This window comes from Delphinus delphis, chromosome 9, assembly GCF_949987515.2.
Source record: "Delphinus delphis chromosome 9, mDelDel1.2, whole genome shotgun sequence".
Lineage (NCBI taxonomy): Eukaryota > Metazoa > Chordata > Mammalia > Artiodactyla > Delphinidae > Delphinus > Delphinus delphis.
In genome coordinates, this window is record NC_082691.1 from 33,138,213 (window position 1) to 33,426,570 (window position 288,358).

The following is a 288,358-nucleotide window of genomic DNA, read 5'->3' on the forward strand; positions in this document are numbered from 1 at the left end:
AGGTCGCAGAGCTAATAAATCAAGAAACGTGGGACGTGACCTAGGTTTTCTGGTTGCACTTTCAGTGTTTGTTTTATTCCCCCATAGCTGTATTCAGAGTAGAAAGGATGAGGAAGTTATGTTTCGGGTGTTGGCAGTAAAGAAGGTGCTTCGGGAATAACCTGTGTAAAGATTTGGGGTTTGCCTAGAGAGGGGATTACGTGGGAAAAGTTGGTGAAGATCGTATCTAGACCATTGTTTGTTCACCAGGTCACGCGGCTTCCTTGGACCTCACCTGGGATTGATCAACAGCAGCTCCAGCCACATAGCTGTGATTTAAGAGGTACCTCATTGGGTTAGAGTCTGCATGTAGACCCTGTCTAATCTTCTCAGCAACCTGGTAGTATTAGTATTACACAGAACATATCATGGAGGCTCAGAGAAGTCAAGTAATTTAAGGCCATGTAACTAGAAGGTGGAAAAATCTGGGTTTAAACTCAGGCCCATCTGGTTGCAAAGCACGGGTCTCCCCATTCTACCACCCAGGTCCCTCTAGTAGCCACCTTTGTGGAAATCACTAGTTCCGTGTCAGGATGAAAGTGGTATTACTTCAGCAAAGGTAGCTGGGAAGTGGGCAAGGCAGAAAGCTTTTTTAGCCTGTTCACATCTCCGTCCTTTCTTACTATCAGAGATAAATATTTGTCTAACCATGCCCTGTAATAACCGTCCTCAAGTTCCTTGGTCTTGGGACCCCTTTACACTTTTAAATTATTGAGCTTTTGTTTTCTGTGGGTCATGTTTATGGATACTTACTGTATTAAAATTGAAAAGAGCAAAAATTTTAAAATATTTATTAATTCATTTAATAATAAACTGATTATATGTTAGTAGAAATATGTTTTATGAAAAATAACTTCTCCAAAACAAAACAAAGTTAGTGAAAAGAATGGCATCGTTTATATTTTTGTTAATTTCCTTGATGTTTGGCTTCGAAGGAGCTGCTGGAGTGCCTTATCTGTTCCTGCATTCCGTTTGTTGCAATATCACATGTCCGTAGCCTCTGGAAAACACCAGTGTATCCTCATGAGAAAATGAGAACAAAAAAGACAAATAATATTTTAGCATTATTAAGAAAATAGTTTCTACCGTATGGAACCCCTGCGAGGGTGTTGAGGACCCCCAGAGGTCCCCAGACCACACTTTGGGAATTGCTGCCTTACGTAACCACTTCAGTATTCACTAGGGCCAGTAAAAAAAGTGAATGTTTGGGTTGGATGGAAGCTTACAGGTCACTGAATCCAATCATGCCTCTGATAACACAAAATTCCATGAAGCCTGGTGTAAGCCCCCTATTTTGCAAGGGTAAGGACTATATTAGGTTCAAAATGGACTTTAAGTGGATAGAAAAGCCTTTATTATGTTGAGAAGAAATTTTACTCGTGGTTTCCATCTTCAGTCTTAACTCTGTATAGAATGAGTCCAATTTCTCTTCTGTGTATTCAAGGTATATGAAAACAATGACCTTGTTGTCCCTTGAGTGCTGTCATCTTCTTTAAGCTAAAGAGCTTCTTTATATTTAAGAACTTAGGAGACATTCCTGCTCTGAGTGTTCTCTAGCCCCACATCTATATCTTCTCACCAAGATCTTTGAGTACCAATTTGAACTCATACAATGTTGCCAGGATGCTCTAAGGCAGCTTTTCTCACTGCTTACTCTGTACTTAGCTTGCGTCAATGCTACAGATGTTTCAAATTCACAAACAGGAAGAAACATACTGTCAAAGGTCTCTGTCTTCTGGTTGGATATGACCTTTGATACCCTGTTTGCTTTCCCACTCCCTTCTGCCGTCCTGGTGCAGGCTCTGCTTTCTCCAAGGCATCATTTCATCTCCCTTCCCTTTCACCCCTACGGGACGGCAGTGCTCTAGGTGCAGCGCTCTAAGGTTTGCAAACAGCTTTACAAGCGTCACCTCATTTAATTAGCACAGAAACTCTTCACAGAATGCATGGATGCAAGTATTATAAGGAAAACACAGAAGTTTCCATTAACCCGATTTTATAGATTACCATGTTAATACTTCATGCCTGGGATTCTGTAACCTGCTTTGCTGGCTGCCCAGCTTTCAACGTCTCCCTATTTTAAAGCACTCTACATACTGATGCTAAAATCATCTTCCTTCCCTGCTGATCTGAACATGCCACCATCTGGAGTCCATTTATAGCCTCCCATCACCCTTGGGATAATGTATTTTCCTGTGACCTTTGAGACTCTGCATCTGCTAAGACCTCTGGCTTGCTTTCCTCAACCTAGGATGACAGTGTTTGGCTAATCACAGCTTTGTTCATTCATTTGTTCATCCAGCATTCATTCATGCAGGCATTTTTTAACTTAGCATCTACAGTGTGCTAGGCACTGCAATAGACACTAGAGGGGAATACAAAAATGAAACATCTCTGCCCTCCAGGGTTTTATAACCTCATCTAGGTCTTACATGCAAACATTTAATTCAAATACAAGACTAACTGTGATAAGAGAGGCCGTGAAAGTAGATTCACAGTAGTAGGTATACTCTGGGGTTTACCTGAGGAAGGATTAATCCCAATGGGCAGAGCAGAGAAGGCTTCTGGGAGGAGATATTGTTTGATCTGTGAAAGGATGAGTAGATTTCCATAGCAGAGTAGGGAGGATGGGACAAGACTGGCCTGGCTTTCTTGCTGTCTGTTGGTCAAGTTATTTCTCTTATTGCCTTCTTGCTCTGTCTTCTTGGGTATTTTTTTGCACCAGTGTCCTAAATACCCAAGGGCCTGGTAAACTTGCACACCTGACTTAAAAAAAGAAATTTCCAGGATGATAACAGTAAATGGCATATAAAAAGGCATGAATAGAAGGATTTTGTTTCAAGATTATGAGTGTAAGGAATAGAGGACAAACTTATAAGGAGGAGCATCCACCCTTATCAGCCAGTCTCTGGCTGGAGCCACCAATGCTAACAGTGTAAGAAAAAATGTACCATCCCTGAGGGCAATATTTGCATGGCGCATAGTGTGTGATGCACTACACAAACAGTAGCACAGTATCACACAGGTTTGTCATGAACCATCTGATGGCTGATAGTTCTATTTATGATGCTCGAACACTAAAATGAGTAAGGCTTAACATTTTTAGGTTTGAAACATGTTTCATTATTTTGCTACATTTCTCTTGCCTGCATATTCATTCCATAAGAAAACAAAAATAATATTAGTATCCAATACACAGTTATACGTGGTATTCTCAGCAGAGGCGGTATGCGCTGTATTGGGTTTCCAGTGCAAACTCTGCCTCTGACCTCCCACTGCTCACCCTCAGTCCTTGGGAAGGTCTGATTCAGTCTGTTTTGATCATTACATATTAAAGTGTTGGCAGGCTTGAATAGAGAGGCGAAATTGTATTTAGGTTTTCCATTTCAGAGAGCTGGTAAAGCAATGCAAAACATCTTAAATAGAGGAAAAATTAAAACAAGAGATGTTGGGAAGGGTTGGACACCAGGGAGGACTCACCAAAGTCCTGGTAGCTATGGTGTTAGGAGACTCTTCAGCATGACATACATTGTGTACATTTATCGGGAGATACGTAGGTACACGGGGAGGGGAAAAACAAGGGAAAAAACCCAGCTAACAGATGCTTTCCTTGGCGTTCTTTTTCTTAAAATTAATTAATTAATTGGCTGTGTTGGGTCTTCGTTGCTGCACATGGGCTTTCTCTAGTTGTGGCGAGCGGGGTCTACTCTTCGTTGCGGTGCACGGGCTTCTCATTGAAGTGGCTTCTCTTGTTTTGGAGCACGGGCTCTAGGTGCACGGGTTTCAGTAGTTGTGGCACACAGGCTCAGTAGTTGTGGCTCATGGGCTCTAGAGCACAGCCTCAGTAGTTGTGGCGCACGGGCTTAGTTGCTCCGTGGCATGTGGGATCTTCCCAGACCAGGGCTTGAACCCGTGTCACCTGCATTAGTAGGCGGATTCTTAACCACTGCGCCACCAGGAAAGTCTCTCCTTGGCGTTCTTGATAATCACATGGGATCACAAAAATTAAAGGGGGAAAACCAAGGTGAGTCACTGCTTCAAATTTCATACAAGTAGAAATGGAAAGACACATGCTGTGTGTTCTCCAAGGGCCCAGCGCAGCAAGGGGTTGAGTGTCTCTGCTCCCTTCTGTCCTCTGAGCACTGCAGTCCAGTTCCATCCTTTACTCTCAGATATTTGGACCCCAGCATAGTTATCTCTCCAGTCTTTTCTCTTGAGCTCCAGCTCACCCTCTGCTCTTGCTGGTCAGATTTTCACTGGGGTGCCTTCTAGTTTAGTTAGTTTAACTGCTATGTAAAACGAAAATCCCCAAAACCAGCTCCCCCTACTTCCTGACTTCTCTAAATCCAGAGCCATTTTTTTAATTGAATTTTTTTGAATAGGTACTATTAAAAAAAAATTAAAAATTATGCTTGAAAAACACCTCCCTTCTTTCCTTTCTCATGTAGCCAAGTCTGACCACTTGCAAAAAAACTTCACGTTTCTTCACACACATACAAATATAAGTATAAATCTCCCTTTATTATTATTTTTTTGAATTCATAAGGGAGTATGTTCTTCACACTTTTCTGAGCCATATGTTTTGGTCATCTATTGTTGTGTAACAAATACCTCTCAACTGAGTGGCTTAAAACAATTTGCTGCTAAGTCTCATAGTTCGGTGGGTTGATTGGGCTCAGCTGCGGAGCTCTTGCTTTGGCTTCTCCCCGTGGCTGCAGTCAGACGTTAGCTAGTACAGGGGTCACGTGAAGGCGTGGCTAGACCGGAGGTTCCAAATGGCTTACAAATGGCTGTCAATTGATGCTGGTTGTTGGATGGGAGCTCAGTTGCCAGAGCACATCTATCTAGACTCTCCAGATGGCTTGGGCTTCTCACAGGAAGCTGGGCTCTGAGTGGGAGCATCCCAAGAGCCAGCGTCGCAAAAGAGTAGGAAGTGAAAGCTACCAGGTCAGTTAGGGGCTACTTACAGAACAGGCGCTGTTAAACTCTGCTGGATTCTACTGGCCAAAGTAGTCATAGGGCCAGCCCAGGTTCAAGGCGATGGAGAAATAAATCCTGTTTTCTTCATGGGGGCGTGTCAAGATTGTACTGCAGAAGATCGTAGGGATAGGAGACGCTGTGTTGGTCATCTTTGTAAAATACAATCTGTATCACCACCTGAAGTACTTTTCTACTCCTCCTAACATGTGTCCAAGCCCTGAGGAGCTTTCTTTTATAATCTCTGACATCTAACCTCTCTCTTTTTCCACTGATCCCACTCATTCAAACCCTCATCCCTTTGTAGCTAGGTGAAAGTCAGAGTTATCTTCCTGGTCTCCCATTGCCCCTCACTGCAAATAGCCAATAAAACTTGTGTTTTCTTACCATATGTATTTCCATAAACTTTAACTTTGATGATGTCATTCTCCTAAGTAAAAATCAGCTCTGATACTCCAGTGGTTTTGTTTGACCTGTGCAATGTTGGCATACATAGGATTTGCTTTTTTGTTTTAACTTCCAACATTGCAAAATCAGGAGAGTTTATGTAAAAATCCAGATTAAGCTCCTTTTGAAAAACTGGGTCCTTATATGTGGTAAAATTCAGTTCTTCAACTCATATGTTCTAGATACTGAACAAAAGGAAAAAGACTTTCAAGCCCTTGTGGGACTTATATTCTTGTTGTGGGGAGGCAGACAACAGAGAAAATCGATAAGTAAAATACATAGAATGTTGGATGGCAACATTGGAGGGCTAGGAAAGAGAGCAGGAAAGGGGCAGATGGGAAGGGCTACAATTTAAAATCACATGGTCATGGATGGCCTCACTGAAATGGAGACATTTCAGTTAAAAAAAGCTTAAGGAGTAGAGGAATGGTAACACTGAATTCTAGAACTATGCTTTCTAATAGAGTAGCCCAAAGCCATAAGTGGCTCTCTCAATTTATATTAATTAAAATTAAATAAAATTTAAAATTCAGTTTTTCAGGCACATTAGTCACATTTCAAGTGCTCAAAAGCCACATATGAGTAGTGGCTACAAAGCAGATACAGAACATTTCCACCATTGCAGAAAGTTCTACTGGACAGCATTTCAGAGGAAGTGTATTCCATGCAGAGGGTACAGCAAGTACAAAGGTCCTGGGGTGGGGTATTGCTTGATTTGAGCTAAATAGTGGCATGGCTCTTCTGCTTACACATTCCTGCTATTCCCTATTGCCTGTGTTATACCATGGCTATATGGTAATTGTCATTTAGCAGCTTACCCCAAGCCCACTTTCCAAAGGTCCTGTTGATATTGAGTTTTAGAACTTTGGTCAATACCATAAAATCTATGGGATAAAGGCCAAACTCCCTGGTCTTGCATTGAGAAGCACTGTGAAGGAGTGTGAAGACCAAGGATCTGGCCTAGGAGTCAGAACACAGTGTTCTATTTTAGAGCAGAGGAGGTTCATGGTGTGATTCAAAGGGTATTATCAGGGGCGATATGGCACAAGCATCCCCTAATCAGAGTGATAACTGACCACAAGTGTCCTGGAGGGCCTCTACTGGACCAGGACTAAAGGTCTAGTGGACCTTTAGTTGGTGTTTCAGGAGGGAGTTTGGAGTATGACATAGGGGCTCAAGGCAATGCCGAACTACCAGTGGAAGCAGAAGTATTTCAACATTATATAAGCTGGTACACTCATATGGTACATACAAATAGGATTTCAGCCTTCAATATATGAGATAGGTATTTGGAAATTGTAATGGATGATAGAGTTTATTGTAGGGCCCTTTCCAGTAAACACACACAGCTTTAGGTGACAGGATTTAAGGCCTTCTCCAGTGTGTCACCAGCATCCATTCTGATATTTTCTCCTTCTTCTCTATCACATGATCCCTCTCTCCCACCAGTATGACACATTCAGTGCCCAATATGTTCTGTGTCCTACCACCTTGGTGTTTTTCTCATGTTTTTCCTTCTTACTCAAAGGACCGGCACCCTTCTTTCTGCCTGGTTGAAGCTTCTGGACTCAGCTTGAAGGCACAGCTCAAGCTCCCTTCACTGACTTTTGCCTGTCCCAGACCAGAAGGATTTCCTCGCTCCTGTGGCCCTCAATGCTCATTATTCACACTCACTGGGCAATTACCAAGAGTACAAGGCAATATCTTTGTTATTTTATATGTGTATCTAGTCCTGGGCCAAGTTTTAAGTTTCTTGAAGGCAGAGGTCACAGGTCATTCTTCTTTTTTCCTTACGTGGCCATATTTCCGTATATATTTGCCAAGCGTCTACCTTGAGAGGGCTGAGGGTACAACCGAGGGCCCCGATCTCCTGTAATTCTCATTTGTCAGTTTTATTTTTTTTAACGTGAATAAGCTTACTCAATTCTTACAAGTCTTAGGCAAAGATAGGGACCCCAGTGTCCTACTGATAAGGAGTAAAAGCGCTGGCTGGCCCTTGTTGAAGACAGATTGATCTGGGAGGTGAAGTTTCACGGCTATCTGGACATTAAGGCCCTGCTGGAATAGTTTCATTCCCAGGGCTCCACTATTCCTACCTCCTGGAATGGTGTAAACAATGATTCACACCACAGTAGGCCTTTACGCTTCACCAAGCACATTCATCATATGCATCAGGCATTTAGGGAGGGTCAAGTTCCAACTTGTTAGCAGAGATTCACCTCCAGGTCACCAGACTTGAACCTATTTTGCTAAACACCTAGCATAACGAACGAACAAAAGTCTTCTCCCCTTAGCCTTTAATGATGAATGTGTCAAAGAGGGGACGGCGGGGGGGCAATTCTACCTCACTGGTGTTTGACTTGTAGCAGAATACAGAGCCTATTTGAAGTTCTCTGGCAAAAACCATTTTTGGGAATAGCGATTACGATTTTGAGCCAGGCTGTGATGGGAACGGGGAAAAAAACCATTGCGCATACGGGGTGGGGTTGGTGTGCTCCAGACTTCCCAGCTCGCTTGGTCGAAGTTCAACGCTGGCAGAGAGGAAAAGGGGGCGAAGCGGGACTTTTCAGACTGAAGGGAGTTGGGGGATGGGCCGGGCAGTTGAGTGGGTTTGGTGCTGGATTCTGGGGATCCCGCACCTGTGGAAGAGACGGTGTCCAAGGTCCGAGGAGCGGCTGCCGGGGTCCAGGTCCACGGGCGTCCAGGTCGCGGGCTGAGGTGTGCCGCTGGAGAGGGCGGGGCGGGGCGGGGCGGGGCGGGGCGCACCTGGGCGGGGAGGGGAGGTGCGCGGGGCTGAGCTTGGCGGGGGCCGCGGCGCGCGCCAATGGGCAGCGGCGGGCTGCGCGCCCCGCGCCCGAGCCGCAGTCGCGCCCTCTCACTGCCTAGCGAAGGCTTGGACGGCGCGCGGAGGCGAGCGCGGTGAAGAAGGGCCTTCGGCGCCGCACCCGCAGCCGCCTTCAGGGCATGAGGATGGCCGTGGGCTCCGTCAAGATGCAGCCGCCGTGCGAGAGTCCGGCCCTGGCCGCGGCGGCGGCGGTGGCGGCGGCGGACGGCGCCTTTCGCCGCAGCCCGAGCGCCCGCGAGCCGGAGCGCGAGCCGCTGCAGTTGCCGCCGCGGCCGCGGCTGCGGGACCTGCCCGCGCTGCTGCGGAGCGGCCTCACTCTGCGGAGGAAGCGCAGCGCCGCCGGGGGCCGGGTGAGTGTCCGGGTCCTGCCGGCCGGGATGGGCGTGGGCGGCGCGCACGTGGAGCCCGCGCCCACCCTCGCGGGCGACCGAGGCGGGCGTCTGGAAGTTGGGGAGGTTCCGGGAGGGGCCCCCTTGTGAGAGACTGGGCAGAAGAGGCACCCGGGACGGTGGGGTCGTGGGGTTCCCCCAGGGGAGCGAAGGTTTGCCCTTCCCCCAGATGCACCTGACTTAACCCAAGCGCACCTGGATTCAGGCTGCGGGACCGTGAGCATCGCCGGAAGAAGGGCTGTTTGCCTGTCCCCAGAGGGGGAGCTGCAGGTGTCCGGTGCCTAACAGTCGGCCAGCCCTTTCCCGACAGCGAGCCTCAGGCCCCACGAGTGGGATCTCCGTTTTCAGGGGGCATGAGACGTGTGCGCTGGTGTTGGGACGCCTCGTTGCAAGCTTTGGGCATCGGCACTGGCTCTGGCCGACGCTACGGACGAGGGGGAGACCCCGGAGTTGGAAGCTCCGGGGCGAGCTTTAGCTCCCGGGTTCCCGAGTTGCCAGCACTTAGTACTCGGCGACTCCCCCAGAATCTTAAATATTGACTTCCTGCTGGTGTGTTCGATAGGATTTCCTGGTGGAGGACGGTGCCTCATTGGGTTCTAAGGGCATCTAATGGCCCGAGCAGGTCAGACGTGTTTTGCGGTTAAGAGAAGCGGGGCGGCCTGGGGTCTTTCATAAGTCACCTAGCAGGCCCTGCCGGGGCCTCTGGCCACGGGGCTGACTTGTCAGGTGTCCTTGCTCACCGGGGCCTTGGGCACATTTTGGTGGGTTTTACTGAGCTTTTAAAAATTTGCCATCCTTAAGGAGACTTGACCGAGAAGCTGCCACAGTGTAGATTTTTTGGACTGTAAGTTAAAAAAGAAGTCTTGGTTGTCTGCCTTAAAAGATCTTACTGGGGGATTTTCAGATCTTGCAAGATAAGTTTGTGGAAACTTGAGAGTTAGGGAGAAGCACTGGGTTTGGTATGGACTCATCTGGTCAGGGAGGGGTCTGAACTGATGGAGGTCTTCGGCCTTTCTAGGCTGTGTTCCTACTTTCCTAAGAATTTTTCTTCCCGTGTAGGGATGACTGTACATGATCTACCTCAGAAGGATGTTTTGAGGATTAGCTGAGTGTAATAGGACATCTTTAAGTCCATGACCAGGGGAGTTTAGGAATTACCCACAAATGACCTTAACGTGTGGCATACAGGATTGCCTGCAAAGAAAGTGAGGAAATGTGTCCCAAAGATGTGATAACTAAATAAACACAAGAACCAGAGTTATAGACCTTGCAGGCGTCTAGGGAAAAGTAGGTCAAATCATGTTCCTGTTATCCTTGACAGTTACTTTTTCATGGCACAGAATACTGAAGATGTGAGGGCAGCCAGGCAATCTGTGAGCAGAATTGCTGAGGGTTTCTTTATAAATAGATCTAGAGTGTTCATCTGCATAGAGGCTTGTGTTTCCCTTGCCTGGGATGATGTTGTGGTGGACCTTGCCTAGATACATATTTACTTAATTATTCTGAATGCAGTTACTTCAAATAGTGTATACTTTATTGGCCCTTCTTTAGTTCTAATACTGTATGACTTCTCTTTGGGACATTCCAAACACATTTCATAAGTGCATGGCCAGTTTTTTTATTGGAGGAAGATTGTCAAATTTTCCAATATTGGAAGCCCATAATTTTCAACTTTTTTCCCCTCCCTTGGCTCTGGAACGACCTTTGTGTTTTTGGAACCTTCCCATCAAAGGAGTTGGAAAGAGTTTGAAAGAAAGAGAAAAATAAGTGAAATATGTATCCATATTAGTTTGTTCAGGCTGCTATAACAAAATACCATAGGCTGGGTGGCTTAAACAACAGAAACTTATTTTCTCACAGTTTTGGAGGCTGAGAAGTCCAAGATCAAGATGCCAGCAGATTTGGTTTCTGGTGAGAACTGTCTTCCTGGCCTGTAGACAGCCACCTTCTTGCTGTGTTCTGACATGACCATTCCTTGGTGCACATGGAGGGAGAGAGATCTCTCTCTCTTTCCTTTTTCCTTTTTGTTTTTTAAATTGAAATATAGTTGACATACTATATTATGTTGGTTTCAGGTGTATTACATAGTGATTTGACGTTTGCATACATAACAAAATGATCACCACAAGTCTAGTTACCGTCTGTCTCCGTACAAAGTTATTGCAGTATTATCGACCATATTCCTTATGCTGTATATGACATCCCCATGGCTTATTTATTTTATAACTGGAGGTTTGTACCTCTTCATCTTGTTCGCCTATTTTGCCGCCCCCTCACCCATGACCACCTGTTTATTCTCTGTATCTTTGAGCCTATTTTCATTTTGTTTGTTTTTTAGATTCCACATATGAGCTCATACAGTATATGTCTTTCTCTAACCTTCACAGAATACCCTCTAGATCCATCCATATTGTCACACATGGCAAAATTTCATTTTTTTTTAATGGCTGAGCAATCTTTCCTTATATGTATATGTGCCATCTTCTTTATCCATTCATCTATCAGTGGACACTTAGCTTGTTTCCATATCTTGGCTATTGTAAATAATGCAGCAGTGAATGTAGGGGCACATGTGCCTTTTCCAGTTAATGCTTTTGTTTACTTTGGGTAAATACCCAGATGTGAAATTACTGGATCATGTGGTAGTTCTATTTTTAATTTTTTGAGGGACCTCCATACTGTTTTCCATATTGGTGGTGCCAATTATAACCTTAACCAACAGGGCAGAAGAGTTCCCTTTTCTTCATATCCTCACCAACACTTGTTGTTTGTTGTCTTTTTGATGACAGTCATTCTGACAGATGTGAGGTAATATCTTATTGTGGTTTTGAATTGTATTTCCCTGATGATTAGTGATATTGAGCATCTTTTCACGTGCCTGTTGGCCATCTGCATGTCCTCTTTGGAAAAATGTCTCTTCAGGTCCTTTTTTGTTTTTGTTTTTGCGGTACGCAGGCCTCTCACTGTTGTGGCCTCTCCCGTTGCGGAGCACAGGCTCCGGACGCGCAGGCTCAGTGGCCATGGCTCACGGGCCCAGCCGCTCCGCGGCATGTGGGATATTCCCGGGCCAGGGCACGAACCCATGTCCCCTGCATCGGCAGGCGGACTCTCAACCACTGCGCCACCAGGGAAGCCCCAGGTCCTTTTTTAAATGGGGTTATTTTTGTTTTTGATGTTGAGTTGTATGAATTCTTTATATATTTTGGATTAACCCCTTGTTGGATATATCGTTTGCAGATATCTTCTCCCATTCAGTAAGGTGCCTTTTCATTTTGTTGATTGGTTTCTTTCACTGTGAAAAAGGCTTTTAGTTCGATATAGTGCCATTTGTTTATTTTTTCTTTTGTTTCCTTTGCCTGAGGAGACAGATCCAAATATATATATATATATATATTGCTAAGACTGATATCATACTGTACTGCCTATGTTTTCTTCTAGGAGTTTTATGGTTTCAGGTCTTACATTTAAGTCCTTCATCTGTTTTGAGTTTCTTTTTGTATATGTTGTAAGAAAGTGGTCCAGTTTAATTCTTTTGCTGTAGCTCTCCAGTTTTCCCAGCACCATTTATTGAAAAGGTATATTCTTGCCTCCTTTGTCATAGATTAATGGACCGTATAAATGTGGGTTTATTTTTGGGCTCTCTATTCTGTTTTATTGAGCTGTGTGTCTCTTTTTATGCTTTACCATACTGTTTTGATGACTGTAACTTTGTAGTATAGTTTGAAATCAGGGTGTGTGTGATACCTATAACTTTGTTCTCTTTCTTAAGACTGCTTTGACTACTTGGAGTCTTTTGTGTTTCCATACAAATTTTAGAATTTTTTGTTCTAATTCTTTGATCTCTCTCCCTTTTCTTATAAGGCCACTAATTCCATCTTGGAGACACCACCCTCATGACCTAGTCTAACTCTAAGTACCTCCCAAAGCCCCTCCAAACACTATCATCTTGAGGCTTATGGCTTCAACATATGAATTTTGGGGGAACACCAACATTCAGTCCATAACAGAAGGGTTTGAAGGAAAGAGAAAAACATGAGAGGGCTTCCCTGGTGGTGCAGTGGTTGAGAGTCCGCCTGCCGATGCAGGGGACGCGGGTTCGTGCCCCGGTCCAGGAAGATCCCACATGCTGTGGAGCAGCTGGGCCTGTGAGCCATGGCCGCTGAGCCTGTGCGTCCGGAGCCTGTGCTCCGCAACGGGAGAGGCCACAACAGTGAGAGGCCCGCGTACCGCAAAAAAAAAAAAAAAACCAAAAAAACCATGAGAAATATGTGCCAAACCAGTGGATGACTTGTAAGTACCTGGGGTCATGTGGTTAGCCCCTTGGTTACCAGTGCAAATAAATCATGGCTTAGATCTTTTTGTGGACCTTTAGTTTTGTATCTCATGAGCCGTACTTCCAGATTACAGCTGACTGATTATAGGGACAAGTTAGCACAAATTCATTACTACTGGTAAGAAAGTAGCTTTGTGCATTACACAAGTTGGTAAGAAAGTTTGCAACTTCTGTATTGACCAAGATCTGATTTAGGAATATGTGAGACTCTTGCTCATGCTGTCTTGGGCTCCCACAGATCTTGACAATCTGACATCAACTGTCATCTAATAAGCTCTTTGTGGGTTGTGTTGCCCAACCCAGGTGCCTTGTAGGCTGTCTCTTATGAGGAAAAACTAAGCTGACATTTGTTACTACAAGAACTCCTGGTTCCTTGGTTCAGTCACTTCTAATCATACTGAATTCAGAATGCAAACTGATTAAGACTCTTTGCACTGCTTTAGGCTAAGTGGGGAATGGCTAAATTTTTCTTTCGGGGAGGACCTTCTAAAAAAGTCAGTGGTAAGATAAGGCACAGATTGAATTTCCACCAAAACCATTTAATTGTTTGTTTCTTTTTTTAAACTTTGTGTTATGGAGATTATGAGAGAATAGTATAATTACTACCTACCTTCAGCAGCTATTAACATTTTGCCAGTTTTGTTTCACTTATTTCTCCTTTCCCTACTTTTTTTTAATGGGAGCTGGTATATTTTAAAGCAAAATCCTAAATATTATGTCATCTCATTCATAAGTGTTTCAGTTTACATCTCTGATAAGGGCTTTTTTCCTTAGGAAAAAAAGAAAAAAACATAAAAATTGTATGGCTTTCTCAAACCTAAAAATATTAATAAAATTCACAAAATATTAACAAAATTCACAAAATATTAACAAAGTTCACAAAAAATTAACAAAATTCCTTAATGTAATTCCCATATTTAATTTTTCTCAAAGATGTCTTTTCACTTATGATTTGTTGCAGTCAGGAATTAAACAAGGTCTCATTGCATTTGGTCGTTAGGTTTTCAGATCTATTTTATTTTATAACAACCCCTCCCTCCCCCCCCTTCTTTTTTCATGCCTTTGATTTGATGGAGTTAGCGGGTCATTTGTCAGGTAGAATGTCACGCTTCTCGGCTGACTTCTTACTTGTGGTGTTGTCTAATTTGTACCTTTATTTTCAATGTTTCCTATAATCTGGCAGTGAGATGTAGAGGCTTGATTAGATTCAGACTTAAAGGCAAGCATCCTTGGTAGGTGTTACTGTGTAAAAGTGTTGCATCACATCATAAGACATGTGATGTCTGGATGTTTCTCTCTTTGAGATATCAAGAGTGATTAGTGGGTTCAGGTAGAGTCAGCTTACCCTTGTACCTTTCACCTAATGATTGTAGCATCGGTCATTCATGTTTGTAACCTAGATCCATTTCATTAGAGGTTGCAAAATGATGATGATGTAAATCTATCATGCCTCTTGCATTTATCAATTGGGATTCTGTCTATAAAGAATTTACCCTCATGAATTACTTAGGTCTCCTGAAAATCAGATCGTGTAGAAAAGACAGGGAAAAAGCTTAGTTTTTTTCCTTTTATCAATTTTCTGAGTTATGATTTAGTGCCCTAACAACCTCCCATGATAATCAATGAGTTTTTCTTTTTCAAGTATCAGTAAGATCTTGTGGATCTTAATGTCTTTGTTTCAATCCATTGAAGTCAATATTCTTGTTGATGCTCAGTTTCTACTTATCTCCTGTATACTTTTTACAAGGGCCTAGTAGTCTCTAATACCTTTCTTGCTTTCCAGCACAAGGTATTCTAAGCTTATCTTGTCCATTTCCTGCCCCAGACCCAAAATCAGCCATTTTCCAAGGAGTACTGATTCTTTTTACTGAAAACCATTTGTTTCCCCCAACTTTTTCCTCTCTTAGTGGTTGCATTTTTTTTAACCTTTATTTTAAGCCTTTCATCTTAAGTTTTTGTCTCTTTTAGAATTCTTCTCATCAGATGTTTCTAAGACTGTCATTTTCTCCCTCTAATAAAATAACTGGTAACTACCATTCCCTCTTTCTATATATACTGTCAGGCTGCTGGGACTGGCTTATTTTGGGCTTTGGCTGCTGTGATATTTTCTGCAGTGTTCTACCACTTTCTTCATCTCCTTGAAATCTGTTTCATTTCAGCAGCTAGAATGATTCACCAGTTGTGCCAGTTCGACTGTTCACCGAAGTCCTCCAGCGATGCTCAGCCTTTGGATTAGTCTTCTCTCCCCTGACCCCTTCCCTTTAGCCACCCTTCACTCAGGCAGGGTCCCGATGACGTTACAAGTGCTCTTCAGACTTGAGACACTGAAAGTTCTCACTTTTTCATTTCTCACAGTCTCTACCCCATGACTCCCTCTCAGAGAAGAACAGAGCTGCCCATTTCCTGTGTCCGAGCTGGAATATTTTAGGTGTGACTTAACACCCTCCTCTGCTGGAAATGAGACTTTGTTGATTGAGAAGCACATTCTGCTCCAAATTATACCAGTATGGCCAATTTATAGTCATTTTATACACGCTTCTCATAGGCAAAGCATGTAATTTGTTCCTTGTATTTAAATTAAAATCAGTGGCTAACACTTCATAGCACTTAATTATGTGCCTTGCATGTTCTTATATAAACCTTAACCCTCACTACAAGCTTGTGTGTTCAGTGCTATTATTTGTATTCTACAGATGAGGAAACTGAAACCCAGAGGTAACTTGCCCAAGGTCATTGAGTGGGTAGGGGAAGGGAGGTTTGAATCCAGCCAGTCTGGTTCCATAGTCCATGCTCTGACTTGACTCTCTCAAATGCACTGAGGGCAAAGGGTCTTATTCTGAATGCCCATAGCCTTATTGTACCTGCCCCTATGACCTTCCACTCTGACAGTGGTCAGTTCATGGTGTTGATAATGTCACACGTTAACTTTTCTTTCATTGGAGCACAAAGAGACTTGTGATCCACCTACTGGGATTGGGGTAGGGGAACTGAGGGCTGGGGGGAGGGAGCTACTGTGGTTATAGGTGTACGGTAACTAATATTTACTAAGATTAAAAGGTGCATTCAGTGTGTCCTAAGCAAAAACGCCCAGGCCCACCTTGATCAATCCAAAAAGCTTGTGAATTCATCCTGCTTACTTCTTTTCTTAATCTGCTGTGGTAGCCTGTCAGAAGATGAAGGCCATTAAAGGGAGGTGTGCATCTTTCAGGAAAGGTGAGTCAGGTCAGAGATGAGGGCACATGTTGGTTTTGTTTGAGAAACATTGACTTCCTACCAGCTCGAACTTTGATATCATAGAACTATGTTGACCATGTCTATAAGTAAAGTAAAACTCCGTGAATGTCACCTCTAAAAATATTTGGGAAGAAGGAAAAGGAATTACAGATTCATTTATTCTATTTTAATTTCTTGTAATTCTAGCAAAGGACCTCAAGGGCAAGTTAATGCCATATTGACTTTCTTTCTCTCCCCTCTGACCCCCTCACACAGGCTTTGGTTGAATAATTAGATCAGAGGAAAAGAGCTTGGGCCACAGCTTCAGAAGCTGGGTTTGAGTCACAGGGCTATCGCTTGCATGTTATTTTCTGAGCTCTCTAAGCCTCAGTTTCTTCCTCTGTAATGAGACACACTGTAGATCAGGTTTTTGTGAGAGACAATGTATGGGACGTTTTGGACACATTGGAGCTTAAATTTTTCCTTCCCCAGCTGGATGCTTATTCTAGGCAAATGGACTTTCAGAGACATATTTCTGGAAATCTAGGCACAAAAAATTTTGCTTTCATATGCAATGTCAGTTTCCAAGTTTTAGAAAAAACGCGATGTCCTAACATATAGTGAATATTTTAGATAGTGTCTAAATACTGGTGCCATAACAAAATAGTCTGAGTTTCACACTTGCACTGTTTCTTAAATTGATTTGGCAGTAATTGGTAACTTGTGCAGCTAAAAATAGACGGAAAGGTGGGAGAAAATTCACTGGGGATGACTTGGAGTACTTGTCATTTTTTTGCCTCAGTATTTCATAACAACCCTGGTTAGGAATACTGACCTCTCCAGTAATGAATATGTTACCTAGGAGTAATTTGTGAGAGGTTATTAGATTCTATGGGAAATTGAAATAGTTAAAATCAATGACTTTTTTCCATGGCTAGTTATTATTATGAGGTATCGTTCATAAATGGGTATGGAAAAGGGAAAATCCACAGACACCGCTGTGGATTCTGGCATGTCTTTTATCAGATTGAAACTTCAATAGTCCCCTAAAGGGAGGAGGTATTTTCACCTGTGAGGAAACTACAGTCCAGAGAGGTTAAGTAGCCTTCCATGATCACCCAGCTAGCAATAGTATAGGTAGAATGGAGCCCAGGACCGTCTGATTCCAAAATCTGTGGCCTTTCCCCAAAACCATGCTGTCTAAGACATTGACAATAATTATAACGTGGTGTACTGAAACAGTGGGTGCCCCAAGGAGCTCCAGTGGCACAATAGGTTAGTGCATGGTACTTATATGAAACAATGGGTGCCCCAGACATTTCAAGTTTAGTGCAAAACACAGCTTATTTTCTTTCCCATGTCTTTAGTAATGGCTTCCAGGATCGATCTTTAATTACTCGCAAGATTTGGCGATGGCTTGAGCGGCAGCTGTCCGTCACCTCCCAGCAATATCAGCCATTGTACAAGAAACATGAAGGTTTGGGATGACTCTTTCTGGAAGCCATTGCTCACGTGGTTTGGAAGCTGACTAGCTCCATATTACAGATAGACTTGGAGATCTATAAAGCAAGTAGGTTCCTTTTCAGGAAGACTGGCAGAGGAGGTAGAATGAGTTTCTGGTAACCCAGGAGTTACACTTCTGAAGGTGACTTGTTTGATAATTAAGAAACTTCAGATTAGGAAGGGGGAAGTGTGCATACCTGTCAAAGTAAATGAACCCATTTATAGTTGCATCAAGTTATTGAGAATACACAAGTATCTTTTAATAAAGTTAAGCTTTGGGATATTTACCTTTTAATGTGTGATTACCTGAAGCAAATGGCTCTTAACTTTTTTTTCCCCGAACCCAGGCCTTTTCAGGAATCTGGGATAGCACCCTAGAAAAATGCACGTGCAGACATAGTTTTGTATCTCATTTCAGAGAGCTTGTGGATGTTCTGAAGCCTGGGTCACCACACACCCCTAGTTAAAAGGCCCTTCTTCTAGAAGCAGCACCATGGCTCTGTAATTATTTTACTTTCTATCTTCCTCTAAAAATCTGGCATAATATGAAGTGCTCGTTCAGCAAATATTTTCCCGAATTAAAGCATTTTATTGGCTTGTTGAATTGGAAATTGCTCACCTCTAAATGTAGCAAAAGCTTCAGTGAGCCCTGGGAGGTGGTGGCATTGATGGTGATAACTATTATTCTTTAACAGATTCTTATATAACATTTATCATGTCCCGGTCGTTTGAGGTACTTTAAGAACATTAACCGATTGAACCCTCATAACAGCCTTGTGTGGCAGGTGCTCTCATTGGCTTCTTCTTGTCTAAAGTGGAAAATGAGGTACAGAGAGGCTAAGTAGGTTGCCTGAGATCACCTAATAAGTAGAGGACGCAAGATTTGAGCCCAGGAAATCTGGCTCCACATTACGAGGTCTACCTGTTCTGCTGTATCCTCTCTCCAAATAAAAGAATGTATTTCCTTGATTATAGTCTCTCTCTCTTTTTCATTTTAATACTTTTGAAATAGGGATGTGTGTTAAATTGATGTGGTCATTTAATGGAATATTACTTTTTTCCTTGTAAAACTATTATTAAATTGATAGTATACCTTACAATTTTGGTGTCTTAGAATAGAACAACGATGGTAAGCCATGTTTTAGTTTTTAAATGTAGCTGAATAGTTTATCTGTAGAAATATCAAAGTAAATCACAGCTTTAAAATGGTGCATACAAATCACTCACTTCTGGATCTCTCCCATGTATCCATGTTATTAAACTTTTGTTTGATTTTCTCCTGTTAAAAAATAAATAAAATGGTGCATACAAAGAAAACCCCTATTTGTGAAGTGTGAAAAATTGAATGAAGAGTATATTAACAATTTATCTGAGCACTGATAATTGGTTACGTAATGACTTAAATGACAGAGGAAAATACATTTAAATTTTTTCCTACAAAAAGCATGAATATCCTTAAAGTAATGTTGAAGGTGAAATTATATATACATAGAAACTTTATTATTGGTTCCCTCCAGATTTTTTTTTTTTTTTTGCGGTACGTGGGCCTCTCACTGTTGTGGCCTCTCCCGCTGCGGAGCACAGGCTCCAGACGCGCAGGCTCAGCGGCCATGGGTCACGGGCCCAGCCGCTCCGCGGCATGTGGGATCTTCCCGGACCGGGGCACAAACCCGTCTCCCCTGCATCGGCAGGCGGACTCCCAACCACTGCGCCACCAGGGAAGCCCCAGGTTTTTTTTTAAGTAAAATTTAAAAGTTAAACTTCCCATATAAATTCCTTTTTTTTAAAAAAACACTAAGAACCTTGAGTATACCCAGATGCCAGTAGATTTAGACTTGGCCTTTGAGTCACTGTACATTACGTGGGGAGTTGGCAGATCTTATCTTTTGGGACTCAGTTAATCTTTTTTATGTTTTATCTGCTTTGTTGATGAGGCATTGGCTTCTCCTTCGTAAAATGCTTTTCTTTGCATTTTGCAACATTTGTGTTTTCTGTAGAAAAAACATAATTCAGGATTTCTAATAAAGGCAAAACATACCTTTCTAAAGTTAAAGAGTCCAGAAAACCAGGACTTCTGCAGTCTAGCTCGTAGTCTTCCTGTATTTTTTTCTAACTTGTCTGGCAACTTACGCTGTAGCCCCATTGGTGGTTTTGCTGTTCAGTTCAGTCGAATTTGACCTTGTCAAATCATTTACCTGCAGCTGTTAGGAGGTATACATGCAAATACTTACGATTGCCCAACACTTTTGCCTTTGGTGCTGACTGTAAATTTGTTTTGCTCTCGCCTGTTACTATTGAGGGAAGTGAACGGCTTATCACTTCTGTTTGGTCTAACACTCTAAATGTTGAACATTTAGAGTTCATTATAATGAACAAACACTACAAATGGTTCACTCCGTCATATTGTGCTGTGAATTTATATGTAGGTATGAAATCTTCTTTTGTAGGGGAAAAGAAAGAAGAAGACGTGTGACGTTACCTTTTAGATATTAGGGGAAGTATGATGCCTGTTTCAATCCATGAAAATAGAATTTGGCTTTGGTATAGGAGAGAGGACATTTTTCTGTGTGTTTGTCATTTAACAACTGTGTGGATAAGTCAAATAACGTTTTTTGAGTCTCCGTCTCTAAAATGGAATACCAGTGTTCTATCATGATGGAATTGATGGTGGGAGAGGGGACCAGTTTTCATTTCTTGGCCCTTGTCTGCCCAACCAAGGTCGGAGCAGTGGTCTCTCTCCATTGAGATGCCACCTCAACCCCCAGAACACTTTGGGGCATATCTTAGACAGAGGGAAAGATGGGTCTTTAATATTCACCTCATCTCTTGAGTTGAAGAGGAGGAAGATACTGCTTTAGTAGAAAGAGCATTTGAAGGAACAGGAAGATTCTGCTTAAATCGAGAATCTGTCATACCAGAAGAATAAAAAGGACATACCTATGAATCTGTTTCTAGAAGATTAAATCATTTGTTTGGCCGTAAACAGAATTCTGGGAGAGGTGTCAGAAGAGAACTTGTGACTGCAGTCCTTTGTGTCTGGGGAGAGCTTACCAGGTGGTTTTATCTTTTAGATAAGAGTTTTTTTGCTATTTCTTGTCATCAGTGAAAGCTATTTCGTAGCCTTAAATGAGCATCAATATTTGTTTTCCTCTACTGTTTAAAATGTATGAAAAATCTTCAAATAGCACCCATTGAAACACCGAAATTTCCTACTCTTCTTGGCACATAACTTCTTTTAAAAAAAAGAAAAAAGAAAGAAAGCAAAGAAGCCTCCTAGTCATATTCTAATCTACCTTGACTATCTCATAAATTTAGAGCTTAAAACAACTCAGCACATTCAGTTCATCAGTAGTTGACTGTTCACTCCGCTGTCATTTATGTAAGACTTGACATTTGCAAAGTGCTTTCACATTCTTATTTTACTGTTTTCATCGCTCTGGAGTAGGCATTCCTTTCGCATATAGACAGGACAAGTTACTGAGCTTTTCATAGGGCACAACCTCACCGGCTGTGAAGCAAAGGTAGTGCCCACCTCACAGGGTGGGAGTGGAAGTAAATTAATATGCGCAGCGCTTTTCAGACAGAACTGGCTGTGTTGAGAAGGCTTAGTGGGAATTGCCGCTGTTGTCCTTGCTGCCGTCACCATCGTGGCCTGAAATGACAAATCTGAGGGATTTCAGGATAAAGCTCTTTGAAAAGCTGAAATAGGTCTTATTGGTTATGGTGATAGCAATTAAGTAAGAGGCTCAGACATTGGTATCTTGCTAAAGGTCACAGCGAGGAAGTTAAGAGGCAAGGGCTCCTTAGGCTGGAAGGGTCTCTGATAGGATATCTATGGTCTGTTCTCCCTGAAGCTGTCAAAAATGGGATCTAAAGGAGGACTTCTCAAACTGTAGCATACACACACCTGAGAATCCCTGAGAGCTTGTTAAAACACAGATTCTCGGGCCCCAATCTGAGAGACTTTGATTTCATAGGTCATGGATGGGGCCCAGGAATCTGCATTTCTGTCAAGTTCCAGGTGACGCTAATGCTGCTAGGTCATGGACTCGCACTGGTCTAACGGGCCTTAAAAGTTTGGTCCCCTTCAACATCAGAAGATTACTGAGGCTAGGAGCCTACCTCGTGTTCTGTTTGCCGCCTCCACGATGGAAGGACAAGCCAAGATGGCAGTCTGTGACTATCAGAACTTGATTGAATTAATAATATTGGAAACTCCCCCTTATTGGTTTCCACAAAGTGAGTGGCAGTTCCAAAAGCAATGAGCATTTGAAACATAAAGGGTGCATGGCAGCTGAGCGGATCAATTCTGTTTGTCAACCCCCTGCACCCTCTTTTGTGTTCTGGTCTGTACCTTGGAGTCTGCCCCCTGGATGTGCATCACTAGGGCTCGTGCCATGTGGCTTTGGTTTGCGTTCAGTCAGTGGAAGGCCGGGGAGCAGAGGAGTCGGGGTGGGTGTCTGCCCCTTCTGCTTCCTGTGTCCTTCAGTGTGGTACTGGCAGTGACTGTGACCGTCTGTTACTAGCTACAACAGGCCAGTCTCTCCTCCATCACTTCGGCTCTCTCCAGCCTCCAGTAAAGCTGTGTCTTCCCCTAGTCCCTCCTGCCTGTGGCTGTTAAAGCCTTGTCATTACTAACCCCTGTGTTCTGTAGCCTCTGCTGCTGGGTCTCGGAACCTTGCCCACACATCTTCGATAGGCTGTCTTTTGAGAGGACCCTTGATTGATATAGGAGCCTAAGGAAGAGCAGTGCTGGGAAGAGTGACAGTAGAAGTTGTAGCCTTGGGTGCCAAGAACCTTGTGAACGGAGTGGGCATGGGCAGTGATTGGCCCAGCCCCTGAAGTTTAGGTGGGGGGTAGAGATGAGGAGTGCAGGGAAGGGGACTGGCCTCTAAACGGATGCTGGGTTAACCTCAGAAGGTCCTGGGAGGTTTCTGGTGAGAAGCTATAACTGCGCCAAAATGTGACCCGAGTGCCGTTCCTGCATCATTTCTGAGCGTAAACTTGGACGGCTAGGGTTCAGAGTCAGAGAAGCTTTTATATGAAGAATTTGCATTCCTCTTCTACAATTGCCGGACAGGTTTTTTGATTTTTGTTTTCCAGCCCCTGCCCTTTTCTCAGACACCCTTAGCGTTGTTAGTCTATACACAGGAGTTCTAAGGTCTTTTTGTGGTTCTTTGATCTGGCTAAATTTTGTCACAGTGTATTGAACATGTTCTGAAATGCCTGCCAGAACTACATTCACAAAGTAACAGGTAGTTGAATAGAATAATTACGCCTTCGGTTCCTTTGCCCATGGGTTCCAGCGATGGGCGTGTCAATAAGGTGAAAAACACGTCTCATGGTTTTGGCACTCAGCCACATCATCATCTACAGTAACCTCACCATGAAGCAGGACCACAGCACAAACTCGTACCAATTCTGTGTGTTTATCAGTTCTTTTATATTGAAATGTTATGCCCAGGTTGAAACTATTTCACAGCTTGTAGAGATTTTTTGGGGGGGGGGGATAGTGAAGGTTATCTTAATACCTTGTCTTAATAAATGAAATGTTTAAAGACAAAACAGGCCCTTGATCTCAAATTTTCTGTTGTTACAATTCTTTCGGAAGAAGAAAAATTCTCCATGAGGAAGAATGAATTCTGGAATTTTTTCCCTCTTTCTGGGTTTTCATATATTTATGTGTCAGAAAACATGGCTATGTGAGGGAGTTGGGGGGTGTGACCTCATACAATTGAGGCAAATCATGAATCACCTTGTGTAACCGTGGCACAGATTTAAGGCATATGAGCCCTTTGTTTTTGCTGAATTTTCCCTCCTTTCTGGTCATTTATCCAGTAGGACTTGGTGGCTGGGCACCCAGAGAAGACAGGCCACAGAGGAGAGGATCCCACGTCTACCAGGAAGGGGATGGTGCCTTCCTAGATGGAGGCTGCCTTGAAGCGGTGATGTGTGAGCATCACCTGTTAGTGGAAACTGACCAGAGGGAGTGAGGAGGGGTTCTAGCGCAGACGATCCCGAGAGAGCTTGTATCCTGTCCAGGGAACAAAGAGGAGCTCAGTGTAGAGGAGCGGGCATGGCTGGGCCCCCATCGTAGGCTTCTTTTCCAGTCTCAGACCCTGGGGTGCGGACGGTCCTTGCTGATCTACCTTGTTTCCACCTCCTAGAGTGGAAGACCTCCCCATCTCCCTACGTAGCGAAGGAGCCCTTCTCTTCTTAGTATCTCCATCTCTGCTTAGGCCCTGAGAAATCTCTGGGAGCCTTTGTCCTGGTGTTTTGAGGACTCATCTCCTTACTCACTTCCCTTGGAATGAGGTATCCATCTTCATTGTGGGTTTGGTTTCCTTTGGCTCTACCCTTCTTGTTTTTCTCTGCATGTCCTCCCCCAAGCTTTGTTCCCTAAGGCTTGTCTCGTGGACCGTTTTCCCTGCACGTCTTCTCTGAATCAGCTCGTCCTATTGTTTGCTCTCCTTGTTTCCCTGCACAGCCCTCCTATTTCTTCATCCGTTTACCATTTACCTGGCTCCAGCTGAAGGCTGTTTGATGTGGAAGGGGATGCTACATGCTCTTTTTAGAAATTTGGGTGATTCAAGCCCACTTTTTCATGTTAAAGATTATTAAGACTCTCAGGGAAGCCCTTATCCAACCTCCCTTAATTTTTTTTTTAAGATGATTTAAGCTCTTACAGCACTTACATCACCCTTTCCCCCTCCCTTCCTTAATTTCCCAAGACAAGAGGAACTTCTGCAAGAGCTTGAATAACCACTGTCTAGCTGCTCTCCATTGGGGGATGCAGAGTTTACAAACATTGATTTCTGATTAACATTACATTTTCAAAACTACCTCCTTTAAATAGAGACTTCTGTCCTGGTCAAAGGATGTGTTCAAAAAGGTATTCCTCTGGTGAGAACTAAGACTGTGAAATTCAAAATCAGTTTCATTTCTTAATGACCGTAGCAAATGTAGAACCTTCATTTAAGCCATTAGCTGTGGGAGTACAAGGCTAAACAGAACACAGAGTAAAGTGGATTAATGATTTTGTTAATCATTCTTTTGCTGCAGGCAGCTTCTTAATAATGTAGCACCTAGCCCTGACATCCCAGACTGCTGTCCAGTGAGTCATCCTCACTTTTGCATTTCTTGGTATCTTTTCTTCCTTCTAAAAATCTGTATAAGGCACCTACCATCTGATTTATCAGGATAGCCTAGGTTTTGCTGCAGTAACAAATGTACCCCCAAATCTTTGTGGCTTAACACAGCAGAAGTTTTATTTCTTATTCACAGAAAGACCATTTTGTGTCTGGGTGCTTGCCAGGGCAGCTGTCCTCCATGTGGTGGCTCTGCTTCCATGATGCATTTCCATGTCATCACCTTCCACGATGACTGTGAAATGTGAAGAAAGAACGGAGAATTTCATAAGGGCATTTAAACGCACCTGCCTGAAGGGACTTTTGCTCTCATCTCATTGGCCAGAGCAAGTCACATGACCTCACTCATCGCCAGGCATCAGGGAAGTGTCCTCTTCCCAGGAGCTCTGAAGGAGAAAAGGGACACAGGTATTAGGAATGTCTCCCTCAGGCTGCAGAAGCTGAGAAGTCAGAAGTGAATAAAGGCATAATACCAGTCTTGTAGGTCCAGCTGGGGAGGTAAACATGTTTGTAGTGTTACAATATAGTCTCACAAAGCTGTACAAATTGCAAAATACATAGCACGATAATGACTATGATAGAACAAAAAGCACCTAGAAGCACAAAGTGGGACCATCTACCTCCCTGGGCTGGAGACGAGAGGAAAACTTTAAGTGGAGGTGACATAAGGGCCGGGCTTTGTCTGTTTGCCAGGTTTAGGTCTGCGTTACCTTGGTAAGGGTGGTATCTGGTCTTCTTATGTGCTGCATCACAGTTCAACTAATCATTTGGGATACAGCTCTAAGAAATAGGCTTATCTCTTCTTTAAGACCTCAAGAAAGAAATGAAAGTACAAATGAACGCAAGAGAACAGATCTGCCAGATACCCACTCACCTACTTCAAGTCTTTGCACAAAGGCCATTCTCTTGATGAGACGCACTGGGCACCCTATTTAAGATTGTAACATTTACCTCCTTCCCGTGTCCTATTCCTATTCCACCTTCTAATAAATAATTGATAATTATTTATTTTGTTTATGCTCAGTCTTTCCCCACTAGTATGTAAGCTACCCAAGGGCAAGGATTATTGTCTGTTTCATACGTGGTTATAAATTAGACCAGTGCCTGGAGCATAGTAGATTCTTAATAATGCTTGAATACATGGGGGATATTTTCTTCCGTTAGACTTCCTCTAAACTGTACATGAAGTTGTATACTTACATCTATTTCCTTCCATAAAACTTCACCACTTTTTAATTCAATAAATATTATAGCGTACCTGCTACCATTCCCTCAGGGAGCTAGATTGGGGACCACTTAAGGAGCTCATAGTCTGGTGGAGAAATTTCTGGTAGTAATTAATTAAATTTAGCAAGTATTGGAGTGCCTATAGGTATAAAAGAGGAAGTTTGTTCTTTTTGAGTATGACATGCCAAGACTTAAGATTTGTCTTTATATGTCATGAACTTTCATGGAAAACCTCTTGCCCAGTGCTGCTTGGTCCATTCCAGTGGCTCTCAGCTTTTCCCTCTGTCATGAGACGCAGGAAGCATGGTCATGGCATTCACCTGCTTGACCATCCCAGGGTTATGTTGCATCCTCGGTCAACAAATGGTAGATTGTTTCTCCCATAAGAATTCCACGGATCTATTCGGTATATTGCTTTAAAAAACCAATCTGCTTTGATTTAAAAAAATTAAACCTCAGTATTTCTCTTACTAGTGCTAAAGCTCTTGTGGCAAATAGCAACTAAGTTAAGGATGTCACCATGGCCCATTTAAGAATAATTGGTTTAGACAATATATACTATGAGGAGAAAGGAGATTGGGCTTGATTAGCAGGATGGAAGGGAACTACTGGGGGGAGGTAGTATTTGACAGCAGGACTTAACTTACTATACCACGCAGAGAAGACAGTAGACTAGGTCAGGGCAGAAGTGAGCATGGCATGGAGGAGGGACACTGAGGGATGGGCCTGGCTGGGGCAGGAGTACAGGGTAAAAGAGTTGGATCTGTAAATTGAGGGAAGGTGATGAACAATCTTGAGTTTGTCTTTGCGCTAACCTTGTTATCAGCAATGGAAAGTGTCATTGGAAAACCTGTGTGCAGTAGAGGTTGCCAGGCTTTGTATTTAATGCCCTAGTAAATTTTTTTTTTTTTTTTTGTACGCGGACCTCTCACTGCTGTGGCCTCTCCCGTTGCGGAGCACAGGATCCAGACGCGCAGGCTCAGCGGCCATGGCTCACGGGCCCAGCCACTCCGCGGCATGTGGGATCTTCCTGGACCGGGGCACGAACCCGTGTCCCCTGCATTGGCAGGCGGACTCTCAACCACTGCGTCACCAGGGAAGCCCCTACCCTAGTAAATTTTTTTTTTTAATGGAGAACTAATGTGTGACTTCAGATTTCAGAACACACCCCCTAATAAAGAACTGCTCTTCATAGTTCTATAGAAAAGTACTACATTGTTTTTATTCTTATTGTGCCTCACACTGACATTTGAGAACCACTCCATGCAGTACATATATGGGTTTGGGGGACAGAATAATGTTGAGACCGTATGTGGACGGGATCTAACAGTGAAGGTTGCAGTCACCATCAGTTGACAAAAACATTTCTTAAAGTCTAGTCTAGGTGGGTGGGGTGCAGAATGGGGAAAGGAGAGGTTGAAGGCAGCAAAATCCCTTGGGAGGAGGTTGTCCAGGTGACAGGGGCTGAGGGTCTGGTGTGAGATGGAGGTGTTGGAGTGAGAGGTCTGAGAATTTGGAAGGTCAGGATGCCAGGATTTAGTGATTTCCTCTCTGTTTTCATGGGGAGCTTAAAATTAGCAAGAACTCAAAATAAGTTCCTGGTGTTGAAAGGAATATAACTGTCGGAAATATGACCAGGGCTTCCCTGGTGGCGCAGTGGTTGAGAGTCCGCCTGCCGATGCAGGGGACATGGGTTCGTGCCCCGCTCCTGGAAGATCCCACATGCCGCGGAGCAGCTGGGCCCGTGAGCCATGGCCGCTGAGCCTGCGCGTCCGGAGCCTGTGCTCCGCAACGGGAGAGGCCACAGCAGTGAGAGGCCCGCGTACCGCAAAACAAACAAACAAACAAAAAAAGAAATATGACCAGAGGTGGTCTCCATACAGAAGGTCTTAGATTCCTGAGACGCTTATTTAAGAAATTATGAGAGCGTGTGTGTGTGTGTGTATATGTGTGTGTGTGTATGTTTGAATGAAAAATCGTGTGTAAGTCAGCTTATGCGAGGGGAAATAGAGGGAAAGGGGATGCTTTTTAAATGACTAAATGGTGGTATTTGTCTTTTGGACATTTTTTGAAGTTTCTGTGTTTTGGTTCCAGGAAGGAGACGTAAAGGGCAGTCTGCTGTCATTCTTGTGGGTCCCTCAGAGTTGGTCCTGCCTTGTGGCCTCAGGGAGATGGAAATGGAGGCCTCCCTCTCTCCTGGTCCTCCTACTTCCTCCCCCTCCAGTGCCTTGTCCTCAGGCTGCATCTGCTCAGTGCCGGGTCTCCACCTTCAGTGCCAGCTAAGCATAGTGCCCGCTGCCCTCAAACTCAACCTTGGGTCAGGCAGAGGAAGGTAACGTAGGAGATAGCCCATGTGGGAAGAGAGGCAGCTGACTGGATAAAAAGGAGAGTATTTCTTTTAATCCTGCTTGTCTTTTTCCAGTTCTTAAATTTCTGTGTATGTGAAGTCCAGGGAATTGTGACCTAAAGGTACCCATAGCTGCTTGTCTCAGCAGACTCAGGTAGAAAATTGCAAAGGTTTTCAAGGCTGACCACTCAAAATCCACCTGCCTTCTGCTTGACATTGAGAAAAACAAAACCCACTATTTCTTGCTTTCATCAATTTCCTGATAGCTCTTGCTTCCCACCCTATAGGATGAAGATTTGGCTCATTTACGTGACAAGTAATGTGCTCCCCCCAAAGCCTACCTCCGTCTTGCCAGTGTCCTTGGGTAATTGAGTTGTTACTGGGCCAGAGTTCAGAGGAGCCTTTTGTGTTCACCTAAACTTGCCTCTGTAATTGGATTTGGGACTGAGTCAGTCAGGGGTCTTGATTGCAACCACGAGAAACCAACTCTGAAATTACTAGAAGGGTGTCGGAGGGCAGGTCGGCCTGAAGAATTATTGCAAGACTGGAGAGGTAGGCTTCAGAAGGGGCGGGAACCAAGGATATTTCCAGAGAAGAAGCCACAGAATGTAAGCATTAAGAGCACGAATGTTGAGAACAACCAGCCTGGGTTTCTCTGCCATTCACCAGCTGAACAAACTGTAGGCAAGTTACTTAACCATTCTGTGCCTTCCGGGATAGAAATGCATTCATATTTGTAAGAAGTGCTTAAAACAGTGACTGGCAAATAATAAGCAGTGTCTCAGTGTTTGGTGAGTATGCATTTCTAGCTGAGGTTGTGCATATATATACATATATTTTGGCTTTTAGCTGCTAAATATAATGCCAGGTCGCTCTCTGGGCTGCAGGCTGCTTCCACGCCCACAGCCTCTTCTTTGCCGGAACTAGCTTTTGCTTATCATGAATTGCCAACCTTTGTTCAAGGGCTTTGTTTCAGTTCTTCCTGGTTCCCTCAGAAACATCGATTCTGGAACTTTATTAGCAACAGAAGCACATAAAGATCACAGTCTCTACAACTGGGGCTTTAGTTTTACTCTGTCACCCTGAGCGATAGCGTATCAATTTTTTTCTGCCACTTAGTGTCTTCTTTTTTTTTTTTTTTGCTACTATGTTTTCATGATCATTACTAACATCCCCCTTACTCTTTCCTTCTGTTGTTTTGTTCAAGGAGAAACAGCCAGAATGGAAATTCTCATAGATGATAAATCATCCTACCTCTGTGAAGGGTTTTAGGAGCCCCCCTCTTTTTAAAATGTAGCATTAATATTTAAACATATTAATATTTAATAATTAACATTGCTTATTAATGTCATTTAATTATTGTTAATATTAATAATTAATATTTTAAAGAGAACAGGAAAATTTTTTTTTTTAATTTATTTTAGGCCGCATTGGGTCTTCGTTGCTGTGTGCGGGCTTTCTCTAGCTGTGGTGAGCGGGGGCTACGCTTCGATGCGGTGCGTGGGCTTCTCATTGCGGTGGCTTCTCTTTGTTGGGGAGCGTGGGCTGTAGGTGCACAGGCTTCAGTAGTTGTGGCACACGGGCTTCAGTAGTTGTGGCTCGCGGGCTCAGTAGTTGTGGCTTGCAGGCTCTAGAGCGCAGGCTCAGTAGTTGTGGCTCACGGGCTTAATTGCTCTGCGGCATGTGGGATCTTCCCGGACCAGGGATCAAACCTTGGTTTGTGGATTCTTAACCACTGCGCCATCAGGGAAGTCCAAGGAGATTTTTGTAATATGTATTCTTTTCCCTCTTCAATTTGGTTCAAAGACAATTACATCTGTCCATTCTTTTATTGAAATAGTCTTTTTCTTAAGTAAGATTATTAAGAGTGTTGGTTATTCTGACAAACCAGGGCACAGTCCATTTATAGAGAAGCTTTACCTAAGAAAAAAAATCAATGACTAGGTGTAGCCCATGTGTTGAATCTGCTGTTTTGGGTCCCAGGTTTAGTTGGTTACTCTGTCTCTCTCTCTGCACTAACACATATAATATCTTGGTGTATGGTCCTGCAGTTCAGCCTGTTTTTGAATATGTAAATATGAATATTTAAATATCTGTTGAATAATTTAGATTTAAGTAGCTTAAAAAATTTTTTTCATTGACTTTAAAAAAATTAATTTAATTAATTAATTTTTTATACACCAGGTTCTTATTATCTGTTTTATACATATTAGTGCATACATGTCAATCCCAGTCTCCCAATTCATCCCACCACCCCCTCCCCCGCTCTCCCCCCTTGGTGTCCATAGATTTGTTTTCTACATCTGTGTCTCTATTTCTGCCTTGCAAACCGGTTCATCTGTACCAGTTTTCTAGATTCCACATATATGCGTTAATATACGATATTTTTCTTTTTCCGACTTACTTCACTCTGTATGACAGTCTCTAGGTCCATCCACCTCACTACAAATGACCCAGTTTCGTTCCTTTTTTTCACTGACTCTTTAACATGAGAACTGTAGAATCATTATAATGAAATGTTAGCATTTAATATGAATATATATAAAATAACAGTGGGCCCAGGTTTTATCTCATTTGGCAGGCTGTATAACGGGATGATTAAAAGCATTTTGTTTCAATTATATACATGCATACGTTTGTGTGACCTGGGTCACCACATAAAATGTACTTCTTACTGTGGGTTGTAGTCAAAAAAGTTTAAAAAGCAATGATTAAAAAAAAAAAAAACAGCCATAGCTTATTGCAGCTGTGTCTCTGCTCACCTAGTGGTGGGTTCCTCCCTCAGGCATAGATGAGTCGGAGAGAGCCAGACAGGTGGTTTAAAATTGAATGCATTACCCGGTGAGTAACAGGACCATGATTGTGGCAAGGTGTTTGTTGTTCAACTTGAGACACACAGGACTTAAGTGAGAGTTATGTGAAAGGAATAGCCTGCCATGAGTTATGGAATGAATTTTTAAATGGAAAACTTTCAAAATGAAGTTCCCCTCTGTGTGTCAGATGTAGTCAGCAATAAGAAATAGGGATCGACTTTTGAAAACCTTCTGTTAGCATTGAATCTTGACTACAGAAATGTGGGTGAGAGTGGAGAAAGCCCAGTTCTGTTCTCTGCAGGTGGAACCGGACTCGTCTTCACCTTCCTATTGAAGGCTTTATTTATACTGGGTGACTCTGATGACTCTTGTGATGCATTTAAATATATTTATAAGGAGAAAACACAGGTACACAATTGTGGTAATTAACTCCTGGAGCTTCCTTTGCTCCTGATTACATTTCTAGCGTTGCTATTTAAAACCTCATTGAAATTAAGAAATAGGTTTGAAAAGGCATTGAATCGCCCCATGGCCTGGAGGCTCAGGCAATTCACAGGCAAAGTTAGAGCCCAGAAGAGCCTTCGAGTGCATAGTATGGCTTTAGTTAGGTGTTTATTTACTTAGTTTTTGAGATTATCATTTTTAAGTAAATTTGGAATTTCAAAACCTATCAAATATGGTTTAAAATTTAAAAAAAATTATTGTGGTGGGGCTTCCCTGGTGGCACAGTGGTTGAGAGTTCGCCTGCCGATGCAGGGGACACGGGTTCGTGCCCTGGTCCGGGAAGATCCCACATGCCGCGGAGCGGCTGGGCCCGTGAGCCATGGCCGCTGGGCTTGCGCATCCGGAGCCTGTGCTCCGCAGCGGGAGAGGCCACAACAGTGAGAGGCCCGCGTACCGCAAAAAAAAGAAAAAATTATAGTGGTAAAATACATGTAACATGAAATTTACCATCGTAACCATTTTTAAGTATTCATTCAATAGTGTTAAGCGCACTCACATTGCTGTGCATCCAATCTCCAGAATCATATGTGGGTTTAAAGCCAGACGGTATAAAAGCTTTATTATAGGTATGCTTTTACTCTAGGATTTTAACAATATTTTAGTATTCTAAGTTTTTCCATTAACTCAAGCAGTGTCTTCTAATTCACGCTTCTAAAATATGTAATAGAAATAGAAGGAAATCCTTGGTTACTCGCTCACTGCTGTCCCCTCTGTGAACGTACTCCTTTCTTGAAAGTTCTTGGTCAACTCAGTTTCTCTTATAACTATTTTTGAAGGAGTCTTGGCATTTTATTTCAAGGGACACGCTTAATTGCAGACTCAAAATGGTGTAGAAATACTTGCATCTGCAGGACTCATACCCTGGAGAGGGGTATAACTTAGGAAATATGAAAAGGTTTCAATCTTGCATTCTTTTGCAAAAATTTTGGTCTAATTCAGTTTTATATGCGATCCATAAATGAGTTTTAAAATAGTTTTCATTCTAGCTTAGTAACTGCTTTAAAAACAACTCTCGTAATGGACTTGACAAGGGGAGGGAGAAGCGTAAGCTGGGACGAAGTGAGAGAGTGACATGGACATACATACACTACCAAATGTAAAGTAGATAGCTAGTGGGAAGCAGCTGCATGGCACAGGGAGATCAGCTGGGTGCTTTGTGACCACCTAGAGGGGTGGGATAAGGAGGGTGGGAGGGAGACACAAGAGGGAGGGGATATGGGGATATACATGTGCATATAGCTGATTCACTTTGTTATACAGCAGAAACTAACACAACACTGTAAAGCAATTATACTTCAATAAAGATGTTAAAAAAAAAAAACAACTCTCTTGGTGATTTACTCTTACCTTCAGTGAAAGGTCTGTGTGGAAAAGTTGTTAATTGTTTATGTACTTAAAGGCTTTTTAGAACTGCTTTTTCTCTTACAGTTTGAGGATTTCGTCCCAATCTGCATGTTGAAGTCTGAGTACTGACATTTTTTTCTGTATTGAACTGGAGAGTTGTCGCTCAGGACTCAGAAGTGGATGTGATGGACAATGAAGCCCAAGAGGCCTGGACCAAAACTTACATTTTTTTGTTTCGTTTTGTTTTGCGGTACGCGGGCCTCTCACTGTTGTGGCCTCTCCCGTTGCAGAGCACAGGCTCTGGACGCGCAGGCTCAGCGGCTCTGGCTCACGGGCTCAGCCGCTCCGCGGCATGTGGGATATTCCCGGACCAGGGCACGAACCCATGTCCCCTGCATCGGCAGGCGGACTCTCAACCACTGCGCCACCAGGGAAGCCCCAAAACTTACATTCTTGCTGATGGCTCTGATGAAGCCAGTGTCCTAAACACGAGGATCACAATTCATTAAAAAATTGACGTGCAGTTTGCGTATCTGAGGGTAGTGAATTCAGTACCTGTTCTCTGGGACAGAGGAGAGAGTTAGAATTTACTAGAAACTACATTGACCACGTGGCTTCATATCATGTATTAAGTGTAGCTGTCACATCATAATCCATTGTGTATCTACATTCTTCCCCTGGAAGCTGGTATCTAACCGGGCTGTGTACAGACAATTAAATTCAAACATTGGGAACGCCCAAACTATTGGTATTTGACTTTGGGGTATTTACTTCCTGAATTGTTTTCTTTAGATGTTGTTAGCTCTGAGTATTCAGAGGTTAATGGCATGAGAAAGTGATCCTAATACTTCAGCAAATTGGCCACAAAACAGACACTGACTGAGCACGGATGTTATTAGAATAGGAACTTTGGGCAGAACCCAGTCTATATCCTTTACCCACCAAGGGTCATTTAAAAATGGAAGGGCTGCCCCATCTCTTCTTGCTGTATGTTTTCAGTTTCCCCTCTTTTCATTGTCTTCTGTCACCCTTTATCTCTCCATGGATCTTGTCCAGGCCCATGTCTCTTTAGGGCAGGCAGGGAGGGTGCGAAATGGACTCCGTGGAGAAGAAAGGGGGAACGAGTGAAAACATCTTTCCTAACAATCTCTTTATAACCTGTTGTATCTTCTTGGCTCTTTACCTAGAGGTTTATCTCCCCCTCCCAAACCCATAAATATATTAGAGCTAATGTAAGTTTGGATTTCTTTCTGACTGTAGACATGTTCTTAATCCTGTATGCATAGAGTCACCATTTGCGTCAGTGTAACCTTGCCTTTCCGTTAGAGGGTTGTAGGTGGAGGATGTGGTATAAATGGGGGTTTTGTCTTTTGTTTCTGGTTATGAAAGGAATATATGTAATGGAGAAAAATTGGAAGTTTGAAAAGATAGAAACAAACAAATCTACCAGTAGCCAATCACACAAACCATTACTATTAGCATTTTGGTATATTCTTTTCTATTTGTTTTTTAAGCGTCATTGACCTTATACTGTCTCTTCAGTTTTACTTACTATTTTTTATTATTATTTTTTGACTTTTCACCAAGATACTTACATATATTACAAGTTCTTTAAAATATTTGTAGTGGCTGCATAACATTTCATCAGGTGCCTGGACTCGCTCGGAGGAGGGGGGCGGAGGGGAGTGCTGGTGGCAGAGTCACAGCAGTAGTGTTTTTAGAAAACCAAGGACTGTAAAACCCTTTCTGGTGGTAAAAAACATACCCTAACAAAGTGTCTCCTCCTCTGTCATTCATGTAGGTTGTGTCAGTTAATTCCGCAGTCACCTACTTTTGGAATGTAGGGCACTTTATTAACCTTGGGTCTTTCGTCTAAAAGCAGATGATCAATGTTAACATACTTTGAATGGGGCTTCTTAAAACATTAGGGTTGTGATTGACTCTAGCTCAGCTGAGTCAAGTTAGAGAAGATATTAAGTTTGTTAACCTAGTTTCATGCAGATAAGGAGAAAGAGTGCAGTTGTAGGTGTTTAAAATGAAGTTTAAAAAAATTTGATTAAAACTAAAAATTGGGGAAGTTCTAAAAATGGAACTCCTTATGAAGTACCTCTTAAAGTAATTATGCTTCAGGAGGAGGGGTGAACACAAAAAACTTGGAGTTGCTTTTGGATCTCATACAGCAGAACGCATGTAAATCGGCATCTGAATGTCTTCCTCCTAGAAAGTTCGGGATGACAGTACAGGCTGCTTTAATCGGAGGGCTAAGTAGCTCTGGTGTTTGGCCTCTTTCCCTGGTTCGTCTTGGCTTTATAATGTCCTGCCTTTGGGGCCAAGGCTGCTCTCTGCTTGACCTCCCCAAGCAAGAAGGTAGGCGGTAACATCACATCTCAACTTCATCGATAGACGTACTTAAGAGTCGTTGGTAAACAGGCCAGCAGGAGAGCTTTGGAGAAGTCAGTGTGGTGCTTTGTAATTGTCGAATGGAGGTGCTTAGACTTCTGAGACAGGCTTTTCAATTAACTCTTTTCTGTTAATACCAATAAATGTGCTTTGAGATGGTAGCAGATATTTATAAAAATAGATAAATTAAAATTCCTTGGCTGATGTGTCCAAGAAATGTTGGATTAAACAGGTTTATTTACTGCAGGAATTCTTTAACATCTTTAATTGACTTAGGGGCATTTTTCAGCTTTAATGAGGGAGAATAAAGTAAGCAACATCCTCAAAACTCATTTTGCCTCATATAATCCTTTTCTAGGAGGACCTCTTTTGATACCTTGATGTAAAAACATTTGTAGCAGAAGCGGGATTTCCTATCTAGGTAGTATGGATGAATGCTTTTCCAACTTTACTGTGGTGTGATTCACCTGGGGATCTTGTTAAGCTTCCCCTCCTTCCTGATTGAGTGCGTCTAAGGTGACGCCTGAGAGTCTGCATTTCCCGGAAATGCTCAGGTGATGCTGCGCTGCTGCCACACAGACCGCACGTGGAGAAAGCGGGTAGTTAACTGTTGATTACTAGCCGCTGAGATGGGGCCCGAGGATGATTAATACGTGCCAGGTGGTTTTAGTAGTGTTCCAGAAGGCTCCCTCATGAGCTGCGAGAGCTGATTGGAAGTTGCTGATGCCTCTTATGATGAAAGGAGGATTTCCAGAGTGAAACCAGAGAACCAGAGCTCCCCTGATCTCCGGGACTTCTGAACACCGTTGGGTGACCTGCGGGGTATGTGCTCTAGGTCTCGTTCTGGCTGAAGGGATCACCGTTTCTCTTTGCTGGGACTGTCGCGACCTTTGTGCTGGAGTAGAAAGTTGTCGGGGAGGAGACCACCGTTTGAGGAAAGACTCTATGATGACTTGTTAGAGAAGAAAAAGGGTGTCTAGACAGATGGGAAGAAATAATTTGGCGGGAAGACAGTACGAAGGGGATTCAGTGGAGGGGAGGACATCTAAATCAGTGTCAAGGAACAGAAAGAGTAAGCGTACAGTCAGGGCAAGAAACTTGTTGGCACCAATGCAGCACAAGGCTCATTACCCGTTACAGAGAGGGAGCCTGGGGAGAAAGTGACCCTGTGCTGAACCTGGCCCGTGGTGGCATCTGATGTCAGCAAACGAAGAGAAGTGATAGTTGGGGTGTGGTTGCTGGAAATACTAAAGGAAATACATACAAGATGTGAATGAAGTTGTGGTTCCATCGTATGGCTGTTAGAGTACAAGGAAGTGGAGGCTGGTGCGTTTCTAAAGTGAATTTTCAGGCTTAAAGAAAAGCTCACGAGGGCTTCCCTGGTGGCGCAAAAAAAAAAGAGAAAAGTTCACGAGAGGAAGGAGGACGTGTGACCCAGGATAAAGAAAGTCTCACGAGCCTGTAGGACTCCAGGGCCAGCTCACTGAGGGCTTGGGAAGTAAGTGAAGGCCGACAGAGCTCACGGTTTTGTGTGTGATCAGAGCCAGCAGAGGAGGAAGGCATAGGCCTGCTTCTTGCGGCAAGTGGCAGGATGCGATGCCTCTCTTCTTACCTCCAAAAGAGGATGACGTTTCAAACGGGGATTGCACGACATAGGCAGCAGTGGAGTGCCGGCTCCTTTAAATGACTTCTGGGGAGTTAGGAAAATGACCTTTTGTGATGCTTCAAGTCCACACGTGGGATCGCAGCACCGCTGTTAGGATTGTTTGCCAAATTGCCAATTGAGGATCAGTGTCATCACCCTGGTATCATTGCACGTGTCATGAATTTTATAAGTTGTGTATGTGAAATTGTAAACTGCCATGGTTAATATCGATCCTGTCAAGTTCTAAAATGAATTCTTAACTGAGAGGTTTGGGAATGCTAAGGGAAATAAGTAGTAGTAACCAGGAGACAGGGTAAGTTGAAAGTGAATTACAGGATTTCCGCTCGGCAGTGTCCAGATCAGACATTTCTTTAAAACTCTAGGTACAGTCGATTCATAGGTGAACAGTGGTGGTGGTGGGTTGTTCTCATTGACAGAAGCCTGTGGAAATTCTGCACCCGTTTGGGAAGGGACCATGGTCCCAAGAACCTGATAAAAACTGATTGGTTCTGAGGGAGCTCCTCCAGACTCCTGAGTATGGGAAACAGGACCTCACCCCCATGGGTCACGTGGATGAGTGAAATAGCCAACGTCCAAAAGGTGCTCGCTGTGAGAATCCTGGGCATGTGCCCCATAGAAGAATTTTCTTTCTCTTCTGACCAGGAGGAGCCTTGGGTGAGGAGCAGAGAATTCTGTCAGAGCTGCTCCAGCCTTGCTTTGTCACAGGTACTCTGCCATGTCCTAGGGATGTGGATGAAAAAGATACACCCCTGTCCCCGGAGCAGCTTACAGTGTAGGAAGGGAGACCCACATTCATGTACGTAATAACAGTCAAGTTTGCTGAGTGCCCCAAAACAACAGCGAATGCTTTCTGGGACTTCCCTGGCAACCCCGTGGTTAAGACTCTGTGCTTCCACTGCAGGGGGCACGGGTTCGATCCCTGGTCGGGGAACTAACATCTCGCATGCCATGCAGCTCGGCTGTAAAAAGAAAAAAAAAGGAGTGAACGCCTACTGAGCACGTATGATACAGTGAGCACCTTTGTAAGCCCTTTAATATTTTATGTCAGTGGTTCTCAAAGTGTAGTCCATGAGCATCAGCATCTTCTGGGAACCTATTAGAAACAGATTCATAGCCTCGCCCCGACCTAAGGCATGCAAAACCTCTCGGATGGGGCCCAGCAATCTGGTTTAATAAGCCCTCCAGGTGATTCTGATGCAAGCGATTTGAGAACCACTATTTTAAGACATGTAACCCTGACAAGAACCTTATGAGCAGATTTCATTTCTCCCATTTAAAGAGATGGAAACAGAGGTACAAAGAAGTTAATTTGTCTACAGATGCCTGACTTTTAAGTGGTACAGAGAGGTTTCGAATCTAAGCAAGGCACATTAGGAGCTCTGCTCCTAACCACCAGACAAGGCTGCCTCCCAGGAGAATAAGGTGCAACGCACAGAGGAAGGAGCTGTAAACTCCAAAAGGTAAAAAGAATTAAGGTATTAAGAGCTGGATTTTTTTTTCCTTTGCAAACATTTAATGAGAATTAATTGTATGCAATGAATCATCTTACACACCGTGGACATTTATAAATATGAGTGGAATATAGATCCTATCTTTAAGATTCTTATAATGAATTAGGAAAACCTAATATAAATATGTAACTGGAATCTGAAGTACTTTGAAGTAACTAAGAGAGAAATTCTGACGGGGCAGGGAGTGGGGATTTGAGCATATGAATACATTTTGACATAAACTGTACGGAAACTTACTTCTTAAATGTATGAGGAGAAAGGCATTCCAGGCCCAGGGAATATTATGTGCAAGATTCAGATGTTTGAAACAACATGTGTTCCTGGATTTGCTAGTCTGCATTACGGTATAGCTTGGAAATTCCTAATTTAAAAGGAGTTTGTGCAACTAATTGCTCCTTGTTTATTTTCACCAACATGTTTTTTTTTTTTTTTTGGACGGCACTGTGTGGCATGCGGGATCTCAGTTCCCTGACCAGGGATTGAACCCACGCCCCATGTAGTGGAAGCATAGAGTCTGAACCACTGGGCCACCAGGGAAGTTCGTGTTTGTTTTAATCTTGGGAGCCAATAATTGTTTTGACCTATTTCTTGCTTTTATGTAACATGTCAGTGAAGGTGGAAATGTACCTTAAACAGTTTTGGAGGAAATGATCTTAAATGGCAGCGAGAGATCATTTGGTTCAAAATGAAAAAAATTCTTCTGGTTACTCACAGGGATATATTGCTAAGGAGATTACAGAGCTCCTCCTGCACTGTAAATTTTGATAATCTAGACCAGGATTGGTAAAGTTTTTCTGTAAAAGGTCAGAGAGTGAATCTTTTTGTCAGGAAAACGGTCAGAGGCCATATGTAAACAGAGCAGCTTAACTGTGTTCCAATAACACCATGAACCCAGTGTGGCAGCTGAGTTTAGCCTGTGGCCCCCTAATCCAGGTCCCCACCTGTTTCACGTCGCTTAGATGAAGGCCGTGGAATGCGCCAGGAGATCTCAGGATGTCCTGTTTGGTGCTATTATTTCTGAGGTTCTGTGTATGGCTTAGTTGAGTAATTGAGAAATAAAAACCAGAACTAGTTTGTAAGTCTTCCGTCTGCCAGAAGACTGTATGTTATCACCTTTATTGTTTTGCAGGGTTATACAGTTTATGTACAAATTGACAAGAAACATCTGAGAGACCAATTTATTTCCAGAGCCGATGAAGGGAAGCAAGATACCTATTCCCGTATTTCTTTTGCTCGTTTCTGACTTGGCGTTAATACAGGAAAGGAAAAGAGAACATTCTTTCCTCTTGAAGACCCCACACAAAGTGACTTATAGAAATGTTTTCCACTACAAAGAAATAATTGGTATTCAAATGGATCTTTAAGTTCTAAAACAAGCACATAAATTATTCAGTGTATAAAAATATACTCTTGCTTCATATGTGACCACTTAAGACAGAGTTGAGACACTAGAGAAAACAAGGGGGGAAGGGTGGCAGAGGTGTTGACGGGTTTCATAGGTTTTGAGGGGGTGGTATCATACCTTACTACTTGGCCTGAGAGTCTGGGTCACCAGGCGGTGTGGCAATAGGAAGAAGTTGCCATTGGCAGTTCAGCCCCTGCTGTATACTGTAGAAGGTCCTAGATTGAAGGTCCTAGGTTGAAGTCCCTCTGGGGGTTTACGAGGCTGGTTGAGGAGAGATGATCTACACATGCAAATGGAGCCGGGAGGCATATTAGTGGCAAATACTGACAAGTATGGAGTTTTTAGGGGAAGAGATTGGTCACGGGAGGCTCAAGGCTTGGGTAGGCTTCATGTAGCATTTGTGTGGATGGAAGGAAGGGCAGGATGTGGAAATGTAAAGAAATACAGGGAGCAGAGGTCATGGCAAGGGCTTGCACACAGAGGTGAGAACGCACACGGTTTGCAGAGTAAAAATCAGACCAGCTGCCTGGCTAGAGCGGGAAGTTTGCAGGAGAGATGTGCAGCCTGGATTATGTAGACATTGAGGGGACTGGCCGCTTGGGTAAAGTCTTGGGATATTGTCTGTGAGCACGTAGGGAGCATAAACTGTTTGTTTTTAAATAAATTATATTTTTTAATAACAAGATGGTATGTTAAGGAGAGGTTTTAGGGGAGGTTAATCTGATTTGTGTGAAGGTGCTAGAGGCCAGAGTGGTCAAGGAGGCAAGGAGGGTCATTCTGTTGGGTAGCCAGGATGATAATGTTACAGTGAGAGCAGCTTTTAGTAAAGAAACACATGCTGTATTTTGAATTTTTTTTGAGGATTTATCTGTAGGGAGGAAGGAGGCTTTTATTTTTATTTATTTATTTTTTGCGGTACGTGGGCCTCTCATTGCTGTGGCCTCTCCCGCTGCGGAGCACAGGCTCCGGACGCGCAGGCCCAGCGGCCATGGCTCATGGGCCCAGCCGCTCCGTAGCACGTGGGATTTTCCCAGACCGGGGCACGAACCCGCGTCCCCTGCATCGGCAGGCAGACTCCCAACCACTGCGCCACCAGGGAAATCCAGGAGGCTTTTATTTTTTTGAACTTTACGTTTTGAAATAATTTCAGACTTAAACGTACAAATAATACAGAGACTTTGCCTTATAACCATCTCCCAGCTTCCCCAAATGTTAACATTTTATATAACCACAGTGCACTTGATACACAGTACCAGCATTGACGCTCAAGTAACATTGACACTCAAGTAACTAAAATACAGACCTCGTTCACTTTCTGCCAGCTGTCCTACTAAGGTCTTTATCCTAGTCCAGGATCACACTCAGGGTCACATTGCCTTTCCTTGTCAGTTTCCTTTGTTCTCCTCCAATCTGGGGACCCTCAGTTTTTCTTACTCTTTCATGACTCTGACAGTTTTTGCAGAGCACGAGCTAGCTATGTTGAAGAATGTCCCTCAACTTGGAATTGTCTGATGTGTCTCATTAAATTCAGGTATGCATTTTGACAAAAATACCCTAAAAGTGCCTTTCTCAGGGTATCGTATCAGCAGGCAAGTGTTGTCAAGTCTCATGGTTGGTGATAAGTTTTATCACTTAGTTAAGGAGGTGTCTGTGAAGCTCCACTGAAAGGTTACTATTTTTTCCTCAGTGTTCCTTAATAGCTTGTGAGGAGACACTTTGACACTATGCAGATATCCTGTATCTCGCCATACTTTTGTTCCTAATTTTGGCATCCATCGATGATTCTTGCCTGTAACATTTAGTACTGTGTTCTTTGCCTAATGGTGATATTCTCTTTGCCTCCTTTCGTTGCATTTAGTAATTGAAAGAACTCTATAAGGAAGAGCTGTCTCCCCACCCCTCCGCCACCCCATTTTTTTAATTCAATGATTTATATCAGTATGGACTCATGGGTATTTATCCTACTGGTTTAATGCAATACTTTCATTGTTTTGCTGCTCAAATCATCCCAGATTTGGCCAGTGGGAGCTTCTTCACGTGGGCTGCTGTGGAAAGGGTTCATGCTGGAGTCCAGGTGTGACCAGGCAGGTTGATTTTACCGCAGGTAGGGGATTCAGTGACACGTGGAGATAAGTAAGCTGACAATTTAACTGTTGACCCCAAATCTTCAGTCACTTGATGCCTAAATTGTAAAGGTTTTTCTGTGATTGCATTAACCAAGGAAGCCCACCCGGCTAGGCAAAATCATTCTCTTGTTTATAAACGCAGAGAAGAAAGACACTTGCCCAAGGAATGAATAGAATCACGTTGATGACACTTTGGGGTTTGTTTCTGTGGTACCTATTGTATATATTTTCCCAGAAGCTGCTGGTTGTTGCCGATCTGTCTCCCTAGGCAGGCAAGATTGTGAAACATTTATAAGTATTCCTAAGCCCCACTTTAATTTTCTCCTTTAGCTTTTAAGTGGGGCAAACATGTTTATACTAGAAGAGAGTCCTTTAGCAGTGGGAAGTAAAAATTAAGTCTAATGCTATGGATATCGTTAAAAGGGGATGTCCTTTCAGAAGGTATGTAGGTACGATGCCGCTCTGGGGACGTGAGGTTCCTTGGTTTAGGGCTGCGTCTGGGATGGGGTGGATAGAAAACACACACCAAAGAACAGGTGCAAGGTGGGATTTCCTGAGACACTGGCTCTTTGTTCTACACAAGCCAGACTTAGAAGCTCAGACTCAGAGCCCAGGGCGGTTCGGATGGCTTGCACCTCTGCTGTGTTCGGATCACTTGAGTGCGTCAGGCTTCAGAGCAGCAGGCGGATGATGAGAGGTTCAAACTGCCAATTCCCACCACTGGTTTTTACAGTTTTTCTCAGACCGGGGTGCATGTTAAAACTACATTGAAGGGCTTGGAAAAAAACCCACGCAGGTCCCTCTCCTATAGGTTCTAATTCTGTGGACCTGAGCTCCTGTTTGATTATTTCTTCAGTTTCCCAGATGGTTCTAATTTACCTCCAGGGTTGCAAACTTCTGGATCTAGCAGAGACAGCTATCTGTGACATCTTTATGCAGTTATCGGCACTTGTTTGTCATGTGATTCTTAAATTAGTACATTCCATGTTATAAGATAAATGTATGCGGAAGTAACTAAAGACAGGCTTGGGCTGCAAACTCAGGTGAATTTCTTAATCTCTTTAAGTCTAGTTTTGTCATCTGTAAAATGGGATTAAAACCTCATAGTTTTTCAAAAATTAAGCAATATATTGCATGTAAAATATTCAGTACAATCTCTAGCACACAGCAGAAACTGATTTATTACTTAGTAACATGCAGCATGTTACGGTAGAGTGGTGACTTCGGAATCAATCACAATATTCTTCCATCCCTGGCTGTGTAACTTCCCAGCTCTGGGGCCTTAAGTAAATTCCTTAATTTCTCTGAACCTCAGGTCTCTTGTCTGTAGATGTATGAATAGGTGGGTGCAGCTCCTAATGTGGGAAAGTGCTTAAGACAAAGGAGGTGCTCAGTAAGCACTTCTGCCGCCTTCCCTTTCATTCTGTTTTTTAACACATCACAGGGCAGTGGAAAACTCTAATTTTGAGAATATCATTGACTTCGGTTTGGCCAGGCTGTGTTGAGAAGATATTGTTACAGTGGCCTTTGTGGCTGTGACTGACTTTGGGAGCACATCCCTTGGAGCCTCAAGGAATGGTTGGGCCTGATGCAGAAAGAGTTGTGGTGCCTGGCCCTGTGCTTCCACATCAGCACTTGACTCATGTCTCCAGTTTGCATTATGCCGAACTTGTGATGACCGTGTCCTTCTCAAGCCAACTTCCTGGCTGAGTGGGATTCTGTCCTTTTCACCTGGATCAACTAACTTTTTTTTTTTTTTTTTTTTGTGGTACGCGGGCCTCTCACTGCTGTGGCCTCTCCCGTTGCGGAGCACAGGCTCCAGACGCGCAGGCTCAGCGGCCATGGCTCACGGGCCTCTAGCCGCTCCGCGGCATGTGGGATCTTCCCAGACCGACGAACCCACGTACCCCGCGTCGGCAGGCGGACTCTCAACCACTGCGCCACCAGGGAAGCCCTCAACTAACTTTTGATTGAGATGCAAGGGTATGCTGGGGCTTAAAAAGAACCTCTCTCCCCAACCCAGGCCTTAGAACTCTACTGCACAACCTACTGGCTCACAGCCTTAATTGTTTTAGTGCATAGTCTCTTAACACATGGGCCCTCTAGTTACTTATGGAGATTTTTGACTTCTTAGAATGATAAGAAATCTAAGTACACTTATTCCACTTTAACATGTTCATTTCTACTCAGTCACCCAGAGTGGGTAAAGGACAATGGCTGAAGGTGACAGCAAGTTGTGTTGTGAACTGAATTGTCAAGTTATCAACAGATTTGGTAGTTCTTATTGGTTCCTATTTTAACAAAGCAGGTCATACTTCTCTGGTGACTGAAGTGATTCATTCTTTTTCCTTTCCTTTCTCTCTCCCCTTGTAGCCTCAGTATTTTAATTCAATCCAAGGAGAGCATTAAGCCATGTCCTTTAAAAGCTGATTTAAAATTTTGCCTTAAGTCTACCATATAGTTTAGCACGATATTTCCAATGACTCTGAAATAAGTTCCATTTTTGGTTCAGACCCAGCCTCAGAGACTATTAGCATCTAACTTTAGTGGACACCTAACTTTAAAAAAAAATGAAAGTAATATATGATTGCTAACCAGTTATCTTTCTGAGTAAAGCCTTCTGAGTTTACTCTGAGTTATCCTTCTGAGTAAATAAAATTTATTATGAATTTTTTCTGGAAGTTCATTTGTGAATATTAAAGGGTTGCAATTTTCTAACACATGTTTAAAATATGAGGTTTGCACGGAATCATTTAGGGAATCATTTTCTATGGTTCATTAAATTGGAGAGGAGAAGAAATAAATTTGAATTAAAATCTAATTTCATTTGTATTGTTACTAGTCTTCTCTCTATGGTCCGTATAAGTCCTTCATGAAAGAATCATTGCATCTAGCTTAAGTAATTCTAGGAAATTGGAAACAAAGGGGGAAAAAGAATCATTTCATCTGGGCTTTATATTTGAGATATCATGGTGAGAGCCATTTAAAAGAGGACACCTGCATCAATTGGACCAGACATCCAAGATTATAGAGTAAATTGATAGGAAATTAGGAAGAAGAAATGTTCTTCCTGATTTATTTAAAATGTTCTTGAGATCCCGTGTCTTTTGATAAATGATTTCTAAGTTAGAGGATGGTATCTTGTTCACATGTATGTTTCTGGAGCTGCCACTGTGCCTGGCAAGGAGATCAGTAGGTGCCTCATAAGGGAAATGAATGGAAGTTAGTTGCCGCGGGAGTGATGAGATGAAGCCCTGAAATGCTGAGAGGAGAAACAAAACCAAGGGAGTCCAAGATGGGATGAAAACAGCTGAGTAATTGAGTCTGAGGGAAAGAATATTGAATGGCGAGGGGTGCATCTTCAAGGGTGTCCTTGTGCTACTCTTTCAGGGAAATGTTGGGAGAGCAGTCCGTGAGGTTCTTCCGAGCAGTCATTCTCAGATTCCTGTAAGTTGGCCCATGGTGTTTCCCCAGTAAAATTATGTAACAGTCCTTTCACAGTGTCTATGAAAAATGAGGTAATGGATGGTCAGTTCCTCCATGTTCTTTTTTCTTTAAGTCTTTGGCACTTGCTAGTTTTAGTCAATACCAACAGCTAACTTAAAGTGGTCTCAAAAAAAAAGTACAGTTACGGTAGTTATTTTAAGTTGAACAGATCAGTCCTTTCCGGAGTGGTACAGAGAGCGCTGAGCTTCCCCGGCTCAGGTGAGTTTGAGAGCTGCTGTCCTGGAGCGTTCAGGAAACACAGCTCCCTCGGGGCCAGTTAAGAGCGGGCTTCACAGGAGTTTCTGACAACAAATCCAGGTATTGTGTCCTGTAAAAGGCAGTTCCTGTTAGGTTGCTCTGGTCGATCCCCTGTGGGCTAGGAGCTTATCTAACACTGTTATCTAGTCGGCATGGAAGGACCCCATGGCTTTATTGACTCACCTTACCAATCTTTTGTAACAAGCCATCCACGGGGGAAGTTTCTGTGAAGTGGAATTGTGCGAGTGTAACACTAGTGTCGAGACAGCCAGATTTGGGCTGGCGGCAGAGAGAAAGGAAGCCTTTCTGCTTTCTTTTGTGGAAGTGCCCCCGCCTAATTCTTTAGAGCTTGTTTCTACCTGGAAGCTTTCTTTTTAACTAGATTATGTGAAGTAGTTGCTTTTCTGAGCTGATTTAGGCAATTAGATGAGTAATAAAGATTGTCATTCTGGTCTGCCATATTGACTTTTAAAAGGCTGTTTAGGGGAAAAAAAAATCACTTATCATGATGATTCATCTTCAAGTTATAAATCTGGTGTAGATGCAAATTTTAAACTGTTCAGTATTTCAGTAAGCGAATACAATGCCTAGGCTCAGAAGACAGGAGGCCTAGGAAGGGCCGGTTGGGAATGTGTATAGACTAGACCAGAAGGGGTGAGTGGGTGTTTTCTTTTAACACATAGCAATTAAAAATGGCCTGTCTTAAACCTTTCTTTTTTTTTTCTTGGAAGCCATTACAGATCTTTAGCAGCGTGTACCGATTGGCATTCCTGGATAAAGAGTCTGTATATTTGTTTCAGTTTAATTAGAAGTACTATGGGAGCTGTGTGGAGTGGGCAAGGGGCTGAGTGAGAATTCTGTCTTAGCTTAAAGTTTGGTAGAAGGTTCAGACACTGGAAGGCAGTGAGTGGCAGGGTATGTTTTGTAAGTGATTCTAAGAGGTGGACGCGGCGGACTAAAAACTATGGGATCTCAAAAGACAGCAAGCTTTGGAATAGCGGTAAAGAGCTTTTAAACATAGATTGGAAGCTCAGTAAATGTTCATTTCTCTGTTCCTTTTCCTAAACCGCAACGGGAAATGATAATAGTTTTCTATTGCGCTTGTACACATGTGGGTGACGGTGCTGCTTACCTGATTGTTAGGTAGGAAAAATAAGCTCCTACAATTCAACTCACTCAGCAAATAGTTGATGCAGAGATATAAATATCTGTAGTAAATGAATAGAAAAATAAACATTGTGTGTGTGTGTGAGGTTGTGTGCTAGAGGCTGTGAAAGCAAAGCAGGTTAAGCTACCAGCACTCCCTCAAGGAGCGTATGGATTCGTTGGGGCAAATGCACACGTAGAAAGATAGCCAGTACTGCAGAGCACCCAGGAGCCGCCATATAAATAGTCAGAAAACAAAGAGCTCCCAGAGGGACAAACTGCAGTGGACTGGGGTGGGTGGGCGGAGCTTCACCCAACAGGTGACTGCACAGACCCGGACTTCAGTGGGGTTCAGGGGTGTAGCAGGGAAGACGGAGGGCTTTCGCTTGTGGAGGACGGTGTGAGCAGAGGCAGGTATGAATCGCAGCTTCTTCTGATGAGTAGATCTCATGTTGAGTCAAAGAAGCTATGCACGGAGGTAGAAGAATAGAAATCTGTTGGAGGCAGACTGTGGTGGGCCCAGAGGGGCAGGCTGGGGGTTCGGACTGACAAGCAAGAAGGGACCTACTGTCAGTTGAGGGGCTATATAGGGACTTCTGTTCAGTTGAGGTTTGCAGGATGGCCTGAGGGGGCGTGACTGGAGCCCAGGGAAATCCACTAAAAAGCCGAAACAGCAGTCCAGGTGTGCAGGGATGAGAGCTGGAGCTCGGGTTGGTGAGAGTGGAAATGGAAGGGAAAGGAGAAATGGGATCAAAATCACACTGAGAACAAAGTGATACATATACAAACATGCCTGTTTTTCTGTTGCACTTTTTGAAGTTGTGCTCTGTAGGTTGGGAACCGTTCCCATGGAATATCCTGTCCCATTGGGATGAATGTTGACCAGATATTTACACTGAGTGAGAATAGAGATGTTCATCCTCCATGGCCCATGACATTTTTTTGGCTTAGACAACTGCTGGGCCTGCCACGGTCGCATATATTGTGTCCTCATAGTACAAAGCTTTCTGTTTGGTTCTAATTTTCCCCTTTTCTTTCTTTTCATATAGACTCTATCAAGAAGAATTTCCAACCCATACCTTGAACCTGCTCCTTCCCAGGTATGATTCGTATCTCTCTTACAGCATTTTCTGAAACAGTGATTCTTCCCTTTGCTCCTGATTACGCCATCTCCTTCACCTGGGGTGGCACGGCCGAAGGTGTTTGAAATGCTGATACTTGAGTCATGGATAGGACAAAAATGTTCTCCCATTTTCCAAGTCCTCTGCATGAATGCATTATGAACATGGCAGAGTTCATATATAATATAAATATTTTCAATTTGCTGTATGATAGAAATGCTGTATTTTTAAAATACTGGATATTTTACTCTGAAAACTTTGTGTAAAAGGGGCCTATTTATATTTATTGTTATCTAATAGTAGAATATCCCCGAATGCTCATTGAAACAAGGTGGGGATGCCTTCATTACGTTGTGTTAAAAAAAAAAAAATCAGCTGACAGGGTTGCATATTTTAGAATAACAGGAGACTCTGAGCTTTGTGAGGGCAGGACCGTTTTGGCTTTGCTCAGTACTGCATCCCCAGCATCTGGAATGGGACCCGATAGTTGCTTAGTGTTTTTTGAGTGACTGAGTGAATGCATACTGGTACATTGTCAGGACTAGTCAAGTGTCAGCTGACTCATACGTCTTTTATGGCGATACTTTCTGTTATCGGACTTAAGTTGTTTTTTTTTTTTTAATAGATTTAACGTGTTAAAAATAAATCATTACGTGTCCTTCACATTTTCTTCTTAGGTTGTGTTTAGGAGGTGATTACAGGAAAATTAAGGGAGTGTAAGGATAGGGTTGAAGTGTTCCGGATCAAGTTATAGTCAATATATTATCAATTTGTTTGCCTTGGGAGAGGACATAAAATATTTTGTAGGTGCAAAAAGAGTTCAGCAAGAAACAAGTAAACAGATGTTAGCATGCACCCTCAATATATCTTCACTTTCATGAGCCTTTACTTAGACGGTTCATTTTCATTTAGCTTCCTTTGTGAAGCAACATTGCCCTGTGGACGAAGCTGCCAATTATAGAAAAAGGAGGTAGTTTATAAAGTGGGACATAGACCTCTCCAGATCTGAGGAATACCCTGCTTCATCCTCCAAGAATCAGAGATGCATATGGACAAATCAGAAGATTAAAAAAAGAAACTATATGAAATTTTTATCTGCTAGATGGAGTTGTGAAGTAGATGAAACCACGATGCTTGGCATTAACTGTAAACTCTGCAGTTGAGTGAAGCTTAAAAGCAAAGCACACAGAAGCCTGCTATTAAATTGTGTCATGGCGAGAGATGCTTGCTAGATAGGAAAAAATTATTTTCCCCGCTTCCAAGACATTTACAAGTATGCATTTATCAATATGGCAGAGTTCATATATAAATATTCTTCAATTTGCTGTATTGGTACAAACATTGTATCTAAAAAAACAGGTATTTTGCCCTGGAAGCTCTGTGTAAAAGGAAGTTATTTATAGTTAAAGCAGTTAAGTGTTTTAAGCTTAGGGACTTGGCCATAACTTTTTCTATATAGTATGTCATTGGCAGCTCACAAATTGTCACTCATTGTTCTGAATTCTCAGTGAGTCTTTGTCTTTTCTGTGTAGATTTATGGAGAGAATTCTTCTTGTGCAGGAAGAGCACTGAGGAATATTATCATCGTTCAGGCAGCTGACCTGATAAAGGACAGGGTGAACCTCAAGGGATTTTACAGGTAACACAGTTTCCTAACACCTTGTCAGAAATTCTCCTTGAGAAAAAAACCCCAAAACATGTTAAAGACATAACCTTGATCACAGAGAGATGGGCAATTATCAGTAGAAGGAGGGTCGGTTTGTTTGAAGTGTCTATTTGGGATACTGGTGGTGTGGTGACTTTTCTCTTAATTAAACTTAGCCAAATGTTTCACAGTTGGACTCCTGGTCTGAAGATAGGGAGATGACAACTGGAAGATTACAGTACCATAAAGAATAGGGAGAGTACTCAGAATAAATGATAACAAAAAAAGTAGGAAAGGGTCTCAGAATAAAGACATTTCTTTAAGTTAACTAAAATTAGCTTTATCACAAACGCATTACAGTCATTTTCTTTTTTTCCATTCGCCACAGATGGGAAAAATTCCATCATGGGCTGGCTTAAATAGGTTCCCAACCTATTTGAGTAAGACGACCCCCCATCCTTTTTTCTGAGGCATAGTTTACATACAGTAAAATGCACAAATCTTAAGGGTACAGCTTGACGAATTTTTAATCATTACACACACTTCTGTAACTACTATCCACATCAAGCTTTAGGGAGTTTTCACACCCTAGATAATTTCTTCGTGTCCCTTCCCTGTCAGCAACTATCTCATGCCAACAACTTCTTTCTGATAAAAAAAAATTTGGCAGAATCAGTAATATTGGCACCATTGACCAACTGTGTAGTGGAGATGAGAGAACTATAATGAATTAACACTTCAAAATCCCATGTTAATTAATCACAGTATTTCCGTAGGTTTTGACACATTCGGCATAGGTTAGATATGATTTATTCTGTTGACAAACAATGCTTTTGTGTATATGGAATTGTGAACCTCTTGAGAAAGCTCAAAGGTCACTGCCCCACCCTCCCATAAGGAATTCACAGCCCAGGGTCTGAAAAACCACTGGTTTAGAGCCTAGGCCAAGCAGACGCAACAGGCTGGAAGACAGGCTGTGGTGATTGTTGGATTACTTCACGTAGAGCTCCCCCCGCCTTTTTAAAAAATAGATGGTGATATCAACTTTAGACAAGTCTAATTTTTTTCCCCTTTTTTAAAAAACTGACACTGCATGTATGGGCATCCCTCAGAGTTACTGCAGGTTTGGTTCCAGACCACTGAAGTAAAGCAAATAGCACAATAAAGTGAGTCTCATGAGTTATTTTGTTTCCCAGTGCCTACAACAGTTACGTTTACACTCTAGTCTATTAAGTGTGCAAGAGCATTATCTCAAAACAATATACATACCTTAATTTTGAAAATATTCCTAAAACTTGCTAACCGTTATCTGAGCCTTCAGCAGGTCATCATCTTTTCTGTTGGTGGAGGGTTTGAAATATTGTGATAAGTACCAAAAATGAGACACAGAGACACAAAGTGAACGAACGCCATTGGAAAAATTGGCACTGATAGACTTGCTAAATGCAGGGTTGCCACAAACCTTGAATTTGTAAACATGATATCTGTAAAGTACAGAAAATGAAAGTGCAATAAAACGAGGTCTGCCTGTGTAAGTCTTTGGGTTTAACTGTCAGCAGGCTCATAGGATTCATTTCAGTTCCCACATGAGGCTGTATGTAGGATCTGTCCTTGTTCTCAGTTTTGTTTCTGATTGGATATAGATTGAAAAAGAATTGGGAGATGTACATTAATCAGGTTCACGGAAAAGAACCATCCATCCAAGTAAGAACATGCCTAGGGTTTAGTGGGAGTAGAATGTGGAGAGAGCATGCGTTGTCCTATTTCAGATTCCAGGTGATCAGGCCAGACCTCCTTTCTTTTATAATCTAAGGACTGATGAATGCTCTGGGTTTAGAGACAAAGTGCTAATATGATTGCCTAGGCTGGGTCATTTTCATTCGTCTGGTGGTAAATTGAGCAAAGCGTTCTCCGTGTACCCCATGAGAATTACTTTCGCAACTTTGAAATGTTTTCCATTTATTTGGTACTATAGGAAAAATCATACTAGTTTTTTGAGGCTTCATGTAAGTGTGTAAATACCACTGCCCCACTGACATTTGAGATGAGGGTTCTCTCTGCACTACTATGAATTAATTAGTAAAAATGTAACCGGAGACAGAAGGAGGCCAAGAGAAAGCGAATATTCAACTTGAGATTAGTAAAATTAATGTTTTGTTATGGCAGTCACATTGGCCTTGAAGCCAGTCACCTCCATATCACAATGTTCCTGTCAAGTACGGCAACGCTAGTTAGATCTGCATGTACTCGGAACAGTTGCTGGATTCAGTACAAGACTGAAAATACACGGGGAGTAAGAACTGCCGTGGGTGTTCACATTCCTCCCTTCCAGGCATCTCTGATTTCTCCACTGCTCTCCCCTCAGTCCTGGAGGTTTAGGCATTTAGAATGGATTGTTGCTGATCTGGTCCACAAGTCAAGGGGGTGTGAGTTCACGGCAGCGGCAGCTTACCTCATTTTGTTTGCTTTGGTGGCGTTAGTGATAGTGTTCATCCTTACCCCAGTGATGTTTTGCCTGGTGCAGATGGATTGCTGAAAGCGATTCGGAACATAACTTGTTAAATTGGGGATGGGGGTAGAAAGAGATCGTGTGCCCCCGAAACAGTAGCTTGCTCCGAGCGCGGGAGCCTGATTATTCAGTAATAACTACACATGACAGCAGTCACGGCGGGACCGTGTTTTAGCATATCCACTCAGCCCTGCACCTCCCCAAGACAGAGCCCTTCCCAATGAGAAGGTGGGGCTGGGTCACCGGCATCACCCGGCAGCCGGTTAGAAGTGAGGGCTCGGAGGCTGCACCCAGCCACACTGCATCAGAGTCTGCACGTCAACAAGATGCCCCAGGGGACTGACTCCTACTAAACACCAATTTGGGAAGCCCTGGTCTGAGGCACGTCTTCCTCATCAGCTGTGAAGAAACAAGCCAACGCATCTGTCCAGTCACCATTTGCAATTTGACAGTTTAGTTTGTTTAGTAAATGTTTTGCTGTATCCTGCCGTGTTCCAGGTGGTGTCAGACACAGAGCAGGCTGAGGAGCTGCCTGTATTGTTCTGAGAATAAGGAATAAGATGATAAAAGTGCTTTGCAAGCCCAAAGATGCGGGCTAATTGACAGAGGTGTTGAGGAATTAACACTTTGAGCCTTTAATATGAAAGGTGTCCTGTAGAAGTTAAATTTGACGGTTTGGTCTAATTGCCTGTTTTGTTGCAATCTGTTTTCTTGTTTTGTTTCAAAAAACATCCATTTATTTGACTGTTAATCTTATGTCTTAATGCCAACCTGCAACTGGAATTGTAGAGCTGGTACAATCTGGAATTGCCTTAACGGCCTCAGAGTATCTTGCAAATATTTACTCCCAAAAAGTGATACTTTATCTAAAGTAGAATATTTGTTCCGATATCTCAGCAGAAGCGTTTACTACCTTATTTTTCCGTCACTAAAGAAAACGTAGCATCTCATGGCATTTCTTCATACTGTTGGTTACTGTGTGATTTCTAGGTATTTATAACTATGCCAATCACAAAAGATAGACAATATTTTTCTGTTTTAGGAATACAAATAAATGTTGGCATCTTTTGGTCCTTAAATACCAAATATAGGAGAAAGATAGCCTTTTACATGATACACCTCTTTAAAAAAATTTTGGGTGACCTTTTTTTCCATACGGAAGAGTGGGTTTCAATGAAATTTCTGCAAATTAAAAAAACTTACTTCAGAAAGTTTTCTTCGTTTGGTTTTTCATCTGAAGCTGATAAAGATGGGAAAGTAGGCGTGAAAGTACCGCTTGTGATGCCCAAATTGGGGCATTCTTTGAACACAGCTGTGTATTTTAAGGATTACAGATAGTATTTCTTGCATGTGGTTAGTGGAATCCATCATCCAGGTTTATGGGTTTATGATCTACGCTGCTTGGCAGATTGCTTAGATTACGTTAAAAAGGTTAACAGTCAAATGTATTGTTCTTTGAGACAAATATTAAGATTTACTCTCCGTTTAAAGATCAGAAAACAAAACTTCATACTACTCACTGTGGTATAGCCTTGTCTAACCCTGGAATTATTTTGTTCTCAAAGAGATGAGATAAAAATGTGTAATTGCTTGAACCAAAGCTGATCACCACCAACTCGAGGTACTTGTCTTACCAAGGCAGAAGCATTGTCTTCAGGTAAAGGGCTGCTAAATTTATCCCTTCATTTATTCTAATGTATATATTCAGAGACTTTACCGCGGGCCTGGACTGTTCTGATGTTGGCAATTAATCGTAAGTTACATACACATAGTCCGTGTTCTCCTGAAAACTGTTCTCAAGGGAGATATTATTCATTTGGAAAGATGTATAATTGCTAAATGTTACGTACACATAGTCCCTGTTCTCCTGAAAATTATTCTCAAGGGAGGAAAAGAGATACTATTCATTTGGAAAGATGTATAATTGCTAAATGTTAGGTGATGCGAAGAAGAAATATAAGAGGATATAATTGTAAACTTCTGTAAGGCAAGCGATATTTGAACTGAAACTGAAAGATGGATAAGAGGTCCGTGTCATTTATTCTTGAGTTCCTTGTTTAAAAGCACATGAAAGTGACGGTATTAAATTTCATTTTTTTTGGCAAATGGGTGGCAACCATGTCTTACTGGGAATGGCTTTGCTTTTGTCCAGGAGAAGCTGCGTTGGGTCGGAACTGGTAGACTGGCTTCTAGAACACTGTCCTTTGGTCCAATGCAGATCTATGGCCATAGGGGTCTGGCAGCTCCTACTGGATATGGGAATTATGTCATCAGGTTAGTGTTACATGTTTTGAAGGCACAGAATCATTATGTTGTTAAGCTACTTGACCAAAATGTGTTTGATTTCCTAGATGATATTATAACCTAGATGGAAATTGTGTTTGCTGGTATATTTGCATTCTCTTATAAATGAATGTGACAGTTCATCTTGTGTTACTTCTCACACCTTTTGTAAAAATAATTAGGTACTTGTTTCATTAACTACTACCTGTAAGAGTCTTTCCCTTACGCCCTCTCTTCTCTACTTAAAATGATGCACACAATTTTTTTAAAAAATTAGTCACATCTTTAGTTGCTCTAAATGTGTGAGTTGTCTTGCTGTACTTAGAATAGTCATCAGAAACTGACTTTATGAGTAGCATGTGTATGCCATTTTAATTGTGTGAGTAGTCATAAATGATCTATGAAAATAAGCTGTTAGAACAGAAAATTGATGTTAACTAGAAGCTAAAATAGATGGTGGATATCTCTTTTCTTTGTTCAGCCAGGGAATGGAAGACTTAGAAGTCAAGCAGTTTGGATTCTTTTTTTATCTCTATCACTCAGGTGCTGGTTTGTCACTGGGAAGCCCTTTTCTTCTATAGATGAGAAATATTGAGGGTCAGAGAACACATAGTAAGTTTCAGAAAGGCACACGCCAGGTCCCACTGTGGAAAAGTGGTACAGATGGGGATGTGGGTGTAATCTTAGTCGGTCACACATAGCACCTGATGCTCTTCTTTAGGAAAACAGTTAACTGCCTTCGAGGAATATAATTATCAGCTTGCTTGTGTGGTTCAGGTTTCTGCTTAGCAAAACATTTTGTGTTCATATTTTTTGGAAAAGTCTCCACGTCTTGATTTCTTTTAAAATATCGTTTCCCAGCCTTGGTAGTGTTCACATTTTGTGCTAGATAATTCTTAGTTAATGGGGGGGGGGGGGGCACTGTCTCGTACATTATAGGATGTTTAGTAGCATCCCTTTCTTCCACCCACCAGATGCCAGTAGCACCCCCTAGTTGTGGCAACGCAGAATGTCACCCGACATTGCTAAATGCCCTCAGTGCTGGTTGAGAACCACTGATCTAAATCTTGCCATAGTGTTGTATTTGTGTACCACCACAGTATTTAAATGTACTGCTTTGGGACGCCAAAAGAAAAAGTTTCTTCTACTGCCTTTGAATTGCTGTTGATTTCACCTGTCCCTGAAGTAGAACAGTTGTAATATACATGTGAATGTGCTGGCCAGAGCTTTAAGTAATAAAAATAGGGTGGTCAGTAAGTCCTTTTTAATTCAATGAGACTGTGAACATGAATGGACTTCATTATCGTCCTACCCCTGGCTTCTCCCTCATACTTAGTAGGCCTTTCAATTTATTATTCAGTTTATGGCTCTCTAAATGATATACTTTACAAAACTGATCCATGCCTTTTTTGCTTCCAACAGTGGACCAGCATTTATGCTTTCAAGACACCTATGTTTTCTACCAGTTTTCGTCTGATGAGTGTAGCTACTTGTACTGTGAATTTGAAAGAGAAGAGGCGTGGCAAAACGGTGTCAAACTTTTACTGCAGCTGGTGCCTCTCATTCCCACTAGAGCTGGCATCTGTGAACTGTAAGTAGATGCTGTTTTGTTCCATTGTAAAATTATTCTCACTTAGCGAGCCATCCCTGTGTCTGGGGACTGTGCTCTGCTTTTTAAGATCATCTCCTTTAAGAAGTAATTGTTTTATTCCCATTTCTCAGATGCAGGTTCAGAAAGGTAAAATGCTGAAAATTCAGTCCAGTTAATAAATGACTGAACTGGTATTCAAACTCCAGAAGTCCATGCCTTACCGGCTGCACCACGCTGCTTCTAGTTTAATCATTGCTATATGAGTAGATGATATAAGTTGGGAATAAACATGATTTAGCTTAAGTTGGAATAAAATAATAACTGACATCCTCTCTCCAAGTCGTGACTTTCCTAAGAAAGAGCTCAACAGACATTTCTGAAAATAATCTAGAAGCAACAGCTGGCAAATTAAAACACATGAATCATTATCACATGAAGATGCTGAGTCACTATATGATTAAAATGAATTAAAATTAATTCATTGGACGGGGTGTGGGAACAGGACTTGAGTCATGATATGATGATTCTGACATGCCTTTGTTTATCCACAGCATTAATGACAAGCTTATTTCAGTATAATGAATTGCAGGTTAAAAATTTCAGTTAGCAACTTTTATGTATTCAGTTTTTAGAATACGCTGAGATTAGCAGGGCAAGTGGTATTATCCTCATCTCATGGGTAAGAAAAATAGGTTCAGGGAGAAGCACCCACAACCATAACAAAGATGAGTTACTCTTGTTAAAAAAAAAGACAGTACGGAACAGTTATTACAGGCTTTTAGAAAAGAAATAAAATGTCAGAATATTAATGAGATACTAATAGGTTGATTGTAGAGGATGCATTTTATGTCAGGAACTATGCTAAATGCTTTATATTCATTATTTCATCAGTTTCTACTATTTTAAAGTGAGGAAACTGAGGCATAGAGATCAGGTAACCTATCTACAGTCACACAGTGGTGTGTGGAGCATTCCATGTCTGTCTGGCTGTAACACGCACGCTTTTAACAACTGCTAGAGTGTGTGCCCAAGAGTTATGGGGGTCATTCTGAGACGTTATAACCAGAAGCTATAAAAATGTTAGACTGACTCTGAAATGGTTATGAATCCAGTGCCACTGGCACCACTGCTGTTTATAGAGGACCTTGCCATGGTGAAGCAAATATAATGCATCATTCGATTGTCTAAGTAAGGAAGATGTTTCTTAATGTAATGTGGTCTTAATGTAGGTCAGAAGTTGCCCAGGAATAGTCAAGGAGCATTTCAGTAAATTTTAAAAAGCTTTCTAAGAAGGAGTGGAATGCTTTTTTTTTTTTTTGTGGTACGCGGGCCTCTTACTGTTGTGGCCTCTCCCTCTGCGGAGCACAGGCTCCAGACGCGCAGGCTAAGCGGCCGTGGCTCACGGGCCCAGCCGCCCCGCGGCATGTGGGATCTTCCCAGACCAGGGCTTAAACCCGTGTCCCCTGCATAGGCAGGCGGACTCTCAACCACTGCACCACCAGGGAAGCCCAAGTGGAATGCTTTTTAAGCTAGAGGTGGCTGTGACTCTGTGGGACTGGCCCTCTCTGGCAGCTTTTCTTAACCATTTCCCATCCTGAAGTCGGAAGTATGCGCAGTCCCAGGGGGTGTACCCAGATTAACGGGGTATAAGGGTGTCTGAAGTAAACTCGCAAGCAGTCCTCATGGTTTATCTCCTTTCTCTCCCACTGAGGAAGCAGTTTGGAATGCCAGCGAGATGACCTTTTTACAGGGAATCCCTGAGTCTACTGTAGGTTCTAAAGATGAAGCTATTTAGAAAATTTGGTTCCTAATATTCCAGATTACTTGCAGTCTTTTGCCACACTGATCACTGTATACAGTGTCATGCCTCTGGGGTTGATAATCACTATAGCATGCCTTATCAGCACATTTTTTTCTCTAGGTGTGAACTTGTACATTTGGGGGTGGTAATTCCTCTGGGAAAATTGGCATTGGGGAGCTATAGACCTGTTTATCCCATATTATAAGTACAAACTATAAAAAGATAAAATTACTGAACCCACTGCAAGTCTCTTCTGGAGCAAATATATATGTGTGTGTGTATATTTGTTTATTTATTTATTTATTTACTCTATACTAGAGTTATAAGCAAACTTCTAAGCTCTGATATAATGTTTTGGGCCAAATTTTTGAAAGCTAAAGTTTAGGTTATCCAGACTTGGAGTAAACTGTGGTCAGAGAAAAGATGTCCAGGGACATTGTCCTCTGCCAGTTGGGTTGTCACAGCCCTTCCTAAGGTTCAACACATACGATCCCATCATAACTTCTGCTCTAATCTGGTGATCTCCATTCATTCTAGCCCGTTTATTATAAACACCCGTTTATTCCCTCATGGCCTTGTGAAGTTCTGCTCTTTCCTTGTCAAGTTCTACCGACCCCTCAAGGGGGAGTCCAAGTCCTACCTTGACCACAGAACTTCCATGATACGTGCAATCTATGATCAGCCCTAACTTTTAGTAACCTACTGCTCTTGCTGTTTGTTTCAATTTTTTTTCCACTCTTCTATGTCATTCTTAGTCCTACGGTATTCATTCCACTGTATTATCCATTCATTTTTACCTATTCTACCGAAATGCCCTCTAAAATCCTCTTGACTAATTAACTTACATTGTCCGTTCACAAGCTGAAAACCCGGTCCTGTGGTTCTTTTAATAACCTTTTTGAAGTCTGCCTGTGCAGTTCTACATTGGGGTCGTTCTAATTTGCCGTCTTCTCTCTAAATCCCTTCAAAATTATGTGAGGAAACTACTTCATGTCTCTATGTAAACACCGTTCTGTAAAGATTCATTTTTAAAAAGAAAAAAGAAACATAGATTTTTTTTCCCATTTAAAATAAGATGTTTAAAGCAGGAAGGAAAATGGAGCTAATGCAGGTTTCTAGGCTAATGTGAAGAAACAAAATTCCTATGCTATACAAAATGACTTTTCTATCCAAACTGAATAGGTACTTTGAAAAAAGTGAGTGCATTTGTTGTCAAGGGTACTGTCTCTGGGGGAAGAAAGAACAATCGTGGTATATTATTCGAACTGAAAGGCAAATCAAATCATCCAGAATGTCCTTTTTCCTAACTCTTTTTTATTGGGGTGGGGCAGTTAGGAACGCTGAAGTAGCATTGTAGGGAAAGGCAGCCTAATAATTCCTCCAGGACGAGTAAGACATGCTTCTGTCTAACGCTGACTTGGAGAATTTAGGCTGTGCGGGAGCTTGGCTGTTTTAATTCAAGTCCCTGTATTACAGCCCTCCCAGCTTGCCCGGGGGTGGGAGTGGTGGTGCTCTGAATAACTGAGTCTGTGAACCTTGATACATAAAACTATATTCTGCCAATTACAGGGCAGTTAACACTTACGCTGCTGTTAAGAGTCATAGAAGATTGCTAAAATTTAACTTATGCTGCAATCCGGCAGGGAAAGGAAAAGGTAACTTCTTCATTTTTCTCTAAGCGTTGTGTTGTCCACATGAGCTTTGTCCTGCTGGACAGCCAGAAAGAAGGAAAAGAGAAGCCCCATAATTTTATCCTAATCCAGTAAAATGATTCTAATAAGGAAATTTAAAAGGTTTCCTTGTTAGCTATTGAGCGAGCATATTTTGGTAAAAAGGTTCAGTCTCTCTGCGCCCTCTCCTTGTTCCTCAGCAAGACAGCCCCTGGGGATATGGTGAGTGGTGTGGGCCCTTGACCCTAGCAGACCAGGCTTGCCTGTCAGGTTGGCCCTTTCCCATCCGCACTGATCTTGCCTAGTGACCCCTGAAGTGTGACTGGGGTGCGCTGTTACTGTGGAGCCTACTGTCGGTTGGGTCTGTGTGTCTCGGCTTGATCAGTGCCCGGTGGTCCTAGCTGATGCCTCCTCCTGGAATGTCAGCATCAGCTGACATTCTGATGCTCCTGAGGTCTGGCTGCGGCTTCCACAGACACCCCATTCAGTCGCCTGACCTCTGCTGAAACAGCTCTCCCTCTCATTGCATCCCACCCTGACCTTCCCTGACTCTAACCTGTGTGTTACACACACACACACACAACACACACAACACACACAACACACACACACAAAACACACAAACCAAAAACCCCACACCTGTTCGTTGTTACTGTTAATGAGCAGAGTACTTAATTGGATGGTGTGGCTCACCTTCCATTCCTCACTCACCAACTCTAGGAAAAGCTCAGCCCAGAGGATTGAGATGAATTTGTTAACATTCATGACTCCATGCTCTAGGTAGAGAAGCAGAAGGGCACTTGAGGTAGATGGTACAGTGTGTAGGGCAGGAAGTTAGGAAGACGGGTGGCGTGTTGAGAGGGTACAAGGCAGCTTGATGTGGCTGGAGCAGTGGGTCACAAGCAGCGGGGGGGGGGGGGGGGGGGCGAGGCTCAGATCGATTGCAGGGGTCTGCACATCTATAGGGAAGCTAAGCATTGTCTTTGTATTGAGTAGAAAGAATGACTTAACTGTATATAGATGCTGCCGAAATAAGTAAAATACAATTTATTTGAATTCACGGTAATGTTTCTGTCATATAATTTGCTCAACAGGTACAGAGTTTATGGGTCTGTGATCTACTCCTATGTTAAAAGGGTCCCCCACTTAAATATGGGGAACAAATGGCTTGGTCACTTGGCCTAAGCTGCCCTGGCAGTGACAATAATACAAAAAATAACAGTAATAGTTAACACTCACATGTACTTACCACATGCAAAGCACTAGTCTGAGCATTTTACATATGACTCATTTAATGCTCACAGCAGTAGTTTGGAGTTGCGATGCGGAAACTGAGGCAAGATAGCTTGTGTAACTTGCCAAAAGGGCAGGCCTCTGTACTTGGTGGCAGGCAGCAACATGAATTGAAGGCAGAAGGTGAACTTGGAAGTGATCTTCATGGCACTGGTTCTCAACCATGATACTTTAAAAAATAAACAGGTATAACCTGAGATCTACTGAATCAGGATTGGAGTAGAGAGATGAGACATGGGTATCGGTACTTTTTGTAAAGTTCTAAATGTGAGGCCAATGCATGCTAAGGTTGAAATCTGCTGTTCTATAACGTTAGCCTTACAGAAAACTCCGTTAAGTGATAGGAAACGTGAAAGTTAATTAAGTCAAAGTCTCAAAATACTACGTAAAGAAGCCAGATGAATTGTTTCAGAACATAAAGATTTTATTGAGCATGGTACCTATTGCCACTTGGGTGACACTTCTGAAATTCTGTAACTTTAGCTTCATAAGCATTTATATCTGGAAGGGATTTCCTAGATGATTGAATTTGCTCCTCTTAATTTTCAGGTAAGGAAAAAGGTCTAGTCTCTACTGAGTAACTTACATAACAGCATTTACTGACGATCAGGTTTGTGTAAAGTGCTGTGCTTAGCCCTGTAACAGATGTGACCATGTGTAAGTTATGTAAGGCCTTTTATGAGGCCAGCTGTATTACGACAAAGTTCAGAAAAAGAATGTAAACACAAAAGTCTTATCAAATATTACTGAATTGGATCTGGCCATATATAAAAATGATAATACATCATAAAATGACATCTATCCCAGAAATACAAGGAGGATTCAACATCTAAAAATCAGACAATGTAATTCACCAGATTCAGTCCAAAAAAGAAAAAACTATACGAGAAACTCCATAGATGCAGAAAAATCATTTGAAAAAAACTCAACATCCATTCATGATATAAATTCTCAGAAAAGTAGGACTATAAGGGAATTTCTTCAATCTGATAAAACCTTACATAAAACTTACAGCTTACATCATGCTTAATAGCAAAAGACTGAATGTTTTCCCACTAAGATTGGGAACAAGGCTAATGCATTGCCTCTTATCACTTCTTTTCAATACTAGCCAGTGCAAGTAAGGCAAGAAAAAGAAAGAAAGTGTATGCAGATTAGAAGTTTGAAAAAAAATAAAGCCATCTCTCTTTGCAGATGACATAATTATATACATAGAAAATCCCATGGAATCTACAAAAAACCTACTAGGCCTGATAAGTGGGTTTAGCAAGATCACAGGCTACAAGGTCAGTATAAAAAAATGTATTTCTCTGTACTGGCACAAAAAGCATTATGAAATACTTAGGTATAAATCCAAGAACATGTGTAAAAGTTGTATGTCAGACACTTCATAAGCCTGATGTAAAAAATCAAATTGAAGTAAGTAGAGGGTCTATCCATGTTCATGGATTGGAAGATTCAGTATTGCTGAGACGTTAATTCTCCCCATATGGACCTGTCTTTTCAGTGGCAGTCATCTCCTGATCTGTTGGCCTCACCACACATGCATAATAATAAAACCTACGTTTGGAAACATTAACCTCTAAACGGGGAGTGTCCTGGAGCTCAGTCTTCAGACATCTTTTTCTCTTCTCACTCTGGATGTACCCTCACCCAGTCACGTATTTAATATCAGCTCCACAGTGATGACCCCCAAAATTCAGGTTCCTGCCTTCTCTTAGGACCTTATATACAATAATAGTACCACCACCAACTACCCCGTCACCTCTGCTCCCTTTATTCTCCTTATCCTGCCTAACGTGTCCTTTTCTACCTGACATGTACAAGCAACATGAGAAATCCATTGGCATCCTTAATTTCTGCAATGGTGCTAGATTAACAGCCTCTAACTGGGGAGATCAACTTCACGTTTGTCATTCCTGTGTCCCAAACCTTTGTATTCCTCACTTTTCCTAATTAGGTTCTCATTTTATGAACCTTGGAAAGGAGGAGAGACTGGATGAGTACACAAACATGTTTTGTGTATTTCTCAAAAAACTTTTCATGATGGAACTTGGCATAAGTTTTGTATTAGAATCAGGTGAAGAAAATGTTCATTTATCACTTTAAATTGTTTTGTATAAAAAATGCTGTGAACCTAGCTTGTCTCAGTCTTTGTTATTACTCATCACCCCCTCTCCGAAGGAAACGCTAAGTCCTCCAAAATTTCCATTGTTTACAGACCAGACTTATTCCAGGTGTGGGAAGAGACAGCTCCTCTTTTTGAGAGCACATCAATTTAGGAACAGTACAGGAATTTTAACGACAATCGAACTTTGGGGCATGCTTGTGCCAGCGTTCGAAATGTAGCTGTTTAATTAAATATGAAGCATTAGTTCTCAAATCTTCAATATAAAATGTGAAAGAGATACTAGTAATAACTAACTTTATTCAATTTTAGATGAATGTGTCACTGTATACCCTGGACCTTAATAAAACCTGTCACATTCACAATTTACTACTGTTTGGTAAATTTCCTCTATAAGCATAACTGATAACCTGATGCTATGAAAAAGTATCTTCTCTTGAGAAGGTTGAACAGGTGTTTGTATTCATGATGTCAGTGATCTCAAAAAAATCCGACTCTCCTTCTTCGACCATCCCACTTTTTCTTTTCATAATAGGAATTTTCTTTGTTAAGCAAAATAGATCTGTCTGGTTATAGATATTATGGGAAGATGTAGGTGGGACAGTACTTGAGTGTCAGATATGACACCTTCTTATCCCCTTGGGGTCAGTAGGTGTTGGTTTCAGTAGAGATTGACTCTGGGTCCCTTGAGGAACATTCTCTTTTGTGGCAATGATTTCTTAGGGAAAAATTTTTTAAAATCCGGCCCAGGAAGTAATTCTGATAGAGAAAGTCCCTAATACTTTTTCTTGCCTGACATTCAGCAAGTGTGGAATGGACTCTGGGTTGTCCAAGAAATCGTGGATTCTGGCATTGTCAGCTGACTTACCATCATTTCTTCCCAGCATGGTGGGAAGAACTCAGACTCATCCTTCTGCCTGGGTTCTGGGTCCTGCCTGTCCTTGGACACTTCCCATGCCTGCTTTCTCAGTTCCTCACTCTCTGTTGGCTGTTCTCCTTTCTCAAACAAATGGTTCTCTCGATCTTAAGAGGACGAAAGCAAACCTACCTTTGATTTTATATCTCCTTCTAGGTACTTCTCCTTCCATCGTGTTCACTTTACAGCCAAAGTTCATGGCCTTCAGCATAAAACCAAAACTCTATAGCAGCAATAGACAGGCCCTGACTGTTCTGTCCTCGGCTTTATCTCTTGCCGTTGCCCACTTCCCTGTGCTGCTCATCCTGCTGAGTTCCAGGGCCGCTCCTTTTCCATCAGAACCTCACCTTGGATATTACTTCTCCCAAGATGCCCCTGAATCACAGATCAGGCTAAGCGGCTCTCACTTGTGTTGGCAGAGTAGCTTAAAGATGGATTTTCCTAAGCCCACTAAGTATGATGTGCTTTTTTTTTTTTTGTATATGTGTGTGCTGTGCATCTCCTGTTTGTCGTGGGATCGTGTTTGAAAGATTCCTGTAGAGTTTGTCTTGGTTCTGGTTTATTCCATGCCCTAGAAGTTCACCAGCCTTTAGCAGGGGTAGTCTGAGGTTCACACTAAAAATTGTGTTTTCCTCAGGTCCCTCCAGACCAAGCAGGGCGGGGCAAGGCAGCGTCAGCCTGGCTCAGGGTGGGAGGTGGTGGACAGGCCTGCCCCAAATTCCCCAGGGACATCCTCTTCCTGATTTGGAGACACGCGTGCGCCCCACCTTCATGAAGCCTCGGTCTAGAATATTCTCTGTTTAAGGCGGAGGTTGATGTAAGGGTGTATGTAGGAAACACTCAGAAACAAATGACAGCCCCAGGGATGGCAGTAGTAGCAACTTACATGAAAACTGATTGTTCGTGTCCTCTGTCATGTGCAACATGCCTGGGCCTGGGATCGTGCTGGCTCACGTGTGCCTGGAAGGTCATGTGTGACACCTCACCTGGCTTAGCACATGCCAGTTATGCATGGTCTGCACCTCTTGAACCGCTAGACTCCAAATGTTTGTCTATTTTATGGCTGTTGGACACATTTAACACATTTTCCTTCAGGAACCATGTTACGTGTGGAGTGGTAGCTCTTGGCAACTCAGTGAATATGCCATTCAATATTGAGACGTAGATGTAGATAGATAGAACTTGTGCATTTTTAAAGTCACATCAATATACGAATGCAAAATGATATTATTTAGATAATATTTCTATAAGAAATGCTTCCAGTTTTCCATCCTGAAATCCCAGGAAACCTCTTCCACTGTTGAAAAGGAAGTAGGATTTTCCAATTACAGGATGATACTAGTTGCTTTTGAATCTTGAGTCACAAATATTTTGGTCAAAACCTGATTAAGGAGTGTGGGTTCTATCTCTCATATAGAAGATTTATGGTAAGCTTTATTTTGAAAAACGTCGTTGGAATAATCTCAAACTCATTACATAATTCTCATGAAGGAATTTTTGCTAAGAGAATTTTGGGAACCCCTGCAGGAATACCAGCTAAACCCAAGTTTCTAGAAATTATACTGGACCTGACTGGTATAAAATGAATTCTGCCGCCCAGATAATGGCTCTTGTGTGCTACTTCCTAAGGCTTTTTTTGTTGGAAATCAACCCTACGTGACTGTTTAGCCCTCTCAGAGCTGAGAGTTTGTGTTGGGAGACCTTCTGCGGTGGGGAATTTCCTGCTGCTTTTCTGATGCAGTATGAATTGTGTAAATGATTGTCAAACAGTTGGCCAGGTTGGAAACTGTCACTAAGACTGTACTAATTATTTCTTAGGGGAAGATGAGGAAGTGAGGGTGACCACTGGTTGCTGTTATTTTATTGAAGATATTTTCAAAGTTAACAGCTCTTTAGAGTTTGATATAAGAAAGTCATTCATGTTGGATTTTAGAGACAGGGAGGTCACTGAGAGGAGGGACTGCTGCAGGGAGCTGGGAGGATGATGGAAGAGCTGAGGGAAATAGCTCGAGTATAAGCAGGGTCCTTCAGTTGAACTGACTGCAGAGAACAAGCTAATGTCTTGTGCTGTGGTCGTCCGGGGATGGTGGCTGATAGCAGAGCATTCCCTGAAGTTTAAGGCCCTCAGTTAATTTATTCAATGAAGATTTATTGAATGCTTCCTATGGACTGTGTTGTGTTCTAAGTGTTGGGGATGGAAGCAGGAACAAAACGGGCAGAAATCTCTACTCCCGTGGAGCCTATAGTCTAGGAGGGGAGAGGACAGGCAATTTCATAAACAAACAGATTTATGTTAGTTAATGGTGGAAAACTTTATGCAGATAAATAAAGTAGGAAATGAGCGATAGAGATACGGGTCAGGAAGGGCCTCTTCAGGAGGTTGACAGAGACTTGAAGGATGTGAGGGAAGAAGCAGTGTGCAATGTGAGGGAAGTGTTCTAGGATAAGGGGACCGGCAGGGCAAGGCCCAAGACGGAAGCATTAAGGCAAAGCAAGAGTGACTGGAATAGAGGAGAGAAGTGAGAGAGGTCAGCCCCTGTAGAGACTTTGGCTTTATACTGAGAAAGACAGAGAGTCAGTTGAGGATTTTGAGCAGAGGGGGGACATGATCTAACTTACATGTGAACAAGACCACTCTGGCTCCTGGGTCGAGGTGAGAGATCCTGTGGCTGGAGCAACAGCAGTTGGAGTAGAGGTGGTGAGAAATGGTCAAAAGGGAGATATCCCTTGAAGGCAGAGCTGATAGGATTTGGGAGTGGACACAGCGTAGACTGTAAGGCAGGGGGCGGGCTGTTGGGCTCAAGGATTACTTCCAACTGGAAGGATGGAGTTGCCTGTAGTTAAGCGGGGGAAGCCTGTAGGGAGGGCAGGGGTTGCTTTTGGTTTTGGTGGGGGTTGAGTAGAATGATCATGTGTCCTGTTTGATGGTTAGAGGGACAAGGGCAGAGGACCAGAGGCTTTTGCCGTTCCTGTGTCCTCACAACGGCACCCTTAGATATTGCAGACCTCGTGCATTCACAAAGACTAGGCATTAGGATTCGACACACTAGGATTCGCAGTACGAGGATCCGGCACTTGCCTTGGAGGGTTACGGGGTCAGGCTTGGGCTGTTGGCAAGCAGAGACCTTGAGAAGCAGCCGTGAGAATTCACAAAGGGGACCCCCGTTGTGCCAGAGCTTCCTGCTGGAACAAACCCTCAAGGATGGGTCTTCCTTCCTGGGGCCACTTCCTTTTTTCTTCTCTTTCTTATGTCAACTTGTCACTGCCATTGGCGGCTGAGTCCAGCCAGGCTTTCTCTGTCCCCTTCTCCAACCAGAGTCTCTCTTTGTCTCTTCTTCACTGAGCAGCACAGCCCCCTTTGGTAACAGTGGGACAAATATGCAAGTACAGTCCTCCCTTGGTATCCGTGGGGGATTGGTTCCAGGACCCCCATGGATACCAAAATCCACGGACGCTCGAGTCACTCATGTAAAATGGTGTACTGCGTATTACAGCTGATTCTTTCCCTTATTCTCCCTTGCCCCACCTGTTTCGTTACCTGTTTTGATCTGACAGGTGAGGACTTTGTCTTCACTGAGTTGCACTGATGTGTATTTATATCATAAAATAATCAGAATTTATCTCATTTTGTAAAAATACATTTACTGGGGAAAGAGAGTCTGGTACTTCTGGGCCTTTGGGCATTAAGCCGGGGAGGGGCCATAGTGGTGAGGCAGGAAGGGGAGTCGGGGAACGTCACCCTTCTCTCTTCCTTCCCCCCTTTCAAGCTCTCCCACTGCTTGCCTGTCCCCCTCAGTTCTGCTCCCACGTCCCTTCTCTATGCCAGGTGCCATGCAGGTACCTGCTGGTGCAGGGCCGACCTGGGACTCCCTAGCAGAAAAGAAGAGTCTTTCTGAATTCTCGAGCAGGAAGTGGGAGAATCCCTGAAGGTGTGAGTCTGGAGAAAAGCAGGACCAGATCAGGGTTTTAGAAGGAGAATCCCGGCATCTCTAGGAGATGGGGTACAGGAGGAGAGGCAGAGACAAGTTGGTTAGAAGGTGGTTAAAATAAGTTGTGGAGGTGAGGGCCTGTCAGCACGGCTCGTGGGGAGGAAAGTAGGAGAGCAGAGCAGAGGAGGATCTGGTGACTGGAAAGCGCTGGGAGTGAGTGCCGGAGGCGGGGAAGGGCTGCAGGGTGACATAAAGCTGAGTGGTGACAGGCGCTGGCAGAACCGGTGAGGGCAGGAGGCAAGAGGATGTCAGTGGAAGTTACGTCGAGTTTGAGGAGCCTGTGAGATTCCCATGTGGGTGAAGATGTTCTGGAATGGCCACTTAGAGCCACACTGAAGTTAGATGGAAACACAGGGTGAGCTCGGGGAAGATTCAGGGGCTAGAGAAGGACTTGGGAGCTCTGGGTATAAATTACGGTGATTGAGGGGATAAAAATGGGACACGGGCTGTGGGACAGCTCTCGGGAGAGCATCACTCTGTCTGTCTTACATGTATTTCCTTTAGAAACGTTTCTGCCAAGGCATGTTTTGTGTTGGAAGCGTGATGAAGGATAGTTTTGCTTGAACAGAGACAAATTATTTGTCACTGAGCTAGCAACAGCTTGGCCATTACTCATCAAATAGCCACGATCAGTGACATACACAAGAGCTTCCCTTGGAGTTTTGAGTTCCTTTCAGCAGTTTGTTGAAAACACATTCATGACAGAATCTGTGCTAATGCAAAATACGTCATGCACGTTACCTCATCCTTCAGGTGCTGCTGGGGGCTGAGAGGCGTGAGTGGGCACGACCCGCTTGCGCTTCAACACAGACACAGATGGGACGTTGAAGCCCTTGTTTGGTGCTCTTGTGTCTAATGCTCTTGGCTCCTAATTTCCTCTCAGATCTGTTTGTCACCTCAGCATAATCTTATAAACCTAGTTTGGTGGCTTATGTTATAAAGGGTTGCAAATCGCTTCTCAGTGTAACTTCGTGTGTGTGGAAACCTTGTGAATAGATCATTTTAATAATAAGGCTCGTTGTTTGAAATCTTCATTATCAAGGTCATGTTTCAGATGCTTTGCTGCGCTAGGAATGAGATTATTTGACAACATGCCCACTGTTTCATATCCAGAACCTGCAATTCTTGTAAAGGCGGTAGTTTGTAATTCATTGCTCTGACTTGAAGGGTGGGATTTTTTTTTTCTTTTGAAAGGGTTTAATAACATTTACAGAAACAGGAAGCCAGTGCCAGAATTGATTCGACTGGCTTTTCTTTTCTTAAAGAGAGCATCTTCCTAGCTGTCTTAGGAGCCAGGAGAAGCCCTCCTGCCCCGCGAGGCTCGCGCTCCAGCTGGCCCACTGCAGTTCCCGAGACTGAAATCAATCACTGGACTGCCAGTGCCGTACCGCCACTCTGCAAGGCAATTACCACCGATCCCCCCCAGTCCACAGGTGTTGAAAGGAATCGCCTGTGGAAATAGATCTGGGAGACAATTACATATATTCACTTGGCATTAGTCAATGTTTTTTTCCTTTGACCAAGTCAGGAAAAAAAATGTAATTTTATAAGATTTGTCTGAAGTAGATAATTTTTTGTGTTAGCATGTACATTCGTGCGGTGAAAATTTTTCATGAATTACATTAGAAAGATGATTTTTCTAAACACACTGATCTTATACTGTGTATTATGTTGTATGTCTCCTTAGTTATTTAACACATGCATAATTTTCCTCTCAACTGGGCTGTGGTCTCATAAAAAAGGCCAAAGTGCTTCTGCTATTGTATTGAACGTAATTCCTATCACAGTATTAGGCTTATAATATACCGTTTCATAATAAATCTGTTTGGGCTGAAACTCAGATGTAGTGGAAAATTCATGTTTCATATTTTTGGAATCTGGATTTCATTTAGACCGAGCGGGAATGTCAGTACTTTACGTGATATTCGCCATCCACTTGTGCTCTGTGCATGCCCGTGTTTATAACTCTGGTGTGTCAGGATTATTCCGTGGTATCATTTGGAGAGCAGTACGCAGCCCTCAGGATTTAATTGATGTGTGGGAAAGACATTCTTGCTAACTGATTTCGAAGGAACAGTGGGGCTGCAACAGAGCTGTGATCCGATGACATTATTGTCACCGTGTTACTCACATGGGCACTTTCACTAACGTATTAAGCAATAATGCTATTATTTACCATGTATTCCCCATCACTTGGTGAACAAATTTGAACAGCCAAATCTGAAGAGTAATTTATTCTTTGTTTTTCAAAGATCTCACCAGAAAATTGAAGACTCAGAAGAGAGCAGCGATGAAATTCTTTGTCGTCTAACGTCTGCGGTAAGGCCATGTGATTTCCCTGCCCAGGGGTGCAGAAATAATGAGGGGTCTTTGAAGGGCGGCAGTCTGGGTAGTGGTGTAGAGAGACACTTGCCCTATGGCTGGCTGCTCATCACTGTGGGAGGCCCACGTCAAGGCAAAAGGAGTCAGTGGCATTAACTTGTTCTACTCTGATGCAGCCTCACCTGCAAGATCATAGATGCTCTTGGTGGAAAGTTCCTGGAACCTTAGTGGAGGATTTTTTTTTTTTAAATACAGTATGACTTAACCTAGGGAAAGTTGTGACCTGCTGCACAAAGGAGAAGAGACTGTATGTTTCATTAGGAAAAAAAAGATCACTCCAACCAACAAAAGATCAAGTCCTCAGTTTTTAAATGTAGTAGATTGCAACATTTTCATTATGTCTTTTAAAGCCATTAATTAGAGTCAGTAATTGACTTGTTGGTTGAAGGAAAGCTTATCCCCTTCTTCCTAGAAAAAGCTGGCCATGGTCTCTAATCATGGAGCTCCGGTTTTTGACAGGCTCTAGCAATCCTATCTCACAAAATCTTTATCCATTGGCTGGGCTTTCTGGAAACTTTTCTAGCCTTACCAAAGATTCTTGAGTTCTTCTTTAACTGCATTCTTTAAGCGGTGCTTGCCTGAAAGTCATGCTGGCTTGGGTTATATATGTGGAATGAAACTGATCTTACACAGTTCTTACACTGAGTCTTGGCATCTGGGCACAGCTTGAAAGTTAAAAGTTGTTTTTCCTACTCTTTTGGAATGTAGCTTAGAAAAGTAACTTTTGGCTAAATACAGTACTCAGTGGTATCAAACTTCACATGAAATGAAATCTTGACAGTGTGTTATGAAAAAATATTTAACATGACCTTTGCAGTTTAAAATATTGACCAAAGAGGAGTGCCTGTTAGGTGCAAAATTGTTAACAGCCATCTTTTTAAAAAAAAACACTCACTACAGACCAAATGCTATGTTAAACATTGTGTGTGTGTGTGTGTGTGTGTGTACATACACACACACACACACATTACACTTCACAACAGCCCTGTGAAATAAGTGGCGTTATCTCTGTTTTACAGACATGAAAGCTTCTAGAGGTTAAGTAACTTGCCCAAAGTCACCCATCTAGAAAGGAACAAAGCCAGGATCTAAACTTAGAATTTTCTGCTTCCTAATCATGTTCTCTTAACTACTACACCTCAGTTTTTGATAACGTAATGCAGTTGGTAGGTAAGTTTCAGAAGCAGCAGACCGGTAAGATGTGGTTCCTACAGCTATACCAGGAAGATAGGCACATTAAAAAGTTAACCTATAAAACAGTTGGCAATTGAGCATCAGAAATCATGGTGTATAGGTAGTAAGTCCAAGAACCGTAGCAGAGAGCTTCAGTGAAGAGACGGGGCTTGAACCATCATTGAAGGCAATCAGGATGTGAACAGGTGACAAAGGATGTGTACTCTAGCTGTAGGATTTATTGTGTGCAGGCAGAGGAATGGGAAAATACAGTGGGAAAATAGTAGACCCATCTGGTTACAGAGGAAGCACCTAATAGAGAAAAGTGAAAGACTTTGTGAACAACAGATTAACATGATGAAGCAGACATTTAAGAAACAAGAAGATGAGTTGGAAATGGGGAGACTGGTTGAGAGGCTGATGAAAACCTATTATAGTTTCTGGAGGTTTTTGGGGGAACCAAAAGAAAAATGAGTTCAAAAAGGAGCATAAAGAAGTTTTTAAAAGTCAGTAGGACAGGGCTTCCCTGGTGGCGCAGTGGTTGAGAGTCCGCCTGCCAATGCAGGGGACACGGGTTTGTGCCCCGGTCCGGGAAGATCCCACATGCCGCGGAGCAGCTGCGCCCGTGAGCCATGGCCGCTGAGCCTGTGTGTCCGGAGCCTGTGCTCCGCAACGGGAGAGGCCACAACAGTGAGAGGCCCATGTACTGCAAAAACAAAACAAAACGAAACAAAAATCAGTAGGACAGGTACATGTAGAGGAGGAGTCAGATAACCGAATGGAAAAGTGAGGATACTCTTAGGAAACTGAGTAAAATGCATGGAAGGAGAGATGACGTAATTTTGCACACACTGAGTTTGAGGACATAAGGATGTAAAAATATTCGGGAAACACCTGGAGACGCGAATCTGGAACTCAGAAAGGTCAGGGCTAGAGTTATGGGAACCAGTCCAGGTTGTCGATTGAAGAGCGTAGTGGAAGATGGAGTCTTGGGCAGCACCCATGATAAGAGGGCAGTAGGGAGATGAGAGGACAGTGAGAGGTGGAAATACTGAATGGTTTATACCATGAAAGTTCAATTCAAGAAAGCCTCTAAAAAGGAGGGTGGACAGCAAAGTGTTGGCTATGTATTTGGTTGAGGTAATCTTGCTAGAAAAAATCTCCAAGCTAAAAGACTGAGTAAACTGAGGTGAGGTGCTAGAGTGGGAATGAGAATAAAGGGTAGAGGAGAAAAATTCACGTCTTAATTGATGGCTGATCGGCCTGGAATGGTGAAACTGTCTTTGAACTGAGAACGTGGACCTTGATTCTTAGTTCTTCCAACACTATGACCTTGGCCAAGTTGAGTGCTGGACTAGACAATATCTAAGTTCTAAAATTCCTCTGTTCGTTGTATAAGCCATTTATGAAGGGACTGTTGTGCTTCACCTCTTCACAATGTAGTTATTCCTGTTGGCTTTGGTATGAAAACTCTGTTACCTAGCTGTTAACACCATGTAGGAAGGGAGATGTTTGCATACATCAGTCAAGTAACAGTTGTCATCTAGCATGACCTTTAAATGCATTAAAGGAAAGCAAAAGTGACGTCTGTAATGCAGACTTGTTAAAGTGCTCTTCAAAAGGTTTGTGTAATTAGGGGGCACTGGAAAGGGGGCAGCAGTTTCCCGCAATAGAGTTTACTGTACTGCCCTGTATATTCACCTCCTTTTACTCAAACTTCAGGGTTTTGTACGTTGCTATCTTTTTTTTTTTGCGGTACGCGGGCCTCTCACTGTTGTGGCCTCTCCCGTTGCGGAGCACAGGCTCCGGACACGCAGGCTCAGTGGCCATGGCTCACGGGCCCAGCCGCTCTGCGGCATGTGGGATCCTCCCGGACCAGGGCACGAACCCGTGTCCCCTGCATTGGCAGGCGGGCAGACTCTCAACCACTGCACCACCAGGGAAGCCCTGTATGTTGCTATCTTTAAAAAAAAAAATCCTCATTTTAAAATAGTTTATTTCTTAGTCTCAGGTTAATCAAGAGAAAGGTCCTGTCATCTAAAAAAATAATACCTAAAATTCTACCCTGGAAGAAAACACTAGTGAGTTTTCATATTAAAGGAACATAGGAAGACAATGTGTATAGAAATAAAAACGTCTTGATAATTCAGTCAAGCACCTGACATCTGAAAACCTAAAGAAGAAAATTTTGTAAGAAGTTTTCAGCTTAAGGAAAAACGACATGGCTATAATAGACTCCTTCCATTATGTACAGTCTACAGAAACACTCTGGGCATTATTATCTGAAAATCCTCTGGCTTTCCCTGCGCTACGTGTGGTTTCTGCCTTAACGTCTTAGCTTCCTTTTTGATATCTTCTGACCTTACACATTTTGTTGACTTGAAAATCTTCTCTTCTTCTTTTCCTCTGAGTCTCTGTTAGTCTGATAAAGCTGGCAGACCAAGAAGGGCCCTTGGATGACATAGTCTCCCAGTTCCTGTCCTTGAAGTTCTGAGCATTATTTTATTTTATTTTTAAACATGAATTCTCCCAGTGTATATGCCAAAAGGAGTGTTCAGAGTTGATGACATAGATTTTATATACTTGTTTTACAATCCAGGATAAACTAGACATAGGGAAGAATTTATAGTGAATGAAATATTGCTTTCAAAGTCATAGTTCTTAGGATGTAAATTTAGGAAATAAGCTAAACTTTGAGGCATTTTAAAGAACTGAGAAGTACTTGGGCATCATCTAAAGACACGAAGTGGAAACATGGACATCCTTAAATAGGAGATAAAAACTGATTCTGGACTTATAGCTCATGCTTCCTTAAAATCAACATCCTAAACAAACCATTTTGGGCTATTTCTGGTACTTCGGGCTAAATTTTCTTGATGGAAATTGTAGAGATAAGAAAACACAAACATCTGAGTGAAATTCATGATTTTTATTCACATGGTCAAACCACTGAGGTGATGTGAGTTAGGCTAAGTTGTGAATTTTACATAGTAAATGCTTATTTGATGCCATGGTTATATGAGTGACGTTTATAAAAGGACAGGGGTAGGGCATGTGGCGTGGGCCTCTGTGCTACTTGGTCCAGAGAAGTCAGCCATCACTTGGATGGTAGAAGAGAACAGTGTTGAGTGTCTACAATAAACGTGAACCTGGCGGTGGTAGTGGCGAAGAGTTTGTGGCCATATCTTGAGAGATGAATTCAAATGACAAATCAAGCATACAGAAGTTAGGAAGAGAGGTCAGTGTGGATGAGAACAGAATCTAATACCCGGGAACCATTTAACTAGACACTCTTACACCCTCATATTCCTTCTCAAAGCTGATGTAGTTGATAATTTTCAGCAGTTTAGATTTCTCTGTTGGTACGTTTCTGCTCTGTCCTGTTGCTTATTTTCTTCAGCTCCTCAAACTTTAATGTAGAACCTCTGCGTTTGATGCTCTTAGTGGTATTTTCCAAATTCCTTCTCATGGGGTATATTATCACTCCTCTGAGAAATACCACTGAGCAATCAAACCCAAATTATAAATGGGGTGACTGCTGTAAGTTCTAGAAGATCTTGAAGCAGATGAAGCCCCAAGAAGCCAATAGCCGTACTAAGATGTATAACTTGTGGTGAAAGTGTTAGAGAAAAAGATATCTGCTATGGAATTTTTTTTTTTTGCACCTCTCTAGGGGAAAAAAAAAAAAGATGTGGTTATAACTGCAGCCCGTTGTCAACTTCGCAGAAAGGTTTTTCCCCGCTCAGTGTCCAGAAGTTGGACATAACTCCATCAGTTTTCACATCAACCATGAACTCGTTCTCTCATGCTTCCTAGCATTCTTTCTAGTAAAAGTCATCTTCTCATTTTTTCCCTATGTGGGATCCTGCTTTACTGGTAAAAAGGATCTGATTGTATTCTCATTAACTAAGAGCTGCACTTACCCTGGGCCTCTGATTCTTCTCCCGTGTCATCTTTTCCTTAGATAGAATTCTCTTGGGAAATACTTCTCATGGAGGCCCAAGGAACTGAGTCTTAATGAACAACCAATTGTCTTGTATCACCAAAAGCATGATACTAGGAATCTCAAAGACCCCAACTTTCCAAGATGCTCTGTCTTGTCAACTCTCTCATTCCCCTCACGTGCCTGTTCTCGTATCTTGCTTTCAGTCATTTAAAACTCCTCTCCTTTGCCATGTCTAATCGTTCACCTGAACCTTCCACTATTTTCTTTATGGTGTGTCTTTCACAGGACTCTGTCTACACCCTTTCCGGGTCAGGAAGCGTATAAGGTGGCCAGGATTCCTTTAGTTTGTTCTTCTTGATGAATCTACAAGTTGGGTTGATACGTTGGAGAAATTCCTTGTTGAACAGTAGTATCTGAAGATAACGGTGACAGCTTTTTTTGATTGGAAACGTTCCCATTGGTACCAGTTCAGGAAGCAGAAATCTCATGGGATTTGAGTTTCGCTGGATCTCTAAAGAGTTAGAATTTTGGAGACTTATTTAAGAGGTGATTCGTCAAGTTAGTTAGGTCTAGAGATAATTTTAGGGAAGGTGGGGAGAATCTGTCACATTGAGTACCTGATGAGCACAGTCCAGTGATGAATTTTGCCACATTTAGAAATGCGGTTTTTTAAAATGCTGAAATACTAATTTCCACTCACCGTTTTTCCTGGCTATCTGCCTCTTCCTTTCTGAGGAATGGAGAAGCAGTGTAGTTAATCTCCATTTTCTAAGTCTACCACAGACTTGAGTGGGCATGTTTGTTAAGAGAATAAAAGTGACTCTGCCAGCAAATGACTAACCTTCTTTCTGGCTGCCACAGGATTGTGAACATCTTATATTTCTTGTCTTTAGGGAACATAAAATTCTTATGTGGAATTATAGCCTGGCTCCAGCCCTTCCAGTGGCTTCAGAGCTACTATGTGATTTGGGGAAGGGCCGGGTAGATTAAGTTTTGCGAAAGTGTCAAGTGAGGCCCTGGAAGACAGCTCTGGTTTCAAAGAGCATTAAGAAGGCCCCAGAGGACTTGTAGCACATTCTTGGTGTAGTATTCCTTGTTCTTGGTATTCATAAGAAGCCGTGGGGCTTGTTAGTACCTTCCCTCATTGTGCTTTAGAGCTACCCTGATCAGCTGTTACAGTGTTCAAGGTGCCTTTGGCCCTGGATTTTTAAGTCTCTAGGACCACTTGGAGAACTGGTTAAATAAAGCTCCTTCAGTTTCCCTCAGGGAGGATCTCACAGTAACATGCCACAAAGCCCATGATTGTCAACATGTGAACAGAGAGCTGAATGGTATTTTTCTCTCCTTTGTCAATAAAAAAGGCTTAATTTGTTCTATGTCTATCATACATCAAAGTGATTTTCTTCATCCTGGGAATAGATCCCTAAATACTGAAAGATACAGATGTACACGCACACCACTTTTTAAAATAGTTATTAAGTTATTGTCTCTACTTCCAAAGAAAGCATCTGCACATGCCCAGATCATGTGGTAACCTAATTTAACTGTAGCCTTGTCAAGTTGGTTTTGGTGAACAGCATAATACATGTCTTTTGCCTACTGCAATGAGCCCAGTGTAGGGGTATTTATTTAAAAGCATTAGTTCAGAAAGATGTCAGTGTGCAGAACCCATTCAAGAATAAAACGTGTCTTGATGAATCCCTTGTTAATAGGGGAAGTAGTGTGTGATGCTTTTTGGGTATCTGTTCCCAAGATGGAGATAATAATTTTTACCTTCAATACACATAGAAAACATAAGCATTTTTAATTGACAAGGAATAGAAATAGATCATTTAGCTATCAGTTTGTATATAAACAAGGGAATAATAATCTGAAAAAAATATATATGAAGTGAATCACTTTGCTGTATACCTGAAACTAACACAACATTGTAAATCAACTATATTCAGTTTAAAAAATTTAAAAGTCCAAAAAAATTGTATATTCTCAGTTATGGGTTTGTGAAGTGTTGCTGTGAAACCCTATCTGAGGGAAGTGGAAGGAGCTTTAAAAGGTGATCCATGAATATTTCGTGTTGGGTTTCTTCTTTGTGCACTTGTTTAAAATAGAACTTATTGCTGCTTAGATGAAATGTAATTTTGCATACTTACCTCAATGGCATAGCTTTAAATAGTATGTCCATATGTGAAGCAGGACCAGCAGGCATATAAAAAAGTGAAAACTACTTGAGTTTTTGGTGGTAATGGAATAAGGTAGATTTTAAATTAGTTTGTTATTTTATGTTGTTGTAAAAATCAGAATATAAGGAAATTTTATGTGGATACTGGGTAGAAATTGGGTGAATTCTACTCCTATATTTGTAAGTGTTAAAAGGGTGGTAAGGGTTTCCCTGCTGGCGCAGTGGTTGGGAGTCCGCCTGCCGATGCAGTGGACGCGGGTTCGTGCCCCGGTCCGGGAAGATCCCACATGCCGCGGAGCGGCTGGGCCCGTGAGCCATGGCCGCTGAGCCTGCATGTCCGGAGCCTGTGCTCCGCAACGGGAAAGGCCACAATAGTGAGAGACCCGCGTACCGGAAAAAAAAAAAAAAAAAAAGGGTGGTAAATTTGGTAGTGAGTTGTCATTACTGTGGATTATACTTGGCAAATTTTAAAAGTTTATCTGACATTTTGGATTAACTTGAATATAAAGACTTAATAACTTTTTAAAATTCCAGAATAAAAAAGATGCCCAGAATGAAACCACTTAGAAATAACTCATTATTAACACTTTAGTGTTTGTTACTTTCTAGGTTATTTTTCTTGCGTGTATATTTTTTGTAAAATGTGTAAAAAAAAATGACCATTTTATTTTGTGGTCTGTTCTTTTCACTTAATGTATTTTCAGTGTTAACAGTACCTCCTACAACATTTGTAGGGGTTCATAGTACCCCATTCCATGGATTTATCATCCCCTGATTTTTTGAACATTGTGGTTATTTTCCATCTTTTCTATTGTAAACAACACAGAGATGAGCCTTTTTTTTTTTTTTTTTTGGCTGCACTGCATCTTCGTTGCTGCGTGCAGGCTTTCTCTAGTTGTGGTGAGCGGGGTTGCAGTGCGCGGGCTTCTCATTGCAGTGTCTTCTCTTGTTGCAGAGCACGGGCTCTAGGCGCACAGGCTTCAGCTGTTGCAGCACACAGGCTCTGTAGTTGTGGCACGCGGGCCCTAGAGCATGTGGGCTTCAGTAGTTGCGGTGCGTGGGCTCAGTAGTTGGGGAGAATGGGCTCTAGGCGCGTGGGCTTTGGTAATTGTGGCACATGGTCTCAGTAGTTGTGGCTTGAGGGCTCTAGAGCACAGGCTCAGTAGTTGTGGCGCACAGGCTTAGTTGCTCCGCGGCATGTGGGATCTTCCCGGGCCAGGGATCGAACCCGTGTCCCCTGCGTTGGCAGGTGGATTCTTAATCAATGCGCCACCAGGGAAGTCCCAGAGGTGAACTTCTGTGTGGGAAAATTATTGAGGAAACTTGCTCGCAGATGTTAATTTATTAGCCTGTTGTTCAGAAGACCAAGTGAGATCTGGGTAAAAGGCAAAGAATGGGTGGTTTTTGCTGAGTTCTTACCTTGTGCAGGCATTCTGCTCATGCTTTTCATGCACTGTCACATTTCAGCCTCGATAGCAGAGTGTACTGTCATTTGCATTGGAGAGATAAAGCATTTGGAGAGAGAAAGCATTTGAGAGTCCACATTAATTAAAAATAATAATTTAGGGTTCAAAAAGCAATTGTCTCTATTATCTTCACTTAAAATGCTTCATAGTTACTGAATAGGTCTCAACCGGTTGTGTTTGGGATTTGATTATAACGTTCCCTTTTTTTTTTTAATTGGAATATACTTGCTTTACAATGTTGTGTTAGTTTCTGCTGTACAGCAAAGTGAATCAGTTATACATATACATATAACCACTCTTTTTTAGATTTCCTTCCCATTTAGGTAACCACAGAGCATTGAGTTCCCTGTGCTACACAGTAGGTTCTCAGTAGTTATCCATTTTATGTATAGTAGTATATAGAGTTCCCTCCTTATTTGAAGAAGTTTAGAAAATGAAACCTATGCAGTTATATTAAACAGCATTTTAATTTTTAACCCGTTGGAATCATTAAATAGTGTAAACATGGCTGCATGGTTTAGTAATTTAGAAATTTATTCCGACTGGTTCTCAAGTCTTCAGGTTCCATTGTGTGAACTCAGAGGTGTGCCCTAGTAAAGATGTTACACCAGTTAAATCATGTTCCAGGACTAGACTCTATTAACATGTTACTATGAAACCCTAAAAAGATGTTGAGGGCTAGCTTTTCAGGAGGGCTCTGAGGATCTGTGTTGTCATTCTGTGGTAGGTAGAATGGTCCCAAAGATGAATGTGCTGCTTGGCACCTGTAAATATTACACTACATGGTAAAAGGTACTTTGCAGATATAAGTAAGGCTGCAGACCTGGATTGTCCGCATGGACCCAGTCTAATCCAAAGACCTTGCTCTGGTAGGCATCAAAGAGAAACAGCAGAAGAGAGAGTAAAGAAAAAGCCTAAGCACGAGAAGGATTCAGCATGGTGTCACTGGCTCTGAGAAGTAGGAGTCCACGTGCAAAGATCAGAGAGAGGCCTCTAGGAACCAAGGGCAGGTGCCAGGTGACAACCAGAAAGGAAATGGGCACCTCAGTCCTACAGAAGCAGGAACCAGGTTCTGCCAACAACCCGCATGCACTTGGAATTCTCTCCTAAAGCCTCTAGTAGGGGACACTGACCTGCCCATGCCTTGGTTCTTGGCCTCATGAGTCTCTAAGCAGAGGATCCAGTTGAGCCGTGCTGTCCCTTGACTCCTGACCTATGGAAATATGAGATGATAAATGGATGTCCTCTTTCTTAAGCTGCTAAACGGGTAGTGATTTGCTACGGCAGAAATACCAAATTAATACCCACTCCTTGTTGAATACATATTTGCAATCCCTTGATTCATTAATCAGCAGTTATGTCTCAGATGTCAAAAGCTGCCAGGCCACAGCTAGTCAGTTGATCCCTCTGAAGTTTCAAAGTGAATTTTTAAAGCTAAAGTCTGTCTTTCACACATCTGTAAAAGCTTCGGAATTCTGTGGAAATCTCAAAGCTTATTTTTAAAGCTTTTAGAAGTACAAGCACTGTAGGCACTGTTCACAACTTTTCGGTGAAACATATCAGTCCCTTTTATGCTAGTTGCCATGTGGGGGCCATGTAGGTGGAATGTTATAAGCAGAAGCATTACTGGTTGTCAGGGAGTTCAAAATTTAGGTGGGAAGAAGGGTCTTAAATATATGAAATATTAAAGCAACTACAGATTGGACTTTGCTCTTATAATTTATTGTTAAGCTCAACTATATTACTTACAGTAATGTGATGATGATAGCTAACACTCAGATAGTACTTACTGTTTCAGGCACCATTCCCAGATGTTTTATAGGTATTAACTCGTTTAATGTTCACAGCAGTCCTGTGCTGTGGGGTGGAGAGCTGTGATTCGGTCTCAACAAACAGAATCCCAGAATTTCTCTCAAGGTTGGCATAGGAGATTTCCTAGTCCTGTTTTAGGCTTTTGGATCTTGCGTTCTGAATCTTGTTCTTCCGGGAAGCCCTCCTGTGTTAGCGGTTTTTGTAGATAGACTGTCTAGTTGGAAAGGGTCTTAGTTGATCTGGATTCATGCCAATACAAGAGTTTCTAATATCACATCCCTGCAAGGTTCTATAGGACCTACCCCTACAGATGGGAGATCCTTACCATAGAAGATCCCTAGAATGTCTAGTGTTGAACTTATACTCTTGGTACAGTTTAGAAACTTAGTTCCAAAGAGCACGATGACTGAGAAAAGACATGTAAGGAATGACATATAATGTGAAATAAAAGACATACTAAGACATGAGTTTGCAAATTGTATTGTCTTTAAAGATACTTTGTTAAATACATTATATCATATAAATCTATTGAAGAATCATTTAAATGTGACACAGATTGAAAATACTCTGGTCTTACCAGAAAATGGAAAGAAATAACTTGAGACAAAAATTTTTTTTTAATTTAATGATGTACGCATAATCAATGTTTTATTTCATTGTTATAGCAAAACCCAGAATGTCCAATGTATACTTGTTTCCTTAAAACACTTTTCATATACATGAAATTTTTATTTGTCAAAAAATTCATGTTGATCAGCAGTTAGGGCTTTGGGGAAATTGCTGTATCAAGAATTGTAAGAGCAGCTTTGAAGGCTGAAGGAGCAGATACACCTGCTCTTTTGAAAAGATGTCAGTGTCATTTGCTTGCTCTTTTCAGATTTTATTCAGCCAGTACATCTATAGCTTCTCCTGTTCTTTGTGCCATGAAATTTAGGAGATTTCCACAGGAAGGAATGGACTCCAACAGTTATTTTTCATCTGTTTGTTAAGATTTGCACTCCCTCTATCTCTGTTGGGTAGATTAGATTGCTATAACATCACCACCTGTTCAACTGCTGGCTGACAGATACAGCTTCTCCCAGGAGGCTCACGCTTGTTCTCTTTTTATAGTGGATGATTTGGATAGGAGGCGGTCATAAAACAAATCTTTAGAACAAACCCTTGGTCGGGGTGCTTCTGATATCTACCTTCCCTTATAAAGCATCTTCTGTTGAACCTTACGTAGTAGACCATTTCCACTGTGATAGCTCTGATGATTTGAATGTTCGTAGGGCTAAAACACGCCTTTCTGCAGCTTCTCTCCACTGTTCTGAATTTTACCCTCACCCTTTCAAATATTTGAAGCTAATGATCATGGTCCCCCTAAGTCTTCTGTTCTCAGCAGCAACTGTGAACATTTGACTTGCATTCCTGATCACAAATACGTGTCAGGAGTGGTACTAGGAGTCATGGTCAGAATGATGAGTAAAGGAGTCTATTTCAGTGGGCTTGCAGTCTACTGTTGGAGACCCTCAGCTAAAGAGGAGATTTCACTAGCATGTGGTAGTGCTACAACTGAGGTACGTATAGAATGCTATCAGAGAATAAACAGGGAGGACTTCACTCCATTGGGGGAGGTGGGGGACTCATGAGAAGACGACAGCTAGGTTGGGACCTGAAGGACAAGCAAGTGACAGCCACACAAAGTGGGGAGGTGGGGAGGCATTCCAGACAGAAGAGCACGTGGCAAGTCTCAGAGCAAAGAAAGACCATGGTGCGTTCACAGAATTGCAAGTGTTCTATTTTACTAAGGCTGGAACATGGATTCTTTTTTTTTTTTAAAGACATGGATTGTAAGAAGAGGTATGGAAATAGATGATACTGAAGACCAGATGAAAAGAATACTATATATGCAGTATTAGATATTGGACTCTGTCTTGGTGTCATGGGAAGCCTTTGAAGAGTTTTTTAGTGAGAGATACAAGATTATATCTTATATAATATATGATGTGGTATGAAGAGAGATAAATGAGAGACAGCGGTCTGAGTTGGGAGAAGATGGTGGGCTGAGCTAAATCAAGGGTACCTCACTTCTTGGCTTGAGACCCTGGGTACATGGTGGTACCATTCACTGACTGGGGGTATGGGCCGTGGAGCAGATTTATGGGGTGGAGGAAAGTGGTAAGACAGTGACTTCACATTTGGAAATGTTGAGTTTGAGCTGCTAGTGGGACATTTAGGTCTTGGAGGTGGATGAATATGAGACTTTTGGGCCCTGGAGGTGCAGATATAATTGAAGCCCTGTGAGTAAATGAGGTTGCCTAGAGAGAATGAATGGAAAGAGAAGAAGGTCTAGAGGGCTAAGGATAGATCACTGAGGATCATCAAAACCAAGACAGAGGAAAGGGAAGCCTTGGGAGAAGAGAAGTAGCAGTCAGAGAGAAAAGAGAAAAGCCTGGAGCATATGGTGTCATGGAATCCCAGTGGTCAAGAAGAGGGGGGTGGGTAACCTGCCAAACCCTGCAGAGAGGACAAGGTAGATGAAGACTGCTCCATCCATCTCACTGTCTACAAGGAGGTGACCACCCTTTGGTCGTCCTCCTTTGGATGCTCTCGACTCCTCCTAAACCTAAACAAATGGTACTTCAAAGCATATACAATCCAGATGTTGATTTCTCTGGAGTCCATCATTTTTTTAATGACCTGAATGTTATTTTAGTAATATTCCTAAAAACATTGTTGTCCACTTCTAGATAATCACATTTCCATTGTTAACGTATACTATGCTTATGATCAACTAAAATTTATCACATCTTTTTCATGTGAACCTGTCTCATAGTAGATCTATGTATGCATAGCAGACTTAAATACCAGACTTAAAAAGCCTGCGTGTAGGACTTTATTCCACTTTATTTTGTTAGTTTCAGGACACTTCTATATATGTATTAGTCTTTGAATGGTCAGCTGTTGTCTAAGTTATAATAAAATGAATAGGCATATCTGTATGTGTTCAACAATGTCTATATGAAAATTTAAAAATATCCCTAACAGTCTTGAAATAGATGAATAAGCATAAGCATATTTTATCATTCCAGCATGCTTAGCAAACACATCTTCGATATGGCGAGAGCAATTATTAGGAAAAGAACTATTTGTTAAGTAAACTATTAGATGGAGAGCAGTACTGTCTAGACAGATAAATAAATAACTTTCTTAATTTTCTAATTATTGGTTGACATTAACAGGCAATCACAAGTTTATCCATGTGTCATTCTTGTGGCAATATTAACTCTTCAGAACAAAATAATGAACTTGGAAATAGGAAAACAGGCCTCCAAGGAACAAAGAAAATTGTTACTGAGCCCATGGTTATTCCTTCATAGGACAGAAGTCTAGCCACCATCACTGCTCAGTTTGTGTCTTATCCAAAAGTACGTTGATGGCTTTAAGAAGCATAGTTATTTATTTTTCTAGAATTCTTTAAGTCCATAGTATCTTAAGATTTTATAGTGTTTTAAAAGTAAGTACATTTGGGAATAAAACAGGGAAGAGTATTGGCTTATGTTTCTTCTTACATTTAATTTAGGTAATTGAGAAAATGGGTTCTGTGTTTTAAAAACATTTCTATCATGGGATCAACATTTAAATGTTTCTAAGATTAATAGATTTACTAAAAACCTTTAGGGAATTTGTGAATTCATGATCCTATTTAAAATTAGTTTTTAAGAATGGCCCTGAGGTTAGGTAAGACTTTTGCCACTGTTGATCTGTCCTCCTACAATGACCTTTGCTGACTTTCCATCCAGCTTCACACTTGGTTTTCAAGGGTCCGTTCCCCCAGGAAGCCTGCCATGTCTTCTCAGTTAACCTCTCCCATGGACGTGATCCCTGGCGCTCAGGGTTTGCATTTGACACTTCCTGTTGCCTCTTGAGTCTTGTACTGATGCAAAACAGCTTTTCGAGCATTTGTATTTTGAGGCTGAAGGCACTATAAAGTGCCAGAGAAAAAAGACAAAATACTGGAACTAAGACTGGCTCTGATTCTTGTTGAATTTCAGGGCTATTTTGTGAACAGTCCTGCTGGTTATTGAAGATAGGAAGCCAAAACATTTCAGCATTTTAAAACATTTTAAAATTGCTGGTGAGTACCCAGAGGAGAGAGAAAAATTAGAGATGTGTTTTATCATTCTCTCAATTATCCTCTCTTTAAATATTCACAAGAGCAAATATACCCGAAGCTGCAGATGTGTTTTGAGTTACATGGTTCTTTTTATACTGAGTAAACTATGTTTTAAAGTTTAAGCTTCTTAAAAAGCTCCCTTGCAATTTTCCTTGTGCTTGAGTAGATCGTGTCTGTCAAACTGCTGATGTAGTAACTGAATCTTATCATTTGATTGGATCATATCATAATTTAATACCTAAAACACAGTGAAGGCCATGTTCCTTTACCAATGAATTAAATTAGAGGAGAACAAAATAAAAAGTAAAGATTGATTGTCAGTTGAAATGATTATAAGATTAAAAGGTTGAGTCTCGGGGAAACTAAGATATTAAGTAGAGCAGTGCTTCTCAACCCTCGATACAACCTAGATAGAATCACTTAGGGAACATGGAAACGCAGCAGCAGCAAATACTGTTGGCTGGACCTCTTCCCCAGAGATTCTGATTTAGTTGGGGCCCAGGTATCAATTGTTTTTTTAAAGCTCCCCAAGTGATTCTCATGTGCAGTCAGGTTTGAAATACATGAAAATCCAAGCTATTTAAAGAAAGCATTTCTTGGTAGACAAAACATACTGACTACATAGGTATTTGACAAGAAGATACAAGAGAAAAAGATGGAGAGAAACTTTTAGTGTAAAGTTAATAGAGGTTTACAATCCATTATTGACAGCTCTGAAATATAAAAGCCCTGAAGAAGAATAGGGTTTCATAACTTACTTGGTGGCAAAAATCTAACCTAAACTGAATATATTTAGTAGAAAATCCTGAGGCCTTTCCTAGTCTGTCTTTATCCCATTTAGTATGAATAATCATACATTTCATTGCAGAAAATTTTTTTTGGCGGGGGGTGAAATAGAAAAGGATAGCTTTATGACTTTGCCAGGCAAAGGGGGGCACAGTGGGCTCCTGCCTTTAATGTGTCCCCGCAGAAATATTAATGTGTCTGATTTCTTATTATAAGTTACTGCCCAAGACCTCACTGAGGGTGTGCCCTAGATAGGGTACCTTTCTGAACTATATAAAATGTTGAATTCTGAAATACATCTAGCCTCAAGGGTTCAGACCATAGTAGGGAAGGCTTGTAATAGGGAAGACCAGTGTAATAAGGTACTTCCTGTCAGATTAAGAACAATGCATTTCTTCTAATTTCCTAGGCGGTGGTTTAGCACCCGCGTTAAATAAAAACAATGGCGAATGTCAGAACATGGCTCTTGGCTCTATATGTCTACACTTTTTTTCGAAACTGATCTGAGAAGAGGGTTTCACTTCTGTCATGTTGAGAGGAACTTCTGTTAACCAACAACACAAGTAGATCAAGTAGAAAAAATCATCATCTCTAAAAGACTTTTCAGCGTAACAAACTACCGCCAAATGTCATGGTTTAAAGCAACACACATTTATTATCTTAACCAGTTCCTGAATGTTAGGAATTCAGGAGCATCTTAGCAGGGTGGTTTTTGCTTTGGATTGTTACCAAAATGTGGGCCAGAACTTCAGACACCTGAAGACTTGACCGATGCTGGAGTGTTATATTTCTTTTTCAGTGCCAACAGGTCCCTTATTGGTGCTTAATGAAAATTCTAGTCCCCGTTTCTGCAGTTGTTCCAAGTTTTAGTTTTCAGTATAAACCTAACAGTTATTTGCTAAAGGAGGCTTTGAGTCCTTCTAAGATGTTCTGAAGATGTCTGCTGCGAGTCCCTTCTTACTGGGGAGTGCCTTCCCTTTGCATTTCCTTGTCCTTCCTCAGGCAGCTTTTTCTCTCCCCTAGGTTCTGTCTCTGTTCTCTTAAGGTTACCTCTGCATCCACCTCCTGTGGGTCACTGAATGGGTGTTGATGGCCCTGGATAGTGTGATGAAAAGATGGCTGCCTTGGAGGAGCTTCTGCCCAGAAGACAGGCATTAGTCACAATTGAAAATGATGAATTACATCATTGCTTGTGTGTTTAAAAAAAAAAAAGAAGAAGAAGAAGTGCCGGGAAGGTGCTCTAGGAGCCTCTAACGGGATCTTACCCAGTCTGTGTTTTGCTTGGTCTGTTCTTCCCCCTTTGTGTTTTGGAGGAAGAATAACCTACCCTTGGGGTTTTGGTCAGGAACAGTTTCCCTCGGGGGCAGAAACATAACACTTTTATGTCTTCCCTGACTGCAGATGTTCAGGGGATGTAGTGTAGTACAGTAGAATAATCTCATTTACTTTATGTGGAAAAATACAAAAAAAGGAAAAAGCTTAGATTCCTTGTAACTTTAACTGTGAAGTTCTTCTCTTTCTCACTGCTCATCTCTCATCTTCTTGGCTTCCCAAAAAGTGCTATGTTGGTTTCTTTCTCATCCCCTCTCTCCCTTTCTTTCTGTACCAAATCTTTGAAAAGATGTAGTTTTAGACAGTTTTGGGACTATAACAGTTTCCTTTTCTGAGCTATTTCTATTTTGAGCCTTATTTCTAATTTGAGAAAGAAAAACTGAAGCTCTCATGACGAGAATATCAAGTATGGAAAACTGATGGAGGGTGGAGAAGGCAGTTTTTGATCCTCTGTATGCAAATTAAGTGATCCACCTTCTGCATCTTTTTCCATCTCTGCTTTTTTCCTGTCTCTGAGCCACTGTGGAGTCTTCCCTAGAAGCTCATAAAATCAGGAAGCCATCCACAAGGTCCCAGTGAGTGTTTCTAATCTGCATCTTTGTCTACCCCAAACATTTGTGACACTGTAACAGAGGAAAATTCTGAAGAGAGATGCTGTTACTACGATAAACCTTACACGTAATTTCAAATATATAAAATAGGCACTCATTTATATTTTATTTTGTTGCTGTTTTATTACTACACATACAAGTATTTATAAAGGCTTTCCTCTGATTAATCATCACTCCTGTCTCCCCCAGCTCTCCTTTCCCCCATAAGTTCTTCAACTATAAATTCTTCTACCCATGAGTATTTTTGGGTCTCAGACTCCCACGGTTAGAAAGGGACGGATTATCTTCTGATTACAATATAATTTTCCTGAGAAAGTCTTAAGGAATCGACGAATCAGTTAAATCAGGAGTATATATACCCTTTTGAATGGCACTCATACTAGCCAGCCAGGGAAAGCACGGCAGTAAAGCAGTATGGCGGGGGGCGGGGCGGGGAAGCTGCCTTCTTCAGGGATGATGATACCCTGGTCATTGTGAAATTGGTCCTAAACAGAGTCCCAGTGACTCACTGGGCTACTTTTGCCTTCACGTACATCAATGTAAATTAGATTGATTTCAATAGCAAATCTTTAACCTTGAGCTTTCATGCTCTGCCTTTAAAAATGTCATTAGTATAATAAGCTGCAGGACCCTTCCAAACTCAGTATCACCACCCCTGCAAACACACACACACACACACACACACACACACACACACACTCTCTCTCTCTCTCTCTCTCTCTCTCTCTCTCTCTCTCTCTCTCTCTCTCACTCTTCTAAGCTTAAAAGATTGTGTCCTGAAGAGGAATGAGCTTGCTTATTATGAAAATTTTTTGCTATCAAACATAGATTTCCCAAAGATTATCCCCATGTTATCTTTTTTTTTTTTCCATGTTATCTTTGAAAGTGACTGTGGTTATCTTCTTTGGTCTCTGTTTTATGTTACTCTTTGAGAATGTTTTTGAGAAAGGATTTAAGCATATGTGTTGGGGGGGGAGAGAGAGAGAGAGAGAGAGAGAGAGAGTAAGCAAGCAAAAATCTGGACAAATGAGTGAGGTTTAAGGCACTTAGGGTATTAAAGGTCATCTTGCCCCCATTTCACCTGCCCTGTGTGTTGATAGCACTTGCTTTCATGCAGCATAATATCTGAAATGGTTGCTGTACACCTGTGAGGCCTCAAGTGATCCTTCATTGTATTCAAACAGAGGTCAAAGTAAACTAGGATCACCTACCTCAATTTTTCTAGAATTTCTCTATAAACTAGAATCTTTGAGAGATAAAGAATATTTAATATCTTTGCCACAGTATTTTGCCTGTTTTAATAATTTATTTGCATTATTTCTGATGTTACACAGTTATGTTTTTGAGGTACTTCTCATCATCATGGCATAAGTACCCATGTTTTCCAAAGTGTACATTCTGGCAACTGTTTAATTTCTCTTTAAAGTAAGTCCATCAGATTCTATGAGGGTTGGCCTAAAATTCCTATGCAGAGGTTTTTCCATATTATTAAAAACAAACAAACAAAAACATGGCAGCAAACTTAATGCAACAGCTCTTAACTTTGGTTGCATATCTAAAAACAAAGCTACATTTTTCTTCTTCTAATTTGGTTTTTCCCCCTAATATTTTATTAGGTGCAGAGAGAGCTAGCAGCTGTTATTGCTTTGAAAGCAAGGAAGTCTGGTGAGTAGTCTTTCGTGGGGCTGGAGGAAGGTTCTGATTCTTTGGGGATATTTCACATGTCCTGTGGTTGTGAGCAGTTGAATGTATCTCAGGAAGCTTTGGTATAAAATGCAGAAAAGTGTCTCCATTATGTTTTAAAAATTATCCTACCATCAAAATAGCACAGGTGTATATCTCGTTCTTTAAAACTAGATATACACTGCCTTGCTTTATTTCATACTTCATGGAAAAGTGAAATAAAAAATTTAAAATATGTTTGTAGTCCACTGCAAGCATGGAAAAAGTCTAGGTACCCAGCAAAAGAAAGCAAACCACATTGCATTACCTATCATAATGACAGAGGAAACTAAATAACGTAATGGTGGTCTCTTTTTTATATTTTTCATCTCAAAGTAGCTTCTTATAAAAATAATTGAATTGTCTCATAACATTTAATAGCAAGCGTTTTCCATAGGGACTGATTGTGTGGCTCTGATTCCTAATACCTTAGGAAACAATCTGTGGATGTAAGAAGTGGAAAGGAAAAGGGAGCTTTCAGATACATCTTGAGGAGAGAAAGCCAGGCTCTGCTGAAATTCGATATGAAGTAGAGACTCAATGAGGTAGAAAAAAACTTGCTTTGAAAGGAGGAGTGTCAGGAGGAGGCATCCTTTGCTGTTCAGAGGCAGGAGGTCACTGCTAAAGTCTTGTTCTAGTTTAACTTTAATGTTCAACTAGAATAAGACTTAGATAATGTTAAACTAGATGTTAAACTAGAATAAGACTTTTCAGGTGAAGACTCTATGACAAAATCAAAGAGTTGCCAAAGTTTGAAGAAATAAGTGGAACAGAAATGTCTTCAGAACAGAAATCATACATTTTACATCTTCCTTTTTCTAGCTAGAAACTGTAAAAATTTGCTTTTCTCTCAGTGACCTGGAATCAAACACACCTTAGTATGAAGTAGCTTATTGTGTTTATACTATATCTTTGTTGATTTGGCTGATGTAGAGGATGCAGAGACTGGGTCCTGTAAGGGTGGTGGAGAAGAGACACAAGGAACAGTAATCTGGACCCACAGAGCTCAGGCAGTGTGAAAAGGGCTCCTCCGAGGACAGGGATTAGATCATGGGTGTCTGCATAGGTAGAGGCCAAGATGGAGAAAGGACACCAGTATAAAGGTTGTAGGAGGGAAGTCTTAAAAATAACTTGTGCTAGAGCTGATGGTGGTTCCTGTAAACATAAGGAGACAAAACTTACAGTCTGTATGAGTTGAGATGACAGTGCCTTGGAGGATAGGGGTTAAAAAATTTTTTTCTTAAGTTTCGGAAAAAGTTGGGAAAATAATCAAAAACATATATTCTTGGGCTTCCCTGGTGGCGCAGTGGTTAAGAGTCCGCCTGCCGATGCAGGGGACACGGGTTCATGCCCCGGTCTGGGAGGATCCCATATGCCACGGAGTGGCTGGGCCCATGAGCCATGGCCGCTGAGCCTGCGCGTCCGGAGCCTGTGCTCTGCAACGGGAGAGGCCACAACAGTGAGAGGCCCGCGTACCGCAAAAAAAATTTTTAAAAATGTAAAAACATATACTCTTGTCATTGCTGGAGAAAAACAGAGCAAGTAAATACAGATGGGTCTGGAGAAGGGGGTTGCTAATTTACACAGAGTGGGATGGATAGGCCCCCAGTAGGGCACATTTGAGCAAAGACGTGAAGTCACTGAGGGGTGAACCTTGTGGACATCCAGACAAGAGCCCTGGGCAGAGGTGTGTGAAATGAGTTTGAGGAACAGCAAGGATGTGAGAGTGGCTGCAGCCAAGTGAATGAGGCAGAAAGAGGCAGGTTTTGGGTGTCAGCCTAAGAAGTTTGAACTTTCTGGAGGTGAAGAGAAATGAAGAGGAGTAAGCAAGACCCCCACACAGTAGCTTGTGCAAAGTAAAAGACTGGTATGAAGTTGACTTTATTACGCCATCACGTTAACATGTCTGTTTTCCTTACTCTTTCATCTGTGGAGCTTGGAGTATGAATACTACATTGGCAACCTCTCAGGGACAGAGTGAAACACAAATGCACCAAGGATGGGGACATAGATTCATAGTTTTTCAGAAAAACCACTTTTCAGTGCGTTCTAGCATAGTTACTCTATAAGCCAGTAACTCCATGATTGGAGGTCTAGCTTTGGGCGTGATCAGAGACGCATGTGAAGATTCAGGTAGAAGAAACCTATTTCATTGCTTATTTTAACAGTAAGAAATTAGAAACAACCCTTAAGTTCCCATAATAGAGAAATGGTAAAATTGATCAATGAAATGGAATGTTACATAGTTTTTTAAATGATATTTCAAAGAATTAATACAGTAAAATGTTCAGTGGAAAAAAGTGTGTGCAATGAGCCTGTATTACTTGTCTTTATCATAATGAAAATAGCTTCATTTTTTTCTTATTAGTATAGCATAGTCATTGAAAAACTTTGGTAATACATGAATGTATGAAGAAGAAATGGAAAAATCACCCATCATCTCACCAACAGAGATAACCAATAATACTCTTTTCTGTATGTATTTACAGATATTTCTCTATTAATATGTAGATATTATATATATAATATATGCAGTTTTATAAAAGTGATTATTTTTTACATGTGCTCTTTTATTTTGTGATAATTGTGTATTCACGTGCAGTTGTAATAAATGATAAGGGATGACACGTTCCCTTTACCCAGCTCCCCCCAAAGGTAACATCCTGTGAAACTCAAGTACAGTGTGACAATCAGGATATTGACATTGATACAAAACATTTACATCACTGTAAGGATCTTCCGTGTTTGTCTTTTATAGCTACACTAACTTTCCTCCTACCTCTGTTTCCTCTTTAACCTCTGCAATTAGCAATCTGTTCTCTATTTCTATAATTTTGTCATTTCAAAAATATTACTTAAATGGAATCATACAGTATGAACCCTTGTAGGAGTGGCTCTTTTCACTTGCCGTAGTTCTCTGGAGATTTATCAGGTTGTTGTGTATATCAATGGTTATTCCTTTTTATAACTGAATAGTATTCCATCATATGAATGTGCTACACTATATGTAACCATTCACCCACGAAGGGCATTGGGGTTGTTTCCAGTTTGGGTCATTATGAATAAAACTACATGTGTAAGTTCTTGTGTGAATGTAGGTCTTTATTTCTCTGGACTAAATGCCCAGGAGTACAATTGCTGGATTGTTTGGTAATTGCATGTTTTGTTTTTGTTTTTGTTTTTTGCGTTATGCGGGCCTCCCACTGCTGTGGCCTTTCCCGTTGCGGAGCACGGGCTCCGGACGCGCAGGCCCAGCGGCCATGGCTCACGGGCCCAGCCGCTCCGCGGCATGTGGGATCCTCCCGGACCGGGGCACGAACACATGTCCCCTGCATCGGCAGGCAGACTCTCAACCACTGCACCACCAGGGAAGCCCTGCATGTTTTGTTTTTTAAGAAACTGCCAAATTGTTTTCCAGAGTGGCTGAACCATTTTACATTCTCACTAGCAACGTATATGTGATGTAGGTTCTTGCATCCTTGCCAGCATTTGATGTCGCTATTTTTTAAAATTTTAACCATTCTAATAGGTTAACCATTTAACCATTCTAATGGGTGTGTAGTGACATACTAAAACTGTAGTTTTAGTATGCATTGCCCTAATGGCTAGTAACATTGAACATCTTTTCATGTGTTTATTTGCCATCCGAATGTCTTCTTTGTGAAATGTCTGTTCATATCTTTTGCCCATTTTCTAATTGGATTGTTTGAGGGTTTTTTTTACTGTTGAGTTTTGAGATTTCTTTATTCTAGATAGCAATCCTTAGGCAAGTATTTTCTCCCAGTCTATAGCCTGTCTTTTCATTTTCTTATCAAAGTCTTTCACAGAGCAAAAGTTTCTAATTTTGGTGAAGTCCAATTTATCAATATTTTTTAATGGATCATGTCTCTGGGTTAAGTCTTTGTCTAGTCCCAGATGCCAAAGATTTTCTCCTGCATCTTTTTCTTCCTTAAAAGTTTTTATAGTTTTATGTTTTATATTTGAGTTCATGATCCATTTTGAGTTAGTCTTTATATAAGATGTGAGACTTATGTCAAGATTCTTCTGTGTTTGTTTTGGCTTATGAATGTCTAATTTTCCTAGCACCATTTATTGAAAAGACCATCTTTTCTTCCATTGAATTGCTTTTGCACCTTTGTCAAAAATATGTTGGGCATATTTTTGTGGGTGTATTTCTGGATTCTCTGTTCTGTTCCACTGAACAGACTCCATTGGTATCCATCAGTACTAGTCTTGATTACTGTATTATAAATCCACTTTTTATAGGATTCATTTTCATGCACTAATACAGCTCTGTATCATTTTTGTTAGCTGTTTATGTTTATATCGATACCGTACAACTTATTAACTAATTCTTTGTTGTATGTTTAAGGTTTTAATAGTTTTCCTATTATGAATGATAATAGAAGCGCTCGAAGATATATTCTTGTATATATCTTTTTGCCCTTTACCAATTAATTTCTCATAATAAGTTACTAAAAATGGATTGCTAGGTCAGTAGCTTGGCATGGGGAGTGTTAAAATTTTGTTTTTCATGTCTAAGACTTCAAGTCATCTGGAATTTATTTTAGTATATGGTGTCAGGTAGAAATCCAGTTTTATGTTTTCCTTATGCTAAACCAGTTACCCCAGTAGTGTTCATTGGCTATGATGCTGACTCTTATCGTATATAACGTTTATATATATATGCTTGAATTTATTTCTGGTCTCTGTATTCCTTTGATCTATTTATTCCTTTGAGTACACTTTCCTGTCTCAGTTACCAACACTATAAGAAGACTTTTGGGGGATTAAGGGGTAAAGCAAGTTTCTTCTTATTGTTCTGTTTTCTTCATAGCTTTATTTTGTCAAGTTCCATGAAAACCCCTATAGGGATTTCTTAAAGTGTATTGAATGTATAGGTCATCAGATAAATTTGACACTTTGGAGATAAGTATTTGCATTCATGAACCTAGGATATCGTTCCATTGTTTTCAGATCTTCAGTACTGTCTTAAAAATTTCTCCGTAAAGCTTTGTACATTTTTTTGCTTGGTGTATATTTTGGTATCTTGTGGTTTTGGTTACTATTATGATTTAACTTTTTTTTAAAAGTTATACTCTTCTTATTTTGTGAAGGTTTCTCATTCTCTGTCTTTCATGACACTGTATAAAAAAATAAACTTTACGTTTTAGAGCAGTTGTAAGGTCACAGAAAAATTGAGCAGAAAGTACACAGAGTTCCCATATCCCCCCTGCCCCAACATGCACAGCCCACTTACTGCCATCATCTCAGAGGGGTACATTTGTTATAATCATTACTCTACATCGACACATCAGTATCACCCACAGTCCTTAGTTTACTTTAGGGTTCACTCCTGGTATTGTACATTTTATGGGTTTGGACTAATGTATAATGACATGTATTTATCATTATAGTGTCACACAGGATAATTTCACTGCCCTAAAAATCCCCTCTCGTCTATCTGTTTGTGCCACTCTACTCCCATCCCCTGGCAATCACTCATCTTGTTACTGTCTCCATAGTTTTTGCCTTTTCCAGAATGTCATATAGTTGGGATCATACAGCATGTAGCCTTTTCAGATTGGCTTTCTTCACTCAATAATAGGTCTTTAGGGTTCATCCATGTCTTTTAATGGCTTGATAGATCATTTCTATTTAGCACTGAATAATATTCCATTGTCTGGATGTACCACAGTTTATGTATTTGTTCACCTCCTGAAGGACATCTTGGTTGCTTCCAAGTTTTGGCAATTATGACTAAAGCTGCTATAAACATCTGTGTGCAGATTTCAACTACACACCCACGAACACATAGTTTTCCACTACTTTGGGTAAATAGCAAGGAGTGTGATTTCTGGATCGTATGGTAAGAGTATGTTGAGTTTTGTAAGAAGTTGCCAAACTTCTTCTAAACTATCTTCTGGCTCTACTATTCTGCATTCCCACCAGCAGTGAATGAGCATTCCTGTTGCTCCATATCTTCACCAGTGTTTGTTGTTGTCAGTGTTGCACATTTTGTTGTTTTACTTTGCATTTTCTTGATGATATATGCTATGAAACATCTTTTCATGTGCTTATTTATTATCTTTATATCGTCTTTGGTGAGGTGCCTATTAAGGTCTTTGACCTATTTTTCAGTCAGGTTGCTGGTTTTCTTACTGCTGTTGAGTTTTAAGAGTTCTTTGTATATTTTAGATAACAGTCATTTTTTCAGATATATTTTGCAGATGTTTTGTCCCAGTCTGTGGCTTGTATTCTCATTCTCTTCACATTGCCTTTGAAAGAGCAGAAGTTTTTTATTTTAATGAAGTCAAGCTTACCTTTCTTCTTTCTTTCATTGATCCTGCCTTTGATGTTATAGCTGAAAATTCATACCATACCTAAGGTCATCTAGGTTTTCTTCTATTACATTGTAGAAATTGTATAGTTTTGCATTACATTAAGTCTGTGATCCATTTTCAGTTAACTTTTGTGAAAAGTGTAAGGTCTGTGTCTAGGTTCTTTTTATTGTGTGTGTGTGTATGTCCAGTTGTTCCAGTACCATTTGTTGAAAAGACTATCCTTGTTCCATTTTATTGCCTTTGCTCCTTTTTTAAAGATCACTTGATTATATTTGTATGGGTTTATTTCTGGGCTCTGTATTCTGTTCCATTGACCTGTTTGTCTATTCTTTCATCAGTACCACACTGTCTATATTACTGTAACTTTATAGTAAGTGCTGCTGTTGGGTAATGTCAGTCCTCCAACTTTTTCTCCTTCAACATTGTGTTGGCTATTCTGGGTCTTTTCCCTCTCCATATATAGCTTTGGATCCGTTTGTTGATCCACATCTATTATCTTTTCTAATTGGTTACTTTTGCTGTATGAGAACTCATGCTTTTGTGGCTAGCAAAAGTGTTGAACTCAAATGAATTCCAGTAGCTTGTTTTAAAATTATCTTGGGTTTCTTGTATGGGCAACTACAGCATCTGTCAATTATGACTATTTTCTCTCTGTCTTACCAATCCATATAACTCCTTTTTTTCCCTTATACTATTTCATGAGCTAGGGTCCTATGATGTAAGTTGAATAATAAAAAGATAGTTGGCATTCTTATTTTGTCCTTGACAAAACTGAATATGTTTTCTGATTAGAAAAGTAGTATAAGCAAAGAAGATAGTTTCAGAGAAAAACAGACTTTTCTGTCATACATTCCGCAAACCACAACAAGTTTGGGAAACAATCTAGGGGCAAAAATAACCAACAAGGTGCTATTAAAATATTCAGAGAATTCAAATATGGAAATAAGGAGATATCTACCTGATTCGCCCTACGCTCTCGCTGTTTGAGTTGGCATTGAGAGTGGATGAAAAATAAGTGGCAAAGTATGAGAGCCTAAGTCATAGGTTATTGCCTTCATTCCTTTATCAAATTCTAACTGAGCACCTACTGTATGCCAGGAACACTGTAAGGCATGAGGGTACAATGGTGAGCAAGGACAAATATGGCTCTTGCTATTTTTAAACCACAATGTATGTTTCATGAATAAAAAACATTAAGTCAATAGCTGTCTGAAAACGGAAAATGGATTACTGAGTAGTTAGGAGATGATAAAATGAAGAACTTTTAAGCACAGCCTTAATCAAACAGAACTGTAGCTGTAGAATGGTACTTCCTACGTACGCTCACTGCTGTTTTTTAAAACTATTTTGAGTTTTTTTTTTAAGGAAGAAGAAAAAGAAGCTGGTATACTTCTAATTAAAAAAGTATTAAAATGATAGTTGTCACATCTGGGGCTTGACAGAAGGAATTGATTACCCTAATATCTGTCTTGCAGTCAGACTGTTAATTAGGGCTCAGGTGGTCATGCCAGATTTATGTCTCACTGCGAAGGGTTATTAAAACAAGAATTAGTATAAAGAAAAAGTTTTTGGTTTCAGCTCACCATACAAACAGAAATAAAAGTAACTGTCAATCAATAGATTGTATAAATGATTCAAGGCTCTAGCTTAGTAAAAAATCCATTTTGTTGTAATTTTCTAAGAGGCCATCAGGATGTGCCTTTAGTTTTCTCCTCTAAATGCTAACCCTAGTGAATGTGAATAGCATTTTAAGGCTTTACAAGATTTTAAAAAATTAGCACAGATATCTTTACACTTCTTTTTTGTTGAATTGCTTATTCTACTGCTAATTGCTCACCAGTTAGAGTCTTGGGAGATATGTTTCTTCCCCTTTTCAAGGGAATCTACAGCCAAAGCATGTTTAGCTCTCATTATCTTTAGATCATATGAAATTTGTGCCATGGTGGGCTTCTATTTCTGGAAAGCCAGAAATCTCATATTGGTAAACCCTCTTGGCAGTTTTTATGTTTCACTCTGTCTGCCTAGACCATATCTAGTTAAGTGTTTTAAAACTAAGTAGCAAGGATATTAATGTTTGGGAAAGAAAGAAGAGGTTCTAGGCTCTGTTTATACCATTAAATGTCATTGTGACTTTTGTAAAGTGATTCCAATTTGTATCGTGAGGGGGTAGGTGTAGAATGTGGGAACCTTAGAGATTCCTTCCAGCTCCAGCGTTTAATTATAACAATGAGTATTTTCATTAATTTCCTTCATTATCCTTAATGGAGTTACAACCTTGGGAATATTTTATTCAGGACTCTTTTAGGTATAAGCGAGAGATAAACAAGCTGAAAACCACCAAGGAAATTTACTGTCTCAGGGAATCTGTGGAGTTAATCAGTCTCAGCAGAGAGAACCTCTTTCTGGTAGGTCCGACAGAAGTCTTGGTGGGGACCTCGGTGGAAGGGTGGAATGCCCATCTCTGTAGCAGTGGACACATGTTTGGAGGGCAGGATAGAGAGGTTTCAGGATGAAGAGGTTAAGTCAGCCTCCCACGAGACCCACGGACTGAGGCTAGGGCAGGTATGGCTCCCCAAAGAAAACCAGCAGAAGAGGGAATGGCTACTGGGCAGGGTACTCACTGCAGGGGAATTGTTTGTATTGTCCCAGTCTCACGGTTTCGAGGTGAATTGTTGTGCCAGAGAGCACACAGGCTAGAAAGGCTACAGCCAGAGCGCAAGCCCAGGCTTTCCAGCACCCAGTCTCTGGTTTTCCCAACTACACAATGTCCCCTCCCTTGTTAGGAATTTTTTGGATTATGGGGAGTAAAGATGTGGTTTGTGAAAAGGAAAAGAATAGAGTGAAAACTGACATTTTTCAAGTAGTAGATAGGAGCAGTTTTTTTCTTCTTTCTCAAATCATCCAGGGATTCAGCTTAAAGTGTTATTTTTGTGCCAAGATTTATTATTTCTTTGGGATATTAAAATATATGTATAACATAAAATTGTATAAAATGGTTTCACCTGTTGTGTTTAGTTTTAGCTTTTAAGAAACTTTCTTATTTTTAATAGACCAGAAGGGATGAGAGGGAAGCCATTGTTTTACATTCGTGTTAAATTGTTTCTCCTAGCCTTAGAAATCCTCTCGTTTGTTTAATCATCTTTGAATCCAATGCTGAAGCTTAAATAGGCATTTGAATGAGTATGTGATTTCTGCAACCTGGTTATTACTATTTGCTATACAATGAACTGTGTGTGTGGAAAACGTTCAAGCAGGCGACCCCTGGATCTGGTAATCATGGTGGACCCATCAGACAAGCTGAGGGCCTTTTATCACCCTGAGAGCCTGGCTAAATTCCCAGCTTTGAAGATTTCCTGTTGGTAACAATCACTGGTCACCAATAACACGTTGTAGGAACTTGAGCAGTTTTAGGCTCCCGCCCGTCTTTAGGCCCCTTGTCTGTGGGATTGGGGGGAAGTCAATGTTGACAGGAAGCTCTGCAGTGAGGCTTGAGGTCTGACACAACTGAAGAGACATATTCTCCTTCAGGGCAGAAGCTTCCCAAAGAAAAGCCATCCCTGTCACTTTGTCATGAGAAATGAAATAGATTGACTGATTATTTTTAACAGCAGAGACAGGCTTTTCCTTTTGCACATTTAGAAGAAAAAAATAACCATTAAGCCTATGGAATTGCTCCAACTTTTATGGTCCTCTAACTTTTTACTTTTTAGTTGATAGATTCTTCTTTTAATGTAGCGCAGTGTTTGACTTTATCTTTAATCCTCTCGTGAACACATTGTTCATATATAGGAGAATGCACAATAAAATGGGATTTTAGAGTATAGATGGTAATAATAAAATTAAGGGGCAGCAAAGACAGGCTTATGCGCTGGTACGTTTATTGCTATCTCAAACTCCTTCTACCTTTCTGGTTTTCTGTGATTAACTTGTTATTGAAAAAATTTAAATGCTCTTAAAAGTAAAAACTGTAGGGCTTCCCTGGTGGCGCAGTGGTTGAGAGTCCACCTGCCGATGCAGGGGACACGGGTTCGTGCTCCGGTCCGGGAAGATCCCACATGCCGCAGAGCGGCTGGGCCCGTGAGCCATGGCTGCTGAGCCTGCGCATCCGGAGCCTGTGCTCCGCAACGGGAGAGGCCACAACAGTGAGAGGCCCGCGTACTGCAAAAAAAAAAAAAAAAAAAAGTAAAAGCTGTAGTAGTCTTCTCTTGAATAATTTTTTCATCTAATCTCTAATAATGAATGTTCAAGCTAGAAAATACTAGTTTATAATGGTAGAAGTCTGTTAGCTGTATTTTAAGCAATTACGATATTATGCTTAATTTTTAGTGATATTTCCAGTCACTTAAAATTTTCCAAGTCTTTCCCAGCCTGTCCTTATAGGGCGCACCTTGTCCTCTAAGAATTGACATTTCCACATGGTTTGTGTTGTGTCCTTTCCTTCTCCTTTGCCGCCTCCCGGATGCTGTGGGGGCAGTGGCCATCACTGTCCTTCTTGGTCAGCACAGACCCACACTGATTGTCTCGTTAGCCCCACTAACAAATGTGCTATTTAGCATTTGTCAACCAAGAGGAAAGAAGTAGCATGTGTTTTCCCCTAAAATATTCAACACAACATTCTGGTCTTCCTGATTGATTGATGATCTACGATGTTTTCCCAAGAAGAGAGAGCTTTGCCTAACACCACGCTGATTGCTGAAGTTTGCAAAATCTCCACCCGTCTTTGGTGCAATAATAACTCCTGTTCTGACATTTCCAGAGACTCTTCTGCTTGCTGACGGATTTTGCACATTCACATCCCATCTCCACCAGTGCATATTCTTACTGAACAGTGATCAATTCAGCGGTTGACAAGTTGTATCATCCTTTTTTATCTAATGGCATAAAAGCATAATAAGAGTCTTGAAACAGTAACTCTCAAGGCAGTGCAAAGTTAAAGGTTACTTGAAAATGTAAAAATCTTACAATCCAGAAAATAATAACAACGGTAAAACCCAGGAACAATTGAAAATGCATGAAGCAGACGCTTTGTAAATTTTTCTTAACTCTCCCACTGGGATACCAAGAAAATTGCCTTTAAAAAAATAATCCCATGACACTGTCTTTTGTAATTAGAGCTATTAAGTCGAAATGATAAATAACCATTCAGTGACATACATTAAAAGAAAATAGCCCTTTGCCCTCCTTTCTCCTGAATAACCAGAGATCTGAGAGTGTCCAGCATAGGAAGTTGCACTCCTTTAACCCTGAGGGTTGCTTAGAATTTAGGAAATTACAAAGCAAGACAAGATGATTTTGTTTTTCATCCTTCCACATGGTCATGTCCATTAAGAGAGTAAATGGAACTGATTTGCCAAGGAGGTGAATAATTATAATAACCACAGCAGAGTGTACTCGGGAATGCAGGGTTTAGAGACCTCTGTTTTAAAAAATGCACTGCAGGGGCACTTCAGTGGCGGTAGGTAATGTTTTATAAGGCTCCGTAGACAAAGGTATTTATCACTTTAAATGGGAGCTCGTTCATGTTTTCGGGAATCAGATACTGGGAAGGAGAACTGAGCACTGATGCTCCTGAGTCTCGTGTGGTCCAGGACAATGATTTTACGTCATTCAGATTCCTACCTGTTATTGCCTGTGTTTTATAAATGCGGCCGACCCTTGGGAAACGGTTTTCTGAGGTTTGGAGCAGAAAGGTGGGTGGAAGGTGGGAGAGAGGAATGAAAGGGAGACTCAAGTTTTCTATTCGAGTGTAGAAAAAATGGCTGCTAGCACTGCAGCTCCTGGGAACATATTTTCTGTGAGGAAACTAGATGAGTATAATGAGTGTACCCTGTGCATAAATTCAATATTAGTTCTACACCCAAGGTCAAATGAAAGTTAATGACCATTTGCACACCAGAGATCTGAAACCCACGTTTTCTTTCTTTCTCATAATGACAAAAAGGAGAGCAATTTATATTTAAATTGCTTTAAATTTCAAAGCATAAACACAGACGTCTCCCTGGTGCGCTTCTTTCACCAGTGAAACTTCCTGGCAGGGCTCGACTTTCATAAAAAATGTGCTCCCATCCTATGGCCGTTCCCCAGTGTGGACCGTTTTCTGTTTTCTGTGGAACAGCCCTGTTCCTACCCTGCTGGGTTTGTGACACCAAATCAGAGCCCAGCAATGCAATCAGGGCCACTTTCTTTAATGATTTAGGTTTTGGATTTGTTGAGCTAATTAGCTGACTGAGGCAACTAATGGGTGTCTTTAATACACTGTTGACGGGGTAGCTTCTCCAGAGCCTGCTAGCTCCTTTGTTCTTGGTCTTCTGGGGTTTGGGAGCTGCTTCCCAGAAGAACATGTGATACATGCCACCCTGCATCTGGAGGCCAGCCTGAGAGGCTAGTATGCTAATTATGAAGTGCCCCAAAAGGACGAGCATCCACTTAAAACCCTGTATCTGACTAATTCTGTGGGCTCGAATAAAGGTGTACATTGATGGGGGACGGGGTGCATGGGTGAGGGCAGGGAGGGGGATTGACCTGTGATCCATTTTTACAATTTATAATGTTATGACTGCTTCTCTGTATACCCCTAAGGTACCAAATAAAAGCAGTCTGTAGATGTTTAAAAATATTAAATATTAGAATAGTTAAGGAAATATTAAAAGAAAAAGATGATTGGATAATTAAATGGAAAGCTATGGCTAATGGCTAAAATGATCTCTTAGGAACTAAAATATTCCTTAAGAAGTGAAATCCTTGCTATATGCTGTTTTTATAAAGTTATGAAATTCTGTGGTCTGGTGAACACAGTCTGCTACCAAATCTGGCAGGCCTGGGCATGTAGTCAGGAAATGTTTTGATTCTTACACTGGCCAGTGTTCACTCTGGCAAGTCACTGGCTTCCCTCAACCTCAGTTTCCATTTTTTATAAAAGGAAAGGTTGGGCTTGGTTGAGGCTAGGGGCCATGCTGGTCCTGCAGGTCAGGTCCTAAGTACCAAGTACTGGGCAGCTTTACTTCTCTTAAGCATACATTGCTGTCTATTTAGTAAGAATGTAAGAATAACAACTGCTGATAGCTTAATTTCTTTTCCAAACATTTTTTTTACTTTTAGACTTTTTCCTTAGTGAAGCTCTACACAAGGCCCTCTTTCTAGCCCCCCCCCCCCCATTCAGGGAATATTCTCTGCTGTCATTTGTATTGACAAGTAAGAGCTATCAAGGGAAATCTTTGTCTTGGCCACAGAACCCAGGTATTGTCCATCATTCGTCACATTAAAAGACTAATTGTATAAACAGCCATGAAAATGGAGCTGTTCTCAGTAAAACTGAAAATGACACGGGCACAGCGTGTACGAATATAAGTTAAGTAACGTGTTATAGTATGTAACACAAAGCACGCAGTTTGATTCAGCTGAATCCTACCAGAAAAAGTGATGCCATGATGACAAAAAGTGAAATTTACTTAATGTACTATTCTTTCCATTTATGTGACCCATAAATACTTAACATTTGAGAATTTTTTACTAAGACATTGTCTTTGTAAGTGGCTAGATAATTGTGGTTCTAGCTACATGGGATTTTCAGATAGTTTCTAATTTTTAATTTCTAATACTGCAGTGACTGAATTTTTAATTTCTAATACTGCAGTGACTGAAATCTGTTTTTGGAATGAGATTGGTGATAGAAATTTTGACCCTGGCGACAATGAAGGCTTATATTGTACAGCTTCAACTTCAGCATATACATTTTGACATAAGTCCTTTTGTTCGAGATGAGGAAACGGAGATGGATAGATATTTTAAAGAATAATCCTAGGTTTCCTTCTGACCAGTTGCATCAGAATTCCTCGTTAACTAAACGAAATTTTGTTTTTCTAAAGCAGGGTTCCTCAAATTTAATTTGCCTAGCAGTTACCTGCAGCACTTGTTAATACTGCTAATTCCTGCCCTGTCAGCACCCCTCCCCCACTCCAATTGAGTTTGGGTGGAGACCCTGGTATCTGAATTTTAACCACTCTTCACTCCTAGGTGATTTAGATGCCGTGTTTTGACAAACACGTTCCGGAGTCTGTGTGATCTGCAGTCTCAGAGAGTGAGTTGGTGTTTTATAAAGGGTGTTGGTCCCATGAACCAAGCATGGTAAAGGGAATCAAAATGTTACTTACGCTTTTGCTACTAACTCATTTATTGGACACCTGCCCAACATTTTAGTCTTTCTTGACCTGAATGGAAACTTTGTCATGGGAATGGTAACAGAATTAAAAGCTCTCATGGCATTGGCAGTGAAACCTTTGTAAACGAAGAGAATTATTACCAAGCTTTATTTGGTGGGCAGACTCGGGAATAAGCAAACATTCTCACTGAAGTTTCTACATGAAACTTACCAGGAAGACATTTGTGTGGGGTTGGGGTGTTCCACTAGTTTAAAGAGGAAGTGAATTTAACCTTGGCTTTGAATAAGGGCACCTGAACCAAAGCCATATCTCATAAATTCTCCAAGTTGACAGAACTAAAGAGATTGTCTGGTTCTCCTTTTGCCAAAAAGGTGCTAACTTCTATCTGTTAAAAATGCAAACATTTAATAGAAACAAAGCATTTGCTTTAAGACCTATTAAAATTAATGGAGGAAGTTTAGACCTTATCATGTTATTGTTTTCTAGTAGAAAAATGACTGTGAGAAATTTGGGATTAATGTTTTTTTTTTTTTTCAGTAAACATTTGATCTTTTTATTTTAAGATTCATTCTAGGTATTCCGTGTATAGGCATGTGGAGATAACAAGAAGGATACTGTATAATTATTATCTCTTTAGATTTTACAATATGTTTTCATTGGTATTATTATGGAATTAGAACCTAAATCCAGAAATTAATAAGCTGTTTAAGATTTTCTTCCTCAGTGCTAGCTGTTACAGTGAGATTGTTATCTTTTTACCCTTAGGAACAGATGGAAGTTTTTAAAGATGTTGCCCATTATCTTCCATTCTAACTGCAATAGAGAGAAAAGCATGACAGATAGAATTGCCGTCTTAGTTTTATATGTTCCTCTTTTCTTCATTTTGATTTTTAGTTTTGTTTTCATGTGTTTAAAAGGCACATTTCTATATCATAGTTCTGAAGGTAGAGCTAAGTAAAGGTTCTTTTCCTCTGTCTGAGGAGGACCTCATAGAGCAAACACAAATTTATCATATATTAGTAACAAAACAAACTTCCACCTTCAGGTGGGGGGCATTAGGGGAGATTGGAGATTGTCCTTAGTCCATGGCTGGAAACCCCTCTTGCTGACAGTGGAGGTGGGTTTGTGGGCATTGTCCCAAGCAGCCTGTGGACCCCGGGGAGTACCTGTCTACCTTGTCTGGTCAGGCATTAGAGCAGCACACCTAGGCTGTAGGCTTGGACACTGGGCACCTTGGACCCTTTGGTCCTCTCAGAGTCATCACTGAAACTAACTACAGGTGTGGAATTCAGGCTTATCATTTGTACCTAAATCCATGTTGTTGAAGCTGCTTCATTTTACGAGTAACATTAGGCCTAAATGAATCAAATAATTTCAGGGTTAGTCTTGTAACCAAATGGACAGTCTAGTAGTTTTATCAATTTTATATGAAAAGTCAAAATACATATACTTTTATTTGAGAGGAAATATGTCTGGCTTAGTGCCTTCATCATGGATGTGAAAAGTAGTTTGGGCTGATAACCAATGCTGTATCAAAACTTTTTTCTTTCCATATATATCCTGGTTTGATTTTCTTATCTGGTAATCTTATGCAATTATTTTATTTTATGAGCCATTGGAGCATTTACACTAATACTCAAAAATGATAATGTAACAGATTGTCAGAGGTATTCACTGCCCTGAAATATAGGTGGGAAATGCTTTGTTCTTCGTTTTCAACAGCTATGCTATATGGTCCTATATACTGCCAGTGAGCAATATTTCAGCTGTTTCTGATTTGAACTTTTGTTGTGGTAAATGTTCTGTTCAGGATGTTGGTCCTGCCTGGACCTAGTTTAAATCTCCCCTCTGGACCACTTGATTTCTGGCATGTGAGGTGGTTGGAGCCCCATGGTGCCCCTGGGCTCCTCTGGTCTCTGCAGAGGTGCCCATGCCAGTGGCTGCTGCCTTGTGGGATTTGCAGCGGCAGTCAGGGGCCCATCTTGGCTGGGTCAGTGTCTGGACCTTCCTGGCTCTTCGGCTCCATATTGCCTCTTGCTGGAACTGTAATCCCCACTGCTTCCCTGCTACATGCTCCAGCCAGCCCCTGGCCCTTTTTGAGGGCAGGCTCCATCACAGGCCTCTTTTCCCCAGGCCATGGAGGCACTTCTGAGTCCTTGCAGACTTCCCAGTCAGGGAAAGAAGAGCAACTCAGAAAAGTGAGCTCTGCCCCTTTTTGCCCCTAGCCTTACGATGCTCACTGCTGATCCACTGTGTGTTTGCTGGCCACTGCGTGGGGCTGGGGTAGGCTTCAAGGCAGTCTCCCCTATGTGCCACGGCCCTGTCAGTGTGTAAACCAGCACCCGCGATCAGTGTCCCTTCAACCATCTACTCACCTCGGCCTCAGAGCCCAAGCCCACCTGGGGGAATCAGGACTGCTCTGACCTTCTGTCTCTGCTACCTCTTTCCCCTGTCCCAGCCCACGGTCCACTTGCAGCAACACAGGGACAGCCTTGAGCTTTTCTAGCCCATTACTTCCTAACTGTCCCCTTGAGGGGAACAAACCTGTGGCTTAGCCATCCCAGGAGAAAAGAGATCTGTCACCTGAGATTTCTAGAGTTGGTTCTTGATGTGCAAAGGAAGGTGATATTCTCTACAGATTTTGCCCTTTCAAGTCTGTTGTCTTGCTGCACAATTCTACCTTGGGTGTCAGAATACAAATGTTATTGGCTTCATTTTTTTTTATATTCAAGTTTTTAATTTTTTAAATTTATTTTTTATTGAAGTATAGTCGAATTACACTGTTGTGTTAATTACAGCTGTACAACAAAGTGACTCAGTTATACATGTATACATATTCTTTTTCATATTCTTTTCCATTGTGGTTTATCACAGGATATTGAATATAGTTCCCTGTGCTCTACAGGAGGACCTTGTTGTTTATCCATATTGGCTTCATTTTTATGTTCTTTATCTTCTGCTCTAGCCCAGCTGTAGGTGGGTCTGATTAAGAAAAAGTTTCCATCCAAGGATGAAAATTCAGAAGAAAAAAGCGCATTACATGTTTTATACCATAAGTAGTAGCTACCCTTGATTAAGCCCTTGACCTCCATCCTTTCTTCCACACACCCATCCTGTGGAGTCACGGTTATTATCATCCTCTTTTGCAAGTAATGAGGTTCAAGGTTGGTGAGTTGATATCACTTGACAAAGGTCGTATACTAGAAATAGCGTAGGAATGATGCTGTATTTTTTCCCAACTGTGTAATAAAAGGAAATTTCTTTAAATTTTAGCGGGATAGATTTCAATGAAGGTTAAGGAAAATTTTCAAATCTTCTTTCCTGGCCTCCTCTTGGCCTGTCTGGTTCCCCCCACCCCGCATTGATTGATTGATTGATCGATCAGTTGTACCGTTTGGTGTCTTTGCTTGTATTTGCAAACACAAGGACTCTTAGGGGATTCTTGGTGGTTCCTCTGTATGTTTTAGAATTTCACTGTGATGTCAAGGGAAGCTTCAGCAGTAGAACTGCTGACCATTCAGGAACAACAACAACAAAAAGAATGAGCATCATGTGAGTAGCAGAAAGTTGTAATAAACGTTATCTTTGAAATGTAGGTTTCTTGTCTACTGTAAAACCTTAGTTAACAAGAGTGTCCATGTAGATCTAACCTGTTGTGTTTTCTGGTTTACAGTCCCTGAGGCAGAACTTCTTAGCTGTAAAAAGGAAATTAAGGGATTCCCTGGTGGCGCAGTGGTTGAGAGTCCGCCTGCCGTTGCAGGGGACACGGGTTCCTGCCCCGGTCCGGGAAGATCCCACATGCCGCGGAGCGGCTGGGCCCGTGAGCCATGGCCGCTGAGCCTGCGCGTCTGGAGCCTGTGCTCCGCAACGGGAGAGACCACAACAGAGAGAGGTCCGCGTACCGCAAAAAAAAAAAAAGGAAATTAAGAGACTCAGTTCAGTTCTGGCTTAGTCCCTTACTGTGAAGTAGTGGCTTCCAGACGCTCATTTTCTTTTTCTGTGAAATGGAGCAAAGGGCACCTGCCTCTGGGACTCTTGGGGGTGGGAGAGAGTTAGATGGCCTAAAGCATGAAGCTTCTCACTGGCATGTAGTTAGGCTTAGAAATAACTTTCTTTTACTCCCTAAGATAAATCTTTTAAAATTTTAATTGCTCAGCAAAACTGTACAGAGTAGTGGAGCGCACTAGGATCTTTTTTAATGAATGAATGTATTGCAGTGTCTGAGCATCATTGCTGCTCATATCTTTTATCACGTGATCAGCCTGAACCTCTCCTGTCACCAGAGCACAGTCCTTGCAAGGCACTTAAATAATGAAAGCCTTTCTGTCTCCCGAGAAATATGTTGAAGAAAATTTTTGCTAAGGTTAATTCGTTTGTTTTTCATTGAGGTTTTCTTTCTTTTTTTTTTAAACATTGTCTAGAATCAATGATTTTTTTTTAATTTTATAAATTTATTTATTTACTTTTGGCTGTATTGGGTCTTCATTTCTGTGCGAGGGCTTTCTCTAGTTGTGGCAAGCGGGTGCCACTCTTAATCGCGGTGCGTGGGCCTCTCACTGTTGCGGCCTCTTGCTGCGGAGCAGAGGCTCCAGACGTGCAGGCTCAGTAGTTGTGGCTCACCGGCCCAGTTGCTGCGCGGCCTGTGGGATCTTCCTGGACCTGGGCTCAAACCCATGTTTGCTGCATTGGCAGGCAGACTCTCAACCACAGCGCCACCAGGGAAACCCTGAGGTTTTCTTTTAGTTGGATTGTATACAAGCCATCTTTGCATTAAAAGGAAACTTGTTCATTTCTGGTACATTTCCTCTCAAGAAGGGCAAGGGAACAGGCTGCTGGGCTCAGGTACTGATGAGCTCTTTATTACCCTTGCCAATGGAGCAAATATTTATGTTCTAATTAAAGGATACACTTTGCTCTGGTGAGATTATCATTTTTCTCTGTTGAATAACTTTTCCGTTGGCTGGACATGTATTAAATGTTACTCCAAAAAAAACACCTAATAGGTAAAAACCTGTGAGGAAGTGGAGGAAAGGAAGTTTGGAGGGCCGCCTCAACTACAAGGCAAAGGCCTAAGAGTTGAAGTGGAATCCTCTGTGCCTGAGGGCAGGGATAAATCATGCAGTCAGTGAGGCGGCAGGGAAGCAGCCAGAGTCCCTCTCCGTGGCTGGAGGTGCCTCCAGCCACGTGTGGGGAGTGTGGAGCGTCTGATGTGGGAGACGGCAGAGATTCTAGCCTCCACACTCTAGGTTGATTAAGATGTCTGGGTGCCAAGAATTTCCAGAATTATCAGCACACCTATATTCAAATGTTAGTAAAAAGTAATACATTTCTTTTACGCAGCAAACGTTTATCATCTGCTCTGTACAAATCCGTGGGTTGGGAGGCATGGCTAGAGTTGGAGGGGAGGGGATGTGTAGGAGAGCTTAAAAATAAGTATGTCATTATGGCTCTAATTTTCAAAGAGACTGAAGTCCTAGTAGGAAATACAAGTCAATTCTTGCTCAGATTGTTTGTAATAAACGTAATGATGGTGATGTTTCCTTTGCTCACATCGCCTCACTTGCTGCTAAATGACTTCCGAGTTCCTCAGCCTAACATCCAAGGGCAGCTAACTCTTCCAGCTTTGTTCTCTGCTGTTTCCCAACACTGTCCTGTTCCCTGGTCCCATCCCATGCTTTTCTACACCTCACGTCTGTTTATGCCGATTCTCTACGTAGACTGCCTTTCCTCACCACCTCGTTCATGTGTCAGAATCTACCTTTTCCTTGAAATCTCTCATAATCTTACCCTCTCGCTCAAACTGGGTGTGACATTTTATTGTTTGTATCTGTTTGTTTCTGAATCGGTCGCCTTTGTTCAGTTAAGTAGACCAATACTCAGCAGCACAGTTTCTAGAAGTTATTCTCTCCCCTTGAGGAATTCGTGTTGTAGATGAGTAAAGACAGATGTTTGTGTAGCTAGTTATAAAATACTGAGATGAAAAAGCATAACTGTATAGAAAAAGAGCTTTGTTAGGCCAGGAAGGAAGGACTCCCCATTTTGTCGAGGGCCAGGGGTACAGGTCGTGAAGACGCGGAAGGATTCTCACTAGAGGGATGGGGTTTGAGCTGGAGAGCCCAGTGGACGAGAATTTCACCTGGTGAAGGTGGCAACAAGGGCATTCCAGGCTAGAAACAAAGAACTGTGGGGCGTGCCCTGGGAGAGTGTGAGACCCAAATGCCCAGCCTTCAAGGCCAGGTTGAGGCTTCAGCCTGAATGACGGCCAGTGTTTAGTAGAGTAGGGAGCCCAGGTGTCAAAGCTCTCAAACCTGCACGAACTTGGGCGGAGCCCTACTGCATCAGAGACGCTGGGATCAGGCTGTGGAGTCTGATTTGGCATTGAGCTCCCTGTGTGACTGTCGTGTTCTCCAAGGGGTGAGAGGCAGGAGTCTAAAGGGATTGGGGGGGCGTGGCAGGATCAGACTGGCGATTTGGAAGTGGACCATCTGGGTGGAGAATGTATTGAGGGAGAGGCTAGCTGATAAGCTGTGGTGGTGGCCCCCGTGAGAGGTGGCGGGGTCATGAGCTGTGACAGTGGCAGGGAGGGAGAGGGATAGAAACGTTTTGGAGGTACAAGTGACAGAATCTAGTGAGAGATGGAGGTGAGGGATGAGGGGAAGGAAGAATATGAAGACGCCTGGTGGCGATCTGAACTAAAGAACAGGCCCCCAGAGGAGGAGGAGGCTTGTGGGATATAGTGAGGGTCATGCATGTGACCTCAGACCTTTGTGTCCTCACATCCTACTAAATAGATGACTCTTTCTTGAGGACAGAGGTGGTACCACTACACCTATCATAGCAGCTTGTACGGAGCAGACACGTGACGGTCTGTGAAATGAACATCCTCAGTGTGTAACCAGAGATGCGGGCCTGGAATTCAGAGAAGAGGGCAGAGATGTAGACACAGCTTTGGGAATAACCCGCATAACAGGGAAAGTTGAAACCATAGGAACAGATACGATCACCGAGGAAAGAGGCAAAGAGAGAAAAGACAGCCTGCAGAAAACTTGCATTTTCAGAGTTTCAACATGATAAGGACCCAGAAAAGAATTTTAAAACAACCGTCTCAAGTTCAGCTGACAGGCTGAACAGACTGGGACAAAGATATAGTGGTTATTGGTCAGCTTTCAAAGTGAAGTTCAAATGGCACTGGTTGGGCCAGATTATAATAGTGAAGTGTGGTGGGATTGTAAATTGGTGCAGCCACTGTGGAAAACAGTATGGAAGATCCTCAAAAAATTAAAAATAGAACTACCATGTGATCTAGCAATTCCACTTCTGGGAATATATCCAGAGGAAATGAAAACACTAACTTGAAAAGATATCTCTACCCCCATTTCATAGCAGCATTATTTACAATATCCAAGACATGGACACAGCCTAAGTGTCCATCAGTGGATGAATGGATATAGAAAAAACCAAACTCACGGAAAATGACATCAGACTTATAGTTACCAGAGGCAGAAGGTTGGCGGAGGGGGAAATGGAGGAAGGTGGTCAAAGGACACAAACTTCCAGTTCGAAGGTAACTAAGTACTTGGGATGTAACGTACAACATGATGACTGTAACCACCACTGCTGTATGTTACATAGGAAAGTTGTTAAGAGAGAAAATCCTAAGAGTTCTTATCAAAAGGAGAATTTTTTTCCTTTTTCTTTTGTTTCTTTTCTTTTTACTGTATCTATAAGAGAAGATGAATGTTAGCTGAACTGATTATAGTAATCACTTCACAACATATGTAAATCAGACCGTCATGCTGTACACGTTAAACTTATACAGTGATGTATGTCAATTAGTTTTCAGTAAAACTGAAAAAAAACAGACAACTTTAAACAGTAAAAAAAATAATAATAAAAATACTGTATGGAATGACTCAGTGGTGACTACTGACCACTATTGTTCAAATTTTCCTGCAAAAACATATATAGTGATGAGTTGAGGCTTGCAACTGCTTTTTCCCTTACTTTTTAAAGATTAGAAAAGATTGAGTGTTTGGAAGCATTTGTGAATGTATGTTGGTAACTAAAAATGAATGTACTCTGTCAGTGTATCTTGCTGGCAGCTCATTTCCATGCCCTCTCACGGGGAATACACTCCTTGTTGAATGTGGATGGAGTCTTGTTGAGAGACCTCCTAAAATAAACAAAATGACGTTTCTCCAGGAATGGTACCAGAAAATAGCTGGTTACTTGGATAGTGAGGAACTAGATTCTGCCTCTTGTGGCCTGAAGATACCTCTGTGTTTTCTTCACATTTTTATGTTCACAACCCACAGGACACACAAAAGAGCTTGACCTGGCACGTAGCTAATTCACATTTGTGAAAAATACTAGTTGCAATGCCTTTGACTTTTAATTTTTTTTCCTATTCTTTCTACTGTATTCTGTTGTATTTCATTAAAAAAAAAAATGAAAAGGAATCCTGGTCAGGATCCACATGAACGGATTTGCAGATGTGTAGTTTGACCAGCCTGTTCTGCTCCATCCTTGACCGAGGGCGACTTGAACTGCCACAGATACATACGTTGTATGTGGGAGGACCAGGACAGGTTCCTTCACCTCATCTGTAAGATGAGGATGATTTTACTTGCCCAACTATTCAGGTTGTGTGAACATCAGATGAGACCCTTCCTGAAACAGCTTTCCCTCTGTAAAAAATACCACATAGTGAAAGAGGACATTATTGCCAAAACTTTAATTCTTGGCAAGTTACTCTATGAATTATTTTTCTCAACTGTATTTGCTGATTTCTCACATTGGAACTTGAAGTGCTAAATTTCTGTCTGTAGTAAGATTTTTGGTTGGTTTGTAAATTTAAAAAAAAGAAAAAGTTTGGTTGATTCCTAAAGAACGCTCGCAACTCTAGTCACATAGTGCATTACGGTCATTGTGTTTAATGACCTGCTGGTTTGGCTTCGACCTTTACACGATTGATCAGAAATTAAGTAAGCATCATTCTGATAGAGTATCAGTCCCCTGTGTGTTTAAATAATAGTTTTGACAGCATTATTAGGAGAGTTTTCTTAGCAACCATCCCAGTAAGTCGTGGGGAGAGAGAACCTATTGTCCCCAAGGCAGCAAGAAAGTGACATTCAGGCAAGCCCTGGCATCCTCGGAGGCTGTAACTCCTCTTGAATTGCTCTTGGCTAACTTACAAATAGATACAATTAAACTAAGTACTTTTATGTGAATTAGTGCTAATTAATCCACATATATTCTTAGTTCTCTCGGGGGCTCTCATGTTTACCATTCAAAGCATACGCTTCAGAGCTTGTGCTGTAACTTTTGTGGTGGTAAGTTATTTTCAAAGGTCTTTTCTGGCTTTTGGACTCTGTGTGTTGAGAGATAAGGGGATGGTTTATGTTGGCAGAGTGCGGCTTCGAGCTTCCCTCGGTCCCAGAAGCAGTCATTCCTGTATCTGTGTTCCACTGGAGGGAACTGTCCCAGAATCAATATTTGCATAGGAAAGTTTCCCCCAACATTTTCTTATTCTAATCAGATAAACGAACTCAGTTCATGAATCCAAGTAACTGCTTCCTCCTTGTTCTACACGAGCCGCACTATGAGAAGGCAGGAAGAGAAGCTGCCCCTTATATATTCCTAGACATTAATCTCACATTAAACGGTCAGTAAGGCATTCCCTTTTAGGTGGCTATGTGGTCCATGAGACTTCATGGGGGTGATTATAAAATCCTCTGAAGGTCACGATAAATAAGGTGTTTTCCCCAAGTGGTGTATGTGAAACCCTGGCTAAAATGCATTCTTGGAATCATATTTTTTCATTATTTCCAATAAAATTATGTTACGTGTTATAAGAGACCACACTCTTTTCTTCATTATCAAGGTGCTGAGGTTAAGAGTCTACTAGAACTTTGAGTGTCTCTTCGTTACCCACATTGCAATCAGTTGCTGAGTGACCTTGGCCACGTGCCTTTAACTTGTGTTTCTAATTCTTGCTCTGTTAATCAACATGTAACTCTGGGCAGCACATTTTGAGGTCTTCAGACATGTGATAAGAAATGGAGCAGTGTTGTTGAGGATAAGCTAGAAATACAGGACTGAATTTTTATTTTATCCCAAGTGTGCTTTTCTGCTAATCTCTTCTTCCTTTGGTTCTATTTATATGTACTAAGAATTATGCCTAAATAGTGTGAACTCTCAATCATGAAATTGCTATTCACTGTCCTGCATATTGTATGATGCAGTATAATAAGGTGAGAAAAAGAAGTGCATAGACACCAGAACATTGTTGCTTTAGAAACAAAAACGTGAATGTAATAGGCAAAAATACTTCAAAATTTAATTTTCTTTATTTTCATCAAAACTGAAACCTTAAAGGGCAAAAATTCAAATAAAGCATAAATTAAGTGCCAAGGTACAGTGGATACTTCATGTGGGCCAAGTTGTCCCCTGTAGGTATATTACTGAATTGCCCTCCAAAAACGTAATTCCCCATTACAGGATGAGGAAAGGCTTCTTATATTCCTTGTTAGTTTGCTTATTTCTACAGCCCATTGCATTTTTAAGTGGAGTTTCAGATGTTATTTTGTATTTTATTTTCCCCTTTTCATTTGTGCCTCTAGTTTTTCAAAGAAAACAGGAGTGTTTTTCTTTATTCTTAAAGTTCCTCCTAACTGGGCAACAGTAGCGTCAATGGAATGTTTTGTTGAAAATAGAAGAAAAGCTTCTCTCCGATTCCACTCTTCCAGCCTTGCCCTTAAATGCTCAGCTGGTAGGAGTTATCCTAGTTATCCGTGGAGTTTAACAGAAGACTTTCCCTCCCCTCTTTTTTAGTAAATGGTTATGAAAGACGTAGCTCATATATGTAGGTGTAGTCAAGTTGTGCCGTTTTGGTCACTTGGGGAGACATTGTTCATCTCAGTTAATTTTTACAGAGCTCATGCTGCGTGCACAGCATTTTAGGTGGGTGTCATCATAAGCACCACGCAGTGGGCGTAAAAGGCATATAAAAGCAAAAGGTGTGTGAAATAATATTTTTAAAAGTACAGAGCAAAGAGCATAGTACTTAAGAGTACACAAAACAGTGCAAACTGGATCCAAAAGTACAGTGGGTGACCTCACTGTCGGTGAGGTTGCTGTGTCTGGGGCCTGCTTTTGATGGAGACGGCAAGAAGAATAAGTGGTACAGTGTGTATGAGCAGTGCCTTATTCTACTTACAAATCACCCTGGATTACTTTTTCTTACTCATCTCCCTCCCCCACCTGCACAGTCCCCTGCCTCTCATATTCAGTTCATTGCCAAATGAACTCAAAAACACAGTTCAAGTCCTCCATGTTTCTTCAGCTCATTGCCGCTTCCCTAGTCCATGCCCTGGTTATCTCTAGGCCAGATGTTAAGCCACGGTCACCTAACTGGACTCCTTGCTTCCTTCTTGCTCCTCATAAGTCTGGTCTCCACAAAGCAGGCAAAAAGTACCTTTGAAAATAGACGCATCATACAGTTCCCTATTTTAAAATTCCTTGGTGTGCCTCCTCATGTTCTTAGACTAACATCTGAATTGACCGTGGCCCATGGTCTCTCCAGGCTTGTCTTGCATCACTCTTACCTGTCTCGGGCAGCTCCGTCTCAACCTCGGGTCTCAGCCCACATATCACTTCCTCAGAGAAGCACCGTGCATGGTCTGCTCTCCGCAGTGACCTCCCCCAGTTGGTTTTCTGTCATTTCACCATTTATCATGATCTTTAACCTCATCTTATTTTTAAAGATTATTATTGTAATAAGTATGATTGTTACTCGTTGGAACAGTAGTTGTTAGCTATCCCCCCAGCTAGTATGTGTACTTCATGAGGTCAGGAGCTTACCTGTCTTGTTCACAGGAATGACCCCAGTGCCAGGCACCTAGTAGGTACTAAGTACATATTTGTTAAAATGGAAGAGCAGGCTATACAAGGAGAAAAATAATGAAATCCTAGAGTTTGGATCAGAGCTGGTACAATACGTTCTGATGTTAAATGTCAGGGTGAAGTTGGAGATGAGGAAGAAGCTGGAGAATTCAAGGAAGACCTTCTGTGATGAGCAGTGTTCAGACTTGATGAGATAAGTGATACAGAGGCCAAAGCAGGGCACTTATTGTTATATTTTTTGAGACTGATTATTTAGCAGTTGTGCTCAAGCCCGATGTTATTAGGGAGAGGTTGGAATCAGGGGCTTTGTGGTAGGGGGTTATTGCACCGGTGCAGAAAGGGTGACAAGGACTTGGATAGGGAGATGCTGGGGAAGTATGGGAGAGGAGGTGGATTCAAGACTCCATAGTTTGGAATTTTGTGGTAACAATGCTCTGTACAATCCAAATATAAAATATTTGCTCCTCTAGCAATCCCACTCCTGGGTATATACCCCGAGAAAACTCTAACTCGAGAAGGTACATGCACCCCAATGTTCATAGCAGCACTGTTTACAATAGCCAGGACATGGAAGCAACCTAAGTGTCCATCCACAGGTGAATGGATAAAGAAGATGTGGCACATATATACAATGGAATACTACTCAGTAATAAAGAAGAATGAAATAATGTCATTTACAGCAACATGGGTGGACCTAGAGATTATCACACTAAGTGAAGTAAGTCAGATAGAGAAAGACAAATATCATATGATATCACTTATATGTGGAGTCTAAAAAAATGATACAAATGAACTTATTTACAAAACAGAAAGAGACTCAGACATAGAAAACAAATTTATGGTTATCAAAGGGAAAACGGGGGGTGGTGGATAAATTAGGAGTTTGGGATTAGCTGATAGACACTACTATATATAAACTAGATAAATAACAAGGCCCTACTGTATAGTACAGGGACCTATATTCAGTGTCTTGTAATAAGCTATAATGGAAAATAATCTGAAAAAGAATATATATGTATGTATAACTGAATCACTTTGCTGTACACTTGAAACTAACACAGCATTGCAAATCAACTATACTTCAGTTTGAAAAAATCATGCTTCATTATATAACAGTAAACTATTAGCCAAAAAAATCACATAAAAAAAAATATGATGTTCTCACATGAACTGGATAGAAGCCTTCACCTCTACCCCAGCTCCCCCTTGGGTGAAATACGAAACTGACATGGTGATGTCTTGATGGGTTTAGGTGACGAGGAAAATTGAGATCGGATTGCTCCAATGCCACTGATTTAACAAATGAGATAATGTACATGAAAAGTGCCTAGTGCTATTCGTTAAACTTTTCATCCAAATAATTTAAAAAGCAGTACTGATATTTACATTTTGGGACTCTACCTAACATTATTTTTTCCTGCCAGATTGCCATCTGAAAAGAAAATGACCTGAAACAATTTTCTTATGATGCTACATTTGTTTAATATTCTTTTTCTTTTTTTTTTATTTAAGCAATTGAACAAGATGAAGAAAACAGTGACAAACACGTAACTGTGACAGAGGCTGAAGGTGTTGCAGATCCTCAGGTGTGACAAGTTCTGTGACAGCCCCTCCTTACACCCTTCTTCTGTGGTGAGAGTGGTGAGATGGCACAGGTGTTTGCAGATGATACAGGTCTCACCTCTTGTGTTCTGTACAATAGTCATATTATGGGAATGAAGCACTTATTTTTGATAAGAGATATTTCACAAGAAAAACCTAAATTGCTCTTCATGTTTATAGTTTGGTTCATGGGGGAGGGACAGTTCCAGAGACATCCCTCACTTCCCAGAGACAGCAAGCAAAGTAAGTGAAGAACCAGGGGAGACCGCTGTAGGGTAGACTGTCCCCTGGAGATGGCAGAGGAGAATCAGCCGGCTGACAGCATGACAGCCGGGGCAGGGCCAGACAGATGAGTGCGATGCCTCACCTGGCGAAGTTTCTGTGCCCACCCCCAGCATTTACCTCGTGGTATGGACACGCTTTTAGTAGCAGCTGACCTCCAAATACTATGGCAGCATAAAAACTTTGGGTACCCTACTGCTATCAACTGTTAACTTTATGTAAGGGCAGAGCATTTAGAGATTCTTTGTGGGGACAGCAGGGCGAGAAGCAGAACAGATGGCATAAGGACATTCTTTTGCAAGCCCTCAACAATTCGACTCCACTCCTCAGAGTTCCACCCCCTTGACACCCAGCTATAGCCTTGTTTGATATGGCTAAGTACCTAGCTACCATAAGCCAGTTTCTTAACCCTTTTGAGTTTTAGGTGACTCATCTCTGAACCTACCTGATAGGGGAGTTGTGAGGATTAAAAAGAGAAGTATGTTGAATAAATAAGCCATTGCATTTTATTATACATAAGAACGAGAAAGAAGTGGGTCCAGGGGAGTGTACTACTAAGAAATCGATCATGGTGTGTAGAGAGCCATGGGTTGATTGATCTACCCAGGCAGAAGAATCGGAGCTGCTCTATCCTCAGGGGGAAAGGAGTGGAAAAACTCTGGAAACAGGCAAGCCCGTCTGAGCCCTTACTCCATGCAGGGCGTTGCTCGGTTCTACTAGCTAGACCTCCAGAGGAAATGGCCTCTCAGGATTGCGGTGATGGTATGCTGGTATCACGCGGGTCCAAACTCATCAAAATGGATACATTAAATGTGTGTGACTTTTTGTATATTAAGTATACCTCAGTAGGCCTGGAGAAGAAAAGATTCTTAGTTTGGTTGACCCCGCACACTTCACCTTTAAAGTTGTAAGTCTGTGGAGTCTGGTCAGAATAATCACATTAGCTTTCTCAGCCAGGGTTGCAGAGGTGGTCATGTTCTAGTAAGTTCATATAAGGACTTGTCTGGGATTGTTTTGCCGTGGTGATATTCAGAATGCTGCCATTCACAGGCTCATACTGAAATTATACTTCAGGCTTCCAAGCAAACCTGGGCAAGGATAGCTTTCTCAAAGGTTTCTTAAGGCATTCAGTTATTTGTAGGACAGTTTATTATTTAGTGTCTAAATTTAAACTGCTATTTTTAATTTATTTTGGACTTATTCTGTGGACAAAAGTCTGTTTTAACGCAATTTTATTCCTCTGTGTATCTCAAATGGATGCATAGACCTTGTTCTACGAGGTTTTGTGGTTTTTCTTCAGCAACGGTGACATCTCTGCGCATCTACAGAATGTACAGAGGAAAGGAATCATGAAACCAATTGAAACCAGTGAATCGATAATTAGATCAGGAACAGATTCTCTTTAGGTTTGGAGAGTTATGAGTTAATTCACTGGGATGCATAATTATGTAGTCTTCAGAGTATATTTTAAACAAGTTAAGTGCTCACTGGTTTCTCATTCCTTCCCCGTACATGATGAATTATGTCACTATGGGGAAAATGTCCCCTGGCTGTTGAAAACTTTGGGTGTATAAAGGGTTAAGGCAGTCACTAACTCCAGAGAGACTGGGCCTTGCTGTACCCACGTTTACCACCTACCGGAAAACTCTAGTTCTCTCCTCATATGTTGATTCCTTTCTTTCCTTTCTCTCTAAAAATATCTTTTCTGCCTAGGAAACTCCCTATTTCCATGCAGTGATGTGTAGGAAGAGTGAAGGGAGCATGTAGCCTGGGGTTTACATCCCAGCCCTTCTTCCTCATAGCTGGTGCCTGGAGGCAAGTTCTTTATTGTCTCTAAACCAGTTCGTTCCTGTAGGGTGGCATCCATGTCTTTGTCACCAAAGTGTCCCCACCATGCTAGGCAGTGACTAGCATGCTTGGTTTTCATCTTTGTAAAGTAGAGATGTTATAAAGTTGTCATGAGGTTGAAATGAAGCAACATAAAAATGCGTGCCACCCTGGCACGTAAAAGAGTTTCCGTGAATGTCAGGCAGCGTCCACGAGGTTAAGAGTGTTGTCTCCTGGGCTGGGCTGCACTGTCACAGCAACCCTGGGCAAGTTACACTACTCCCTGGTGCCCCATGTTCCTTTTCTGTAAGAATATTGAGAGTTAACACTTAGACGGTACTTCAAACGCACTCTTCTAAGCTCTTTGTTTTTATTAACATACTTAAACCTCACAACAAACCCTGTGAGGCAGATAATATACTTACCACCACTTCACAGATGAGCTGCTAAGTGGTGGGGATGGGAATCCAGCCAAGGTAGTCTGGCTCCTACATCCTTGCTTTTAACCCCTATGCTAAGCTGCCTTTCTAGCATCTGTAAAATGGAGACAGTTGTTTTGAAGATCAAATGAATATATGTGACGCAGTTAGAACACTGCCTGGCACACAGTAAGTATAGCCTCCTGGAGTTATTATCATTGTCATGATCAGTATCACATTGCTTTCTGGTCTGAATATTTAAGGGATCTAACAGGACTGGGCTGCAGTGTTGCTCTGTCTGCCATTGTGGTATCTGCACTTACAGAAAACATTCTAGACCCTTCACTCATTGTAACCCTTTATTTCGGACTAAAGGATTAAAGAATCTTTATCAAATGTATAGAATTTTTGCAGGTTCTAGTGAGATAGTCAATGAGTCATTTATAACATGCTGAACTTGGGAAATTCTTGCTTTTATTCGGGTGGCCATAGACCACTGGATTCAGTAATTATTTTGTCTCCTATTCCTCCATTGGAATCAATCATTTTAATATTAAGTGATGATAACTGTCAGTTATACAAATCGATTGCCACATAGTTCATGATTGTTTTATCAGCAAAGTGTGATTTAAAAAAAAAATAGACTGAAGAAAGCTCTTATTTAAGGTTGTGATAGCTATCATAGAAAACAGATGACCCTTTTCAATCCTTTGTGTTAGAATTTATTAAATGTACTTATTCTCTCTTTTTTTAAACTACTTTATTATTTGCCAACTTTGCTGCTCTGCTTAGCAAAATGATCAGTAATGTATACAGATCTGAGCTGCAATTTCTCTCAGGTCAAAACAAGATAAAATATTGGTGACCTCCCTATTCTAGTCGGAAAATTCAAGGAATTAAATACATGTAATGAATGAACCCCTTACTTCATCGATTATGTAAATATGTAATGTATTTAGTCTCATCAGAAGAGATAATTATATAAGTGTAATAGATTAAGAACATATTTAAGGGAAATAACAGTAATAAATTCCACGCAGCTACGGTTTCTGCCTCCTTCCCTGCCCCCGGCCCACTTTGGCAGGACACAGTATCACGCGGTGTTTGTAGAGGATGGGTCTGTGTGACCAGTGTGGTGTATCAACACAGGTAATTCCACAAGGGAGGGGGACCAGAGCAGTGAACCCCCCCTGAACTTGCACTGCCTCATCTGTACAGTGAGGGACTGGGAATCACTGAAAGCTTCCTAAGGCGCAGTGATGCCCCAGCATGGTGTCTGAGGCCTGTCCTAGTGATGCCCTGGACATTAGTAAACCTGCCTTTACCATCACACTTTCTATCGCCTGTACTTTTCACTGTATGTTCTTTTCTCGATCCTTTCCACAGTTATCAAAGAGTGTATTTTTCTATTCCAACCAGTAGGAAATTTGTCATAGTTTTCTTTCTCTGGAGAAATTTGAGAAAATGGATAGTAAAATGAAATTTTTAAAATTATTCATTTATTATGAATTGTCTTCTGAATTTTCCTGGAAAGAATTCTACTTTCTGTGTTGGAAATAGGTAATGTATTACACCATCCCAGCCCATCAGTGTTTTATTCTGTCATTTGGACTTTGTGTTCAAAGTAACAAAAAAAAAATTTATGAATTTCTATTCAAGATTTAAGTTTGCAGAAATGAATCTATTATGTAATAATCAATACGAGTTTACCCGAATACCCTGAATTTGTATTGAAAAGCATTCTGTTATCACAAAAGTGCTTTCATGAAAGGTGGATTCTTTCATCCTGGTTTTCCTTCCCTTGATAGCAATTTTTGCATGGTGTTTTAGAAAAGGTGAATTTTAAGGTTATGATAATGCAGAAAATGCTTCCATACATAGAACTTGTGCTCTTTTACCTTATGTCATAAAGGCTGTTCATTTAGTTTGCAGTTTTTCCTAAGGGACTTCTGTCCAAGTTTCATTTCACCACTGAAAGAATGGACCAAACATTTCTGTGACTCCATTTATAAAGGAAACAGACTTTTCATTTACATTGATAACATTTCTCTTCTCAAATACTGAAAATGATATAAATAGCTTTAATTATGCATTACAGAGATTTTTTTTTTTCAAAGCAGACCTTGAAATAAGGCTCTTAAATAACTCTTCTGATGGTTACACATTAATCTTTTATTTTTTGCTGGCCTAACAGTGTTAGGTAAACTGTTTATAATTATTTTCACATAGATAAATTAAGTAGTCCAGGAATGTGAAAGTCTAGATCAAGGGCTGTTATCTTGCTTCTCCTACCATAACAAAGCTCTCAAAATATATTAATAAATTCATGGCTTTTTTGAATTAAATCACTAAATTACAGAACTGTGAAAGGAACCCCCCCAGAGAACATCTGGTTTAGTGTGGTATTTCCAAAGAGGTCTGTCTTATAAAACTATCCAGGATGTATGGGCATCTCTCTGGGATTAAAGTTCTCTAGGGAATGAAGAAGCTTTCATAACCCTCCTTGAAAGCTTTTTTTCATAGTTATATGTAAGGAGTGCTGTAGAATTGATTATCTTGTGAAAATGCATCTAGAAATTATGCAGAAACCAGAAAATCAAGATAGCAATATTCCTTTTTAAATTATAAGATGATTTAATTATAAATAAGAAATAATTGAGTCAATCTGAAACCCATTTTTAAAAGTAATAGCATTTTGTGTTTAAAATACATAATTTGTAAACCCAAGTTGTCTGTTTCTAAAAAAAATGTATTTCCTCAAGAAAGAAAAGTCTCTGTTTAGGATCCTAAGCAAAAAACTCATGTTCACACAGAAACCAAAAAACTGGTTGAGGTCTCTTAAATTTCCTGTGCTCAGTCCTACCGTTTTTTTGCTGATGCTATTATCAGTTGTTTTTTTAAAAATACATATGGCACCCACAGACAGAAGGAAAGACTCTCTCTCCAAGTTGGAGTCTATGGAAGCTTAGCCCGGTTGCTTTGGAGCCTGTGCTGGTGAGAAAAGGTAACAGGCTCATTCTCACTCACCAAATTAGTTAGCTCACGGTGCTTTCCTCCTGTGTGCCACCCCTGCCTGGCCCCATCCCACAAGTGCCCTCTATTACACAGGGCTGCCACACTGGGGAGCAGAGAGAGATGGGGACCAATCCATCACACTACTGAATAAGCAGCCCCGGAGCAGGTCCAGAGCTTGCAGTGTCATTAACACCCTCTCTCCTCTAGCAGGACAATATATTAAACACCGTGAGGATGACAGGGATGGAGAGAGAAGAAATCCTAGTTGGTCAACATAAATGAATTTTCTAGATAACAGAAACATATTCCTTTAAGTGTCACAACATTTAAAGAATGTTAATAATTTTTGTGTAGAAATTTCCCTGAATAATTTCCTTGCCTTCATAGTTTAAAGGAGCGTCCTTAACACTGCTGATCTAGTATTGATTAAAAGAACATCTTCAAGATTGGCCCATGTATTCAGCATTATCTCAGGTTATGGGCTCCATTAAAATCCTGACAAACCAATACACGCTAAGGAGGACGGCTAGGATGGTAAAAGGATCTAAAACCAAAGTCAAGTGGGCCCTTATTAATGCTTGGCAATCTGATTCTACTTTCCTTGTCCGGTTGCCTCTTCTTTCAGGTCAGGAGTTGAGAAACCACAGCCTACTGCCTGTTTTTGTACATAAAGTGTTATTGGAACACAGCTCATGCTCATTCATTTACATACCGTCTCTTGCTGCTTTTATGCTAAAACGGGACACTTGGGTAGTTGCACCAAAGACCACACGCCCCACTGAGCCTAGAATATTTACACTCTGGCCCTTTACAAAAAAAAGTTTGCCAACCCTTGGAACTGAAATGACCATTACATGCCTTCTTTTCTTATACTTCCAGGATCTTCTCACAGTCCTTACTCTCAGCTAATCACCTGACTTCTTATTTCTGAAATAGAGGCCTTCAGAAAAGAATTTCCTCGTTCCCACCACCAGATATGCTAACCTACTGGCATGTTCCCCCCGTACTCCACCTCCCCTCCTATTACAGTGAGTGAAATGCTCATATTCATGTTTCTGAGAGTAGGTCTTTATGCTCTTTCCTTCTCAAGGACGTTTCTCCTAAAAATGCCCTGTGTCTTGCCCACATCATCAAATTTCCCTCTACACTGTATGATTTCTAATAAAGATAAATGTGCTGGAATATCCCTCACCCTAAACAAACAAGCAACATCACTCTCTAACTAGTGCCCCATTTCTTTTTTAAAAAATTATTTATTTAGGCTCTGCTGGGTCTTAGTTGCGGCACGCGGGATCTTTTTTTGTTTTAGTTGTGGCAGGTGGTCTTCTTAGTTGCAGCATGCGAACTCTTAGTTGCGGCATACATGTGGGAGTTCCCAGACTAGGGATGGAACCCGGGCCCCCTGCATTGAGAGCGAAGAGTCTTACCCGCTGGACCACCAGGGAAGTCCTAGTGCCCCGTTTCTTGAAGTAAAACTCCTCAAAAGAGTTGTCTTTCATTCTCTGTTAAAACCATGTGAATAAGGCTTTCTTCCCCCCTACCACTTTTTTTCTCCAAAAAAAAAAGCAGTTACTTTCAGGGCTTCCCTGGTGGCACAGTGGTTGAGAGTCCGCCTGCCGATGCAGGGGACATGGGTTCGTGCCCCGGTCTGGGAAGATCCCACATGCCGCGGAGCGGCTGGGCCCGTGAGCCATGGCCGCTGAGCTGCGCGTCCGGAGCCTGTGCTCCGCAACGGGAGAGGCCACAGCAGTCAGAGGCCCGCGTACCGCAAAAAAAAAAAAAAAGTTACTTTCAAAGTCACCAGTTACTTTTGTTAAATGCAGTGTCAGTTGTTTTGAACTCCTTATTTGATGTTTCAGCTGCACTGGAAACAGTTTTTCACTCCCTCCTCTTTGAAACACCGCCCTCACTACTCACTGGGTTCTCCTCCTAGAGCCCCTCCTCCTTATTCTCATCTTTCCAATATCTAACTATTAGACTCAGCTCATGAATTTCTTCTCTGTTTACGTCACTCCATTGGTAACTTCAGTCCTTCCTCTGGTTTAAATACCATGTACATTATGATGACTCCCAAAGTCCTATCTCCAGCTTAGACTTCTCTGGACCTCCAGACGGCCAACCCGGCAGCTCCACTTGGATGTCTAATAAGCATATCCCTTACCAGATCTCCCCAAGTCTCCCAATCTCAGGAAATGACAACCCTACCCTTCCAGTGACTCGGGCCAAATATCTTAGAGACCAATTCTGCTAGCCCTTCCTTTGAAACAGATCCAGATTTTAATCACTTCTCCCCATCTCCACCACTACCACAAGTTCCAAGCCATTTCTTGTCTGAAGACCGATCTCCTAACTGGTCTTCTAGCTTTAACTGCTTCCCCCCACCTTAACAGTGTTTTCTCAACCCAGAAGAGAGAACGATCCTGTTAAAATGTCAGATTATTCCAATCCCATGTTCAAAACATTCCTAAGTATTTCCATCTTGTTCAGAAAAAGAATGTAAACCTCTTACACATCCTGTAAAGAAGCTGCGTGTTCTGGTCGGCTTCACCTCTCTGAGCAGTCCCACCGGGCTCTCCCTTACCGGCTCTGCTCCAGCCCTGCTGTGCCCTTTGCTCTCCATTGAACGTGCCAAACACACCCCAGCCTCAGGGCCCTTGCACTTCTGTTCCTCTGCCTGTAACATTCTTCACTTCCTTTATATCTCCACTCAAATGTCAACCAAAGCATCCTTCCCTGACATTTCTCTCTTAATAACATTTCTCTGTCCCTTACCCTGCTTTGTTTTCCTTCATATCATATATTACCATCTGCCGTTTCATATCTGGATGTTATATAATCCACATCCCCTGGTGAATATAAGCTCCATGACATGTGGGACTTTGTTTTTATTGTTATTATTGACCACTGTATCCCTAGAACCTATAATAGATCTTGGCACATGGTGGTGGTTCAAATAAAATCAGTTGAGTGAGTGAGTGAATGAAAGGAGGATATCATAAATAGTGGTATTTAAATATTTGGAAGTTTGTCATATTGGATAAAAAATAGACATACTTTCAGTTGCTTTAAAGGCAATACTAGTACTCATTGTTTGAAGTTCAGTGGTTTCAGCGTTTTGTCTAGCATGATAAGGGACTTTCCAATAATTCTGGCTCTCCAGCACTGCACAGGCTGTCTTAAGATAAACTGAGATCCTTGTCCTTGGAAACCTTGGAGACAAACTGGAAGACCACTTGTGAAGGATGCTGTAAACATAAATGTCTGACTTTGGTGGAGGAATTCCACTTGCTGTTCCATGGGAATCTGATTTGGGCCACATCAGTGATTTTGTTTGTTTCCTTCCTGTTTGTTGGAGAAACTGCTAGTTAAGATGATGTCCTTGCCCTTAGGAATAAATACTTAGTCATTGCTTTGAATGGAAAATTCCGTTTTTCTGATGCCCACTCAACAAAATGTGTGTCTTTAGTACAAACTGTTAAGACCCTGAAGCTGTGATCACTTGCTGCCCCCTTCTCCATATTTGGTCATGTTGCTGGGTCCATTCGAATCCTATAGATTGTATAGCGTAAAACAAAGACTTGATAGTTTCGGCTGTTCCTGCCAAGAGTAACTTCTGATTTCCTTTTAGATCGTGTCCTGATATGTCAGTGTGAACCATTTTTGAAAGAATTTGAGCAGAAACAGTTCGTAATGTGTGTGATATAACCATTTTTTGTTTCTGATCAAAGTCCTAGATTCTCCTTCTTCATATTATTATTATTTGGTAACGTGGGTGTAATAAAAAGTATGATGCTTTGTGGACCATTTCTAAACCCTGATGAAATTTGAAACTTTCTTTTTGCAGTTTATTTTTAATAAACTTTTCCACCAGATTTTATGCAACATTGGAGGTATTTTACTAATAATGCCCCATAGTAACTTTCCAGTTATGAAAACAGAAGAATTATCTTGTGATCTTCTTGTGAACTGTGAATTTGTACATGGAATGAGCTGGTGGAGCTGAGGAATTAGGAGGTTATGTACTGTTATTTTTAGTACTCTATCACTTCACCCTTATTGCCAGAGTAATTCCTGGCTAACTTTCCCATGAGTTTTTAACCTCTTGCTGGGCTTATGTAACAGGAAACAGGCTGTCAGGAACAAATAGTGGCATATCAGGAGCGCCCTTTAGTAGCAAATGATTTAGTTTGCTCTGCCTTTCACTCTCTTAAAGTAGACTGATAAATGATCTCACTTTAAGTCTTTTGGTGAGGCATTAGGTTAAGATACTACAATCTCAATTTTGGAAAGGCAAAATATTTTACCAAGACCATGATTTAATCCAGACGACAGAGAAGATGAGTCTGTTATAAGGTGAACTTTGCAGTGGTGTCATGTCCTGGGACTGTGGATTTAAGTATATCTTTGCTTTTTCTCCAACTCTTAAGGCTGGGGTGATATGCAAACTTCAGGAGAGAGATGATATCGGGCGAATTGAACTGGTCCAGAAGCTGGCAAGAGAAAACTGTCAATTTTTGCAGACGGACAAAAAAGAACAGGAGAAGTCTGAACATGTAAGCCCTTTTCCTCTTGGGGATGCGGGTTTGAAGGGGTGGAAAATGTTTCTACCTGCTTGTATGTTTGAAGGAAAGAATATTTTATTTTAAGTTCTTTAGGTTTGGGGGTTTTCCCCCCCCAAAGCATGCTTCTTAGTAAAAAATGACAACTACTATAATTTTCTAAGCCAGTGGTTTTGTAAGAGATCTCTTCACAGAAGTAAATCATGTAGAAATATAAGAATGCATGGGAGCAAATATGAATGCATGTCTATTTGATGGCTTTCAGGTTTGACTTGGGGAGTTTCACCCCATCAGATAGTGTGTGGAATATGAGTTTTGAGAGAACATTACGATGTACTTTTATATTTAGCACAGGGCGTGAATCTAGTTATCAAACAAATGCATCCTAAGTCACAAGAGACAGATAAGAATGGACGAACAGTTTCTAGATGCTCACACTAAGTGAGAGAGTCAGAAGGGAGTTTTCCCAGTATCTTGTGAGCGTTCGTGTTCCAACAAGAGTTATATTGTTTGGATGTAGTTCAACTGGAGGAAAGGGACGCTCTGCTCAGTTCTCCTGAAAGCAGTTATTCAGATTGAGCCTTAGAACTGAGAATGCTGCCGTCATGCTAGGGAGACAATGGGACCACTTTCTTCTGCTTTACATTGTTGTCTGTTGACTTCTTGTTGTTGTTTGTAAGGCTTCACTCTCCGTTCTAAGCTCTCCAGGATTGCTCATGAAGGGGAAAAATTCCTCAGTGTTTATGAACATCTCTTTTCTCTGACTTTAATTTTTTCTTGGAGTTTTATTTTCAACCCTTTCCAAGGGGGAAAAATATTGTTTCGTGCTTTTTCTGCTCCAAGGCCATCAGTAGAAAGGCCAGGGATTTACTGAGCTGGAGAGGAGGTGAGAAGTCCAAGGATGGCACGCTGCTTAGTTTGATGACGGTAACGCGTCTCTAACCATTCGGCAAGTCGTTAGCATCGGTGTCTCAAGGGGGAGAATAATTAGCAGTTTCAAAGCCTTGTGATTGCAATGATCTTAGAGGTGACCATTGGCTTTAAGTGCGAGTGGAGGTCTCAGGAGCCTTCACCTCGGTAGGTACTACTGAAAAGTTAAGGGACTTGTTGGAATTGTTAAAAAGCACCCTGAAGGTTGACTGCATGTATATCTAAGACTGACCCCTAACTTCTTCTGCGTCCTTAGAATAGTTGAATATCCTGGTTCATGTCCTAAATTTCTCAAAACAATATTCCTTTCGATTCATTTTAATTAGAAGAGCAGTAGTTTTCATATGCTACATTTTATTGATTTCAAGGTGCACTTTCCTCACACATCTTAGCATTTCTGAAATCAGGATGAGTCTTAAAGTTGATGATAGGAAAACATGTCCTAGTTTAACGGGGAGCATTTTTCTTTCTTAGTGGTCCTTAAAATGGATGACATAGTTTACAATGGATTGCATACTCAATTCAGTGGATCAGTGACAACCTGAGGGGAGGGCGAGATCTTTTAAAATCGAACCAATAGGAGATAGAGTACCACTTCACCAAGATGAGAAATCATCAGTCTTAGGCCACAGACAGCTTTATGGTTATTAAAAAGGTACCTGTGTTGCCTTTGCCTTATTAGTTGAATCCAGAATATTACAGTTACAGCTAATGAGCGTATAATACACTCCAAATGTATAGTAACAGAAATCTGAACTCGCTGCTCTTTATTTTAAGGACTTTTACCATGAGACGGAAATTTAGTGGTGGAAGGTTTGCTTACGGTTTGCTTACGTAACTCTGCTGGCGGTTGTGTACTCACTAGTCTCTTTACACCTTCATTTTAAGATTGTAAAAGAGAACACTAAGGTTTTTTACTTCTTGCATCAATGTCATAATATTGATGCAATAACAGCTCTGAGGTGTGTACATTTCTGAGAGGAAAGATGAGGTATCAATAAATATTGGAATGATGGCCTTTTCTGTGTAGACTTTTCCTACTGAAGCTGAAAGTCAGGAAAGGTGACTATGAAGGACCTTTCTTCCTTAGTGATAAATACAAACTTAGCCATTTTGTGGTCTCCCTCCTGCAGGGTGACACCGTCTGAACTGATCAACCCTCAAGGCTGAGACTTCCATAGTACTCTACCAAACAGGATATTTGATACTAGGTGCTTCTACTTTTTACAATAATTTATAAGGAATAAAAATCATCTGGTAGCTTTTTTCCACTCTTTTATGTCTTAAGCACTTGTTATAAAGATACCTTTGCTTGCCCACTGAATTCACAGTGTCCATGAGATGATTGCAGCATTTTCATTTTTCCTGCCCTCATTTTCTCTTTGATAGCAGTCGTCTGTTCTTGTTCATGAAAACTCAGTTATAACACACAGAATATACAGAGGAAATTGCAGTTTACTTAATGTAAACCCGGTCTGCAGTTTCCTATTCTTATAACAATAACGACCAAACCCTAGAGTTACATACAGATTTCCTTTCTTTTGTGATTCTCAAATGCGTCAACTACCTCATCTACCATTCCTGGGCCAAAATTATTTAAGTGCACAGTGGTAAAATTTGAGTTAGAATCCCAGTTGCCTCCTGAGCCATTCTTTTCACTAAATGACTTTGTTTCTCCAGTCCTAGAATGTCACATCCCCTTTTGTACATGTATGCCAAAATGAGGCAACTACTTTGTGGTACTACTGCATAGAGATAGACATGAATTTGATGGAATAAAGCTTTTGTTGCTGGTACATCTTGTTACAAATTGAAGGGTCTTCGAGATTTCTGACTGGGCATAGCTAATATCTTTTTCAACTGGTAAACGCCATGATTAGGTTATAAATGGATGCAATTAGAGAAACACTTGACTCTGTGCTTTTGCCAAGGGGCTTCTGAAACTTAAAAAAAGTTAAATGTATAATTATCACGAGTTTCTCAGCAAGCACTTAGTTTTCCTATTTTATATTAACAAGCTGTAGGCAGAATTAGCCAGCACTCAGTCCTAAGTGTTGAAAATTATGTGAGAACTTTAAGAAGGGGACAGAAATGGCTGTTTCTTATAAACATTATGAGAGTGAGATTAACATTTGGCCATTAATTCTCTAAAGAAATTGCCTCTTATGTGGGCATCATATATTCTAGGCTTAATTCTATGATTATATCCATAGAGGAAGGGGCACGTGTTACCAAATGGGGACTTTTGAGCTTGAGCTTGAAGAATGACTAATGGTCATAGAAGGACAGGACAAGGGAGAGCAGTTAAGGCAGAGGGACCAGCAGGAAGGCACATGAGTTGAGCCCTGGGCAATTCTTAGGAAATGAGGTGGGGTGAGGTGGGCTGTAAGTTGTGAAAGACCTGGCAGTCCACTCTAAGGAGTTTAGACTTGCCTTTCTGGCAAAGGAAAGCCATCAAAGAAGGGAAGTGGCATAATCAGATGTGGTCTTTTTAAGATCTCTCTGGCATTGGTTTAGAGGAAAAATTGAGTGGGGAACAGGGAAGTGTTGGAGAGAACCCTTAGAGAGCTATTGTTGTGAGTCAGGTGCGAGATGTAAGCCTGAAGCAGGGTGGCAGCTCTGGGAAATGAGAAGGCCACAGATGTTGAGTCGTTTAGATGGTAAAATTGGCAGAATTTGATAATTCTGCCAATTATCAATGGGGGATAATGGGGGAATGTGTGTGCTAATTTATACCAAGCAGTTTTTGAATTTGTTATTACAGTTTCCTGGTACAGACATGAGAAAGTTCTGGTTATCACCAGAGTGGTTGCTCACCTTTGCCAAAAAGCCACATAGACACTTACCTTGTTTTGTTGTCCTGCAGTGTGTTTCAAGTGTCTGAGATTTGTGCTACAGAACACTGTTTATCTCGTTAACAAATTGTTTGATGGAGTTTCTGGCTGACAGTATGGAGACTACTTCTTCTGAGACCCAGATACTTGGACAATACCTTAAGCACAGAGAATCTCTGGCAACCTCAAAATGAACTCAATTATTTGGCCAGAGCTTTGGCATCGGCTGCAATGATGTGTGTGCCTCCTTCAGAACTACCTGTGATTTTAGAGATGCTCTCCTAACCCATAGTCCGAGTTGGTGTTTCTATACTGTTATTCTAGAATACTCTTGGTCGTTTATTCATTCAGTACACCTTTATTGAAGCCGATGTTGTAGGGGATCCAGAGTAACCATGGTGGTTCCTACCTGAAGGAGTATAGTCAGGTTGTGGAGAAAAGATACTGACACAGATAACAGCAATACAAGGAGGCAGTGGTGATAATCCCCAGAGAGATACATGGGTGTCAGAGGAAGAATTTACACGTGGGGAAACAGGATTCTTTCTCATGGCAGAGGTTGAGTTTGATGTGGACCTTAAAGTAGGTTTTAGGTTGGATTTAAACAATCCAAACTGAAGAAGAGCATTCCTGGAGGGAAGAATAGCATTAGAAAATGCACAGAAATATCTAAAAATACAACGTATTTTTTGGAAAGCGAAACCATTCTGTCACCAGGGTACCAAGAATGGGGGTAAGGGAGATGGTGACAAGGATTCAGGAGATGGAAAAGTTAGTGAGAAATGAGATTGGGACCAGACTGTGGAGGATTTTGAGGGCTGAGACGTTTCACTTCATTCTAGAAATAATGAAGAGGCATTGACTTGTTTTGTTACTTTTCGTAAGAAAGTAGGATGAGGGGGCCCTTCTGTGAGGTAAACGATATTATTTCAGTGTGATGAGTCAGAAAGCTGAGGCTGTTGAGTGATTAAGCAGAGCTGGGGTAAGTGTGAACTCAAGTCTGACTGCCCCTGGGTGGCATCTTCTCTCAGCTGTCATCACCGGAGGGAGGCCTGGTAGGAGGACAGGAAGCTGCGATGACAAGAATCATGATAGTCCTGAGAAAGAGGCACCACTAGGAGGACAGCCCTGAAGGAAAGACAGACAGACGGCTACATATTGAAGGGATGGTGGTGGTGAAGTGTGGGAAGGAAAAATGAAAAGGGAATGCGAAGCTACTAGCTTATTTTGAGTCCTAACTTTTTAAAGTGTATAAACTGTTCACATTTAGTGTCTGTGAAATAGCTGGATTAAAGTATACATCTAGATGTGGGTGCTGTTTAATGGCATACCGCCGCACTGTTTACCAGAAAACCGAAACTCAGTTTTTCCCGAAATGTCGTTTATGCTTTGTAGTGTATTAACCTGTAGAGTAGAAACACTAACAAGCAGCTCCTGAACTTGACTTCCTAATTTCCAAACTGCAGAAATGAAGGTCTGTAAAACGTATGTGAGAGCCGTGCTAAGTGATGCTTTCCCTGGGGACCCTGTCTGTATCCCTCCCTCTCCCCACCCTGCTTTCTTCAGTGCCTTTGTTATGTCTGGGGACCCACCCTACTTCCTTCCCCTTTTCCAATTCACTCATGAAATATGGGTGGGAAGGGGATTTTACACGTTCTGAAAATGAATCTTGGCATAGTCGGCTGCCAGGGTAGGGTCCCTATCTCTCAACTTCAACCGGAATTTCCTTTCCCCTGTTTCCTGCAGCCTCATCCTGGACTCCTGCTTGCGTCAAAGGGTTTGCTGGTTGTGGATTACTAGGGCAGAAGTGGGTTGGAGTATTCTGGCTACCGCTACTCTTATTGCACACACTAGAAGTTGGTCTCTGCATTTCATTTGGTCTATTGCTTAAAAAAAAAAGCAGCTTAATATAAAGTGAAAGCCCTCTTTATACTCTACGTGAAATACTAAAAGGAAATGGTTTTATCATTCTGTATTCAAACTTGCATTATAGATCTAAGCGAGTAAAGTTAAGACCAATCATGGCATTATTTGAAGTTCACCAGTAATTTAGTTTAACCAGGAAACTAAAGACAAATAGAATGTTATAACATTATTGCTTAGTATTGAAAGCCAGAATTCAAATGTATTAGGCAAGTCATAATATATTAAGTTGCCCACTGCTGAGAAATTCTGTGTAGAAACCATGTATTTTTCTTAATGACAAAATCCCGACTTTGTGTTGGTTTGGTACTAACATACATGCGTTTTTAGAGGAAACAGGCATCCTTAAGTGAGTTGTTTTAGTTCATTTTTAATCCGGATTCATTTGGTCACAGAGTAACCACGAAAGTGATAGAAGATAGGTCTTGTCTCCAAGAAGTTTACAGTCTAGCTGGAGAAACAAATTCACACTTGGAAAACAAGTGAACCATACATTTCCCAGGCCTTCTGGGAGAGGGAAATACCTCTGGTAGATCTATCCACAGTGGCAGCAATCCAAAAAGAAGTTCTCTGTTTTCAAAAGCAAGGTTTACAAGTTTGGTTCACTTTAAATTCTGCTTTGGTTTCGTTTTTTTCCTTCCGGAAAAACGGCAGCCGGTGGACATCAGTGCTGTGCTCATGCCGCCTGGGGGGCCATCTGCCCATTAGCTGGATTTCTAGGTTCTCACAGAAAGCCCACTGCAAGTCTCAACATTTTAAAAATATTAGTTTCAGTTTTTAACGTTTTTAACATTTTAAGCGGAGAGGGACTTGTCCTTATGATACTCATTTATTTTTCTGAAAATATTCACGTTTCTTTTTTAATGGCCCAGTTAAGAAAATGGACACTGTCTCAGTTAGTTTGATTTATCAAAGCCATATTCTCAGTGGATCTTGGATTCCCTATGGTACAGATGCTGCTCCCCAGGTTTATTCATTTCTTCTACTTGTAAAAATAAAATAGCCATATCATCTTTAGTATGCCTAAGAAATCTTTAAGGAGAAATATTGAAAAATAGGTTATTTTTCCTTGACTTTTGTTCCTCTCAGTGGTGTACCTCACTCCAGACCCCTGGCAACCTTATATTCTTTTTTTCTCTACCCCTATCAAGGCCTGGTCTGCATTAATATAGCAATATTAATACTTTGTAGGTTGTTGTCTGATCAGGTAACACTAGAAATCTTCGGTGGTTTGGTTTCATTTGAATTTATAATGGGAGCTTTAAGACAAAAGGGTAGAGAAAAGATGCACAGACAGATGGACAGTCCTTCACAGAGAGATGGACAGTACTTCATGACAACTGTGTGCCACTGAGGCTCAGAGAAGTAAAACATGGAGACATCAAGGAGTATGGAGACATAGGTACCGACATACATTGTGCCTTGATTCCCCAAAGACTGCCCTGATACATCACTGCTTTTGGGGAGATAACACTGCAGGAAATTCAGAGGCTGAGTTCACAGTTACCTGCATGCTAAGTTCCAGGGTGCTGTGGAAGCTTGTCACAGGGAGCTCAGCTGGTCTAGGGAGACAAGCATGTGTCCCTGAGGAAGGGAAAGAAGAGAAGAGAAGAGTCAGAAGAGCTACCAGGAGAAGTGAGGAAGAATGGGCATCCCAGGCAGAGGAGAGCGAGCATGGGTGAGGACAGGAAGGGCCTGATGCAGAGAGAGGAGGATGCAGCCCTGCAGGCAGAACTAGTGGCTGAAGCCAGGGGGTCAGAGGGCGGGGAGGGCCAGAGGATGCAAGGCATTACCTAAAGGCCTAGCCAAAAACGGCGTGCTAAGAGCCATACAGAGCTTTTGTGAAGAATGTAAACAAGAGAGAGAAAGATGATTAGATGTGAATTTTTGAGATTCCTCTGCTGCCGTGTGGGGATGGGTTTGCTAGCAAAGAATGGGTCACGCGCACTCCTTTCAAAGCTTTCTGACTCTCCGTTCCTTATAGTCCTCTCTTGATTTTACTACATAAAACAGGAACCAGCATAAACAGTAAAGCTTTGCTGTGAAGACAATGTCCAATGATAGCTCTACTCTTACTTATTTAAATATACTACATCATCATTTTTCTTGAAAAAGTTGACTTTGATTCAGTCCTGCTTTTATAGAAATGAATTTTGAACTTGCATGTAATGTGAATACTCTCTGTTAATTAACACCCCGCAGGCATGTATGTTCACATTAAATGTACTTACTCTGCTGCACGATATTTGCTGCACATTGATTCAGCCAGAGTTTGGTGATTTCTGAGAGATTCAGATACTTCAGTTGGTAAAGATGAGGAAAAGAAATTTATAAAAGATTTCCATGTGGGATGCAAAGAACCTTTTTTTCCTTTTGCATTGGGAAGTGGGTGGAAAGGAAAAATTCCATCTGGCATACAGCAGCGCTAGATGTTGTTCTAAGATGGCAAAAATAGAAGATTGCTGAAAATATCGTAACAGAACATAACAGACTGTGGGTAAATGTACAGTACATATTTTTCTAATAAATCATGTTAAATACCCGTATTTTGCTTAAAACATGACCATGTTCTTATTTGTCGTTACATAAAAATTTGTCTTTAATTTAAAAAAAAATCACCCACTCCATTACTGTAGCAAAAAAAGACTTGTTTGGGTCTGTAGAAGTTAATGCTGTCACACTTAGGTTTACCTGGGATAGGTTTTTGTGGCTTTTTTCTTTTTCTTTCTTTTTTTCTTTTCCAATCTTTCCCTCCTGTATTTAAAAAAAAAAAAGGAAAAATAAGATATGACATGTCTGTTCATTTATTGTACATTCCTACGTAACTAAGTGAACAAGGCTCAACAATTTTAACAAAGCCTTGTAAGTATCCTCTTTGTTCAGGTTCCAGGAATGGCTGGGCATGATTGAGGTGAGCTGAGTCAGGATAAAGGATCAGGGGCTCTTCCAGATCCAAGAAATAAAGAGAGGGAGTGAACCACAGTTAAGACGAGCAGGAAGTGGCTCGGGGGTAGGGATCTCTAAGGAAGGTCTCTTGAAAACTTAGTGAGTCACAGAAGCATATCTTAGTGACCTCCCAGGTAGCGGTGGGGTGGAAGGTGTCCAGGTAAAATTTGACCCTGTGAGATCAAAATCACACGGATGACTCGTTAAACCTTGCTTGATCTTGCCTTGGGTAGGATTTATAGAGGCAAAACAAGGTTTATATTGATACTCCTGTGCATAAAGCATTCTAATGACCCCCAAATGGTACAATGCATAATAAAATCCCAAACTGAATTTTATGGTTGATGGATGCTATCACTTTCTCCCTGCTCGGTGAACTTACTGTTACTACAGGTCGGGGGATTGTGATGATGTGTTATTTTTTGCAATCAATCTGAGTATCCTGGAGTTTTCCTATGAGAATCATAGGCATTGGAAAGAACTTTTTTGATGTGATGCGTCTTCATTAGGTAAGAAAAAGTTTCACCCAGAAACTGGTACCTGCTAAACAGGATTATAAAGAGTATCCTCTGAAATGGGCAATAAGTACTTTACACTCCATTAATTCTGTCGGAAGTTCATTATTCACAAGAAGATTTTGAAATATTTCCATTGATAATATTCTTCTCGTAAAATGTGTACCTTTTAGCCTCTGTTATCAGAAGCAAAAGATCATTAATTAAAATAGTCATTATCGGAGATCCTTCAGGTTTGTTAGGGAAAGGTGTAACTCAGTCTTTGTGCTTTTAACTCTTTGTGTTTCTGAAGGTATATGTTGTGGGACTCTAATGGAGACTAGCCTGACTGAAATGACCCTTGCTCCAATAAAGCATTTCTGCTGAACTACTTCTCTCCTACTAGTTAGCACTTATCCCATCAGAAAATTAACACAGCAAGTCCTGAACACAGGTACAGTTTTGTCAACAAAAATGAATGGGAGCATTCAGTGCTTCTCATTAAACACTCATAGGGAAGCACAGATCTAAAAATGATCTCCGTGTTAAACCAATACTCAGGTGTAACTCTAAAATCATGGGAACCGAGAGGGTAATTGAAGGCATGGAGATAATACTGTCTCCTCTCGTAATTTGTATGACTGGAATTTTAAAAGATGTACATGAATAGAACTACAGGGTATAGAATGGCAGGGACAGAGCACGCATGGCCCAAGTTGGTGCTGATTTCTACCTACAAGTTCGAGGTTAAGGGGTACACCGAGGTGGACAAGGGAAGCTTTTGAGCTTAGATGAGACAGAATTCTAACTAACCCTTAAAATCCAAGAGAAGAAACTTTGGAATAAAGTAGAGAGCCAATTTTATTCTGATTGTCTTTTAAGGAATATACCTGAATGCCAGATGCTTGCGGGCAGACAACTTTCATGACTCGTTGAACTGGTAAATGCCGTTTCCATTGTAATTTGTCAGTCTCATCTGACTTGTATCCCAATTTTAAGTAGACCCCACTTCTGTGCCAAGTCAGTATATCTCCAATTCCTGTCCTTCAGTGTTATTCATAATCTTGGCATATGGAGGAGATGTGCAGAGACCTGAGAAAAGTTCGCCACACCCTGGAAAAATCCTTCTTAGTAAAGATCTGACTGGCCCTAGGTGTAGTCAACATCTGCAGCTGCTTATTCCCCTGGCCCCAGCCTCTGTGGTTTGCCGTTTCTGCATCTGAGCTCTGACTTCTGTTTTTATGTACCACACCTGGCTATGCCAGAATCTCCGGGGAAGAGTGTAGTGAGTTTTGTTGACCCCATTTTGGCCTAAACCTAAGTTTTGAGAGGGCTCCAATCCAGAAGAAAAGCCAAGAATGGTGTCTTTTCCTTCTGAGTGATGGAGCATGGCAACTGCAGACCTCCCGGTCTGGGGGACCCTAGAAAGAAAAGAAGAGGTAGCACAGGACTATGGAAGACTCAGAGGGAATTAACTGTGCATTCCCTAGCTGGATATGGTGACCCACCGACTCCGGGGAATTCATTCACTTAGCTAACTGCAGTGAGGTCTTCAGACAGACACCAGCATCCCTCATCAATCAGACACTTAGCTTCTCCATCATTAGAAGTTTATTTCAGATTCCTGTGTTTGAGCTCATACAGATGATTAGAAAGAATCCTACTAGATGAAGATGGAGACAGCCAGAGAGCTGTTTAGCTTGCTGCTACCAGTAGTGGGTATTCAGCCATGGCACATAAAGTTGACTTTGTCTAGGGCCTAAATAATTTTTAATTTCAGTAGAACTTTCTCCTTTTCATATATAGAGCAGATTTTTAAAGTACTTGGCCAAGATTTATTCTTGCCTATATTCATTGAGAAAAGCATTTGTTAAGCACTGATGAACCAGGCATCACACACAGTAGAACAGAGACATAAGTGAACAAGATATGATTTGAGCCCCCAAGCCAGCCACTGTTAGTGAGGGAGAAAGATGAGAAAACAAAGACACGAGAGTGAAGAAGGGCGATACGCAGACAGAAGAAAGTAAGGGGTGTACTCTGAATACGGTGTTTGTTTCTAGAAAATTGTTTCTTTGCCTTCTGGTGAGGCATTTGCTAAAGTAAACATCCTCTCTTTTACTTCCTGGGTTCTGACCACGTAAGGACACAAATCATAAATGGCAAATACCACAGATCTCATATCTAAAGAGAGTTGCATATTGTTGGTGTTTACCATTTTCCTCTCTCCCCATTTTCTAGTTACAAAATATATTTTAATTAGAAGATTGTATATAGTTCTTGTCCTGTTTTACTGATTGAATTTGTTTTTGAAAACAAGCCTCATTCTTGAGGTTTATAGGTGTTTGACAGTCCAGAACAAGGCATCAGGCAACTTGCAGGAATTTATAGCACATTTCTGTTAAAGACTGTTTAAAATTGTTCTACTAATAGTAGAGTAATACGTGCCTTTTGTAGAGAATTTAGAAATCATAGAAAGCTACAAGGAAGAACAGAAAAATTTAGTGAGAACTAACTACGATTTCCTCTCGCCTTCCCAATTATATCAGTGTATACATTATGAGGCTTTCCTTACGTTTCCGTAACATACTTCACTTACTTACTCTTCCCATTTGGGGGCAAATAGGTTTTCAAATTTTTGCTGTTATAAGTGATCTGAGATGCACATCTCTAAAAAAATCTTTATGTAAATTTATATTTCTTAAGGATAAGTTCCTAGCTGAGTAATTACTACTCACAGGTATGAACTGCATTAATCTCTTTTATGTTTTTCGCTCAGCTACGCTCCATAAAGCTTGTTCCAATTTTCCCATACATTAGCACTACATTAAAGTACTTATTTTGTAATACCCTCACCCACATTGATTATTACGATTCTTAGAAGGAGAAACTAAGTATTCTTCTCGGGCTGATGGCAAGGACCAGTATTGTTCAAATTTACATTTCTTTTCTAGTGAGGTTGAATACTTGCAGTTTATATCAATCCAGTTATATTTCTTCTGTAAATAATCTATTCACCTCCTTTGCCCATTTTTCCATTGGGATTTTTCTTGTTGATTTGAATAAGCTTTTTATATGTTAAGGACATTAATCTTTGTAATATTTGTTATATGTAGTTTTGCCGAGTTTGTTTCTTATTATTTTTATACATATATGAGCAAAACTCTTGATTCATGTTTTTTTAATTTCAAAAATCACCTTTAAAATCAGAGAGTTCTTCCCAATTCTGTGGCTAGATACTCAATTTTATTTTCTTCTATTTCTTCTAGAGTTGCACTTTTCACTCAGGTCTTTCATATAGCTGGGATTTATTTTTGTAATGTAAAAGTAAGGTTTCTTGATCAGTTATCACATGCGAATTTTTTCATATTTTCAAACTTTTACTGTTTTGTTACCAGCATTAAAAAATCTATTTTATTCTTGATAAATTGAAATTCTGTTAACAAACTCCCTACAAATTAAATATATTGAGCATGAATTTAGTCAGTCATATTACCTCTCTGAGCTTCAGTTTTCTCATCTATAAGGGTAGTAGATTGGACATCTACGATTTCTTCTAGCTCTAAAATTCCTGTCTTAAATTGAAGACCCGCCCCCCCCCCCCCCCAAATTCAGCAGCATTCGTACTTCTGAGTGTTGAACACTTTGCGGGGAAATGTTGCCATTTTAAAGTGGATACCGGTTGATTATTCAGGAGGTTTTGAATAGCCATCTTTTACTCTGATTGACTATGCCTATCAATGCCAATAATCATTCTGTTCTTTTATGTTCTAAAAGTACTCCTGTGGCTAGAATTTCTAAAAATTTACTTTTTGTGAAATGCTGTTGGTATGGACAGATGGTGATCTAGCATCCTGCCAGAAGTATCCCTGCTGTCAGGGTGTTAAAACCATATTTCAAGTCATGTCATTAAATATTTGGAATTGTTTTTCTGAGTTCAGAATGTCCTGAGCAGGACTGAGATATAAAACTCCCAGATAATGACAAATTAAAAAAACTTCCAGATCTTTCTGCCTTGAACTCCTAGAAATAAGAATAAAGGGGTCTATTTATTTATACTGGCTAAATTCATTAACCGCTATGCACAGCCTAGCTCCAAACCACTGTTTTTTAAAAAATGCAAATTTATATCTCTCCCCCATTTCTCTCTCATAAAGAATATTTCCTCTTTGAGGGTAAGCTCCATGTTTTATTTGAACTTTTACCCCCAGTGTCTAGCACTAGGCTTTCAATCAATATTTGCGGGCCTGAATTCGGTCAAGAGGACAATTGTGAGTGATTTGAAATGTTTCCCAAGTTCAAGCACTCAAACCGAATCTCTGCAAAACCAAAGTTGTATCTCTGCAGATCGAAGGTTTTCATCTCATCTGCAGGATTCCGGTTCATTGGAGATTTAAAGTTTTAAATTGAAGGGTTTTGTACCATGGGGAATTAACCTGGAAATGACAAGCAGAAAGGACAGGGAGGTTCATCACAGTAGTCAGTTTGTAACTACGGACAAGCTTTTGGGAGAATACATAGTTGGTAAAGAGTAGACACAAACTTTCAAACTTCAATGAGTCATAGTTTACAAAGCAAGGCTCTTACTGGGGCAGGTTTGTATATGAGGATTTCAATCCTCTTTGGCATCCCAAGTGCACATTAATATTCAGGAAAATAGAAGATTGTTTTGCTGTTCTTTATTATCAAAGTACTTCCATTTCTTTTCAATCCATTCCTCTCTTCCCGCACATCCATCCTTCACTCCAGAAAAAGAGGGAGAAACACCTACTCCATTGCAACCGAATTCATTTTTGTCTTATTTTAACCTTCTCTCTTCCTTTTTACCTTCTAATTTTGTTTGTCTCTCAAATAATTGTACCAGTATTCCATTGCAGTTTAAATTCCCTTAACCTGTTTTAACACCAACTTTCTGTGGCTGTGCAATAAACCAAGAGTGACACAGTCCTACCTTTCTCCCAATCTTGTTTCAAACTGTGAAATAAATTTCTGAGATGGTTCCTGCTGAGACCTAAGGCGTGCCTCTCTGAAAGCACCAAGGAATGTGCAAAACATGAAAATACAAGAGTGTTTACTTAAGATGCTTTGTATCTCCTTGCTTCCATGCCATGTGATCTTGCAGTTGCTACGGTAACTAGGAATTTTTCATTCCATAACTTGTATAAGGACTGAGGCTGCCCTTTTTATTACTGCTTGCCCTCTCTAAAGTTACACATGCACGCACGTGCACACACACACACACACACGCATATTCACAAGCACGCACGTGTAAATGCACATTTATATACACACAAAAGTGACTTGGAAAGAGTTCCTTGACTTGAAGCATTCCCATTTTCTAAGTGTATTACTTTACACTTTATTTACTTTCAATTTAAAATTGTTTTCCAGCTTTATTGACGTATGATTGACAAAAGTCATATATATTTAAGGTGTACAATGTGATGTTTTGATATATGCATACATTGTAAAATGATTACTGCAGTCAAGCTAATTAACATATGCATACCTCACGTGATTACGTTAGATTTTGTGTGTGTGTGTGTGTGTGTGTGTGTGTGTGTGTGTGTGTGTGTGGTGAGAACACTTAAGATGTACTCTCTTAGCCAATTTCATGGATCCAGTACTTTTTAAATTTGAAGAATATTCCCACTGGGTCTGTTCACAGTTAAGAGCTAGCTTTCTCAAGTTATTTCAATTTATAAATTAGATCTTTACTTAATCAGGACGCATTTCCAAACACAACTGTGTTTCCTATAAGAGGAATTTGGGAGGAGAAGCCAACGCCATAGGAACTAGTCAGGGGTGGCTATCAAGGGCTGCTGTTAAAATCCATATTGTCCTCTTTTTACTCAGATTTTAAAGGCTTCTGTGAAACTGCTGCTGTGAATTAGTCAAACCCCAGGTGACAAGTATATCTGCAACTAGTACGTAGAAATTTTGTCCGAGTCGTAATTTGCCATAGGTTTTCATCTCATCTTTAGGCTGCTTGAGGAAGGTGTCAATATTGATATTTTCCCTTCAGAATAACTTCATAAGTGTGTCACATACATATACACACACACAATGATATAAGAATTCTTGGGAACTAGAAGGTATTTCTAAAATTTATATTTGTCATTTCTGTAAAATTTCCTAGGAAGCAAGATTTCAGATTTTTTGGTTGTTTTAAATCTCAAGTAACATATGTATTGTATGTTCAGGGCCATCAAGATATACCAATATGTACAGCTGATTCACTTTGTTATAAAGCAGAAACTAACACACCATTGTAAAACAATTATACTCCAATACAGATGTTTAAAAAAAAAAAAAGATATACCAATAATGCGAAGTGGAAATAAGTGCTGTTTCCAGCACTAAGTTATCTGAGTTTTTTGCAAAGTGGCCGAATCCGTCGTGAACATATCGTGCAAACTGTCTGCATGAACGCTGTGGATTGATGGAATTCACAGGTTCAAAGTATTGATAGACAAAGTTTTTTTCCAGTGACCTCAGTATGTTAGGAAATGCTTAATGATCTAATTTAGAATTTGAAGGCATCCTCATTTCTTCTGAATTACCTTCTAACAGGCCTCTGTCAGATCACATATGCACAAGGCAGTGCCCTCAGTTGCCCTTTGACCTAGGCTTTTTGAATCCAAGGGGTAAGTCTTAGTGACTTCCCAGCCCAGCCGAGCCTTTGCATTTTCCCGTGGGCCCACTAACCAGGGAGAGTGTATGTACCTCTGAGTCTTAGCAGAATGAAATAACCACCATATCTGGGACCAAGGGGCTGCAGAAGTGACGGAGTGCAGCAGCCTCACCCCGTGACCACGGCTGACATCACGCCTTGCTTGTTGCTGCAGGTGTTTTATCTTGTTTATACTTTAGACTTGCTGATGCTGAAGGATATTGACTGCTCCCTTGCAGATAATCAGGAACCCCGCCACAAAACTAGGGCCTTGTAAGGCATTAACTAACTCTTGAAATTTCTCCTTTCTACCCTAGCCTACTCTCTGAACTGAGTCCCTTGGAACCTCTTCCTCCTTGCCTTTGCCGACCTCTCTGTCCTTGATCTTGGGCCATCCCAATGTCTAGAATCTGTCTGCTCACCCACCATTCACCAGGCCATTCATTCATTTAACAGACAGTGTTGTTCTGGATGGAGGGACAGCACAGAGAACAAGACAGACCAAGCCCCTGTTCCCATGCAGCAGATATCAGAGTGGAACTTGTCCTGCCATTTCGCCTTTCTCTTCTCCTCTCTATCCCCACCCACAATCTTGTCATCAACCAAGAACTTGCATACTGGATCTAGAATACTTTCTGGGAAAGATTTAATAAAATTTAAGATTTTATGATAAAAAACAATAACACCTGTGTGATTTAATAACTCTCAAGGGTCACATGGGGAGTGTCGAGTATGAAGCAAAGTGTAGGATCTGAACTGTAGTAAACTGATGTAAATATTAGACCAGAAAGAGTGTTAAGAAAATAAAACGTGCAGGAATTAGATTAAGTCAATTAGGGAGATGCTAATATAACTTACCCTAAAGCTATTAGGGGTTTTTTGTTTTTTTTTTTTTTTTTTTTTTTTTGCGGTACGCGGGCCTCTCACTGTTGTGGCCTCTCCCGTTGCGGAGCACAGGCTCCGGATGCGCAGGCTCAGCGGCCATGGCTCACGGGCCCAGCCGCTCCGCGGCACGTGGGATCTTCCCAGACCGGGGCACGAACCCGCGTCCCCTGCATCGGCAGGCGGACTCTCAACCACTGCGCCACCAGGGAAGCCCAAGCTATTAGGTTTTTGAGTTGTTTTCCTGACAGCAAGGTGATGGACTCCATGACCTTTATGGTGCCATCTAACTTAGTGACAAGCTGACTTAAGCTTCTCTGGAAACTGGAAGGACAGGTTTGCTAGATCATGTACATTTGCATCCCCTCCTCCATTCTCACCTCTGCTCTGTGCTGGTTGGCAGTGAGACCTGACCTCCATGGACCTAACCCGCCGTGATCTCTTGCCTTCCATCTCCAAATGGGGCTCGGGCAATGGGAGGGGTCATAGGGGATCCGAGTGTAGAAGGAGACGGGGTCAGGGTGTTTCTTCCTACCTTGTCCAGCTTTCTGCTGCAGTTATGGCAGTGACTGCTCCCCTCTGGGACTGCAACTCCTCCTTGCAAGCCTCTCAGTTACTTCTCCAGCTCCCTCCCAATGGGATCCAGTACTCACTCTGACTTCCTCTTGCCCCTTCAAGCCCAGGGGTGGTTAGTATCTCCCTTTGCTGGTCCATGGTTATCTCACCATATTTTGGTTCGTTTTATCAAACCTACCCATACTTCTGTAAATAGTCCCTCCATTAAACACTTTCAGAACCTTGCTGAGTATGCCTCTTTTCTTCCAGTGTCCAGAATAATCCATGAAGCTAATAGCGTATATCAAAATAGACTTGTGATGGAAAAACAGTGCCTGTATTTCAGGATATTACATCCTATCCCCATCTCCTCTGCTCTCTTGTGCAATAGGTTTACTAGCTGAAGTTGGCTTCGGGATCAAATTCCTAGCCTTGCCCTAATTGTAGGGTTCTTAGAAAACTTGCTTTACATGATTATTAGAGGCAGTAACATTTAATAAATTCAGTTCTTTTCTAGCAGCCAGAACTTCCTATCCAGTCTTGTGTACTCGTTTTTCTGTGGGAGTTTAGTCACGTTCCGTAACAACTTGGTGTTTGCTTTCACACTATGGAAGTCAGACTTGACCTACATTTTGTAAGCTTGGGGATGATGAATTCTATTAGTCCTATTTAGGCGTTAGTTTGAGTTATTAATCACAATATGTGTAGGATTTTTTAAAAGAACTAATTATCATTATTTAAATACTCTCATTCTGCCAGAACCATCTATACAAACGATGTGTTTGCCGGGCCAGAACTTTGTGATATGGTAAATCTAAACCACTACTCACCTTGACACATATCTTGCTTACTTTGTCTTTCCCTTAGCTGCTCTCTTAATCAGGTCTATCTTGCCAGCAATATCCTTCTTACTTTTTTTTTTTTTTTTTTAAAGATCTGTTTCCTTTTTTTTTTTTTCCATGAGGATAGAGAGTCATGAGATACATTGTCAGCAAATTCTGTGAAGGTTGTTCTCAGACAAAATTGTTTTTGGCCAGAGGAGATTTTTTTTTTTCAGATAAGTATTCCAGTTCTGCTGTACCCACATTTAACGGTACAAGAATAGATGCGGGCATTGGTGGTTTGGTTTGCTAAGCTGTGTGTGAATTTCCGTAGGACAAGACGAGGAGAGATCCCTAACCACTAAATCACATGCCACTTTCCTATTTAGGAGAGACAGCACTTTGGGCTTCTGTGAGAAAAGTGATGTCAAGAGAACTGAATTCTGTAGGATCTAAGGATTGGAAAAAAATGCCGAGGTTATCTTGTCCAGCCTCACTCACTGAAGAACCATCTTCACTTGTCAGTAATGTTATTGACAAGCTCTGCTCCAGTTTGAGACAGAGCTCATTCTGCCTCTGCCATCAATACTTCCTTAAACTGAGCCTCCATCTGCTTCCTCGATCTAGCCACCCAGTAACGGAAGGTAACTTTTCTAGAACATCACAGGTAATCCTATGGCACCCTATCCCACAAGGCAGGGTAGCTCAGAGAGTGAAAATTTCCTGCTGTGGTTTCATTCTCCCCATCTTTTTGTTCTTAGACATTCCAGCTACCCGAACAGTACCTCAAAGGGTGTGTTTCCCAGACCCACTTGTAGCTCCTTGGCGCAGAGTCCCATGTATTTTGATCAGCAAAGTCCTGTGCCCAGAGGCTCATCACAGCCCTGTTTTGTTTTGTTGGAGGTAAAATTTGCGTAGCATAAAATTAACTATATTAAAGTGTACAGTTCCATGCCTGCCCAGTGCTTGAGCCCATCAGGCCGAAGGCAGCTTATGCGCTGGACGCCCTGCTAACCTTAGGCTGCATGTCTCTGGGTACCCAAGTTTTGTGGGCATCAGACCCCACTAATCCCTGCCATGTTGAACTCTGTTCCTGCCAGCACTGCATTTCCCCCTTGCCAGGGGTATGAGCTCCGCCCTGGCTGAGCTTGCTTAGCTGTGGTCCTGAGACTACGTTTGGCCCTTGGCATCCCTCTTCTCCTCTTGGAACTCAGCATGACGTAGACACACCTGTTGCCTCACCTGCCAAGCAGATTAGCCTGCTTTGGCTGCCAGCACCGGGGTAGACCAAGTCCCCTTCCATACTTGTAGTCTCTAACGTGTATTAGTGACCATCTTCTGGGGACGTCTGTGGTTCTGGTTAAGGGCTCTGTGGTTGGGTCTGCCTGGGTTCAATCTCAGCTTTACCACACACCCTCACACAAGATCTTGCTTGGCCAAGTTACTTTATCAAAATGGGAGTTTTAGCAGTATGTACCTCATAGAATTGTTGTAATGGTTAGATAAGATAATTAATGGATGTGCAACTCTTAGCTTTGCTGATGTATGGTAAACCCTCAATAAATGTGATAGATTTATCTGCCTGGTCATGGCTGGATCCCCCCCTTGTTGCCTGTTCCTAGTGGGCCTGTTAGTTGCACATGGCAGTGCTGTCTCCTTAGTTCTTGAGCTGTGGTTACCTCTACCGCTATGAGATAAAACTATGTTAGCTGTTTTTAATTGTCTAGTAGCTAATGATTGCATGATGCTTTACACTTCACAAAATACTTAGCCATGTTTGCTCTTAAATATTGGCCAAGTTTTGGGGCTGCCTTAGTGATCCTCACATTAACCACCCTCAGGCCAAGATCCTGAATTAGAGCAGGTCGTTTTGGTCTCATAACCCCTTGTCTGTCTATATCATTGTCCAGTGTGATGAGCACGCAGCTCTTCTTTTCAGTTTGCCCATATCTGTTTGAGCGTCCCAAACACTCAAGTTGACGATCAAGATGCAGAACAGCGCAGGCCACTGTTATCCACACCCCTAGTAGTTGGATTACCCTTCCTTAGGAGGAGCACCTCTCAGCAAACTGTCCCCTGTACTGGCACCATCAGAGTTCAGCACTTGAAATGTATCTTTTGAGAGTAAGCTGCTGTTCTCTAAACCTCTACTCAAAATTGCACTTTTTTTTTTGCGATACGCGGGCCTCTCACCGTTGTGGCCTCTCCCGTTGCGGAGCACAGGCTCCGGACGCGCAGGCCCAGCGGCCATGGCTCACGGGCCCAGCCGTTCCGCGGCACGTGGGATCCTCCCGGACCGGGGCACGAACCCGTGTCCCCTGCATCGGCAGGCGGACTCTCAACCACTGCGCCACCAGGGAAGTCCCCCAAAATTACACATTTATCCATTCCTCATTTTGTGTGTTCATTGATCCATCTGGGTAAGGTTCTTCAGGTATTTATGAAGTGCCGAGACCTGGCTGTTTGTTGGGAATTCAAAGTTGAAGGAGATACGGTGCGTGCCCACACGTGAGCTTATGCTTTAGAAGGGAGACAGAAAAGGTCATCAGTATGTGCTTCTCGGAATGCTGAGACCGAAGGAGTCATGTGGCACTGTGGGGTTGCAGAGAAGGGCCAGCCACGTCAGACGGGAGGTAGACGGAGCAGGTTTCCTGGAGGAGGTGGTTCTTGAAGAGAACTTCGTAGGAGGAATGAAAGTTCGACCAAGGAGGTTGGGAAATGAAAGGCATCATAATAAGCTGTTGGCTCTAAATGCCATCTCAGTCTGTTTGGGCTGCCGTAACAAAACACCACAGACTGTGTGGTTTATAAGCAGCAGAAACTTATTTCTTACAGTTCTGATGGCTGAGAAATCCAAGATCAAGCTGTCAGCAGATTCAATATATGATGAGAGCCCACTTTCTGGTTCATAGATAGCTGTCATTTTGCTGTGTCCTCACGTGGCAGAAGAGGCAAGGGGTCTCTCTGGGGCCTCTTTTATAAGGGCACTAATCCCATTCATGAGGGCTCCAAAGGCCCCAGCTCCAGACACCATCACTTTGGGGGATAGGTTTCAACATAGGAATTCAGGGTTGGGGGAGACACCAACCTTCAGTCCGTAGCAAATGCCTTCCTACCACTAAGTTAGCATCTTCACAAACTTGAGGGAAAGCAGCATTGCACCTTGTGCTACTTGTATGACTTCTTGAGTGCCGTGGCATCAAGCTAGATGGTCCTGTGCATTCTCCATCTGAAAGCTTCTCCAGTGCTGCCTGCTTCACACAGGTTTGATGATGGAACACTGGGTCACGTGAGGAGTGTTGAGGATCCTGGTTGGAACCAAAGGGGGCAGAAGGGGGATTTTAGAAGGCACAAAATTCACATCTTGCCCAGTTCACACTTCAACCCACAGGGTGACCTGTTCACGCCCACACCCTTTTTTCCATGTGCCCTAGACTCAGGGACAGTACCATTGAGTGAATGCCTTCCCATTGTTGTGTTAGTTATATGGTCTCTTATATGTCAATTGCACGGGAGCTTAGTTTGGTAGAATTCTGACAGATGGAGCAAGTACAGCGCTCAAGTACAAAACACAGTTACCTCATGTGATGAGCATCATAATAGGAAAGTGACTAAGTAGAGAGGGTAGGGGCAACCTCAGAGGAGAGTGACCATTGAACCACGTGAGATCGAATTCTGTCTTTTAAAGGTAATCCACTCGCTCACTCACTCTCTTGCTTGAACTTGCACGCTCAGTAAACCGTTATCAAGTTAATATCATGTGCCAGGCCCTAAGCTGTGTGTTAGGAAGAGAACTAGAAGTCACAGTCCCTGCCCTCAAGATGTCATCATTTCGTGGAGAGCGCAGAGGGAGCAGATAATCAGAGGTCAGTGTGATGGATGTCATGTCAGGGTTCTTTGGGCATCTTATCTGGATAGGCAGTGTTACCAGCAGGAGATTGTCAAAGAAGGTTACTTAGATGCAGTGATAAATATGAGTGTCATTGTGTGGAACGATTTGTACCTTTTGGGGTTCATAGACTCCAGTGAGACCTAGAACTCTGGACTCTCCCTGGGAAAATGTGCCTACACATAAAAATTTTATATACTTTCAGAAGCTTCTCTGAGTCACTAAAGCCCATCCATGAACCCCCAGCTAAGCCCTCTTGTAAGAGTTGATACTCACAGAGCATCAGGGACACCACGCCATGGAGAATACCAGTGGCTGCTTTATGTCAGTACTTGGGAGAGGAGTATTTTCCATTATCAGAGATAATGGAAAATCAAGCAAGTAGTTGTGACAATTCCAGCAGGCCTGAGAAATCCCTTAGTAATGACTTTTTCTTGCTAGTGCTGGTGACAAGTGAAAATATAAATGCAGTCAGAAATTTGGTTCAGGACAGCATAGACTTGCTAAACTGTGAACATCAGTTCTTCACCTTACTTTTTTAAAAAATCAGTATTTTTATTACCCTCTATGTATTTTCATCTTAAAAATAAATGTCTTTCATGTGAATAAATGAAAAAAGAAAAGTTGGATTTCGAAGTATAAAAGCTGATCTTGGTCAAGGAAGTTAATCTAAAGTAAGTCAAAGGGACGGGTTCTATCATTCATTCAGAATTTGCAGGCAGGGGAGCAGTGTAGCCATAAAAAGAAAAGAAATCAGAGCTAGTCACCAAAGAATAGAACAAAGACATGAGGAGCAGAGAAAAGCTGAAAACCCTCCTCTGTTTTCATATTTTTCATGGCCTCTGTTCAAAAGGTCCTGTGAGTCTGTGATCAAACATCTTTCCCTCCCCTCCCCCTCCCCTCCCCCTCCCCTCCCCTCCCCCTTTCAGCTGAGGATACCTGTTTATTTTTACACTTCCTTTCCTCCCCCATCTCCCAGCTCATCCCAGACTGCACCCCATAGGCAAAGCTGTGAAGAATCCGTCTGGCCTGGTCCTTAGAGTTTCTTGTTCTTCCTACCATCCCTTCAAGAGAGTAGGGCAAAGACCTGGTTTGTGCAGATCTAGGAGCTAAAGTGTGTGTCAGGGAGCGGGGAGAATTCTCACTTAGCCTGTACCAACCAGAGCTGAGCGCCCCCATGCCTTGGCTGGGGCGGGCGGTGGGAAGCATGGTGCCTTCTGGGAATACATCCCACTCCCCACTGCACCTTCCTCTTCAGTGTTGCACCTACAGAAGTCCCTTCTCCTAAGGTCTGTGCCCCTTGCACTGGCATTCTTTTTTTTTTAATTAAAATTTTTTTTTAATTTTTATTTTTTGGCTGTGCCGCGCGGGATCCTAGTTCCCCGACCAGGGATCGAACCTGCGCCCCCTGCCTTGGCAGCACAGAGTCCTAACCGCTGGACCGCCAGGGAAGTCCTCGGGCATTCGTTCCTCACCCATCCTCTCATCACTTTCAGGAACATCCCTGGGTATGACTCTCTCATCCTCCTGACAAGGAAATGCATTTTATCTTTGACTCCAGTAACCATGCTCTCCACACTGCACCATGCCAGCGGCAGGGCGGCATCTTACGACCCTTGTCCATGGTCACTGTCCTCTAGCCAGAGACCACCAGGAGCACACCTGTAGTTGAGTAAGTTGGGTTTATTGCTTTTGGTATAGTGATGGAGCCCTCGCACCATGGGGAGCCTCACAGCAGCTCAGTACAAGAAGGTGATAGAAGAAAGGACATCCCAGGCTTGGGTTTGTGTTTGGTGACTTTGGGGAGGATTTCAAGTAGCAGGGCTTTGCTCTAGATCAGGAAACTGGGCAACTCTGTGACGATATCTTAAATCTCATCTATAGGGAGAGGAGCAAAGCCAAAGTTGTCACTGGGGAAGAAGCAGCAGTCGCTACTCACTCGCTGGGCTTTCTGGTATTTTCTGCCGTGATCAATGTTTATGCTTTGTCTGTGTTCAGATATGATTTCCGAGTGGCCGTGTTTTTGTGTTGTCCCACCACAGTCACAGAGTGGCCTTATCTGATGTTGATTTTTCGCAGAATCAGTGACATTTAACAGGAGAACACAAGGCCCAGCCTGAGTGCCAGGCCGGCTCCCTGCTTCTCCCTTGCTCCGTCTGCCCTGCTCTGAACTGCCCCACTTCAGAGATCAGCCTCCTTGATCAAAGCCTCCACCTGCTTCCTCCTCGACTGCCTGCCTGCTCCCTTCACTCCTGTGAAGGCTTGTCCTCGGCCCCCGCTTATCAGCTCCTCTCTTGGCGCACTCCTTTCCCTAACCAGACAGACGCCCTGTGGAGAAGGGCTGTTTTGCGTGTGTGCTGACGGCAGCCCACAACACCTCTCCTCCCTCCCTCCTGGTGTCTCCTATGCTGATCTCTTCCCCTGGTGGGCAGAGGGGGCGTCATTCGCTGTTCTCCTCTCAGGTTTCTCTTCTTTTAATTTAAAAATTGTTTTTTTTTAATTTATGTTTTTAATTTAAAAATTAAAAAAAATTGTTTTGGCCACACTGCGCAGCATGTGGGGATCCCAGTTCCCCGACCAGGGATCTAACCCGCGGGCCACACCGCACCACCCTCCCACCTCCCCACGGTGGCAGTGTGGAGTCCCAACCACCAGACCAGGGAAGTCCCCCCCCAGTCAGATTTCTGAGCACTTTGGCAGGAAGGCCTAAAACCATAAACATATATTTTTCTACCCTCAGCAGCACAAAGCTGCCTGGCAATTCCTCTTTTCATAACTTGTTTATTCCCTGTTGCAACCCCTAAAGCCATTTTTCCAACAGTTTTCAGGCCAAGGAACCTCCCCTTCCAGAAGATGGTCGGAACCTCCACTCTACGGAGATGGTAGAGGCATCTCATTTTGTCTACCTCAGCTACCTTATTTTCCCTGCTCTAATTTTTTTCTAAATTTCCACCCATCTTCTTTCCCGTGATCCTCTCTGGAAGGAGGAAGGCTCGATCCTGTTGTAGCCTAAACCCTCCATGCACGTTCCTGATCTCTCGCCCCTTCTCCTTAGCCCCTCACCTTGCCGACTTCCCCAGCCAGGCAGCCTCTTCAGCCTGACTCCTTCCTTTCGAGATGAAATTCCAAGGAGGCGGTCTTACCTGTTTGTGCACTTCCTTCACATCCGCTTACACCTCAACACTCGCCTTCCCATTGTGGTCTCCTCATTACTTCCTCCTAGACTCTTCATCTTGGTGAATTTGACAACGTCAGACAGCCTTTGCCCTTGACTCTCCTGAGTCAGTGCCCTCCACCTTCTCCTGGCTTCTGTTGGTTTCACTGCTTAGTCATCTCTTTGGTAGGTTTCCTCATGACTCTGATCCCCTCCCTCTTCCTCCTTCTTTCTATGTTTTCTCTTCCTAGTTCCCTTTCTGTCCTGCTTCCCTTCAACAATCTCATCCACTCCCAAACTTGAGTAGTTCACAGATTTATCTCTGTCCTTGGCCTTTGTCCAGAGCCCTAGTTCTTTATTTCTAACTGCTTGCTAAACATCTATAGCATGATGTGTTATCAGTACTGAAACATCAGTTGTCTGAAACCAGGTTCATCATTCTCAGCAGAACCAGTTTTTTTGTCCCCTTTAATGGCATTTCCATTCTCTTTCACCCACAGATCTGGGATTTGATCTGTCATCTTTGACAGTCAAATCGCATGGGTTCTCTACCTTTGCTTTCTCTCTTGCATGTGGCCTCACCTTGGGGGAGCTCACCACGTTAGAGTTACGCTGTTATGGAGCTATCACCTTGTCAGTTAAGGGCAGGGCATCGGTCTTACTCACCGCTGCTTGCCCCTTAGTGTCTGCCACAGTGCCTTACCCAAAGCAGACCCTCACTGTTTGTTGAGTGGTTGTCTATAAATTAAGCATTTTAATGCTTTCCTTGCATTTCATGAACTGTTTGTCATTGAACATATTTCTTGTCATTAGTTCTTTAAATACTTTTATTCTTAACCAAGCAAGCACCAGAGTAAAGTTTCATACCCAGAACTTCAACTCTGGTACTTATGCTGTTTTTCAGGAAGAGCAGTTAGGTAAGGGTACATAGATTGGTCAGGAGGTGTTAATTTCACCTTCCTTCTTGAGAGCCGGGTATAATACATACGGTTATTACGTTTTCACGGCAATTTTAGATAACTTCCATCTCCTTTTATACATTGATTTTTCTGCTTTTTTGCTTCTTTATTTTTTAACAGGTTTTCAAAATGGAAACTATCACTGTGACATAAGATGCTATTGATAGTACATCAGTATGGTTCAGCTATTCCCCTGCCCAGCAGAGTGTAGCTGCTCTGTGCACAGCCCTGTAATACATATTAGTTACACAGACATTAGAGAAGCCCTTCCCATCCATATGTATGTGCATGGCCCGCGGAAGTTAATAATGCCGTATATCACATGCACGTAGAATGTAAAACGTACTTCAGAATGACAGCAGGCTCATATAAAATGAATATTGGCTTACGACGAGAGGAAAGCTCGGGAAAGATTTTTGTCCTTTCAAACCTGCTCTTTACTGAATTATTTGTTTCTGTGTCTCAGTATCCTGGACTCACATTCTGTCCCCCCCCTTTTTTTTTTTTGTCAATATTATGCTCCTCTCACCAGCCACCTTGCTTCACCTCAGCCACATGGATAACAAAAGAACCCCTTTGGAGAAATGAAAGATAGCAATTATACATTGGTATTCATGTTACAGGAGTCACACTGCCATCCTCAGGGAGTTTAACAATGAATATCCAGTATTAATTGCCACAGTAACTGCGTGTCTGACCTTGCTGAAGTGCAATACATCAGTTTTACATAGTAAAATTATTTGCCACTAAGAGATTTAGAAAGGATGATCTTAAAATTATATTGCTGTTTAGAATGACTAGTATTTTTTGTTTTTAAGAAGATCTTGGGGGACTCAGATGACTAGGTCACTACATTTTCTTAGGAATCAGCACACCAGGAGTTGAAATCATCATTTTCCCACTGATTTGGTTGGCAATTACGACAAGAATAGTGCCTTCCTAGTCTTATGGAAGGTGAATAAATACATCAGCATCTCTGATAAATCTATGGAACTGATAATAAGGCACGAGGACATAGTACTTTTTATCCAACGGGGGGCGGGAAAATGTTCTTTTTGTGTGTTTGTACCTAATTGAGGTAGGGTTTTCTGCCAGGAGCAGAAACACAGAAACATGCTAGGAACCCTAGGACGTGTTTCCCTGTTTAAAGAGGCAACGTAATTTTTAAGGTGAAGCCTCTTTGCTATCAACTTTTCTTGCTTCAATCTTCTGCTCAGATCCTCAGAAATACAGAAGGTAAATATTTTTACATGTGTTTCTCCCTACCCGCTCCGCCCCTACCTGCCTCTGGTTGGGCGCCACCCATCAGGAGAATTTCACACTCCACACTCTGGAAGCGTTTGTCACTTGGGTGTCACTTGGGTCGGCTCCACACTGCTGGGTCAGCAGTGAGCCCGACTCTGACAGAGCCACGTCAGCGGGCCATGTTAGGCTCTGGGCTGTGGAAGCTGTGTGTGCAGAAATGAATGATTGTTCAGCCTTCTCTCCGTGTTAAAAGGGACCGCGGTGAAGAAAGTCAGTGCATTCACCCGTGACATCCGAATTTCAGCCTAGATGAGGTTCTAACTAGAGATCCGTTTTTGCTTGTATTCTGGCAAAACAAGTACGTGATAACTATGAAGGCCACCTCAAGTTCGGGAGTAAAACATGAACTGAATGATAGAATGAGTAGTTTTTTTCCCACCTTAAAATAAAGGCTGTGATGTAAATGAATATGATATGTATCTGCTACAGCTACTTAATATGGCTTGCTCATTGTTTAAATGATGTTTTATATGATTTTCTAATTTTAATATAGTGGCAGTTTAAGAAGTATTAACCAGGTAAAAGAGAGTATAGCACACAGGCAATTAGTATATTGTGTTTTTGAGACTTTGAACTTTGGATTTCTTAATTCACATCATTCAGGTAGTTTTAAAAATGAACTCTGAATCCCATCCCCACTTTATTCTTTTTTCCAGTTTCCTTTAAAGTATTTATGTCTTTCTAATGCTTTATGTATCCATACAACTTGAGCCTGGACCCTGTACCATTAGAGGGAGATCCTTGACCAGATTCCTAATTTGTTCTGAATCTGTAAAGATGTTAGGTGGGAAAGCAACTTGAGAAAGTGCAGCTTTAGTTAGCTTTTTTTTTTCTTTTTTTTTTTTTTGCCTTTTAAATTTTCTCTCTGTTTTTCCTTCTTCCATCCATCACTCCCGTCGGCAATGAAAGCAGGATGATGAAGTGACAACCGTTCAGGTTAAAGAGCAAGACCGGGACGTCCTGGTGCTGAAGAAAGTGCAGAGCTGCGGCCCAGCCCCCCAAGCGGGGAGCTTGGAGAGTGATTGGAGGTCAGAGTTTCCACCCAGCCCCGTGCTCCTGTTTCCTTTTCCCTGCCTTCCTCCCCTTCTCCCACTCCATCTCACTCGCTCTCTCTGCCTCCTCTATCCCCCCTCCCTCCCTCCCTCCCTTTTTTCTCCGCCTCTCGAGCCCAGCGTGCTAGCTGACTGCAGAGCTCTTAGCAGCCAGATGGACTCAGTTCCCAGTGAAAGGACAGAGATGGCAAGATCTTTGAGCCTTTAGGGGATGCCTTTGTTAGTAGCCGTGCACAATGGGCAGCTCCCGGCTGAGAGTCTTTGACCCTCATTTAGAGAGGAAGGATTCTGCCGCGCTTTCAGACCGAGAGCTGCCCTTGCCCACCTTCGATGTGCCTTCTTTCAAATACATTGACGAGGAGGACGAGGACGAAGAATGGAGCAGCCGTTCACAGTCGTCCACTGAGGATGACTCCGTGGACTCTCTGCTCTCCGACAGATACGTGGTCGTGTCCGGGACCCCAGAGAAGATCTTGGAGCACCTTTTGAATGACTTGCACCTGGAAGAAGTCCAGGACAAAGAAACAGGTAAGGCAGGGGGGTGTCTCCTGCTTCCAGACTCACAGCTGCGGCTGCCCTTGTCAGTTTCCAGAGGGGCAAAGCCTCCGTCTGTACTGTAGCTGAAACCAGAGTGGGCTGACCCAGCATATGCTTCTTGGGCCTCCCCCTTAGCCTCCTGCTGTTTTGTTTAAATCCAGTAAATGGACGCACGTAGATCCAAGCAGCCGCCTGGGAAGTAGCTGTACAAAGAAAATGATACGAAGGCAGATGTTCTTGTTTCGCTGGCCGTTTTTACCACATCTCACCTAAAGGCAGTTGGCGAGAGGCCAGCATTTAATAGCCAGTGTCCAGCGGGAAGGAATATGAGGGATGGGGTTACCAGCTCTAGCGTGCACCTGGCTTGTGGGAAGCACTGAGCTGGGGGGAGTAGCCTCCCTGCCGAAAAGTCAACAATTAATGCAACTACTCAGCAGCTATTAGCTTAGCAGCAACTTCTGTCTTTTTCCATGTGGTTTACAAACTGCTCAGAGCAAGCCCTGCTGTGCAGGATATGATACTCATAGCTTCTCAGACCAGAAACTGTAATTCACTGAAGTCTTGTTGATCAGGCTTCTTGTCCTTTCTATTTAATCTGGGAGCAAAATACCCACTTAGCTTTTTCACCCTTGCACTTCTGGAAACACTACCATTGCATGATCTACCCAAACTTCCTTTATCACACAAGGGCAGTGCTTGCTTCTCTTAAGCAAAATTTATCATTTGTTCCAGCCTGGAGCAGTTATTCCAATGAATAGGCCTCTGGCTGTAGCCTGAATTCTGCAACTTGATGCCCTGACTAAAATGCACCTTTTGCTGCCACTGTAGCACCTGTGATGCCGCAGTTTGCAGTATATCAACTGCGTCAATAAAAGGCATTTTTGGTTTTATTAGTACAAGTAACTCCTTAGGTTTTTCCCATGCAGGAAGGGTTGTGAAATGACAGCTTAGGTGGGACAAGAGTTTCCTTGGGTCCCAGTAGTTTTGTCTGAACTTAATTGATGTCTGGCTCTATACTGCATTATAAAGGACGTTAAGAGAAACAAAGATGTGTGAAATATGTAATAGTGTTTTTATAAAAAAGCCAAAAATGGCTCAATCACGCATCCTACATAAATGTTACTGTTTGATCTTGAAATTCAAATAAAAACTTTATTTTGCATATCTGCGTTTGGGGAAAAATAGGAATAGTTGTCATTTATACACAAACAAGCTAAAAGAGAAACGTATTGTTGTGGCATTTGCTGGGTGGTTTTTGGATGTCTATCTATTAATATTTTGTGCGTTTGAGCACTATTTCCGTGTTCTGCTTCATCAGAGATAGTCATCATGGAACTGGCCATAATTTTCCACGTACTGGTTAGCAGACTGCTTTACACAGGTGGTTTGGACTAGATTACAGGCAAGTTATCTGCCACGAAGAGGACACCTTTGAACGTGCGTAGCAGTTTGGGGGACTGAATGCGTTCTTTTTAATAGCACTGCAGTTCTATAACCGAGGACTTTGTGTCTAAGTCATATTAATAAGAGTAGAAATTACTGAAGCCAGTACTAGGCCTACTTGATTTCTTTTTTCTTTCGTTCTCACTGTCATTAGTTTTTTGTGAAAGATGGCCTAGGTACCCACTGACAAGTTACCCCTGGGAATGAGAAATCACCCTAATTCCTGTTACTAATGCCAGGAGTAGCCTCCTGCTGGGAAACAGTGTTGTACCTGGTGTCTAGTGACTGGTATTCCCAGTTTCTTCTCGATTATACCAACTCCAGGATCAGATGTGTCCCTCTTGCCAGGTGCCGAGCAAAGCTAAAAGGACCACGACTCGGTGTGGCCAAAGCCAGGCAGGTAGAGCCCCACGGGGGTCAGTCTCTCCTCATTCCTCCTCATTTCCTTAGCGTTTGCAGAGGACACATGTAAAACTTCAGATGTTTGCAGTGACACCTGAGGGGGAAAACAGTAACAACTCTTCCTCTGATCAAAGGAGAGTTTTATGAAAATGAAAAAGTCAACTTTGGAGAGAGATTGACATGTAATATGATAGGGACACCTAAGTGGAAGTCACGTGCAGTTCTTCCACACTTCACAAACAGCGCTTGGAGAAAATACAACAGAAGAGCCACTGGGTGGCTTTTGCTGGTAACATTTTAAAAAATATAAATCTAAAATCAATGTCATTTACAAATTGAAGAAAAGTGGTTATGAGTTCGTTCTAGTTTGAATACTAAATGAGTCACATATTTAAAGTAGTTGGGGCCCCTTGTCACTGACAGCGGTGAATGTTAGTTCTTTATCTTGGTCAGGCTGGCAACCCTCACTATAAAAGGTCTACGTGTGCAGGAGTCTGAGTCGCGTAAACATATGGAAGACAGATGGAGGAAAACGAGAAGGGGCTGCACTAAACGTATACAGCAGCGTTTTTATGTTCTTGAGCGCCCCTTTTAGGGAGATGGAGCCATATGGAGCCGGGTGGGGCCATATGGTGGTTATCCACATGGCCCCAACGGCAATGAGGAAGAAAGCATTCATGGGAAGAAATAAATGGTCCTGGAGGCTGGGATGAGCCTGTTCTGGATTCTTACGTTCCTGTACCCACCAGAGGCTGGGGAAGTTAACCTAGCAAGAGACGCAAGTTATTTCCATCTCTTCCCCACAGAAGTCACTTCATTGTGAAAATGTAGGTGAATGTAGGTGCAAGGCCCAATAGGCTAAGAGACCTATACTCACAAAGGACAGGTTCAGGTGATTAGTAATTGCTGTGTACATGCAAGTGGAAAAAAAGTTTACTTAATTGAATGGAATAGAAATAAGAGATACTGTAGTTTTTTGTTATTACCCAAATCTAGAATAGAATGGAATAGCAAACAGTAATTCATATAGTATTCTATCACCATATCAAACCGAGTTTCAAAAGCAAAAAACATCATTAGAGATGCTTACAAGCAACCTACTAATGATTTTCATAAATGATTTGATCCACACACCACTTACCATGCTTATTTTCATAATCCCCTATGTGCCTACCTTTCCTCCCTGGTACTACCAGGCACAAACAGTCATCCTGGGAATATCTGGAATGAGTGGATGGATGGATGGATGGATGAATGAATGAATAATTCTTCATTGTTTAAAATAGAAAAACTGAGTCTGGTAACTGGATACCTATTTGTGAACGTTGAAGGACTGAAGCTGTTTTCAAAGATTACCTTTTCTTTCGAGGTTCAGGGTCTGACTTGAAGCGTTTGGAATGTTAGGGAAAAATCAAGCAGCTCTATCTTTCATCTTCCCAGAAATAGGGCAGACGTCACTGGGCATTCCCAGCCCAGGAGAATTACAAGGAAGGCAAGAAGCAAGAAAATGTGTTGTGAATAGAGGAGCTGGAGGGGTAGAGGAGCAGGTCCCCACCACCAGCCCCGTCTCTGGAAAGGATCAAATGTGTTTTGTCTAGAGATGCTTCTATTAGGAATAACGATTTCTGTTCTAAGGGGGGTGACCGGGGACAACACTGTGATCAGATGGATACATAGAGAAAATCCTTCTTACTGACTTTTCTTTCTACATCTGCATTATGATGAGTCTACCTTAGGGGAAACACAAGAGGAAATAACATTATTTGCTCCCCCTTTTTTTCCCATGTCTTGGGTTTTTATTCATCTTTTTGAAGCAAACGTGCTTATGATTACAGGTTTTGAAGAAAAAACAAGCAGGGAAGAAGGTAGTGGGAACAGGTAAAGCCTATTAGCCGATTCTTACTGGGCTCAGCCTGCTTTCTTCCAGGTATGGCTGTTCTTACTTCATGAGGTTATCGTTCAGTATATTGTGTACTCAGTGTGGAAATGTCTGCTCTTCCTGCTTTGACCACGGAAGGCATGGACGCCTCTGTGTGGGTGGTGTACTTTCAACAGCACCTAGTAGGCTGATTACATCATGGAGAAAGTGAGTCCCTTACCTTTGTAACGAGGCAACCACCTCCGTGAAAGTACCTGGTTTATAACATAGGAGTGTCTCACTTCATTGATAGGGTCCCAAAGCTATTCTCCATTGCCAGCTTAATGGCTTTTTTTGGAGCATTGCACTGATGGAACCTTGAGTGAAGCTAGGGCAGGCAAGCCATTTTTCATTGTCTTTTATCTTCTTTCCCGTTCCAGCGCCAAGCGTATCCTAAATACTTGATACATATTTCTTGTGAAGGAAAATTAAGAATGCCTTTTTCCTGATCGTTGGAAATACGGAAGACAGTTTAGGTGAACTTCTTCCTTAATTTCCTTACCTTTTAGGATTTCTGGAAAGATGTTTGGTGCTTCTCTTCTAGGCTTTCTTTTGCAGGTGGCAAGACCTTTATAACGCTGCGGCCGCATGGCTTTTGCAGGACTAAACCTTTTGGTGGGTAGACATGGAAGTTTTTAGGTGGTGGTAAGCCTCGCTGTGATTTTGTGCAATTAACATGCGTGTAAAATTATCTTGGGTCTGTCTTTTTATTTTTGTGGTATCATGTAGCACATAATAGACCAGTGGATCTTATCTGTGGCTGTATCATTAGCAGCACATGGGGCATTTTTCAAAATATCAATGTCTGGGTCCCACCCCCGAGATCCTGGTTCAGTTGACCCGAGTTGGGGCCTAAGAGTTATGGGCTTTGAAGGCTCCCCAGATGAAGCTATATGTAGCCAGGTGTGAGAGCCACAGAACTAGGACAGTGACTTTGTCTCTCCACTTTTTTCAGAGACATATTCAAAGTGTCTAATAGTTATCAATTTGCCCCTGAGAACTACGGGCGTCATTTCTCCTTTCCTCCACCTCCCCTCCCCACTCCCTCTCCTGGTCTCTGTATCCAGCCTCATATCCACTGGTCCCTGCCCTAGAGCCTCTGCAGCCTGAGTTCAAAATTCACAAACCTGCATTGCTGGTCCATCCACTGAAATGGTTTTGAAAAAAGAAAACAATCAGAGCGGACGGAGGTACTGGCCACACAGCTGTTAGCTCTCAGTTCTTGGAATGAGGAGGTGACGGTATAGTGAACAAAACCCATTTGGATTTTTGCAGGGTTCTGTCACACTCCAGGGATCTCTGGGTGGTCCTTCAGTCTCACAGCCAAGAATGCTTGCTTCTGTAAGAAATGATGTTCTAAGGAAGGAGAATATGCACGCAGAGAGTAGAAAGGGCACCAAAATGAGATTCTGAAGCCTTGGGTCCCCAGATCTGGGCTCCATTAATAGACCAACCTGAGACCTTGAGCCAGTTATATGTGAGATGAGTTCTGACATATCTTTCATCACTAAAATGCTTTGATCTAAAGAGATTTATGTCAACCCCTTTCCTTTCAAAGTATGTCACAGAACCGTAGAATTCTAGATCTGGAGGAGACCTTAACCCTGCGGTCGTTTTGTGCTGACCTCACCATCACTTAGGCTTTGCACAAGGGCTGAGGCGGTTTGGCCTGACTTCACGTTGCCCTGTCTTACTGCTGTGTTTCTTCAACCTCGCTCAGAGAGTAGTTAGAATGTTGATGGGGTAGCAGGCTTGGAATTCAAGGCTCAGTGGCCATACCCGGTGATGATTTAAGTGTGTTTGTGTATAACCTTGTCCAATGGGAAACTTTTTAAGTTCCTTTGGGAAATTATGCTATAACATTTACAAAGAATAGCTTTGGTTTATCACCTACCAGTAATAGCCGTTTGCAGAGAGTTTTACTACCAGGCCATTTTGGGATATTCAGAAACAGTCCGTTGCTAGAGAAAAGCAGCGGTTTTCCCCCAGTGATGAAATACTCTGCATCCTGGCTCTTATGCTAGCCCTCCCCCTGTAATTCCTTTACTTTTAACTTCACACACTGCTTCTGTAATAAAGTACAGCAGTGCATATTTGAGTGTTCAGTTTCTATATGCGGGTGAATGAATACCATAGAAAAATTTAATTCCTTCCTTCCGCAGATATTTTCGACCTCTTACGTAGGCACTGTTCTAGCTGTGGGGCATACAGCTGTAAACAGAATACACACAAACTCCTTACCTTCGTGGGGCTTACATTTTAGTGGAGGGAGTCAGACAAAAAGCAAATAGGGAAAGAGTGGATGTTCGTGGTGCTAAATAACCAATCTCATTATAGACACAAATTTGGGAGAACTATATCCACATGTCTTTAAAAATGAAGAAGCTAGAGGATGTTTTAATGTGTTTAAAGTAGTATAGAGAATGAATGTGAAATGTCTGGTCCTATTCAGCAAAGTTCAGAACCAAAGGAAATAGACTTAGTTGAAAAAATAAATAAAAGGAGCTGGAAGTAGGTATAAGTGTCCCTGGATGGTACTGGCGACAGCTAGGAGCCGTAGACTCTGCAATCCGGGGAAATGGTTGATGTCAGCCTTTTACCTTCTTGACCTGTGAAGGTAGCTTTCTCAGAGACAAATAACTGGACTAGGTTGCCACTCGAGGTCTTTTTCAGCTTTATGAAACTGTCAGTGTTAAATATTAGGTTAATTTTGTTTGCATACATGCTAATGAAAAAATCAACGAAAGACTAAATAAATTCATTAGCACCAACTCCAGCTGCCCTGGGTGTGCCTCAGATGCAGATGAGAACCCCACTGTTCAGCGAAGGCTTGTGTTTTCAGATAAAGCGAAGGCTTGAAACAGCGATCCACGGTGACGATGAAAATCCCCAAAGCGCCATTGAGAGAGTGCTAGGAGTAAAAGTGCTCATATTAGAATATTGGTTTCTGTTCTGCTTTATAAGCTCTGTGCTTCTGGTTTGGTTTGGTTTGGTTTTTTGGCAGTTCCCTTAGCTTCTCTCCTAATTGCTAATGTGGAGAATGTAATGTTTTTGCCGATTGTAATTGAAGCATTGGAAGACTTTATAAATTAATACTGACTAAGTGATGAGATAATTAGAATTGTGTAGAAATTTCTTTCTCATTTGCCTCATGTATGAAATCAAAGAGTTTAGACCACATGACATCTGAGGCCCCTTCCAAATTTGAGAGCCACGATCTGACACCACGCTGTTTATCCAAACATCCCCTCCACTAGATGGATGCTTGTACGGGATGATTATCTCCATCTAATGGACGTAGACGCTAAGGCAGAAGTTACCTAAGCTGCTTCAGAGATAGAGTGGTCATTTGAATCTGAAAGTGAACCCAGATGTATTCCTAGCTTTGTCCTAGACATCATTTTTGCCTAGTGGCTAAAATCTTGAATGAAAGGCAGAACTGAAATAAAAAACCTCCCATTCGACTCTAGCTGTAAACCCCAAATCAGGCGCTTCAGTAGCCACTTAAGAGGGAGCTAATCTCCAGCACAAAGACCTGCTTCTTGGTTTCCACCTGTAAGCAAGGTGGCCACTGGGTGGGCTCACTGCTTCAAGAAGGTTACACAAGAGAGGGGGTGTGGGGGAAGAGGTCCTAGTTGCAGCTGATGCTGTATCAGACCACTCACATCAGATAATGTTAAAAATCAGATTATGACTGTGAATTTCATTTGAGGTGTTCATCTTCTGAACTAATCTGTTTGCACCACCTTTGAACATGTGATACTATATATGATAACAAGGGAATTGATGCTTTTACACTGCCAGTAGATTGTGGGTTAATTAATACTCTTGTTGGTAATGAAGCAAGGTGAAATGCAGTGAGACAGAGATGAAGCATAAGGTCATTAGTGTACACTGATTAATAGTGAAAATGTGGAAGTTTTCATTACAGCATAACCAATGGGCAAAAGAAGATGTTTAATGGATAAAGATGTAAGGAGGAGTACAGCCTACTCTTCAGGGATACCGTCCCCATTTCGAATGAGACTGGATCATCGGAGTGCATTTATTAAATCGCATCATTTTCATGTTTACTCCACATGATGTCTTCCAGTACTTAAAGTTCAACTCTAAGTCTAGAGCACCCTAGAAACAAACTGAAATATTGTAGGGCTGTGAGAAATTAATTTCAGGAGGATCTGAAGATAGGAAATGGAAAAGGAAATACACAAGGGGCGAGAATTACCTCAGAAATTAGATCTTTAGTCTCCTGACTATAAGGGTTTTGAAAAACTTGTGCATCTTAAGAAGAGTTTTTAGACTTTCTTCTTTGAATACTTCTAAGGAAAATATCAACAACTTTCTGATGGGCTAGAGGGAAGGCTGTGTCCTAGAGTTGGGAAGTGAGATAGAGGATCTTTGAAAGTTTCCTTCACACATTATATTCTAGATGAAATACACATGTGACTTCTTGTTTCTGTGAAGTCTGTCCTGCTGGTGATGTCCTCAACCCCCCAAACCATGAGGGTTTTCCTATGTAAATTGTAGCCAGAACAGAAGGCTTAGAAATGAATGGACTTTCTCTTTTATTCACCTTGGAAATTTTATTTGCTTTATTCCCCTTATTTACATTTTCTTTGCTTCCCCTAAAATGCTTTTCCTCCAACTCGGGTGCTCGATTTGGTACTCATCTTTTTAGGTAGACAACTGTGGGGAAGCTTAGGTATTTCTTTCTTTGTAGTTCAGTAAATTTCTAATTTCCTAGAATGGCTGGTGGATAAATTATTACAAATAACAAAATACTCTGGTACACTGAGAGTTGCCATAAATATGTACATAAATTGTCAATTTTCAAAGAATCATAATAGATAAAATTACAGTCTGTTTTTAAATGTAAAATATAAAGGCCCTTTCTAATAAGTCACAAAGTTCATGTAGAATAGTCTTCGGTTTTATAATTACATGAATAAGATATTGGCTTAAATCTGTATAGTCTCTTTGACATAGGGTGAAGGTTCCCTTTTTTTTTGTAATTTTCAAAAAAATATATTTTTATTTTTTAATTTATTTTGGTTGCTCTGGGTCTCAGTTGTGGCAGGTGGGCTCCTCAGTTGCGGTATGCATGTGGGATCTAGTTCCCTGACCAGGGATCGAACCCAGGCCCCCTGCACTGGGAGCACGGAGTCCTATCCACTGCACCACCAGGGAAGTCTCTAAAGGTTGCTTTTTAAACACAAATCCAGTATAACTTGTAGTTTTTCTCATAAAGATGCGTTTGAGAAAGGTAATCGCTTTGTTTAGTTTTCTCTTTATATTTTGTCTCTCTAATATATACCCTTTAAGAACAAAGGCTGCTACTTCTATTTTTCTATCTATAGTTCTATAATCTATAATTTCTGTAGCACAATTTCTCAGTTGGGTGCTGATTTTTGTTCTTATAAATTTCTTTTTTTGTTCTTTTTAAAAGGAAAATGGATTTTTATTTCTTTAAAAAGAAAATGCTGTTCTTAACTCTTAAAGTTTTAAAAATGACCATATTTTCTCAGTGAATTTGGGGTCCACTGGCATATTTAATATTGTACTTTAGTAGAAACACTTGTGATTTTGCCAGCGTCCTGCTGTATTTCCAGAAACTTGTTTAAATGTGTGATGTGAGTCAGGTATTTTTGGAGCAGCGAATTGAAAGAAGCAACACATTCTGAAATTTCTGGAGACAAGATACTGTGTCAAAAGTCAGTTTGACAATCGAGTAATTTTAGCAGAATCATAGTTTTAATGTAACATCAGCACATGAAATTACTCGAGACTGTGCATAAGACAATTCAAAGGATGAAAAAACTCTCTTTTCTCTCTCCCTCTGTTTCTCTCCCTCAGAGATCTTGTGTGTCATCTCTCCAGTTGATGGATTTAAAGTGAGATTATCAGATGTTCTTGTCTGTATTTTTTAATGCTGTGACATCGTCCTCAGTCAAAAATTTAGCATCCTATCGGAAAATGGGGAAAAAAGTGATTTTTCTATATAAGAGTATGGATTTCAGATAGTCTTGTAAGTGTGAGGAAGGAATGCTAGTAAATAGCAATTTGTTGATTATAATAGCTGCATGTTAATCTCTCACAGCATGTTTCAGTCAAATTATGGCCTCATGTAAAGGGTGCAATGCCACAGAATTGCTGTAATTGACAAGCACATGTCTAAAAGGAATGTTCTTCAAGTGGGAGAATTTTTGCCTTTAACGTACCTATAATTGAGCTTTTCCTCATTTCTTTTTGCAGTCTTTCTCATTATAACCTTCCCCTCCCATTTCCCATTATCCTCATTTTTTGCCCTTGGGGCTTTCTCGCTCTACAATTGAAACGATTCTTTTCATTCTGTTTGCAGCGTTTTTGCCTTGTGCTTAAGGCTGCTATTAGGCTGGCCGTCCTTCCCCCAAATCTCAGAAATAAATATGAAATTAGACAGAATTGGTAGGTATGTGTGAACGGAAGGTGTGGTGGAAAACTAAAATACCTTTTTGTAATCCCCAGAATATCTTGCTGTAATCTAAATAGCGACAGAAAATTACTTTCAGAGCCATCCTGTATCCTTTTCTGCTTCAGACTTATCCTTCTTTTCAGCATTCAGGATACTTGGTCAGTCTTCTAAGTTTTAAATCTTTTAATCCTGTAAATGAGCTTCACTTAGTGTGAAGATGAAAAGCATCAGTTAAAATTGCCCATCTCATGTCTGGTTGGATATTTCTACCTAAATTCTCAGTCTAAAAGTGAACAGGGTTTTAGGTGAGTGGCTGTATATATCAGGGCTCATGATGGTAGTTCTAATATTAAAGCATCTGGTGTTTTCCTTCTTGCTACATCCCTTTGAATGTGCCTTAAATAGACTTGTTATGAAGAAAGATTTACATAGTACATAGAGCAAGTTAGGTTTTCCCCCCAAATTTTCTTCCTGTCTTGCTTGATATCACATAGCTTGTTTTTGTGTAGCAGGCTTATAGATATCATAAATCCAGTGTCATGATTTTGTTAAGAAAAAAAAAGAACAGGGTGAAGACATTTTCATCCTAATTTTGGATCTTTTCCCAAGAACTGAACGTACGAAATGTGACTCCTTGTGTCTTAGTTCAGTTTGATCTGAATTTGAAGGCATTGCAACATCGTTTTCATTTACCACTGATGACTTTTGTAGAAAGATTTTAGTAAGCTCAAGTTCTGCCAGTGCTGATTGGCGTGTTGTGAGTGCGTATCTCAGAATTATTATGACAGTTTACACTATGACAGTCTTCTGGGGAGGTTGTTTGTTCTTTTAAAAAATAATCAAAAACATAAAAGGCAAATGTGTCTTCATCAGCACATTCCACAGTAATGAGATCAGGATAAATTCACAGCACTCATCTCTCCTTAAATGTACGTTCCCTGCTTATGATAGCTGAGAAACTTGAGAACAAGACCACATTACTGATCATGTGTTTGAGTTCCTGAAAATTTTCTGTGGGTGTATATTATTATTTGTGATCAGGCATGGCTGCATACAACAGAAAATCTCGAACAGTGACATAAACAGGTTACATATACTTCTGTCTCATGTGAAAATAAAAATAAAGAAGTGCAGTCCAGAGCTGGTAAGGCCCCTCTGAAATCAGCCAGGAGTGAGATTCCTTCCAGCTCTTTGTTCCAGTGTCCCTAGAGTCTGACCTGCATCCCACGAACCAAAGTGAATATAGCATCACAGTCCAGGTAGCAGGATGGAGCTAGTTAAGAACATACCTGTTCATCACACCTGGCTTCTGCTTCTTTCTCATGGAACAAAACTTAGTTGTGGTCACATCTAGATACAAGTGAGACTGGGAAATGTATTGTTTGGTTTGGTTTTAAGCTATCTGGAGAGCAGTATGCCCAAGAAAAATCAAAGTTTGGTTCCTAAAGAAGAGGAAAATGGCATGAAATTTTATGAATGGAAGCTTAATGTTAATTTGTTTCGATACTTTAGACCCGAGGCCATAACTATATATTTCTGTCCCTTCAAAGTAATATAAACACATTGTAATTTAAAGTGCTATATAATCACTTTTTAAAAGCCTATAAAGTGGTTTGGATTAAGTCTTATATGCTTCTCAACAAGTGACCGTTGACACTAATCTCATGTATTCTTTTTTTTTTAATTGATGTATAGTTGATTTACAATGTTATGCCAATCTCTGCAGCATAGCACAGTGACTCAGTTATATATACATTCTTTTTTTATATTCTTTTCCATTATGGTTTATCACAGGATATTTAATATATTTCCCTGTGCTATACGTTAGATAATCTCATGTATTCTTAATTCTCAAGGTTTACTTACCGGTAAGTACCTTTCTTGTGTGATTTGAGCCCCTGAATTCATGCTAGAGAATTCTGCATTTTTCACTCACAAATTCTCCCTTCCAGTTGTTAGAAATATTTTTCATAAAAGAAATTTAACATATACCAAGAAACAGTTCATGTCATATGGCTTTGAAGAAGTTTTTTTAACAATATCACAAAGTAAATTTGTTCTTTTAAGAGTAGGTTATAGTATACAATTTTATATAATTATATTATTGTACTCTTGGTGATATTTCAGAACTCATATGTACCCATTACATACCTGTGTGAGTCAAATCACCATGAATCATGCTAACAGAAAGGCTTAAGGACGTTCGTAGGCTTGTAAGTAGTACATTTAATTTAAAACAAAACTGACTTCTTAGAACCACTTGAGACAAGGGATATGTATGAGTGCCTTTAGCCAAAAGGCAAAAATATCTTGGCCAGTGACAGTTGATACACGTTTAATGGTCTGTTGATCCAGATGTTGGGCTGACAGGTGATAACTGAGGTGAGGGATAGCCAAGACTTTGACATGCAAGTCACTTCTTTTGATTTGGGAAAGAGTGAACAAAACGTAATGTGACTAATGGTTTTCAGTATCTACAGTGTCTAATACGGAGAAGTTTATATAGAAGAAAAGGAAGAGTTTTATGGTTTGACCTTTTAAAAAAATTGTTTTCCTTTCTGCTGTTACATTTCAATTTTTAAAAATATAAATATGTATAATTGGTCGTTAAAATATCTTAAAAACATTATGAATCTGTGGACTGTCTTAATCCTTCCATGTGATTGTCATTTCCACTTTTAGAAAAGTAAATTGGCTGATCTCTTATAGCTATTTGCTATTGCCAGGTGTTTGCTAGAAAATCAAAACAAAATAACAAAATTTGAGTAGGAATAAAGGAATTGTAGCAATGCGCATAGGTGGAAAAAGACGTCATAGGGCCATCTTTGGCGATTCAAGGCCAGTAAAAAGACCGGATTCCCGTATCTATGATGCTTTTCCCTGTCCAAACCCAGGATTCCATGACTTTCCTGTACTTCCTTTCCCCTCACCCCTGACATGGACGGTTTGTATCCACACCCTCAGGAGAACATTGTGCAGTGAGAGCCATTGCTGTGGCTCAGCACGCCTTGGGACCTAGGCCCCTTCCGGCATTAACTCAGTGGTTATTCTCTGTACTTATGTCAGTCTCAGTGTCATCATCCCGCTAAAGGTAAGACCTACCTTCTAAGGTGGTTTTGAGGAACACAGATCATGTGGGTGACGCTTGTGGTACAGCCCACAATATGTGGTCCATAAAGGTTGGCTGGTATGGTTATTTTCATACAGACTAGCCACTGTCTTCCCCCCCACCAACCGACGTTTCCCCGTCACCTACTGAAGCCACCGCCGGCTTCCTGGGGCACAGTAAGGAGTGGGTGTGGTTCAAAGCATGGTTTGGGGCTCTCTGGGGCTAAAACATGTGTGCTGGGTGGCAGTGGTGGGCAGGGGTGGGGTATGGAGGTTCGCTCAGACATTCACATGGATGGAATATTCATCAGGCTGGAGCTTGTAGACTGCCCGTTGTGGTCCTTTAACGATCTCACCAGTCAAATTCCAAATCCTTGCAAAAGCTGAGACTTTATCTTACAACTTTGTCTTCGCCAGAGCAGAGAGCCCTGTGCTCAGCCCTAAGTAATAGGTGTTTGGTCATCCGTTTCAACCAAACCTTTCTTTGTGACCCTAAACCACAAGTCTCCCTTTCACCTGTGTGAGAAAGATAGCAGCCACGTGATATTGGAAAGAAAGAATTCTAATGACTGTTCTGGAAACCAGACACAGAGGCATGTCTGCTGTCAGTCACTGGTTGAAATACATTTCCTAGAAATGTTTTCAAACACAGGCAGTACATTAAAGTAAATTTTCTTGTATTGGAAGTGTTCAGTTTGTGTAAGATCTCGTGCCACATTGCTTAGAAAGAGCCTTAGTTGTGTTTCCTTTAAATGAGTAAGTTTGCAGAATAGATTTTTAATTCTTAGGTTTAAAATAGGCAATTGACTATCCATTGCTAAACTTTATTTAAAATAACTTCTCTCTAGTGTCCATAAAATTTCTTTTAACTAGAAACAAAAGTAAATTAGTAAATAAATAAAATTTTACTTGTCTGAAATTCAGCACTAATGATTCACAATGACCAAGGGAAAAAAAATTAACACTCAGAATGGTGATATATTTCAAGTTTTGAAAGAAAGCTGACAGTAGAGATTCTTCTTAGTGCTCAGGAGATAAAAATATCATACCTTGTTTTAAGTTGAGTCAAGTATTAGAGTTATTGCTTGGAATAACCGTGCCTGAGACTTCTGATTTAAGATTTTTTTTAACATCTTTATTGGAGTATAATTGCTTTACAATGTTGCATTAGTTTCTGCTGTGTAACAAAGTGAATCAGCTATATGTGTACATATACCCCATATCCCCCCCTCTTGCGTCTCCCTCCCACCTTCCCTATCCCACCCCTCTAGGTGGTCACAAAGCACCGAGCTGATCTCCCTGTGCCATGCAGCTGCTTCCCACTAGCTATCTATTTTACATTTGGTAGTGTATGTATGTCCATGTCACTCTCTCACTTCGTCCCAGCTTACCCTTCCCCCTCCCTGTGTCCTCAAGTCCATTCTCTATGTCTGCGTCTTTATTCCTGTCCTGCCTCTAGGTTCATCAGAACAATTTTTTTTTTTTTTTAGATTCCATATATATGTGTTAGCATACAGTATTTGTTTTTCTCTTTCTGACTTACTTCATTCTGTATGACAGACTCTAGGTCCATCCACTTCGCTACAAATAACTCAGTTTCGTTTCTTTTTATGGCTGAGTAATATTCCTTTGTATATATGTGCCACACCTTCTTTATCCATTCATCTGTCGATGGACACTTAGGTTGCTTCCATGTCCTGGCTACTGTAAATAGAGCTGCAGTGAACATTTTGGTACATGACTCTTTTTGAATTATGGTTTTCTCGGGGTATATGCCCAGTAGTGGGATTGCTGGGTCATATGGTAATTCTATTTTTAGTTTTTTAAGAACCCTCCATACTGTTCTCCATAGTGGCTGTATCAGTTTACATGCCCACCAACAGTGCAAGAGGGTTCCCTTTTCTCCACACCCTCTTCAGCATTTATTGTTTGTAGATTTTTGATGACGGCCATTCTGACTGGTGTGAGGTGATACCTCACTGTAGTTTTGATTTGCATTTCCTGATGATTAGTGATGTTGAGCATCCTTTCGTGTGTGTTTGTTGGCAATCTGTATATCTTCTTTGGAGAAATGTCTGTTTGGATCTTCTGCCCATTTTTGGATTGGGTGATTTAAGATTTAATGTTTAAATTAATTTTTCTTTGTTTCATGACATTTTAGAATATTTAATTGACAGGCACTTAGGAGCACAGTTTGTAGCTTAAGAATGCATATGTGATGTTAATCATACAAGATGCAGCAACTCAGGTCGATTATGTTAAACTGAGCGAATCTTCAAACTGGATATTAATTTTTTTGGATATTAATTTTTATTGGTAGATGCTGGCAGATTGGTATTGAAAGCTTCATACCCATGACAAATCCCATGCTCTCATCTATATTGTTAAGTAAAATGATACTTGCATTGATCATGAAGAAATTTGTCTTCCTGGCTCATTTGTGAGAGCACCTGCCGTTACTGATCAGTGAGCTACACAACCACAAGAAGAGTCTTTGGGGAGAAACAGCGTGCTAGATGGCATGAGAGCTGAGTGTCAACAATATCCTTAGTTCTCTTCAGTCTATCAAGAGTATGCCTCTACCACTTAAGGGGCATCTCTCTAAAGCCAGCACACCAGGGACCATCACACACCACATCCAGTGGCCTTTGAATGCTCTGTCTCATGGACCTCCTTCCAACAACTTTTGACTCTTATGATCTGCTCTCTTTTCCAGTCCTTTCTTGTTGGCTTCTATCACATTTATGTCTCCCAATTCTCCAATTTCTTTTCTTTTTCAACTCATCTTTCTCCCACCATTGCCCAAATATGAACATCCACCCTAGCTCAACCCTCAACCTCCTGCTTACATCTTCCTAGGATTGTCACTGAGAATTCATGTTGTTCCCAAGCACTCTCTTTATACAGTTGCTCCCATCTTCATCTAGCCTTCTTTAGCAAACTCTGCTCTTCGATAATTTTGCTCAGTAGTTCCATTTAAAGTAGCCTAGGGAACCCAAGCTCACTGCATTTAAAAGTAAACTCATCCTCCCTCTCCTTATTCTTCCTGTATCCCGTTGGACTTCCGGGATGCAGCAGGTGTAATCTGCATCTCTTGTCACTTCTCACCTTGAAAGTCTTCATTCACTTCCCTTTTCCTATAGAACGAGCCCCAGGCTCCTTAGTCTAGAGCTCAAAAACGCTCCAGGAATTGGCTCCAACTTACTTTTCTACTTTTCAGTTACACCATGTGACCTCTTCCATTACTGTTTCACAACTGTACCATAGACTGAGACTTACATACTCGCGTGTCCCCAGACAGTTCATGTGAACGAATGAAGCCAACCAGAGCAGAACTGTGCTAAACTGGGGAGGGTACCCTGCGTAAAGAGCGCAACTCAGGTCTAAACCACGGCTGCCATCTGAGATATGGACGTGGTGTTGCCAGATCTCTGATTTTTAAATATTGCCATCTAACAGAAAACATCTTTAAGGGCAAAACAAGGCTCAAAGGCCACAGGTTTGTGACTCAGCCACAGGCACACACCCATTACCCACTCCTTTGCTTACATCCTTCACCTCTTTCTCCGCCAATTCTGCTCAGAAGTTCGGAGGTCGTCTCACACGCCACCTGTTTGGTGCAACCTTCCCTGGCCTATGGAGTCTCTCCTTCAGCCCCTGTGACATCTATGTTTGGTGTTGCTCAGTTGCCGTGTTACCTTACTTAGTTCATCCCATGGGGATACACGTCTCAGCTCCCTTTCTCATTATGAGCCTGAAGCCATGGACCAGCGTTGTGCTTCCCTGTATCAACCCCCAGTGCCTCAACCAATGCCTTATGTATAGTCATTCCTCAATACACAGTTTTGGTTGGTTGACTGGTAGCACTTGGAGAACTGGGACAGGACAGACATAAATAATTTTAGGAAAATAAAGAACAGGTAGTATTTATTCCGTGCTTGATACATGCCAGATTCTTTGCCAGATGCATTAGCTGTCCTATTTAACTCAGCTACAACTCTGCTAGGTGTGGATGTGACATCCACTTCACGGTGGATGACTTAACTAAGGCCCAGAGAGATTAGGTACTCTGCTCAAGGCTACCCAGGTAGGAATTCAGCTCTCTGACTCCCTTTGCACGCTTTACACTGTGTTCTGAGCTTCCCAGCGGACTTGGCAGATACGTGAAGTGTGCCCGGACACTTGAGAGCAGCTGATTGGGGCTGGGACAGCAGGAGCTCATGGGGCCCGTCCACTCTGTAACAAGAGTGACCTGCAAACTGACCCTTTCTCTGTGTGGAGAAGATAAAAGTGCTGCTGTTAATACTCCATGCTGCTTCTAGTGCCATTTTTAAAAGGCAGCATGTGCAATTAAACTTAGCCAAGAACATAAAACCTGCTGTATTCAAATCACTCTTTCCTAAAGAAATATGGTGGGATTCCAGAACCATATTTTACAAGTTAAAATGAAAACGGATTTCATTATTGGAAGAGGGCCACGCAATCCGTATCGTAAGTTCCTGTCGTTCAAGGGATGACTTTTCAGGTTTGATGTAGAAACAGCATTAAATGAATAAGCCTTTCTTGTGCAACCAATATCTAAAAATAAAACTAGATCAAGATTTGACAGTTTTAGAATGGCTAAGCAAGACCCTGGTGAAATCGTAAAAGTCTGCAGGAGTTAAGTGAATTGAAAAGCTGTGGTGAACAGCTCCATTTGAGGCCATGAATACTGCTTTTTGAAATGTAAAATACACTGAGCGAGAAGCAGAGCTTGTGTTGGTGGCATCGCACTTTAACCTGTGATTCATACACGAACAGTAAGGTTTTTTTGTTTGTGCTTAATCAAATTACATGGCAGTGCTTCTCAAAAACTAATGGTAAGTTGTAACATTCCAGGGCCAGAAATGGGCGCTTTCGTGTACAAAGCTTTTCTTGGCTCCTTGGAATAGAGGTTAAGTAGAGCATGTTGTAGAGCACCTTAAATTTCATTGCATCTCAAGTAGAAATGTGGGTGAAGCAAAACTACTAACAGTACTTTAGGGGATATGAGTTAGTAGAGAAATGTTGAATATTCACATTGCCTTACTTAGATTAAATGGCTCCTATGGGCAATTATCTGTCAAAACTCTTTTCATTTGCTTTTTGGTAATTCACTGTAACTGGTGAGTGGTTTCATTACGGCAGTGCATTTTGCTGGCGAGCGTTGAAAAATAACCGAGGTAGATTTCTCTAATTGTTTCTAAGTCACCCTATATGCATTATGATTTCTAGGCTTCCGGGTTCGTTTTTATGTTTTTGGTTTTTCTTTTTTTACCTCCTCCCCCCCCCCCCAAAAGGCATTAAGCTTAGACCTTTTGGAAACATTTAGACCATTTTCTTTAATTTGATTAAATTTATATAACAGAAACCTTTAAAAAGAGTCTGTACCAAACCAATTACCGTTCCACCTTGACACTACTCTGGGATATTCTAGAAACACTTGTATTTTGCAGAAATAAAATGGAAATTTTTAGTGCTTGATACACTTAAAGTGATAGTGAGAAAATTTTTTAATTTATGCATATAAGAAAAATACATTCAAGTAAAATCAAATAAGAATAGATAATTCTTTTCTTATGTCTTAAAGTTAAAACAGTAACAAATGAAAGGGAAAAGTTCTGTATTAATTAACATTATGGCTAATTATAGACCTGAATTTTAGAGCCATTTCTATCAAGTCTAGATTTTGACAGCATATTGATATATTTTATTTCAGGTTACATTGTTCTTAAAACTGTAATAGTATTTTCCCTCCAGTTTTGATAGGTATTAGCATGTTACTTTATACTGCAAAGAGTAATTCCTGTATTTTAAAAAGCCACTACAAAATGTTATGTTATTTGGGGAAAGAAGAGGGGTATTCCCAAAAGGATGGCTGAGTATTTTTGTCAGTGATGAGCCAAGAATTTGGGATTAGATTTAGAGATGGATTTAAAGAATAGAATTTCAAAGAAAAGTTTTTGGTACATTAATACCTAGGTATTCATTAAGCTAGAAATCAAAATGAATGCATCTTTTTATTCAGAGTGTTAGTCTGTATGGCAATGATGAATGTGTTTAAATGAAAGATGTTTTTATACACAAAGGTGCTTTTCTACCTAGAGTCTTAAATTACTATTAATTAAGCAGTATATAATATAATAGATAATTATAGTGTTTTAATGTGGATGCCAGTGGATTTGCTAGTCTTTCTAAATGGCCATTGTTGGCTAATAGTCTTCAGGGGATCATTTATATAGCCATTGTGGTTCTAAAAATATCTCTAAATAGCAGTGGGACAGCCTTTTTTGAAGCATGGATATTATAAAATGCACTTTTATTTGAAGTGTGCTGTTTTGAGTATATCACTCAATTACTTTCATATGCGGCAAAAAAAAAAAAATACCAATGTTGAAAAGGAATAAAGGAAAGCTCTTTGTATACAGAAGAATTTCAGAACAATATGGTAGTTAGAGAAAGATTTGAGTTAGGAGTATTGGGAATCTGTTCTATTCATTGGATTTTTAGCTATTCTATTCATTAGGTTTTTAACTGGAGATGTTTTTATGTAGCATCATTATTTTTATTTTAATTAATATTTCTATGGCAGAGAGATAATTAGATAAATGCTGATGAATATTAAATATGGTAGTAGCTTAGGGGAGATAAGCATTTCTGGGTCAAAGCCCTCCACAAAATATTATCTTATATGAGCTGATTAATTGAATTGAATGCCAAATGGTTTTGCCACCATCCAACCAAACTCTCACAGCCACTCAGTTCATTATCTAAGGCTCTTCCAGAATGGAATGAATGCTTTTGTCAAAGTTAATGGTGCTCTTTTTAATCTGAGCTACTCATGGAGGAAATCTTGACTAGAGAATACTTCCCACCTCACTAAATTAGCTACGTGTAAGAACATCCCAAAGAGTCTGAACCTGAGTGTCACACCAAGAATTTTACGTGCTGAATTGTCTGAGGTTCTCAGTGCCGTCGCCCAGTGGTTTCTGTATATTGTGGGTTCCAATCTGTAAGGGCCCATTGGAAAGCCTGAAGTCAATTCTAGGTTCTAGGCTGCTCTATGGTCCTTGCTGCCTGTGTCTAACATTGAATGCAAAAAAGACTTAATTTCCAATTAGACCAGAGAAGCTAAGGATTCTCATCAACCATGTTTAGTACAGAGATATGTTATAATTTGTGAACATAACTGTTTAGTAGCATCCCAGAGTGATAGTTTTCAAGTTGGATTCCAAAATATCCTAGGGGTTCAGACATTATGCCATTGTTGGACCTTAATTTCAACTATTTAAAAAACTGTAATGAGGGAATTCCTGGTGGTCCAGTGGTTAGGACTCCGCAGTTCCACTGCAGGGGGCATGGGTTCGATCCCTGGCCAGGGAATTAAGATCCCACAAGCCTGGAGGTGTGGCCAAAAAAAAATTAAATAAAAAATAAAACACTGTAATGAAAGAGACACAAAATTTCACATACACATTCCAAATTTTTCACTAGGATGCCAGTGATTAACTTGTGCTGCCAGGTTAACTCGTTTGGGGGTAGATTTTACAATAAAGCTTCTTCTGCCTTTTTGTGCATAGATTGGAAACTTTCGTAAACAGGGACTCCAGTAGAGAGCTCCTAGCTCTGCTGTGCATATCCACTCACATTCAGACTCCTGTGCATATCCACTCACATTCAGTTGTGCAACCAGCCACATTCCCAGTTTTCCTGTACTGGGCTTAATATATGCCCAGCAAGGCCCAAGCACATCTGTTTGAGAACTTGCTTTTCCACAGAGTAATAGTGGGTTAGACCAGTGACTGTTCACATACTACAGTGTGATACAACATTATAAGTTTAGGCTTAATTTACATTTTAGGTGCCATTTGTCAAATTAATTTTTTTTAGTGAGGAATACTGATACTTATCTATTATAAAAAAAATAAATACCTTCGAAAAAAAATTACCTAATACGCTTCATTAACACCTCTGGTTCATTTTAAGTAAGGGCCTCTTGCCACTAGAAAGCAAGCTTTTTTGGTCAACTATTACCATTTTCAGCCACTTACCTGTTTGGATCAGAACTATCTTGATATTTTGCAGCATAAATAAACCATGGAAATAAATTAACCCCTGCAGTTCATATAGGACTGTAGGTGTCATTCACAACCGCTTTTTATCAGAATTTTGTGTTCTTCAACACGGCCTTTTGTTTTGCATTGATAACTTTTAAAGAAACGTTGCTGGTTATTTCTAAAATTCTGGATTTTTTCTAATCTTCAGCGTAGAGCTATAGAATTCTGTATTGGGCAGTTCTTTCTGTTTCCACATTTGTAGTGTAAGAGAGCATCAATGCTATTTAGGATACAAGCTCACTATTCTTACAGTTTTCTACTATATCAAATAGCTAAAATTTTGATATCCAGAATGTAAATGATATGAAAATTACATAATATTTTTAAATGAATTTCAAGGTAAGGAGATTGGTTAAAGACTACTATAGCAAAAGGTCTACTTTGCATTCTGACTGTAGATCTTTTCTATCATTTTTGAAATTTTATTGGAGGTCACTTTGCCTGTTCAGGAGTTCCGTATTATATGTAAGCTGGACTTTTCGAAGAACACTCAGGCAAAGAGGCAATAACAGTGGAACCTGTTTTTGTTGGTTGAAGAGTTAGAAAAGGAATTAGGAGGGAGTATGTCATGATCCATTTTACGTGCTTTCTCTTTCCTTTTTTTTTTTTTTTTTTTTTTTTTTGCGGTACGCGAGCCTCTTACTGTTGTGGCCTCTCGCTGCGGAGCACAGGCTCCAGACGCGCAGGCTCAGCGGCCATGGCTCACGGGCCCAGCCGCTCCGCGGCCTGTGGGATCCTCCCAGACCAGGGCACGAACCCACGTCCCGTGCATCGGCAGGCGGACTCCCAACCACTGCGCCACCAGGGAAGCCCTCTCTTTCCATTTTTAACTGGACTTAGTTCTGCCTCTCTTCACAACAGTAAGAAAATCACTCACCACTTTCCCAACTTCTTACAGATGCTTTTGAGAGGTACAGGTGAATGGCCTTGGAACCTGACGTGTGTCCTCTGGATTTTCTTATCCATTGTTCTTGTCCTAGACTTAGGTAAATGGCTTCAGAAAGCCTTTATTTATTAGAACATATAAGCATCATTCCCTGTAGGTCTGGAGTGCATACTTCAGAAATCTTATAAAATTTATTTTTAAAAGCACTTTTTTTATGCATTGGTTTTCCATAACGTCTATACCCAAAAATATAGATGATGTTTTAGGGAAGGAAAAAAAGGTGACAAAATTGTATGTTTAGAGAGCCTTGTAATAAAAAAAATCTCATTGCTTGAGGCATTCTCTATAAGAGTTTTAAAAAATAACTTTACTAAATCATGTATTTTGTGGCTAAAATTCCCCTAACCTCACCCCTCCCACTGCCACCACCATTTGTCATATTCCTTCTGTGCACACTGTTCCAGGGCCTGGCTAAGCAGCTGCCCCTCTTATCACCGATTTGCTCACCTTGTGTTTATTTTCCTTTCTTTGCAGAGACCCTCCTTGATGACTTCCTTCTCACGTACACGGTCTTCATGACAACTGACGACTTGTGCCAGGCGCTTTTGAGGCAATATCCTTCATTAACTTCAGGATGCTGTGTCGGCTTCCTCTCAGACAGATGTCTCACATTAGGAATGAACTGCCTTTCTTCATTTACTCAGCCCCTCGGTAGAGTGTGGCTATGTTAAATATTCATGTCATGATAGCCAAGGTGAAAGATGAAATGAAACAGACCAGGCAAGGGGAGCTGGAAATGAATGCAGAGCCGCTGTTTTCACGTTCTACGTCGTGGGTAAATTGTGCTGTCGATATTATGTTTTCTTCAAACCTACGTCTCAAGACTTTAGAATCTGGAGATGAATTTGGCCTGCTGGGTAAACACCAGAGTCAAGAGGTTGAGTGGATTGGCGATAACTGAGGTTAGAAGACAATCAGTCAGTTAGTGCCAGACCATGTGATGGGAAAACATACATATGTGAGTGTGTGTTTCTGGGCAAGTATCCCCGGGGGAGACAAGGATTCCCCACTTGGGAGGTCTTATCCCCGTAATCGACTGTCATCGTTTCAGAGCTTTGTCAGGGCATGCTCTCTTAGGATGATGGATGTGATTAGAAGGTTGATGACCAGTTAAGGAGGCTTTAGGATTGCATACACTAACTAGAAGAGTTGCAACAGATCAAAGGCCGGAAAGCCATGCCAAGGAAAGGCACTCAAAGTTTCCGAACGAGTGTCTTGCCTCACAATGTTTAAGGAAGAGTTTTTTCTTTATCATTAGTCAAGCCATGATAGTTACAGGAAAAGGGGAAAAGAACATTTGCATAAGTGGAAATAATGTAAGATAAATCTTTATATTATGCCTTTCAAGAGAAAAACTAGAAGAAATAGATACTTTAATAGATTCTTTTTGTGTTTGCTTGAGTTTGTTTCACAGGTAGAAATCAAAGAAATCAGATGTCCTTGATGTACTTTTTTTTTTCCTGAGTTAGTTGCTTTAATTTTATGGTGACATAACAAGGATTATAAGTATTTTTTCTCCAGATATAGCCATTCTAAAATGTTCAGGGTTAGCTATTACTTTTCTCCCCTATTTTATTTTTTTATTGAAGTATATTTGATTTACAATGTTGTGTTAATTTCTGCTGTACAGCAAAGTGATTCAGTTTTTCATATATATATATATATATATATATATATATATATATATATATATATATATGTATAGTAGTATTCCATTGTATATATATGTACCACATCTTTTTTATCCATTCAGTCCTTGATGTCCTTTTGCAGGTTGGGGAGACAGTGACTGAATTTTGTTTTAAAATAGTTACAAAGCCTGATACAAAATTGATTCCTATTTTGCAATTATATATCAGCATTGAAGAATAGAGAATCCTGTCCAGTAACCCCAAAACCTACCTGTGTTTGGTATCATAGCATTTTCTATTTCTAGCTAACTTTTCAGTGTGTCCAAGATACTCAGAATGATAATTTGGGGGGCAAAAATGCTAGGTTGTTTTGGAAAGCGCCAAGCTTCTGTCTCATTCCTAAGGCTTTAAGCATGTTGCCTTTGAGGTTGTTATTTTTATATAATTTTAACAGCATAGTTAATACATAGTCATTGTATACAAATTGGGAAATGCTTATAAGTATAATAAAAATAATTCATGTTCTCTGAAATCTCATTACCTTAAGAAGCCACTGTTAACTATCAGTATATATCTTTCCAGGTAATGAATATATAAATAAACATAGTTAATAGAAATGGGTGATCCTAACGTATACTTTTCTTACTTGCTTTCCTACTTAACAGTATACTGTGCATGTCTTGTGTCTGTAAATATAGTGCTGGACCATCAGTTTTATGGCCATAGAAAAGCCCTTTAAGTGGATATGCAGTCATTTATTTAACTGTCCTTAATGGTTGAAGCATTTAGGTTATTCCTATTTAATATTTTTTTATTCCAGTGAAAATGAAAATTAGCAGCCCTTTTTTACTTACATTTGCACGCTTATCCATTTCTTTTTTTTTTTCACATAAATTCCTAGGGTGAGCATTTGAATCATATCACAAGTTATGCTCCAGAAATCTGTGCTCATTTGGCGCTACTTTAGAATGTGAATTTCTGATGATCAAAGTATATCTGGCCCCGTTCTGATCTAACTTTTATGGAAACAGTGTCCACCTATGTAGTGAGGCCAGATCTTTTGGAGCCTTAATCTCTTGTGATTAATGGGCCACCTAGGGTCTCTTGGAGGTGGCATTAACCCATGCTGCCTGTGGAGCTATGTCAGCAGCTGTCAGTTCTGTCGTCCAGTCTTTATCCTCATGGCCTGCCACCATGTTATGTAAATCGTTTTCCTGGGCTTACCCTCTTCAGTGCACACCTTTTACGCTCCCTACACATATTCTTTTCTTCCTGCATATTCAGGTACTTGTAGATTTTTTGGAAAATGTGCCTTAGCATAGTTTGTGAAAGCAAGAATAAACGGATCTCTTCACATTTTTTACTTGCAACAATGTAATTTCCTTAACCATTTGCACCTATTCTGCTAAGAAGTATCAAGGCAAAGAAGAAAACTCAGATGTTCCTTGTCGGAAACGGAAGGTCTTGCATCTTGTTTCCCAGTGGATTGCTCTGTACAAAGACTGGTTACATGAAGATGAACATTCAAAAATGTTTTTAAAGGTAATGTAAAACATCCAGTTATTGAGTAATTCTTTTATGCCAAATGACTCATTTCAAAAATCTCATTCGTGGGCTTCCCTGGTGGCGCAGTGGTTGAGAGTCAGCCTGCCGATGCAGGGGACACGGGTTCGTGCCCCGGTCCGGGAAGATCCCACATGCTGCGGAGCGGCTGGGCCCGTGAGCCATGGCCGCTGAGCCTGCGCGTCCGGAGCCTGTGCTCTGCAACGGGAGAGGCCACAACAGTGAGAGGCCCGCGTACTGTAAAAAAACAAAAACAAAAACAAAAATCTCATTCGTAGGTTACAGTCATCTAACTTGTTTGTAATATTGAAGTTATGATTCAAAGTATTAATTGGTTTTGACCTCTGAAGCCTGATATTCCTCACATAGAAGAAGGCAAGTTTTATCGTCACTCATTTAAGGTTATTTATTTTATATAAGTCATGGGAATTTTGGCTGCAAATGAAATAATTAAGGAACGTAAAATAAAAGATACTTTAAAACTTGATGCTGTTTAATATGTTGAAATGTATTATAACTTTAAACTAACAATTCCCATATCTACAATAATGGGATAAAACATTTATCATTTAAAACCTATAGTGACAATGTATACATTATGAAACCTTTTCAGGACCTGGTATATTTTGAGACATTAGAGCAATGATAACCTATAAAATAGATACTAACCTAGATTTATATTTGAAATTGGATAAGCTGATATATGTGTCCAATCATTAGTAGGCTGCAGTATCTTTTCAATACCGATGATTCTCTGGAGATGGCTTGTAAACAGTTGGATTCTTTTGGCCACCAGAACCGTATTAGCTGTGCAAGTTAACACAGAGAAGGGGTACAGTGGAATTTGAGCAGGGAAGAGTTCTATTTCAGCATAGGCAAGTATCTAAACTGATTTTGCCTTTCATGAAGGAAATCACTTTGATTTCAAAATTCAGATATCACTTAGACATCCAGTTAAAAACTGGTTTAAATCAAGTCTCTGACTAAACTAATGTTATTTTCAAATCAACTGGGTAGTTTAATTCAATGGATTTTTTCACTCCCAAATGGTTATGTGGATATTATTTCTAAAAATTTAGAACAGGCATGGAAGTTTTGAGTAGCCAGCCAGAGATCTCTTTTAAGTTTCCACCATTCCCTACCTATAGCCTTTAAAAGCTTCCACAGAGCCACACCAGTTGAGCGAGGGGCTAGGAGGTGGAATCCCACTCAGGATCTCATTGGTGCCTGGTTTAACCCCCAGCATTGTTCTGGATTCCACTTATTTCCCTGAGCAGGTTAACCACTCTATGAATCTTAATCCTTACAAAATAGGCATCAAACCAATTAAGCTGAAATCTTCTTTTTCCCCCAGACCATATACAGAAATGTACTGGATGATGTATATGAATACCCAATACTTGAAAAAGAACTGAAAGAATTTCAAAAGATACTTGGAATGCACCGTCGTCAGTAAGTAATTTTCCTCATCACAGTTAGTCAAAGAAAGCAGCACATGTGATAGAATTGGGGGTGTCTCATATGTACCATTTGGAACATTTTGAATCTGAGATTTATCTTGATTCCTTAGGTTCTCCAGTAGTAAATATTTGTTTTTATATCTCAAGATGAATGAACACTAAATCAAGCTTATTGGCTATTTTTTTTTTTAACCCTGTTTGGTATGGTAGAAACAAACTGCGCCACGACAGTCTGGGTACATAAGAACAATTAACTAATAAATTATTATTTAGTTTTAAAAGTGTAAATATTTAACTTGTCATTTGGGGGAGCTCATAGCTATCTCTAATGAATAGGAAAAACGTTTTATAAATAGGTCCCAGCAAGTCATGGTGCATTTTTAAAGTTCAGTTTTATGGATTCCCTGAAGTTTCTTTATCAATTCAGAAAACTTAAAGGAAAGCATTTATTCAGTGACTTTTGTCATATCCAAGGTGTATCACTGAGGTGTCCATCATTAGTCTTTCATATTTCTAATACCTAACTTTACTCTGATTTACCACTAACTCTTCTTATTAATTTTGGTAAATGAAAACATCAAGTCAGGGCTTCCCTGGTGGCGCAGTGGTTGAGAGTCCGCCTGCCGATGCAGGGGACACGGGTTCGTGCCCCGGTCCGGGAGGATCCCGCATGCCACGGAGCGGCAGGGCCCGTGAGCCATGGCCGCTGAGCCTGTGCGTCCAGAGCCTGTGCTCCGCAACAGGAGAGGCCACAACAGTGAGAGGCCCGCATACCGCGAAAAAAAAAAAAACATCAAGTCATTATTCAGTTTTCAGATGTAGCTGCAAAGTTAATCTGAAGGGAAAAATTGTTCTCTGATTTACAATGTCGTTTCTACTTTTTAAACATAAAACACATCTGTTGTTAAGTTGTGAAAAACTTCTATTAAGATTTCAGCAGTCACTTCTCATAGAAAATGTTAATTCAGGCCTCTCAGATTATCGATTTGAGATTTAAAGCCTGACTTAATTTTAGTAAAGGGAGATCTATTTAGTAAAGGCTATATAAAGAACTTTAGGGTGCAAACAAATTATGTATAAACCTTAGTCCCAATCAGGAAAATCGCACATTTAGAAATTCAGAAATGAGGGGCAAGGTGTTAGAAATGAATGTTGTGAATTTTGGTGGTCATCTTTTATCACAGTCTACACTGTAATCAATTTCGGTAGCCTAAGACTAGTATGAAAATATGAACAAACAAATGAAGCAAAAAAGAAAAAGAAAGAAACCTTTACATCAGAATAATCCCCTACATGGAAGTTGATCTATGCTGTAAGGCAGGCCTTCTTACAGTTGGGAAAATTTAATTCTGGTTTAGTACACATTTAAATGCATTAAATAAATAAATGGAATTTAATACATTCCATTTAAAAACTTACATAAAACTGGGAAATAAAAGATTTAAGTAAGAAAACTGTCTAAGACATGATTCTTGCGTCTTTGGTACAAGGTGAAGTATCTCTAGATTCTGGGATAAGATTTGAGCTGGGGACCTGCAGAAGATCCCCCAGTTCCACCACACATAGAAACATCCTGGAAAAGATCTGTGTTGGCTGACTTATTTAGCTATCTAAAGAACAATAATTTCACCGAAAATCTAGCCACATGTGAGAAAACTTAGAGTTTCTGTGGAAATAAATCCAGTTCTTTCCTCAATGCTCAGTTTCTATGGGTAGAAAGCAAAATATACCTGTTGAATAAATAGCTTCTTTTCTTCCTGGTTCACTGGAAATCCAGAGCCCAGTGTCAAGTGTGTTATGCATAGTAAACTAGTGAATACTGTGTGTTTTATCTTTTTGAAAAGCAAAAACCTCTGCCCGCTGCCTGAAAAGGAGTCTCTGTGACAATCACTACACTATTCTGGGTTTGAGACAAAGACTGATGTCTTGTCCTTTTCCTTTCAGCACTGTAGATGAATATTCACCACAAAGGAAGGTAAGGCAGCCCCTTCTGTCTGAAACGGGGTGATCTGGTTTGGAGGCCTGGCCTTGGCCCACTTGGTATTTCTTCATAATTAATGAACGCTGCCTCTAGCAGAGGAGGGCCAGGTGGGGAGCCGGGGGCTGCACCTTGCCTCCCCACTCCTACCTCACCTAGCTTTCCCTGTGCTTGTGCAGATGCAGTTTCAGCCAGGTGCCCTAGACTTTATGACATTCTGAATTCTTGTGGTGCGTTTTGGAGACTCAGAGTTTCCCCAACATCCCCAGGATGATATAAATATGATTTTTAGTCATTGATATAAAGATAGAAAACCGTCTATGCAAGACTCTTGCCTGCAAGAGTAAGGAAGTCTTGTAAGAAGAAGGTTGGAACCCTTCAACCCACCAGAAAGAGAGATGGTAGCCAGAATGAATGTGTTTCCTCTTCAACTTGGGGGGAAATGCTAAATGAGATGTCAGGCACAAGTTTTGCAGGAGCTGATATATCAGGTGATGGATAATCATAATGGATCACGTACCTGTTTCTCTTAAGCAAGTCACTGCACTACAGCAGAAGTGTGAAACCATCTCGACGTGGCTTTATCCAAAAGCAAGGTTGCTGTTGGGATGGGGAAACCATGTCTCTCTCAGGAGAAGCAGCTATGGATGTTTGTAGTAGCGAGTGTTAAATATCACGCCCATATTCTCCGGCATGTTGCAGAGAATCATTTGGGGGGCTTTTTCCCTTGGCCGAGGTCTATCATGTTGCTCAGACTCTCCACCTCCACGTGCATTAATTGAGGCCGCTCCCAGTTTATTCATCTAAGATTAGATGGGTGGATTTCATATTAAAAAAAAAAAATTGGCACGCTCTTTTGGAACATGTTGCAAACAGCTCTGGTTTTCCAAAGGGCAGCAATACATTCATTCATTGTTCTTGTTCTCCCTTCTTGCAGAATAAAGCCCTTTTCCACCAATTCAGTCTTAAGGAGAACTGGCTCCAGCATAGAGGAACTGTGACGGAAACAGAGGAAAGTGAGTATGGTTTGAACAAGGCTCTGGGGCAGGTGGAGTAGCAGCTAATCACCATCATTCTCCAACTTTAACACATCAGCCTGCCTTTAACCCTTTCTAGCTGCCACACCCCTAAGACACGCATGTTAGCATCCACAGTGATAGTTTTTCTTCTCTTGCTGTGGGCGTTACAGTTTTCTTTATCACAGAGTACTGTCCCAGGTAGGGAAAGGAGACTGCAAAGAGCCCCCTGCGTTCTTGGGGAGATGTGCAAAATGGACTGGAAAAGCAACCTTTCCCCTTGGCTGCCTTCTCCCCTGCTGTCAGCCCATCGCCTGTGACTCACTGGAAAGTCCCTTAAAGCCACCGTGCAGGGCTTTGGCTGAGTCAGTCCCTGAGATTTAGAGAAGAAAATCTTGGAGAAAATAATGAAAGGAAGGATGTGCAGTCGAAACTCCTCCAAGGCAAGGCCCTGCCGGGCAGTGCCACACGTCCAGTGTGTCCTCAATCAGTGCTGCTGGCAAAAGGGCTCGTGACGCACCCTGAAGAGGGCTGCTCCATCAGTGCAGGGGAGACACCTCTGTAACACTCTGAAGGTGCTGATGTACTTTTTATTTTAAATTTAATTAATTAAGTTATTTATTTTTCGCTGTGTTGGGTCTTCGTTGTTGCACGCAGGCTTTTCTCTAGTTGCGGCGAGCGGGGGCTACTCTTTGTTGTGATGCGCGGGCTTCTCATTGCGGTGGCTTTTCTTGTTGTGGAGCACGGGCTCTAGGCGCACGGGCCTCAGTAGTTGCAGCAGCCAGGCTCAGTAGTTGCGGCTCGCGGGCTCTAGAGCACAGGCTCAGTAGTTGTGGCGCATGGGCTTAGTTGCCCCACGGCATGTGGGATCTTCCCGGACCAGGGATGGAACCCATGTCCCCTGCATTGGCAGGCGGATTCTTAACCACTGGTCCACCAGAGAAGCCCCTGGCATGCTTTGCTACATTACTGTTTTATAAAGGAACTGGAAGTGGTTTCCTCCTGTTTAGATAAAGGTTGAGTCAGGGGCAGAGCTGGGAAACACAGCAATTCAAATGTGCATGCTATTGTGACTTGGAGACTTTCTCTTTTAATTCGCCTTTCCCGACAGCGCTGAAATTTTAAGTGTGGACGTTGAATATTTATTCAACTTATTGAATGTTTAAACAACAAAATGTCACAGGATACCTCTTGTGTTCCATTGTTTGTGTATAACCAAACATGATGGCACTCGTTGGGTCATAGTGTCACCTGTACCAAGTGGAGGAACAAATGGAATGACCTCACCTCCTCATCTCTCACTTGCTGACCTTCCTTTCCCATTTGTCTTACAATTAATTGTATAATCTTCCAAGCTGAGTTTCAAAGAATCTGAGTATTTCAAGACCTCCCCCCTCCTCCTTTTGTTCATCATCTTACTGAGCAGGCTGTAAACTTTCCTCACACTTAGTAGTTTGTAGACTGCAGCTCTGCCTTGCTCCAGAATTCCGTCTTTTTGAGGAAGGATAAAAACATTTTGTCTCTCACAAGTCTGTTGACAACACATAAAACAGCTATTTGTTAGATGCTACGGTTTTAGTGACACACCCAACCAAACCCAAAACAAAATACTGTCAGTGCCTCTTGGTGGCGTGTTTACTTTCAGGTTTGTACTAGTGAACCCCTAGTTTGTCTCTTGCTTCATTCGCATTTCTGTGCAAACATTCCTGGGTTTAGTTCTGTGGTGCATTTAAATTGCATATGAAATTTCTCTAGGACCTGCACTCCCCTTTTTTTTTTTTTTTTGCAATCTAGAAGAGAAGAATAAGTATATTATTGTCCTTCTGTCTTTAGTAAAGAAGCTGATGTTTTATACATTCAGAATGGCTGATACAAGAGGCAAATAACGTGTCAGTTATTTCCATTGCTACAGTTTCTGCTATTAAATCATAAAGAAACATTGTTTCCAGGGCCCATTCACCCTGATAGTGATAATGTCCTAGTAATAATGATTAGCACCACAGACAAGAAGAAGGAAATTAAAAAGGCTGGAAATGTGACCTCCATTTGAAAACTAAACTCACTACCACCTTGATATGGGTGGAGGGGCGGCACGCGGAGGTTCATTCTTATACGAGCAGGAAGGCTGAAGCCAAAAACCATAGCAAGTGACAGATTTTTTAGATAAGCTTATGAGAATTCAAATAACAAAATGTGGTGGTCTTTACTGAGCCACTGTGCCTGTCCAGAGGTGAAGTGTACAACAAAAATGTTTGAATTAGACGCTTTAATAGACTGCTTTGGGAGATCACAGTAACCCTCACAGAAGGGACTCCGAAGTCTAGTCCCTGTTGCACAGATCCCACTGTGTTGTGGCCAGGCTGCCTCTACCCTGAGCAGACGCTTTTGCGTGATGTGGGTCTCTCGCTACAGTATGGGATGCTTAAGCACTACTCCACCTTGCTCAGCAGCTTTATCACGTCTCCGTCTCACGTGTGTGCAGGCTCGCATTGCTGTGCCCTCAGGCACCCGTGTGCACACATATATATGTAAATCTAGCTGTGTCTGCTCTGTACTGCAGGGAATAGTGTGGCGGGTGCCTCGATTTGGGTGAAACGTCTGTACCTCATGGCCACAGCTGTTCTCTGTCTACTCACAGTTCTTTCACCTCATGCAGTTTTCTGTCACGTGTATATCACGGAGCACTCCTATGTCAGCGTGAAGGCAAAAGTTTCCAGTACAGCCCAAGAGATCCTGAGAGTGGTGGCGGAAAAGATCCAGCATGCGGAAGAGGATCTGGCTCTGGTAGCCGTCACGTTCTCTGGGGGTAAATTATTTTCTGTCTTTGAATATTAATCTTTCACTGGATTGCCTCCAGAAGGAGAGAGTTGACATTTTTATGGAGTAGACGTGCAGCGCGTCCCTTCTGGGTCTGCAGCTGGATGAGCACTCTAACAAGAAGAAGCCACCTACCAGAGGTGTTTCCATGACAACAGTTGGGTACCGTTGGATGCTGAATTTCCTCCCCAAGAACTGAGCAGAGAGGCGCGCCAGTGTTTTGAAATATATTATAAAGCTTTACATATTTTGTACTCTAGATAAGCCTTCTGTTTTCATATTTAAATTAACTTGGGAAATTGCTAAAGGATGAAATTACTTTCCGAAGAAAAAAGAAAGGCAGCCTTGAACTAGTCTTTTTGCTGGCTGACAGTTTAATACTTAAAGACTCCCTGTTGAAGGAAATAAAAACTGTACAATAAGCCGAAAGCTCACAGGCAGTGTTCCTTCAGGCAGACGTGGGGAGGGAGCCCTGGTTATAGTTTTTGCCTCTGTTGGGCCTTATTTATCCTCAGAGAATGGTTTATTGTCTGTTTTGAATAAGATCACACAGATTACAAGCTGATACTATTGATCTGTGAGACCTGAACAGACCCCTGCGTTTTCACTGGAGCCTGTCAGATCTCAGTGTCACTGGCCTCCTTTTTTGGCTTACGATCTTTATTTAATATCTCATTAACCCTGAGAAAAATACAAAGAAAGTGACTTAGTCCCAGTAGTTGAAAAATGGGAGTACTGTGTAAACTAACCAGCCAGAGATGGGGCGGGCCGGGGAGGGGGGAGCAGATAAAGGGCATTCCTGTTTACCCTTTGTTACCATTCTAGAGTCAGGAGAAGAAGATCAGAATGTATTGTACTTGATGCAAAAGCATTATGTGATGGAACATTGCCTCTTTCGCTTTGTGACTCAGAGGCAGGTAAAATGGGCCTACAAGCTAGTTGATTACATATTCAAACAAATACAGCCCATCTCCCCTGTCCTAGTTAAGTGAGGCACTCCTTCCTCTCCCTGAGCGTTGTGCCTCCCATCAAAACATTCTCTAAAGAAAAAGAGCAAAAATTTCAGAAACATGTGGACTACATGAATTTTAATCAGGGAGTAGTTGAATGTTTAATAAAATATATTAGGTATTCCAGATAAATATGATATTTGTATATTAATTTTAAGTGACCAAGGATATTACATGATTCTAAACAGTATTAAACTTCATCAAAATCAGCATTTGCCTCTCAAGGCAATACCATAACAGAAAGTAATCATTGGGTCCCCATGCAGACAGAAGGTGCTGGAGAAAGAAGGACCCTGAGAGACCCTGGTGGCACAGCTGAGACCCACACCCCCTTGGAGGCTGACTCAGAGTCGGCCCAGGGCCACACGTGAACCTGGGAATTAATGAGTGGGTCTTTTACTACCCAATATCTATTTGATGGCTGTGAAATACGATTTTTACACTCTATTAGATTCATCTGTCGTTCTAATGTGTATAGACTCATAGCGAATCATCACTAGCAATATCAGTTTATCTCTGGAATTATCTCACAGGTTTGGAAATATGCCGTCATTTTCCATCCATTAGTAGTTTCGTCTGTTAAGAACCTTTCTGCCTGCAGCTTCACATCCACCAAGCAATAATGTTCTTATGAAGAAAAAAAGCCCACAGAGCTTAATGTATTCCTTGCTCCAGTTACGTAATTTTTAATAAATGTTTTAAATGCTACATCAAAATGAAATGACAGTGAGATCTACAGTTATTTTCTTTTTGTTAAAAGAAGTTTAGAGATATTGGCCATGTTGTAGGTTTTGTGGACTTTTCTAAAAGGACTGGTATTATTACCCTCACAGCTTTCAGTAGGTTTCCAGCTGTTTTGTACCCAAGTTAGGTATATATGTATGTAGTAACAGAAACCTACCCAGTTACTCAGAGCTTAAAATCCTATCACTTTTCATTGTTCATGGTGTAGTGACAAATCTGAAAGTAAGAAAAACACTTCTTAGCAAATGGAAAAATTACTGTCTGAAAGCCATGGCATTTGCAGAATGCAAATTCCATAGCAAATGCAGAATGGCTCTTATAAAGTCAGATTTAAGGTATATATGGGCACACAGAGGGTTGCAAGAAATTGTAGCTAAAGAGGGAGGAGATAGAAGAACGTCAGAGCCCGGCCATGTGGGACCATTTACTGCCGACGTCAACAGGCCGACATGACAAATACTACTTATCTTTGCAGTGCTGGGCCATAAAGAATGTATTCGAGTATCATTTGTGTACTCTGTATCAAACAGAAATGTTCAAAACAAAATCTGGCGCTCGAACTGATTATCTAGAAAAAGAGATGTGGCATATTGTATTTCCAACCATGCTGGGTAACTGGAGGGCTACCTTAGGAGAGGCTGATTATGTCACAGTGGAATAAAGTTGAGTATCACTTTGGTCGATTCCCGTCTGCATCTTGTAGGTGGGGGGAGGACGTTTTTCTATGAGAAGCCTATTGTGTTATATAAGAGTCCAACTATGGTAGAAAAATGGCCAAAGGACAGGAACAATAGGGGAATAAAATAGAAGTAGAATAGATGAAAAAAAATAGATGAAAATATTCACCTTTACTAGTAGTCAAGAAATACAAAGTAAACCGAGAATCTATTTTTGATTTTAGCAAAACAGTAAACTTATTCAAAGGAATGGTGAGCGTTGGTGGGTGTAAGAATTGGAAAGCAGTTTGGCAGCTTGTATCAAAAACTTTAAAAATGTTCCTTCGCTTTGACCTAGGAATTCCACTACTGGGAATCTGTCTTAAGAAACTCATCTATAAGCAGCCAAAGATTTATGCACAAAGATGTTGACTTTGGCAGTATATATATGGCTGCTGTAATAAGAGATCCCATTTATCAAACCCCTGTTATGTGCTGGTCCCTGTGCTAGTATTTAGCATGGTTCTTGCCATCTAATTTATATGACCAAAAAAACTGGAAACCATTAAATGTTCAACAACAGAGGAAAGATTAAATGATGGCATAATAGACAGTTATATAACCAGTTACACATGACATGACATTCTAAATAATTTTGACAAGTGGGTAAGTAATTAAAATAGGAATATAAAACCACATAAGGAATAATTACAAATGCATGTATCTATAGTGATTATTAATGCAAACATATAAATAATAATTTTGACCGTATGTACATGTGTGCACACACATATTTGCATAAAGATCAGGATGGAAATATACTCAACTGTTACCAATATTACTATCATATGGTTACTTTAGAGTGATGGGATTGTGAATGAATTTTACTTTCTTCCCTAAGCTGTTCTGTGTAAAGAATGACTAAATATTTTAAGAATTAATTGCAGAGGGTACCTCTTTATGGATTCTGAGCATTGATCTTCTGGTATCATTGTATAGCATGTGCAGAACTGAATTAAATCTACTTCACATCCCATTTATTTTTAAATATTTTTCTTTGGCAAATTTCACTCTTTAGATGTACTGTGAATGCCTACTAGGTGTTCTTGTGTTTCTAATTACTCTTTTTTGTAAATAAAGAAAAGCATGAACTTCAGCCAAATGACTTGGCCATCTCCAAGTCCCTTGAAGCATCTGGTCGGATATATGTCTACCGGAAAGACCTGGCTGACACTTTGGTGAGTACCTTTAGCCTTGTACTTGAAACACACAGACCCACACGTCAGACTGAGACCATGTATTTGTATGTTTGAAAATGAATGTTAGAAAAATACATCAAGCTGTTTCCTCCTGTAGTCAACAATACACTTTTCAAACAACACTGCGTTTGCAAATCAAAGGCAGGCCCATCTTTAGGGACTCTCAACCCCTCCTAAGTCAAACGCTATTTCTCTCTGAGTCCCTGTGAAACAAGGGATTTGAGAGATGTGACTCTTTCTCTGATGGAATCTTAATTCCATTCTTCTTTTTTGGCGGCTATATGGAGGTTAGGCTGAGGAACGCATCCTGTGTGGATTTAAAGGGAAAGAGACTCTGTCCTTAGTTCCTGTCCACTGGGTCCACTTTGAGTGAGCCATTCCTTTGAAGGAAGGGTGGACGGTTACCCTTCCCTGTGTAAAATGGCACCTAACCGTGCAACGTCAGATGCCACTGAAGTGTAAGCGTATGAAGAAACATAGAACGCACACTGTATGTTATTTTCCGTCCTAAATTTAAGAACACTTACGCCTAACTAGATGATTTGTTGTTGTTCCTAAAAACCTCGGTCTCATGGTTGCTTTCTCAACGGTAGGGTCAGGCCTCAGATCCATTGCCCATAAAAAGTGGGCTGTATCAGGTCGTGATTGTATCATCCAGACTTATGGTCCTGGTCTGTCCCATGGAGTCATCACAAGGATGGGTCTTTCCATCTGGCTCCTGTTGTATATATAATGGAGGAATCTGTATACCATGTGGGTTAACCAAAACTGCTTATAATAAAAGTATCTTATGTAAAATTATCTGCAAGATATCAAGCTAGCATAATGACATGAGTCACTGTTATCTTCACACTTTCTACCAGACACGTATGTACTAGGTAATTTACATACAGTATGTCATTTAACCTTCCTGCTAACCTTGTGAAGTTCAGAGAGGCTGAGTGACTTACTCTAGCTTCCCACAGCCAAGCCAGGGAGAGGGCTAGGATTTCATTCCAGTTATATTTGACTCTGGAGCTCCTGCACCTTCCTCCTTGTACATCGTGAGGGAGAAAAGGAGAGGGAAACCCTTTGTCTTACTTGGGATTTCCCGTTGCTGGATGTCCTTCTGCAGATCACCAGGCCTGTGTCTATACACGATGTAATTCCACCAGTGGAACTTGACAGACAGGATGCTGCACAACATCTTTGAGTAGATAATGAGATTGATGTGACTGCCCGCCGCCCTCCCCCGCACCTTGTGAAGGAGGAGAATCTAATATGCAGTTGCCCTAGGCTCCTGGTGATGGAAGGATCCACACTCTAATTGTCTCCCACCCCCCAGCCCTCACCCGCCACACACAGACCCCTCATGCGGTTCCCTCGTGTGCGCTCCCAGAGCGCTCTTCTGCTGCGGTCGAGGGCCTCAGAAGAGTAGAGGGCAGGCCTGGGGCAGTGTCTTGTGGGATAAACAGGTGCTGTGAATTCCAAGTTGAGCCAGATGCTATCCTGTACTCGGATGCTTCCCCCACCAGCTTTTTGCACCACCTAAAAATTTCCCATTGGAATCAAAGTTTAGGTGATTTCATCTCCAAAAGATTTCAGTTGAAATGGAACATTGTATGGGAAGGATAACATGTGAAACCACTCATATCCACTGTGCTTGTGCATAGATTAGCCTTCGTGGAAAGCAGGAATCATAGCCCTGAATGAATGGAATAGAGAAATAGAAAGTGTTTCTTGGAGAGGGCAGTGGACTACCTGAGTAACTAGAGGGCAGTGCCAGGATAAGGGGCACATTTAGGGAGAAAGTAGGAGGGATAAAAAGCCAAGTGAAAATACCCTTACACCTCCAAATTACTAAGCAGAGATCTGTGTTACTTCCCAACTCGTGGCTCTTTGAATGTCTGCAGTGCAGCCTGGTCTCCATCTGGTCCCAATCTAGCCAGACCAATTCCTGAGAAACCTGGGCTTTCCCCCACCTCAGTGTTTGCATGCACATCATTCAGGCAGCCCTTACTGAGTTCCACCCCATATCCACACTGCGGGTAGGGGGACAGTTTGTACCTAAACCTACTCTAAAGAGAATCAAGTCTGTGGAAAAGCTTGTGAAGGTCTTTTGTCATTTTTTAAATTAGGAAACCTTTACATAAATATAAGAATTTGAAAATGCTAATAATTTATTTTGCAGTTCAAAAAATAGAGACTAATATTTGGATTCTGAAATGTTCCCTTTATCCTGCTATGGCATTTATTTTTGCAAAGTCCCTTTCTTTTTTTTCCCAAGTCATTAACTATTTTAACGTCACTAGCTGTTCAAGTCAGATGGGAGAATTTATATCTTAATTAGAAAATATCAAATATTTTTAAAAGGTGCCAGATAATTTTAATACATTTAACAGTGACAATAGATTTAAAATTGTGGTGGCATTTAATAATTTTACGTCAGATTTTAAGGAAATACTATTATTACCAAACTCATATCCATTTGTATAGGGAAAGCAATTGATACTTTAAAATAATCATCCACTGGGCTTCCCTGATGGCGCAGTGGTTGAGAGTCTGCCTGCCAATGCAGGGGACACGGGTTCGAGCCCTGGTCTGGGAAGATCCCATATGCCACAGAGCAACTAGGCCCGTGAGCCACAACTACTGAGCCTGCGCGTCTGGAGCCTGTGCTCCGCAACAAGAGCGGCCGCGATAGTGAGAGGCCCGCGCACCGCGATGAAGAGTGGCCCCCGCTTGCCACAACTAGAGAAAGCCCTCGCACAGAAACGAAGACCCAACACAGCCAAAAATAAAATAAATTTTTAAAAAAACAAACAACAAAAAAACCAAAAAAACTATTCCCTTAAAAAAAATTTTTAAATAATCATCCACCATGGTATAAATGAAGTAACTTATTTTTTATTTCCTGTTTAAAATTTTTTTTTTTTTTTTGCTTTCCATGGGCATTTTAATAAAATTTGTAAATGTATGTCTGGGATGAGACTCGTCAAACATATTTTCTGTAAAAGCCGTGTCTGTCTTTATTGAAGTGCACTGTGACATTTCTTTTGTTTGTTTTTATACTCACCCTGCTGGCACATTAATTCTTACCAGAAGCCAGAGTGACTTCAGGGCTTTCACTTTCATTATGTTGTCTGCCCGGGGCAGTGTTTTATAATCAGATTTGTGTGTGCGTGCGTGTGTGTGTGTGTGTGTGTGTGTGTGTGTGTGTGTGTGTGTCGGGGGGGAGGGGCAACTCAGTGAAGTATCATTGATCACATTCTACGGCTTCCAAGGCTGTTTGCTAAATTGGTTGTAACTCACAGAAAGTGAACGGACCAGGGAAAATATTAAGTGCGCTGAGACAAGAGTTTTTTCCTAATGTGGGCTTCTAATGCCTTTCGATAGCCAGACAATTCAGCGCCAAATATTTTGGAACTGACTGAGGATTCTTTTACTTTTGTCTGTCACCTTAGAATCCTTTTGCAGAAAATGAAGAATCACAGCAAAGGTCGATTAGGATTTTGGGAATGAACACTTGGGATATTGCTCTGGAATTAATGAATTTTGATTGGAGCCTCTTCAATTCAATTCACGAGGTGAGTAAGAAGGGAAATGATAAAATAAATGCTTGTGCCAGTATAACTGTGAGTTCTTTTTGAGGAATGTTTGTGACTGGGTTTTAAGAAGATCCGTCATCTGGTGATCTAGTTATGCTTTAGGATACCATGGCCCCAAAATATTTGGGGACTTTAAATATATTAAAAGACTGACCCAAACCTAGGAAAATCAGAATACATGATCATGCTTTATTTGCACCTAATATTGTACAATCGGATATTTGTGTTAATGTAGTATAAATATGCTATTTTTTGTTTGAAAACATGTATTCATATATATGTGTGTGTATATATATATATATACACACACATATATATATATGAAGGTCTAATGGGGTGGAAGAGACATTTTATATTTGATACCTTTGATATTGACATTTTTATGTTTCCACGAGCTTTGCAGAGCTTTACAGTACTTATATGAGAAACACATTTATGTATGTACCTACATGCACACACACACATTCCCAAGAACATTCTATACACTTAGACTATGCTGCAAGACTTCAAGTACTCTATTGAAAATTTTGAGATGTATTTCAAATTTGTATGCCCATCAACCTCTCCCTTGAGGACAGCTTAAACATTTATAAAACAGTAGATGCAGGGCAACATGCTACTGACATTTGATGAATAAATGTAGCTGCTAGAAAGGCTCACAGGAATCAGGAGATGAAAAACGAGGCAGCTCTGTGCTACAATATGTTGCATTTACTTTGCTGTGTAGTGAAATGTTTCATTACAAGAAGGCCTTTCCTCCTGAAGAAGGAACTCGTGCCCAATTTAGGGACCCCCAAGCTTCACTTTCACTTTGGAACGTTTTTTAAATGTCCTCATATTTTCTCACTGACAACATTCCAACCTGATGATCTAAATTTGAGCAAGTAGGGAACTCGTTCACGCTAAATGACTTGTGACTTTGCAAATGGTAGTAGAGTGGGATGTGTCCCTGCTTATGTGCTTATGCAATAGGAGAATGTGAATTACTCCTGTAAAATATACACGCACACCCCTCCGGTTAGAAACACATCTCTTCCACTGCTTTGCATATGGTCAGTCTATGTCACTAGTTACTGGTCTGACTCGATTTTGTCAGTTTTGTACCTTGTCCTAATCTTGCTGTCTTTCTGTGATTTGACAATGTCTTATGTCAGTGGTTCTCAAAGAGCGGGTACCCAGACCAGCATCATCAGCACCCCTGGGAGCTTGTTAGAAATGCAGATTTTGGCCAGAGCACAGACCTACTGACCCAGAAAATCTGGAGGGTGGGGCCCAGCAATCTGTGCTTTAACAGGCCTCCAGGTGACTTGGATTCACACTGAAATGTAAGAACCCTTGTCTAGAGAACCTACCTGTGAGGGTCTAACGTAATGATAGTCATTTGCACTTGAGGTTGCTCATAGAACAAGTTTGGGAAGTTTGGATTTGATTCAGCCTGTGACTTAAACTTTAGAATGTCTTAGGTTTTCACGAAAAGTGTCATCCTTGCATTCTAAAAAATTACAGTTATGTAAGTCTTCTGCGTGGAGGCTTTTCTGGAAGATAAATTATCTTGAATTTAATATTTTGTTATATCTAACATGTTATGATATGACAGTGCCTACCTGAAGTAGCTCTTAAAAATGAATTGAATTTTGTATCAACTTGACTCTGTGCTACAACAATAAACAATTGTATGAATACATTGTCTTTCAGCAAGAGCTGATCTACTTCACGTTCAGCAGACAAGGAAGTGGGGATCACACAGTGAACCTGAGCCTCCTACTCCAGAGATGCAATGAGGTCCAGCTCTGGGTGGCCACGGAGATTCTGCTCTGCAGCCAGCTGGGCAAGAGAGTGCAGCTGGTGAAAAAATTCATCAAAATTGCTGCTCAGTGAGTTTCTAGTGGTAAAAGAATGCAGTTCTTCTCCTCTCTTTGAGAGGGTACATTATTTTCCTTGTGATGATAAGAAGGGATGAGATGCAAAAGGGTACTATTGAGTTAAGTGACCAAATGATTGAAAAGGTCTCTTTTTGAATATTTCTCTCTTCGCCTTTGAAGTATTTATATCTTAAAGTAAAGGTCAAAATACTAGACCAAAGCACTCTGCTCTGTGCTGTAGAAAAAAGCAGGCAGTGCACACATGCCCCATCGTGCAGCTAAATTACCCTTGTAGCCAGGTGAGCTACAGTAGGTTAGGAAAATGGGGGAAGGTGATGTGAGGGGGGTGAGAACCATTGAAAGTCAGATGCATTTCAGGATTCTGCTTTTGGCTCCTTGATGCCCAGAGTATGAACTTTGCAAACTCCTTAGCAGGCTCTGCACTGTCTGGTCGCACCTGACCTCTGAGCCTCACCCCATGCTGCAGCCACTCTAAATGGCTCTCCCTTTCCCATGCAGACCATCATCCAAGCCTGGACATGTGTTGTTAGCTCTGCCAAGAATGGGCACTTCTACCCAGCAAATTGCTATCCTTCTTCAAGACCTAGGTCATATGTTGCTTCCTTCCTAAAATCATCCCTGACTTTCAAATGCAGGGTCAGCTCTTTCTTACCCTGACCTCCCCCTACCATGCACACGTTTTTTTTTTTCCTTTTTTAAAAAACTTCTTTATTACTATTGATTAAACTTACCTTTTTTTTTTTTGCGATACGCGGGCCTCTCACTGCTGTGGTCTTTCCCGTTGAGGAGCACAGGCTCCTGACGCGCAGGCTCAGCGGCCATGGCTCACGGGCCTAGCCGCTCCGCGGCATGTGGGATCTTCCCGGACCGGGGCACGAACCCGTGTCCCCTGCATCGGCAGGCAGACTCTCAGCCACTGCGCCCCCAGGGAAGCCCTAAACTTACCTTTTTATATAGAATTCCTTCAGTGGACTGTGTTGGCTTCCAAGGGACAGGGACCATTTCTAATCAATCACTGTACCTGGGGTGCCTGGTACTGAACTTGGTAAATAGCAGTGACTCAGTAAAGTCGGTTGAATAACATTCTAGTAACTTCCTGGGAGCATCTCTTAAAATACCAGATGAATATTCTGAAACCACCCTTGGGACAGCTTCCCAACAGAAACAGGCAACATGAATCAAAATCTTTCCCAGTTCCTTCTACCTTCCAGTCTTCCCATTTTTTTTCCTTTGTTTTTCAAAGTAGTTTTTATATCAAACCGTTTCTGAGTACATGTCAGTGTAATATATTTAGGAAATATGTATTGATCACTCATTAATGTTTGCACATCCATGCAGGGTATTGTGGGGAAATCAGAGTGAGCCTGCACCCAATCGGCTGGGGGGATACTTTCTATAACTCAAATGTCTAATTTTCAAAATAGAACCTGAGGGTGCCCTATTATGAGATGAATTTCTTTCAGGGGCTTTAGAGGATGGGACGCGTATATGCCAAGGGTGTGGGAAAGGAGGATTAGAAAACCATTTGGGAGAAAGTAGCATTTTGAATTCTGGGTATGAATTCAAAAGAGCACACTGTCCGTGGAGGTCAGACGCATGAGAGAGAAGCAAAGCAGTTCATTGGAGGCAGAGAGCATGTGGTCAGAGAAAGGAACCTCATCAAGTTTGGCCAGAGCGGAAGGTATTTGTAAAGAAGTCGTGGGAGACTGATCTAAAAAGGAAGATGGGGCCAAATTGTAAAGGATGTTGAATTTCAGAATGAAAAGTTTAGACTGAATTGAGAAGGTGGTAGGGATTCTTTGAAAGTTTTTGTGCAGGAGATGGATACGATCCAAGTTGTCCCTCAGGAAGGTTGATCTGAAAGTAGCACCTAGACGGAACTGCCGGTGAGGAGACCCCAGAAGCAGGATATTTTGTCTACTTAGGTGAGAGATAATGGCGGTTCCTGACCTGGTGTTTGATGTGACTGGTGGTGGAAGGAGAGATAGATAACAGATATGCCTAAATCTTGGACTGCTTTTATGATGAATGCTCCTTTTTTGTTTGTTTGGCCAGTACATTTTCTATAATAGCCTGTGACATTCTTAAATGTGAGGCTCTTTGGGATCAAAAACTTTCTTATAAATGCCAGTTGCTTGGTGAAATGGGACATGAATGTCCTAAGGAGTAAGATGACACCACATAGCTTAGTTCCCAGTATAAGATTATATCTGTCCTCAGGGAAATGAAATATGTCTGTTCACATCTTCTCCATATGGCCCCATGCTCTTGAATTGTTTGCTGTACTGGTCTCTATCCCTGGCCCATAGAATAGAATGCCAACAGAAACACAAAGTTAAATTCTTCATAATCATACTGGTAGGAATAGCCAAGAGAAAACAGTCATGTCGGTGATCAGGAAATGTCTTCCCTGCCTAAGGCATCCTATTTGCATATTCATGTTTCCTTCCTTCTTACCAGTCCCATCCCCCCACCTCTGTGGGTTGAGTGGATTTTATTTCCTTACACAAAGGAGTGTTAGACTGACACTAAACTGGAATGTTTTAGTGTCAGTCTGTTCTTACCTTGAAATGAACGGACCTTGGTAAAGGAAGATTCCAGATGGGAATGGTAACCCATATTTGTACTGTATCAATTCGTCTTATAGAGAAATCATTTCTATATTAATTCTTTTTTTCTTTTTACAGATTCAGATGTTAGGTATATGTGGGTTTTTGTTTTTTTAATTTTAGGTATGACTAAAAAAGAGATCTGAACCAGGAAAATTGTTTATGGGGAGATAAAAGATAAAAAGATGAGACTTATATCTAAGATTTTGTGTAGATAAATGATTCTGAATACGAAGAAGAAGAATAAACTTTTTATAATGACTAATAATAAAATGACTTCCCCGAAAAGTCTTGTTTTCAGCTCCGGCAGTTGCTATCTGAAAGGTTTGCTGTTTACTCTGCATTTGAGTGATGGGCAGAATATAAAAATATCTGGTGGGCCATGACAGGACCAGTGGGGCTTCCATCATGCAGTAAGGTGGGAGGACTGGGACTAAGGGGAGGGCATCCAGTGCCTCTGGCATAGGGATGGGGCACTTCTCGCTGACCTCAGCGTCTTGGCGGGGGAGCCTGGCATCATCTCATCAAGAGATGGAGCTGACTCAAGTCTCTTCTGGCTGGTGTGAACTTGCCAGGGTGTGATGAGACAGAAGGGGCGGAATGAGGGAAGAGAGTGGCGGAAGGGAAGCAGAGTTGTAGTGCTGATGCCTTTAGGCACCAGTTTCTCAGAAACAGGAAGATTTCTGAACCACAGACCAGGGAAGTGTCCTGTTTGTTTGTTCATGGAATATACCAAGCAGGGTCTACCCAGGAGACAGTTGGCAGAAACCAGCGAAAGGGGCCAGTTAGACTGAATTTCAGGTCCTCTTGCCTACCGGGGAACTATAGGCAGAGTCCAAAGCTGGACAGGAAGACTGAAAGGAACAGACCATGCCTAGTGGAGACTCAGCAGTGAGGGGCTTGCAGGACTGTGTTCACCCAGGTATTTTGGACACTAGGTGCATAGGCAGCAGTGCCTTTCCTGGTTCCCCTGTTAATGGAGCTAGAATTTCCAAAATGCTCGCAAATGGCTGACCCACGCACAGCTGTACTGGGCAGTGTCCAGTCCATGAGGCTGGCTCTGGGAGCAGGCAGGTTTAGGCAGGACCGGCCAGGGCGCAGCCACCTCTATATATTACCACTTTAAGAGCCGAAAACAGTTTCCTGGTTCTGAATCAATGCTCCTGTACACACCTGTGCGACTGGAAATCAGTATAGTTTTGAGAGACAGAAGTTTTTAATATGTGTTGAGAACCTTTAAAGTCATCATAGCTTTTGATCAATCATGTAATGACTGGAAGTCTAACTTAATTTTAGAAAATCATAAATACAGTAAGAAGTTTTTTTCACAGAAGGCATTTATTGTAGCATTTTACGTTGATTTGAATTGTATTGAATTGAAAATAGATTAAATGTCTACAAGGGAATAAGTAAACAAATTATGAAATACGTTTTTGATGAAGTGTTCCATAACATTAATGGTAACAGTGAAGAATCCGTAATATATTATATAACATGGTATAAAACTGAGAACTCGGGATGCAGAGTTGTGTATACAATGTTCCCAAATTCCATTTGAGACATTGATGGAGATGTCATGGAAGAGATGACATGTGAGGGCAGCTCTATCAACACACACTAGGGACTTTTTATGCCTCTGGCTTACTGCTAAGCACTTTCATCTTTTTTCATATTATTAAGTCAGGGTAATTTTTAAATTTTTAAATCTTTCCTCAGAGAAGTCATTTTCTAATACATCCCAGATTAAGGAATATCTGGAATTCACAGGCTGTTCCGGCCAACCTGGAGGCCCACCCTCCCTCTGCTGTATCAAGCCCCTCTGCTGGCTTTGAAAATTAATGGAGTTTTGACTGATTAAGTTGAAGGGCAAGATTGACGTTCTGCAGAGCATATAATCTTCCAGAGTGAATGGAGCTCAACATGGTCTTATTTTGCATTTTATTTCCTTTATTCCTTAAATGAGAGATGTGAGTCAGCGTCCCCATAATATATGCCGTATTTTAAATACATACATAACATAGTAGCTATTTTGTTGAGAGCAAAGAAAATATGTCTAAATGTAACGGGAGAGGGCCCTGTGAGGTAAGAGGGTCTTGTTTCTCAAAAAAGAAAGACAACATACAGATTAAAGATACAGAATCAGGGGCTGTTCTAATGAGTATGGGATATATACAGAAATATGAATGTAAGAGCTTTCAGTTAAAACTGTCAATGCATCCAAAATAGATTTTTAAAAGGGAGGAATCTTTTGAAGTATCCAGAGGGTATCAAGAACACAGATCTTTTCCTAAAGGTAAGGAAGCATTTGGAATCCTTTCATTTGTGTTGAGGGGATACCGCCCCATCCGACAGGGACAGTCAAGGCTGTGTAGGTCACAGAGCAGAGTTCAACCCTGCCCTAGAGGTTGAACTCTGTGGCCTGGGAGAGTCTTGGCAGCTTTATCTTTTGTGATCATCTGGTGAAAGGACGTTGCCTCAGAGTGCCTTCTGCTTTCTTTTATTCCATAGCTGCAAAGCCCAGAGAAACCTGAATTCTTTCTTTGCTATTGTGATGGGTCTCAACACTGCTTCTGTCAGCCGGCTGTCCCAGACCTGGGAGGTGAGCCCTGGGGGTCCATACGGAGGGTGGAGTTGGGGACAAATAAAACTGAACGGGAAGTGGTCCAGCTAACAGTCTTTATTTAAAATAAACGGCTTAAATGAGATACGTAGCACTAGAAAAAAATGTTAAAAAATTAGTGTCTCAAGTCGTCAGGAGCTATTTTCATCAAACGGTCTTCAAAATGGTTCTATAATATATATGAAAGAAACACAACTTGTAAAATGCTTCCCAGCTAGAATTAGTTTTCTGCTTTTCTCCCATGATGGCATGGTTACAGTTCCCTGTTGGTCATTTCAAAAGCCCACCTGTGTGTCCAGAAGCAGATTTGCAGAGATGCTAATGAATTTAAGCTACCAGTCTTCTCACTTGTGGGGCCTCTGGCGGTATGTTCACGTGGATGATGGATATCGTTACAAAATCTGCAAAAGCAATTTTATATTCCTTTTTCCTAAAGAGGACTCACAAAATGTTTTAAGTTTCGGGCCTCCCCAGTCCTGGCTCTGCCTGTCAGGGCTGTATGATGAAGGCTGTTTGGGTTCGAGGTGGGAGAGGGCCACTCAAGTTAGCGCATGTTCTGAAACGTGGACTCTGAGGGTCTGCGTGGGAAGAATGGAAACTGGGGTGTCCCTAAATGTAGCCAGACACGGATGTTGGGCCCTCTGCCTCCCCCATGACCCCAACGCCTTCTTTCTTTGGGCTTTCGTTTCTTTCTCTCTCCATTCGCTACTGACTGTGTACCTAATTCCCCATACCATTTCTCTCTCTCGTTCTTTCTCTCTCACCGTCAAGTCTTCTCCCTTACGGGTCCAGCCTGCTGTGGCTCGCTGCGGCTCCCTCGGCCTCTCCCCACCCTCTCAGATTCAGCTGTTCTTCCTGCCTACCCTGCACTCTTCATGGTCCCCCGTTCACACTCCTGCAGGAGAGAAGCTGACAGGCCAACTGTTGTTTTTCTCACATTCCATCTCAGTGACGGTCTGTGGGCAGCTTTGGGGTTCACCTTCTTTCGTCGGGGGCCACACTCTGATGGAATGCGCGGTGGTGACCTGAGGGTCAGGGTCAGTGCTCCTTAAAGGGGTTCAAAAGAAAAGCGACAAAAGGCTTGCATCTCTGGTTAAGCAAACCAGATGCGCACACACTTCATGAGATTCAAGGAGGTGGGCAAAAAAAGCCACAGTTTATCAGAGCAGGAGGAAAACAAGTGGCTAGGAAGGGTCCTGGGAGGAGAGTGGAATTTTAAATTATACACAGAAAGAAGGCTTGATCTGCAAACACTGAAAGGAGAACAATTCAGTGAAATTCACATAGTGTGTATTTCACGTGCACAGTGACCGCCTGCCACGTGCGCAGCTCTGCATCAATGCCGTGGCAGGTGGAACGTGGCCAGATTAGCACAGGGTGTGCTGTGGTCAAGGAGGTCTTGAACCGGTTCCAGGCGGACCCCAGCAGAGCAATGGAGGAATCGTGCTGTCTCAGGGTGGCTGAAAAGCCTTAAGCAGCAGGGCCTTGGAAGTTGAGTCAGGAGTTGCTGGGAGCATTGGGGTGGGCCTCCCTCGCAGAGGTGAGCTCTGTGTCTCTAGGCCTGGAAAGTGATCGCACTGTCCTGACTAGGCAGTATAGGAAAAGAAGTCGGTTTAAGGAACTAAGACAGAGGTCAACAGGCATTCTGGGGAAAGAGCCAGATAGTGAATACTTTTAGGCTGTGCAGGCCATGTGGTCTCCACCGCTGTGACTCGACTCTGGCATTGAGGTGCAAGAGCAGCTATGGTTAGTTGATAAATGATGAGCATGGCAGTGCTCCAGTAAAACTTCATTTGCAGAAGCAGATGGTCAGATTTGGCCCCCGGCTGACCCCTGGAGTAGACAAGTTTGGCTTTAGGTATGTTGAGTTTGAGATGACACCGGGATATTCGTGTGGAATATCCAACAGACTAAGATACGCAGCTCAGAGGAGCAATTGCCATCAGTTGCAGGTGTCTGTGTTTTACCTTTTCTCATTTGCTTTGTCTTGCATTAATTAATAAAATTTATTATTAATTTATTAATACACGTGTATTGGTGTGTGTGACAGTAGCTGCCAGATCACACAACCTGTGTGCTGTCCAGATGCAAAATTATCAATGTGATCATTTTGAATAATTTAGAAGTCTATTGTGGGGTCTACCTCATTATTCTGATTTGTTTTAGAAACAGAAAATCTCACAAATCTTCTAGAACAGTCATAAGTGTTAATAGCTGGAGTTTGCTGAGCACCGACCACGGACTGTACACTTCCTGTGAGTTATCTCCATTTCAGTCAGACAACGTGGAGATTCACTGCAGACGCACAGCTAGAAAGGGGCAGAATTCAAATTCAGAGTGACTTACTCTGAGGCATCTAGCTTTTCACTTCACCATGTTAAAGGAAGGCTAGGGCTTCCCTGGTGGCGCAGCGGTTGTATGCTAACACATATATATGGAATCTAAGAAAAAAAAAAGGTCATGAAGAACAGCCTAGGGGTAAGACGGGAATAAAGACACAGACCTACTAGAGCATGGACTTGAGGATAGGGGGAGGGGGAGGCTGTGACGAGGTGAGAGAGTGGCATGGACATATATACACTACCAAGCGTAAAGTAGATAGCTAGTGGAAAGCAGCCACATAGCACAGGGAGATCAGCTAGGTAGTTTGTGACCACCTAGAGGGGTGGGATAGGGAGGGTGGGAGGGAGGGAGATGCAGGAGGGAAGAGATATGGGAACATGTGTATATGTATAACTGATTCACTTTGTTATAAAGCAGAAACTAACACACCATTGTAAAGCAATTATACTCCAATAAAGATGTTAAAAAAAAAAAAAGCAAATCCTCCTGCCAATGCAGGAGACACGGGTTCGACCCCTGGTCCGGGAAGATCCCACATGCCACGGAGCAGCTAAGCCCGTGAACCACAACTACTGAGCCTGCACTCTAGAGCCCATGCTCTGCAACAAGAGAAGCCGCTGCAATGAGAAGCCCGCGCACCACAATGAAGAGTAGCCCCTGCTCGCCGCAACCAGAGGAAGCCTGCACGCAGCAATGAAGACCCAGCGCAGCCAAAAATAAATAAATTTATTAATAAATAAATAAATAAAGGCAGGCTGGAAAATTCCAGGCCCTTCTTCCTTAGGCCCAAATTTTTATTTGGGAAGATGACCTATGTTTCCATCCTCTGTGAATCTTCATGCCACCAGTTGGTGTGATCTTTACAGTTCAGTGATTCTATCCATCCAAGTGCAGGCTTCATCATTTAGGGTTTTCATGGGCTTTCACTATTTAGCCCTCTGCTGTGAAACATAATTATATCATTTATACAAAAAGCATCAACCAACGTTATTATTTCCCACTCAGCAAGACTGTTTAAGAAGGTGAGAGCAGGGCTTCCCTGGTGGAGCAGTGGTTAAGACTCCACCTGCCAATGCAAGGGACACGGGTTCGATCCCTGGTCCGGGAAGACCCCACATGCCACGGAGCAACTAAGCCCATGGGCCACAACTACTGAGCCTGCACTCTAGAGCCCACGAGCCACAACTACTGAGCCCACATGCTGCAACTACTGAAGCCCACGTGCCTAGAGCCCGTGCTCCACAACAAGAGAAGCCACCACCATGAGAGAAGCCCATGCACCGCAATGAAGAGTAGCCTCCGCTCTCCACAACCAGAGAAAACCTGCTTACAGCAACGGAGAACCAAAGCAGCCAAAAATAATAAGTTAAAAAAAGAAAAATATGGTGAGAGCATTTGTCAGAGGTAAGATACAGAACCAAAATCCAAGTTTTTATTAAAAGATCACCAGTGTGTGGAATGTTTAACCAGCTGGATTCCCGATTCATGTGGCTGTTACTTATTTTAAACTGGGAATGATGAAAACTGCATAATGAGAAGCAATCAGGGTAGAACCAGATGATAGAGCTATTTATGTTCAGAAATGTGACAGATATAACACAACTTAATGAACATTTCCCTTAGTGCCTCTCAAAATAACTGACTTCTTTTGACCTTTTCTTTTTTGTTTGTTTTTAGAAAATCCCTGGGAAGTTTAAGAAACTTTTTTCTGAACTTGAAAGTTTAACAGTAAGTAGTTGAGCCGGAGTAGACTTATTCTTCAAACTGATTGCTGGTGTCCAATTTCTTTCTAGATTTCAGTAGTCGGTATCTGCACTCTACCGTGTCAGGTAGCTTAGACTAGTTCACTTGTGTATGAAAATGTAGCTTTGCTTCTTACGGAGTGAAGCAAGTTAACACTTCTTCCTCTCCATGGAAAAAGGTAGTGAGAATGGTCCTCTTGGTATGATATTCAGAAGGCAGATTTTTAAGTATACTCAATTTTCAGTCTCTTTTCAGATCACAATAAAACTGTTCTCTTGTTTTCTCTGCATTATCTGTGCATTACGAGGGCAGTTTTTCTTTGCAGTGTGCTTAACAAAAGGCTGTGGGGTTACCTCATGGTAGAAACTATGGAGGAGAAACTGTACTTAAGGAACCTGTTTGAGGGAAGAATAATAGGGCAATCAAAAGGTGTCTGTCCTTTGCAGTCATTTCCCATTATTGTCAACCAATAACTTGACTTTCATTCATTGCCTAGATTTCCTGCCCTAATTTAGTGAGTTAATTCTCCTAGGAAACCTTTATCTACTTTGTTCTTAGGAAGAACCACTCTATATCTAAATCATGTTCAAATGGTATAGTAAAAGTGGATTTAGAATTGTTTCTATAGTGCATTGATTTTTCTTTCTCTTTGTAATCTTCTTGGTTCGGCAGGATCCTTCCCTGAATCACAAAGCCTACCGAGATGCATTCAAAAAGATGAAGCCGCCCAAAATCCCTTTCATGCCCTTATTGCTTAAAGGTAATGGTTTTCTATCTTTTATGCTATGTAATTCCATCTTCCAGAAATGTATCACTCTACAGAGGGCTAGAAAAGGAATCTCAGTTTATTTCTTTAAAGTAATTTTGACATTCAGACCTAACTGTGTTGGCTTGTGATTGTTTTTCAAATGTTCAATTATTTCTGAAATGCTTAAAATACTTAATTGTACTTAAGCAGACATCAAAGTGTTTTCGATTGACTCACAGAACTTGGCACTGGAAACGTTTGTGTTTTTACTTTACTCTGCTTTAAGCATCATCTTATTTGAGTCTACAGTTCACTTAATTCAACCAAGAATAAGGCTGGAATAAAGAATCCAAACAGTGATCAGTCCCGGTCTACGTTTGCAGCTTAAATTTCAGAGATTCAACCCGTGGCCTACTGCTGTGTGAGAAGTACCTTTGGTCAACCCAGGCAGTGTAGCGTATGAACAATTTTGGTAGGGAATGTACTTCCTTCTTTCCAGGAGTGAATCCAGTTGGGAAGGTATCTGACAGCTCCAAGTTAGTCAACTAACTTGTCTTCTGTAGAAAGCGCCAGATCATTCATCATGAAACATGTTAGTTAAATTTACTAACGCTCTCAGGGGTCTCTTTCAGACCCGGGGGATTAATGAAAGGGAAGTTCCTTTTCATCTGGCCTATGCTCCTGACATTTAGTATATCTGTGTGCTTTCCAGGAAAAGCGGGTTGGTCATTTTTCTTGGCTGTGTTTTCATTCTTTCCAAGGGATTATAGGAATACTCTTTTAGATTGCCTTCACCCTTCAGAAGCTTGTAAATTCTGCTGGCTCAGTCTCCGGTGCCTACACCCATAAATGTGATTCTGGAAGTGAAATACCTGGGAACTGGATTGCTGGTTGGCCTGGCCGTCTCCTCCCTCACCTCCCCCCATCGCCAGCCCCACTGGCAATGAAGCTATGCTCCCTTTTCGGCTTCTCTCAAGAACAGCCAGAGCTTGGAGAAGTGTTGAGTTGCTATGCATCCCTGCAGCTATTTATTCAATCTTCATCTAGTATAAAGCAAGACTTTCTGGGAAACAATAATGGATTAGGACAGTTGAGAGTCACACAGAATGCTTCCTTCGAGCTCAAAAGGTTCTGCGAAATGTAAATGGATGAAATAAGGAGAGATTGTAAAGCCAGAATACCAACTTAAAAGTTCATTTAATTTTTCATGTTTATTTCTAAGATAAGTTTATTCAGTCTCCTGATTTTTATTTAAAATAAAACACCAGCTGGAGAGCGGGGGTGGTGGCCTGTGGGAAGTGACACTTGGAATTATTTAGACACAAAGAGGAAAACTAGGAAGCGAAGACAGATCTGGGAAAGGAATTGATTTTAGGAAGACAAAATTTTGAAACAGTGGATGTTTTTAAGGTAATGAGAAAACAGTCGACAATGTCCCGTTAACTTAATTAGATATGAGCTGAGCTTTCTGCTATACATTAGTGGTTTTTCCCCCAAGGTACTTAATGCAGTCAGGTGCCTCACACTTACGTCTTAGCTTGGATGCAATTTTCTGCTATACTGAGTTTATCTAGACCTCTTTGTCGGCAGCAAAACAAATCTCCCTTTTTTCTTTTGTCTGTGTGTGTGTGTGTGTTTAAGTTTTTTTTTTAATAAATAGGTTTTTTCTATTTTTTTGTATACAGCAGGTTCTTGTTAGTCATCAATTTTATGCACATCAGTGTATACATGTCAATCCCAAACTCCCAATTCATCCCACCACCACCACCACCACCCCGCCGCTTTCCTGCCTTGGTGTCCATATGTTTGTTCTCTACATCTGTGTCTCTATTTCTGCCCTGCAAACCGGTTCATCTGTACCATCTTTCTAGGTTCCACATATATGCGTTAATATACGATATTTGTTTTTCTCTTTCTGACATACTTCACTCTGTATGACAGTCTCTAGATCCATCCATGTCTCAACAAATGACCCAATTTCATTCCTTTTTATGGCTGACTAATATTCCATTGTATATATGTACCACATCTTCTTTATCCATTCGTCTGTCGATGGGCATTTAGGTTGCTTCCATGACCTGGGTATTGTAAATAGTGCTTCAATGAACATTGGGGTGCGTGTGTCTTTTTGAATTATGGTTTTCTCAGGGTATATGCCCAGTAATGGGATTGCTGGGTCATATGCTAATTCTATTTTTAGCTTTTTAAGGACCCTCCATACTGTTCTCCATAGTGGCTGTATCAGTTTACATTCCCACCAACAGTGCAAGAGGGTTCCCTTTTCTCCACACCCTCTCCAGCATTTATTGTTTGTAGATTTACTGATGATGCCCATTCTAACTGGTGTGAGGTGGTACCTCATTGTAGTTTTGATTTGCATTTCTCTAATATTTAGTGATGTTGAGCAGCTTTTCGAATTTCCCTTTTTTCTACTGAAAATACATTCTCTCATTCACACTAGTAAATTAAACTTTTTTTCATTAGAAGCTCGAGTTTAAAGAAGCACTTGTTTTTCCTTCATCTTAATTTTTTGTCATTATAAAACAACGTTAGTACTCTCTTGCATTTAAAGGTACTATTTTTGTCTGAAATAATTTCCAAAGGAAAACAGGATGAAACTTTTAAATATGGGTGTATCACGTCTGAGGTAAGACATTTTGGAAAACATAAATGACATTCTTAGCTTTTGTTAAGTGCAAAATTATTTTAAAATTTGCTGTAAACTAGAGCAACCAACATTTCATGAAAACTTCCCAGCCCTCCCCTCTTGTGCCTCCTGCTCTGCATTGCTTTTGGTTAGAGAAAGAGACCAAATTGAACTCCTTGGGTGTTAAGAAGGATTAGGGCTCCCATGTTTCATTTTTTGAGACAGTCAGTTCCCAATACCACGCAGATTATCAAGTGAGCAGGTAACCTAAAAATGCTTCCAGCCATCAGCTTTTCTACTTCCCAGTGAATTTCTTACTTCTGATTTACTTTCCCCCCCTACTGTGGAATCCAGTTCAGAAAGTAGTGAGAAACCCTAAGTAAGTGTTGGGGAAAGGATCCAGCTGAGCTAAAGGTCAAAAGCAGTTGAATAATCTGTATCACGGCGTTTTGGGAGATGGTAGTCCTTCCAGTAGAGTGAATAATCAACAGGTGTCTGAAGGTAAACTGAGGTCGTGTTTGTATCTTGGGGCACAGATTATTATTGCACATTTGCGGGGTGTTTAAATGAATAGAATGTTGAGGTGCTTGTATATTTTTTCCTTCTCTTTCACTTGCCATCTCTTCAAACGGAGTCCTTTCATCCCCCGTCCTGTTATATGAAGTGTTAGGAGCGTGTTCAGATGTCTCCAGATAAAGGAGTCTGGCAGTTGCTCATTTCTAGCACTCTGAACCTGGTGGGTGCCCTGAACTGCTTCACAGCCCATGACTTAGGTTCTGAGACCCCCGTTTTTGAGCTCAACCACCTGTATTGGTTTATCCCTCTCACACCTGCCTCATCACACACCTGCCATTCATCTGCATCAAAACCTTCAGCCATTTGACCCCCTTCTCCTGGGCAGCAGCCCCTTCCAGCCCCTCTTGCCTCCCCACCTGGCCAGACACACCTTCCCTGCCTTATCCTCAGGCCAGCATCAGCCTAACAGCCCCCCACCCTCAGTAGAGCTGCCGTCCTCATGCGCTGACCTCGACAAGTCCTTGAGAGTTGAGATTAAGCAAGATCACCCACGCAGAGGAGAGGGAGGAGATAGAAAGAGGGACAAAGGAAACACTGTAAAAGTTGCAGAGGCCCCCGTCTCCCATGAATTCAGCAAGGTGGCTGTAACGGGTGGTCAGAAATGTCCAAGTCCTTTCGGGTACCAGAGAGGCACCGTGGAGAGAGCAAGCAGGCTGCCTGGGCTTGGGTCCTGGCTCTGAGACTTAGAGCTGTGATCATGGGCCAGCTGTGCTTGTTCTTTGGACCATCCTTTCTTCACATTCTTTTCCTGCTAGGGCTTTTACCTTATAATCTTTTGTGAGGATTAAATGAGTTAATGCTATGTCTGACGCTGGTAATAAATATAAGCTGCATTATTATCATCATCTTTGGGAACATAGGGAGGGGATGACAAACCTTGGAACACTGGGGAAATGGACCAAGAAACTCTGACAGGGCATTTGTAATCCGAATTCTCCGCGAGTGAGGAGTTACTAGGCTCGTAGGTGGTGTTTAATGTAGAGAGAGTACACACAGTGCTTTGCTTGCTGTACAAACAAGGTACAAGCTAACTGTGTTGGCTACTCTTTCTCTAAATATTGTGTCAGAGGTTGAAAGCTTGCAATTCTATTCTGAAAGCAAAACAGTGAAAGAAAATAACCAGAGAGTTTGTCAGATGACTGTGTAATTGTGAATTGCTTCCCTGCTAAGACATCAGTTTAAAAAAAAAAAATCAAGGGGAAAAAGCTTAGGAAAACGTTGCAGTCTGGTGGGGCTGGAAGCTGTGAATAAAGAATGCCATGAGAAAAGGGTCGTCTTCAGTGTAGTCTGTAACTGTGCAACTGGTGTTGCCCCCTGGTGGGCAGTCAAAGCTCAGCGGCTGGGTGTGTTGCAGGCAGATTTCCCAAGCACCTATCTCGTAATTGCCCCATAGGGACCAGCAGAATCAAAGTCTTGATTAAATGCAAATGCTTTTCCTTTCTATTTAGAGGAATTTTAATCTGTTCGTTTCCCTCTTTATATCATGTTATTTTAACAAGATTTTTGAAAATGATGTTCATTTGGTTTGTCCTCCATGTCTGTGATTATTTGCATGTTCTTTAAATCGTAGTATATTTCTTACTTTGATTCTCCACTGTGAGGATTCCCTAATGCTCAGTCACTGACCCTCTGATTTGAGTTCTTATAAGCCACCCCCTTTCAGAGCTTCAGTTGCTGTTATTATTGTAACTAATCCTTGTCTCTTGAAGAGACACTCCAGTCAGTTTTGCGACCAAAAGGAGATTTTTATTTGAATATCTTCTTTCACTTCAAATGCAGTGAGGCTCAAACAAAATTAACATTCCCGTCCTCTGAAAATGTATCTTCATCCTACTTTCCTTATGTTGTTTTCATCAGTGAATAGGCCCAGAAATCTTGCCTTTTCCAAACCTGTCCCATTCCTCATTCACTTCAGATACGCAGTCAGTCCCTGGCTTTGAAACCCAAAAATCTAAACATTCAAATCTAAACCTTAATGCTTTAAGTAAAACAGATCCGTATACTTTGCCAGGGATTGTTAAAAAGCAAACACATAAATATTAAAATCCTTTTTGTTTCTGGGGGTTCAGTTCTTTTCCGCTCGGTGTTCTGACCTAAAAACATATGGACCAGTTAAGTGATAGAATAGTGTTAGTGGATATTAAGCAGGTTGAAGTCAAAGCCTGCAATGTAAAAGCAAGATACATACTTGCATGAGTGTTATAATGTTTTCTCTCTACATGCATACATTATGCCCCCTCACATCAAATACTATTGAGATTCAATTTCAAGTTGCCTGGTCAATTGCATGAAATAATCCATAATGTTTAAGAAAAATTAATAAGCTGCATTGCATCTATACCTCTTCAACTCTGAGTCATGATCCGTTCCTAATGGTACATATCACTTTTTGTTTTTAATTTTCAGATGTAACGTTCATTCATGAAGGAAATAAAACATTTTTGGATAATCTTGTCAATTTTGAAAAACTGGTATGTAAAACTTCACTATTTCTCCTTTTTCCCACTGTAAGGGAAGCGTATGCTTTTCTGCGCCAAGAAACAAATGGTTTAAGTGCTTTTCTCCTCTGAACGTGCGGTGATCTATCTGCTGCATGTTGTGCATTATCAGTACAGTGCGTTCCAATTAAAAATAAGTGTGCTGGCAAGTTCTGGGGCCAAATATGAAAATCTGCTTTTTATTTTTGAAAACGGAACTTCATTCGATTGACGTCAGTGGTTGAGTGTATGTGTTTGAACTAGAATGAAAGCTGTAAGGTTCCTGTCAGCAGGAGTTCAGTCTTGAGGTTCAGCCTTGTTGCTTTAAAGGCATCTCCCTGTGTCTTGGCTTACGCTGCTTCTGAGGCACGGGACAAAGCTCTCCTTCTGGGGAGGTATGTCCATCTTGGATATGAAGATGGAATTTGTAGGGTCTGCATGGGAGGGGAAGGACCACCCCTCTATCAGCCTGTGGACAGATGGTGCCACTGTGGAGAGATCACCTCGTGCAAAGTGAGAAAGTGAACTCACGAGAAAGGGGTCCCTGGCCAGTCCCTTCTTACAAGTCACTGAAACGCCTCTTTGAGAACTGTTTCCAGGACATTCTCAGGTGCTTTGTCATGCAGCGGGTTCCTACTAGCCTTTCTCACTGGCTGTGGGCACAGGAGGAATTGCCTGCAACTGTGAAATAGGAGTGCCCCAAAGAGACCCTGGGGACCACAAGAATGGATTTGTCTGACAGATGAACTTTAGTGTCATAGGTGAGCCTGCCATGCATGGTTAAAGATGGTATCAGGGACCCCTGTCCGTAGACCCTGACCTTTGAGTGACCTTTTCAGTAATGGTAATGGATTTCTGTGAACTCTTTCAGGAATGACCCCCGGTTCCCTGTGAGACTGGGTCAGGCATTTGAGAGAAGGTTGAGTGAGACGGGGGCCATAGACCATGACCAAAGAACAGTACCACCTGATGAGTCCAAATGAGGTTTGGCCTCTGACCTTTGGCTCAGAGGTGCCCCGCTCTAACTGTGAGGTTAACTCGCCACACACGGGATGAGGTGGTGCAGAGCCAGTACAGGAGGCTCTGGTACAACCTGAAAACCCAAGCAGCTGAATCTGGAAGACTGGCGTCTGGGGATAGCTTGCCTTAGCTCAGTTTTGATGATTTGAGGGTGATCGCTTTCTTGCTCATTAGTTTTGAAGTAGACATGTCCATAACTTTTTGCGTCTCTCTCTGCACTAAGTGCTTTGGAATCCAGCTCAGTTATTTTAGATACTACAGTCAAACCAACACAGCCCGAAATAGATATTTAAAGTATTGGGTTTTCTTGTACTTACTCTTCAGAGATTTGTTCTGGTGTCACCCAGTAATGTTCTGAAGATCCCAGGGCCCCACTTTGTAGCCAAAGACTGTAGGCCCTAACGTCCTAGTCTGTAGACAGGTTAATCTTCAGTGTTTGGTATTAATGAAATGATTGCAGGAATAAGAAGCCTCTGGTCAATACTTATGTCAAATCTTGGCCAACACCTCTGCTTAAGAACGCCAAATAAGCTTTGGCGAGCATGTAAGAGATGTGGGACGAGCTGTGTCACACCAAGTGGAATTCCCTCTAAAGGTCTAGTACCCTTCCTTCTGACTAACCCAGAGGAAACACGCGAGAGCCAGTGTACTCTTTGTACACTGACTGTGGTCAGTTGTTAAGGGTACAGTGGTGGTTGGCCCCCTTCCCAAAGAGAACCAGTGATTTGGTTAAGTTCATTGTGTCATTTCCCCCCCCAGATGGAGCTCCCCAAGTGAGAGAACAATTCAGTAAAGACAAGCATGGGAAAGAACGATGGAAAGCTTCCTACACCCTCTCTCTTTCATTCTGACCAGCGTCTCTTTTTTTTTTCCCCTGCTTTCTCCAGTGGTCCAGTGGAAGCCTTTTAATGCTGACTCACGTAGTCTAGGATCATAGAGACAAGACTTAAAACTAACCGTGGGGACTGAAACAAAGTCTAACTAACAGTACTGCTCCTAGGGTCAATAATTGTATGTACCCTGAACCCTTTAATAAAGCTTAAGGAAATAACAGGGCATAAATAGGTAATCTTTTATTTTAAATTCCTGAAGAGAACTCTTATTAAAAAGACAGCTAGAAGGTAAGTGCAGTTACACATGCATGCAGCAGGCCCACGGCACACAGGCGCACCCATCAGTCGCTTGCCATCACATCATCTCTAAAGAGAGCAGATTTTGTTGTGTCACTGTGTTCCTGGTCCTCAAAGCAGATGGCATTTAAGGTGCAGCATGCCTCATGCTGACCCCCCCCCCCCCTTGCACAGAGAAGACAGGCTGAAGTCAGAATTTTTTCTAGACAAAACTGTATTTTACATTGTACGTAGCCCTATGTTGTACTTGGATGCTGGAGAGTGAAACTGAATTTCCTAGTAGAGTCAGTAGTTTCAGCACGTTTCTTAGCAAAGGACAAGGTTTCACTTAAGCTATTGATAAAATAGCATCATCTTTCACAGTAATGAACCAGTAGAACCTAACTGAATTAACTTGTGGGAAGCCAATTCCTCATGATGGATATTAGCCAGTGAGCAGATAATTCAGTGTGTTATCTTTATCAGGCTGATCCAGGCCAACACATTAGGTCAGAGAACACGAAACCCAGAAGTGCTTATTGGACCTAATAAGTTTTCCATTGTTCCCCACACTGCCTCAGCAGCTCCAAATGTTTCAGCCTCAGACCATTAAATAATGAAGAAACAAATGCTTTCTCCTTTTCTTCTCTTTATCACTCAGTGTTAAGAGCATCATCTTTTATCGTAGCTTCCTCCCCGCTCCCTTCAGAAAACCTAAAGATGAGATCAGGGCTCTGGTTTCAGTGCTGCCCTGAGTACCTGACCTTACATCAGCTGTGCAAATGGCACGTGATAGAAATCAAGGTGACGCCATACCTTAAAACAACGACAGAACTGTCCTGGGAATAGTGGTAAAATTGGGGGAAGGAAATTTAACAATACATTCTCAGACATGAGTCAGGTCTCGTTTCCTTTACAAACGCAACTCGAGCTGTTGCTGTAATCACTGTCCTGTTTATTTTTCACTATTGAGTAGAAATACAATAGAAATGCAGCCTGTGAGAACAATTTAATAAGTAGGTCATATTCAAATAATGTTTCTGGAGGTCTGCTGAATTTTAAGTAAATTTATTTTTAGTATTAACATCATTATTTTAGCAATCATTTGCTGAGCGTTTGCTGTATATAGACGATCCTCTGTTCAATGTGTGTAGGCAGGACATGAAAAACAATGGCCCGAGGTACAAACTACTATGTGTAAAATAAATAATATACGAGGATATATTGTATAGCACAGTAATAATAGCCAATATTTTATAATAACTGTAAATGGAGTATAATCTGTAAATTTTGAATCACCTGAAACTAATGTTGTGCACCTGAAACTAATATTGTAAATCAACTGTACTTCAATTGTTAAAAAAATATGATGGCCCATTTAGGAAGGTTTGGAGGACCAGATCATGAATAACGTTGATTCTTGAATTACAGGCTTATGTTTGGATTTTGTATGAAACAGTATGGAGTCACTGTTGCCTTCCAGAGGACTAGAACATGAGGACAAGTGTTTGGAGATTATTCTGGCAACCGCGCAGGAGGAAGTGTAGTGGAGATTGGTCTGGTCCTAAATGCCGTGTTTCCTTTACCGTGGTAGAGAGAGCTAGAAGGCGGTTGCAGGTACACAAGTATGAGGCGAGGGGATCTTGTCCAAAGGAAGGAGCTGTGAGTTTAAGCAATCTTTGCCTGGAGATCAGTAAGAAGCTTAGAGAAATAAAGTAGAAAACTGAAGACTGTAAAAGGGAATGTACATTATAAACAGAAAACGGTCTCTGTAAAGATATTGATGTTTTAGAAAATGTACCTGTTTCATAAATATCTCATCTCCTGTCACCATTTGAGTTACTTGAGTCTTTGATTCCACAAAACTTCTGGCCTCCATTCAGCAAGTATGTGTGAGGCCACGTGTGTGCCGTACGGTGGGTGCTGGGTACACAAAGCCCTCTCGTGATACTTGCTCTAGAGGAGGAAGAAAGTTCCACAAAGTGATCACAGCAACACAAACCCCATAAACACTGTACACAGAGCAGTGGGAAGGTTGAGAATGGAGCTTCCCAAGTGCAGGTGAACTCACAAAGACTTCATGGGGAGAAGGTGAAACACCTTCTGAAGTAAAAGCATGTGCAAATGTGGACAGGTTGGTTGAGGGTGGACACGCTGCATTTTTTTAATATATTTTTTAAATATTTCTTTTTTTTCTTTTAACTGAGGTATGTATTGATGTACAATATTATATGTTACCGGTGTACAGCATGGTGATTCACAGTTTTTAAAGGTTGTACCCTGGCATAGTTATTATAAAATGCTGACCATATTCGCTGTGTTGTACTATCTTTGTAGCTTATTATTTTACACATAATAGTTTGCACCTCTTTATCCCCTATCCGTGTCTTGGCCTTTCCTCCTTCTTTCTCCCCACTGGTAACCAACCACTAGTTTGTCCTCTATATCTGTGAGTCGGTTTCATTTTGTTATATTCACTAGTTGTTTTATTTTTTAGATTCCACATATAAGTGATATCATACAGTATTTGTCTTTCTCTGTCTGACTTATTTCACTTAGCCTAATACCCTCCAATCCCATCCATGTTGTTGGGAATGGAAAAATTTCATTCTTTTTTATGGCTGAGTCGTATTCCGTTGTACATATATACCACATTTTTATCCATTCATCGGTTGATGGACACTTAGGTTGCTTCCGTATCTTGGCAATTGTAAATAATGCTGCTGTGAACGTTGGGGTGCACATGTCTTTTGGAATTAGTGTCTTCATTTTCTTTGGATATATACCCAGGAGTGGAATTGCTGGGTCATATGGTAGTTCTATTTTTAGTTTTTTGAGGAACCTCCATATTGTTCTCCATAGTGGCTGCACCAATTTACATTCCTACCAACAGTGTAGGAGGGTTCCCTTTTCTTCATGTCCTCACCAACATTTGTGGTCATTTTAATGTTAGCCATTCTGACAGGTGTGAGGTGATAGTTCATTGTGGTTTTGATTTGCATTTCTCTGATGATTAACAGTATTGAGCATCTTTTCATATACCTGTCAGCCAAGTGTATGTCATCTTTGGAAAAATGTCTGTTCAGGTCTTCTGCCCTATTTTTTTTTTTTTTTTTTTTGGCGGTACGCAGGCCTCTCACTGCTGTGGCCTCTCCCGTTGAGGAGCACAGGCTCCAGACGCGCAGGCTCAGCGGCCACGGCTCACGGGCCCAGCCGCTCCGTGGCGTGTGGGATCTTTCCCGGACCGGGGCACGAACCCGTGTCCCCTGCATTGGCAGGAGGACTCTCAACCACTGTGCCACCAGGGAAGCCCCTTCTGCCCATTTTTTAATCGAGTTGTTTTCTTGATGTTGAGTTGTATGAGCTCTTTATATATTTTGCATATTAACCCGTTATTGGTCATATCATTTACAGATATTTGCTCCCATTCAGTAGGTTGTCTTGTACTGCATTTCTTAACAGTATGTTTTCCCATGGCTCAGTTAGAATCTGTGCAGCCGGGGTTGAGAGCCACTGTTTCTGAATACAAGGTCAAATTTTCTTTTGTAATCCAAACTCAATATATATTATCAATTAAAGTTAGGCACCAAATATAGCTCCTCTGTTTACACCCAAAGGTGTTAGACCATCCAACCAGCCTCACAGCACCGCTAGTTCAGCAACACCCGAAATGACCCTTCCACTGATGTCTTTCCTCTTTTGCCTTCCAGCATATGATTGCAGACACTGTCCGAACACTGAGACACTGCAGGACTCACCAGTTTGGTGAGTCATTGAAGTTGGGTATGGCATGTTAGTCTATCATCCGTTGGTATGGACTGTGGCCATATCACAAGTATTGGTGGTAAAAAAAAAAAATTGTAAAATATAATATGCACATCACATGCATATACTGTATTCTCTCTGTTTCATCACCGCGTGTTTGGGAGGCAGAGCAGGAGAAGAAATGGCAGCTTTTTATCCTCTCCTGGCAGCAAGTTTACACTGTACAGCGTGACTTTAGACGGTCAGAAGCTCCCGCTGCACCCCTGACCCAGAAAGTCTTGTTTGCTTGCCTGCTGGCTCAGAATTACCCGTGGGTTTATCAGGGATGACCCTGTCCTTAACCTCCTTGCTTGGAGCCTTCCTGGAATAGGAATATAGTTTGTAAAAATGCCTAAAGCTGCCTTGCAGAATCTTTTCTCCTCTCCAATGAAAACTTCCTGTTTGGAGCTGCCTTTCACTGAAAACGTATTTTTCTGAGCGCTTTTGTTGACTCCCCACTGAGACTGATGTATGTAGGAATATTTATTCCTTTTTAAATCTCAAGAATAGTTTACACTGTGTTTAAATGATGTTAAAACATTGCAGGAAGGAAGGAAATCAACTGTATTGAGTTCAAGGAGCTTTTCACATGGGCAGTGGGATCCTGACCCTCTTGCTGGTGAATGGAGATTATAGACCCTGTGGGTGCAGAGCAGAGAACTCAGGCTCGGAGAGGCTAAATTTCAGCCGTTACTCAGACCGAGTACCTGACTGCCCAGCCCGTACCGTTTCCTTCGCCTTGTGCAGACTTTATAAGTATACAGGGCAATTAAAAAAACAGAGAGTTCAGTAATTATAGATCAATCAAAAGTGACCACTCAGTAAAACTTTGTTAAGCAGTACATCCTCATTGTAAACCCATTTTTTTCAACAATACAGAAGTGTCTTTAAAGTAGAACAATCAAAGTCCCACTTCCTAAGGAAAATGTTACTAACAATTTGGTACATATTCTTAAGAATTTTCGTTCTGTTCATGCCCGTCTTGGGTAGTAATACTGTCCTCCAACAAAGCAACTGAACTTCTGTGTGGATTACAAAGTTTCTGTTTGAAAGAGAGAATTATAAACAGGACCTAATTTTCTAAGTGCTCACATCAAGGAATACCATTTGATACATGCTTATATAATTGTCCATTAACTACCCAAGTACAATGCAGTTTCAATAGAAATAGCAATAACACTGTCATGGAGATTCATTCAAATGTACAAGCATACTGTTGCTGATGAGTAAAGGATTTGTATCTCTTTCACCCCCCCCCCTTTGCTTCCCAAGTATTTATGGGTACTCAGCTAATTCTGAGACCTCAGTCTCACTTACCAAGGGATTCCGGTCTATATACACTGCAGGTGTGGGCAGGAAGGTTATACCAGTGGGGCTGGCCTTGACCTTGCCAGCCTCCCATCTCCAGAGAGTAAGTCTGCATAGCAAAAGGCAAAGGAGGAATTTACATAACTCTCAGGCCAGTTTGTGTTTTGTATTTATATATCTTTAAAAATCAAGTTTGGAACTGAATTATCGAAATTCAGTTTGACAGTTTATAGAGGCAGAGTTAAACAACGTCAGCCCTTGGGATAAAACAATGTTCCTCAAGCCACTTAGAGATTCCAGAGTGCCATGCAAGGGTCACTTGTCATGGTTGGAAGCATTCCGCCTGCCGTCTTTTTAAGGCTGGAAAGTTAACAAAACTATCTCGGTAGCATCATGTTTTCTACACCAAACAAGGGGGAACGGTAAAACTTTAACTCCTGGTGCTTCTACTTGTTGAAACCAAGAAGCCTTGCTTCTATGTAACCTAAGAACTACAAGCCGTCCATGACATACAAGCCCTAAATTATTTCCTCATAAAACGTATTTGTCACAGAGGAGGAAAAAATGCGTTTTCACCAAGAGGTAAAATTTCTGAATTAAAATGCTCAGCCTCCTGGGGGCCCCTTTTCTGCCCCAGCTGAACTCCAGCCTCACCCCCGGCTTCTCCCTCTGAAATCCCACAAAGCAAGAAGACTCACAGTTACATTGTCTCACTGGAGGGCAGCTTAGCCCATCTCCCCAGGCCGTAATGCGTTTTCTGTTTGTTCCTGACCATGGGAAGTGGGCCTGCCCCACTGTCCAGGCTACTTTATCTCTGATTCCTTATCAGAGCTGTCAGCAGCATGGCACACACGGGTTCACAGTGCACCAGAGCCTCTTGTGGCCCTTGAACCGCCCTGCGTCTGGGAGTAGAAACTCCCTTGCTTTGTCCTTCGCTGCATGGACGTTACCCCATCCACACACATTCTGAACCCGCTTTGCCTGTACACCAAACCTTTAGTCCACTTCTGTGATATCCGTTCATTTGATTGTTCTCTTAATTTTTTTTGCCCCAAAATAAGGACACCAAAAGATTTTCCTACCAAAATAAGGACATACAAAATCAAAAAAAGAACTAATGTGTCCATGCAGTCACCAGGTTAGCAGTGATTTCTGACAGTTCCAGCCTGAGATATAAGAGCCTGTGAAAGCCATTTAATGGGGCAGTCACGGTGACAAGCTGCATGGCGTGGGAGCCGAGACCATGGACTTGGGGGCCTCACGGCCTGGGTTCTGGTCCTTCTCTGCCGCTTACCTGCTAGGTCTGTGCTGTTTCACGTTCTGTAGAGGGAGATAATAACAATCACTAAATACTATATAATGTTAGGAGAAATTGGTCTATCAATGTTGGTAGAACAGACATCTTGCCAGTCTAATTACCTGACCTGAGGCATCTGGTCTGAGCTGGAAAAGCATCTCTGGGATTAGGATAAAGATATCTCTTCTGGGACTCTGACCAATGCGAGTCTGCCTTCTGGCTTTACCCTACGCCTTCAGGTGGGGTGTTACTGGTGTTCAGAAACAGCATTACTGCTCTCATGAGATTGACTTTTTTTCCTTCCCCAAAATAGGAGGTGACATATCTCCAAAAGAGCACCCAGAGTTAAAATCCTACGTTCACCACCTGTGCGTCATTGACAGCCAGCAGGCCCTGTTTGCGCTCTCGCACAGGATCGAGCCACGGGTGTGAGCCCCCCCACGCCTCGCCACCCTGGAACCGCAGCCCCGGGAGCTCCGGGGATGGCAGCGCCGAGCACGTTGCTTTCCTGAGAGAAAAGAAGTTGCTGAGTTTTATCAGCGTATCACAAGACATACACGGGAAAGCCAGCCAGAGCGTGCTCGCGAAGTGATGTCAGCTGCCAGAGATGCGGAGAGGCTGCGGTTGGAAGGGGAAGGCAGAAGCTTTCTCGAAATGGAGAAGCCTGGTTTCTTAGGATCACCTTGTTGAACCAATCCAATGCTCACTTTGAGATGCGCCAGCGTCAAGACGAGAGACCGTCTCCTATCATACGGTGACCAGGTGTCTCCATAAGAGCATGTGTGAGCCTGGGAGCAGTTTTACTTTGCCTGGTTTCTTAGGATCACCTTGTTGAACCAATCCAATGTTCACTTTGAGATGCGCCAGCGTCAAGACGAGAGACCGTCTCCTGTCATACGGTGACAAGGTGTCTCCGTAAGAGCATGTGTGAGCCTGGGAGGAGTTTTACTTTGCCTGGCAGCAGATGCCTGTTTCTAGGCTGTCAAAGCGGGAGCTCATTTGAACACCTGAAGACAGTGACGGCATCTCTAGGTTTCCAGGGAGACGCACCGGTCTCTGTCTTTATGAACTATGACATCACCAAAAGCCACTTGTGTCTAGGGAGTTAGTGAGGACTGGCAGCTGGCATCCCTGCTCTGATCTCCAGAAGAGAAATGTCAAGGCATGCATTTCTTGGCATCCACAGTCACTTAGCGATGTGTGCTCGCAGGTGAAATGCGTTTCTGCGCAACTGATTCACAACTGTAGGCAAGTTAGACTAAGTTGCTTTGCCAACACGGAAGAACAGTCACCTTTCAGAAATCGACGCATTGAATTTCTGGGGATTTTCTTTCCACGTGCAAGCAGGCTCTCATCTCGGGTACAATACGATTTTTGACAAAAGCACAGTGCCTGACACATTGCAGGCACTCTTAACTGTTCCTGGGGGTGACGGTCACAAAGGCCCGCCTTTTTGTGCCTGGCGATGCCCTCGTGTGTTGCTTGCTTCCAGCAGCCTCATGCCCATACTCTGGAATGAGAACGGCCCATACAGGGAGCTTAAGTGGGATGTGATGTGTGAAGCACTTAGCTCTCCCTGGAGAAGAACAAGGGGTTAAAATAGTGGTGATCGCCCATCTTTCAGCAAATGAAAAGAACCCCAAAGATCTAAATGTCTGATGTATGTTGGACACTTAAAAGTCCTATAGTCTGCCTCCCAACCAAGGCAGGGAGCCTTTCTATAATCTGCCTTTTTTTTTGTCCCCCCAAATTCTCAGAGTCTTTTAAGTCTTTTTATTCCCGTTTTTACAGGTGGGGGCTCCTACAGTAAATATGACCTCTTGCTGTTCTCAAGAACTGGTTAGAGGATTTCCCTCAACCTTCAAGTGAACAGAAAAGCCTGTGAGATACAGTAATGAAATCCACCCCTGCCAGCTAGATCCTTGTCACTTTGCTAAAATACAAGGGCCCTGCTTTGCCTGTTAGGTTCATTCATTTTCCACACATGTGATCCTGGTGCCCCTCTCACCCCTCCTGCCTGGTCCCCTCCTTGGTGCCTGTACAGAATCGCTTCTTCTTGTCCCATCAGCACCTCATTACTGAGATGTGTCCAATGCTTTCTTACACCTTTATAGCAATGCTGTTTCCTGGGCTCGGGAGCCGCACTGAGCTTGAGAGATCCCTGTTAGCAGCCACAGGGAGCAAATTTGGGGTAGGACTTTGAAAGAGAGTCTGTCCCAGCATGTCAGGCTTCAGTCCTGAACATTAACACGGCTTTATAGAAAGGCACCATCCAGGGCTAGTCCACTCAGAGAAATGCCCCAGGCTCCTGGGAATGGAATGAGACCCATTGGAGGAGATCAGACCCACCAGAACCAGGGAAAAGAGACTTTTCTCATGGCTGATCAAACACTGGAAAAGCGCTCCCCTTGGCAATTACTGAGGACGCTGTGGGCTTACGGCACCAGTGTGTGTTCTGGTCTTTTCTCTATGCTCAGGAGTAGCATTGGGCCATTCTAATCCTACAAGGCCATTTTGACATCGTCTCTTGTGTTTTACAGTTTAAATGGTTATTCACATTAGATCTGCATTGCTCCATCTAAAAGTATTGCAGTTGCTCCAGTGGAGAACTATGTTAGCACAGCACCTGCTGCTTGGACCTCAACTCAGATGTGTGCATGGCCAAACGAATCCACACGTACATCACACCTAAACAGATTTTGAGGGTGTAGTCGGAGTACCCCACGTGGTATGGGTGGAAACAGACTGGGAGAGAACGGCGCTTGCCCGCTGTTTCCTCCAGCCATGGTCTTAATGGCTCTTGGGGCAACAAAAGGGAAGGATTTTGTTTTGTTGAGATGTGCTTTTCCATCCCTGTCTTCTGAAAGTCAAAATCTCTAAATCTTCCTGAAATTTAACAACGATCTGCAGAGGTCTCCCAGGCAGCAGCTCTCAGAAATTTCAGAAGCAATGAGAAGACGTGAATCTGGAATCAATGAATTCAAGGCAGAATCATGGGAACCAGATGTAGCTCAACATGAAGCTGTTTCTAATGAGTCTGGAGCTGTCCAAGTGAACAGGCTGCAGGGGACTTAAGCAGGGTCCCTGTTAATAGGGGTGGGTCATATTCCCTCTGCATATATCTGCCAAGGCCTCTTTGGAATAGGTTTTGTTCTGGCCAGAAGGGTGGCCAGGAGGACCTGTAAGCTCCTTTCTAACTCTGTTAGATTTTCACAATCGCACGAAATCTCCATTCACTCTGAAAAATCTCCTATCACCTGAGACCTTCACCAGCGACGGGTGCGTGGGCACTTCTGAGGGGGTTATTTTCGCTATGGCACGATTTTCAGACAGTCCTATGGGTCTTTGGATCTGTCAGCAAACCAGCCCTGCTTAGAAGTTAGCACAGGGCAAGTTCCTATCGGCAAAATCACAACCACTCAAAAAAATTTTTTAAATTTTTCCATACCCATTTGCAGATGCTCCTAAGACTACAGTGTTTTATAATAACTTCACTCTTCGTTATAACCTGTATAATCGCCAGACGGTTGTAGTGACACATATTATGGCCTGCGTTCACTCTATTCTAGTATCTCGTTAGAATGAATTCATTTTCCTAGACCCCTGTCCACAAGCAAGTTGGGTGCAGAATACCTTAAATTCAGAAGCATAGGGACAAAGTAACAGCCCATACCTCCCAGCTTGTAGGGAGATGTTGCACTAATGCATACTCACCTCCAAGTAGGGAGACACAGTGGCATCAAAGAGAAGGTGCTGGTGACGTTTGATCCCTGGAGCTGGGCTTCCACTGCTGCCCCGATCCCTGCCCAGTGGTTTTGTTGCAGCCATCTCACACACCACAGATTCCAAGTGTCCCTAGATGGCAGAGCTAGTCTGAGCTTCTCAGAAACTAGGCAAAAACATTCAAATGGGGAAGATCAGGTCCACTCTGGTGATCTAACATGGATAGCATTTCTTTTAAATGCTTCGAAGACATGTCCTTAAGTTTTCAGCCTGCTTATTAACGAGTGAGCCATTGTGCTTAAAACTAGTGCTGGAAAAAAGTTTTTAAAAATTGCCAAAAAGTTAGATGAAAATGTACTATATAAAGCAAAGCTGTATATACTAAACATTTTTTAGCAGAGTAATATTTATTTGCATAGCCTATTTATTCGTATTCCACTGTTATCAAATACTGGGATGAAATCGATGAGACCGCTGTGACATTATCAGCTTGCATTAACAGGAGATAGAAAACCCACAATCAGGGCGTCTACCTAACTTCTCAGGGACTACACTTTGTAGTTTTCCACCATTAGAAGAGCTGGTAAATATGAAACATTTGTGGAATTACCAGAATTGCCATTAACAGTATTTTCTTTCTCATATTTCATGCTTTCTGCTTCTGTATATATGACTGTGCTGTGTATTTATCAAAGCTAGTAAGCAATAATTTATATGTAAAAATGGCCAAGCAATATAAGGTGAGAACTTACATGTAAGTCACTGTTACCTTATCTTGTATTTTCAAGTGTTTTTTTTTAAAAACTGCTTTTCCAAATATAAGATGACGTTAAAGATACTATTCATGCCTCAGAGCTTCTTGCTTTGTGATGTTTGGGGGCTCTGTAGCCTGTGTTCCGGCAGCGTATTATGCTCAGATGTGTGGAACTCAGAAATCATTTGCTTGCTGACAGCGCTACAAGTAGGTGAAGCGATTCTCAGGCGACCCATGGAAGCCTACATCACTTGTGCTGCCATTGAGTTATTGTAGAACCTAAAGACCCTGGAAATCGCATCGTATTCTGGGATGTGGAGACTCCAACAACCCCTGTCATTACCTCACCCCACTCAAGTGGGACCACGTACTCTCCCTTCCTTACCAGCCCAGACACTGAGGCAAGCTCCAAGCCCTGGTGGTGATGCCCTAGGCCTGGAATAGCAGCAGGACAAAAGCTACGGGTGGGACGATGAAGCAAAGGGGTGGTAATGATGCTCTACTGGAATGGAAAGATGAGGGTCACGTACACTGGGGTAGACTTATCCTTCAGACTGTTCTCTCCCCCTCCCTCCGGGAGAATTATACATCCTGCCCATTGATGTCAAGCTTGGCCTTTGGCATGTGCTGATCCCTCCCCCTGCAAGAGGATTATGTCGTTCACCATGATGAGCTGAGAACCGGCTAAATGTCTTCCTCTGTCCAGTGAAAAACGGGGAGAAGCAACCCGTGTGGCTTGGAGACCGAAGCTTTGAGGTAACCTGTGGCTGCCATGTCTCCTCTGCTAGGAGACCCGCAGTGTCCGAGTAAAGGTGTCTCCATCCACTGGACTCTCCAGCTTGTGAAGGATGTGTCACTTGAGTGAGAAATAAAACATCATTAGAAGCCACTGCACTTGGGTGGCAGGGCGGGGGTAGGTGACTACCCGGGTGGAATTTCACCAAAACTGACTAATGCAGTCTCCAGGACACTGCTTTCTTGATAAACGGCCCTTTCCCTCAGTCCACGTCGGGGTGATAGTACTGACTTTGCACATTACCTGATGGACAAAACCGCCGGCTGTCCTCTATCCATGCAAAGGGCTAGTGTTTATGTAGGAAAAGGTAAAGACCAGATGATTCTCTTGGGTTCTTGATCACTAGGAAGGGGTACTCTCTGTAACAAGGGAAAATGGGAAGAGATGGCAAAGGGGGGGAATGGGCTCTCAGACCTTGGGGAGCAGAGAGAGGAGGACCACTGAGCTTGACTGCTTCGTTCTGACCCATCCTCACTGCATCTGTGGGCTCCGGCCTGGATCTGGAGCAACGCAGGAGACGAGGGGAGGATGGAAGCCCTAGGCTCCAGCTTCAGAAGGGAATCGGAGGGGAAAGGGAAATTCCCATTGCTCAGGATTCTCAGAGATTTTCTTTGCTGGGATTGTCCGTACTGGGAAGATGAAGGCTCCCGCAGACTCAGAAGCTGGTTCTTGTTCTAGCAAACCTCAAAATGAACTTTCTGGTCCTGGTGCACTAGCTACAAAATCGGACTTTGGAGGATGAGAGCTCCAGGTCTGGTCCAGCTCTTCGAAGTCTCCTGGATCCCCAGTGAGCCACTTGTGTATTTGTTTTCCATTTACGACTTTAGACGAATGAAAGTCCTAAAGCTTTAGACTTGCTGATGTCCTTCAGTAAAGCATCCCTGCTTCTGAAGGCAGCAGGTGCGCCTTAATAGAGAAGACCCTAAGGCAGACCCCACCGTGGAGCCTTACTCGCCTGAGATGCAACCCTGGGAAGTGGTATTGAGCCCGCCTCTCCCGAAGGCCCCTTTCCTGCTCTGAGAAGTTTAGAGGTTCCCAAGTTGTCTGTGTGTGGTTAGAGGGTTAGAGGCTATAATCTCTAGTTAGAACTTGAGTGAAAATAGTTACATTCTGAGAAAATCCGTGCAGTGGTCACCTCGGTCTTGAGAGTTCCAACCAAAAAAAAAAAAAAAAACCCAACAACAAACAAAATAACTCAATGCAGCAGAGAGATTGAAGGCTTAAAACCAGCGAGCCCACATGCAAGAATTAAGACAGTGGCAAGATCTTTCCCAACTTCTACAGCAACGGTGGCTCTTTGGGTCTCATAACAGGTAAATCCCTTTCTCCTGGGAAACCTTGTATGGCCAGTGACGGCCAAGTTCAAACCATGGGAACGGACTATCTTGATTCCTCACGTCCAGCACCCCTTGCTCATCAAGTTCTCCACCAGCTGCTCTGTCCCCACTTTCCCTGCATGAGGTCAGGCGTTCACTATCCATTACTTAATCATTACAGTAACTGTCTACCTATGCTTCCTCCCTTTAGTCTAAATCTCCCCCGTCAATTTTTTTTTTTTCTAAAATACAGATCTGATCGTGTCTGTCCTAGCTCAGAATCCTTCAGCAGCACCTTCCAAGCTATAGAACTGAACCTCAATAGCATGCAAGTTCACATTCTGGCCTCTACTTATCTGTCCAGGGCCAAAGAGATTGGGAAGATGCCTCCAGAAGACGAATAACTTGGCATCCCCTTGAAACTGCTATTCTACTCGGGGAGATTCATTGATTCATACCAGTAAGAATGCCAGCTGAAAATAACATGCACCTGGGACTTCCCTGGCGGTCCAGTGGTTAAGACTCCACACTTCCACTGCAGAGGGCATGGGTTCAATCCCTGCTTGGGGGGCTAAGGATCCCGCGTGCTGCGTGGCAGTGGCCAAAAAAAAAAAAAAATGCACCAAACGTTTGCTAAATAAATCAGTGTATGTGAGACTTATGTGCTCCTTTTCAGATGTGAAATCTTAAAGCCAGGCTGGGAAGAATTCAGAGCTAGCTGGGGTTGGGGCAGGGGCTCTGACTGGCTTTGCCCAGATCACCAGAATTGCCTTAAGAATCCTGAGCTCTTTCCTACCAGAGCTGTGCAGACAGACCTCAAACCAACTAGCAATTCGATCCTCAGATGGAGGCTCTGAGAGAAGACCTTTACGATCCCTTCCAGCCCCTGGCTGTTAAGAAAACTGGTGCAGATCTGCGATTGCCAGAGATAATTGGTTTTGTTTTGTTTCAGGAAGTGACTTGGCTGATGTGGGAAGAAAGAACTGTTCATGATCCTTTGTATTCCGTTGACCTGGGCTGGGCCCCAGCTGGAAGGGAAAGGCAGTGGGACGAGGGCGGAAAGGAGCGCCTCGCCCCTTCCCCGTCCTGTGCCTCGTGCTGACTCCACAGTCCTATCAGAGATCAAGGCCTGCAGTAAACAGCCAAATAAAGCCCTGGAGTCAACGCAGCAGGGCCTGCTACCGAGCACTAAGCTGGCCGCCGCCTCCCGAGGGGTAAGGAAGGTCCACAGCAAAGGCGAACCTCGTCCTTTCTGCTGTCACTGTGTTCCGGGCTCCCACAACCTGGCCTCTCCCTGCCTTCTCTCCCAGGCACCCAGCCTGGACCCGGCACTCAAGTCTGGCCAGGCTCTTCTCTCTTCCACCCCCCTTCCCTACCCCCCAAGGAAGGCGCGTGCACTCCCAAGCCCTCCTGGAGGACCCCGTCCCCCGCTGAACCCCTTTATCCCTGTCTGAATTCCTACAGCAGGTCCCACAATGCAGCATCTGGCCACCCATCCTACATGCGCTGCCTCGAGGGTGAGGAAAAGGGTTAACAGCGTAGCCTCTGAGGCCAGACTGCCAGGTTCAAATCAGGCTCAGGCATTTTAGAGTTGGGAGAACTGGTGAAAGTTTCCACCTTGATCTTAGCTGCTGTTTCTGCACCTCAGAAAATGGGGGTTCGTATGCCTCCTCCCTTACAAGGTTGTATGAGGAAATGGATGTAACGCCCTTAGTATAATGCTTGGTACATAGTAGACACTCAATGAAAATGATCTATGGTAACTAGGATGAGGATGAGGATGAATCCTGGATGCATGCCAGAAGATTTGCACCCACGTTTCTCCTCTGCTGTGGGCCCATAACTTCTCATCCTCAGTTCTCTCGATTGTCCAACGAGATGATGAGCAACATCTTTGCCGCCAGGCAGCTGTGCGAATGAAACAGACAATGCGTGTGAGCGTCCTCTGTACGCGCTGAAGTGAGATACACACGTGAGGTTGCCTTCTGAATCCCCACATGCTTTGCTCAACACTGGGACAAAGCAGTGACTCCCTAAATATTGGCCAGTTGATCTGAAGGAAGATGTCTGATACAGCCTGCACAACTGGGGTAATGGTGTTGTTAGTCTTAACATTGTCATTAACATATTGACCCAGGAAGAAGAAAGGCTGAGCAGACCTGGAGCCTGTGCACATCGGATCAAGGGCCACGACCTCTCTGCGGGCTCCATGAAGCTCCCGGAAGGGCTTTTCCTTGGTCCCACTCCACCCCTTTCCCTGTTGTCCCTCTGCTCGGACCCCAGGCCCGGGAACTCCAGGACAGCAGCTCCCCTCACAAGCTTCAGGTGTCCTGGCAGCAACACAGAAGCATCCTAATTCTGACATGAAACTGAGAAGGACCAGTGCTCACTGTTCTGTACTGTGTCCTCTGCAGTTGGGACAACTTTCTCCGGGTTCGTTTAGTCAGTTGGTGTGAGCACGAAAGGGCTGAGCCTAGGCTCTGAGCCCTGGCTGGAGATGAAGTCGCCTTTGTAAGGCAGAAAAGCAGGGGAGGCCAATAGAAGAAGGGACAGCTCACCCTGGGCCTGAGGTAACACTTGCCAATGTTTAACTTCCTTTAAAGCAACCAGCAAGCCCGCCCCCCCTCGTTCATTAGTAACCTGTTAATCTGCCACAAACTTCATCAACTCCATCTAATGTGTATTTTTTGAGCACCTACTATGTGCCAGGTACTTCAGGTGATGGGAAAACAGCCACAAACATAACAAAGATCCCTGCCTTCGTGGAGTTTCGATCCAGTTAGAGAGAGACAATAAGACAGATAAGGAAAATATGTACTAGTACGTCAGATGATAAGAAGTTCCTAAAGAAAAACAGCTAAAGCAGGGAAGAGGATTGCAGAGTGCCAGGAAGAGGGGGGAAACGTTCGACAGGGTAGCCAGGAAAGGCCTTTGTTACGGGTTGAATCGGGTCCCCTCGAAGCTCACGGGTTAAGGTCCTAACCCCCAGGATCTCAGAGTGTGCCTTTATTTGGGGACAGGGTCTTTACAGAGGTCATCAAGTTAAAATGAAGTCCTTTGGGTGTGAGCCATCAGGTTGGACCGGTGTCCTTATAAGAATGTTGAATTTGGAGATGCACGCAGGGAGAACGCCGTCTCCAAGGCAAGGGAGAGGCCTGGAACAGACCCTTCCCTCGGAGCCCTCAGAAGGAACCAGCCCTGCCAACACCTTGCAGCCTCCAGGACCGCGAGACAACACACTTCTGTTGTTTTAGGCGCCCAGTTTGTGGGACTGTGTCATAGCTACACCAGAACACTAACACAGCCTTGCTGAGAAGACCGGGAAGGAGGGCGAGCCGCAGCGAGGTCGTTTTGGCCCCTCCCAGTGTTGTGGTGTTTGCCTGTCCGTGGAGCTGGTAGTGATTCCAGCACATTCCTGAATGCTTATTGCAGGGTAAATCCAAGTCCCCTGTCCCAGAGCAGGTTCCAGGTAAACCAGGCCTGAGGTCTGCGCCAGCAGCAGTCAGTCCAGGGGCCCCGGGCCACCACTGTCACATTCTTCCTCGAGGCCCTGAACGCTGTCCACAGTTCAGCGGAGACCAGGGGAGGCATTAGCTGAGCCCTGCTCAGCAACGACTCTGTCGCTGATAGGGGAACTGAGAATCCTTGTCCTGTGCTCAGCCTTCACCCCCGCATCGTCACCCCAACAATCCTGCCAGGGCTAAACTTTGACCACTCCCAGATGCCACGAGGGCTAAGCACTTCCCTCACTCTCTCAGCCCTGCTTCCCCAGCCGTATATAAGCAGCTGGACCATTACCAGGTGTGGCTTCAGCGGGCAGCCTGCCACCCCAGTTTGGGGTCGGGGGGGACAGAAAGCAAAGACAAAGCTTCATTTCCTTCCCTCCCCTTCTTTCCCAGAAGCCTTAAGGGCACACCCAGAAGGAACAGAAGGGCAAGTCCCCTCCGTCACTCGCATTGGCCCCAGTGGTCGCCACTGGGCTCCTTTTATTTTTTGGCACAGGCAGGGTTGGGACCACAACTTCTCTGGAAAGGACAGGGTCAAGAGGCTGGGATCAGCCAGCGGCCCTAGAGGAACCCGTGTTTTCCATTGTGCATTGAAATTCCCGTTTGCCCGGGGCCGAGCTTCCCCACAGAATCAAAGAGGTCAATAAAGGCCAGGGACAAAGCACAAACACAGCCTGGAAGCCAAAAGACGCCCATAAGCGTGGAGATAAATGGGCATTTCAGAGTGGTGCAGGAGGTGGGTGTGGGGCATTGCCCCTTCTCTGGCTGGCAGAGCCTGGCCACTGGTTCTCCAAATAGCCCTTCCACTTTGGAGATGCCAGGTTGTTGTGGACCCAAGGCTTGACTCGTTCTGGGTCACAGTGGGGAGGATTGACAAGAACAAAGGCTCCCTCTGGACGACAAATACAGCACTTCCTGTATTTCATGCTCTGGTACTCAGCCCTCCCAACGTGGAGGCACTCTTTTTGTTTGTTTGTTTGTTTTTAACTTTATTTTATTGAAGTATAGCTGATTTACAACGTTGTGTTAATTTCTGCTTTACAGCAAAGTGATTCAGTTATATATATATATATTCTTTTTCATATTCTTTTCCATTAGGGTTTATCACAAGATATTGAATATAGGTCCCTGCGCTATACAGTAGGACCTTGTTGTTTATCCATTCTATATGTAATAGTTTGCATCTGCTAGTCCCAAACTCCCAATCCATGCCTCCCCCACTGCCCCTCCCCCATGGCAACCACAAGTCTGTTCTCTGTATCTGTGAGTCCGTTTCTGTTTCGTAGATAAGTTCATTTGGAGGCACTCTTTTTTGACAGGGTTATGTTTCTTTTCTTTTAAGAAAAGTTCCCACTCTTAGGGGTTTTTTAAATGATGCAAATTCTGGCAATTCAGAGCTGCTTAGCGTCTTCAGTTAGATGTTAAAAAATAAGCCCAGTTTTCTCCCACTATTTCCTCTGCCCTTTGGTTTATTTCATTCAATATTCCAGTAGAAAGATCCCTGGAGTGTGAGTCAGGAAACCTGAGTTCTGCTCCCTGCCCCGCGTTCTTCCAGGAGCTGTGACTTTGGGCAAGTCATTTTTGCTCTCTGAGCCCAATTCTCTTACATTCTGAGATGACGTAGAATCATAGGGAGGAGACACAGCTTGGTTAGTTCACTATGTCACCAGGTAACAGCTGTTTTGATTCTCTGTTGGAGAGTTCACTCAATCATTCATTCACTCATCCATCAACTAGTTAATATATGCAGGAATCATGACAGGCATGAAGACGCAAAGTTGAATAAGACGCGGTCCCTGCCCACGAAGAGGCAACATGCTATGGTGGAAAGAGTGCTGATTTTCTGAGGGACACAGCCAGGTCCCAGTGCTAATTAGCTTTGTGAGCTTAGCTAAGTTTTGATAACTTCTCTGAGCCTTAGTTTTCTCCCTGGTATAATGGGATTATTGTATAGGGTGACCAACCATCCCGGTTTGCCCTGAGACAGGAGTTTCCTAGGACACAGGACTTTCAGAGCTAAAACCTAGAAAGTTCCAGGCAAACTGGGATAAGCTGGTCACCTACATGAGAGATGAATTGAAATGACACCTAGGTGGGGCCTAGCCCAGTGCCCAGCATCTAATAGCTGCTTTATCAACACAACCCTTTTGTGGATACACACGCACACAGCCAGACACCCACCCACATACCTCGTCACAAGATAAAGAGAGGAAAAAGAAAAAACGTAAACAAATAAATAGGCTCTCGCTAAGGCGGCACAAGGGAGAGCAGGGCTGCTGAGAGGAGCCAGGAGAGGCGGTGGCAGAGGGCAGGAGCCAGGGGCTGGCTGCTGAGGGGGGAGGTGGACTTGGTCCGATGAGGATGCTGACTAGGGAGGTTCAGCCTATGCTTGAAATATTTGTAAATGCAGGAAAGCTTAAGAGCTTTGAGCGCTTAAGGGGTGTTCTGTGTGGCTAGAGCAAACAGAGAAGATCCTAAAGGTTGGTCTGATTCATCTCGAAAAGGCCCTGTGTGCGATTCGAAAAGGCTTGGACATCATTTTGTAAGTTTCTGAACACTTTCAATGATGCATCTTTCTGGTGGAAAAAAAGGTTGAAAACCGACACCTTTCCCAATACATGTATACCTATGTATAAGTAATGCGCATGTGTTGTGTAAATAAATAAAGCATACAAAAACCCAGAAATGTTTAAAGAAGCAGATAAAAGGTAAATATAAGTAGAAGTTCTGTTTTCATTCTATGCTCCAACAAGTTGTCTTGTCTGCTTCCTCTAGTACACATACCCCGTTTGAGAGACCACTACTGTAGGCGGTGGAGAGTCATGGCAGGTTTTAGATGAGAGCAAAAAACCTGACATGATCAGATTTGATTTTTGAGAAATGACCCTGGCTGCTTAGAGAAGGGCCTGGAGGCAGAGAGGCCAGTAGGAAGCTGTTGTCAAAGTCCAAGAGAAGGTTCCAGTGCCCCAGACTAAGGTGGCAGCATAGGTGTGCAGGGAAGGTGACAGATTGGGGAGGGATTTAGGAGGTGAAATCAAGAGGACATGTGACTGAGAACAAATCTGTTGAGTTAAATAAGTTTATGAATGCATGCATCTTGAAATACGTCCACAAGGAGAGGTGTGCCCTGGAACTACATTCAATTCCGGTGACTGTTTTCTTTGTTTTGTGTGTTTTTTTTTTTTTGCGGTACGCGGGCCTCTCACTGCTGTGGCCTCTCCCGTTGCAGAGCACAGGCTCCCGACGCGCAGGCTCAGCGGCCGTGGCTCACGGGCCCAGCCGCTCCCCGGCATGCGGGATCCTCCCGGACCAGGGCACTAACCCGTGGCCCCGGCATCAGCAGGTGGACTCTCAACCACTGCACCACCAGGGAAGCCTTCAGTGATATTTTTGATCAATACTCCAGATGTGATGCAGGGAAACAGGGCCATACTATGACTTTTGTGGGCCCTAGACACTTTGTCTTCATGAGCCCCTTCCTGCATTAGAAATAATAATATATATGTGTATATATATGTATTTATATATATGAAAGTATATTTAACAATTGGACTGTATAAAGTTGAATAGAATCAGGGAGTATTCTATTCCTTGTTTTCTCATGATTTTAGAAGAAATTAAAATACTTCCATGGGTTTCTAAAGGTATCGTGGGCCTTAGGCCCTGTGCCTGTGGCGCCCAAAGGATAAGCCAGTACTGGAAGCCCGCCAGACTCTGGAGATGCTGAATTCTGGCAGATTCAGTATGAGCATGGAGCGCCATCTAGTGGTCCGCATGCTTGCAAGGCAGCCGAGCCTCTTCTGCCCTATGGAAATAAATTAATCTGTAAAACTTTCTCTCAGCGTCCCAGATCAGACCCAATCCCTCTTGAGCAAGCATCTCCAAACTGCCCTGGATGCTGGGTTTTGAGGCTGTCTGGCAGGCAGCCAAAGCAAGACCTCAACACCACGATGAGAGCCCAGCAGTGCCCCCAAATCACCTAAGAGCCAACCGTTTAATCTTTTCATCTAACAGGTCATTTAATGCAGCAGTAGTGTTCAATATTTTTGTGCCTGAGGCACTACAGTGAATGGGGGTATAAGCGGACACCAGTTTAGGAGGGAAAGTTTTAAAATACTTCTAAAAAATCAGTTTTGCCATATTCTCTCAGTATTTGTTGCTTTCTTCTCCACTGGGATTCCTTCTGTATCTACAAGGCAGAGTTATCCAGCATTTGGTAAGTGACCAGTCTTTCTTTGTAGCCAATTTGAGATAACTTCATACAGACCATCACCTGTTCTTTTCTGCAACTTGAGATTCACTCAACTGAGCACTTCATCTGCCATGTCACCAGAGTGGGTACTTCTTCAGGGAAAGGCAGAGAAAGGCATCAGAGGAGGCTCAGTTGTGCACCCCGTTGTACAGAATGTGGTAGCACACTGTCCAGCAACCACTGGGGTAATGTCATCCGCTTCCTAAAGCTAGGATTCGGGAGATTTTCTTCTCAAAGACATGAAGTTGTAAATTGATAATTGCTACCATACACATTTTATGGGTTGGACTGTTACCTCCACAAATGCATATGTTGAAGTCCTAACCGTCAGTACCTCAGAATGTGATCTTATTTGGAAATAGGGTCATTGAAGATGTAATTCATTAAGGCGAGGTCATATTGTAGCAGGATGGGGCCCCTAACTCAATATGACTTATACCCTTATAAGAAGGGGAAATTGGGACAAGTCTCATCTCATTTTTTATGCACCTCGATTCATAGAGGGAAGATGGTGTGAAGACACGGGGAGAAAACAGCCATTTACAAGCCAAGGAGAGAGGCCTGGAATAGATTCTTCACTCACAGACCTCAAAATTACATATATTATTTTAAAAAAATAAAACATACAGCCAGGATTGAGAACTATTGGCATAGAAGATTCTTTTATTTCTCTTCATCTATCTGGTCTGTATCCATCCTTTACATTTCTTCTTAGATTTCACTTTCTCTGGCAATCTATATCTGATCTGATCCCTCTCTCTTTGCTCCCTCCCTCTCTGTCCACTTGGACCATGTGCCCATCTTTTGTATTTCCGTTGCAACTTCAGCAAGCTCTTACAGTACTTTTGAAAATTGCTTTGGTCTATGTGTATATTAACGTGGTGTATCACATTTACTGTTTTGCAGATGTTGAACCATCCTTGCATCCCAGGGATAGATCCCACTTGATCTGGGTATATGATCCTTTTAATGTGCTTTTGAATTAGGTTTGCTAATATGCTAGTGAAATTTTTGCATCTATATTCATCAGGCATATTGGCCTGTAGTTTTCTTAACTTATAGTGTCCTTGTCTGGCCAGAGTAATACTGGCCTCATAAAACGAACCTGGGAGTGTTCGCTCTTTTTCTGTCTTTTGGAAGGGTCTGAGAAGGACTGGTGTTAATTCTTCTTTAAACATTTGGTAGAATTCACTCGTGAAATCATCTCATCCTGGACTTTTCTTTGTTGGGAGGTTTTTGATTACTGATTCAATTACTCATTATTGGTCTGTTCATATTTTCTATCCCTTCGTAATTCAGTCTTGGTAGGTTGTAAATTTCTAGGAATTGACCCATTTCTTCTAGGTTATCTACTTTGCTGGCATGTAATTATTCGTCATTATCTCTTATGATCCTTTGTATTTCTGTGGTGAGTTAGTGGTAATATCTCCTCTTTTGTTTCAGATTTTATTTATTTGAGTCTCCTCTTTTTTTTCTTTAGTTAGTCTAGCTAAGGGTTTGTCCGTGTGTGCGTGCAGCTCCTGACTTAGAGCTCTAGATGAAATGAGCCTCTCTGGCAGCGTCCACACAGCTGGGGGATCCAGGCGCTCAGTCACACACTCACGTTCTCCCACAGGAGAAATCACAGGCGGAGAAAGGCTCTCTGGCCCCTGAGCTCAGCTACCCGGGGGAGGCATGTTATAGGTCAAGTCAGCTGTTCTTCTTACCCTCTTTGATGTGTCCAGTCTCGGAATTTTTGTTTTTCCTCCAGTGATGCGCTGGAACTTCTCTGCTGGACTCCTGGACTTCCACAAAGTCTCTCTGATACGTGAATGACTGTCAGATTGGTGTTCTTTGGGGGGAATATAGTAGAAAACGTCTCTTCTGCCATTTTGATGATGTCACTCCCCAACAAATACCTTTAAAAACATAAACTAACAACGCTTACTCACGAAGACGTAGATAAGGGACTTCCGTGGTGGTCCAGCGGTTGAGACTTCGCCTTCCGATAAAAGGGGTGCGGGTTCGATCCTTTGTCGGGGAGCAAGGTCCAACATGCCTCACAGCCAAAAAACCAAAACATAAAACAGAAGCAATATTGTAACAAACTCAGTAAAGACTTAAAAAAAAAAAGAAATAGATAACATGGTAGTCCTATATCAACTGAAGAGATTGAATTCATGGTTTAAAATCTGTATCAATTTGCCTGCATCCAATCTGGAGCTTAAAACCACACAGGAGGTTAAACAGGGAAAGTTTAAAACGAAGAATCATCAAACTCTGATAAAAGAGGGCCTATAAGATAAAACCAGTGCTGACAAGGATGTGGAGTAACTGGAACTCCCTTACATTGCTGGTGGGAATGCAACATGGTACAGCCAGTTTGGAGAACATTTTGGCAGTCTCTTATAAAGTTTAACAGATCCTTACCATTCGATTCAGCACTGCCACTCGTAGATATTTACTTAAGAGAAATAAAAAGCTATGTCAAGACAAAGACTTGTCCTTAAATGTTTATAGATGACTTAGGCATAAGAGCCAAAAATTGAAGCCGCCCAAATATTTACCAACTGGTAAATGGATAAACAAATTACAGTATATACAGAGATTAGGAAATCATTCAGCAATAAAAAATGACAAACTACTGATAAGCACAATGTGGATGAATCTCAAAACATAATGCTAAGTGAAAGACATTAGACCTAATGACTACATACGATATAATTTATATACATTCTAGAAAAGGTACAGTTATAGACAGAAATTAGATCACTGTTAGGGGCCAGGGATTAGAGGAATGTATCGAAGGTACAGATGCACAAGAAAACTCCTGTGGTCTGAATGTGGCCTCCACCACCCCAGATTCATATGTTGAATCCTAACTCCCAAAGTTGATGGTCTTAGGAGGTGGGGCCCTTGGGAGGTGATTAGGACATGAGGGCAGAGCCTGTATGAATGGGATTCACGCTTTATAAAAGAGGCTCCAGAGAGATCCCTAGCCCCTTCCACTGTGTGAGGTTACAGAGAGAAGGTACCAGCTATGAACCAGGAAGCAGGCCTTTGCTAGAACTTGACCATACTGGCACTTTGATCTTGGACTTCCCAGCCTCCAAAACTGGGAGGAATCAGTGTATGTTCCTTACAAGCTCCCCGCTCTGTGGTATTTTGTTATAGCAGCCTAAACAGCCTAGACAGGAACATTCTGGGGAGATGGAAATAGTGTTTTTAGTATGTATGTTTCTCAGAGCTCAACAAATTGTACATTTAAAACTGGTAATTTTATAGTTTGTAAATTATTTCTCAATAAAGCTAATTTTAAAAAATTAGTAATGGCAACCCTCTAGACCACCCTAATTAAAATAGAATTCCTGCAGATAAGGCCTACATGCCTTAGGGCCTTATTCTAAGTGCAGTCTGGGTTGAAAATGACTGCCCTATGCAGAAAGAACATTTGTGTGAAGGCCAGCTTCACTGAGGCATCTCAAATGGTACGGTATCAATAGGAACCTTTTTTTCAACAACTCCTCCCACTGGCCTCTGTTAAAGCATCAGGCGGGCTCCCTCCACATCTCAGGCTGACTCTTACTTTCCAATCACTTTGTTATTCTAACAGTCTTCTTCTGGTTACAAAAATTCCATGCTGTTTATTTCTAAAATTCCACTCTCCTGTCAGTATCACCCCCTTCAAGGCAGGGCAGGGTGTTGGGATCTGAGCCTGCAGAACTGGAAGGGGATGGGCATGCTCTGCGGCCCCCACCCTTTCTTTTCTCTGCAATTACCTGGTGAGGGGAAGAAGAGCCAGGCTGCAGTTCAGGAGGTCCCCAAGACCACCCTCAAGTTCCATGATTCTCTAGAAGGACTCACAGAACTCAGAAAAGTGACTGTACTCACCACTATGACGTATTACAGCAAACGGAAGAGCTGTGTTGGGCAGAGTCCAAGAGCGACCAGGTGTGATTTTCCATCGGTCCTCTCCCAGTGGAGTCATGGAACTGTGTTTACTTCTCCCAGCAGTGATGTGTGGCAACGTGCCCAGGTTATCGCTACCGGGGAAGCTCACCCCGGCCTTGGTACCCAGGGTTTTTGTTGGGGGTCGGTCATGTCAGCATAGCTGACCACATATATGACTGACTTCAGTCTCCAGCCCTTAGAGGTCAAGCTGATACCATATGGCCCAAGGCCTCCATCATAAATCCCATTGTTGGCGTAGACCATTCGTTGTGGTCCAAGGCAACCAGGTAAACAAAGACACTGACCAGGCAGGCTCTTCCACGGGCTCAGAGGTTAACTGAGGCGCCTCACGTGGGTCCAGGCTTTCTTTGGGCAAAAAGGTTAACCCTTTACTGCACGCTGGTTTACCTTTATGTGTCTGCTGATAGCAGGAGTTGGTTCCCCTTGCAGGTCTGACTCATTGTCTACATAGATCCCATATGAATGCTGGTAGCCCCTCGGACCTGGAGAATCTGGGAACTTGGTTGCTTACAGTGCCCTGTATCCGTTGTTATCACAGCACCACTTTGTAACCTCGGGAGTCAGAAATGGATCTCAATCAGCATTTCGTACCATCCCATGAATATAGCAACACATACAATTTAACATTGAATTCAAGACATCCCTTATTTAAAAAAAAAAAAAAAATCACTTGGCCATTTTTCCATAGTGCAAACTCCATCTTCCTCAGTTCCTCTACTGCCTTCCTTTTAGGAGGAAAAGCAGATCCTTCCAATTTCAGTTCCTTACCGTCCCCACTACCAAAGTTTAGCTCCAAGCCAGACTCTGCAAGTCCAAACCCATTTGGGAACTGGGCAGAATGAAAGAGCCTTTCATTTTTCCAGGATCCACCCTCAAAAAGGCACTTGTGATGGTAGATAGCAATTCCTATCCCTATGTTACAATTACTGTTGCATTATTAGTCATTAACCATGGATGTTCCCCTTTTCAGTTGACCCTCCACTGCTTCTAACATGCTGCATGAACTATGGTTTGGTGCCTAAATTCTGATGGCTGACAGAACACCCACTGGGACCAGGCATTTGTTGAGTTTTTACTTATGTTCTCATGGCCATGAGCGTCTGTCGGTGAGGCAATCCTCTTTGCAGTGAGATAATGTCGCCCGTGTTTTACTGTTTGTCTTACTGAATAGCTTTGATTTGCTTTAAGTAAATATCTTATGAGAGTGTCTTTCAGTTGAATTGCTTCTGCAGATGACATGCAGCGTTTCATACATACTGTTTCCATCTGAAAACAGCTAAGCATGCCTGCACTGAGGAGACATCCCTCAGTGTGTGATGGAGCATGGCAGATACATACACAGGACTGGGGGCTCTGTCCTGCAGCAGGACAGAGGGTTTGCCCTCAGGGCCAAGGCATGCATCTAGTGAGAAACCACGTGGGCGACCACAGGCCCGCTGAGGCACAGGTGGTCCCAGGAACAGTACAGGCAGACCTCGTTTTATTGTACTTTGCTTTATTGTGCTCTACAGATATTTTACAAAATTGAAGGTTTGTGACAACCCTGCGTGGAGCAAGTGTCTCAGTGCCATTTTTCCAATAGCATTTGCTCATTTTGTGTTTCTGTATCACATTTTGGTAATTCTCAAAATATTTCAGACTTTTTCATGATTGTATTTGTTGTCATGATCTGTGATCAGTGATCTTTGATGTTACCGCTACACCTTGCTGAAGGCTCAGATGATAGTTAGCATTTTTTAGCATTAAGGTATTTCAAAATTAAGGTATGTACGTTATTTTTTTAGATGTAATGCTATTGCACATTGAACATAACTTTTATATGCACTGGGAAATCAAAAAATTTGTGACTTGCTTTGTTGTGATATTCACTCTGTGGTGATCGTCTGGAACCAAATCCACCATATCTCTGAGGTCCGCCTGTACTGTGATTTGAAGGAAAACACGGTGGATGCAGTAAGACCAACTGCTCAAAACTCCGTGCTTTCCAGAACTTAGTTCTCGGGCAGGATCTGAAGCAGACAGAGTTCAGCTGTGAATAACCAGAGTCACACTTGCTGACCAGACTGTGACTGACGTGCAGGCTGGCTTCACAGACATGTGGCCTGCTTGGGCTGTAATGCTCTGTGGCTTCTGTCCTGAAGTTCTGAATTATTTTAGTTTTGAATTTGTGTTTTGTAAGTGAAGTCTGATGGGACAATGAAACATGGGCCCGGGGTTTGGAGGCTCCTCAGATAGCGGTTTTTGCCTTTTAGCGTGGCTTATAATTTTTTTGTCGTGAGCCGGGACATGAAGTACTGGGTACAAGGAACTGAAGGAAACAGGCCATTAGTGTGAGGCTTTGTGTTTATCTGGCTTGGGGTTGGGCTGTGTTTTCTGTTTGCTGGAGCTGAAGGTGTTAGAGGCTAATCTTTCCTCCAGTGTCCTTGTTTTTACCTCTCCTGTTGCCCTTGGATTTCCCCAGAGGCTTCTTAAATCTTCTGAGAGGCACAGTTCTCCCAGGAGTATCCCCCAGTTGTTATAGGGAGCCCTAGTGATGTGGATGGAAGGTGATATGGAGGGAAAGCATCTATGGTCCTGTGATTAGATCACAGCCCTTTTAGTGAGCCTGGGTCCAGGCTGTGACCTTCACAAGAGCTTCTCAGTTTTGTTTTGTTTGCTTCCGTTTTCGGCAAGACAGGGAGGCTAGAGAGGGCTGAGTTGGGTATTTCCATTCCCCCAGGTTGGTTAGAATCTGGGAAAACCTCAGCAGGTTAGGCTCTGGTAAATTGGTTTCTTTTGAGGCCAGGCCTTGTTAATTAAGAAGAATGGAATTCTCCAGGTGTATTTAATAAAGGCTATTTTCCCCCTCCCCTGCTCAGAAGTAGGAGGGGCTTTTTCTCTGATCTTCCCTGTGAGAGCCTGGCAGGGCTCCTTCAGGTAACACACAGAAGTGTGGGCGCCTCCCGGGAGCTTTAACTCTCCAGCAAGTCAGCAAATACACTTCAGCCTTTCCTTCCCGGGCACTGGTTTCCACGGACGTTTCTGCTCTGGTAAGTTGTGATTCTCTGCGTCTGCCTGTCGGTCTCTCCAGATTTGGGGGCAGTGGCTTGTCCTGTGACCTCAGTTCTCTGACGGACCTAAGAGGAGTTGTTGAATTTTGGTTTGTTCAGCTTTCTTGGTTATTTTGTGGAGGAGAGAGAGAACTTTCAAGCCTCGTTATGGGCAGAGCTAGAAACTGGAATTCGAATTTCTAGAATTTCTAGAAATTCTAATTTCTAGAAGTTATATGAGAAGCAGTATGGTTGTGGGAAAGAGCATGGGCTTTGGAGATGTGGACTGTTCGCTGCCCTACCTCTCCTGGCTGCTTCACTGAAAGCCTCACTACTTAGAGCGCGGTCCATGAACTGGCCATATCCCCCAAACTCAGGAGGAGCTTGTTAGAAAAGCTGCCTCTCGGGCCCCATTCCAGACCTGCTGAATCAGAGCCGACAGTATAACAAGACCCCCAGGGGATCCCTGTGCATGTTAACATTGGAAAAGCTCTGACTGGAAGTTACTTCACACCTTTGAGCATTCGTTTTTTACCTTAGTTCCCAAACTGTGCACTGAGGCACCCCAGTGAATTCACAGGGGGTTCTCTGGGATACTTTTACATTTCTCGGGAAACACAACAACATGGGTCCAATGCTGTGTGAACCACTAGCTTGAGACGGTTCATTTTCAATCTTAAATCACTACGTGCCTTCTGTTGATGTCATGTTAATGACAAGCAAAAATTGCAGCTGTGATAAAATACTAGAACTGTATGAAAGGAATGTGGAAGGAAAAATGAGTTGGCCGTTGTATCTGATTCTAAAAACTGTGAAGATGTGCAGGGCCCAACAGCTGATAAGTAGTTAGACTATCAATGTGGATTAAATTGTTTGAACCTGACTACATAATAAATAGAACAGTTAGGTATTTCCTTTACTAGGGATGCTGACACGCTAGGAGGACCATGACTGAGAAAGTTTGGGAACCTCTGGTTTAACATTTGGTTCATTACTTTGTAACTGAACCAAACGGGTCCACTGGCCTGTGCAAAGTAAAGCCAGTCTACTGACACCAGGTCGTGGTGAAGGAAAGTGCGGTTTATCGCAGGGCACCAAGCAAGGAGTCCAGGCTTTCAGGGAAAGGTTTTTTTTTTTTTTTTGCCGTACGCGGGCCTCTCACTGTTGTGGCCTCTCCCGTTGCGGAGCGCAGGCTCCGGACGCGCAGGCTCAGCGGCCATGGCTCACGGGCCCAGCCGCTCCGCGGCACGTGGGATCTTCCCGGACCGGGGCACGAACCCACGTTCCCTGCATCGGCGGGCGGACTCTCAACCACTGCGCCCCCCAGGGAAGCCCCAGGGAAAGGTTTTTAAAGACAGGGTAAGGGAGGGGAGTTGGGAATGCGTGATCAGCTCGTGGTGAGGTAATTGGGAGTTAACAACATCAACCTTTTGGTTCCAGCTGGTCTGGGGTGGGTCTACGTGCTTGTGGGCAGCGTGCAGTTAACTTCTTCCACCTGGCGGGGTTTCAGTAGCTGCAAAACAGCTCAAAGGATTTGGCTCAGAATATTACCTACAGCCTTTGAGGAGGAACTAAATGTCCTCAACTTTGTTTAATGGCTAAATTACCATTATTTTGTCTTGCTTGACGTTTCCCTTTGCTTCTGCATCGTCTCATGTCTCTAATTAAATATATTCTTTGGAACTCCAGGAAGGCCTAGGAGGCTAAAGTTTTTCTACAAACAAGAGGCAGGCAGAGGACTTGAGGGGGTCTGTCCTCGAAAGACCCCATAGGGTTCTACTCGGTTACAGCTTCTCTTTCACTTGATTTTTGAGTGAATTAAATGAGATAATGCCCATAGATGTTAGTTCTCTTCAGTCTGCCCTTATTCAATCTGCTACTTTACTGTTGAATTTCATCTGCATTCTTTAAAGACATAAGCAAAGCCATTATAGCCAGGTCAGTGAACCCCACCCAACAAGCAGGATAGGATATATTTACAATGCCACGATCCGCTTCACTACTGTGCAGTGCTTACATGTGTATCACTCTTTATTGTTCACATACACAACCTCCTTGTATTTTAACGGCCTTATGAGAAAAGCCAAAGAGGTATTATTAAACCCATTTTAAAGGAGAAAAACCACAGCCCTGAAATTCAGAGAGGTTGCATAATTGCACAACCTCACACCGCAGAGTCTTACTAACTCAAGACTGGTGACCCTTATTTCCCTTACTGCCTGGAGGGGAAAGAGGATAGTCAAGAACTGGATGTGATGTCAGTAGGTAGTTTTAATTTAAACTCTACAGTTGGTTGGAATGCTAGCTTCCTATTGGAACAGAAGGCCTCTCACTGTTAACTACTGAAGTCAGCTAACAGCAGGCCTAAGGGTCACACTTGTGATGATGTGGCATGATTGAGCCTGATTAACTCCAAGTTGCCATGAAATTGTGCAGGTCCTAGGGCAGTGGTGGAAGTCAGCCCAGCCTGCTGGGATGATTCCCTTTGTCACTGAGCAGCTGCCACTGGGGAACACTGTCCCTCAGATGATCTCTACCTCCTTGGTGAATTGGAAGAAGTGGTGCAGGCTTTAAAATGGAAAGCACCTTGGAAATTGCATAAGACCCCACTCCCTTGATAAACCTGGCTTGCCAGCTGCCTTGGGACAAGCTCTCACAAAATGGGCTCCAATCTCCAGTGCTAGGCATGGTGTAGAATGGGGCTGGCAGGAAAGAAGTGGATCCAGTTGCTCAGGTAACATGCACAGAAGGAAGGCTGGTTCCAGTTGGAACTGGAACTGCTGGTTCCAACAGGTTACCAGTTGCTCAGGTAACATGCACAGAAGGAAGGCTGAAGCAGCCTGGCTCCTTCCTGCTCTCTGGTGAACAAATAGAAGCGAAAGAAGTTACTCTTTTCCAGAGGTTGGGCACTGTCTAACCATCAGCCACATAACTACGCTGTGAGAGTGATGAAGGGAACTTTTATTCTGCCTCACTAACATTCATTTCATTTCAGGTGATTCAGTGAATCTCTCATACACACACACACACACACACGCACGCACGCACACACACACACACACACACACGCAGAGTTTTGGAGGGTCTGAGTAGATCAGGGGACTGGTAATAGACTCTGGTCCCCGGGACAGGGATGCTTTTGACCAGGAAGGGCTGGGACAATTCATGGAAGGCAGCTGAGGCCTCCACAGAGAGCTTTAGAGATGAGGACAGCTACATCAGAGCTGAACACGCCACTGCCTCTGGATCCCTCATTTGGTTCTTATCCAGATCAGGAGTGACCAGAAATGGTGACCATCTGTCCGCTGTTTGTTAGCCTCCAGCCAGGGCCAGGGCGGTTTGAGTCACACCACCACTGCCACCCACCCCGGCCTCAGTCCACTGGGTGGAACGTTCGGCTTTTTCATTTCTTGATTCTCAGGTTTAACCCCTACTTAAGGAGACAGTGTACAGAATCACTTTCCTCCCTTCTTTTTAAATAACAAAATCTCCCATTTATTGGGAAACCACTAGTACAGGCATTGTGCTCCGTGTCTCATCCCAAACGCCCCCAAATTAGTTTGCTAGCACTGCCGTCAAGAAGTACCAGAGACAGAGTGGCTTAAACAGAAATGTATTGTCTCACAGTTCTTTGGGACCGAGAGTCCCAAATCAAGGTGTGGGCAGAGCCCTGTTCCCTCTGTGGTACTAGTGAAAGATGTATTCCAGGTCTCTCTCTCTTCGTTTCTGGTAGATCCTTGGCTTGTGGCAATATACACCTTTCTTCATGGGACATTCTCCCTGTGTGCTTGTCTGTCTCCAAATTTCCCCGTTTTATAAGGACACGAGTCATATCGGATTAGGAACCCATACTACTCCAGTAGGACCTCATCTTAACTAATTACATCTGCAATGACTCTATTTCCAAATAAGGTCACATTTTGAGGTATTGGGCGTGAGGGCTTCAGCATATGCATTTGGGAGAACATAATTCAACCAATAACACCCCATACCCAACTAACAAATGAAGAAACTGAAGCCCAGAGGAGTTAAATAAGCTTTCCGGGGTCACATGGCTAGTGAGTGACCAAGCTGGGATTCGAACCAGAGGCCCTTTATTCGGAGAAGTGGTTTGCAAACTGCGGCGGGCACCAAGATGACTGGAGCCTCATTGAATGCAGACTGCTGGACCCCATTCCCAGTTTCTGGTGCAGGAGGTCAGCGGTGGAGCCAATGCAATTGTATTTCTGACAGGTTCCAGGTGATGATGCTGCTGCTGCTGGTGGTCCGTACTTTAAAAACAGCTGCCCTAGCGGTTCTCATACTCCAGGGTGCATGTAAATCTCTGGGAGCTTGTGTTTTGTTTCTTCTTTTGAGCAGATCCTGTGACCCACTCCAAGAGATTTTGATTCAGTAAATCTGGATGGGACCCAGAAATCTATACTGTTGAAAAGCAAACCCAGTGATTCTGAATCAGTGATTAATGGCCACAGTTTAAGAACAAGGTTCCTGTTTCCCAGCCAACTCCCCATATCCTCAGCTTTACCTGCACGTTGGAATCACCGGGGAAACTTTCAGAAGTGCTGAAATGATGGCTGGGACTCAGCCTTAAAGATTCTGATTCAGTTAGTGTTAACGGGTGGCCTGAGCCACTGGGTTTTTTCAAAAAAAGCTCTTGCAGGTGACTCCAATGTGCAGACCAAGTTGAGAACCATGGCCATAGCCACAAGCATGAGAAAGAGCCCCTAGGGGCTGGTTACTGTGGGTGAGGTTCCAGACATTTGTCTAGGAGCCTAGAGACCCCAGGGCTCAGCTCCACTTCTTCCCCAACATTAAGTCAGAAGGCCTCCTTGTTACTAAGGTCTTTGCAGCCCAAAAGCCTATATCTTCTTCCAGAAAACCTTATGAATTCATTCATAAGAGGCAGTGTGGTGCCCTGGTTAGCTGTGAGGACTCCATAGTGTGACCCCATGTACATTATGGGATGACTGGATTTCTTTATCTGAAAACCTTACCTCCTACAGTTGTAGTGAGGAATAAGTCGGTTACTATAGGTGAAGATCTTAAAACACTGCCTGGCACACAGTAAACTCCAAATTAGTGTGTTTTAGAATTGTCCATTGAACAAATACGTATTAAGCAGCTACTATATGCCAGGCACTGGGGTACAACAGGGACACAAAGTCTCATATCTCATAGAGCTGAGAGTGGAAGGAACACAAGGTGATAATATCTAATGTGACAGAGTAAATTACTTCTATCTCAGGATCCCCCCAGATATCCTGAGGGGCCCTTTTTATGGACTGCATCCCCCCACACCCCAAAATCTCATAAGCCCTAATCCCCAAAGTGATAGTATTTGGCCTTTGGAACAAAATTAGGTCATGAGGGTGGAGCCCTGTGAATGGGATTAGTGCCCTCTTAAGTAGAGACAGAGTTTACTACTTCGGTCTGCTATCCACCACGTGAGGACACTACAAGAAGTCCTTGGGCTGCAAACCAGGAAGAGGGTCTTACCAGAACCCAACCATACTGGCACCCTGATCTCTTTCCTCCCAGCCTCCAGAACTGTGATACAAATTTCTAAGTCACCTAGTGACTAATATATTTGTTACAGCTGCCCAAGCTACGATACCCAAGTGAGGGAGACTTCAGTGTCAAGTCCTGTGCCTCCAGACACCCCTCAGGAGCAAGGAGAGAAAGATGGGGTGGCTGTGGAAGGTGTGGAGGGTAGTGTCATGGGCTAGGATCCCATTCGCTTCTGCCCTCCTCCTGTCCGATTAAACCTTTCTAAGAAAGCTCTCTTTATTTCTCTCGCTTTCCTCTACATCTGTCCCCTCTTTTGCTGCCTTCCTTCAATTGTTCCCAGGGACATTTCCCACTATACCTAATTTTTTAGGTTCTCCTGCAGAGTTACCGCTTGGGGAATAGTGATGAGATAGGCGCAGAGACCCACATAAACAGGGCGGAGTGGTAGGAGCCGTGGCTCCAAGCCCTGACTGGCAGGGAGCGGCAAGGGGATTGCAGCATCTTTTTTCATCCTGGACTGCAGGGTCGCATCCTTCCCTTTCTGTGAGGCTCATTTCACTCTAACGGAAACGCTAATCGGCTGGCGAGCGCAGGAGGGCGCCGGTCCTTCGATTTTCTAAAAAGACACTTGGTCCTCTAGCAAGATCTCGCGGGCCAGCGGGGCCCACTCTGAAATTCCCCTACGGCCCCCACGCCGGGCAGCGGCCCCGACGATCCTTAGCCAGGCGACCGGCCTGCGTTCCTTGCCCTGTGCGGTCCCCCTGCCCCGCGCGCGGCCGCCGGGATGCTCAGCCAGAGGCACCATCTCCGCGTTGCGCATGCACATACTGCGTTGCCTCAGCAGGTGTCGCTGCGGTCAGGAAAGTGAGAGCCTGCAAGGTGCGCGAAGGCCGTGCGTTGCCCGGCTTGGCCTGCGGTGGGAGTGGGGGGCTGCGGGAGGGGACACTAAACTAAGAGGTAAATAACTGCAACGACCAAAAGGACTGAGATGTTCCCTAGATGAAAATTGTTCCCGTTGGCGGCGGAGCTTCCTGCGGCCGCCGCGGTGGAGGCAGAGGGGGCTTTTTTTGCAAAGCACGGCGGAGCCCTGGCTCCAACGCTTCCATGGCCGTTGGGGTGTGTCCTGGGGCCCCTTCTCCCCGGGCCTACCTGGAGCTCGCAGGGGGATGGTTCTTGAAAGGCAGCACGACCGGTGAGGAGCCTTAAATGCAGATCCTGGCCCTCGCCGTAGAGCTTCTTGTTTGGAACTAATGGGACGCTGCCCAGGAATGTGCATTTTAATAAGCACCTCTGGTGTCACAATCGGTGCAGTCCCTACTTGGAAATACGCTAATTTAGAGAATCAGCCAGATCAAGTCTATTTCCTGGAGACTTGCCAGGAATCTGGGTACTTTTCCAAAAGATGTTTCAGCAGGTAATTAGAAAATTGCAGAAGAAATTTTACCTCCAAAGTGCAGAAAGTGGCCGTTTTCACCCTGATGTGGCTATATTTTGGATCCGATTTCTATCAAATGCCCTCCACTCTGCTAAACCCTTACTTACATAATTCTAATTTGTCCCTCCCACAACTTGATGGCAACAGTCTCTCCATTTCCACCCTGTGAAACGGAGACTCTGAGGTTAAGAACTTGTCCAGAGTTGCTCTGCTCTCCTTGGCAGAGTATGGACTCCATCCAGCCCGGGTCTGTCTGGCCCCCAAAACTTTGTCATCCACTGTGCAGTTTGTGCAAATGAATAAGGGAAGCGTGGGCACTCAGTCTGTCAATCTAACCCCTGCTATGATATGGAAGTTCTGCAATCTTCCGTTTGGAGTTAGATGCAGAAAATTTGTGGGAAATGTAACTAGGAGGCTTTGCAAATTCAGCAAGGGTTTTGGGTCCAGATTTGGTCAAACATTGCTCATTGCTGTGTATCAGTGAGCTCTCAGTTCCTTGTACTGACGCACAAAAGCGGATTCACAGTGACCTCCCTAGACCAAGCCGCCTTCAGCTCTCGCTTCTTATTCCGACGACCTCTAAACCGAGCTCCTTGCCTCTGCGCGCCCCCTACAGTCTATTCTCAGTACAGCAGCCAGAGTGGGCCGTTTAAAATAACCAGATGATGTCACAAACTTTCCAATGGATTAGAGTAAAATCCAAAGCCCTCACTGTGGCCCTTGAAGCTCTAGCGGCTGTGACCCAGGGCACTTCTCCCTCCTCATCTTCCACCATGCCCTACTTCCCACTAAGCTGTCGCTTCTCTCATTCCCAGCTTAGGGCCTCACTCGTTAGAATGTCATGAGTGTGAGGACAGAAACTTTGCCCTGTGCACTGCTACATCTTCAATGCTGGCATTTAACAAATATTTGTGAATGAATTTTTATGAATGAATTTGTGAACTGTGGTTTTTGATTCTTGGATGTTGTTTCATTAGGGAAATTAGAGTGGGAGATAGCTGTGGGGAAAACAGCTCAGCAATGTCATATTTCACTTCTCCACATCACTAGGTTTTTGAGCTTCTCCCTTCTACTCTCTAGGGTCAAAACCCACAAAGAGCACAGTTTCAAAAAAGAAAGAACCCACCCACTGAGCAAAGGAACACAGATCCCCCTCCACCACTGTTGATATCATGAAGGTCCATCTTGGATCAGCCCATGTTCCCTAACCTGCTGTGGAAGAGTTTTCACTGGTTTCTTAGTGTGGAGACCCAGAAGATGGACATCAGAGCCCATTATAAAGGGGCGTGTCTAATGAAAATAGACTCCAAGGCAGAAGTCAAGGTGTCTTCCAAACCAGTAAACAAACAAAAAGAACTCTCCTTTCTCCTATCAGCTGGGTTAAGCATTTGACAAGGAAAGGATGAGGTTTTTGGGTGAGATGGAAGAGGAAGAAAGGTTGATGTTTTCATTTGGTTGGTTTGGTTTTGAAAGAAGTTGCTTGCCAAAGATGAGATGGTGATTCTCTCAATATCTTGGGTAACACTGGAGGGCCGGAAGCAAGGCCAGAATTGCCTGGGGTCTGAATTGAAGTGATTCCCAATTGCTCTGCTTCACCAGTTCCTTGGTTCAACAAGCCACCCTTCCCTTCACTGTCACCGTGTGCCTCTCATAATCTATGGGTCTGAAATTGTACTCAATAGCTGCATCTATACAGACAGCCACTGTACAAAAGTTATGATTTTTGTCTGCTGAAATATGTAAAGGCAACTGAATTTAGTTCTCATTACAGAATAATTTCCTGTTGTCCTTAAAGCTTTTTTCTATCTCTAAAAAAGCCCAAGTTGAATTTATTCTATCGCAGAGGCAGATTCACAGTGAAGCAAGTAAAGCTGCAGGTTCAGAGTTATCATTTGTACGGCTTCTTGCAAGGTCCTGAGCATGACCAGGAATGTGTTCACATGTCAAGTGTCCTTGTAAAATCGGGAAATAATAAGGTATTTTAACTGTAATCCATTAAAAACACTTTTTCCTCTTCAACTTGCCCTCTAATGACTTTTTACATCTGGTGTCATCAGAGGTGGTGACCATCATTTTGGGGATCCAGCTAAGAGAAAGCTGAATTGCACAAACGTTTGGTTTGGATTTCATGGGATATATTTATTTGGTTCCCATTTTTTTCCTGTAGAAATAAGTCACACTGATTGTCCCAGTGTGGGGAGGGCTTTTATGAACATCCCTATGGTCTACCGTGCTTCCTCACCTGGCATTGTAAAACAAGGCTGTGCAACACCAAAGTGTATCTGTAACGAAGAAGAAACTGGTTTGAAATGTACACAGCCGGCAGCTAGTCTGTATAAAACTTGTGCAGTCATCAGAAGTTTAGTATTATAAATAAAAGATTTAGTTCTCATTGCTGTTGGGTCACAGTGGAGGTTTTATCCTGCCAGAGATCAAAAATTTTTTAAAAATCATAATGGGCCACTACAAGGACATCTATGACAGACTGATTCATAAGTTACTTCAATTTACAGTATTTAAAATGATTAATGCCTTGAAATCTTAAGACTTACTCCTGAAACAAAAACTTAGTAGTTTTCCTAAGTTTGACAACAATCCAAAAAACTTACGTGACATTAAGAATAGTGAGTTGCTTGCTTCTATGTGATATTACAAAAATCATTTTTATATAAAAAGTTCATAGGGCTTCCCTGGTGGCGCAGTGGTTGAGAGTCCGCCTGCCGATGCAGGGGACGCGGGTTTGTGCCCCGGTCAGGGAGGATCCCACCTGCCGCGGAGCGGCTGGACCCGTGAGCCATGGCCGCTGAGCCTGCGCGTCCGGAGCCTGTGCTCCACAACGGGAGAGGCCACAGCAGTGAGAGGCCCGCGTACCGAAAAAAAAAAAAAAAGTTCATAACCAAAAATGTAGGAAAAAATAATGGTGGACTGGTCAGTCAATACATTAATACATTATATAGATACATTCCATAAGTACGTTATATACATTTTATAATTTATATGTATATATAATTTCTATAAAATACATAATATAGATATTTATTATTTTAATAATTATGTAATGCTATGTCTGGATTTTGTGGTATTTGTCAGCTTTTAATTTATTTTTTGTTGAGATATAGTTGACATATAACATTATATTAGTTTCAAGAGTACTGTATAATGATTCGATATTTGTATATATTGCGAGATGATCACCACGACAAGCCTAGTTAACATTTATCACCACACATAATTACACATTTCTTTTTCTTGTGATGAGAACGTTTAAGAGTTACTCTCTCAGCAACGTTCAAATATACAGTACAGTATTATTAGCTGTAGTCACCATGCTGTATATTACATCCCTGGGACTTATTTATATTATAACTGGAAGTTTGTCCCTTTTGACCCCTTCACCTATTTCACCCACCCCAATCCCTTTCTCTGGCAACCACCAATCTGTTCTCTGTATCTATGAGTTCTTTTGTGTGTGTGTGTGTGTGTGTGTGTGTGTGTGTGTGTGTGTGTGTGATTCTAGCTCTAAGTGAGATCATATGGTATTGTCTTTCTCTGTCTGACTTATTTCACTTAGCATAATGCCCTCAAGGTCCATCTGTGTTGTTTCAGATGGCAAGATTTCCCATTTTTATGGCTGAACAATATTCCATTGTATGTATGTATTTCTTTATTCATCCATCGGTGGACACTTAGGTTGTTTCTACGTCTTGGCTATTGTCAACAATGCTGTGATGAATATGTGGGTGTAGATATCTTTTTCAGTTAGTGTTGTTTTCTTCAGATAAATACCCAGAAGTGGGATTGCTGGATCCTATGATAGTTCTATTTTTAATTTTTTGAGGAACCTCCATACTCTTTTCCTTAGTGGCTGCACTAATTCACGGTTCCTACCAACAGAGCACAGGGTTCCCCTTTCTCCATATTCTTCCCAACACTTACCATTTCTTATCTTTTTGATGAGCGTCATTCTGACAGGTGTGAAGTGATATCTCATTATGGTTTAGATTTACATCTCCCTGAAGATGAGTAGTGTTGAGTCCTTTTCATGTACCTCTTGGGCATCTGCATGTTTTCTTTGGAAAAATGTCTATTCAAATCCTCTGCCCAATTTTTATTTTATTTTATTTATTTGTTTATTTTTATTTTTTGCCGTACGTGGGCCTCTCACTGCTGTGGCCTTTCCCTTTGCGGAGCGCAGGCTCCGGACGTGCAGGCTCAGTGGCCATGGCTCACGGGCTCAGCTGCTCGGCGGCATGTGGGATCTTCCTGGACCGGGGCACGAACCCGTGTCCCCTGCATCGGCAGGCAGTCTCTCAACCACTGCGCCACCAGGGAAGCCCTTTTTTTTTTTTTTTTTTTTGCCTCTGCCCATTTTTTAATCCAATTGTTCGGTTTCCTGCTATTGAGTTGTACGAGTTCTTAATATATTTTGGCTATTAACCCCTTATCAGATACATGATTTGAAAATATTTTCTCCCGTTTAGTACGTTGCCTTTTCATTTTGTTGATGATTTTCTTTGCTCTGCAGAAGCTTTTTAGTTTGATGTAGTCCCACTTGTTTTATTTTTGCTTCTGTTACCTTTGCTTTTGGTGTCTGTCAGCTTTTAAAAATTAGAAATAGGATGAGAAATGAAATCATAACCAGAGTTAGCACTTTTGTCCCTCTCCTACCGACCGATGAAGATGTTGCTGCCCAGGATGATCAAAAAAGCAACACTTCTGCAGGAACCTTTCCGAATAAGCCTATGAGGATGTGCTGCACACTACATTAGCAGCCCATCAGAAGAGGAAGGAAGAAAAAATCAAAAGGAGGGAAACTGGAGAGAGAAGGAAGAGGCACAGAAATTCAAGTTAAACAGGTGAAAGTGGGCAAGGAGAACATGAAGACTTAGCAACAGCTAACTAGAAAGAGGCACACAACGCAAACTATTAGGAAAATGCAGAGTAAAACCGACTAAACGTCTTAGAGGGTTTTTCTACCTCTCTGCCAGGCCTTTCCCAGATGGTAACGGAACCATTTGTTTAAATTAAGTCTTGCTTGAATTTTAAGGAGCTGAGCAAATTTCCAATGTCAAGAATTCTTGGAACAGAACCATGGGCGGTGGGAGAACCTACAGAGCTGGAGGTTGGAGAAGCAGCTAAACATTAACCAGCTGAGGACTTCTGGGAGAGTTCTGGTATTCACTCACGTTTAAAACGATAGTCACCCTCCCTAAGCCTGCCACTTTATCCTGATTGCTGTGCTGAAGCCCTGTCCCGTGAAATATGCAGCATCTTTAGTGGGAAACTTCTTTTTAAAAAATTCCCTGAGGGATTGCCCTGGTGGCACAGTGGTTAAGGATCCGCCTGCCAATGCAGGGGACACGGGTTCGAGCCCTGGTCCGGGAAGATCCCACATGCCTCAGGGTGGCTAAGTCTATGCGCCTCAACTACTGAGCCTGTGCTCTAGAGCCCGCGAGCCACAACTACTGAGCCCGCACACCACAGCTTACTTAAGCCCACATGCCTAGAGCCCACGCTCCGCAACAAGAGAAGCCACCACAATGAGAAGCCCGCGCACCACAATGAAGAGTAGCCCCCACTCCTTGCAGATAGAGAAAGCCCTCACGCAGCAACAAAGACCCAAGGCAGCCAAAAGTAAATAAATAAAAAATTAAAAAAATTAAATTAAATTAAAAATTCCCTGAAATGAGTGTATAGGAGGAAAAGTGAACGCTAGGGTGGTAGCATGGTGGGTGGTTTCTCCCCCCACTTCCTTTTTTTCTTTTGATTATAGTTCTTATAAAGTTCTTTGAATCTGAAATAATTTTTCAAACAAATAAGCAACTCACAGGATTCAAAATTAAGATCAAGTTGACTGTCTTTCAGTTAGGGCGTCTGAAATGGTCACATGTAGCAAAAAGAATTCCCCAACATTACAAAATAGAGTCCTAAATGTTTACATTGATGGTACCAGGTCTAAGATGCACTATCAAAGGAGAGGAAAGAAAACATGCCTGAAAAGGGCAGAGATCACAGGGTCTAGTCTGAGCATGTGTAAGAGAGAAGCACCCTCTGGATAAGCACCAATTTTCCACTTCCTCCTCTTAAAACCCCTGTAGCTCCTTTGCCCCCTGCAAAGAGCTCCTGGGGCTCTCCAGGTCCTCCCCCAACATCTCCAGCTAATCCAAGTTCTTGGTCAGATGGCTTCCTTCATAGCCCCCTGCCCCAGCTGGGTCTTTCAAAAACACTTAGAGGCTGCAGCCAAGCTAGTTTTCTTTTTAAGTTTCCATTTTTATTGAGAGGTAAATTACGAGTTGGGAGCTATCCCAACTTAACTTTCCTAATGCTGTCACTAAGTGGCCATGGGTAATTGCTTGAAAGCTGCAGCTGCCAGATGACAGTCTGAACAGAGCCACCCACGGTGGCCGGCAAGCCTCAGAAGGGTCAGCCATTCAGCAGCGCTCCAGGGCCAATTATTTATATGCTTTACTGTACCTTCGATGGAAAAACCAAGCCTCTTGGATCCGTGAAATTTGGATCAGAGCTACCTGAACAGCTTCTCCATTGGCTTTTCCGGGCTAAAGGGATGAGAATTTTAATTGTTGAATGCTAATGATGATGATGTCTAACAGAAAATTACTTGCCCGTGTACACATCAAACTGGATCAATTACCAGGGACTGTTCACCTAATACCAATGACAGTTAAGAGTATCTCAGTGCCATAGGTGTGAGCATTTCCGCTCTTTCAGTTCCTGCAGGGCACATAAAGGCAGTGAGGCATGTTGAAAGGGCACGGAACCCAGTTCCAGGCCTGCTTCAGTTTCCTCCCAGAAAACAGTGTAAAGGTCTATAAAGTACTGCATCTCTGGGATCCTCAATCTATCCGTCAGTGAAAGGAGGATGATGCAGTCTGCCGTATTTACTTGAAAGGGTGGTTACAGAGATCAAAGTGATTAATGCTCTGAAAGGATTTTGAAATTTTCTATACAAATGTAAATAGAGCATATTACACAAAATGAAAGATTCTCTCCCCCTAGCACCACTCATTACGGTCTTGATCTCCAGGCCCTGCGGCGGCTGCCATCGTTGGTCTCCCCAAGGGCATTTCAGCTCATCAGGAGTTCTGCTGTTGAATGCCTTAGGTTTTGTCGTTGATGAGGTTCTTTCGCTTAAGTAAAAGTCAGTCCAATCTGCAAAGTCTTTTAAGACTGGAAGAACTTCAGGAGTCTTTTATCTGCCACACGTTTGATCTGAGTCTCAACCAGCCTCATACAAAGGCACTGTGACTGACAAGCGTGTGGCAATAACATGAGTGATGGAATGAGTGGATACAAATTAACGCTCAGAAAACCTCAGCCAGCCTGCAGAGTTTTCTTCAGTTCTCCCAGCTTTTACACCACAATGATAATGAAGTAAATGGCAGTGGAGCGCACTGACCTGATGAAATACTGTCATTTCCTACTCTGTGGACAGATTTTCCTGTTCTATTTACTTGCTCCTGTTTGGTTGTTAGCAAGCCCAGTTGTAGTTTTCTGTTACGTTCTATCTTAACTTTCTTAGTTGGTCTTAAGCTCTTCTAGCTAAAGGGCATCTTTTTCTCTCTAGAGTTGTACTCTCAATATTGGAAAAAAATATTCCTTCGTGGGATAAAATACAAAAGGAATGGCCAGCTATAGGAAAACAGACCTCAAAGTTTTCAGATGGGAAAAAACTGTAGAATTAGAAAAGAAAAAGACCTTGTTTGTTTTTGTATTTATTTTTTCAAGTTATAAAAGTCATACATGCTTACTGTAGAAAATTTGTACAAAGAATACAAAAAAGTCAAAAGAGACAGGAGAACACTATTAACACACGGGCACTTTCCTTCCAGTATTTTTTTCCCAATGCATCTTCCATAGCTCAAATCATTTGTTTATTTGTTTAGTAAATAATTGTTGTGGCACCTATGTACCAGGCCACCGTGCTGCAGCAGGTACTTTCTCAGAAGACACTGGTGAGCAGCATAGTTTTACCCAATTTTGTATGTGCTTTCTTCACTTATCATAAAGCTTCTCCCAGAGATGTTTTCTTTACCCATTTGTAAGTATATCATGGGTCATGTCTGTAAAACTGTGTTCAACTGTCTTCCCGTGTGGATTGTTAACTAACAATCATGTCGTTTTCTAAGTCACATGAAAATCTCTGTCCGTTTGCTACTTATAATAAAACTATAATCATCCTAATGTAGCTGGTCAGTAATGGATGAGACCCATGAATTCTGACAATTATCATTGCCTTGGCGTATCAAATTTTTAAAAGAGATAAGTATCCCGCGATCCTATCCTAATCTTAGGCATAGACCTTGAGGCTTGTCCTTTAAAGCTATGGGGTCCAGGAAAATGTTAGCAGGCCCAGCTCGTTCATCTTTTCTTATGGCTGGAAGAGAGGGAGAGAGTGACAGAGGGAGGGAGGGAGGGAGAGGGAGAGGGGAAGAGAGAGAATGAATGACACCGTTCGTGTCCTTACTTACGTGGGCTGGAATTGTTTCAGCATCCCCTCAGGCCCCAAAGTCTCTGAAGTTTGGAGGAATCAGCTTTCCTATTAGAACATCCCTGCAGATGGTGAATCAAAAGAGAGAATGAAAGAGAAGTATTTTTATTCCAAATTATTTAAATTTAAGAATACAGGTACAGGTCAGACTGCAGCATCAGTAAAAATATGTCTCTCCCTAGGATGTAACAAGTACCCGCAGCCCCAGTCGAAAGTCAGTTAACTTCCCGCTGACTCAGGTGGCCTCCCCAGTCGCAGAGGGGATCTCCCAGTTTTCCTTTGTACCCAGGCCTCCCCTCCAATCCATTAATGAAATGGTCTAAACATTTATATATAGTCAGGCCCTGAGTACCATGTTCACAGTGGGAAAGGCTGTAAAGTGGGGCGAAGGGGGGCACACAAGGATTTGGCAACCCATCCTGGGAAATTTCAGAAGCTTTCCCACTTTTTGATAATATTTTCTAAGTTTCTCATTTGTTTTTCAGCACAAAGGCAAGTTTTCAGATCTGGTTGTCAAAAATGAGTTATATCTGTTATTTTTCCTACTTATAGAAGTCAATGAATGCATTTAAGGATTGAGATTAAAAGTTCCCTTGTGTAGATGATTCCCTGCTAAGTTTAAGAGGTTTATTGGCTTCAGTCACTCATTTTAGTTCAGGGTGGTGCTTTTTAAAGGCTCATAAGGCAAAGATCTTTCTCCTTGAGAAGCAGTCATTGGCAATGAAAAGTGTGGCTCTGTGTAAGCATACATACATAAGCACATACATACACATGGACACGTCCAAGAAAAAGCTGGACGGTAGTTAAAGAGGTAAAAACAGATTTCATTCAGGGCTATTCCAATAGAGGAGAAGAGACCTCGGTGTAAAACCAAGCTTAGTTCTGAATATAGTGTGGGCAAAAGGGGATTTATAGCCAAGGAGCAGGGTAGGGGTCAGTGGATGGAAATTACTAAGAGAAAATATCAGGGGTGAGAGGATTTTGGGCTAAATTGACCTAACAGGATTCTTGCTGAAGACAGGCCAAGAGGATCAGACATCACCTGGGGAATGGTGGAGGCTGAGGAACCTGCTCAGATACGGAGGGGGATCAGATATGGAGGATGGAAAACTCACTAAACTGGCTTAGTTTTAGCTAGAACTGGATTTTATAAGGAAGTGCGCAGATGGGCCTAGGAGGAGGTTCAGGAGCCTGACTAAAGTTTCGTCGAGCAAAGCATCTTTGTTAACACACACGCACACACACTCACACACACACACTCACTCACACATACACACGCACATACATATACACACAATACACACACATACATGCACACACACATATATGTATATGTACATAAAATGTGTGTGTGATTATATGTGTGTGTGTATATATATAGAAACACACACATACATACTATATACTTTTTTTCTTTCTAATAACATATACTGGATTCTTAAAATTTCAGGTGTTTAATGAAAAATCTAGGGCAGTGCTTCCCTTATGTGAGTCCATGGACCATCTGCCTCCGAATAACCTGGGCAGATTTCTTAAAATGTAGAATCAGGGATTTTAGATTCCCAGATAATCTGACTTAGTGAGGCCTGAGAATCTATATTTTAAACATATTCATCAGATCCTTTTCATGCCCAGATGCATTTGAGAACTATCTTATGCAGTGTATTTTACCTGTCTTGAAAAAAGCAAAGCCGTACACTGTGCTTTGTTTTCTAAAATAATAGTGACCACGTCTACCACGAAGTTACTTTTATGTTCCAGGTACTGGGCTAGGTGTTTCCCTTTATTATTTTGAATTAAACACAGATTTATTGAGAACTTTTTTTAGCTTTAGGAAAATGTTCTTTTAAAAATTAGACGGTAAATGAACAGTCTTTCTTAAAGAGCGTGCCTCGCTTTCTTTACCTCGTTTTCTTTCTTTTGGTGAGGTGCACACAGTAGAGTTGTGGTAGACTAAAAAATATTCAAATACGTAGCCAAGAAGTAACACTGAAAAGGACAGAAAGTGCATTGTTAAAACGCAAAAGAATGGAGTGGAGTCCAGTTTTGATAGGTGAGCCAGTGGTCTATCTTTTCAGGCATAGCCTTATAGATTCCTTTTGTGACGCTGATAGTATGTGCCGTAAATGCCTCAGTGTTTTTGCTTGTTCATTTCATTAATGAAACCATGCAACTGTGCTCATTTCTGTTGTTAGAACTTAGTATTTATTTTTTTGTCTAAGGTAGAGTCCTTTGCAAACTGATTCATTCTTAAATATAAGCTATGTTCCAGAGATCAGTTTCAGGTTATGGTCTTTACCTTCTTTGGAGATAAACCAGCTTGCTCAAGGTCACATCAGTTGGTAGTGGACACAGAATTAGAAGCCTTAAGTCCATCCTTGACTCTTTTAGTCACGTTGATGAAAACAATGTGACTTTTAGGTCTAGGATAGAGTTGCTACCTACCATCCTTATTGTGATGTCAAAGCATTTGAGAATATATGGAAATGATTGCCATACCCCACTTTCCCCGTGAACCACAATAATCCCCAGGTAGAAATTACATTTAAAAGGTTTAGCAAGCTTTGGTTTTAAGAGTGTTTGATCTCATCACCTTCTGGGTGATAAAAGCGTGGACTTTTGAGTCAGCGTAGTTTTAATGGCTCTTTGCATCTCCCTGCAGAGTCTAATTTGTATAGAATACATCTTCTATGAATGTAGCTCAGAGGGAGACTGTCAAAGCGTACAGATCCTAGACAATTTCTCCCCACGGAAATGGAGGACTGGGATCTGTTTAATTATGAAAAGTTTCCAAGGTTCTCAGCCAGTAAAGCCACAACTAAATTTGCAGCATGAGAAAAACAGAACAATCTTCCTTTTATCTACCCAGACACCTAACCTCATGGTCACTGAGTTCTTTTCTGGTAATCAATATGAAATGTCTCTGGGACATTGGCTAGTCATTCATTCAGCAAACATTTATTGAGTGCCTATCACGCACCAGCATCTGGTCCAGGCACTTGGGAGGCATCAGGGAACAAACAAGGATCCCTTGTCTCACAGACCTTTTTATTCGGTTAAACTTTCAAGCATTCTAGGCTATTTGGACATATCAATGGCATATAGGTATTTTGTTGCTCTGTGAGTTGCAAACTGGTAACCAGAGGTTCCGTTCAGCTCACAGATAATCTCTTTGGTTAGCTAAGTGGATTTTTTTAAATTTTTTGTTTATTTATTAATTTAGGCTGTGTTGGGTTTTCATGGCTGCACGTGGGCTTTCTCTAGTTGTGGCGAGTAGGGGCTACTCTTCGTTGCGGTGCACGGGCTTCTCATTGCGGTGGCTTCCCTTGTTGCGGAGCACGGGCTTCAGTAGTTGTGGTACGTGGGCCCTAGAGTGCGTGGGCTTCAGTAGTTGTGGCTCATGGCCTGTAGAGCGCGGGCTCAGTAGTTGCGGCGCATGGGCTTAGTTGCTGTGTGGCATGTGGGATCTTCCCAGACCAGGGATTGAACCTGTGTCCCCTGCATTAGCAGGCGGATTCTTAACCACTTCACCACCAGGGAAGTCCCAGCTAAGTGGATTTTAAAAGTTAGCTTGATTGCTTTAAGAGAGTTGCACACTCTCTAGAGGACACATGCCTATTGCTGTTTCTTACTGTTTTACACCTTGTCAGCTTCACTCATACCTTACCTGCCTGGCCCCAGAAGCCATTTGAGTTTGTGGTCCCTGGCTTTTAGCATGTCCATGCTTGGCATTGTTTGCTCATGTTTAGCTGGAATTGTCAGAATAAACTCTCTTCTCTCACCTCAAAGAATTCAGAGGCTCTGAATATGTTCAGAGCTATATCTAAAATGTCAGGCCTTTCATGGGAAGTGAACTCACATGAGTACTCACAGCTAAAGACTGTGAACTCAAAAAGGTAATGGCTTACATAGCTAATAATAGCTGGGATGTTGCTAAAATTCACTACGTCACTCCTTTCCCTTACATTGGAAAGTAAAGTTGGTTTTTTTCTGTTGGCAAAATTGTATGTGATGGTTACAGGGGAAATGAGCCCTTGCATCTATTTTTTTAGGAAGTTCTCATTCCTCTCAACTGTCAGCCGGTTGTGTCTGAACTCCTACACTCATGCTGTCCTTTTGAAATGGAATACTTCTCTGCAGTCCCCAGTCCAACTCATTCTTCCATGAGGGTTTCCATCTCGTCCATTAAACCAATCCATTCTGTGTTAACTCTTGGCGATTTCCCCTTCTCTGAACCCATAGCATGCTTAGGGTAGTTGATACACCCATTCATTTACTTGCTCAACATTTATTAATTGGCTACCCTGCCCTGCTCCAGGCACTAGAGCTGATATCTTCTATGGTCTGAATATCTGTGTCCCCCAAAAATTCATTTGTTGAAATCCTAACCCTAAAGGTGGTGGTATTAGGAGGCGGAGCCTTTGGGAGGTGATTAGACCATGAGTGTGGAGCCCTCATGATTGGGATTAGTGCCCTTATGAAAGAGTTCCCAGCTCGAGGGTCTGACAGACATTGGGAGAAGGGGACAACCTACCTTCCAGGTCTGGGTCATCAGTAAGGACTGTAGCAGAGTGCATCCATAATTAAAGTTTAGAGAGTTGAGTGGGCTTTGATAGGTCTAACTAGTCACCATGTTTTGACTACCCTGGCCCTAACACTAATCCTTCAGTATTAATACTGGGACTTTCCAAAATATGTCACCACCCCCCTGAAGACTGTCCCCTTGCAAATCCTCCTCTGCGGCACCATTTTTTCATCATTGATTATTACCATCCACCATCATCATCTTTCAGCATCACAGCACTCACAGTGGGGTGGTTATAGCTCTCTGGAAAATAAACCTCAGTGAGATGTGAAATGCCCTTTGATCAAAGAGGCAGAATGTTCAGTCCTTGGTAATCACTCGATAAACACTAATTGGATATCTGGCCGTGGGAAATAAGTTCTTTCCATCTTACACTGGAGGTGGGAGAGGACTAAAAGTGCAGGGACACAGATTTCTGTCTCCAAGGCACAGGAAGACATTCCACCTTAAGATGTCATTGAAGAAGTTTGAGGAAGGAGAGGGTTAACTATTTCTTGGGACCTTCTTTAATCTCAAGATCAAGAAAGTTTCACTCAACTCTGGCTTGCTTAGGAACTTTCATCCTCTTCTTTTAGTCTTTCAAACATGAAGGACAAATGTTTAGGAGTTTCCAGTCCTATTTGAGGACATACCAAAATATTTCTGACCCTGAACCTTTTAAGTAGACTAAGAAGCTCACATGCAATACACATGCACAAAATCCCCTATATTTATGTTTATATGTATAGCACATCTCTATACAAATACACACACACACATATCTTTTATCTTGATAAAGAAACACGTTCTATTCATAGGAAAATAGTTGGCTCAGGCTTTCTGGTTTTTTGTTTGTGCACCGCAGGGTGCCTAATCGCACTGCAGGGGCAGGCATCCAATGTCACACCAGCCACCTACAGCAAGCACGGGTGCCAGAGGCAGAGATACTAATTAGAGGGTGTCAGGAGACAAGGAGAGAACGAAAGGGGGCCAAAAAAAGCATAAAACTTTCCATGAAGATGGCAAGTAAAGGAGGGTGGGTTTCTCCTTTTTATTTTGGGTGGGAATTCTCTTCTTTTGAACTGTACTTACTACTCTCTCCTTCGTTCTGTAATTTATAGCCAAGAGCTGGATTCATGGAAATAGCTGGATTACCTTTTGAAGGTTGCCCACATGTTTCTAATAAACATTTTTCAATCTGCTTTTGTCCACACTTCCATCTTGTTAACCCCTTTGCCTTGTACTAGCCATTGCTGACAGAATTCATATTCAAGAGTCTTCACGAAGGTTCCTCAGTTTTGTGAAATTGATTTTATTGAATCCAGCACTCCCTATCTTCCTAGGGGTGATTTTTGCTTTGTGTTTCTCATGGACATACCTTTTGTATTTAAGTGGGCCAACCCCCCTCAGCCTGGATGGTTATGTTGGCGAACAAAGTAGGTATTGCCTTATAAGATAATTATTATAGTATTACTAGTAAGTTATAATGACTCTCAGTAACTAAAGATATGGATGGTTCAAGCCATACACTTGGCATTTTTATGGATCTGATGTTTTCCTTTATCCCTGCTGCTTGTAGTTGTCTTTGTTTCTAAGTAAGACTTTCACAACCCTCTCTGAATCATTTTATTCTTTTTGTTACAATGGTAAATGGGAGTGTTTCCTTAATTTCTCTTTCAGATTTTTCATCATTAGTGTATAGGAATGCAAGAGATTTCTGTGCATTAATTTTGTATCCTGCTACTTTACCAAATTTGTTGATTAGCTCTAGTAGTTTTCTTGTAGCATCTTCAGGATTCTCTATGTATAGTATCATGTCATCTGCAAACAGTGACAGCTTTGCTTCTTCTTTTCCTATTAGGATTCCTTTTATTTCTTGTTCTTCTCTGATTGCTGTGACTAAAACTTCCAAAACTCTGTTGAATAAGTGTGGTGAGAGTGGGCAACCTTGTCTTGTTCCTGATCTGAGTTGAAATGGTTTCAGTTTTTCACCATTGAGAACGATGTTGGCTGTTGGTTTGTCGTATATGGCCTTTATTATGTTGAGGTAAGTTCCCTCTATGCCTACTTTCTGGATGGTTTTTATCATAAAGAGGTGTTGAATTTTGTTGAAAGCTTTTTCTGCATCTATTGAGGTGATCATGTGGTTTTTCTCCTGCAGTTTGTTAATATGGTTTATCATATTGATTGATTTGCGTATATTGAAGAATCCTTGCATTCCTGGGATAAACCCCACTTGGTCATGATGTATGATCCTTTTAATGTGCTGTTGCATTCTGTTTGCTAGTATATTGTTGAGGATTTTTGCATCTATGTTCATCAGTGATATTGGCTGGTAGTTTTCTTTTTTTGTGACATCATTGTCTGGTTTTGGTATCAGGGTGATGCTGGCCTTGTAGAATGAGTTTGGGAGTGTTCCTCCTTCTGCTATATTTTGGAAGAGTTTGAGAAGGATAGGTGTTAGCTCTCCTCTAAATGATTGATAGAATTCACCTGTGAAGCCATCTGGTCTTGGGCTTTTGTTTGTTGGAAGATTTTTAATCACCGTTTCAATTTCAGTGTTTGATTGGTCTGTTTATATTTTCTATTTCTTCCTGGTTTGGTCTCAGAAGGTTGTGCTTTTCTAAGAATTTGTCCGTTTCTTCCAGGTTGTCCATTTTATTGGCATATAGTTGCTTGTAGTAATCTTTCATGATCCTTTGTATTCTGCAGTGTCAGTTGTTACTTCTCCTTTTTCATTTCTAATTCTATTGACTTGAGTCTTCTCCCTCTTTTTGTTGATGAGTCTGGCTAATGGTTTATCAATTTTGTTTATCTTCTCAAAGAACTAGCTTTCAGTTTTATTGATCTTTGGTACTGTTTCCTTCACATCTTTTTCATTTATTTCTGAACTGATCTTTGATTTCTTTCCTTCTGCTAACTTTGGGGGTTTTTTGTACTTATTTCTCTAAGTGCTTTAGGTTAGGTTGTTTATTTGAGATGTCTCTTGTTTCTTGAGGTAGGATTGTATCCCTCTTAGAACTGCTTTTGCTGCATCCCATAGGTTTTGGGTTGTCATGTTTTCATTGTCATTTGTTTCTAGGTGTTTTTTGATTTCTTCAGTGATCTCTTGGTTATTTAGTAGTGTATTGTTTAGCCTCCATGTGTTTGTATTTTTTACAGATTTTTTCCTGTAATTGATATCTAGTCTCATACTGTTGTGGTCGGAAAAGTTACTTGATATGATTTCAGTTTTTGTAAATTTACCAAGACTTGATTTGTTACCTAAGATATGATCTATCCTGAAGAATGTTCTATGTGCACATGAGAAGAAAGTGTATTCTGTTGTTTTTGGATGGAATGTCCTATAAATATCAATTAAGTCCATCTTGTTTAATGTATCATTTAAAGCTTGAGTTTCCTTATTTATTTTCGTTTAGGATGATCTGTCCATTGATAAAGTGGGGTGTTAAAGTCCCCCACTATGATTGTGTTACTGTCGATTTCCCCTTTTATGTCTGTTAGCATTTGCCTTATGTATTGAGGTGCTCCTATGTCGGGTGCATAAATATTTACAATTGTTATATCTTCTTCTTGGATTGATCCCTTGATCATTATGTAGTGTCCTTCTTTGTCTCTTGTAATAGTCTTTGTTTTAAAGTGTATTTTGTCTGATATGAGAATTGCTACTCCAGCTTTCTTCTGATTTCCATTTGCATGGAATATCTTTTTCCATCCCCTCAGTTTCAGTCTGTATTTGTCTGTAGGTCAGAAGTGAGTCTCTTGTAGACAGCATATATATGGGTTTTGTTTTTGTATCCATTCAGCCAGTCTATGTCTTTTGGTTGGAGCATTTAATCTATTTACTTTTACGGTAATTATCAATATGTATGTCCCTATTACCATTTTCTTGATTGTTTCGGGTTTGTTATTGTAGGTCTTTTCCTTCTGTTGATTTTCCTGCCTAGAGAAGCTCCTTTAGCATTTGTTGTAAAGCTGGTTTGGTGGTGCTGAATTCTCTTAACTTTTGCTTGTCTGTAAAGCTTTTAATTTCTCCTTCGAATCTGATTGATATCCTTGCTGGGTAGAGTAATCTTGTTTGTAGGTTTTTCCCTTTCATCACTTTAAAAATGTCCTGCCACTCCCTTCTGGCTTGCAGTTTCTGCTGAAAGATCAGCTCTTAACCTTATGGGGATTCCCTTGTGTGTTATTTGTTGTTCTTCCGTTGCTGCCTTTACTATTTTTTCTTTGTATTTAATATTTGATAGTTTGATTAATATGTGTCTTGGCATGTTTCTCCTTGGATTTATCCTGTATGGGGCTCTCTCCGCTTCCAGGACTTGAACTCCCTCTGCTACAGTTTCCTTGTCTGTAAGTTGATATAATAAGAGCATCTACCTCATGGGATTATTGTGAAGAGTAAGTGAATTAATAACTTGAAGGCAATTCCCAACTCTAACATTCTAAAATTCTATGAAAACACCCCCTTCCCCTCCTCCCTAAACAAGTGTGTAAATGAATTCAGAGATAATCTGTAATCTTGAAATCACCTGTAGCACCTAACCCAGTGTAGTGGTTAAAATCAACTATTTCATAGGATGTTTGTAAGGATGAGTGAATGAACACATGTATAGGGCTTAGTGCCTGATACATAGGAAGTGCTCAACAAATGTTAGCTACTTGTTTTTATTATTATTATTATTGCCATCCCCCCCAAATTCCTTCAATAGCTCTCCCATGTTAACTTAATGAAGTCCAAAATCTGTTGCCCAAGATTATGACAAATGTACCTGAGTCTCATTCATGACCGTTACTACCTTCGCAAATGCTATTCAGTCGACCCCATACTCTGTGCCAATCTTATTCTCTTTTTCACTTGTTAGAACCTACTCAGTCTCTGAGCCCATCTCATATGTTAGTTTAATAATACATTTTCTGGATTTTCTAACTACAAATGAGCTTTTTTCTTCTGAATGTTGTATGAACTTTCTTGGTATTTATTTTATTTTATTTTTTACTACGACTATTACTACTGGCATTTATTGAGCACTTACTATGTGCCAGGATGCTGATAAGCATGAAACACGTGTATTATGTTATTTAACTTCAGCAAGAAGGAGGTTTAAATGGAAAAGGATTCAGACAGGGCCAGCAAGGGGGTAGGGTGTGACTGTAGATACGTCTCCACCTGTGTCTAGGATATTATTTTCCTTGTTGCAGAAGAGGACCATTTGTTTTTGTCTTGGTGGACAGGAATTGTGCCTTTACTCATCTTAGAAATACCTCTAATATGGAAATAATATATTTTGCAGCCAGTCATTTTTCTTTCAAATTTAGTAACGTATCCTAATGTGAAACCCATAGCAGTTTTACTAAATCTTCACATCAGTGAGAACCTAATATACTTTTTCTTTGACGATCCAGACATCTCCTCTGTCAATAGGAAGATTGCTATCAATGCTCTACAAAACACAAAAGTCCAAAAAAAAGACTTTTTTTTGATGTCAGAAATTGGCTGTTATTACATCCACTTGCATTTGTTCTTATTTTATTACACTGTTGGTAAGTGCAAAACGTGTTGCCCCTTCCCATGATGAATCATCTTTACTTATACACTCAAAGCATAATATTGAGCCGGTTAATTATTGAGTCCCACTAATGGAGTAGGTTGGGAATCAGAGTATCTCCAAATGGTATGTAAATTGCCTGAGGAATTTGACTGCCCGAACCACCCAAATGGAGACTATCTTATCCTTGGAATAATTTCTAATGCATATTAGCCTATGTGGAATGTTCAACATGTAGACACCTAAGTGCATTTATAGACCTTTTCTGGGTAGTTTGGTGTGCTGGCTATCCACTCCACCTTTTAGCCCTACTCTGTGCTCAGGAAGGCTGACCTGAATCAATGAGTTTCTGTACCTTCTGGTTCCAGTTGGGTTATGGCCAATGGGAAGCACCAGTAAGAGATTGGAGGGAGGGGAGGAAGTGATTTGGGGTATTTATTTCCAACCTTCTTCCCTGCAGTGGTGCCTTTGTCACATGTCCTGTCGGCTACCTGTTCCACCCACTTCTCTCTGGCTATAGATAACCACCCCCTCCTCGTTGCCTGTTGAAGCCTAGGGGTGGTAACAGCCCCAGGATCACTAGTCTTATGGTCTCCTTTACCCTGATGACATCTTTGTAAACAGTCCCTGTATCAAACTTTCCTGAAATCCCCAAATTTAGGTATATCACCTGCCTTCTAGGTTCTGACTGATAACCCATTGTTGCTCTAGCTACATCTCTAAAGGTAATTTAGCCTCCAAGGCCAGCGAGGCAACAAAAGACATCTAGGTGCAGCAAAGAGGTCTTCCCAAATCTATAACAAGTTCTAATTCGAGGTCCTACAAAAACTCCCAAGGAAAGCCCTGACTGAGGGAGAAATTTCTCATACGGTCCCCACTTCCTAGATGTGGATCCAGAGCAAAAATGCCAGTGAATTCTGGAGATGACCTGTCAACGCAAATCCACGTTTACTTGCGAGGCTGCAAATTCATTGCAGCAGGTTTTGGGCAGAAAATATTTGTCTAAAGTGAAAAGCTGGAAGCCAACCATGTATGGTTAGAAAACAGAAAATGTCATTTTTTAAATTGGGGAAGATGGATGTAAAGTGGAAGATTCTGTTCTGTCCTTAATTATGTGGCTGGGTCTTCCTGGACTCTGAGTCTAATCCGTGTAGATACAAAAATTACACAGCAATCTAGAAGCTTAGAAAGAAAGAAAGAAAAGAAAAGAAAACAGTGGCAGTAATTAAACGACAAAAAACGGTATTCAAATAAAATTAAGGGTTTAACTTAAAGCTATGGGGGGGCATCTCCTTTTGTTTCTTCCTCTGTACCATTTAAAGGAGAATGAAACAAAAAGAGCTTTCTGGAAGTGTCTCAGCACTGACTTGTAGCCCTAGCCTGAGGAGCAGTTTGCTGGTCCAAAGTCCTCTGTGCGTCCAGCTTGTCCATTTTACGACTTTGGGTTCTATTCCTATGCCTCATGTAAAAGCCCCAGAGAAGAGTCCACGACTAAACTCAGAGTTTAGTTGTTACGTTTGCCCCTCATAGCAAGAGGTTAAAGATCCATTCTTGATAAAATGGAAGTTATTATGATAATAATGATGAAAAAAAGAGAAATATTTCAGATACACTAAAAGCACCCATATCTATGCCCACCCATATTTAATAAACACCTTGCCATGTTGCTTCATTTTTGAAAGTAATGAAACCTTTCGGATATAGAAGCTTCCACTGCAGCACTCAGCCTTTCCATGTCTCTGTCCCACTCATTCCAGAGGTGACCACAGTATCAGCGTCAATGTTTCCCTTTTCTGCCTATGTTTTAATACTTTGACTACACAGGCATGGGTTTATAAATAGTATACATAGTTGTGGTATTTTGTGTCGTGCTTTTAGAATCTAGGTAAATTGTATTATATTCCATTGTGTTTTCAGGAATTATCCATATTGAGACAGGTACCTCTACATCATTCACTTTAAATGCTGTGGACTCTTCCATTATATGAGTATATACCATGATTTATTTCTGTTTCCTATTGATAAATATTTAGAATGTTTGCCTTTCTACCATTACAATGTTTTGATGCGCATCCTTGTAAACAATGTCTTGTGTACATCTACAAGACTTCCTCTAGGATATATACTTCAGGATAAAATATTGGGCTGTATGTCAAGTACACCATCACCCTCCCTGCCCATTGGTGTATCCTCCCTAGAGTGGCTGGACAGTGTACATGGTTACACGCAGGATCTGAGAATATTCATTTCCCCCTGCCCCCCATCTCCATATTTTATATGATCAAACTTTTCAAAGTTTGCTAATGTCATAGTGGTTTTATTTTCATTTCCCTGCTTACTAGTGAGGTTGTTTCTTCTCAGATGTTTACTGGTACTTCAAGTTTTCTCTTTTTCAACGATCCTTTCCTTTCCTCTTGCCCCTTTTTCTTTTGGATTGCTCGTCTTTTCCTAACTGATTGGTGTGGGTCTTTTATGCCTGCTTCTCATCCTTAGGCCGTTACTATGCATCAAATAGCCGTCTTAGTGGGAAGTTCCCGGTTCTGTACACTAAGCAGCAAACATCATGTTTACCTATCGTGCATGACCCATTATTCCAGGTTGACTCTCGGCTTTGTCAAAAGGAAGAAGCAGATGTGTCATGATATATATTAAGGTGGACATGATAATAAAGCAAGTCACACCCCTTTGGGGATGAGGGCCTGAGATATTGGGGTGAAAGCCTTGGAAGATACACAACGCAGGGAATTAGGAATCTGTTGAAGAATGGGTCAAAGCTCATATAGCCGGGAGAAGCCTGGAAATTGACAGAAGCCTGGAAATTGACAGCAGAAGCAGAGGGTTTTCTAAGAGAATGTGACTGGTGGGAGGTGCTGTGGGCTCTGGAATGAGGATGATGACTACCTTGAAGGATAGATAGCCTCTAATGGCTTTTGGGACTCAGGGAAAGGGGCATCCTAATCCCTGATGGTCAGCCCAGTTCACAGCATGCCAATGGGGGTGGATAGCAAGGAGAGAAAGCAAAAGGGATTCAGAGGGCTTCCCTGGTGGCACAGTGGTTGAGAGTCCGCCTGCCGATGCAGGGGACACGGGTTCGTGCCCCGGTCCGGGAGGATCCCACATGCCGCGGAGCGGCAGGGCCCATGAGCCATGGCCGCTGAGCCTGCGTGTCCGGAGCCTGTGCTCTGCGACGGGAGAGGCCACAGCAGTGAGAGGCCCGCGTACCAAAAAAAAAAAAAAAAAAAAAAGGGATTCAGAAACTCATAGTCAGCTGCCGTTCCCCACTACCAGAGCCCCTAAGGGTTTACCGTGACCAGCCTGTGAGGATGGCAAAAGCCCCAGCCTACTGTCCTCCACTGCAGAGTGTGATACCTGGGAAAGGGTAGGAAACTAGAGCTCTGATCTGTCACCGAATTGTAACTTGACTTCTGAAAGTCAAGCTTTATTTTATGCTGCCTCTAACCTCCAACCAGCAAATTGCAAAACTGAATGATTTGCATTTTACCTTCTTTGCTTTCCCTTGCTATCCACGTAATAGAGGTGGAGTGAGTGACAAAATGAGCCTCAAATTAGGTGGAGGCAGGTAAAAGGAGGTCCTATGCATAGACGGCTGGCCACTGAATGAGGGATTGATGATAATCGATTAGCAATACTGCCCCTATCTTCTGCCCTGAGTGCAAGGACCTGTGTGTTATCATCCAAGAAGACAGGTAAACGCTGAAAAGCGGTTAAATGCTAAATTCCCCCATCTCTTAGGTTTCTAGCTATTTCAGACCCAAAGAAATAAAACTACGTCTGTTTTCGCTTGGGCAGTGAAACACTGTCTCATGAATCGACCAAGTGAGGGAATTGAATCAACCCCAGTGTCTTGGGCACAATTAGCTATTGATACATTAGAGAAGGAATTAAGAGACACTCCTGTCCTGCCGATTTTAGCTAAATGCGGCCTTTCCTTGTAAAGCCAGACATCAATCTTTGTTGTTGTCTCTGGTCTTCTTGCTAATACATGTGAGGGTTGGTGTTCTCACCTGAGTGTGGACTACATAGCAGTGAAATAGAACGTGCAGCGGACTTGGGAAGGTTTGCTGTAAGCATGTAAATAAGGCTGCTCGTGCAGAAATGAGCAAACTACTCCTGCAGTATTGATGAATTCTGCGGACTTACTTCCTTTTGTTCTGTTTCATACAGCAAAGTCTGTATTCTCTAACTTCCGCCTTCATGGTCCATCAGTACCAACTCCACATGTCCTTGAAGCAGATTTGGAAAACAAACAAAGGCAGATCGGAAAATTCCCAGATTTCTTTTTCGGCAGCATCAAGGGGCTATTCTCCCAGAGCCAAGCAATGTTGCCAGAGACTATTTCAAAAAAAAAAGAAAAAAAATCAACAGATAAGGGAGAATCAAACCAATCTAGTGTCACAGACTGCAGGGAGTGAATTAACATGCCAGAGGATGTCTCCTGCCTTTTCCAACAGCTAGAAATAAACAGACAAAGAAAATCGTGGGTTAACGTGAAATTTCAAACAAATCAAATGCCTCACTCACCCTTGACATTCATCTTTACAATTCTATTAAAAGATTTTTCATAAGAGTAGATTATGGGGTTTCCAGAAATGAACTGACAGTCATCACTATGCAATTTCTTTTCTAAGGGCATCATTTGAGCCGTTTCTGGAGTTTCTCATTCATTGCAACTTGAAGCAAAATTTACTTTCACACAGCACAGGGATATGCTCCAAATTATAGTGGGCCCTTAAGCAATAGCCCATTGTAAGTTCTCTATATCCATTTTTCTCCCACCTGTTTTACTGTATTTTTTAAAAATATTTATTTATTTATCTGTTTTTGGCTGCGTTGGGTCTTCGTTGCTGCATGCGGGCTTTCTCTAGTTGCCGTGAGCGGGGGCTACTCTTCATTGTGGTGCACGGGCTTCTCATTGCGGTGGCTGCTTCCCTTGTTGCGGGCTTAAGTAGTTGTAGCACGAGGGCTCTAGAGCGCAGGCTCAGTAGTTGTGGTGCACGGGCTTAGCTGTTCCGTCGCATGTGAGATCTTCCCGGATCAGGGCTTGAACCTGTGTCCCTTGCACTGGCAGGCGGATTCTTAACCACTGCATCACCAGGGAAGTCCTTACTGTATTTTTAAAAAATTTATTGTATTGAGGTATAGTTCATTGAGAATGTCATGTTAATTTCTACTGTATAGCAAAGTGGTTCAGTTTTATATGCATTCTTTTTCATATTCTTTTCCATTATGGTTTATCAATATCCATTTTATAAGGGACCCAACTCTCTCTTTACTTATGCTTCCAAGCAAAAAAATAATAATAAAAATAAAAAAATATGTGTTTTAGGTTAGGTTTTCCTTAACATTTCCAAATCTGTTCCCAATCATATCCTGATCACCTAGTTATGTGTCCTTGGAAAATATTTGTATTCAACAAAGCCATTTTGCTGCTTTCTCTGGAACTGTGTAGTGAACCTTATCCCGTTAGGTGAGAAGTACTGACGACGTGAAGGAGACGGAGGACTGTCTCCTTCCTGTGTGGAAGAAAAATGCAGGCCGTATTGGTCAGGTTGCATAGGGAAAGGCTTGTTGCCCTGCTCAGTGGTTCTCCAGCCTGGATGCACATTGAATCACCTCAGGAACTCTGGAAAATGAATAATACTCAAGTCACACCACATACTAATTAAATCAAGAGCACAAAGTGAAGTCCCTGGACCAGCAGTACCCAGGAACTTGTCAGAACTGTATAATCTCGGGGCCCTGCCCCAGACCTGCTGAATCAGACACTCGGCAGGTGGGACCCAGGATCTGTGGTTTAACTCCATAAACAAAGCTCCAGGTGATTCTGATCTCATATGAGTTTGAGGGGAAGTGCCTCTGCAGTTCATATTTTAAATATACCTCTAGATGACTCTGATGTGCAACCAGGGCTGAGACCTCTTAGGTCTTTCCTTCCAGTTGTACTCATCGTGCTATGACATTTTATATAAGGGGCTTGAGCATCGGATTTTGATATCCGTGGGCTCACCTGTGGATACTAAGGGACATTGCATTTACTTCTGTTTGGTTTCAACTGTGAAAAGGCCAGCTGCCTGTTTTGTTTCTGGTCCTTTAGATCAAACAGCCATAGCTAAGAGCATTTTGGTTTCCTATGCCGTGGCTCTAAAAAGCTCGGGCTAAAAATGTGTCTGGGAGAATCAGTCTCCTGGTCCAACCCTTTGACAGAAATGAAACCTCATCCCAGAGTACCAAGAAGTACTGCAAGATCACTGAAGAAATGCAGAAACGCAACATTATTTCTTAGTCACTGTAATATTAATCATGACCTCTTTTTTTTTTTTTTTTTCATTTTGACAGTGTTCAAAATCTCAAGACCTTTTAGGGCTTTTTGTTCGCAGTGGATCTGAGTGGCTTCCTGACGGCTATTCACTTAATAAAATCTCAGACTCCATATCATGGAGCTTGAAGTCTGATTGATAAGCAGGTTTGCGGCTTTAAATAGGAAGCGTTGTCCATGAAAGCATTTCCTCCTCTCAGCTCAGGTTTCTCACAATTTTCATCCTCTCCCTCTTCCTTTCCATGAACCCTCCCTACACTCCGTTCTTCTCCCTTTTTTTGGCAAACTTTTATCCCTTCGGGAGACAACAAATGACTCTTACCAGAAGGACAATTCCCTTTCTGAAATGCTTAGAACCAGCTATGTTTTTTTGAAGTTCATACTCTTCAATTTTACAAGAGTAACAGACTGTGCATCCCGTACGTTAAGGTCTGAAACAAAAGGTAGATATTCGGACTAAAGAGAATAGAGACTATAAATAGCTTCATGATGGTTAGGTTTAGGTTTTATGAATTAAAAATCAAGCAAGTGAAAAGCAAACCTTGTGGGCCTCCGGAGCTGTTTGCATTTCAGCGTGCTGAATACGAGACTGTGGGCAATAGTCATTCTTGAACGAGGAGGCAAACCAGCCCCAGCAGGAATGAAAAGTCCCAGGATCTTAAAACAAGTTTAAAACATCTTGCTTATATTAAGTTTAGATCGTTGGCATTTAAGGACAGAACTTATGAATATGTAGCTTTGAATATTAGTGCCTAAGTCTGCAATTAAAGCAGCCAGGCTTGAAACATACTTTTCTTTTTTTTTAACATCTTTATTGGAGTATAATTGCTTTACAATGGTGTGTTAGTTTCTGCTTTATAACAAAGTGAATCAGTTATACATATACATATATCCCCACATCTCCTCCCTCTTGCATCTCCCTCCCACCCTCCCTATCCTACCCCTCTAGGTGGTCACAAACCACCGAGCTGATCTCCCTGTGTTATGCGGCTGCTTCCCACTAGCTATCTGTTTTACGTTTGGTAGTGTATATATGTCCATGCCACTCTCTCACTTTGTCACAGCTTACCCTTCCCCCTCCCCATATCCTCAAGTCCATTCTCTAGTAGGTCTGTGTCTTTATTCCTGTCCTGCCCCTAGGTTCCTCAGAACCATTTTTTTTTTAAGATTCTGTATATATGTGTTAGCATACGGTATTTGTTTTTCTCTTTCTGACTTACTTCACTCCGTATGACAGACTGCAGGTCCATCCACCTCACTACAAATAACTCAATTTCGTTTCTTTTTATGGCTGAGTAATATTCCATTGTATATATGTGCCACATCTTCTTTATCCATTCATCTGTTGATGGACACTTAGGTTGCTTCCATGTCCTGGCTACTGTAAATAGAGCTGCAATGAACACTGTGGTACATGACTCTTTCTGAATCATGGTTTTCTCAGGGTATATGCCCAGTAGTGGGATTGCTGGGTCATATGGCAGTTCTATTTTTAGCCTTTTAAGGAACCTCCATACTGTTCTCCATAGTGGCTGCATCAATTTACATTCCCACCAACAGTGCAAGAGGGTTCCCCTTTCTCCACACCCTCTCTAGCATATATCGTTTGCAGATTTTTTGATGATGGCCATTCTGACTGGTGTGAGATGATATCTCATTGTAGTTTTGATTTGCATTTCTCTAATGATTAATGATGTTGAGCATTCTTTCATGTGGTTGTTGGCAATCTGTATATCTTCTTTGGAGAAATGTCTATTTAGGTCTTCTGCCCATTTCTGGATTGGGTTGTTTGTTTTTTGATATTGAGCTGCATGAGCTGCTTGTAAATTTTGGAGATTAATCCTTTGTCAGTTGCTTCATTTGCAAAACATACTTTTCTATGAGATGACAGTCTGGAGAGGTCACATTGCCCCTGAGCAAATGGTGTTGGGACAGTGGCTATCCACGTGGAAATGGCGTGAAGGTGGATCTATCACGCCCTTAACTACAGTTCATCCCAGTTGGAGCCATAAACGTTCAAAAAAATAAGAGTGAAGAGTCTTACAATACTAGACTGGAGAGGACTTTTCAAACATAATGAAAATCCCCAAAGTCATAAGAGTTAAGAGTCATAGTGTTTGCTTAAATCCCAAGTATTTCTTTAGGACAAAAATCATTATAAAAAGCCAAAAGTGACCACAAAAAGGATTTGTAACACGTGCTAGATAAACATGCATAAAAGTGTGTTTATAGATCACTTAGAAAGACCATCAACCTAACTGGAAAATGGGCATATAAGCAAGATCAAGAATAAAAGAATTGCAAACGTCTTTGAAACAGGAAATGTTTCTCAACCTCTTATTCCATTAAATAAGACTGAATGTGAAAAACAACCAGTTGTCAGATTGGCAAGGATTGTACCATTTGGTAACTCTGTTTTTAGGACTACCTTACAAATTCTACTCACACAAATGCGTGAAGATTTATGTACAAGAATTTTCAGTGCCACATCATTATCAATAGATTAAGCGTTGGAAGCAACCCAATTGTCCTTCCGTAGAAGATTGGTTAAATAAATGAATGTACCCACAGGCCAAAGTATTCTGTGGATGTTAGAAGGAATGAGGTGAATCTACATGTGCTGACATGGAAAGGTGGCCACTGCGTTGGTTGCAGAATAGGGTGATTCCATCCGTGTGAATGTTAGTATAAGCATAGAAAACGTGTGGGATCACACACAACATCCCTTACAACAGTGGTTATACCCCAGTGAAGGCGAGCACAGAGGAGTGTTTAATACAGTCTTCTGAACTGTTCAGTTTATCTACAATAAGCATGTAAGAATTCAATGACATTCCACTGAAAGCTTGTAAAATCTGTGTACCCTTCTTGCAAATCAAAGACAGTCTGGCACCAGTCTTGTTTTGGTAAACTCATCTACGGCTGCACATAGATGGAGATGGGGTTGAAGGGATAATGTTCTTTGGCAAGGATGCCTTATCATCCGTTTACAAGAATACCTTGTTATATCGACTTATTGCAATAACTTTAGTTAGTGAGTCAGAGCCGTTTGCAAAGGTGTCCCAGACTGTGAACGGTGGCCTCACCCAGAAGAGACTTAACGGAGTTCAAGTTTTCTTGACTGAGGAATATTCTTCCTTTCACTCCTTATAACACGTTCTGTGTTCCACAGTGTGTCAGGGCCAGAGGGAGACTGTGGAGACACAATTTTGTCTGAGTGTCTAAGGCCGGTGCAAGCCCAGTCCTGGGTTGGGGGGCTGTGCGAGCACCCCACCCGCGGACTTCTGTCTTCCCTGCCCTGCCTAGCTTGTCAGCGTGCACAGGCCGTGTGGGTTCCTGTCAAGCCACCTTGCCCAGGCCCTCTTCTGGGAACTTTCATAGGCTGCCTACAAGGACATGACGAGGAAATTTGGAGCCAAAATTGAGGTTACACAAGAGAGGAAAAATAGAGGTGCCAGCCTCGAGACCCTGTTAGTTTTGTCCCTGACGGTGTGGGAAGAACAGAGCCGACGGGCACTCATAATACCAGGCAGTCGTCCCACAGACCACACTGTAGTTAGGACAGACTCAGAACACACTTTAAAGCAAAACGCTACTGTTTCCTTACCTGCCAGGGCCTCGGCCCAAAGGGAGCCAGTGGGCTTGACCCTGGGAGTGAAACCTGAGTGGAGACCCCAGTCCCACGAAGAAAGCAGCCCCTCTCCCTGTCCCAGCTGGCAAGGAGTGGAGTCCAGTAGCCAGAGGTCCAAAGGTACGAAGTCTGGGACTACGCGGATTTTCTTGTCATCTTCTCTAATTTTAGTTTTTTTTTTTGGTGGGGGGGGTTGCTATCTGAACCTGTTTTAAGCTTTAGCATGCAAGTTGGGTTTCTATTAGTAGAAGCCAGTTGCACTGTTCACAGAATAATTGATGAGTCAAAAGGGGTTCTACTGCAAAAATAAAAGCCATGAAGTTTTTTTTTTTAATCACTGTGATTTGCGTCACTCGCTTGCTAGCAAGCCATCTGATTTACTATGACGTCTTCACAGCTCCGAATTTAGAATATTTATTTGGGAACTTTGCTTCAATCTCTTGACAGCTACCTCCTGACAAGGCACAGAGAAGTGGATGATGTCTGTTTTGGGTCTGCTCACGCAACAGTCATTTCTGAGATCCATACAAAGGAAAAACATAGCAATAAGACACGAAACCCTTAATTACTCTAATGTATGTACGAAGCTCTCTCCTCATAGCACCTCCCTCCCTGTCTCCCTCCTCCCCAACCTTTGTTAACTCCTCCGGGCATGATCCACTAGTTGAAGCCTCCAGCCCATCACGGCTCACTTAAACGGCTGCAGGAAATTTGTTTTACAAGGCTGGTTTTAACTGAACTACCTGCTGTGCGGCACATTGCTACTGTTTGTGAAATGAATGATGGGAGAGGCAAGTCTGTGATTTCATTTGTTCAGACGGATGACTCACATGTTGCACACGGTATCATTTGCTTGTCACTTAATGACTGACCAGCCTGCCTGAATCATTAGTGCTGCGGCGCAGTGAAAGGGAGCCCTCGGCATAATAAGGAGCTGCAGGAAGTGGGGTGCTGCTTTACCTCAAAAAAATGGTGTGCAGAAATCCAGCACAGCTGCAGGTGTTCCGATGACAATGTGGGAAGCAGTTAGCTTCCAATTTAGCAGAAAATTAAGAGGGAAAAAACTGTTATTTGTGAGAGAAGATACTCACGGCAGGCAATCATCCTCGCTCTGTATCCACAAGAGGAGCTTTCAGCTGTCTTTGTCGTGACTTAAAACAATTGGTGTCTTGGGCTGCGTTCAACACCAGATTGGTGCTTATTATCTGCAGTTTGTTCTTTCTTGGGATATTTTGTGTTTTTTCCCCCTCTATTTTATGGTTAATTTGCTTGCTTGAATGTAACGCCATTTAAGCTGAAAAATCTGGATTGTGGCTGGTCATTGTGCCAGGGCTCTGAGCTGTATGATACAAGATAATTGGCAATTTTCAAATTCATAATCCATTTTGTTTCACTCGTTTCCCCCCTCCCCCTTTGTCCCTTCTGCGAGCTCCTCTACCCTGTTCTTTGGCATCATCTTTGAAACTGGTAACAGAGGGAAGGTGAGGGAATGTAAATTCCTCCACTCAAAACCTCAGACGTCTGAGACTCACCTTTGGGGAAATTAAAGAGCTAAACTACGTGATGCAAACCTACCACCTCTGGGACAGCAGTCTCAAAACCAGGCAGATACTTCCCCATGCAAAGATGGAATTCCATTTGGAACCAAAGCTCCAAGTTCTGCTGGTAGGATAATAAAAAGATTTTGTTTTCACTTGAGGGTTTGCTGTTCGAGGCAGACAAGAAAACCCAACATTCTATAAACCAACTGTCAGTTGCCCGTTTGGTTGTGGTCCAATGGCTAGATCTAACATAGCACGTTCTAGTCCTGTTATCCCTTGCTATGTCAGTCAAGGCGATAATAGGCAAAGATGCCTAAATCTCTTTACTGGTTAGATAGCTCTAACATAGCATATCATATGCATGTTCCCCCTTGCTCTGTCAGGCACAGGGATGATAGATAAAGATGCCCAAATCTGTGTCCGCTGATACCCTTCTCTATTTTAAACAAGTCTAGCCCAGGGGATTCGATCCTAATAGTGTGATCTCTTCTTGTTTCATTTTTTGCCATTTTCCTAACAGAACAATATCATCGGAGTTGACTCATTTCAGTCAAGTTATTCCAGAGCAACAAAGTTTCCCCGAGGAGATGTCTTCAGAGATGAGGTAGCATGCTCTGGTTACTCTATCCTACCCTAAACTCAGGCCAGTGGGAGTACTCTGAGGACCTCTCCACGGAATTTGTTAAGGGCGGTAACAGCAGTATATTAAAGAGACAAGGGGACTGTGAACAGCAGTCTTGCTGCTCTAGCTAAATAGAACACACAGAGAGTCTCTCTCATTAAGAGGAGACACTTTTTTTTTTTTTTTTTTTTTTTTTGCAGTATGCGGGTCTCTCACTGCTGTGGCCTCTCCCGTTGTGGAGCACAGGCTCCGGACGTGCAAGTTCAGCGGCCATGGCTCACGGGCCTAGCTGCTACGCGGCATGTGGGATCTTCCCGGACTGGGGTACGAACCCGTGTCCCCTGCATCGGCAGGAAGAGGAGACATTTTTTGATGATACATATTTTTTAATTCTTTGCAATGGCCAGACCTTCTTTCCTTGAAAGCAGGAGAGGAACACCCTTGCCACTTTCCTTCTACTTATTGATTACAAGGCATTTATTTTCCTATTCTGTCATTCTGATATTCCTATGGACATGCTTGCTAACGCCAGTTAAAACTGTAAGACATTATGCTTCCCCATTTTGTAATGATTTTCCACTTGAATTGTAATGTTATTTTTTAGGTACATTTGTATAAACTCAAAGAAGGAAAACGCAAAAGAAAAAAATAGAGAGCACGGACGTGGTGACCAATCATAGACCAAACAAGCAACAAATTAGTAGCCAGAGGAGAAAAACAACGGGAGAGAGGGGATAAAAAGGCTTTCCACCCTCAGATGCTATTTGGTGTTTATCTTCCATTACACTGTCTTTCTACTTTTGCCTTCCTCCCCAACTCAGATACTCACATTCCCTTTTACCATAGCCGTGTTTAGTTTTTGAAATGCTGGCAGGCCTAAATTTCTAATCTGTGCCCTGGTTTCTGCAGTAGAACGTGGATATCCAAGCACCCCCCATCCCATGTGTGGATTTTCATTTTCCTACTTCCTCACGTGGACATTCTGCTGTCACCAGCTGGCCTGAGAAAATGCCCAGCCACGCTCTATTCTGGCGCCCACTAATAGTCACTCAGTCTTCTGTTCTGCCAATTAGGTGCATAATATTTTCATTTTCTCTATATTCACTTCCAATACTCCTGTCAGCCTGCAGCATCTACTTCATTAAGCTTCTCCTCTGGTTGAACAGCAATCAGCAATGAAGGATCCCTTGTGAGGCCGAGGGGGAATTGACCTTGTTTTCTCCCAACACTTGCGGACCTGCCAGGGCAGGGGGATTTACCGCCCGTCACCCAGATTGCTTGGAGGACGCTCTGTGTCCCCATTTGTCACGCAGCTTCCGTTGCTCACCAGGCGAACGGGCTTGTAAACTTATTTCAGAAAACGTGAAGGGATTATCCTCGCTCATAAAATGCAAAATTTGCTTAACTGCCTTAGAAGATTTAAGGCTGCTGCGCTTGTTTTTCAAGAGAGGCTGATTTGAATTACAAAGTAAGATCACCGTGGTGTGGGAGAGAGGGTGGTGCTGGCCACAGACCGGTCATCCTCTCCTTAGGGAGAAAGCCGGACAACAAGCAGCTCCACCAATGGCACAGAAAGGAAGCTAGCATGTTGCCTTGTGTGTGATTCCACACTGCAGAACAAGGCAGTGGATAAAGGCACCTATTTCTTTTTAATTTAAGGATTCTTGATCCAATCTGCCTAATTTTCCTAAAGGGCAAAGAAACTTCAGTGCAAACAGAGCATTTGAAAAGAATTACACTCCAGTCGCTGTTTCACTTTTATTAAGCTCCTAAGGAATTATAGATTCTAAGTGGAAGACACAAAGGCCCGGACCAAGGATAGTGTGTCCATATTCAGTAAGTCCAGTAACAACTTCCTAAATATGCATGTGAAAGCTTTCTTGCCTTTCATCACTTGCTAAATCCCACAGTTAACCTATTTGTATACTCAACCAAGACATACACCAACTCCTACAAACTAAGTTGGATGTGACATTTATAATGGACTCCAGACAGAATTATATTCTTGTAAAACCATCAATCAGCCAAAAAAAGAAAGCCTGGTTCCCTTATTATATGTAGTTTCTTCAGAGAACACCCCTTTGCCCTAGCAATAAAACAAAAATAGTCATGGGATAGGGCAGATCTTTCTCCTGATAATCCTTTCTTCAGGGCAAATTTAGAAAGGTTGACTCACTTATCCATCTCTCCCTGAAGATTCCTTGGCAACAGTGACTATGTCTTATTTGGAATCTGTATCCCAAGCACCTATGTTGGTGATTGATACATTGTAGGTGCTCAGTACCTGGCTGGCTGAATAAATGGATGAGGGGTGTGGTTTGGGGGTCATTTATTTCTTCTTCATTCTCAACGGTAATTTCAACTCAGTTCACTCAAGGTAATTAGTAAAATCATAAATTTATAAAACGATAGGATAGATCTTCCAGTGGGGAGAAAACTTTTGTTGAGGGAGTATGAAAATGTGAAGTTAAAGATTTATACAAGGGGATACGGAAGAGAATTTTCAGGTGTAGCCTCATGGATGAAATAAATGATAGATATAGAGATGGAAGAAGGAAACGGAGGTGTTATGCAGTCAGTTGAGCTAAATGTCCATCATCTTCAGAGGTGACAGGAAGCAAACTGATTTTAGCAGCTGAAAGTGAGGCATTTCAGGACTGGGCATCAAACTTGTGAGTCAGGAATCCAGAGCCTCCTCTAAGCCCCATCTTGACTGTATTTGACCATTGATTTTTTTCTTTAGCTTCCATATTATGGGACTCAATTTTTGTCCCATCCACTTCACTGGTTCCATTTTTTAAAATTCAGTCTCCTTTTAAAAAAATTTTTTTAGTTGATTTACAGTGTTGTGTTAGTTTCAGGTGCACAGCAAAGTAAGCAGTTGTACATTTACATATATTCATTTTTCAGATTCTTTTCCCATATGGGTTATCACGGAGTATTGAGTAGAGTTTCCGGTGCTATACAGTAGGTCTTCATTGGTTATTTATCATATATATAGTAGTGTGTGTATGTTAAGTCCAAACTCCTGATTTATCCCCCCACCCCAACTACATTTCCCCTTTGGTCACCATAAGTTTGTTTTCAGTTGTCTGTCTCTGGTTTGTAAATAAGTTCTCTGGTGTCATTTGTAAAAAATTAGATTCCACATATGAATGATATGATATTTGTCTTTCTCTGTCTGACTTCACTTAGTATAATCTCTGTGTCCATCCATGTTGCTGCATGTGGCATTATTTCTTTCCTTTTTACGGCTGAGTAAGATTGCAGTGTATATACACACCACATCTTCTTTATCCATTCCTCTGTCAACGGACATTTACGTTGCTTCCATGTCTTGGCTATTGTGAATAGCGCTGCAATGAACATTGGGGTGCATGTATCTTTTCGAATCATGGTTTTCTCTGGATATATGCCCAGGAGTGGGATTGCTGGATCATGTGGTACTTCTATTTTTAGTTTTTTAATGAACCTCCGTACTGTTCTCCTCTTCATTCTCCTTTGAGTGGCACTCTCCTGACTATCAAATCAGCCCCGCCTCTCATTTGGAGATCTGGTGTTCTATACCCAGGCTCCCTTTGAGTTGTGCAGTTCTGTGCTTTCCCATTACTGTCACTGGTGCTGCCCTCATCCCAGTGCCCTACATTTGCAATTATGAAATTACCTGGAGTCTTCTCACTCCTTTTTCCCCATCAACTGATCAGTCCCACCAAGTGATGTTGTCAGGTCACTGTAAAAGTCTTTTCCATTTTTCTCCATTCTTACTGTCACAACCCCGATCTAGACATTCATAGCTTTATACCTAAATTACTGTTTTCGCCGATGCTCTATTCTCATCACCAACACTGCTCCCCACAAACATGTACACACACCTTCACCTTCTCATGCATGTGACTCGTAATTGTCAGGTTAATAGTGCAAAAACACCATTTCCAATAAGCTTGTCTCCTTCTTAACAGCCAAAAAGTTTCCCAGTTGGGAGAACAGCATAGATTTTATTAACTATTATCCCTCAATATAAATTTAAATTTGACAATTTTTTTGTACCTTAATACCAAAAGTTTTACTCTCTATAGTTTGGAATGCAACTAAGAGAACTACCTATTTGTTCAGAAAATCACCTCTCTCCTTAGAATTCAAGGATCTCCAAACTCCAATTACTTTCATCTGAAAGATGCTTTTGTCCACACAATTCTTTCTGCATCCCTTCAAAGATAAAACTTTTCTTTTATCCATGTAGATGGTTTTCAGTGGAAAGAAGAAGAGCATAGATATACTCAGAGGATACAGAAATTACCTAAAAATTGGTCTGTGTTCCTTTTAGGACAAGCTTAAGTAAACTGGTTTTACTGACATCCATCTAGTTCGTTCTTTCCAAATTCTGCCAAGTTCTGGAGAATCATGTGCTTCATAGAAACTTAACTTATTGAAAACTTGTTTTATGTGGACTACCTAAGATTGTATTTAAGATTATATTTTCAGTGCCCTCACTAATAGGTTGAGATATTCAAGGTCATTGAATATTTTTTATAAAAGGACAATGGATATTTCTCATTCTGATTATTTTATAACACATTTGAAGAGAGGAATTTTTTAACTATGATTTTTGTCATAGTTTTCCGTGGGGTGGCGGGGTACTAGGGAAGAAGTAGAGGGTCCTTTTGCTCAGCTGAGGTCTTGGATGGTTTTGTAACTATACAAAGTCAAGTTGGGAGTTGTGTTTGAGAGTAGGGACAGAAGTGCTAAACAGGTGTGCTTAATAAGGAGAAAAGACTTTGGAGCTCCAGAAGGCCAGTCTGAGAGGAAGGGGATGAGGAAGCAAGTGGGCAGGGGAGAGATAAGTTAGACTGAGGTGTGGAGTGTTATATGGAATGGATCAGTCAATGAGAAATCCCTAGTGTCAAATGAAAGGTGAATGGAAGGACTTTCAACAACAGGAATGATGGAACACCCTAAAAGCCCATCAAAGGGATCAATATATTTGGGTATATTCATATAATGGAAGGCTCTATAGCAGAAAAAGTAAATGAATTAGAGCTACACAAATTAACATGAATCATGTAAGCTTGATATAGAGTGAAGCCTTTTCAAAAGCAGCTGTCATATGATGCAATTTAGACAAAAATTTAACACATGCAAACAATATGTCCTAAAGGTATTGATAAAGGCCTGGGAATAATAAATACCAAATTCAAGATAGTGGTTATCTCTGGAAGAAGGGAGTTGGGAGTATAAATGAGGAGGGATAAACAGGGAACTTCAACTCTATTGGTTAGCATAATTTCTTGAGCTGGGAAGTGGATACGTGTTGTTAATTTGATTTTTAACCTTTTTGGTATCTCATAAATACTTTATAATGTATTTTTTAGTATAAATTTTATTTCTTCAAATTTTAACTTAGAGAAAAATTGCAAAGAAACTAGAGAGTTCCCATATACCCACACGCACCTAGTTTCTTCTATTTAGCATCTAACATTAGTGTGGCACATTTGTTACAATTGATGAACTGGTATTGATACAGTATTATGAATTAAAGTCTATACTTGATTCAGATTTCCTTAGGTTTTACCTAATGTACTTTTTCCGTACCAGGATCCCATCCAGGATACCATATTACAATTAGTCATCGTACTTCCTTAGGCTCCTCTTGGCTATGCCTGTTTCTCAAACTTTCCTTGTTTTTGATGACTTTGAGAGTTTTGAGAGTATTGGTCAGGTATTTTGTAAAACATCCCTCTATTAAAATTTGTCTGATGTTTGTCTCGTGATTAGACTAGGATTACGTGTTTTGGGGAGGAAGAGGCAAAGTGCCATTTATATCACACCATATAAATGGTACATGACTTCTCACTATTAATGTTGACCCTGATCACCTGTCAGGGATAGTGTTTGTCACATTCTCCACTGTAAGCTTATTCATTCTTCCGTTTTTTATATTTTACTCTTTGGAAGGAAGAGTATACAGCCCCCACTTAAGAAGTAGTGTGTTACCATTTACTTATTTCTTCAAAAATTTATATCAGTATGCACTCACAGATATTTATTGTATATTTTGGGTTATAATCCAATGTTACTTTATTTATTTTGTTACTAAAACTTTTCCAGCTTTGACATTGGAAATACTTTCAGTTGGCTCCTACGGTTGTGTTGCGCTGTGTTATTTGTTTTAAAAAACATGTCCTTACCTTGTGGTACTACAAGATGCTCCAGACTCACCTTGTATATTTCCTGTCCTGGTCCTAGAATCAGTCATTTCTCCAAGGAGCCTTGGTTACTTTCATTGATGAATGGTATTAGAAACCAAGGTCTAGGTGCTGGGTGTGC

The 288,358-nt window shown here is 42.0% G+C and overlaps 1 protein-coding gene across 1 annotated transcript; it reads left to right on the forward strand.

Annotated features, from left to right (window-relative positions):
- The first annotated feature begins 8,427 nt into the window (after positions 1–8,427).
- RAPGEF5 (Rap guanine nucleotide exchange factor 5) lies at positions 8,428–227,578 on the forward strand. The gene is made up of 26 exons (XM_060020399.1): positions 8,428–8,658; positions 48,177–48,227; positions 49,781–49,887; positions 54,555–54,676; positions 56,108–56,276; positions 70,326–70,392; positions 89,536–89,584; positions 117,561–117,634; positions 127,621–127,746; positions 156,027–156,145; positions 156,609–156,697; positions 179,584–179,662; positions 182,138–182,282; positions 183,658–183,755; positions 185,708–185,738; positions 186,679–186,757; positions 189,414–189,563; positions 193,125–193,222; positions 196,687–196,809; positions 198,526–198,704; positions 203,831–203,921; positions 207,963–208,013; positions 208,701–208,788; positions 214,406–214,470; positions 220,316–220,370; positions 223,328–227,578. Exons 1-26 carry the CDS (start codon positions 8,428–8,430, stop codon positions 223,444–223,446), a joined length of 2,655 nt encoding a protein of 884 aa, XP_059876382.1. The 3' UTR covers positions 223,447–227,578.
- The last annotated feature ends 60,780 nt before the right edge of the window (positions 227,579–288,358 follow it).

Excerpts from the sequence above, each read along its gene's own strand:
- RAPGEF5 (XM_060020399.1), top strand. The coding sequence starts at position 8,428 with ATGAGGATGGCCGTGGGCTCCGTCAAGATGCAGCCGCCGTGCGAGAGT. Across the intron at positions 117,635-127,620 it reads AAGGTGTTGCAGATCCTCAG|GCTGGGGTGATATGCAAACT; the intron begins GTGTGACAAGTT and ends CCAACTCTTAAG. Across the intron at positions 186,758-189,413 it reads TGTGACGGAAACAGAGGAAA|TTTTCTGTCACGTGTATATC; the intron begins GTGAGTATGGTT and ends CACCTCATGCAG.